Source organism: Oryx dammah, unplaced genomic scaffold, assembly GCF_014754425.2.
Source record: "Oryx dammah isolate SB20612 unplaced genomic scaffold, SCBI_Odam_1.1 HiC_scaffold_4, whole genome shotgun sequence".
Lineage (NCBI taxonomy): Eukaryota > Metazoa > Chordata > Mammalia > Artiodactyla > Bovidae > Oryx > Oryx dammah.
In genome coordinates this window covers 15,212,565-15,458,238 of record NW_024070188.1, presented here as the reverse complement: position 1 = coordinate 15,458,238, position 245,674 = coordinate 15,212,565, and the positions used below count along the sequence as shown (strand labels likewise).

Sequence of the window (245,674 nt, the reverse complement as noted above, 5' to 3'; positions counted from 1 at the left end):
TGTATTTATATGTATGTATATATGTATGTATCTGTGTAGCTGGGGGTAATTCCTGTCTGTAGGGGTGTGTGTGTGTGTGTGTGTGTGTGTGTATAGCTGAGGGGGATTCCTGTAAATATGAAATTAAATTTTATTTTTCCCTGTTAATCTGTCTCATGTCAATATAATTTTTACAACCTAGAAGAGTAAAGTTGTCTTCTTCCCAAACAGCTGGCTTAGTTAGTGATATAAACTTTCCTCCATGGACTCTGCTCCCTCCAAGGCTGCTGCAGCTGAGGGATCCTAGGACACCAGACAAGCGGTAAGTGTTTTTCGGTCTTTTTTCCTTAATAAAAAATTTAATTAGCTGGAGAAATTATTTGTAGAGCCAGTTCATTAGACTTAGTGACTGGAAAATCTGGCAGAGTACTCTTGGTTCCATCAATCCATTTTTTTTCCAGAGATGGTCACTGTTTTCCATTGTTGTTGTTATCTGTCTCTTTTGTCCTATTCTGTCCTGAGAATTTGTTTGGCTTTATGACCTGTGAGAATAGTCTCTTCAGTATTTGCCATCTAGAAGGCTGATGTAACTCTCTGCACTTGCTAAGTCAGTCAGACTGGGATTTAGAGCAGCTGTAACCAGTTGGTCCTAAGTGCAGATATCAACTGTGGCTTTGACTAGCATCTCTTTGTCCAGGCATGCCCATTGTCAGGGGAGTTTATCGTAAGGGTCCCAGTCTATAAGAAGCCTTTTTCATAACACCTTGTGAAAAGCTTTTTCATAGCACCTTTGTAGCTCTGTTAGTGCAAGCACTACATCATCCTTCCTGCTTGTGCAGCAAAGGTCTCTACTTTCTTAGCCTATTTTGGGGAGTGAACTTTTTTGGGTCTTTCAAGGGCTACATCTCTTTTTATTCTACTTTGGGGATACCTCTTGCACCTATGGTTAAGCCATAGAAAGTCTAATTGGTTTGAGTCACTATTAAGATCCTATTTCCCAATTATGGATCCTCTGAATTGGAAAAACTTCTAAATTGTTAAAGTTTTTTAGAGAGCTGTCAAACATGTTTTATTGGTACCTATGGAAAGACCAAATTAAAAAGCGGATACAAAGCAATATAATGGCTAGCCTTAAGAACTCCCCTAATTATAAAAAAAAAACGTTTAAAGAAGCAGTCTCAGATTTCCCTTACGGGTCTCACAGATGCTAATAAAAACATTAGGTTAATTAACAAGATAATGAAAAGAGGCTTGCAGGGAGAGTCAAGGGACTCTTCCCAACAAGGTGAAATTTTTTAAAGGGTTATTAAGAAGTAAGGTAAATAAAGCAAGTATTGAAAGAGATGGAACAAAGAGAACTCAGAAAGAGTCTCAGGACTCATCCCTGCAGGGTGGAATCTTTAGATGGTTATTAAAAAAGGGATTGAGGCAGGAGAGATAGGACTGGACCCAAGGACAGCCTCCTCATTTTGGAGAAGGCAGTTTCTGGATAAGAATAGAGAAAGGGGGGCACCAAGCACCAAATGGCAAGAAGTCATACATCTTAACAGTAACCACCTGGGGTCCTTGGGCAGACAAAAGCAGGAACCTCCAGAATGGCAGGAAACCACATGTGGGGGTGATAAGTGACCTGGAGGCAGACAAAGGTGGGAAAAGGCAGGAATCTCTAGCATCCCAATGTAACCTTTTGCTCATTATGCTCTCATTACAAAATTTATCCTTTCAGATAAGTTCCTATCATGCACTGATGCCAAGACACTCCTGACCAAGACTAAATAAAGATAAAAATCCCTCCCTCCCTCAGGAAGGTGGAGCTAGAATGAAAACCTGGGAATAAGACCACAAAATCCTCACTCCCCGGTGAATATTCAGCCCCTTCATTTCTACCCTCCACATAACCAGCTAAGCAAAGCTCAGGGCAGCTATTCACCCTATAACTGTCTGCTCTCCCTTTGACAGCATTCTATCAAAAACATCCTCACTTTGCTTTTTTGACTTCCCTGTCATCTCTGAATTCTGTCTGTGTGAGAGAAAGCCTACCCCATGGGAACACCTTTGGTGAGAACAGGAGAAGAACTTGGTTAAGCTTCCGCCTCCCTGGAGCTCCAGAGGTGCCGCCGGATTTCCGCCATTTTTCTCTCGGCTTTCTTAAGTGTCTGTGGCATTTTCAGGCCTACTGCAGCAAGGAGTGGTATAGTGTTGAGCCGTAAAAGCCAGAGGACACTCACCACGAGAAATCTCCCGCAAGCGGATGTGTCATTCGTGAATAGAGAGAGGTCTGTCCACCGACCTCAAGGCAATTTCCACGGAGTTTCTGGCACAGGTTAAACAAAACACAAAACCAGAAAAGCGCCCTCTCCCCCGCGGTTGCCCTTACAGTGGGTATTATTGGTCCGCCCGTGCCTGACTATCCTCTCTGCCTCCCTACCTCACTCCGTTCTTGCCTCTGCGCCTTACTCAGCTGGCAATGGTGAAAAAGAAACCTGCCAGGCATTTTGCAGCCTCACCGCTAGGTCTTGCACTTTGTACTGTAGCTGGCAGGCCAGGAAGTTTCCCGCCTGTCTCACCGGCATCTGGCGACGGGAACCACCGGGGCCTTGCCCTCTGGGTTTGCTTTATCCATCAATTGATTAACTGCCCTTATGTTCAACTGTGTGGAAATCTAAAGCGAGGCCTTACCTACGCTGTAAGAGAATCCGCAGAGAGGCCCTGCCGCCTTCCCTTCAGGAGCTGCCTCGGGCCACAGGCCGCCTAGGTATCGGGAAGGTGCAGAGCTCCGCACTGCGCGGTGGGGCCCATCATGGAGGGGCTGCGGCTGGGCAGTCATCATTTGCTGCCAACAGCGCGCCTCGCGGTGGTCCGCCCGCCCCCCTAACTGCCTGAACTTCCCTGCCACCAACACCCCCCTCTCCGGCCCCGCCCTTTGGGGGGTAAGGTGACTTGGGCAGGGGTGGTAGTGGAGATGGCCATGCCCAGGGGATACAAGCCCCACTGGTAACCCATGCCCCAACTGCGCTTGCCTCCTCAGGGTCGATGGACTGGGAGAGTCCTCGCAGGGCCCTCGGGGCCTCTGTCACTTTTAAGTACATATATAGTGCCTGGTGTGTGTGTGTTGGGGGGGGGGTGCGGAACTGAGGTCCAGTGGCACTGCCCACAAAAAGGAAGGGAAAAGAGAGCACTTTCAACCACGTCCCTTAATGGCCAGTGCCTATTTTCAGAAACTTGTGGGAAGATCCCCTGGAGAAGGAAATGGCAACCCACTGCAGAATTCTTGCCTGGGAAATCCCATGGAGAGAGGAGCCTGGAGGGTCACAGTCCACCGGGTCTCAAAGAGTCAGACAGGACTGAGCAACTAAGACTTTCAACACCCTTTTAGGTAAAAGATGGCTCCCTAACTAAATAGGTCCTAGAACGATGAGGATGTCCATTCCAGGGGAACATACGCTGGAACAGAAGGATTCGTCATTGAACTTAGAATCTGTAGAGGAGCCTTCAAGAAAGTTGCTCATCCTGGGTACCACAGATTCCAGGAAGGACTCGGGCGCCAGGACGCTGGGGCTAGCAGGACTGCCATGGGTTCGGGGGGAGAGGATAGCTAACCCCCATACTGGCTAGGGTCGATTCACTAGATGGACAGGGAAGCCTGGAACCAGTCCTGTCTTAGGGAACCCCCATGGGACCTCCTAAGGCTAAGGCTAGTGCTCCTCTGTTATAGGAGCACTCTTGCCCTGAACAAACTATGGGAAACACCTCCTCCACCCCCAAGGACTCACCTTGCAGGTGCATTCTGGGTCACTGAGAAAAGTTTTCCCTAGACTCTTCAAAATGAAAAACACTCATTTTCGTTTGTAACATAGCCTTGCCCCGATATAAACTTAGAACCATGAGACCTGGCCAGAGAAGGGAAGCCTCAACTATAACAGTATCCTACAGTTAGATATTTTTGCAGAAGGCAGGGAAACCAGACAGAAGTTCATTACATTGAGGCTTTTATGGCCCTTAGAGAGAACCTGTAGCTAGTCAAGTCCTGTGTTAGGGAACCTTGCCAGCTGGGACCTATTCAGGCTTCACAAATGCCTTCTTTAGTGGCACCCCCGGAGGAGCTCAAGCTCCAGACTGACGACTCAAGTCCCAACTCTTTTGCCATCTTCAGCTCCTCTCCCACCCAATAAACCTTTTTACCCTTCTGTCCCATGCAGTCAGAGCTTCTTTGTCCCCTCCAGGAAGTAGCAGGTGGGCCTCAGGGAATTACCAGAGTCCACATCCATCCGAAGGGTCCTTCTTGTTAGTCACATCATCATAGCTCAGCTTACAAACATTCACTGTCTGACACTATGAGTGCCATCGTTAAAGGTACTGAGTCATTTGACTGTTGGATCTGTGCCCGCAACCACACCTCCTCAGAGGACCTAAGTCTTTTAGGAGTCCCTGCCTCCTTGAGGAACCTGATGGAATTAATAGAAATGTTTGCTGGGTTCTCATTTACCACCCTAATTTTCATTAATCACAGGTAAGTGACAGACACCAACCAGACTGCTCATATCCAATATGTGGGGAATCTGATGGAAGAATCTAGTCACTGAAATAAAGAAAACTGAAACTCACAATTGAAGCATAATAACAAGACAAGGCCAGAATTAGAGATTAGATAATATTCTAGACTATCCTAACTATTATTATGCTTCTGTTGTGAGTTTCAGTTTTGAGAAAGCAAGGGAATTACAGAAAAACATCTACTTCTGCTTCACTGACTATGCTAAAGCCTTTGACTCCGGGGATAACAACAAACTGTGGAAAATTCTTAAAGAGATGCACATACCAGACCAGTTTACCTATTTCCTGAGAAACCCATATGCAGGTAAAGAAACAGCAGTTAGAGCTGGACATGGAAAAACTGACTGGTCCCAACTGGGAAAGGAGTATGACATGGCTGTATATTATCTGTGTGCTTATTTAACTTATATCCAGAATACATCATGTGAAATGCCAGACTGGATGAATCACAAGCTGGAATCAAGATTGCTGGGAGAAATGACAGGTTATATTTGAGAAATAGCATCTCAGATATATAGATGATACCACTCTAACAGCAGAAAAATGAAGAGGAACGAAAGAGCCTCCTGATGAAGGTGAAAGAGGAGAGTGAAGAAGCTGGCTTAAAACTCAACTTTCAGAAAACCTAAGATCATGACATCGGGTCCCATCACTTCATGGTAAATAGAAGGGGAAAAGTAGAAGCAGTGACAGATTTTATTTTCTTGGGCTCCAAGATCACTGAGGACAGTGACTGCGGTCATGAAATTAAAGATGCTTGCTCCTTGGAAGGAAAGCTCTGACAAACCTACACTGTATTAAAAAGCAGAGATGTCACTTTGCAGACAAAGGTCTGTATAGTCAAAGCCACTGTTTTTTCCAGTAGTCATGTATGTATATGAGAGTTGGATTATAAAGAAGGGTGAGAACCTAAGAATTAATGCCTTTAAATTGTGGTGCTGGAGAAGACTCTTGAGAGTCCCTAGGACAGCAAAGAGATCAAACCATTTAATCCTAAAGGAAATCAACACTTAATATTCATTGGAAGGACTGATGCTGAAGCTGAAGCTCCAATACTTTGGCCACATGATGCAAAGAGTTGATTCACTGGAAAAGACTCTGATGCTGGGAAAGACTGAAGGCAAAAGGAGAATGGATGGCAGAAGATGAGATGGTTAGATAACATCATCAACTCAATGGACATTAATTTGGGCAAACTCTGAGAAATAGAGGAGGACAGATGAGTCTGGAGTGCTGTTGTCCATGGGATCACAAAGAGTTGGATGTGTCTTAGTGACTGAACAATAAAATGTTTAATATAACTAATAACTATACTCAGATAGAGTCCCATTTCTCCCTATTAATAGCTGCTGTATTGAAACCTGAGGTGCTTCAGAAACCCCATGGCTTCAGAAAATTCCAATTTCAAATGATGATGCAGGAATCTCAACCTATCCTACCTGAAGCTGAGACTATCCACATACACTACACAAGATTTCTGCCTCCTGCTGTTCCCCACTTTCCATCTCCAGGACTGTAAACATCACCAATACCTCTGTCTCTGACAGATACCAAGGAGATCTGCACCCAAAGGTAGAGACAATGCCCACACTCAGCTTCAAGCAGTTGCAGGAGATGGACTATTGACCCTTTGCTCTTTAAAAGATTTTAAGGGTCCACAATCCTTGAAGGTGGAATGTTAGAGCAGGCAGAAAGCTAGATACAAACAGAGAATGGAGTATATGGGCCAAAGGGCAGAAAACCACACATCTCATGAACAGTGCAGCTGCTCAACTTATACTGTCTGTTCTCTCTTTAAGAGTATAATATCCCTTAGATAAATCCTCACTTTGCTTTCTTGACCTCCCTGTCTCATCTCTGAATTCTTTCTGCAATGAAACAAGAACCAACTTTCCAGTAACATTCATGTGTAGTCATTAGGCAAAAAGGCAAAGTCACTGAGGAATGGCATCAGCAACAAAACATAAATTAGACTTTGATTAAACTTTGTGATATCGAAATAAGGAACCCTAATCATAAAACCCACAGAGCATGACCAAGCATGCTCAATAAAAATGTCCAGGCTTCATATGACCACTATACAACATTCCAGATGTAGTACCTAACTGGTAAGGGAAAACTTAAGGGAAAATAGCTCTCAGCATGCGTGTGTGGTGGCTTCAGGAGTCCAGTGCACAAGAACCAAAGCTGATATAAGTAAATAAGATAATCACTTGGCTTTCACTTTCTCATCAATGAATGTGTGCTGTGCTTAATTGCTCAGTCATGTCCGATGCTTTGTGACTCCATGGACTGTAGCCTGCCAGGCTCCTCTATTCATGGGGATTCTCCAGACAAGAATATTGGAGTGGGTTGCCATGCCCTCCTCCACGGGGATCTTCCCAACTTGGGGATTGAACCTAAGTCTCCCACATTGCAGGCGGATTCCTTACCATCTGAGCCACCAGGGAAGTCCCATCAATGAATATTCTGCACCTAAGAGAAAAAACTCATGACTGTTCAAAGGTTAAGATGAAATAAAAAGGGTAACCAGAAAACCTGAGGGGCTCTCCTCACTTGCAAGCACACCCACATCCTTTTCTGAGTGCATACTTTAGCTTCTTAATAAACAGTTTTCTTGTTTCTCTTTATGCCTCTCTCTCTCTCTGTTTTCCTTTGCATTCCTTGCCCAAAATTCTTTTTGGACAGTTAAAACAATATCCTGAACCTTTAACAAAGCCATCCAGCATCAGGATGAATAAAACAAACATTGATATGTTTACCATAAAGATTTTCACATAGCTACCAAAGGCTGGGTGGGCTTGAATGTCCCCCCTTTCATCCAGCAACGTTAAAGAAATCCAGACAGGTTTATCTGTTTATCCCCGTTTGGAGAAATTTAAAAAGCTGAAAGGCAGAGATTACTGTGAGAAATCTGATCAACAATCACTAGAGGCAACCAGCCAGTTAATCAAATTAAAGATTGACATAGGAACCAGGATTCCTTGGCTTAACCCCTCACTGGAGGCCCAAAGCCATCTGCAGAAAAACGACTCAAATGGTCTGGGGATAGAAAATAGAAGTTTGCAGGAAACCCTTGATATGGGAACCCCATGAACTGGACCATTATCCACTGGTACAGCCTCTGACTCAGGCTATAATTAGATTGAAAGAATACAGAAATGTAAGAGTTGATAAGATTATAAAAATATGAATGTTTAAACAAGCTTTATGTAAAGAAGTAGTGGCAACATTACCTGAATGTTTTATGGGAATAGATATTATGTCTGGCTGGGACAACTTCCCCTACCCAATGCTGTAAAACTAAAATTTATTCATGAAATCCTAATGGAGGCTATAATTAGTAACATAAGAGTTAATGGAATTAAGATAAAAATGTATAAGAGAACTGATAAATCTGAACAGGCTTTATATACCGTTATTGTATCTCTTTTTCCTGACTGTATTTTGGGGATGGACATTGTATCTCACTGGGGAATGTTTCCTTTAACTAGTTTTGTAAAACAGAAAGCACATAAATCTGCACATGCCAATAAAACTGCCTGAGCAGAACACATAAATATTTTTATTTAAAACAGAGTTAGAAGTCTCCCTGACATAAAGAAGCAAATTGAGGATGATGTCGTTTGATGGTTGATCAGCCTTTGATCTTACAAATCTTTGCAAAATTGGAAATTCAGTTCTAGAGGAAGTTAACATTCCACCCATTTCTTTTCATAGATCTCCTAACCTCCCCTGCAAAAATCTTGTAATGTCTGTAGGAACTTGTATCTAGACCATCTCCAAATCTTAATACTCAATTGTTTACAAAATAGAGTGGGGTTTTAAAATATGAATTGCTATATAAGCACCCTTGCCCAAAATTATTGTTCAAAAAATCTTTTTAATGAAAATCATAAGGTCTCTTTTTTATGTCTATCTATATGTATGTACATTACAGACATGGTATTTTTCTATTTCTGAGTGGTACTACTAAAATTAATTATAAAAGAGTTCAATTAAACTGGACTAAAAACAAGCATAGCAAAAACCAGCACAACACTGTAAAGCAATTACTTTCTAATTAAAAATAAAAATTAAAACAAACAAGCACTATACAAATTAAGTATGTTTTCAAAGATACAGTAGAAACTAACTCAAATGTTTTTCAGGTTCACAGGAGCTACTATAATTTTTGGTAGAAAGAAGTAAGTTTGTAATTTAATTAATACAGACATGTCTTTAGAGTTATCAGCATTAAGTACTATATTATACATTTGTTATACTATTATACTAAATGTGTCAGAAAAACAACAAAAACAGTGTAAGATGATTGATCTATAGATCTTATATACATAATTGGGCCAAATTTATTGAAATGACTTATTTTGCAAAGAGATTAGTCTTAATTTGGCTATATTTGATAGATATGAGAATGATTTTACAGAGAAAAATTATGTTTCAGTAATATACTTTTGTGGGTATTAGATTCTACTAGTGTCCATTGTCTTTTGAGGTTTTGTTTTCTATCTATAAACTTGACTCCTCCTGAATTGTTCCAGTTTTCACCAATATTTGGCAACAATTCTCCAAACTAAGTTTTCCAACTTTTCTTGCACTTTTGACTTGAAATCATTGAGAAGGAAAACTGCCCATTTTCCAAAGACACGCACACTAAAGTTGGACAACTTGATATAAACTTCAGAGACTGGAGCCGATTATACAGAGTGAAGCAAGCCAGAAAGAAAAACACCAATACAGTATACTAACACATATATATGGCATTTAGAAAGATGGTAATGATAACCCTGTATGCGAGAGAGCAAAAGAGACACAGATGTATAGAACAGTCTTTTGGACTCTGTGGGAGAGTGAGAGGGTGGGATGATTTGGGAGAATGGCATTGAAACATGTATACTATCATATAAGAAACAAATCATCAGTCTAGGTTCGATGCAGGATACAGGATGCTTGCGGCTGGTGCACTGGGATGACCCAGAGAGATGGTATGGGGAGGGAGGAGGGAGAGGGGTTCAGGATGGGGAACATGTGTGCACCCAATGCTGGTGTATGCACCAATGTCATTTTGGTATATGACAGAACCAATACAGTATTGTAAAGTAAAATTAAAAAAAAAAACTTCAGAGAAATCATCGTAACAGCTCATATACAGATAATCTTCATGCCTGTTGCTAGGGCCAATCAGAAAGATCACTAGATACGTTCAAACTGCAAACCTGTAAAATCCATCAGATTGTCACTGCCTGTCCCTGCTCCCTCTTAAAATGCTTCAAGTTGGACATCTAGAAACTTTCTCAACTGGAGGTGGAGTTCAGAAACTGGGTCTACAGTGTACTCCAATTACTAACCATTATTTTTCTTTTGTTTCCATATAAATGTCTCTTATTAAATATCTGACTGCTTGCACCATAGGCCTAACTTTGGGAGCCCACCTGTATCAGTGCCTCATGGAAAGGGATACAACTTTAACCGAGATGACCTATTTTCAATACTAAGAGACTGGTTCAGAGAGATACAGCAATCTACCAACTCAAATTCTGAACGGGGAAACTTCCTGGGGAAGTTCCAAAGAAGGGAACCCTGGGGATTCAGAACAGACCTCTTCAAGATGTGCCACTTGGACTTGTGGATTATTTTGAGCAAGGACGACAGAGATCCTACAACCTCAAGAGAAATTACTTCCCCTCCTGTAACTACCTACAAGGAATTAAACTGGAAGGTTTTCACAGGAAAAAAAAAAAGTTATTATCAAAATTTTATCTAGGTGGCCCCATCTGTATGTCAGGGCAAAGATCGAACTGCCCAATATCTACTCTTTTTTATATTGTCTTGTGAATTACTCTCCTGTCCTTCGGAGCCTTGGGTGCCGATTTCATTTCTTAGCTCAAGATAGCAATATATACTTCACTGTAGGCTTCCTATGTTTATGACATTAAATTTGATTTTCTCCTTTTGAGCTCTCTCATGTCAATTAAATTGTTAGAGCAGCTAGAAGAGCCTAGGAAGGTAAAGGAGAGTTTCCTTCCTCCCCAACAACAACAAAATTCTCCTTAACTCATGAGGAGATGGTTTTACTGCTCCTTCTGATCTTAACACATTGATGAATTTTCAGAAAGACACAAATGGCATTGTGATTACAAAACAGTTAACATCTCTCACTGACTGGATACCCTACAGTTATCTGCTTCTTGTGATTTTTAAAGAAATTTTATTTTATAATCAATTAGTAGCTCCTACGAATAATTTAAATGGAATAAAGAACACATTTTCTTCAGATGACAGTATTTAAAAACTCACAGTCATCAACAGTGTAGATTCATTTTGTGTGTAAGTAAATAGCTAACTGATATCTTTAAGATTTGGTCTCTTAAAAAAGCAAAGTATAGTAAAATATAAGTTTCTTAAACTATCACAGCTGAATAAAATGGGCAACAGTCTGCTACTTGAATATTGAGTTAATGGTGTATACAGACAGAGACTTGTCAATGTTGATACCTTCCCTTTACGTGGAATGCTTGCCCAGACAGGCTGCAGTGAAATAAATGTATTATAGAAACAAGTCCTTTGTTGTGCATCTATTAGATGTTCTATCAACAACTTTGTAAGTTTGTTACATAATCCCAATTTTAAATATATGATCCCTGAAGATCAAATGAAGTTCAATGATTTGCTGAAGGTCCAATGTTAAAAGGAATGGAGTCAAGAATGATATCTCTACTTGTGTCCAAAGCTCTCTTTTCACTATATTAAGCTACCTTCCTCAATATTTCCATCTAATTCTATTATGATACTATCACATATGTTAACACTACTCATTTTTACAAAATGAGTAATTGTATTTTTCTCCTTATTTCAGTTTCTAACCCAATAAGAAAGTGAAAAAAATGATAAAAAAATAAAAAAGGAAGTGAAGGAGGAAATTAACTTGAATAAGATACTAAAATTAACTGTTTTCCTGAGAGCTTAAATTCTCATGATCTTCTAATTTTCAATAAACAATCAGCCTCAATTATTCTAATGTAAATTAGTTCCTTCCTTAACAATGCCATCTTCCTAAAAATGTTTCCCCAAACATGAACATAGTACTGTCAGTTTTTAAATCTGAAAAGACAGAATACAAGCAATTAAGTTACCAATTCTTAATTAAGATGTTAGTAAAGAATCCCTTGGGGCTTCCCAGGTGGCTCAGTGGCAAAGAATCTGCCTGCCAATGCAGGAGCTGGGGGTTCAATTCCTGGGTTGGGAAGATCCCCTGGAGAAGAGCAGAGCTACCTACTCCAGTATTCTTGCCTGGAGAATCCCATGCACAGAGGAGCCTGGTGGCCTATAGTCCATGGGATAGCAAAGACTCTGACAGGACTGAGCGACTAATGCTTTAATACCATTGTAGGATTTACTATGGGGCTTCCCTGGTGGCTCAGTGATGAAGAATCTTTCTGCAGTGTAGAAGATGTGGGCTCGATCCTTGGGTCAGGAAGATCCCTTGGATAAAGAAATGGCAACCCACTCCAATATTCTTATCTGGAAAATTCTATGGACCGAGGAACCAGGCTACAGTTTCAGTTCAGTTCAGTCGCTCAGTTGTGTCCGACTCTTTGAGACCCCATGAATTGCAGCATGCCAGGTCTCCCTGTCCATCACCAACTCCCGGAGTTCACTCAGACTCACATCCATCAAGTTGGTGATGCCATCCAGCCATCTCTTCTTTTGTCATCCCCTTCTCCTTCTGCCCCTAATCCCTCCCAGCATCAGAGTCTTTTCCAATGAGTCAACTCTTTGCATGAGGTGGCCAAAGTACTGGAGTTTCAGCCTCAGCATCAGTCCTTCCAAAGAACACCCAGGGCTGATCTCCTTCAGAATGGACTGGTTGGATCTCCTTGCAGTCCAAGGGACTCAAGAGTCTTCTCCAACACCACAGTTCAAAAGCATCAATTCTTCACACTCAGCTTTCTTCACAGTCCAACTCTCACATCCATACATGACAACAGGAAAAACCATAGCCTTGACTAGACAGACCTTTGTTGGCAAAGTAATGTCTCTGCTTTTCAATATGCTATCTAGGTTGGTCATAACTTTCCTTCCAAGGAGTAAGCATCTTTTAATTTCATGGCTGCAGTCACCATCTGCAGTGATTTTGGAGCCCCCCAAAATAAAGTCTGACACTGTTTCCACTGTTTCCCCATCTATTTCCCATGAAGTGATGGGACCAGATGCCATGATCTTCGTTTTCTGAATGCTGAGCTTTAAGTCTACAAGGTCACAAAAGAGTCAGACATAACGTAGCGACTAACCAACAACAACAACAAAGAATTCCTTTGTATACTCTGGGCAACATTTAAAGACAGGAGAGATGATAGATACATTCCTTTAGGTAAAAAGACTTCTGCATTGCTGACTATTAACTCCAAGGTTGACTGTCTCCATCAATAGTAGTTTTCTGGAGGGGTTAACTAAGGTCATTCGCAAGTGAGAAAATCAAAAAGTTTTGAAAAAAAGACTTAATATTTGAAATATAATGGATTTTAAGATTTATTCTGTTCACGTCTAAAAAAAAGAATGCTTTCATTGTCACAGGTCTTTTATTCTAAGTTTACTGAGGCTAAGATAATTCAACCCTTCACTTGAAGATATTATTGAAGATATTAGCATTTTTTGTACATAAAGATATTAGCACTTTTTTTGCTTTCAACTGACTTCATTTGCAATAGGCCATGCAGTCATAGCAAGTAAAATTAAAGGCCCTAATGCCAGTTATTACTTCTGATTTTTATTGGTTTACTCTAAATCTACACATGCATTATGCAATAAAAAAAATTAAAATAACAGTTTAGTACATATAAAACAAACAATCTTGAAAGCAAAGACTGTTAAAACAGACAAATACAAAGATTATTTGTAATACCTGGTTTTAAGTCCCCATGGACAAATATGTCAATCATATAACGACAGAATGCATACTGATCTGACAAAAGTAGAAAGAAAAAAAAACAATGAAAAAATGTCATCAATACCTTTCTTTTTTTCAAGGGAGAAATGCCTTAACAAAACAAAGTAGCATAATTCTATTTTAGTTACTATAATATTTTATGTGAAGGAATAATTTGTACATATATGAACACAAAGAAATAATAATAAACATTTTCATTTATTCCATACAAAAAGAATACCCTTAAAAATTGAAACAGACTAGTTCATAGTGATATTATAGTGGTTGTTTTTAAAAATCAAAACGTGTTTCATCAAATTTATTATCAGTCATCTTATTTAAGCAATTTTTCTCATTGTTTGCATATATGCTTCCAAATAATGAAACAGAAATTTCACAAGAAACTTGGAATGTTTTATCAAATACTCACTCCCAACCCTTCACCTGATTGTCTAAATGAAGCTGCAGAATGTTTCTTGAAAAGGAAGCATGAGGGTTAACCCCGTTGCAATCTGTCATTTCTTCTACATAGAGATTCTTTTCAATTAGAAGAGTAAATTCAAGAGAACAAACTTAACAGCACCAAATAGCACCATTCTTAAGGTAACTGATTGGGTAATCTTTATTAGAGGATCATCTTATAATCTTGATTAGTTTATCAGCCCTGGGAAAAGTTGAGAAAAGCAGATTTGAGCTTTTAGGGCAGACTTTGTCAAAAAGAATTTCAGAAGTTCTTTTTTGTTTCCTTCTAAATTAAAGAAATTGCACTGAACTTTAAATTTTCACATAACTTTAGATTCTGCTAAAGTCATTCCAATCCAAATTTCAGTTGATGAATTACTGCCTAAGCTTTACTGTATCTTCTTTAAAGCTTGCAGATTATTACATGAATCTTGTTCAAAATGTTTACATTTTAATGTTTTTAAATAGGTATCTTATTAATTCAATAAGTCCAAAGGCAGCTTTAGTATCAAGAGAGTTTATTAAATTTATACAACATGACATACCCTTAGGTGCTTTAAATTACATATTGATATATCAGACTTATGAAATAATGAAACATTACTATATAAATACCCCACAAAAGGATTTTTGTAAAACTCATTGTTTTTAGAGTTTTACAGTATTTTTAGGGTAATCCATTTTATTATGAGACTTTGCTAGGTATTTGAAAAAAAAATAAATGCACCTACTGCAGAAGATGCAAAAATATAATTCTTTTCATTAGTACCTAAATGAGTAGGCCAAACTCATAAAGTTTCAAAAATTTGCATGGATTTTGACTGTTGAAATCAATCAACAATCACCAATGAGGTCGGTGGTGGGAGGGAGCTAGCTCTCAGATCAGTCCAAGAATCCATTTGTTCTTGGAGGTACTGACAGTAATAACGGGATTCTCATCCCAGGACCAGGTAATCCTATGATACAGCAGAGAAGATTAAGGTAGAGGGTATTTTCGCTTTTCTGGGTATAACCCTTTTCTTTAGTGAAATTGTAGAGTGAGCCATTTGACTCTAAGATGAAAAGTGCATTTCCCTTAACTTGCAAGCTTGAGGTTGGGAAGTGAGGATTTCCTAAAATTGGCAGGCTTTCCTCTTTCAGTAGTTAATGTGACTGATTATTTTAGATGTGTCCTTTTACATCTCAAGAAGTGGTTCTCAAAGGGCAATTTAAGTACAAAAAGATGAGGACTTTGTTAAAATGCAGCTTTCTTGGCACAGTCAGGCCAAGGAAAAAAACCCCAAACCAAAAACCCTACAATTCAATGGGGTCTGGACCCTAGGAATACGCATTTTTAATGAACTTCCCACAGGAATCAGATTAGACCACACTTTTGGAATAACTAATTTAAAATCACTCAAAACATCTTTTTTGACAATCATTTCTAGTGTCTCTAAAGCCCTCAGCAACAACAATGGAGAAAGTATGTGTCTTGGAAGTTTAGAATGCAGAGACTTGCAATTTGAAGGGTTTGGACCCCCCCAAATGAAATATGGTGCTTGGCCCCAAGCTGTGATAGGTTGTTTTGTATACATATCAGGTGGACTAGTTTATTGAATTAACTAAAATCTTCATGCTTCAGAGAGTCTTCTTTAACTGAATGCTGACAGTGTAAGGAAGCTATATGTCATATTATTACCTAAGTAAAATGTTTGTATTTCTTATGCCACTATTTTCGGGATCCAAAAGTCATTTATTTAATTAATGTACCAGTAGTCCTGCATGCTTCCAATCTGAAAAAGAAAATCCCTTATGAACTCAAGAAGGTTACTTTTTTTAATCTAGAAAATTATTTTGGTTATACTACATAGGAGGTTTCTATTATATTTAACTGATGCTGTGATGTTGCCTTTTAATGGCACCAGCATATCAATAAGAAGATGAAAGTATTTTTACAATATTTAAAGTTAATTTTTTTTGGCCACACTTTGTGGCATGCAGGGTTTTAGTGCCCCCACTAGGAAAAGAACCTGTGCCCCCTGCAATGGAAGCATGAAGTCCTAGTCACTGGACCACCAGGGATTTCCCAAAGTTAAGACATTTTAAATATTTTAAATTAAGATGCTCCTTTCCACCTGTCCTGTGTGTTGACCTTAACAGTGTGTAAGAATTCTAGACAGGTATATGTTGGGCAGTCCCCAGTGTGTTTGCTTCACCTGTCTAAGGATAAAGCAAAACCAGGCCATCCTGAATTTGGAAACTTCATTTTATAGAAATACTTCTTTAAATCCAACTCAAATGTTAAAACAGGTCATTTTTTTCCCAAAGAAAGTCTGAACTGTTGCACCATTCTTTCATTGTTATGTGACAGTAATTCACATAAGGTAAATTCTACATCTCCTCATCACGTCTTAGTTTTTTTTTCTCCAAATGAACGTCTTTCTAGGAACACCACATGCTGTCCAATCTCTCCCCTTCCTGATCCTCAGGGAGCAGTGATAGATGTCATTCAGCTGCTGCCTTGTTGGTTGTTCCCTGTGGAGTAGCAGCTGAGAGGAAATGCATTCAGGGTGCAGAATGTTAACAGAAAAGAAATTTTAGAAAACCTCTAATGAGAGTGGGGCATATGTGGTCTGGCGCTCCACGGCAGATTCACATTAGCTGCAATTTCTCTGCCTGCCATGAATAGTTGTTTAAAAAAGTAAGAAGAAGGAAGAAAAGAAAGAGAGAGCATAGCAGTGGGGAGGTTTGATTCTTCCTTCCCCACAAATTTGCCATAGCCTATGAGAAAATCAGAGAGCAACGCTTGATCACACTGACCCTTATTATCCTACTTTTTTAAACAGATTGGTCCATAAAAAACACATTATGTAGTACATAAGAGTGTGTTTTAAGTTTAGAATAGGCACGTACATATATATATATATATATAAATCTTATTCCTGATGCTTTAGAAAAATATAGTGTTTATATATACAGTGTTAAAAATAGCCATGTATGAATATATATGCATGTATACTATATAATTAAATAATTTGCTACACATACAAATCTGTGTCCAGTGAATAAAAGACCTATAGAACCTATTTATTTAAAAAGCACTATTAGAGATCTATATGCAAGAACAAATCAAATTCATTAGGTCTAACTCAAGCTAAGCAAATAAATAATCCTTTGCCTAAATGAGAAATAACTATTTTACTAAATCAAAATCAGTACAAGTCTCAAAATCAAAGCCACCTCACAAGTAGATAATTTAGAAAGCACTATGTCTTTATCATGGTTGAGTTAAAACTATAATGCAATTATTTTAAAAACAAATGCTCTTAAATCAAACTTAATTTCTTAAATGATATATTTATATATCTGATAAGCTTTTACAGGTAAAGTTTCCATTATTTACCTAATTTATCTAATCGAGATGGCAGCTCTTCTCAATAGAGAGCCTGAATTTAGCAAAGGCATTTGTTTAGCTGATAAAATCACATTTGTGCTTTTATTTGTAAGTCTTAAGTGATAGTTGAACATCCTTTTAATAGATAAATAGTTCTTTTATGTGAAAATGAAATTAGTAGATTGAAAATGGAAAGGTAATATAATACTATCTTCAGTAATTCTGGTTACTGATAAGAATAAAATATAATATATGTGACCCAGAAAATAGATATCATTTGGAAATATTTTAGTGATGAATCCACATCAATAAAATATGTACCCTACATAAGTAAGATACTAAAAATGAACATTGAAAAGTATATTGATATTGTTAGTTGCTAGAAGAGTATTTTGGAACTACCATATATAAATGGAATGAATTTTTACATGCTGTATTTATGGGCAAAAAATAAAAATATGCTTGGTGCATTGAATCTGGTTTCATGTGATTCTTTTGTTTTTGTGATTATTTTCTTTTTGAAAAGACAATCTACAATGCAAAATATTTTAGGATCTTTATGATAATTTTAAATAAATATATTAGTGAATCAGAAGATTAATTTTCCTGTCTATCACAATAAAATAGTCCATTCAAAATATTTTTTCTTTATTTACTATATTTCTCTACCCCAAATATTGCATAAAAAACATACAGCTTTGCCAGAGATGATAATTAATTCTTAAATTGATTCAAGGCAATATAATCATCTTTAAAATTGAAGAAAGGTTTTGGGCTTCAAAGATTTAATTTTACTCATGTCTCCTGCATTTGGGTGGGTCCTTTACCAGCTGAGCCACAAGGGAAGCCCAAGAATACTGGAGTGGGTAGCCTATCCCTTCTCCAGCAAATCTTCCTGACCAAGGAATTGAACTGGGGTCTTCTGCATTGCAGGCATATTCTTTATCAACTGAGCTATCAGGGAAGCCTCTTTAAATACTACTTTGAAATAAAATTACTTAAATACAAAAATTGGTTATTTACTAAAAAAAAGACAAAATAAAACTATCCTTTCTTTTTTTCCTTTTCAAAATATGTTTTCAAAAAATATACCTTTTCCTTCATATAAACAAACATTTCCAAATATTATTTTTGCATTCAGGGAAAAAAGTGATTCAAAGATAAAATATGAGAGTGGATTACAAAGACAAATACCATATAATTTCACCTTTATGTATGGTTCTCAAATTCCATATCTTGTACCTTATAGTAGGAAAACTTATTTTCAGTTTCATTGTCCAAATAGCTTACTCAGTAACGACATTTTTAACTTTTTAAATGCAAATCTTATAGAAACAAGTCCTTAACTTTAGCCCTCAACTAAAATTATTAAAACTATCAGAATAAGGAAAACATTTTAATGTTTAAAAAACATTGATAGGAATAGTCTGCACAGAGAAGATCCCACCATCTGGGTAGGGAAGCTCAAGACTGTGTACCAACTTGCAACCAGGAGTGGATTTAGGCAAGGAAAGATTCATCAAGGGTTGGAGATGTTTGACAACAAGGTCCTCAGCCAACCTCTTAAAACTCCACCCTTTTATGTTCACAAACACCTCTCTTTAAAGAATGTCAAGTTTACATTCTACCTTCATTTAATTGCTCTATTTCTGTGAAGTATGGATGTAAGTTTGACAACAGTCTTACTGAAAAGCAGCACTATATGTAAGATACAAAGTTTTCTAAGGTCATAAATTTAGTCATTGTACAAAATGGATTTAATAATTCAATGTATCTTCTGAATTATGTGCTCTTGCAGAGCTACAGGAATGTATGGATACTTTTTCTGATACTTATTCTATATGATTTGAAGATATACCTTTTACTAAAATTGCTGTCATTTTCCTGGATGGTTGTTCTTCAAAGAGTACACAAAGGACAAAGAGTATGTGTCCTTTAAATAATTTCAGATACTAACTCAAATTCTTTTTTAAAAATGCTTCAACATGCATCTTTAGATATCTGAACACAGTTTAGCATTTCTATAAATAAATTTTAATTCCCAAACTATTGTATTTCCTTTCAGGTATATTCACTTATACACATCTTTTACTCCCTTCTGAAGTCTGATCTTCATCTTTTTCAGGTTTTAATTTCACTGCATCTGTTTCTTGCCCAACATTCTCTTAGAACCTCTGGCCGCCTCCTCTGAATGTTTACCTTTCTGTTCATGCTTGGACACGGCTGTGGCATCTTTCTCATCCTTTTTAGGTTTGGGTGACGTTTTCTGTACTTCTTTTACTTTAGTAGCCATTTGCTTCACCTTCTCCTGTTTCACACCTTTCACTTCCTTTTTAGTCTTTTCTTCAATCTTTTCTCTAGTCTTAGCTTTCTTCTCTTCTGTATGGAATTAAATAAAAGTTTAATTATATAAAAAAAATTTATATACATATTTTTAAACCAATGCAGCATTTTATCTTTCATTAGTTATTAAGAACAAACATGTATACTATCAGGTAAGATATGAATGGCCAGTCTATGTTCGATACAGGATACAGGATGCTTGGGGCTGGTGCACGGGGATGATCCAGAGAGATGATATGGGGTGGGAGGTGGGAGGGGGGTTCAGGATTGGGAACTCATGTACACCTGTGGCTGATTCATGTCAATGTATGGCAAAACCAATAAAGTATTGTAAAGCAAAATAAAGTAAAAATAAAAATTTTAAAAAACAAATAAATAAAATAAAAGAAAGAGAAAAGAAAAACAAATCAAAAAACTGTGTCACTGACATAAATTGTGACTATTATTTGACTTTTATACAGCTTATGAAGTGGCGTTAGAGTACTAAAAAATGTTAACTTGAAAGTTGGACATTTTCTTAATTTGTACACAAAAACATTATTTTTTAGGTAGTCAGGAACTGAGTATATCAAATAGGAGGCATTTGGATTCTGTGGGGCAGTTTTCACATGCTCAGTGAAAACCCATGTCTGTACCAAAAAGCCCAATGAAAGAGACTTTTTAAATGGTTATGATCATTTTGTTCTACAAATGAAATATCTTCAAAGCCATTCAAGAAACTAAATTTTCAACACAATAGTTTTTAAAGATAGCTATTGTGAATGTAAATGTAAAATGATTTGTATTGGTAATGAATATTAGAAACAAAAGAATAAAATCCATTAAAAGATAACTCAAGAGACATTCAGTCCTTAATGGTTTGACTTTAAAGTAATGGAAAGAGAGTAGAAATTAAGATGTCGGCTCCTGCTTATCCTGTGTCAAAAATAATAATTCAATTGTCTTTTAAAGCCTTTGTGTGTGTGCTAAGTCGCTTCAGTTGTGTCCGACTCTGTGCGACGCTAGAGACTGTAGCCCACCAGGCTCCTTTGCCCATAGGATTCTCTAGGCAAGAATACTGGAGGGAGTTGCCATTTCCCTCTCCAGGGATCATCCCAACCCAGTGATCAAACCTACATGTCTTATGTCTCCTGCATTGGCAGGCAGGTTCTCCTAATAAACAGAAAGGGCTATAAATTAGAATATATATGAATTTTGATTTATATTCATACTCTTAATTTTATATTAGTACATGTATTTGGAGGAAGAGGACTGGGAATGTGAACAAATGAGTCTGTGAATGTTTCAAATTTTTTTTTTTTAAAGCAACAATGGTATAGTACATTTGTGTAAAGTGTTTATAATAGATGCTGCATATAGGACATTTACTCTATGGGATCACACGTAATCCTTGACTTCATAGTAAGTCTACTATAGTGCTGGACTCTGTCATTTGCCTCGGTAATAGGTAGACTTTATTGTCAATCATGTTGAAGAATTTGATGAAAATATTATAATCAAGTTTCTTGATTTTGTACTGCTAAGTCACTTCAGTCGCGTCAGACTCTGTGCGACCCCATAAATGGCAGCCCACTAGGCTCCTCTGTCCCTGGGATTCTCCAGGCAAGAACACTGGAGTGGGTTGCCATTTCCTTCTCCAATGCACGAAAGTGAAAAGTGAAAGTAAGATGCTCAGTCGTGCCCGACTCTTAGCAACCCCGTGGACTGCAGCCCACCAGGCTCCTTCATCCATGGGATTTTCCAGGCAAGAGTACTGGAGTGGGTTGCCATTGCCTTCTTCTTTGACTCTGTACAGTAAGCAATAATTTGAGACTAAGACAAGATAATATTATGAAGTCCTGCAAGGAGAAGAATAAACATGATAATGCTCATGAAACCAAAATAATCTGCGGTTCTACATTTAATTGAATGGGCTACCACCTCCCAAAGTTTCCTCAGAACTTTGCAGGGAGATATTGATGTTGTGTTAGTGGTAGACGGATATTTCTATGGTCAAATAAATTGGGAAACATTAAGCTAAACTGCTTTCTTTTCTATGGAATTTCTCAAAGCTAATGTGTATTAAAGAGTCTTCAAGCAGGTAGATTATGCTATCCACTGTTTCCCAAAGTACTGACCATAAAACTCTCATAAAAGAATCACCCAATTACTCCACAAACTTCCAACACCTCTGTGGCTTTTGTGACTACAACCAACTGGGGATTTTCTGTTATTCCCTTTAAACCTCAAAGTCTCCTTTACTGCTTTCTGCTGCTTCCTACAGCAGACACATACAATGTTATGACTGAAACCAACACCTCTGTCCAGATGACATTCAGTCAACATTGTTTCAGGACCCCACAAGAAAATATTTATTAGTTTCTGCCTGGAGAAGAAGTTCCTTTGAGAGGGCCAACAACACCTCTAAGTCATAGAATTCACCTATGATCTAACAAACACTTCAAGAGAGCCTATCATGGCCTGGGTTCAAAGCCAGTTGGCAGAGCTCTGAAGATCAGCAGATTCTTATCTGAGGAATGTCAAGTAAAAGCCTGTGACACCCAATTTAAAAAAAAAAAAAAAGGAAACAAAACAAAACCAAAAAGCCCTTTGATTACTAGCTTCAAAAAACAAACCCAAAAAACCCTTTGATATCTAGCTTTATTATCTCTCCTCTCATCGCATTTTTCCAAAAATTCCTTTCTCCAACAGACTACTTTCTTTTTAAAAAATTATCTCATGTATTCTCTACATGTCAAATATTGCCAGGCTGTATCATCTGTGCTTTGCTGGAGCAGCCGTGAAGAGATACCCCACGCCCAAGGTAAGAGAAACCCAAGTAAGATGGTAGGTGTTGCAAGAGGGCATCAGAGGGCCGACACACTGAAATCATACTCACAGAAAACTAGTCAATCTAATTACACTAGGACCACAGCCTTGTCTAACTCAATGAAACCAAGCCATGCCTGCGGGGCAACCCAAGATGGGCGGGTCATGGTGGAGAGGTCTAACAGAAAGTGGTTCACTGGAGAAGGGAATGGCAAGCCACTTCAGTATTCTTGCCTTGAGAACCCCATGAACAGTATGAAAAGGCAAAATGATAGGATATCAAAAGAGGAACTCCCCAGGCCAGTAGGTGCCCAATATGCTACTGGAGATCAGTGGAGAAGTAACTCCAGAAAGAATGAAGGGATGGAGCCAAAGCAAAAACAATACCCAGTTGTGCATGTGACTGGTGATAGAAGCAAGATCCGATGCTGTAAAGAGCAATATTGCATAGGAACCTGGAATGTCAGGTCCATGAATCAAGGCAACTTGGAAGTGGTCAAACAAGAGATGGCAAGGGTAAACGTCAACATTCTAGGAATCAGCGAACTAAAATGGACTGGAATGGGTGAATTTAACTCAGATGACCATTATATCTACTACTGCGGGCAGGAATCCCTCAGAAGAAATGGAGTAGCCATCATGGTCAACAAAAGAGTCCAAAATGCAGTACTTGGATGCAATCTCAAAAACGACAGAATGATCTCTGTTCGTCCCCAAGGCAAACCATTCAGTATCACAGTAATCCAAGTGTATGCCCCAACCAGTAATGCTGAAGAAGCTGAAGCTGAACGGTTCTATGAAGACCTACAAGACCTTTTAGAACTAACACCCAAAAAAGATGTCCTTTTCATTCTAGGGGGCTGGAATGCAAAAGTAGGAAGTCAAGAAACACCTGGAGTAACAGGCAAATTTGGCCTTAGAATGCGGAATGAAGCAGGGCAAAGACTAATAGAGTTTTGCCAAGAAAAAGCACTGGTCATAGCAAACATCCTCTTCCAACAACACAAAAGAAGACTCTACACATGGACATCACCAGATGGTCAACATCAAAATCAGACTGATTATATTCTATGCAGCCAAAGATGGAGAAGCTGTATACAGTCAACAAAAACAAGACCAGGAGCTGACTGTGGCTTAGATCATGAACTCCTTATTGCAAAATTCAGACTTAAATTCAAGAAAGTAGGGAAAACCGCTAGACCATTCAGGTATGACCTAAATCAAATCCCTTATGATTATACAGTAGAAGTGAGGAATAGATTTAAGGGCCTAGATCTGATAGATAGAGTGCCTGATGAACTATGGAATGAGGTTCGTGACATTGTACAGGAGACAGGGATCAAGACCATCCCCATGGAAAAGAAATGCAAAAAAGCAAAATGGCTGGGGAGGCCTTACAAATAGCTGTGAAAAGAAGAGAGGCAAAAAGCAAAGGAGAAAAGGAAAGATATATGCATCTGAATGCAGAGTTCCAAAGAATAGAAAGAAGAGATAAGAAAGCCTTCTTCAGCGATCAATGCAAAGAAATAGAGGAAAAGAACAGAATGGGAAAGACTAGAGATCTCTTCAAGAAAATTAGAGATACCAAGGGAACATTTCATGCAAAGATGGGCTCGATAAAGGACAGAAATGGTATGGACCTAACAGAAGCAGAAGATATTAAGAAGAGGTGGCAAGAATACACAGAAGAACTGTACAAAAAAGATCTTCACGACCCAGATAATCATGATGATGTGATCACTAATCTAGAGCCAGACATCTTGGAAGGTGAGGTCAGGTGGGCCTTAGAAAGCATCACTACGAACAAAGCTAGTGGAGGTGATGGAATTCCAGTTGAGCCGTTTAAAATCCTGAAAGATGATGCTGTGAAAGTGCTGCACTCAATATGCCAGCAAATTTGGAAAACTCAGCAGTGGCCGCAGGACTGGAAAAGGTCAGTTTTCATTCCAATCCCAAAGAAAGGCAATGCCAAAGAATGCTCCAACTACTGCACAACTGCACAATTGCACTCATCTCACATGCTAGTAAAGTAATGCTCAAAATTCTCCAAGCCAGGCTTCAGCAGTATGTGAACCGTGAACTTCCAGATGTTCAAGCTGGTTTTAGAAAAGGCAGAGGAACCAGAGATCAAATTGCCTACATCCGCTGGATCATGGAAAAAGCAAGAGAGTTCCAGAAAAACATCTATTTCTGCTTTATTGACTATGCCAAAACCTTTGACTGTGTGAATCACAATAAACTGTGGAAAATTCTGAAAGAGATGGGAATACCAGACCACCTAACCTGCCTCTTGAGAAATCTGTATGTAGGTCAGGAAGCAACAGTTAGAACTGGACATGGAACAACAGACTGGTTCCAAATAGGAAAAATTGTACCTTAAGGCTGTATATTGTCACCCTGCTTATTTAACTTCTATGCAGAGTACATCATGAGAAACGCTGGACTGGAAGAAACACAAGCTGGTATCAAGATTGCTGGGAGAAATTTCAATAACCTCAGATATGCAGATGACACCACCCTTATGGCACAAAGTGAAGAGGAACTCAAAAGCCTCTTGATGAAAGTGAAAGAGGAGAGTGAAAAAGTTGGCTTAAAGCTCAACATTCAGAAAACGAAGATCATGGCATCCGGTTCCATCACTTCATGGGAAATAGATGGGGAAACAGTGGAAACAGTGTCAGACTTTATTTTTGGGGGCTCCAAAATCACTGCAGATGGTGATTGCAGCCATGAAATTAAAAGACACTTACTCCTTGGAAGAAAAGTTATGAGCAACCTAGATAGCATATTCAAAAGCAGAGACATTACTTTAATGACTAAGGTCCGTCTAGTCAAGGCTATGGTTTTTCCTGTGGTCATGTATGGATGTGAGAGTTGGTTGTGAAGAAGGTTGAGTGCCGAAGAATTGATGCTTTTGATCTGTGGTGTTGGAGAAGACTCTTGAGAGTCCCTTGGACTGCAAGAAGATCCAACCAGTCCATTCTGAAGGAGATCAGCCCTGGGATTTCTTTGGAAGGAATGATGCTGAAGCTGAAATTCCAGTACTTTGGCCACCTCATGCGAAGAGTTGACTCATTGGAAAAGACTCTGATGCTGGGAGGGATTGGGGGCAGGAGGAGAAGGGAACGACCGTGGATGAGATGGCTGGATGGCATCATGGACTCGAAGGACATCAGTCTGAGAGAACTCTGGGAGATGGTGATGAACAGGGAGGCCTGGCGTGCTGCAATTCATGGGGTCGCAAAGAGTCGGACACAACTGAGCAACTGAACTGATATCATCTGTATGTTCCATATCTTACACATATATAAATCCCTTTGTGCTCAATTCATATGCAACAAATGACTTTGCCTTTGGAATTAATCATTTATTCACCCGAGCTTAGATTTGTCTCAACTTTTATTTAAACACACATGCTATATCCTACTATTTATCTTATATTACAGGTGGCTTTCACATATCTGTCTTCCTTACCAGACTGAGAGAAATTTGAGAATAGGAATTATATAGATACTATTCATTTTGTAGCGACATAAGGTCTAGCACAGTACTTCTTTCAGAGAAAATAAAGCATAAATGTTATAAATGAACAATTTTGTTTTAGAAAACAGTAAATTATCTTTAGATCATGTGTACAACATAGTGACATATAGGTTACATATGAAAATATGTGTTTAGAAATGGCCTTGACCACAACCTGGAAAATCTGCCAACGAGTTTTTTGTCTGTCCTTTTATATGTGTGAAATTATTATTGTAGTTACCTTAAATGACACCTGATCACTTCTTGTAGGTAGCAGCTGATTTAACTTTAGCTTTGTACTATGAAATTAGAGACATGAAATTAAGATTTACTTTTTAGTGCCGTTATAATTTACAAATGAACACAGGTCATTTTTTCACACACAAGACTACATCTAAAACAAATTCATTTATCAGTGGTTTTTAAAGTATAAAAATAACAAAATGTTCTCTATTTTAGAAATTTTTAGTGATCTTCATCTTTGAAACAGGTAATGTTTCCTCACATTAAAAATTAAAAATGGATGAGAATGCAACAATGATGGGGCTATATGTGGAAAATGCCATAAAAGTAAGGCAACACCCAATTTATATTTATTTTTGTCAAATTAGACAGGTATTCTTAAATTTTAGCCCAAAACACTTTTCCTGATCTTTCTCAAAAATAATTTAATTGACAACTGCTTCCCTGGTAGCTCAGATGGTAAAGCGTCTGCCTGCAATGTGGGAGACCTGGGTTTGATCCCTGGGTTGGGAAGATCCCCTGGAGAAGGAAATGGCAACCCACTCCTGTACTCTTGCCTGGAAAATTCCATGGATGGAGGAGCCTGGTGGGCTATAGTCCATGGGGTCGCAAACAGTTGGACACGACTGAGCAACTTCACTGTCACTGTCTAAGGAACAATGAAGCAAAAAGTATTGTCATGTTCAAATTACTCAGCTCAATTTAGGAAGACATTTAATTTATTACTTTTGTCAAATGGAAAACAAAATAGCCTAATCAAAAGAATGACATCAGCATATTTGATCCAATTTTGGAATACCCATTAGCAATCTGTACTGGAATCAAAATATCTTAATCAAAGAAGGGAAATCATATTATGCAATAAACATACTAACAAACTATACCCTTTTGGAGTTAGGAAATAACCTATATCAACTCTCATTCATTAAGGAAATGCCAGCTTTTAACTTTCTCTCAGTTACTTATACTCTTATTAAAGTATTTTTGATTTTTGGTAGGCCAGGTTGACTTACCATGGCTCCCAAAGACTCCTACTTGCCTACTTGTGTAATCTTCATCCTTTGAATATGGACTGGCCTAGGAATTTGATGCCAACCAATAGTATGTGGTTCCCATGGTTAGTTTACATCAGATTGCTATTTCTGTCTTACTAGCTGACTCTTTCTCTTGCTGAATTTGATGGCTCCAGCAATATTGGTGAGACTCCTGCCAATAGCGGCCCTCCCCGTCAAAAAAAAAGAGACTCTCTCAATTCAATGGGCCTTGAGGAACTTAAATGCCAAAAGTCATTTAAATGAACTTGGAAATAATTCTTCCCCAGCTGAGCCTTCAGATGGGACTACAGCCCTGTCTAACACATTGATCACAGACTTGTTAGACCCTGTAAAGCAACAGACTGAGCTAAACGATGTCCAGACTGTCTGTGTGGTAATTTTTACACATCAAGAAATAATTAGTACAGTATTAAATAAATATTTGTTGAAGAAATAATTGATGCTTGAAGAACTTTATTTAATTAGCTTTGGAAAGAATACTTCATTTATATTCAGTTCACTTGGGGTTTTGTCTTAGTTCAATTACATACTAGTTTTTGATCTGGCCAAATTGTTTTCTCTTCCCAGAGGTAAATTTCTTCATCTGTTAAGTTAGGTAATTAATTGGGATAATCTCTAACATCCTTACTATCTTAAAGTTTCAATTCATCCATGTTATCTTCAAAAAATGATGTTTGGTTATCTCATGGAAAAATTTAGTAAAAAAGACATCTTCCTCAAATATCTAATTACTTTACATTTTGTAGATAAACACTAAATTTTGAAAATAGGTTCCAATTTTTATCCACATGTTTAGTTTCTTGAAAGTACTAGATTGAAATTTCCAAAATATATTGATCACATAAAACCTATATTTTAAAATATAAGGACAGATAGGATAAAATGGCTAAGTAGGAGGACACAGAGCTCACCTGCCCCATGAACACATCAAAAATACATATATATGTGGAGCAATGCTCACTGAAAACAAACTGAACACGGGCAAAAAGACTCTTTATAACCAAAGCTCTGAAAAAAAATACACACAAAACCAGGTAGGGAAGGAAGAGAAGCAATTAGGTTGGACCTGCACCTTTACGAGAGGACACAGAAGAGGAACAGGATTACACAGGCTTGGAGATTCCCTTCTGAGAAGTGAGCAGTTCAAAAGACATATAGGCCACCCCAGTCCTGGGTCCAACATCAAGAGTATGAGTCCCCTTAACTGATTTGAAAACCAGTGGGACTGACAGCAGGGCTGTAGGAACATAGACTATGCTGGGGAAGAACACACAGGCTCACTTTTTCCTGAAACAAGGCAGAGGAAAAAAGTTGAACTGCCTTTGATTCTAGACAGTGACCGGTGACCACCATAGCTCATGCCCAGCCTGAGCCAAACACCCCTCCAGCCTTGCTTGCTCTGTGGTGCAGCTCCACACCAGGGCAAAGGCCGCCACAGCTGAGGAGATTGCCTAGTTGTAAAGGACAGAGCTGGCTCATCTGAACGGGGTGATAGCAGTCATTCCTGGCACCTATAGCAGAGAGGAAGTGGACCAGAATTTGGCTGGTGCTGGGACCACCCCAGCCTGCACCCTGAACCATACTGAGCACACGCTCCAGCTCCTCTTGCTGTAACACTGCTCTGCTCTGCGCTGAAGGTGCCAATGCCCAGAGTCGGGAGAGCACACACTTAGCGGGAACAGATCCAGCTCCGTTTCAACCATCAGGACTTCTCCTACAGCAACTTGGGACCGGATCCAGTCCTCAACAGGGTGGTATGAGCCTCAGAACAGAGACGAAGCCCATGCTTACACCTGGCTCTGGGCCTAGACCCTCCAGGTCCAAGCCCACATCCTACCATGGTGAGAGCAGCCAGAACACCATGGGAGAATGAGACTCATGCTCACACTAGATCCACCCTCCCGCCAAAGCCACGTGGCACATGCAGACCACAGAGGCACTGCCACACAAGGACGGCCTTCAAGACTGGGGTAGGTTACTGCATCACATAATATCATACAGAGAGTTAAGAAAAATGAGAAGACAGAGGAATTTGTTTTAAGTGAAAGAACAAGAACAACAAAAAACTCTGAAAAAACAACATGAATCAGAGATGGTATCAGATAAAAGAGTTCAAAGCACTGGTAATAAGAATGCTAATTTAATTAGTGAAAAGAATAGACAAACATCATGATAATTTCAATAAGAAACTACAAAATTTAACAAAGAAACAGACAGGACTAAAGAATGGAAAACTCAGCAGTGGCCACAGGACTGGAAAAGGTCAGTTTTCATTCCAATCCCAAAGAAAGGCAATGCCAAAGAATGCTCAAACTACCGCACAATTGCACTCATCTCACATGCTAGTAAAGTAATGCTCAAAATTCTCCAAGCCAGGCTTCAGCAATACTTGAACTGTGAACTCCCTGATGTTCAAGCTGGTTTTAGAAAAGGCAGAGGAACCAGAGATCAAATTGCCAACATCTGCTTGATCATGGAAAAAGCAGGAGAGTTCCAGAAAAACATCTATTTCTGCTTTATTGACTATGCCAAAGCCTTTGACTGTGTGGATCACAATAAACTGTGGAAAATTCTGAAAGAGATGGGAATACCAGACTACCTGACCTGCCTCTTGAGAAACCTGTGTGCAAGTCAGGAAGCAACAGTTAGAACTGGACATGGAACAACAGACTGGTTCTAAATAGGAAAAGGAGTACGTCAAGGCTGTATATTGTCACCCTGCTTATTGAACTTCTATGCAGAGTACATCATGAGAAACGCTGGGCTGGAAGAAGCACAAGCTGGAATCAAGATTGCCGGGAGAAATATCAATCACCTCAGATATGCAGATGACACCACCCTTATGGCAGAAAGTGAAGAGGAACTCAAAAGCCTCTTGATGAAAGTGAAAGAGGAGAGTGAAAAAGTTGGCTTAAAGCTCAACATTCAGAAAACGAAGATCATGGCATCTAGTCCCATCACGTCATTGGAAATAGATGGGGAAACAGTGGAAACAGTGTCAGACTTTATTTTGGGGGGCTCCAAAATCACTGTGGATGGTGACTGCAGCCATGAAATTAGAAGACGCTTACTCCTTGGAAGAAAAGTTATGACCAACCTACATAGCACATTCAAAAGCAGAGATATTACTTTGCCAACTAAGGTCCATCTAGTCAAGGCTATGGTTTTTCCAGTGGTCATGTATGGATGTGAGAGTTGGACTGTGAAGAAGGCTGAGCGCCAAAGAATTGATGCTTTTGAACTGTGGTGATGGAGAAGACTCTTGAGAGTTCCTTGGACTGCAAGGAGATCCAACCAGTCCATTCTAAAGGAGATCAGCCCTGGGATTTCTTTGGAGGGAATGATGCTAAAGCTGAAACTCCAGTACTTTGGCCACCTCATGCGAAGAGTTGACTCATTGGAAAAGACTCTGATGCTGGGAGGGATTGGGGGCAGGAGGAGAAGGGAACGACCGTGGATGAGATGGCTGGATGGCATCACAGACTCAATGGACGTGAGTCTGAGTGAACTCTGGGAGATGGTGATGGACAGAGAGGCCTGGTGTGCTACGATTCATGGGGTTGCAAAGAGTCGGACATGACTGAGCGACTGAACTGAACTGAACTGAAATGAAATGAAATGAAAAACACACCAGAAGAAATTAAGAGCTGACTGCTACTGCTGCTAAGTCACTTCAGTCGTGTCTGACTCTGTGCGACCCCATAGACGGCAGCCCACCAGGCTCCCCCGTCCCTGGGGTTCTCCAGGCAAGAACACTGGAGTGAGTTGCCATTTCCTTCTCCAATGCATGAAAGCGAAAAGTAAAGTGAAGTCGCTCAGTTGTTTCCGACTCTTAATGACCCCATGGACTGCAGCCCACCAGGCTCCTCCGTTCATGGGATTTTCCAGGCAAGAGTACTGGAGTGGGATGCCATTGCCTTCTCCAAAGAGCTGACTAAGTGAATATAAAATAAATAAGCTACATGGCTATATGGTACAACAGGGGAATACAGTCAATATTTTATAATAATTTTAAATGGAATATAATCTATGAAAATTTTGAATCATTATGTTGTATACCTGAATACAACATAATATTGTAAATTATAATATATTGTAAATCAATGTACTATTGTAAAACAATTATATTACAATACAAATACAAATGTATTCAAAATAAAATTATAAAAAGACACATATATGATACCATTTATATAAGGAATCTAAAAAATAATACAAACGAACTTGTTTACAAAACAGAACAGAATCACAGACACAGAAAACAAACTTATGGTTTCCAAAGGAGAAGGTAAGGAGGGATAAATTAGGAGTATAGGTTTAATAGATACATACCCTTATGTAAAAACTAGATAATCAACAAGGATTTACAGTATAGCATAGGAAACTATATTCAATATCTTATAATAACCTATGATGGAAAAGAATTTGAAAAATATTCATATACACATAACCAAATTGCTTTGTATGTATCTGAAACTAACAAAATATTGTAATATCAGCTATACTTTAATATATATATAAATGAAATATGAGAAAGAAAATTGAATTTAGTAGATAGGACTGAATATTTAGAAACTATGTTTTGTAGATAATCTATAATTTAGTAGATAATATTGAATATACAGAATCTATATTTTTCTAACATCAAACAAACAATTGACAAATTTAGAATAAAAAATAGTTAATGTAATCTTCCAAAGTTTATAGCATTACATTCATATTCTAACTGTTTCTTTCTTTGGTATATTATCAAGACAGTTTAGGCCCTTACTGGCTTAAAGTATTGATCAAAATGATGCATTATCCTTCTTGAAAAAAGAATCCTTAATTTTAGTGTTCTAAAATTAAATTCAAGGTGTAATACTGATTAAACTATAAATCAGGTATGTTTGTACTAGTTTGCTATTGATCTAGGAACTACTGCAAATTCAGCTACTTAACCCAACAACCAGGATCTATTATCTCCTGGTTTCCATAGTTCAAAAGTCTTGTTACAATGTCTCTCAAACAAGTTTTCAGCTTAGGGTCCACAATGCTAAAATCAGCTTGTCAAATGCGCTGCATTGCTACATGCTCTGAAGAAGGGCTGGCTTCCACACTTCTTCAACATGTTGGCAGGATTCATTCCCTTCTTATACTTTCCATGTGCCTCCCTCAATTTTCAAGCTAGTAATGGGGGCGAGTCCTTTTCACAGGCCAGAATCTTTCTTTTCTGTCACTTCTCTATGTTTTTCAAGGTTCATGGGGATTACACTGAGCTCACCTGGATAATTCAGGAAAGCCTCCATATTTTAGATCTATCTTAACTATTTTTGCAGACTGCTTTTTGCCATATACTCTAACACAGCCAAGGGGATGACACCAAGGGCTGAAGGCCATAGGGGCCAAAATTCTGCCTGCCACATACAGGAAAGCTCTTCAATTTCTTCTCATATTTTGAAATGCTCTATTATTTTATGTATTCACTTTTATTATTCTTTTAGATATTAAATTTCAAATGTAAATTCAAATTTTTTGTAAAGGAAATGCTAAGTGCTTACAATCATCCAGCTGCTACCCCAAATATATTGCTTTTAAAACAGAAAGTATAACTTACCTTTTGCCACTGTCTTTGTTTCTGGTTTTTCTTTTTTCTGAATTTTTTCCTTGTGAGTTGCTAAGCAGAAAATTTTATATTAGTACACACTTTTAACAGAGTTCAAGACTAAGCTTTTTCTTTACCTCATTTTTACAGCCACCAAAATAATAAGCTAGTTTGATGACATTAATGAACCTAATCCAGGAATTTTTTAAAAATCACCCATTTAATAAAAACTATAAAAAAAGTTAATTTCAAAGACTTAGTATTAAGACTTAGAAAGCATTTGAAAGCTAGTCTCATCCTTCTGTTTAAAGCTACCATTCTAAACAGTATTTTGGAATTGTCTCCAGGAGAGACAAACAGAAAAAAATAATTTTATAAGAATTTGTGGAAAGATATATCATTTTATCAGGAGGAAGCTCTGTCTTTACAATTAAAAGAAATAATTAAATCAATATTAGAGCTTTGATTAAGAATAGTGTGTCTTAGGACTTGACTTCTCTGGTGGTCCAGTGGTTAAGACTTTGCCTTCCAATGCAGGGGGAGAGGGTTCAGTCTCTGGTCAGGGAGTGAAAATCCCACATGTCACATGGTCAAAAAGCCAAAACATCAAATAGAAGCAATATTGTAACAAATTCAATAAAGAGTTTTAAAATGGTCCACATTAAAAAAAATAAAGTAGTATGACAATATGAATTTATTGTATTCTTTCTATTTTCCTTACATAGACTAGTAAAATCTTGTGTCTGTTAATGGCTTAAGTAAATGAGTTCAGAGAAGTACGACAGCATGTGAAAGTTATTCCCATATTTCAAATGTATTAAACAGTGCAGGTTAATAATTATCCAAATCACTATACATTTTTCAACATGTATATACTATTTATTAAAGATTAATAAGGAGAGTTAAAGAAATTAAAGAAAATGAAAGATAAAATAGTAGATTTTAATTAAAATATCCAGATTAAGGAAAGAGTCAAATTATTAGGATAAAACCTGGAGCCCTAATTATTTTCATTTTTCTAACTATATCCTATGAATATTAATATCCATCAGTTTTACTTGTATTATAAAAGGAAAACGATGTGCTTAAAACATATATTTAAATAATTATTCTCTTAAAATACAGTCTATGAACGGTTTCCCCAGAATTTTTGAGAGATGATACAAGCCTCACAGAAAGCTTAGAGGACAAAGTCCATGAGATCGTAGCAGCTATTAGTTACCCAGAGAGCAGGTGCCTTCACCTTCAGGGTTTCAGCCCTTTCCACCCCTAAACCTGCCCCATGGCCATCTCCACTACCACTTGGGGTTATGGGTAACAGTTTAGAAAATATTAGCTGAAGGAAGAATAACATTCTAGGTTATTGAGCTACAGCATAATAACTGTCTCATAAAAAGCAAACTCCTTTAATTGGTATACAGTAAATAAAAGGACACAACGGTTCTGTTTCAGCATCTCAATTTGGGTAAGTTTCCTTCAAATGTATGATTTAGTGGCAACAAATTCTCAATTAATTTTAATGAAAAGTATCTAGCCATTGTAAAGGTTGAAAAATGACAAGAGATATAAGATTATTTCCTTTAGTCAGAGTACACAGAATCGGATGCCAATAACTCTGTGTAAGTCAATAGCTGGTAGGAAATGGACACCTGTTTCTAGAACAGAGAAGATGACTGTATTGAAATTCATGGATATTATCACAAAATAAACCTTAATAAAAGAACAACTATTTAGTTCAAATATTCAAGTGTGAGTTTAGAATAGAGAAGAATGAAGCATGTTTCAACTGATCTGATTTCTAAGCATTGTAAATTCTAGCTAAATAGAATGCTTTACAAAATAAAATTGCTCAGTAGTCTATGTGTATTGTGTATACAAAAATCAGCTGAAATCTAGCCTAAATATCCTAGAGATGATCCACTTTAAAAAAAAAAGCAAAAAATTAAATTAGAATTTTATATCATATTAAAATGGATTTTTGATGAATTAAAGTTAAATATGAACTTAATTTTTAAAATCTGAGAGATATTACTAATTATTGAATTAATCCTTATATGAAGACTCAAAAATAGAAATACCAAAAGAAAATATCAACATATCTAGTCACATAAAAATTCAAGAATATAAATACACACACTTATCACACATATGTACTCACACATGTCTATTCACACAGACAGAAACCCTTACATTAACTATGACACTGAGAAATGCATTTGTGAATGTAATAGGCCAGTTACATATAGCCAATTTAGACACACACACATATTATCAGGAGAAACAGGAAGTAAGTGTGAAGAGTGACATAAATGTGTATCACTAAAAATCATACCTAAATCTTTCAATCTACAAATAATAAATAATCAAAAGATAGAGTTAATATAGCTTAAGATATATATTTAAATATCTCCATTTAAATACTATGCAGTATTTTTAAAAGAATGAAGGAAATATCTATTTACTGATATGAAAAGACGTCTGCTGCTGCTGCTAAGTCGCTTCAGTCGTGTCCGACTCTGTGCGACCCCACAGACGGCAAGAACACTGGAGTGGGTCGCCATTTCCTTCTCCAATGCATGAAAGTGAAAAGTGAAAGTGAAATCGCCCAGCCGTGTCCGACTCTTAGCGACCCCATGGACTGTAGCCTACCAGGCTCCTCTGTCCATGGGATTTTCCAGGCAAGAGTACTGGAGTGGGGTACCATTGCCTTCTCCAGAAAAGATGTCTAGGATGTATTATTAAATTATAAAGCTAGAATATAGGACATGCTAAATTATATGTAAAAATAGGGAGAGACAATAATATATATTGTCTTATAAAAGCAAAATGAAGTTTTGAAAAAATGCTCACAAAAGTAGCTTACTGTGTGTGTTTGTGTGGGTAGAAGAGAAATGAGATCAGAGGGTGGGAGCAAGGCAAGAGCATGCTTTCATAAAGTACATTTACATGTTAAACAGTGAGTGCACATTGCTTATTCTAAACAAAAGCTAAAAAAAATTTTTAAGTCCAGTCTAATACATAATCACAGAATGCAAGTTAAAGTAATAAACTATACTTTTTAACCTATCAAATTAGCAATTATTTTTTGAAATTATATCCTCATTGGCTAAAAGCAGCCTCAGAACTGCCAGGGGGAAAAATTGATACATTTCTAGAAAATAAACTGGTAATGGATTTCAAGAGAGTCTTAAGTATTTTATTTGCTTTAACCCAGAAATTGTTCTTTTTACATTCAATTCCAAGGAAAATTATCATAATTTCAAAAAAATAAATTCATGGTCATCTAAAATCTAACAGAAGGAAGAAAAGGTCAAACAGTGACAGGCCAGTGAGTAAAACAGCAGTAAGGATAAATCCATACCTTTCTTTTCAGGTTTTTCTTTTTCTTTTACCTTGTCTTTTTCTTTATGTGTAACTGAAAAGAAAGACAATATTTTTCATTTAAATAAAGGGAATAAAAGACGAGATGGATGGCAGTCCTTGATGTCAAAAATTACCTACTCCCTTTGGATATTTTTCTTTAACTAGTATGAAGCTTTACATAGGTTTAAATGTTAAGATAATTATAGATATTTTAAATTTCTATTTTTATTTCATATTTTATTGAAGACAGATTTCCCGCATTGCAGGCGGATTCTTTACCAGCTGAGCCACAAGGGAAGCCCTAAAATGTATGCTGTATGCCAAAGAAGGCCAACTCAATACTGGAGAAATACTAAACATATAAAGACAAAAATGCAGAGATAATCTGAATCCGAAGCAAAAAACACTCAATCTAGTATATGCAATATATGTTAATCTTTTTCAGAAAATTTCCACACTAAAAGTTTTTGAAATTATAATGAGGCGAGACTAGAATGACACCAAACTGTTTCAAAGAAAACAAAATGTAATTCAATATGAGCTATGATTCAATTAATTAATATAGTAGGGCTCAAATGTAAATCATAATCTTCCCTATAATTTAGTCATGACTCTTATTAATGACACCTCCAATTATCCAACCTAGTAACTTGGGACTCATCCAGGATTCATCTTTTCTTTCTCATTTTTGTTCATTTGCCAAGTTTCTTCAATTCTACATTTAAATATTCCTCTTACTTATTTTCTTCTATCCAATATTACACTCGCAACCTACCATTTATTTACACTAAAATATAGAAATTGGGTTAGGGTTAGGGATAATGCTAGGGATTCCCTGGTAGCTCAGCTGGTAAAGAATCTCCCTGCTATGTGGGAGATCTGGGTTCAATCCCTGGGTTGGGAAGATCCCCTGGAGAAGAGAAAGGCTACCCACTCCAGTATTCTGTCCTGGAGAATTCCATGGACGATACAATCTATGAGGTCACAAAGAGTCAGACATGACTGAGCGACTTTCACTTTCACAGAAAGAGCACTGGCTATGTGTTAAAGACTTGGCTAGTCAAGACAGATTTCATCCTTGTCAACAATGGATGATGGATGCTAAACAAATAATTACAAAGGTAGGTAATTGCAGTTAGAATAATTGCTGTGAAGAAAATATTCAGGGAAGCATATCAATGTTTAAAATGAGACCTAATCTAATCTGTGTGCTTGGGAAAGGTCCGGTGGTAGAAATGAGATTTAAGAATGTGAATGATGAGAAGAAATTAACCTAGTAGGGGAGTGGGAAGGAGAAAGGGAAAGAGACCATTTCAAAAGATGGATTATGATATCCTTCTTGGGTATATTATTATTATAAGTATTATTACAATAATATCCTGAATAGTGTCTTGGACACTTAGATTTTGATTTTTCTGAGTCTCAGAGTAGCCTCCCTAACGTGAAAATCTGATCATACGTTGATCTGATAAAGTGTTAGTATCTTCCTCCTTGCCTAGCATGATAATCTGTCACGTGGTAGGTACTATATCAAATATAAAAGTATCTTATTATTCCAGTAACTTGACATTTGCTTATCAAACCAATCTTACATATGATGAATTTACCTTTGAACTTTACATTCTACCTATAACAAACGCTTGGAGTTCCAGAAACATATGGAACTTTGCATTTCTGCCTGCTGTGCCATCACCTAGATTTCTCACACCCAAATTTCCTCTGTTTCATGCACCCTTTCAGCCCTGACTCAAATGCCTCTTTCTCTGCAGAGTGTTCTTTCATCTCCACTTATCCCAAGAAAGTGAACTCTCTTTAAAGGCTATGCCCTACTATTTTTATTTTTTTATCCTAGGCATCACATGGTATCAGTGACATAATGGACTTATTAGATATTCCTGAATGAGAAAATTTCTAAAATATTATAAGAGCTATTTTTATCATGTAGTACAATTCTATTTACTGGTGATGTTGTATAAATATAATATAATATGCACTCCTTGCTTCCAATCATTAACATTTTTTACATTAAAAAATTCTTAAATAATTAAATCTCAGTGAGAAACAGAAGAAACAAAGATCATCCAGACATTGTTTTTACTTTTCACATTCAATGATTCTTTTGGGTTTTCTAAGTTCAATATAAAAATCTCACAAAATAAGAAAGGACATCAGCACTCACACATGACCAGAGATAGCTTTGGTTTCTTTGGATCACTATTAATTAAGCTGAAAACCAAAAGAAAGTCCTGGCAAGAACAAAGCCTCTTTCAAAGTTTCTCTAGGGGAAAGGAAGTTTGCATGAGATAAGCTTTGCTTTTGGAACCCTGGTTAGCTAGACCCCCAGGAGACAACCTAATCTGTGTCTCTGCTTCTGTGAAGGACCAGACCTCAGCCACCTTGGACAGCTGGTTGTCCATTCCACTAAAGGATTTTCCGATTGATGTGTACATGGGCATAAATGGAAGAATTAATATGAAATCAAAAGAGCAAGGGGGCTGAATTCAGGCTCAAATTAGCATATTAATGCCTTATTCCTATTACTCTGGGGAAAATTCCAGTTCCTCGCAGTCTAAGTTTTGATTTACAGACATAGTACTGTATGCTGAAATTTCATTATCCTCCTCAGAAATGGTACCATAATACTGCTCAGTGAAGCAGCTGGAATCACATGCTCTCGGGAGCTGTTCACCACAGCAGACAGCCTCTGAAACTCCTTGGATGAAAACTTCAAACTTTGGCAAGACTGAGCTCAGACACTAAGGTTTGATATTGCTTTGATCAAAACGGTGCCACCATCAATAACTGCCATAATAATCCCTCTAAAATAAAAGTAATCTGCTGCCACAGTTACATTAGATCCTGCGTCTGTTTGCTTAGAATTCACAGACGTTTTCATATGAAAGAAGAAAAAGGTACCTTTCTCGTCACCAGCTTGGTTGGCAAGTTACATCTTAGCTAGGACAGTTTTAACTCAGAGCAGAATAAGCTTGTTGCACCTGCTAGAGCTTAATTTGTTTGTCATCCTTATTTACAAGAAACAAAAGTCCCTTCGGCATGCTGACAATTAAAAACAAACGGAATCCGCCAGTTGGAGCGGACCTGATGTTTGGCATCTGAGTTGGCATGGCCCCGCCGTTCCTGCACTTGCCCAGACTCTGACCTTTCCCTGACCAGAACATTCAGCTCAGCTCAACTCCAAAGTGCGCCTCTCGTCCTCCCCGTATGTCCCCTCGCCAGCACTCTGCCAGCTGTGCTCTGTGCTTCCACAGCTCTTGGTCTTGGCAACTTGCCAGGCGGACTCTGTGTCCTTTTCTGAAGTGTATCAGTGCTCACAGTGAGCTGACCCTGGGTTCTTTTAATGGGCACTACACTCCCAAGGGGCCAAGCAGTAGGCATCGAGGGCCAGGTTGTCAGATTTGCAGTTCTCTCTGCTCTTGGTTCAAACTCAAAAGTTTTGGCATTGAATGTTTTAAAGTACTGATTTATATAGGCTACTCTATTCTTTAATTGATGGTTAGCAAAAAAATGTAATGAAGCAAAACTCTGGAACTCATACTTGATTTCAGAGCTACTGGACAGGACTAATCTTGTGTGTCTAAAGCAAAAGGAATCAGATAGCACATTACCTTAGAATTGTAAAAGAATTTGGGGAGCACCTTGGTGGCTCAGATGGTAAAGAATCTGCCTGCAAAGTGTAAAACCTAAGTTCCATCCCTGAGTCGGAGAAAGTACTCTGGAAGAGGAAATGGCAACCCACTCCAGAATTCTTGCCTGGAAAATCCCATGGACAGAGGAGCCTGGAGGGCTACAGTCTGTGGGGTCACCAAGAGTTGAACTTCTCTTTCATTTGGGGAGCATGATTACCTGTAACAGATTTCACTGATTTTTCTTTCTTTTTTTAAAAAATATCTTATTATTCTTATTGCTATTTTTACTTATTTTTTGGCACGCCACACTGCATTTGGGATTTTAGTTCCCTGGTCTGGAATTTGGGATCTTAGCTCACACCTTCTGCATTGGATGTGCAGAGTCAGAAAAGCTGGACCACCAGGGAAGTTCCCCTCACTGAGTTTTCTTTTAATTAACTGCTCTATTTCTCAGATTTCTGGCACTTCTGTTGTGGGAGGTAATAGCACTGAAGTGGTTTATAAATTTTAAATAGGTCAACATTTTAAACAGCTTCATAAAATTCATATATATTCATGTTTCCATTCATCACTTTTTATGAAAGAGCAAGATACACATTCATTTTAAACCATTTTAAAAAATTTTGCTTTAGCCACTGCTAAATAAAAATGCCAGATGTACTCTTGGATAGTGTATATCTCAGTGTGCTTCTTCTTTGTAATTTTAATGTGTTGAATCTTCATTTTATGCTAAGACAAAATGATGTACACACTTTAAATGATGATAATGAACTCAGCAGAAAAGCATTCTTGAGTAGAGAAACAGTTCTTTATGATTGTATCTTCCATTTTTCTTAAAGGAAGAATTTATCATTTTTAACATAAGCACACAATTTTAGAGCTGGGAGAACCTAAGAGATCAATTAGCCTGAATTTCTTTGTTCATGGATAGGAAAATACAGCCGCCTAAGTGTCCACGGTAGAGCAGGATAAGAACATAGTTTTTCTTTTGCTAAACTAGTACTCTCCCCACAAGACCATGCTTTTTTATCCATCCCAGGTCCTGTGCAGACTTGTTCTTATGTGCCAAAGTGTGCTGATTAGATTTCCTCAGCATGTGATCGACAATCTAGCCTACAATAATGCACACACTTCTTTTTCATAGTAAAATTACACTTATTTATGTATTAAAGTGATTAGGCAAATTATCTAAAGTTACAAAGCTCATCTGATACATATGCTTTCAATTACAAAATAGATCTTTTAATTCTAAAGGATTGGTGTTACTCCCAAATCTGATTTAATTGTAGGAGTAATTTCTCCTTCACCTGGGGCTACATGGCCACAGTCAGAACCATAATCGTTTCCTCATAAAAGAATAATCGCTATGGAGGAAGAGAAGTATAGCTTTGTATAGGGCCTACTGTTCTCATTTTCCAGGTTTATCATACACAGCAGCCAGAGAAGAAAATAAAATATATTTTGCACTTTAAGGAGTCAGTTAAGTCCAGCTGAGAGAAGGCAAAAGTAAGTTTATACAACATGGGCTGACTAAATTAATCTGTGGACTTGAGAGCTCTTTCATAAAGGGCTCCAGGATGTTTAGATACCTTTTAATGCCCTGTCCTCTCTGGCATTTGAGTCTCAGCTTCAGCCAAATCCCTTGCCAGCCTATGATTCCAGTCCTATAATTGTTTCTCAGAAACAATCCTAAACCAGTCAATCAGGATGATTGTTCTCTATTAACCCTTTTTTAAAAAGGTCTGCTGTTTATGCATGTGGTACAGTTAAGGTTTAATTATTTTATGGAGAAAAGGTATGTAACCTTATTTGGAAACATAGTCTTTACAGAGGTAATCAAGTTAAAACGAGTTTAGGAGGGTGGCCCCTATTACAATATGACTGGTGTTGTGATGAAAAGGGAAAATTTGGACACAGAAAGAAGAACACAGCAGGAAGCAACAGAGACCCAGGAAGAAACACCATTTGAATCTGAAGGCAGAGACTGGAATGATTTGTCTACAAGCCAATGAAAGCCAGCACACCCTTCCAGTTCCTTCAACCCCCACCCCAGTCCAGCGAAACTGGGAAAAGCCTGCAGATTCTCCCTCAGAGCCCTGTGAAGAATCAACCCTGCTGAAACCCTGACTTTGGACTTCTAGCCTCTATGACTGGGAGACAAGAAACTTCTGCTAGTTTAAATCACCCAGTTTTTGGTACTTTGTCACGCCAGCCCTAGGAAACTAATACTAACACTAATCCCTGGACTCCTCTTGTGCTCCCTTAACAGAGTTCCTGGGGCTTCCCTGGTAGCTCAGGGTAAAGCGTCCGCCTCCAATGCGGGAGACCTGAGTTCGATCCCTGGGTCGGGAAGATCCCCTGGAGAAGGAAGTGGCAATCCACTCCAGTATTCTTGCCTGGAGAATCCCACGGACGGAGAAGTCTAGTAGGTTACAGTCCACGGGGTTGCAAAGAGTCGGACACGACTGAGTGACTTCACCTTCACCTTCACCAACAGAGTTCCTACCGGGTTCCTTGAGGATTGGCCCCCTGAACTAGCTGTTACATCTTCCGTTTAAGGTTCTAGATGCTGCTGCTGCTGCTGCTAAGTCACTTCAGTCGTGTCTGACTCTGTGCGACCCCATAGACGGCAGCCCACCTAAATCTCACATTAAGGCCCTGCCAGAAAACCTAGTCGGGAACTGAGGCAACCAGCTGTCTCCTCAAATAGCATTTCTCCTCCAGAGTATTTCCTAGTGGCTCAGACTGTAAAATAATCTTCCTGTAATGCAGGAGACCAGCAGTTTGATCCCTGGGTCAGGAAAGTTCCCTGGAGAAGGAAATGGCAACCCACTCCAGTATTCTTGCCGGGGAAATCCCATGGTCAGAAGAGCCTGGTGGACTACAGTCCATGGGATCGCAAAGAGTTGGACACGACTGAGCAACTGACACTTTCACTTTCCTCCAGGACATCTCTTTTTGGAGCACTCACCACGTGACAGTGTGGCTGTGTACTTGGCTGTTTAGGTCTCTCATTAGATTGAGTCCTATTCTTCTTTGAATTCTTAGTGCTCAGTAGAGTGTTTGGCACAAAGTAAATGCAATGAATAAATTAATATATATTATTGCCTAATAGCTATAGCCAGTTTTTCTATTTACACCATCTGTCTGCCAGGTCACTCCTCCATTCCCACCAATTGGCCTACTCAGATGTTAATTACACGCTGTTCTTCAGCATACATGCTGCCTTGTAAATTACCTCCCTATTCCTGAAGGTCAGTTCTCCACATGAACACTTGACAACCCAAGTGGATGTAGCAGACACCTCTTGCTCTGAATGCTTAAAAGGCCCTTCTATTGTCTAGGAGCCATTCTAGAGAGACAAAATTCTCTCACCTAGTTATATGTTTACTATCAGGTTCTAGTCTTTTCTGGTTTACTTTGTTCTATGAATATATTGACATGTTTAATAGTTAAGTAGAAGTGTAACTGTTATCTGAAACCAACAATTAAATTTGAAATTGAAAAAGAAATAAGAAAATACTCAATAAAAGAGTAAACACATGGAGGGAAAAAAAGGAGGAGAAGTAAAAAATGAATTACTATTTTTCACTGGATAATTGAATTTTGCTAAGTTGATAATTTAATTTCTTTTTTTTTGTACTTTCCAAAGTATCCAAATTAAGCTGTATTACTTTAACCTATATTATTATATTATACACTTATTGTGGGTTTTTCTGATTACATGTTACAGATAGTTTTTGTTTTAATATGGAACTACTAAATTCTTCAATTGCCTCTGACCAAATAAATTTAAAATACAGTGGCCCAGTTAAAGTTGCATAATTACATATATTTGAAAATAAACACAGAAATGGCAAATGAAATAGCTCTCATCAGAATCAAGTCAATATTAACAAAATAGAGAAAACAAATGCTTTATTAATTAATTCATTGATATTTCAACATATGTTGAGTGTGTTTCATATGTTTGGCACTTTAGAGATATTAGAATGATTTTTGAGGAGATGGAAGGTGGTGGAGGAGTAGGTGGAAGTGGAGTACATCTCTTTCACAGATACATCAGGAATACACCTTCAGACACAGGAGACCTTGCAGAACAGCAGCTGACAGCAGGCAGGAATACCTGACCACTGGAAAAGAATATATAGAACCACCCAAAACTCGGTAGGATGAAGAAAGTAGTGGGGAAACAGGAGAGGCAGCAGGACTGGACCTGCCCTTGGTGACTAGGGGAACTTAAGCAATGGTCCCATCCCCATATTGGGCAGTTGTTCGGGACAGCAGATATTAGAATGGTTTTCAATTTAATATAAGCACACAAACTCAAAGCTGATCCAATCCTGAGAGACCACTGAGTCTGAATCTCTTTGTTGACTGATAAGGAAACACAGAATCATATGAGCAAATGTCAACATAGACCTAGAACATACAAGAAGACAAACTGTTTCTACTCCCAGTGAGTTAGATCCACATATCCACATTTAAAATCTGGTGTCAAAATGCTTTAAAGGCTAAAGGCATGGATGTAAAGTAGCATGGAGGAAGTAACTAAATGCCTACAGAGTGAGCAATAGCGAAGAAGGCCTATTGAAGGATTTGACTTTCCATCTGAGAATCAAAGAAATGAGCAGAAGCCTGCCCTGTGGCTGATGGTCAAGAGGACAGGCATATAAAAGCACAGAGTTACGAGATCGCAGCAGGGCTGGCTTAGGGACTGCCCGACAGTTCAGTCTGTGGCATGGGGTTGGGGGTGTTGGTGGGGTCTGGATTGCAGTGCTGGTGCAGAGCAAGGAGAGAGTTGGGAATGGAAGGGACTAATGAGGACGTTGCAGAGTAAGGAAGGTAAGCGGTAAAGTGGACAAAGCTGGAAATGTGTAGGGCTATCTATTAGTGATCATAATGATGAGGGCCTTTCACCTTATGACAGACAGTGTGGCTTTTATCTCTATATATAAACAGATGGATTTAAGCCCATGAGTATGATTAGTATGGATTTGAGAGGTTAATGGGGGCTTCCATAGTGGCTCAGACAGTAAAGAATCGGCCTGCAATGTGGGAGACCTGGGTTCGACCTCTGGGTTGGGAAGATCCTCTGGAGAAGGAAATGGCCACCCACTCCAGTATTCTTGCCTGAAAATCCCGTGGACAGAGGAGCCTGGTGGGCTAATGCAGGGAAGGCCTGAGAGGTTAATGCAGAAGTCACTTAAGAAGTGACTATCACAACCTAATTGGTAGATGATTGCATAAGAGATAATAATGGGAGAAGAGAGGTGAGAACGGACTAAATTAGAGTGAAAAGGGAGGACAACAAGGGGCTAAGCAGGATTGGGCTTCGGTGTTGAAAGACACCAACAAGTCAGGGACTGCAACTCAAAGGCCCTCAGAGATAAAGCAGATAGATAAATGTCTACTCCAGTAGTGACAAGGGAGAATGGAGGAGACATAAACAGTGGGTACAGGTTCTGCCTAATGAAATCCAGGTGTAAGTTATTTTAACATACTGGCTGGTCAAAGAGAACTTCTGTGGGATATACTTGAACTCTAGGCCAGGAGTTTAACTGACTATATTCTAACCATGACCTCTCATCTGAAGAGGTTGACTTGAATTCCAGCCTTACCTCCCAAACATTAAAGGAATCAGGAAGGAATCTGCATATGGATATATATATATATATATATATTTTTTTGATTTAAAAAAAAATTACAACCTCTTCTTTCTATTTTATTTTTGGCTGTGCTGGGTCTTCACTGATGACCAGACTTTTCTCTGGTTGAGGTGAGTGGGGGCTACTCTCGAGCTTCAGTGTGTGGGCTCCGCTATGTGGTGGTTTCTCTTTTGCTGGGCGCGGGCTCTAGGGCACAGGGGCTTAAGTAGCTGTGGCACATGGGCTCAGGAGTTCCCAGGCTCTAGAGCACAGGCTTAGTAGTTGTGGCACACAGGCTTAGTTGCTCCACATCACGTTGGATCCTCCTGGAACAGGGGTCATATCATACCCATGTCCCCCTCATTCCCAGGTAGATTCTTTACCACTGAGCCACCAGAGAAGGCCTGGATATATATACTTTGAAACCTATCCAGATGATTCTAAGGTCCAGTCAGGGGTGAGTACCACTTCAGGTCAAAATGACTCCTAACTTTTTAGCTTGAATAACATGGGTGAATGGTGATGTTAATTTTTAGGACAAAGAATACAGAGGAGTGAAGACATTTTGTGTAACAGAAGTTAATACACCAGCTTCTGCATAACATATCTCTTTAGACTCAGATATTTGCTGGCTTGTCTGTAATCATTGCAGGCTACTATTACCTTGGATATACCCTACCATTCCTGATAAGAATTCAAGTGCTTTGATAACAAATTCTTAACTATCTATCATATCTAACCATAACTGATATGGAATGTGGCATAGAGAAAATATTTATCTAGACAAATGAGCAGTTATAAAACCACATTTATTTACAGTGAAACACTTGGGAATAGAAAGCAGGTTTTATCCTGTTCTACCTGGATGAGGAAACTAAGCAATAAAATGAAATCTTTTGTTCATACTTGCATGAAAAAAAAACTGTAGAAAAAGTATCTCTGAAGCCTATTTCACTGTTGAACTGAAGCTCCATTTTCTCTTTCTTGAGAAATGTTCACTTTCCCAAAATATATTTCATCTATTCAGGAAATATATTCAGGTACTAATCTCTAGCCCAGCCTTTCAGAAATTTATTTTAAACTTCAGCCAGATTCACTGTTTTAATTATGCAAAACTCACTTGTTTAATAAACCCACTCTACAGCCCGCTGCTCAAAGTCTTTAACAGCAGGATTCTAATAGAGCCAGGTCCAAAATGCAAATGGTACCATCTGTATCACCACATCCACTCCAGCAGCATTGCTATTAGATTAGTAGTACAGTCTGCAAGATAAAACAGCAGACACCCAAATCATGTGGAACCAGTTGAGTTTCTGTTTAACCTCCAGCCGATAGAAACACATAACCAGTTCAGTGATGGCTAGCTTAGTCAATCCATACCCAAGAGCTGTGTCCAATTTCCCTGACTAAAGGAATTAAGAACCAAAAAGGGAAAGGGAGTAGAAAGCAGACATTAGTCTCTAAGTCCAAATATAAATAGGTTTCAATTGAGTAACCTTCATTGTCCCTGGTTGTATAAAGATTAGCTGACCAATCTGGAACTAATTCAAACATTAGGATTAAAGACATAATATTTGTAGAATGATTTGAACTCTTCACAAAAAGGAAGTACATGAAGTATATTAAAAAAAGAAAACATGGTATTTTAATGTGGAATCACATATTGGTATAATTTCAGCTTAATTAGAAGTTGTATGAAACTACTACTTACAACTTTGATATTTGTACAGATCATTTTGTACTAGTCAGTTTTTGACATAATAAATATTAGACAACATTCAATTTTTATCCAGGAAAATTGTTTCATTTCCAGTCTGTATCACACAAATTCAGTAATGATGAGGTTTTTATTTTTGCTCTGGCTCACCCAGGATCACATGAGACTGACCATTGGGGAAACCTGGGCATCTTAAGAAACATGTTCTTTTGAATGTTTTTGCTTCCTATAAGTGTTTTTTGTTTTTTTTTTTTTAAGTTTTAGGATTACATGGGTCAGTCCTAGAAAAGTGATGCTTCCAAGATGAGCAAGACAATGCTGGCCATTATTAATACTCCTCAAATGCAAGATTTCAGTTACTAGATTCAGTTGAGCTGAAAAAGATATTAATTATCACGCTGTCATTGTGCAGCTACACCTTGAGACTGTTTAAGCAAGCTCTGAGACCATTGCAGTCATCAGTGAGATAAGATAAAACTTTTATTTCTATGCTGACGATTTCAAAGGTATTGCATGGCATAAAAAAATTCAAGTTAAAAAGAATCGAACTCTGATTTATTATGTTAACTGATTAAAGAAGGAAAATTGCTTGCTAATAGTTCAAAATATATGTTTGTGGTACTAGCTTAATAAACAAAAGCTGACTGCAAATAACTGAAAGACTGTCACCCATTTTGAAGCTATTCTGATCCAATAATTAAGCATTATATATTTATACAGAGTTTCCCCTGAAGTAAACTTATTTAAACACTATCAAAAATTAAGACAAAAGAGCACCAAACATAAAAATTTTCCATTCTCTCACGTAAATGTACAAAATATTTACCCTGAATAAAAACAAGATGAAACACAGAATTCAATGCTTACCTTTAGTTTGTATTTTCTTTTCAGGTTTCTCCAGTTTTTCAGCCTTTTCTTTGTGTATTTCTAGGAAAAATTATGATTTGCTTTTAAAACCTCTTTTTGAAAATGCACAAAATATAAATCATAACTATGATCTAAATGTCATAATATTACCATGAAGTCCAAATTATTTTACCCAACAAATTTATGGGTAGCTAAAAGGAAAGAATCATTGAAACATATTGCCACATAAATCCCTCATTTATTGATATAAGGAAAAACTTGAAGTTATCTACAACTTAGAATTATTGAAAAAGCTTAAAACTTACATCAATAAATGTTGCCACCATTTTCAGGGCTAAATCTAATCACAAATTATAATTATGTTTTATTTCAATTACTCTCAATGCAAATTAAGACTCCTTAGTAAAAATGTCATTTAGATTTAGAAAGATTTAGTTTTTCCATATTAAATTAAGAATTTGTAAAAAGAACTGTAACTATCTAATAAATATATCTCAGAAGTATTGACTCTAAGCCATGTTTAGAATCAAAATTTGGCATCGCATTTAACCAATAATTACTGCAAGCAGATAGACACATTTCATAGAATTAGTTAGCTGTTACATTTTTTTCTAAATATCAGGTTTTAAGAAATATATTCAATATGCTTCTAGTTCAGTATATATACATTGCCAAGGCTTAGAAAATATAGTTAAATCTGAATTTGCAGTTAATTTGGACAGAAGTAAATTTGAGATTAGAGTTTACAAATATGATTACTACCTCTGAAAAGAGACTTAGTCTTAAATACCATGGTATTTCTTAGAAAAATGCTAATGAGTTTTACTTATTTATTTATCACAACTTTATTCTACAGATGGTCTGAGATGGTGCTAATTACTGTACATATTCTAAATTCTCCATTTGTATGTTGGAATTTTCATTTTTATAATTTTTCTGGATGTGTAAAATCAAGATCAACCAGAGGAAAATCCTAAAATCTTCAGAAAAGACAGTTTCTTTCATTCAACAGTTAAAGAAATAATCACATGGCGAAGATCTCCTCCCCTCATTTTCTCCATTAATCAATTATACTTTTTATAAAGCCACTCTTCTACCCTTATCCCATTCATGACTTTGAAAATGGCAATGGAGATACAGAAGAGTTAAGATTTCCAACTACATTTCTGGAAAAAAAAAAAAAAAAGAAAAAGCCTTCAAGGTGCGTGGAACGATTTCCAAAGAGCATAGGAAACATTTATCTTCCAGCTTCTCTCACTATTTTTAATCTCTACCTCATGTCTCCAGTTCTTACTCCAAAGCATGGTTTCTCATCCTAGCATTATTGATTTTTGGATTGGGAAAAGTCATTATCTGGAGGTGGGTAGGGCTATGGTTTTTCCAGTAGTCATGTATGGATGTGAGAGTTGGACTGTGAAGAATTGATGCTTTTGAACTGTGGTGTTGGAGAAGACTCTTGAGAGTCCCTTGGACTGCAAGGAGATCCAACCAGTCCATTCTGAAGGAGATGAGCCCTGGGATTTCTTTGGAAGGAATTATGTTAAAGCTGAAACTCCAGTACTTTGGCCTCCTCATGCGAAGAGTTGACTCATTGGAAAAGACTCTGATGCTGGGAGGGATTGGGGGCAGGAGGAGAAGGGGACGACAGAGGTTGAGATGGCTGGATGGCATCACTGACTCGATGGACGTGAGTCTGAGTGAACTCCGGGAGTTGGTGATGGACAGGGAGGCCTGGCGTGCTGCGATTCATGGGGTAGCAAAGAGTCGGACACAACTGAGCGACTGAACTGAACTGAACTGAATGACATTCTTTGTAGTCATGACTAGGGATGGCATAGCATCTACAATCATTTAATAGGGTGCTGTGCTGCTCAGTACTCTATAGTGCACACAATAGCCCTCCCAGCATCAGTCTTTTCCAATGAGTCAACTCTTCGCATGAGGTGGCCAAAGTACTGGAGTTTCAGCTTTAACATAATTCCTTCCAAAGAAATCCCAGGGCTGATCTCCTTCAGAATGGACTGGTTGGATCTCCTTGCAGTCCAAGGGACTCTCCAGAGTCTTCTCCAACATCACAGTTCAAAAGCATCAATTCTTCGGTGCTCAGCCTTCTTCACAGTCCAACTCTCACATCCATACATGACCACAGGAAAAACCATAGCCTTGACTAGACAGACCTTAGTCGGCAAAGTAATGTCTCTGCTTTTGAATATACTATCTAGGTTGGTCATAACTTTTCTTCCAAGGAGTAAGTGTCTTTTAATGTCATGGCTGCAGTCACCATCTGTAGTGATTTGGAGCCCCCCAAAATAAAGTCTGACACTGTTTCCCCATCTTGACAAATGACCTTTATTGACAATTTATATCCTTAGAGCAATCACTCTGTCACCCATCTTGCCCAATGCAGTGGCCACTAAACATGTATACATGTTAAGGATATGATATGTGATTAATCTGAATTGAAATGTGCTATAAATGTAAGTGCATAACAGTTTGTGAAGACTTAATGCTAAAAAGAATAAAATATATCATAATTTTGTATTAATTACATATTGGGATGATATTATTTTGGACATATTGTGATGGTTTGTGTGTAAACTTGGCTAGGCTACAATCTCAAATCATTCAAATGAACACTAATCTAGAAGTTGAAAGTGAAAGTCGTTCAGTTGTGTTGGACTCTTTGCGACCCCATGGACTACACAGGCCAAGGAATTCTCCAGGAAAGAATATTGGAGTGGGTAAGCCTTTCCCTTCTCCAGGGTTTTTTCCCAACCCAGGTCTCCTGCATTGCGGGCTGATTCCTTACTAGCTGAGCCACAAGGGAAGCCCAAGAATACTGGAGTGGGTAGCCTACCCCTTCACTAGCAGATCTTCCTGATCCAGGAATCAAACCGGGGTCTCCTGCATTAGAGGCAGATTCTTTACCAACTGAGCTATCAGAGAAGCCCAATGTAGAAGTTGCTATGAAGGTATTTTGCAGATATAATTAAAATTCCTAGTTTATTGATTTTTAAATAACATGATTATGGATCATCTGGGCGGGCTTGTCTGTTCTATTGAAAGGTCTTAAAAACAGGTTTGAGGTTCCCTGGGGGAAAGAATAGATTCTTTGGGTGTACAATGCTTTGGTGCATGCACATGGGCTCAAGCTTGCTCATGATTTTTACTTTCTCACTGCCTGTCCTGTGCATTCTGATTTGCTTAGCCAGTCTGCACAATCACATAGGCAATTCCTTGCAACAAATGTCTTAATAGATAAATATATCTGCATAATTTCCTACTGGTTTTACTTCTTTGGTTGAGACCTGACTGATACTATAATTAAATAAGAAATATTATTCAAATTAATTCCATATTTTTCTTTTTATGCTGTCTCAGTCATGTCGGACTCTTCATGAACTGCAGCCCACCAGGCTCCTCTGTCCTTGGCGTTCTCCAGGCAAGAACAGTGGAGTGGGTAGCCATTCCCTTCTTCAGGGGATCTTCCGGACCCAGGAATCGAACTGGGGTCTCCTGAATTGCAGGCAGATTCTTTACCAGCAGAACTACCAGGGAAGTTCTTATTTCATTATTTTTTTCTTTTTATAATTTTATAATGTGGCTACTCAAAAAAATATTTAAATATACATGTGGCTCACACTATATTAGTTTTGGACAGTACTGGTCTGGTCCTGGGGCAGGCAAATTACCTTCTTAGTTCATCTACAGGGTTAAATCTTCTATAAATGAATCATAAAACCAGACTGAAATGCTCCCTTGCCCATATCATTCTCCTTCCTCCCTCCTACTTAAACTACCAAAAGCAATGGAGAAGACTGGTGCCTTGTATAACTCAGTCTGATTAAGTAAAATGATTCAGAGTGGTCAAAGATTTAGAGTGGTCTTTGCAAGCACCAAGGGAATCATCCTTACGAAATAATTTCTTATTCCCAAAGGGGATTAATTTGAATATAAAAATGGGATGAAACGCTAAATTAAAAATCTATATGAAACGTTGCATCTTCTGTGACTGAACTATTGTTGAAGCTATCATTACTTTTGTGATTGACTACTTTTCTCCGTCTCCTCACTTCCTTAATTAGTAACTGCTTGAGTCTGCAATTTGGAACTCAGAGAAGGCCTCAGAGACTAAGGCTTCTTTTTTCCCATACAAACAAGAAATGGGTGATACAGAGAGGCTTTCAGTCCAGGGAGCCCCTGAGGGTCCTGCTCATTACAGTCTCAAGGACAAAGTCCTAACATTTTCTATTTTGGATTCTGAACTTCAGCTTTCAATAAACTAAGACAGCTCCACTGATCTGGAAAGATACATTCAGATTTTTTGAAAGTGGGAGTCCCAGATTAAAACTCATACATACAGTGTGTGTACATAAAAATCTCTACAGCTAACAATGAAATATAATGACTTACATAGACAGTGTTTTGCAAAAACATCAACAATTTTTTTATTTGATGATCTCTTGAAGACTTAGTATTTCTGTACACATAAGTGCAGACAGGCACAGCCAACTTTGTAAAGGCATACACACATACATTTCTTTGCTTGTAGATGACAAAAGAAATTTATTGCTGCTGATTATGAATTGAAACTGATTTTTGCTACTATGAGACACATCTCTTTGGCATAAGGCAATCAAAGTCCAGTAGATCAGAAAAAGCTCTTTACCTTCCCCTCAACTGCCTAAATATACATGGAAAGATGGCCTGTACCAAAGCTATAACCAGAGATACAAGAAACTTATCTGTATAACAGAACAATCTTTATTTTCCAAACATCTATTGTCCCTTCTTCTGAATCGCCTTCCTTCCCTTTGTGTCCTCAGACCACTCTCTTTTTCCTTAGCTCAGGATGCTAATTATATAAGTCTTAAATACTTGGCTGCCCTTTGGGTTTCATATTTTTAATGGGGCTTCCGTATGTGTGAACTTTATTTTTCTCCTTATATCAATTTAATTATTAGACCAGCAAAACACCTAGAAGAGAAAAAGAAAATTTTTTCTGCCCCTACTTTTCAAGCTTAAGGATAAATTAAATGTCTCTGCATGCTTTATTGCCACGTTACATTTTCTTTGAGGATTGTATTACATCACTATTGTCACTGTTCATGGCTATCAAATGTCCAAAGAAGCCAATGTAGCCTCTACACAGTGTGCCTGCCAGTTCTGTCCCCTTACACTTCTGCCAGGAAATGATGACCACTCAGGCTCCTGCCCAACTGAATAACAGCATGCTACCAGTTTAGACTTCAGAAAGATCTTTTTTTCTCATAAACAGATAATGCCTAATTCCTTACTCTCAACTGCTCTTGCCAGCTAAGGGCCATTCGTGTGAGAATGGAAAATTAAATTTAAAGATTCAAGTCAGTAAAGTAGAAATTTATTACCCTATGGCTTTCAGCAAAACTCAAAAGAAAAATAAAATTTCGTATATCAATACTAGCTTTTAGTTATTCAATAATGTCTATAGACAGGGGAATACCTCTACTTACGCGACACAACAGTAATGCATAGCAGCATAAAGTTTCATTTAACTTTGACACTCCTTAAAAATAGTTCACTAAACCTGAACCAATTCTGGACACAAGGGACAAAGAAAAAGGTCAAAGCAGTCATTATTTACCTTCAGATGTATGTGCTTTACCTTAGGTTACAGTCCAGTGTCTCTGAAAATGTGATAAGTCTCAGGATCAGATTCTAGTTGGAATGATAAACCATTTTGGTTAACAGTAAACCTGAGAGATTGATTTGTGTCTTAAAATGCAGGAAGCAAGTATTTCAATCCCAGGTGTCAAACTATCCATAGGTCCTTAAAGGTACAGAGGTCAATTTAGAATTTTGATAACTGGAGAAGGGAAAAACAAATGGGAAAGAGTGACAGTTATCTCAGTGTGTCAGAAAGTAATGAAAGGAAACCCTTCGTTTTACTGAATTATCAGTAACCTTAACTGATATCAATCAGTTCTCCACTAGTGTTTACCGTGTTTGTAATGATACAAGGGCTACTTAAGAGAAGGGCAAGTTACTTCCACAGAAATGGGAAGTGTATTCCAACTACTTTTGCTAGTCCTGTTTCTCGATATTTCTCATTATCTGTAGGGAAGTATGTGTAAATATGCGAAGTGGAGAAAAAAGTATAAGTCTTCTTTCACATTCTTATTGTTATTTATCTCACTTTGCTAGGCTTTCAAGGCATTTTTCTTATTAAAGGAATCCAGAGAATTTAAACTCTGGCTTTCATGCTTTATAATTCAATGGAGATAATAAAAAAATATACCCTCCTAGGTCAGGGTGTTTTTCTAAAGTCCAATGCCAAATAAGTAATTGGATTACAGTTCAACGTCTCTGAAGAAGTATTAGTCTCAGCATCAGACTTGTAAAGTGCTCAGAAACAAGAGAAGGAGATGTAATAACTTATTATGTTGCTGAGAAAAAAAATAAACATTAGTATTATTTAGAGTATTCATTATTTCTGGATTGCAGTAATCATTAAATGATTATTTGAATAACTGTCATACTAAAGGTGACATAAATCAATAAAATTCCAGCATAATTAAAATGCATTTTGTTAGAAAACTCTGGACATATAAACTACTAAAAGATCTACACAAAAATATTATCATTGCTGGCATGTATTAAAATGCAGTTTAGTGTTGGAAGATAATTAATGCTTGAGTCAATCTACTCCATTCAAATATGATTCTCATACCTGCTAGCTGCGCAAACTTCATTTCCTCATCTAGAAAATGAGGTTGATAATATACCTACCACATAAATTTAGGCTTCCCTGATGGCTCAGTAAAGAATCTGCCTGCAATGCAGGAGACCACATGCAATGTATGAGTCCTGGATTCAGTTTCTAGGTAGGGAAGACCCCTTGGAGAGGGAAATGGCAACCCACTCCAGTATTTTTGTTTGGGAAATCCCAAACAAAATGTGTCCATGGGGTCACAAAAGAGTTGGACGTGACTTAGTGACTAAACCATCACAAACACATAGCTTTACATGAGGAATAACATAAGTTAAAATGTAAAGGATTTAGAGCAGTACCTGGTATCTGATAAACATTATGTAAATATTGGCTATTATTATTATTATTGTCTCCCTTACTAAATTCTAAATTTTCTGAGGACAAAAACTATGTCTATTTTGTTTCACAGTAAATTTTCAATAATAATTGGCACATACTAACTACTTGATAAATACATATTAAGTTTAAAAATAAATATTTGAGCAAAAGTATAAACTACTAACTCCTACACAACAAAGAAAGTTGTGGTAGATAGTATTTCACTTGTTCTTTACGACACAATGCTCAAACAACTTAAATACTAAAATACGTGTGGTTGAAAATTTTGAGACAGGAAAACGTTGCATTTCTCAACATTTTTACTTTCTATTAGAAATGCTGGAGAAAGTTGCAGAATTTTACTATTGGTGGAAATTTTTAAATGTATATGAAAGATACTGTAAATTGCAACACTTGTACAAAAGGCAGGGTTTTTTCTTATTTGTTTACAGGAGCTTTATTTATAATTGTCAAAACTTGGAAGCAACTGAGGTATGTTTCACCAGGTAAGTGAAGAAATATACTGTTGTAACTCCAGACATGGAATATCACTCAACACTAATATGAAATAAAAATATATCATCAAGCCATAAAAAGATATGGAAGGAAATTAAAGGCATATTACCAATGTATTTTTAAAACATTTTTTCCCACAGTCATCAATATGGGTGACAATGAGTCAGGGTTTTTTAATATTGTTTTCCTGGAACACTGAAAAGCTAAATCATAATCAAATTAAAAGCACTGGGCATTTTTAATAGTTTAAGTTATCCATAGATGCTTACATGCAGGATATCAACTATGAACTGACATATATAATTGACAATTATACCTATAATAAAATATTAACAATTAAAATCATATTCATTTTAACAGAAAAAAAGAAGTTGAAACAGGTTTTAAAGTGGGATATGCTAGCCCATCTAACTTGAAGGGGGTAAAAATTTCTATTTATTTTGGTCTACATGTTAAAGAATATTTCATTTCAGTTTTTCCTATTTGTGATTATGGCATTTAAGTGATAATCTGCATTCTTTTGTGTAATAACACTGCTTACATACTTATGGTATTTTATATGTAGAATAGTGACTTGTTGGCATTTGTTGTATATATTTCTGTTGGATACCTGAGAGGACAGGTATAAATTTCAGTGATCTTCCTGGTGGCCCAAAGTGGAACTTCTGTGTATAATGGTGAATTTTCTGGTTCTCATCAGGAACATGCAGCACATAATAGCCAAAATCTTTAAAACTCCCAATGAGAAATGGTTATCCTTCTTCATCTTCAGGCTGTTTAATTCTATCAAAATGTATTTATCTAAGCTCTACATCTCCCAGGGTGCAGTGTTAATCACAGACTAACCAATTTTCCCAAGACTCTCTGAGCTTGACACTCACATTTAACTTAGGAAGAGAGGCCATATGTACAAAAAACAAATAGGAAGGCTGACAGCAGCAGCAACCAATGGGACCAGAATTAGTAAAAATAGATTGTCCTAAATAAGTCCAAAGAATGAGTTTACTGCAGTAAAGACTTTCTGAATTATCTTGTTATATCACATGTATTTTACTTATTATAAATTGTTATTATCTACTTACAATCATAACACAGTTTATTGTTGAGCAGTTTATAAATTTGTTTAAGTCTTACATGGATAGTTTAAAGCACACAATTTTTTTTCTCTATATGACATACTGTTAATAAATTAAAAATATTATCTATTCAAGAATTTAAAATGACAGACTCAAGAAATTTAAAGGATAATCTCTGTCACCAAGGCAACCATCCTAATTCTTTTAGATGACAACCCACTTTATTAAATTGTTCTGAGCATTGTGGATTTTAAATAATGCCTTTTGTCAAGATGTTTTCTCAATATATCTCACAAGTGCTAGACAGCATAAAATATATTTTTATAATTTTTATTTTAATATCAAAAATTCAAATTATTTATTCACTTGAACATAGAATCTACAACTTGTAAGATTTTGCCAATTGTTATTAGGACACAAAAGTTCAGATGGCACGCAGGCACACATGAAGACATAAGAAGCCCTTCTTAAATGAGAAAATGCAAAGAAATTGAGCAAAACAATAAAATGGGACAGACTAGAGTTCTCTTCACGAAAACTGGAGATATCAAGGGAATATTTCATGTAAGGATGGGCACAATAAAGAACAGAATTGGTAAAGGCTTAACAGAAGCAGAAGATATTAAGAAGAAGTGGCAAGAATACACAGCTATACAAAAAAGATCTTAATGACCTGGGTAACCACGATGGTGTGTTCATTCACCTAGAGCCAGACATTCTGGAGTGTGAAGTCAAGTGGGCCTTAGGAAGCATTACTATGAGCAAATTTAGTGGAGCTGACGGTATTTCAGCTGAGCTATTTAAAATCATAAAAGACAACGCTGTTAAAGTACTTTATTCAAAAAGACAGCAAACTTGGAAAACTCAGCAGTGCTCACAGGCTGGAAAAGGTCAGTTTTCATTCAAATCCCAAAGAAAGACAATGGCAAAGAATGTTCAAACTAGCAAACCATTGTGCTCTTTCACATGCTAGCAAAGGTAACGCTCAAAATCCTTCAAGCTAGGCTTCAACAGTATGTGAATTGAGAACATCCAGATGTAAAGCTGGGTTTAGAAAAGGCAGAGGAACCAAAGATGAAGTTGCCAACATTTGTTGGATCATAGAGAAAGCAAGGGAATTAAAAAAAAAAAAACACATTTGTTTCATTGACAGTTGCAAAAGCCTTTGACTTTGTGGATCAGTCAAAGGAAACCTGAAGAAAATTCTTAAGGAGATGGGAGTAGCAGACCACATTACCTCTCTGTTGAGAAACATGTATGCGGGTCAAGAAGCAATAGCTAGAACTGGACATGGAAAAACTGACTGGTTCCAAATTGGGAAAGGGATATGACAAGGCTATCTATTGTTAATCTGCTCATTTAACTCATACGCAGAGTACGTCACGTGAAATGAAGGGCTAGCTGAAACACAAACTGGAATCAAGATTGCTGGGAAAAATATCAACAACCTCAGATATGCAGATGATACCACTCTTACGGCAAAAAGTGAAGAGGAACTAAAGAGCCTGATGAGGGTGAAAGAGGAGAATGAAAATCTGGCTTAAAACTCAACATTCAAAAAGTTAAGATTATGCATCCAGTACCACCACTTCATGGAAAATAGAAGGGGAATAAGTGGAAGCAGTGACAAATTTTATTTTCTTGGGCTCCAAGATCACTCTGGACAGTGACTGTAACTATGAAATTAAAAGATGCTTGCTCTTTGGAAGGAAAGCTATGACAATGCTAGACAGTGTATTAAAAAGCACAGACATCACTTTGCTGACAAATGTTCTTATAGTCAGAGCTATGGTTTTTCCAGTAGTCAGGTATGAGTGTGAGAATTGGACCATAAAGAAGACTGAGCATCGGAGAATGGATGCTTCTGAATTGTGGTACTGGAGAAGACTCTTCAGAGTCTCTTGTACTGCAAGGAGATCAAACCAGTCAATTCTAAAGGAAATCAACTCTGAATATTCACTGGAAGGACTGTTGCTCCAATGCTGAAGCTCCAATACTTTGGCCACCTGATGTGAAGCTCCTACTCATTGGAAAAGACCTTGATGCTGGATAGACTAGAGGCAAAAGGAGACGGGATGGCAGAAGATGAGGTAGTTAGATAGCATCACCAACTCAACAGACATGAATGTGAGCAAACTCTGAGAGATAATGGAGGACAGAAAAGCCTGGTGTGCTTTAGGCAATGGGGTCACAAAGAGTTAGACAGGACTTTCCGACTGAACAACAACAAATTAAAATGAGAAACTATTTTCCATGTGTTCACAAACCAGACAGAGGTGGAAATGATTAAAGAATACCTTTTTGAAGATAATTACTGGTGGAGTTTACAGATTTGGATGAGGTTTTGGCTCAGTTCATATGTATGTTTCATATTTGATGATATACTAGACAAAATCAACGTGGCTATACGTCAGATTCATCTGGAGAAATTTTAAAACATATTCCTAGCTGTAGCACAAATGTAATGTGTTTTTCATGGTGAGAAACCTTTTAGGAATCTCCAATTTAAATAAACTCTGAAGTAGTTTCAGAACCACATCAGAAGTAGAACCTACTGTCTAAACCGATATTCCTTAAATTTTAAATGGGAATATGACTTGCCTGGGGAATTTTCTTAAAATGTAGATTCTGATTCATTTGGTCTAGATGGAGCCTGGTTCTGCATTCCTAAATCCCAGGTGATGCTAAAATTACTGTCCCATTAGCATATTTTGAATCAAAGGTCCCAGTCCAGTTGAAACTCTTAGAAAAATTATTAACATATGACTGCACAATTCAACAACAGAATCAAAAACTATCATAGCTGGAAAGGACCTGGGCATCTGTAAATCTAGCATCTTTGTTTTACAGATGTGAGAACTGAGAACCACTGAGGTTAAGTAACTTAACGATAGTAGGTTAATAGCAGAATGGGAACTAATCTCTTCGTTGTGTTTATTCGAGGCTGTCTCAGTCATGTTCAAAATGTTGATGTGTTCAGCTGATGGACATCAATTATAAATAGTTATTTCAATGATCTAGGTCAATGTGACAATGAAATAGAATTAGTTTTTATTTTATCCTTCACAGTTTAGTATTTTCTTAACATACAAAAACAGTCACTATGTGTAAACAAAATATGCAGTTATCCGCTTATCCTCAACTGTCTCCCTTACTGTATCACAAAGCACGTTAGCTGCTCATTCATGTCCGAATCTTTTCAACTCCATGGACTGAAACCCGCCAGACCCCTCTGTCCATGGAATTTTCTAGGCAAGAATATTGGAGTGGATAGCCATTTGTTTCTCCAGGGGATCTTCCAGACCCATGGATCAAATCCAGATCTCCTTCCTGTATTGCAGGCAAATTCTTCACCATCTAAGCCACCAAAACTTCTTAAATTTTTTTTTTTTTTTTGGCTTTGCCTCATGGCCTGTAGGATCTTAGGCCCTGACAGTGAAAGCAGCAAACTGTAACCACTCAATCACCAGGGAATCCCCCAAACCTCTTATTTTTAGATTTAATCATTGGGTTGCAAAGGTTCTCACCCTGAGTGTGCATTAGAAGCACATTGTGGAGATTTAAAAAATACAACTCAAACTCTGGAAATTCTGAGGTGGGAAGTGATCTCGGATTTCAAATTAAAAATAAAAGTAAAAATTAGGTACTTTGGACATCTGTAACTTTCCTGATGGAATCAATTATTATAACAGTGACCCTCTTTTAGTCTTAGGAGCTAATCCTTTTCCAATATCAATACAAGTATTTGGGTGATACTAAACCTAATTTTCGCAGAGTCAAACACAACTGAGTGACTAAACACACAAACCTAATTTTTAGTTTCAAGAGTGGGTCTATTCCCTAAGCCTTGATAAAGTGCTTGTTGCATATTCCTGACTCCCTGATTGCTTGTAACAAGAGTATGTTACTCAGTATGGATCAATGAGTCAACTACATTGCTTTTGCTGAAACAGATGGGATATAGCACGAGCTCCTCTCTAGAGTTGTTAAAGTTAAGTAACTTTGGCCTCAAATTTCTGGTAACCATAATTGCAGCCAGGACAGGGAAGGTTGCCAGAGACTCAAGCAAACAAAGCAGACAAAGTAAAGCAGATTCAGTAAATGAGAAGAAAAGATTTACTAATAACACTATATAAAAAGCTGTATCTAGACATCCCTAACATAGAAGGCAATGGCAACCCACTCCAGTACTCTTGCCTGGAAAATCCCATGGACGGAGGAGCCTGGTAGGCTGCAGTACATGGGGTCGTGAAGAGTCAGACATGACTTCACTTCCACTTTTCACTTCCATGCATTGGAGAAGGAAATGGCAGCCCACTCCAGTGTTCTTGCCTGGAGAATCCCAGGGATGGGGGAGCCTGGTGGGCTGCCCTCTATGGGGTCGCACAGAGTCAGACACAACTGAAGCGACTTAGCAGCAGCAGCAGCAGACATCCCTAAAGCCCATTCTACTTTTGTAAATTTTAGTCACTGAACCAATAACCTTTTCCAGTAAGTCAGTCTGAAATGGGCTTTAGTCTTTTGTGGAAAAAAATAAGTTTAATTAAGACAACATTTGAATCTGATGCAGAGTTGAGAATCCCTGATGGTTTTTCTGCTTTGCTTCTTTTAAATCATTTGTTGCATTTTTCAACAAATCTTTCTAAAAGGAAAAACATAACCTGGAATAGGTAAAACTTTTAGCAAACTGCTGGCAATTCAATGCAGCACCTAGTGTCTCATGATGTTGAAAGAGGGAACATGCAGAGTCAGAGAGAGAAGAATCTAGAAAACATATAAACCTAACTCCCTCTCACTCAGTTCAGTTCAGTCGCTCAGTTGTGTCTGACTCGTTGCAACTTCATGGGCTGCAGCACGCCAGGCTTCCGTGTCTTTCACAAACTCCGGGAGCTTGCTCAAACTCTTGTCCATGGACTCGGTGATGCCATCCAACAATCTCATTCTCTGTTGTCCCCTTCAATCTTTCTGAGCAACAGGGTCTTTTCCAATGAGTCTGTTCCTCACATCAGGTGGCCAAAGCATTGGAGTTTCATCCTCAGCATCTGTCCTTCCAATGAATATTCAGGACTGATTTCTTTTGGGATCAACTGGTTGGATCTCCTTGCAGTCCAAAGGACTCCAACACCACAGTTCAAAAGCATCAGTTCTTTGGCACTCCGCTTTCTTTGTATTCCAACTCTCACATTCATACATGACTACTGGAAAAACCATAGCTTTAACGACATGAACCTTTTTCGGCAAAGTATGTCTCTGCTTTTTAATATGCTGTCTAGCTTGGTCACAGCTTTTCTTCCAAGGAGTAAGCATATCTTAAATTCATGGCTGCAGTGATTTTGGAACCCCAAAAAACAAAGTTTCTTACTTATTTCCCCATCTATTTGCCATGAAGTGATGGGACAAGATGCTATGATTTTAGTTTTCTGAATGTTGAGTTTTAAGCCAACTTTTTCACTCTACTTTTTCAGTTTCATAAAGAGGCTCTTTAGTTCTTCTTTGCTTTCTGCCATAAGGGTGGTGTCATCTGTACATCTGAGGTTATTGATATTTCTCCTGGCAATCTTGATTCTAGCTTGTGTTTCACCCAGCCCGGCATTTTGCATGATATGCTCTGCATATACGTTAAATAAATAGGGTGACAATATACAGCCTTGACGGACTCCTTTCCCAATTTGGAACCAATCTGTTGTTCCATGTCCAGTTTTAACTGTTGCTTATTGACCTGCATATTGATTTCTTAGGAGGCAGCTCAGGTGGTCTGGTATTCCCACCTCTTTCAGAATTTTCCACAGTTTATTGTGATCCACACAGTCAACAGCTTTGGCATAGTCAATAAAGCAGAAGTAGATGTTTTTCTAGCACTCTCTTGCTTTCTCGATGATCCAGCGGATGTTGGCAATTTGATCTCTGGTTCCTTTGCCTTTTCTAAAACCAGCTTGACCACCTGGAAGTTCACGTTTCACATACTGTTGAATCCTGACTTGGAAAATTTTGAGCATTACTTTGCTAGCATGTGAGATGAGTGCAACTGGGTGGTAGTTTGAACATTCTTTGGCATTGTCTTTCTTTGGGATTGGAATGAAAACTGACGTTTACCAGTCCTGTGGTCACTCCTGAGTTTTCCAAATTTGCTGACATATTGAGTGCAGCACTTTCACAGCATCATCTTTTAGGATGTGAAATAGCTCAACTGGAATTCCATCACCTCCACTAGCTTTGTTCATAGTGATGCTTCCTAAGGACCACTTGACTTCACATTCCAGGATGTCTGGTATAGGTGGGTGATCACACCATCATGGTTATATGGGTCATGAAGATCTTTTTTGTATAGTTCTTCTGTGAATTCTTGCCACCTCTTCTTAATATCTTCTTCTTCTAAGTCCCTATCATTTCTGTCCTTTATTGTGCCCATCTTTGCGTGAAATATTCCCTTGGCATCTCGAATTTTATTCTCACTCATAGACTCTTAAATTACTTATCCAATCTTATTTCCAAAAGGAACTACTTAAAATGGTTGGCCCACAGCTGAGTTGTCTCAGCCTTTTTATTCTCCGTGATGTTGGCACCAAAATTTAATCCTTTGCTTCCCCTGGCTTGCTGCTCCTTTAAGCTCCAGTGTTACTAGTATTATATCCACCATTCTGGCAATTTGATCTCTTGATCACCATTCTAGTTCCAGTTTGCTTTCCTTGGTAGAAATGAGCTCTTCGGGATCCACAATTCACTACAGCTGCAACTCCCTGCAAAATGAATCTCTGGATCATTCATTAGATATCACTTTACCTCAGCCTCCTCAGTCTTTTTCATTCTAATCCCAAGCTCCAGGCCCACTGTCTGTCTCTGGGTTTTGCTTCCTGTCCTCACAGGCCTGATCAATATTGGGAAAGACAAGCAGAAAATAAAGCAGTGAGTTCCTTCTGCAGCCTAAGGGGAATATGCAGTAGTGCAGTAATGGAGCTGAGTTTTGATCTGGACTTATTAAGATAAGCAGTGCAAAGATAAATGTATATACTTAACAGTGTTACTAGGGCCAACCTGGTAACCAATATTCTGGGGCTATGAATTTTAACAAGTTTAGTCACCTTTCCATTCTCCCTCCTTTTTTCAAGCGCAGTATTTTTCAGACACTTTATGTTCAGCCTGGTGTAAGGCACCGAAGCTGCCAGCAAAGATTGATGCATTGAAATCTCTGGCACAGAAACGTTTCCATCTATCTTACTCCTGATGACGTGATACAACCTTCTGAATGGCCTAATCCTAGAGTCTTGAATATTTATGATGCTCAAATTTCCTGGCTCTTTCTTATTCACCCTGACTGCAAAGAGCTATTGCAGATTTCAATAAAGTGAGAAAAATACACAATGAAAGAACTGAGTTTAAATTTACTGGACTCTTTTAACCCCAGGAGCTTTAGGGAAACTTTAAAACACGATTATAAGGAGATGTAATTTGTTTTGCTCTAAGAAGAGCCTCTTTCTCTGCCATTGGCATGCATCAGGAACAATCTCACAGAATATCAGCCTTCATATTTGAGTCCTGTTCAAACTTCAAGACAGCTCCTTGGTTCATAGAGCAAATAGTTGGGAAAAAAGGAAATTCAACATAATATAGAGGGGATTTGGGTTTTTTCCTTAAAGGCAGGTGATGATTTATCTCATATGGCCTCTATATCCCTGAAAAGGAAGACCAATTTTTCCTTCCCCCAAAAATGAGTATGTATGGTTCTGAAGAACTAAAAGTATTCTGCCTTATCTTTAAAGCTGAATGTCAGGAAATGACATTATAAGATGTAGTTTCTTGTTAAAGGGACAACTATTGTCTCCTAAAATCACATATTTAAAGGAAAATAAATGCTGTAATGATTATTATTATATACAAACTTACTACAGACTAAGGTTTAAGTAAAAATAAACTGTAAAAAGAGATAAGTATATCCATTATATTGTACTTAGACATGTTAGTACAAAAAAGTTAAAAAGCTTTATCCTCAACAAAAATTATACTTCTTATGAATGCTTATGCAATCTCAAAAATATGAAAGAAAAATCAATTAGGTTTGAGAGTAACCAGTATTTTACTTTTGAAAAAGAAATAGAAAAATGCTAAGATGCCTATGCTAAATAGACACATATTTTGAACTTTGTTTTAAAAATATCGTTTATTTAGCTCCTCTGCCCATTCTTTAGATTGGATTACTTGGTTTTTGTTGTTTCTACTTTGTTTTGTTTGTTTTTTAGATTCCAATAGATAGAACAAACTTGAGACTACAAGGGGCAGGGTGGGGTGGGGGCGAGGGTCAGATGAAATAGATGAAAGAGATTAAGAGGTACAAACCTCTAACATAAAATAAATGATCAGAGGTATACAATGTACACATAGGGAATATAGTCAATATTGTTTCGACTCTGTACAGCAACAAATAATAACTGGTTTTACTGCAGTGATCATTTCATAATGCATAAAAACAATGAATCACTATGTTGTATTAACATAATATTGTATGTTAATTACAACTCAATAAAATTTGTAAACTGTAATAATTTTTGAAAAAGTGATATTACTTTATGTTTCAGATGTAATTCTTGCTGTAGGTATATTTCATCTAAACTTTGGTGCTGCTGCTCACTTAATTTATGGAAAATGTTTGCTATGTTAACTAATGGGCAAAGTCAGCCTTTGTTTTCAAATTTCTTACTCAAATCAAACCTCAGTTCACTTCAGTTCAGTCACTCAGTCATGTCTGACTCTTTGCGACCCCATGAATCACAGCACACCAGGCCTTCCTGTCCATCACCAATTGCCGGAGTCTACTCAAACCTGCATCCATTGAGTCGGTGATGCCATTCAACCATCTCATCTTCTGTTGTCCCCTTCTCCTTCTGCCCTCAATCTTTCCCAGCATCAGGGTCTTTTCAAATGAGTCAGTTCTTCACATGAGGTGGCCAAAGTATTGAAACTTCAGCTTCAACATCAGTCCTTCCAATGAACACCAGGACTGATCTCCTTTAGAATGGACTGGTTGGATCTCCTTGCAGTCCAAGGGACTCTCAAGAGTCTTCTCCAACACCACAGTTCAAAAGCATCAATTCTTTGGTGCTCAGCTTTCTTTGTAGTCCAATTCTCACATCCATACATGACCACTGGAAAAACCATAGCCTTGACTAGACGGACCTTTGTTAACAAAGTAATGTCTCTGCTTTTTAACATCCTATCTAGGGACTTCCCTAGTGGCTCAGATGGTAAAGCATCTGTCTACAATGCGGGCGACCCGGGTTCGATCCCTGGGTCGGGAAGATCCCCTGGAAAAGGAAATGGCAATCAACTCCAGTACTATTGCTTGGAAAATCCCATGGACAGAGGAGCTTGGTAGGCTACAGTCCATGGGGTCACAGTCAGACACGACTGAGCGACTTCACTCACTCATAGGTTGGTCATAACTTTCCTTCCAAGGATTGTAAGCTTCTTTTAATTTCATGGCTGTAATCACCATCTGCAGTTGATTTTGGAGCCCCCCACCCCCAGAAAAAAGTCAGCCACTGTTGCCATTGTTTCCCCATCTATTTGCCATGAAGTGATGGGACAGGATGCCATGATCTTAGTTTTCTGAATGTTGAGCTTTAAGCCAACTTTTTCACTCTCCTCTTTCACTTTCATCAAGAAGCTCCTTAGTTCTTTACTTTCTGCCATAACAGTGGTCTCATCTGCATGTCTGAGGTTATTGATATTTTTCCCGGCAATCTTGATTCCAGCTTGTGCTTCCTCCAGCCCAGCGTTTCTCATAATGTGCTCTGCATATAAGTTAAATAAGCAGGATGACAATATACAGCCTTGATGTACTCCTTTTCCTATTTGGAACCAGTCTGTTTTCTTTTTTGTTTTTTCACAAGGAGTAAGTTTGATTTGTTCCATGTCCAGTTCTAACTGTATGCAGGTCTGGAAGCAACAGAAAGAACTGGACATGGAACAAATCAAATTAACTCCTTGTCAAAAATAAAAATACTTTTACTTTTAAGTTCAAAAAAATTTTAACAGGTACTTTTAGGAAATTATTATGAAAGTGATAAATTTTATAATATACTTAGAAGATAAATTATTAAAAATAGATGAAAATGCTTAAATTATTTGGATTTAATATAATAAGCTCATTTTACAATAAATTATACAATATAACAAATCATTATTTTACTGCACATTATTTTATTTGAACTAATGTCAGGTAAAATTTTGAATTGTTTATAAAGCTAAGAGTATTTTTGAAAGTTTGATATTCCAGAAATATATACGTGAGGAATATACTAAATTCTGATGCTTCACTTTAGGGAATAATTTTTAAAGTTTTAAATATAAAAGAAATAACTCCAACAAAATTGTTAGGTATCATGAAAAAAATTTATAGGCAAAAGAGAATATATATTAAATCCATACATTTACATATATTTATTGAGCAACTAGCATTTAGTGAGTTTTTTGTTAATAGGAGGTACAAAATACATATAATGAATAAATGTTACATAATGTATTATGTGTGTATATATATATATATATGTGTGTGTGTATGTGTATATGGTCAGTTGCTCAGTCATGTCTGACTCTCTGTGACCTCCTGGACTGTAGCCTGCCAGGCTCCTCTGTCCATGGAACTTCCCAGGCAAGAATACTAGTATGGGTTGCTTTTTCCTACTCCAGGGTATCTTCTTGACCAAGGGATTGAACCCATGTCTCTTGCATCCCCTATATCTCCTACATTGGCAGGTCAATTTTTTACCACTGAGGCACCAGAGAAGCCCACAAATATATACATACATTCATATAAAAATATACATGAACATACACATAGTGAATTGGTCCTGCAAATAGTATATAATTTAATTTTTTGTCAGTGAAAGTGTTAGTGGCTCAGTCGTGTCCGACTCTTGCAACTCCACTAACTGTAGCCTCCCAGGCTCCCCTTTTCATGGGATTCTCCAGGCAAGAACACTGAAGTGGGTTGCTGTGCCCTTCACAAAATATTAAGCATTTTATATTAAATAAAATATGATAAGGTCTGACTTCAATTAGATTAAATATTTCATAATATAATTACATAAATAAGGCTTTAAATTTCTTTTTGAATCATTCAGAATTAGTCTGAAATGAATCACAGAAATTTGACATCCATGGGTTTGTTCAATACGTCTTTAACAGTTTGGTTGCCTTAGAAAATATCCAGTTAAATTTAAAAGAATCATTGTTAAACTCAAACTGCTTTGGTTGTTTCAAAGTACTTTTGTTTTGTCATACTTCCTGGGAACAAATATTGAAAATAACTGAAAAGAACTGCTTACATTTAAAATTTTAAAAGCCATTTTTAGCTTTCAGTATTTATTTCCTATGGATATTCTTTTTGTTTTGTTCTCAAGGGACTCTCCCTCAAGAGCATTGCATTCTTTCACATTATTCAGCTAAATAAAAGGCAAAATCATGAAATGAAATTTGCCATTGCTCCTGTATTCCACTCTACCTTATTTTTGACTTCACACCATCCCATCAAGACACAGAAAAACTGAGTATCAGCAACACCACTCTCCTTTAGCGGATATATGCAAGACAGGACAAGGCAGCCTACTGGTCTCTCTGGTTGGCATTCTAGCAATTTGATGATGGGTGAAAGACACTTCTTTATTTTGTAACACAGAATAAGTATTTGATAACTCTGGAAATGTTCTCAGGCAGATCAGTTTTAGGAAAGCATAGAAATTAATTTGATTCCTTTAATGCTATTGGCAGTCATTATCCCTCAGAAGATGGGGTGATAATAACAAGTCCATGTTTACCCTGCTGTGAAGAATACTACTGAACAGGGGGATTCCAGGTAAACCAAGCACTCCCACCATATATAGCATGGTATTGTTCTGGAAGATGTGATTTACAATGGTACTGGTTTTCATAGTTAGAAGTTTTAAGTAATCAAATGATAAAAATATATATTTTATAGTGATTCGGTGCCTTTGATCCTCATCCTGGAGTGTTTGGTAACAGAACTTAATATTTAAAAATTTTGACAAGCTGAAAAATAAATATGTGTAAAGAATATAAAGACACTAGGTTTAAGGCAGGAGGAGAAGGGGATGACAGAGGATGAGATGGTTGGATGGCATCACCAATACAAGGGACATGAGTTTGAGTAGGCTCCAGGAGTTGGTGATGAACAGGGAAGCCTGGTGTGCTGCAGTCCATGGGGTTGCAAAGAATCAGACACGACTGAGTGACTGAACTGAACTGAACTGAGGTACTACATTTAATATCCTAAAGCTATATTTATATATATAAAATAAACCACAGAGGAGCAGATTCTAAAGCATCATCCATATTAATAACCTGTTTAATAATCAATCCTATAAACCTGAGATTATGTGACTGGACAATTATTCCTTATCAAATTAGAACTGCAAACTTCACTCATAAATAACAAGGTAATTGATTTTTCATTTTGGTAAAAATAGCTAGAACTGGACAAATGAAACCAACATTTTTAGCACATATAAACAAAATGTTTCTCATAGACACAGGACAGTTAAATAAACATGCCACAACCTCATATTTAGGTAGTATAAAATGGCTACATATTATTCAATTTATCTGAATGGGAAAGAGTACTAATGAAAAGATTAATACTCATTTAGACAGGTAAAAATTAAATATTTTTAGAGAATATAATTTTAGATTATAGAAAAATAATAAAAAAATTCTTAAAACACAATTTTAAAATGTGAAATTTATAAAATAATCCATAAGGTAGAGATAAGCTCATAGAATCTCTCCCCAAATAATAATACAAAAATATGCTTTTAAAAGCAGAATATGTATTACAAATGTTTTGTAAGTTAATACATGCTGATTAAAAACTCATTGTTTCTATGATGATTCTACAAAAGAAAAGGTTTTAAATAAAATATGTTAATTGTAGTGAAATATATTTCCTTTGGTCCACTTCAACTAATGGTTGTTATTATATACGTTCTGTAACAAGGTAGGGGGAGAAGGCAATGGCACCCCACTCCAGTGTTCTTGCCTGGAGAATCCCAGGGATGGGGAAGCCTGGTGGGCCGCCGTCTATGGGGTCGCACAGAGTTGGACACGACTGAAGCGACTTAGCAGCAGCAGCAGCAGCAGCAACAAGGTAGGGTGTATAACATGTTTCTCTAAATGCCCATTTTCTCATGTAACTCTGTGAACAATAGTATTAAGAAAATATATTCAGGTGATTTTAGTCAATTCTCTTTCTAGTAATCTTTGAAGGCATTAGTGTACGTGTTTTTAAACATACATAACCCTTAGACTGTTTGAACTAATGATCGTTACTGACATTTATAAAAAGCATCCTAAACAATTATTTAATAGTTTCTCTGTTGATTTGATAAAGCAAGGCAATAATTTAAGAAGCAATGAACAGCTTTATGTACATTTGACATTTGTGGCAAACATTTTAAAAACTTAATAATCCCACCAGGAAATTCAAATCAAAAGTAATGAACAGATTCTATTTTAAATACTAGATATTGATTTATGAAGAATGTGATCTTATATAATATTCTCATAGAATTTAATTTATAAGTAGGAAAACATTTATCCTCTTTTCCACATCTAAATAGACTAAATATGTACATAAATGGTAATTTCCAGACTATGATTAGTAACTCATTATATTAAACTTTGACTATGTTCTATGCACTATCCATTGGAGATCAGCTATAAAAAGACTTTACTTTTTACTCCAAGAAGTTTATAAACTAGTCTGGAGTCTCTAAACCCAGATTTGATGACAAAGTCTGAGTTCTTGGGTTCTCATGGATTTGTTTGTAGCGAAACCCATCCTTTCTCCTCTCAATAGCTTCATAAACACTTTCATTTCTAGATGGCATTCTCACATTTGAGTTTCACTACTTAATTTATCATTTATTGGACAAGTTATAAATTCAAATTTTCCAAATTAACATACATACACTAAGCAGATTTTATTCCAAACAGTGAGGTGATCATCATCTGCTGCTGCTGCTGCTAAGTCGCTTCAGTCGTGTCCGACTCTGTGCGACCCCATAGACGGCGGCCCACCAGGCTCCCCCGTCCCTGGGATTCTCCAGGCAAGAACACTGGAGTGGGCTGCCATTTCCTTCTCCAATGCATGAAAGTGAAAAGTGAAAGTGAAGTCGCTCAGTCAAGTCCAACTCTTAGTGACCCCATGGACTGCAGCCTTCCAGACTCCTCCATCCATGGGATTTTGCAGACAAGAGTACTGGAGTGGGGTGCAATTGCCATCTCCAATTTGTTATAGGGAACAATAACTAATTGCATTAAGAGTGATTTCTATGTTTCTCTCTCATACAAAATAAACCTCAGGATAATATACTTTGCCCTTAGACATAATTCCTACCCCTTCCTGTAAAATCTCTGAGTCTTTTTCTTCATGGTTCTAACTCCCTTTCCCAGTCATATTGCTCCGATCTTTTGGATTTGTGACCATTCCATTCAGTGACTGAAGACCTTGATTATTCCTTCAAGGGATCCCTGTGAACCACATCCAACCACACTCACATGCCTCAATTGCTTTGTGAGGACACATGATATATATTGCCTCCAAGATTATTCTCCTCCACATTATATCAGCCACATTTTCCTATAGTTATCATCTAAAATTAAATAAAATACTGATAATAACTGAAGAAAAAGAAAAAAACAAATTAAGTCCACAACTAAGTAAAATCTATTTGCGTCATGGTGAAAATCAACATTACCATAAAAAATACTTTTTTGTGCAGAGGTGAAACAACTAACCTTTTTTTTTCAAGGGAGGCTCCTCTATTTCTCCTAAATGAAGACAAAAACAGTAAATTAGAAAAACTTTCAGCAGAGCATAAAATTGCCTCTCAATTTCCCCATTTTCTTTTGTTTATTCTTTTATAAAACATCTATTAATTTTGATAATAGTAGTCTATATATTACTTTGCCTCCCAAATTCCAAGCTTTAATATATACTTTGCCTATGTACATTTATTTAAGATAGTTTCACTTTTATGAGTTCAGTAAAATTGTGGCAGTTATCCAAATTATACATTATGGTTTGTATATCATGTTCATTTCAGTTCTCTGCTGTTCATCTCAACCTCTGACAGAGGCCAAACAAATACAATTTAGACAAAGTCGTAGAAAGGGCTAAAATAATTAGAGCTTCCTGGTAGTCAAGGCTGAATACATAAGTTCTGATGAGCAAAGCTGATCTTAAAAATGTCATCTAAAAGGCAGAATCACAAGGCTTGTTCTTTCCACATCCACTCAACAGAAGTTTACCTGTGGTTTAAGTTTGTTATTTCCTTTTGTTCGTTTATATATAACAGAGAGTAAATGGGTTAGTTGCATAATTGCTGTGACATTTACCTCCATTTGTTTCAATCAATTTACTTTCATCATGATTTTAGTAGGATTGCTTTCTGATATTTATGAATACAAATTATATGTATAACATATATATATATGTATATTTAGTCTTACTATTGTTATTTCAAACTTGGGAAATAGTAACTATTTCTTTCCTGAAAAAGCATATAAATGTGAGTTTCTATTGTGGTTTTGTAGGTTTGCTTAATAAATCTCTCTGTACTACTCTAATACAGCATTTGACATCTTTGCCATAATGGCAGATAATCCATAAGTTGAAAGCCATATAAAGACCAATGTACTGAGTTTGGCAGCCTGTCGATAGGCTGTTTGCACTCAGAAATGGGTTCATTTTGGTTTAGCTTGACCCAAGTGCACACTTGTGCAGAAACGTAAGCTAATTATTATCATGCGTATCAGATAGCAGTCCCAGCAGTTGGATGTCTCCGTGCTCTTTGTACCTTTATCAGTGTCCTCTGCATCCTCCTCCTCCTCTTCATCACCCTCGGATGAGATGATGTCAGACAGCAAAGAAAAGAAGCCGTAGACCCAGTCCGTGGTTTCCTCCACAGCATCACGTACAAGTTTTAGAGGATCTGAGCCAATCTTGGAAATAGAGCTTGCTAAAAATAATTAAAAACAAAGAAAAGTTTTGCAATTATTCCCAAAGAAACCAAGAAAAGCTGTTTTTCCTGATTTATTCTTTGAACGCAATAAATATGTCAACTTCATTAATTTAAATATTGCTTGGCAATAGTTCTTTTGCTCATAAAGAGAAATTAATTTTTGTGGTGGTATACATGTGTGTTCAATTAAAAAGAGAAGTTATTGGGTACATCTGGTACCAACCACTCTAGGGTTACCCTTGAGAAGTTTATAATCCAAGTAAGCATTCAGCACAGGGAAAAATTAAGAATGAATTAAAGCAATGTGTATTATGTTATCCAAATTGTAGCAATCCTGAGTTACAGATGTTCTGTGGAACAGAAGAAATCATTGTTGGTCTATATTGTACTGGAAAGCATCATGGAAAAATGGCTCTGTAAATTTTTAGACAAACAGTAAGTTCTGAGTTGACTAAGATAGCTGTGACTAAAGTAAAACTGATAGGTCCATTTATTATGATTTGTGATACATCAGGAAATACCTAGAATTGTCAAGGTAGTAATCATATCAAATTCCAGCTAGATTCAATTGTTTTATCTTTGTTAGATATCCCAGGACCTAAAAATTTAAAAAAAGCATTTGAACTGCTAGTAACTTCAGTGGATAGTATTAGGAAAAAACTGAAGTCTGTAAATCTTCCCTTTCTTATATCCTAAGGGGTATAAACTGTTTGTAAAATGAAAGATTAAAAATGTAAGCAAGGAAATAGACATATTATGGGTTTCCAACATGTTGTTATTCTCATTCCAGCTACACGAAAATTGCTCTGAAGGAGTAAGGGTAGCCTTTAGGATCTGATTGAAAATGTGATCTAGCCAGAAATATGGTCTGAGTTGTATCTGATTTTTCAACAATCTATAATTAACTTTTAGATTTATGTTTTTTCTTAATTTTAAAAACTACTTAAGCTTTTCAGGGATTCTCTTCCTTTGATATCTTAAGAGACTAGAATTATATCAACATATTATACTATCTAAAGGTTACGTATGCCAAAATGAAGCTTTTACTCTGATTAAGATAGGAAATCATTGGAAGGTCTGAGCAGAGGAAAAAGTGGTTTGATTTATATAACTTCATTTGCCACGTTGCGGATGGAAAGAATGCCAGGTTGGAAACAGGAAGATAAGTAAGGAGCCGAGTGAAATGATCTATAATCCAAGAGGAAGAAGATGGGGATCTCTGTATCGCCCATACAGAAGGTGATAACTGTGTGTGATGAGGTGTGATTGGATTCTTAACGTACTTAAAAGACAGAATTGATGGCACAGACTGACAGTATGGACTGCTGGATGTGAGAGAAAGAGAGAGGTATGGAATAACTTCAAGGCTTTTGGATTGAGACACTGGAAGAATGGAACGATTATTTACCAAAATGCGGAGAACTAGAGAGAAATAGGGTTTGTTGGGCAGAGTATTTAAGTAGCTAATTTTTAAACTTGTTAAATTTGAGTTGTTGACTAGACCTTTCGGTGGCGATGTAGCCATTTGTGTAGTTTAATCTGATCTACAAAAATAAAGTTCTAGTTGAAGATGGAAACTTGGAAGTTCAACAGAGAATAGAAAGAACTCAAAGCGATGTGATTGTGGAGCCCTAAATGGGAAACCTTAAAAAAGAAGGGCTAGCTTTGCGGTTTAGAGCTAAGATGGCGCCTGGCGGAAGAGATGAGGGCGTGGCCTAAGTTGTCTGTCAAAACTTTTGATTGGCTCTCTTGATTTCCGTGCATGTGGACAGTGCGTGATCACCATAGGCTCCTGTTATAATGATGGCACATGACGATTTGACCTTTAATGTGATTGGTGCAACTATGGAAAGTCCCTCGCAAACCCCTCCCTGCTTGCCTTTATAAACCAAGAGCTTACAGCAATAAAGCGGAACTGCTTAGACGGAACCCCTGTCGCGTCTGATTGTCTCTCGCCGAGGGGCTGGGTTGGCAGACAGCAGGCTCACCTCTCCTCGGGACCCCTCGGCTTTGCTGCCTCTCTCTTTCTGCGGAGCGCCCCCCGCATGTGATCACTAAGGAAGTGGAGCTAGGAACAGTCCAACATTTAGAAGATAGGCAAATCAGAGAGATGAGGAAAAATCATCAATGAATTCTGAGAAGGAGAGACGAGAGACACCCAGAGACAAAGAGACACACAGAGACAGATTGAGAGGAAAGAAAGTATAATGTACTGGAGATCAAGTCAAGAGATTGTTTCAGTGAGGATAAAGTGAGCAGTTGGCAAATGTTGCTGATAAGTCAAGAAAGACAAAGACTTAGAACTTTAGACTTAATGATGAGGATGTCACTGGTAACCTTCAAAGGGCAATTTCAGTGAAATACATTCAAGACCAAATGGGAAGAACTTACAGATAATAAATATATTTTACTGTAAAGTTAATGACAGAGATTGGGCAATAGTTGAAGGACTGGAACCATAGCGGGGTTTCCATTGTTTGTATTGTTCAAGAGGGAAGAATATTCTATTTTTATGCTGATGGGTAAGATCCCATAGAGAGGGGAAATAATATGAGAGAGGAGGTTTCTGAGCAAAATTTTAATTTTATGTTCTGTTTCAGAGGATTCACAGCACATCACAGGGATGCCAAGTTACAACTGGTTCCAGGGAAATGTACCTCCATGAATCAGTGACAGCGTAACTTTACTCTTTGGACTTTATTTCACTGCATTCTGGAGAGTTTCATGTGAATAAGATATGGTAGTCTGAAAGGTGAGACTAAAGCTTAGAGAAAGGAAACAAAATGGAATTTTATAATTGCAATTGAGAATTTTAAAAGAACTATATGTAAGAAACTGGATTGTCCTGGCACCATTAAAGGCATTTTTAGCAGTAGTATATTTTATATCTAATGGAAGAATATTGCAAATGGGATTTTTATGATTTGAATAGATTGAGACCATTTCCCCATTCCTCTTCTTTCTAAGTGTTCACTGAGGAACTTAACAATAAAATCCAACAAAATAGATAGTTTAATTATCCTTATGCTTAAATGCACTATATATATACTTTGCAGACATGCATATTGTATGGTTCTAAAATCATCAAACTGCGTTATTTTTATGAAAAAAATGCTGGCTTGAGACCAGCTTCTGATTTTCAGTCAAATGAACAACAACTTTAAAAACATATAGGGAAAGATATATCTCAAAAAAGATAGCAGTCCTCATGTTAATTCTGATTTCCTCTCTCAGACATCACATCCAAATTACATCAGTGGGAATAATATTATACAATGCAACTAAACCTTTTATAGATGCCTTCTTTTTAAATCATACTTTCCTACCTCTCATGTTTCCATGAGTTAAATTACATACACTATAAAAAATATAATCATAAAAATGGTAGTAGCTAACACTTTTAGGGTGTATATTACCTGTCAGTAAGAACTTAAATGTATGTTAACTCACTTTTTCCTTTCAAAAACGCAGTGAGGTAGCCATCTCTATTTTAAAGACAAAATTGAGACAGAGGGAATGTAAATAAGATGCCTAAGGCTACATAGCTAGTCAGTAATGGAACCAGATTTTGCTCTCTCCAGATCATGACTCAACTACTACACAATACTGCTACCAAAAAAAAAACAAACAAAAATGTGAATTCAAAATGGGTTCCAGAGTATGATGTATTTCATACAACATCTCAGCAAGACATTGCTGAGGCACTGAGACCCTGGAATAATCTCCCTGCTTCCTGAGCTTCTGTTATATGAGATAAGAAATGTTTCTCAATATTCAACTCACTCTTAATTGTCTCTTAGGTTTCTTAAAGAAAAATATACCACTGAATGCAAGGCTCCTTATAATCAGTAATTGGATTCTTGGCACTGATAAAAGAGTGCCAAGAGATGCAAGAGAGTCAAGGAAAGGTTTTAAGTTAAATAAGATTTTTATTCATCCAGTGTCTTTGAAGCCAAACTATATAGATACTTCATTTCTAAATGAGAACATACACAGGAAATTAAATTAGTCATCTTCTCTGTGTTACTCCTAAAGAACAAAGTTTGTGGTTTCATCATTATCTTTTACCATCAGTCTTACATATAATTGGCTCTTCTCTATCTTTCAAATCCTGAGAAGCATCAGCAAATGACAACATTTACAAGCATACAAGCATGGGCTCTGAGTTCAGAATGATAGTGTTCAAGTTCAGCTCTCCTATCTAGTGCTGAACTGTGCAATAATGAAGAGAGAGACAAAAGGAAAAGTGAGTAATAATGCTTCTGCCTTTATTTAGAATTTTGTTCATCCCAAATTTTTGCATTTAACTTTAAATATTAGAGATGGTATTAAAATACTGGCATCTTAACTACTGAGTTGTTTGGAGCCTCTTAAATTTGGCAGCCAGAGTGAGTGCTTTATTTATCTGACTTAGTCCTAGTGTTTACACCACCTGCATGCTGTGTGGTTTTGAGAAAATTAACTTTTGCCTTATCTATAAAATTCATTGATATGTCTCCTTTTCTGAAGTCACTGGTCTAAACTAAGACCTCAACCCAACCCCTTATGCCTGTTGTCTTTATATTTACCCTTCTCATACCTCAATTTATAATATGTCCAGTTCTGGCAAACAGTATTATACAGTATGATACAAAACCAAAGTACTCTGTGCTTCAGTTTGCTAGAATGAAAAATGATAATAAGAGTACCAATACTTCACAAGGCTGACATCAGTATTACATGAGATAATACATTCAAAGCACATCAGAAAGTGCCTGGTGATTAATCAATGTCACTGTGGGAGAAGCAAGATTGCCTTTGAATTTTGAATAACCCAAGGGCTCTTTCCAGTTTGCTATCTGGGGCTAGTGGCTTCTCCTCCCCTCAGCAGCAGGCACCATGTATCATCTCATCATTCTCAGGGTCTCCAAATGTTGCACGACTGTCATTTCCAGTAGCCCCTGGAGTATTTGGGCCTGCATGGTATCCATTCCCAAAGGAGTGACCCCTCCAACTATAAGGCCGACCTCTTGCATTCCTTAAAGAAGAAAAGAGCAACAGTGTCTCTCTGAGCCACTCCACAGGGTGGACAGAGAACCAGGCTTGTAGGCGTCTTCTGACTCTCTGCCCACAAGTCTCTGCCAGATGCTATTTACTGAGCTTCATTCAACCTTACTATACACACACTCTTAGGTGTAAAGCACCTACAATAAAGTAAAATGTGTAGCAAATGTTAGATAATTATTAATTCAACTGCAAGGAGGTCCAACCAGTCCATCCTAAAGGAGGTCAGTCCTGGTGTTCATTGGAAGGACTGATGCTGAAGCTGAAACTCCAATACTTTGGCCACCTGATACGAAGAGCTGACCCATTGGAAAAGACCTTGATGCTGGGAAAGATTGAGGGCAGGAGGAGAAGGGGACGACAGAGGATGAGATGGCTGGATGGCATCACTGACTCAATGGACATGGGTTTGGATGGACTCCGGGAGTTGATGATGGACAGAGAGGCCTGGCGTGCTGCGGTTCATGGGGTTGTGTCTCTTTGCAACACGACTGAGCGACTGAACTGAACTGAACGGACTGAATTTTCAGAATCATCTAACTCACACATACGGTAGTCTGGGCTTCCCAGGCGGCTCAGTGGTAAAGAATCTGCCCGCCAATGCAGGAAATGCAAGAAACACAGCTTCAAGTCCTGGCTTGAGAAGATCCTCTGGAGTAGGAGATGGCAACCCACTCCCCTGGTCTTGACTGGAAAATCCCATGGACAGAGGAGCCTGGTGGGGCCACAGAGAGTGGGCGAGGACTGACACCCACAGCACAGCGCAGCATGGTAGTGCTCCGCAGGTGTGCACTGCCATAAGTATTACCCTATGATCACTTAGTCCCTAAGTCCTCACTGGCAACACTGCCAGAGCCTGTGAAATCCAAACACTGCTTTCACAGGACTCAGGAAACAACCAGTGCTTGCCTCTTATCTCCCAGAAAATACTCACATCTAAATATTTGGATCTAATCTGAGCTAAGGATTTTTTAAGTGTCATAAATTCTACGGAAGTTAGAAAAAAATTCCACTTATATATATGTTGATGTGTATATCTTACACATATTAGTACTCAATATCAGTTCAGTCAGTTCAGTCACTCAGTCGTGTCCGACTCAAATATAAAATTCTTTTAACACAAATTACTTTGCATGTATTATATGAAATATCTTAAACATAATATAATTAATGTTGTTGTTGTTTAGTCACAAAGTGGCATCCAGCTCTTTGCAACCCCATGGACTGTAGGCCACAGGTTCCTCTGTCCATGGAATTTCCCAGGCAAGAATAGTGTAGTGGGTTGCCATTTCCTTCCCCAGGGGGTTTTCCCAACGCAAGGATGAAACCCGTGTCTCCTGCACTGGCATGCATACTGTTTATTGCTGAGCCACCAGGGAAGCCCTATAATTAACACAGTGCTGCCATTTATGGGCTTGCTATCTAGTTTTGATATGTGAGGGGTGTTAGTTCATAATATATAGTGGTGATTCCAGACCTAAAGAAATTATTACATTTGAAATGTCTAGCTTCTCCTTTTCTGCCATTAAGCATTTCAACACGTCAGTCTCTGTTGGTGAAATTTTGTTCAAGTTAAATATTAGCAAATTATGCACATTTAATATGCTCTGAGTTACACAATAATTTTTGCTTGATGTACTGAGATATTACTGTTTTTGTTCAGGGTGAACAGAATTCCCTAGAACTTTACCAGTGCAGAATAGAGCTACTGATGTGTTATCCCATTCCCAAGCCACCCATTAGCAGTAGAGGAAGGGAAACACAGGGAAGAAAAACAAGACAAAAAGATAAAATGATCTGAATGCTGTCAGAAAATAATGGTTGTCTCCACTATGTTATCAGGCTTCTTATATGCAGAAATGTAACTGAGAAAATGCAAATTCTTATTAAACAGTTGAGGCTTGACTATTCATTCAGAATAGTCAACTATTTCCTAAGGATATAAAGTCAAAACACTGATTCAGCTTATTGTTAACCAGGACACATTAGAAACAAAAAGCGCTCTCAGTGAGTTTACTAGCCCTCTGACGCTTTGGGCCCCAGAGTCTCCAGCATAAAACATGTGCTTTCACATCTACTAGAAAGGTTATTGGGCTTCCCTGGTGTCTCAGTGGTAAAGAACCTGCCTGCAATGCAGGAGAACTGGGTTGGATCCCTGGGTCAGGAAGGTCCCCTGGAGAAGGGAATAGCAACCCACTGCAGTATTCTTGCCTGGAGAATTCCATGGACAGAGGAGCCTGGTGGGCCATGGTCCATGGGGTTGAAAGAGTCGGACGTGACTAAACATGAGTGACTAGACAGCAGCAGAAAGGTCCCTGTCTTCATCAAAGTGATGATTACTCAAGACACTGCATTCTAAGTGTTCTAGGTCCAGTGTGAAGTCACTTCCCATTTCTCTTGGGTTAGACCAATAGCCTTGAACATATCTGACTAAACTCAGTGATGTCAGAACTGTCACCTTTAGCTGTTATTGTCACAGTGGAGACCCACTCAAGCTCTGACAGTCTTCTGCATTCCTTTTTTCTCCTGCAAGTTTATCGTTTTTATTATTCTCTATTTCATTTCAAATGGAAGATAATGCCAATACGAGAAATAAAAAGTAACACATCCAAGGAGGTCAAGAATTCAAGGAATGTTTGATATAGCAACATTATTCCTTCATATTTAACTTCTAAACTGTATTTACATCCTTGCAAGTGAAGTTTGTCAAACTTACACTAATTGGAATTACAAAATTTTCCCAATTCTTTCTCTTGAAAAATTCGGCATATAACTATATATTTGTAAGACAGCTTCAGTTCTAGAGATAACACCTGATATTTTGGTATCACAGGACTGGAAAAGGTCAGTGTTCATTCCAATCCCAAAGAAAGACAATGCCAAAGAATGCTCAAACTACCGCACAATTGCACTCATCTCACACGCTAGTAAAGTAATGCTCAAAATTCTCCAGCCAGGCTTCAGCAATACGTGAACTGTGAACTTCCTGATGTTCAAGCCGGTTTTAGAAAAGGCAGAGGAACCAGAGATCAAATTGCCAACATCCACTGGATCATGGAAAAAGCAGGAGAGTTCCAGAAAAACATCTATTTCTGCTTTATTGACTATGCCAAAGCCTTTGACTGTGTGGATGACAATAAGCTGTGGAAAATTCTGAAAGAGATGGGAATACCAGACCACCTAACCTGCCTCTTGAGAAATCTGTATGCAGGCCAGGAAGCAACAGTTAGAACTGGACATGGAACAACAGATTGGTTCCAAATAGGAAAACGAGTACATCAAGGCTGTATATTGTCACCCTGCTTATTTAACTTCTATGCAGAGGACATCATGAGAAACGCTGGACTGGAAGAAACACAAGCTGGAATCAAGATTGGTGGGAGAAATATCAATAACCTCAGATATGCAGATGACACCACCCTTATGGCAGAAAGTGAAGAGGAACTCAAAAGCCTCTTGATGAAAGTGAGAGAGGAGAGTGAAAAAGTTGGCTTAAAGCTCAACATTCAGAAAACGAAGATCATGGCATCTGGTCCCATCACTTCATGGGAAATAGATGGGGAAACAGTGGAAACAGTGTCAGACTTTACTTTTTTGGGCTCCAAAATCACTGCAGATGGTGATTGCAGCCATGAAATTAAAAGATGCTTATTCCTTGGAAGAAAAGTTATGAGCAACCTAGATAGCATATTCAAAAGCAGAGACATTACTTTGCCAACTAAGGTCTGTCTAGTCAAGGCTATGGTTTTTCCAGTGGTCATGTATGGATGTGAGAGTTGGACTGTGAAGAAGGCTGAGTGCCGAAGAATTTAAGCTTTTGAACTGTGGTGTTGGAGAAGACTCTTGAGAGTCCCTTGGACTGCAAGAAGATCCAACCAGTCCATTCTGAAGGAGATCAACCCTGGGATTTCTTTGGAAGGAATGGTGCTAAAGCTGAAACTCCATTACTTTGGCCACCTCATGGGAAGAGTTGACTCATTGGAGAAGACTTTGATGCTGTGAGGGATTGGGGGCAGGAGGAGAAGGGGACGACTGAGGATGAGATGGCTGGATGGCATCACTGACTTGATGGACGCAACTCTGAGTGATCTCCGGGAGTTGGGGATGGACAAGGAGGCCTGGCATGCTGCAATTCATGGGGTCACAAAGAGTCAGACACGACTGAGCAACTGAACTGAACTGAACTGAAGCCACTTTTGTTGTAACCAACATAGTGAAAAACTGTGGCCCTAAAATAGCTTTTCTAAAAATAGCTTTTCTATCTAAGAAATATTTTGAGAAGCCCATTTTTAAATATCCTTTCTTTAAAACCACTTATAGTAGCACTTCAAAATGATTTACAGTGAAGAGTTAATAGGAGTGGATATGACTGATAAGGGCTTGGAAGAAGCAAAGGTAAAAATAATAATAAAATGGAGTGGAGGCCAAAGAAAATTAAATACAATTCCTGTAGTACATGCTTTACATTAAGTAACAGATTCTCACATGGACAAAAATATGAAATTTAATCTATGTTGCAATATTTCTTTGAAATTGAAAATATAAGTTAAAATGATTTTTGTATTAATTTACATTTTGTCATTAAGCAAGAAATATAAATGTTAGATCAGTTCATTTCTGAGAAAGAACTCAGGGTTGGCACTGCTGATAGAGAACCCACCTACCATAAGAGATGTAAGAGACCTGGGTTTGATCCCTGGGTGGGGAAGATTCCCTGGCGGAAGGCATGGCAACCCACTCCAGTGTTCTTGCCTGGAGAATGTCATGGACAGAGAAGCCTTGCGGGCTACAGTCCATACGGTCACACAGAGTTGGACATGACTAAAGTGACTTAGCATGCAGGAACACAATTAAGTCATGAGTAATTTGTGAGATGCTTCTATACAGCATCTTTCAGATGTTTTTGCAGAGAAAAGTACATGATGAAATCTCATTTTGATATGTTTAAATGACGTCTTTTACAAATGAGTACCACGACAATGCCATACTCAATAACAGATGTTATATTTTAAAAGTATAAAAACATTTTGAAAAGTTGTATGTAATCTCCTGCCTTGAATTACATAAATAATTTAACTTCAAAATCAAGTGTCTCTTGTATAGATTTTCCTTCCAATAGATTTTTAACACAGATCACATAGAGAGGTTGAAATTCCCTGTAATCTTTTATTCTTACCCTCAATGAATAAACCTCAGAATATGGGGATATAAAAAGCTGGATTCATTAAATTCCTTTGGTACTTCGAATGGTCACCACCCTAAGAATGATTTTTCCTAATGCCTGTGGTGCTGGGGACTGAAGAGGGAACAACAGGCACTTGGGAACAAAAAATGGGTGAAAAGGGAAGGAGGCAGTGGAATCTGAAGCCTGGGAAGGCTGAGATAACACCATGGAAACTGCATTGGTCGTATGACCTCCAAGCCTCCCTTTTCAAAGAGGAAAAGCTGTCACGCTTCTCATGGAGCAAATTATGCACCTCGGCCAGGACTGACGAAGCCAAAAGGAGGCTCTGGCAGGAGCTGGGGCTGCTGCAGGAGGGGCTGTTTGTCACCATGCCAACAAGGTGAACCGAGGGATCAGTGACCACCGACGTGTGCAACTGCACCTGGCCTGCTGCAATGACCTTCCTGGTCCTGCTTGCCTCTGCCTCTCGAGTCTCCCACACAATGATTTTTTGGGCTCACACAAACCCACAGCTATGCAGACGAGGGAATTCTGGAAGACACAGTCTTATCTTAGCCAAAGGGACACAATACAAATTCACCACACCTAGCTTCAATAACTATCAACATTTTCACAGTTATATATTTCTTCTCTCCCACCCTTTTCTTTTTTCTGGCTTACTAAATATTTTAAAGCAAATCTTAGATGCTTAAATTCTTAATCCAAGATCCATAAATACTTCAATAAACATGTCTTTTCCATCAGTTGTCTGATAGTTTTTTGTTTGAGGTCAAAAAATGTCCAAAGTATGTTTTTATCTTTCTTTTGCCAAAGTCTGGAATCAGCTACTTCTTGAAGGAGTCATGGTTCTTTTTATTGGGAAATGGTATTTTGAGACTAAAATTTGATCAGCAGCGGTACTCATTGAGTTGGATTGTTGTGGCAAGAAATATTACATTTCAAAAAAGGCATGTGTTTACACTGATATTTCCAAGTAAAATCTGGAATTTTCACCCACCGTTTCAGCTATGATATACTTTTTCTCTTCTGTTGAAAATGTTATTCCTTAATAATATCAATTGAATTAATTACTTCATTTTTTCTACAGTATACCATTAAGAATTTCAAACAAAATGACATCAGTACTACTAATAACAATAAAATCAGTGAATAGAGTTTCAGATCTCTTTTCATTTCTTTTTGTACTTGAACTATACCACAATAAGGACAGAGAGTCTGAATTGTATGTTTTAAAGTTATTTGAAGTAATTATTTTTTTTGGCTATACCAATAACTTCATATATATTAGATTCATTTGCTTCAGTGTGTTTTCAGATTTTAGGGCTTAATTTAAATTATTTAAAATATAAAAAGACATTTATGAGTTCTCAAAGTCAAAAACCATTTAAGAGCACATCTTAAGAAAATTGTGGGACTTCCCTGCTGGTCAGTGGCCAAGACTCTGTGCTCCTAATGCAGGGGCCCCAGATTCAATCCCTGATCAGGGAATTAGATCCCACATGCCTCAATTAAGACTGAGGATCTTGGGTGCTGCACTCAGACCCGGTGTCGTAGACAAATAAATAAATAAATGTTTTAAAAAGAAAGAAAGAGAGAAATCTGTGTTGCTATTCTGATCACTTGCTCTAGTATCCTCTTTTTTTGACAGCTATCTAATTTTGTTAATTTTGACTTATCCTTTCATTATCTCATGTATTCTTTCATATACATACTTATATGTAAAAGAATACATCTAAAATTTTAAACAGGGGATAATAAAATGAGATTTGCAATTTTCAGTAGTCTGGCCAAAGAATGAGCAAGGAGGCAGAGGTAAGATTAGAGGCAAAGGGAAAATATGAGGCTACTCTAACAATTTGGGGGAAACTAAGGCAGGCATTATAGAGACAAGGTCAGAGTACAAGCAGAATCAAGAGACATTTAGAAAGTAGAATCAATTCTTTTTGATCACTGAATGTTCATGAGTAGTGGGGAAAGAGTGTGAGGGGTCTCATGTTTCTAATTGAAGAAACAGGAAACTGGATTTGGAATCTAGGAGGCAGGCCTAGAAAGAAATACAATCAGGCCAGTGAGGAATTTTGAGTTTGATGTTCCATCTGACTATCTTTCTAAAATTGGAGAGTGATTAGGGACAAAGATGTGAACTGGGAAGTTATTATGTGTGAAGGTCAGTTATAAGCAAACTTCTGAGCAAGTAGGTCAATAAGAGGAAAATAAAAACACTGATGAGCTTTTTTTTTTTTTTTTTTCAAAGTAAAAATCACTTACTGACTCCCATGGTGGGAAGAATATATTTCTTAAAACTTATCTTGGATGCTTTAATTGTTTAGAACTGTATCACTGTTTTGGGCCTTTAATCTAACTATCTGACCATTCTAAGGAAGGGTTGATCCTGTTATTAGACTGAAAGCGAAAGTGAAGTCACTCAGTCGTGTCCAACTCTTTGCGACCCTGTGGACTGTAGCCCACCAGGCTCCTCCGTCCATGGGATTCTCCAGGCAAGAATACTGGAGTGGGTTGCCATTTCAAGCCATATATTAAAGATAAGCAAGCTAAATATGATGGCATCTTACTCATCACTTGTATGGGAAACACAAAGTCATCACAGCAATGGAATAAGGTGGTATTGTCTAACAGGGGAAAGAAGCTAATGGTAAAGAAGATTTATAAGTCATAGGAGGTGCACAGCAAAGCGACCCAGTCATACATATATATGTATCCATTCTCCCCCCAACTCTTTCCTTTGAACCTGAAACTATCACAACATTGTTAACAGGCTATACAAAAAAAAAAAAAAAAACACATTTAAATAAAAATAAAATAAAAAACAATTGGAAAAGAATAAAAATCATCAGAGGTCATGTTTTAAATAAGCAAGTGTCAGTCAACAGTTCTAGTACTGCAAGATTTAACTGAGATGAAGATAACTATGCTACTTGTTCTTTTGTTCATCTGTTCCATTTCTTTATTTAGAAATCATATATTTGAAACATTTCAGCAAAGTGATAGAACAGTGTCAGATTATCTCTTAGAGGGACTTGACTACAAGGACAGAAACAAAAAGGTTTGCATTAAGAGCTAAATAGGGATATAGGGAAGTGAAGGAAACTTGTCGGTTCTTTCAAGTTAGAAAACACATAAACATATGTAGAATGGAAAGAGGGAATACAGCAAAGACTGAAGACACAGGAATGAGATGTCATTTAAACCTAGAAACATTTAGATGTAGCAACATTGAAAACACACCTTCATGAGGCCTTCTCCTATCATACCACACCCTCCTACACACATATTTCTTTAAGAGTAATAATCTCTTTTAAAAAGTAAGATCTTCCTGAAGCAGTAACTCGTACTTTTTGTTAGAAAGCCATTAGACAGGTGGTTCTAAAACCATAGCAGCTTTTGTAAGCAAACAAAAACTAAAGCCTTTAAATGCCTCAAGGTTAAGAAATCAGATCCAAGGACAACAAGTTGCTAAGAGTCAACTAGCCCTTCCCAAATAAGGCAAAGGCTTTGGCTGTAGCCACTCAAATGACTCCTTTCCTTTGCTTCTGCCTCTTCTTCCAGGTGTGAAAGTGTTAGTCACTCAGTCCTGACTGACTTTTTGTGATCCCACGGATTACAGCCTGCCAGGCTCCTCTGTCCATGGAATTCTCCAGGCAGTAAAACTGGAGCGGGTAGCCCTTCCCTTCTCCAGGGGATCTTCCTGACCCAGATATCAAACCCTGGTCTCCTGCACTGCAGGCAGATTCTTTATCATTTCTCTTAGGTGGTACAGTGGTAAAGAATCAGCCTGACAAAGCAGGGAATGCAGGGACTCTGGGTTCCATTCCTGGGTTAGGAAGAGCCCCTGGAGTAGGAAATGGCAACCAGTTCCAGTATTCTTGCTGGGGAAATCCCATGGACAGAAAAGCCTGACTAGCTACAGTCCATGAGGTCATAAAGAGTCAGACAGGAGAGCATACAGCACACTTGTCGATATAAGTTTTTTCCAAGGTCCCGTCAGCAGAGCACTGCTAACCACTTGTGGTTTGGTGCAGTCTGATATGAATCAGCTTTTGCGCATATTCTTAACATTTTGAATTTGCCTTAGTTTATCTTTTAACATTCCTGATAACCACATATCCCCAAATCATTTTCTCTCCCTTTCTCTCTCTGTTAGGGGAAGCACACTGATTGAAACCGCCCACCCTGGCCAGGCACCATAGTAACCATTTGCATGAGTTGTTTTATGACTGGAGATCCTGATAAGGAATACAGAACTAATAAGCCACCACCAACCGGAAGAGTTCCAGAAAGGTCTAAAGGAGACACGTGTCCGTCCACTTCCCAGAATCCCTCTCGCTAGCATCCATCTTGGCTGGGTGATGCGTGCGCCACCAGGAAAGACTCTGAATTAGAATGATTGGCCAAAGACCACCCAGAAACTAATCCCATCGCCATAAAACGAGACTGCGAGCCACGCGGCAGAGCAGTTCTCCTGGGTTCCCTTACCCTACTGCCCTCCCCCCGGGGGCCCTTTCCCAATAAAATCTCTTGCTTTGTCAGCACATGTGTCTCCTCGGATAATTCATTTCCGAGTGTTAGACAAGAGCCCAGTTTCGGGCCCTGGAAGGGATCCGCCTTCCTGCAACATCTCCACCTCTCTCATCATCCTCTTCCTGTCTCTCTCTCTCCTCCCTCTGTGCTCTGGATACTGCCTGTATTAGATTGCAAGGTCAGGCTGCTCTATCCGTTAGTGAGAATGATGCAAAAAATAAAGGGTGAACATAAAGCCCCTGAAGTGCATCAGATACTAAAAAATAAAACCCATTTGAGTTACAATTAAAAAAAAAAAATACTTTCAGATGTAGATACTTAGATGCATTTAAAGCAAAGAAAAACTAGGATCCTGATTAACACACAATTTTAGTGAGTTCGTAAGGAGTATGTCAAGGCTATATATTGTCCTCCTGCTTATTTAAGTTATATGCAGAGTACATCATGCAAAATGCCAGGCTGAATGAAGCACAAGCTGGAATCAAGATTCCCAGGAGAAATATCAATAACCTCAGATCCATAGATTATCCTGCCCTTATGGCAGAAAGTGAAGAACTAAAGAGCCTCTTGATGAAAGTGAAAGAGGAGAGTGAAAAAGTTGCCTTAAAACTCAACATTCAGAAAACTAAGATAAAGACATCCAGTCCCATCACTTCATAGCAAATAGACAGGGAAACAATGGAAACAGTGACAAACTTTATTTTCTTGGGCTCCAAAATCACTGCAGATGGTGACTGCAGCCATGAAATTAAAAGACGCTTGCTCCTTGGAAGAAAAGCTATGACCAACATAGACAGCATATTACAAAGCAGAGACATTACTTTGCCATAAAAGGTCCTTCTAGTAAAAGCTATGGTTTTTTTCCGGTAGTCGTGTATGGATGTGAGCATTGGACTACAAAGAAAGCTGAGTGCTGAAGAAATGATTCCTTTGAACTATGGTGCTGGAGAAGAATTTGAGAGTCCCTTGGACTTCAAGGAGATCCAACCAGTCTATCCTAAAGGAGATCAGTCCTGAATATTCACTGGAAGGACTGATGCTGAAGCTGAAACTCCAATACTTTGGCCACCTGATGAGAAGAACTGACTCATTTGAAAAGACCCTGATGCTGGGAAAGACTCAAGGCAGGAGGAGAAGGGGACGACAGAGGATGAGATGGTTGGATGGCATCACCGATTCGATGGACATGAGTTTTGAGTAAGCTCCGAGAATTGGTGATGGACAGAGAGGCCTGGCATGCTGGAGTCTAGGGGGTTGCAAAGAGTCCCACACGACTGAACTGACTGACTTAGTGAGTTCATTGTTTTATTGACTGCCTGAGAAAATGACTGTGACTTTTTCAAATCTACATCTAAATAGAGTATAGCTCCAATTCTTGCCATTCAACATCTGAGGCATGTGCATTTTCCTTCTGATTTTTAACATTTTTGCAATTGAAATTTTCCCACACTCATCTTCACTATTAACTAACTTCAATATTTTAGACATGTACACTGTGTGGAAACTTAATAAAATTAAACACAAGCAACTTTAGTTTTTTTAAGTTGTCCTTTACTGTACCTCAACTGTTACTTTTTGAGGCAGTAAAAAGCATTAATGCAAATAAATGTACATTTCACCTTTCTTTCTCAATATGACCCCAATCAACCAATTTTTTTGCTGGCAAAATTGCGTTGCAGATGTTTAAGCCTGGAATATTTCCAGCTAGCTGGAGCTAGATCCATGTCACTTTATATCCAAAGGCATTTTATATCCTGAAATAAAAGTCACAAACAACTTTTGGCTGTTGTTTTTTATTCTTATCAAGCATCTATAGAAAAATTTAAGAAACATTTAATACTTTTATTAATAAGCATGGTGTGGATGTTATCACATCAATTGAAAAAATTAACTTTCCTCCTCTTAGAAAAGTATATTATAGCTGAAATATAAATACAATCCCAATGTTACATGAATTAATAAGGAATGAGAAAGCAAGTTTTCTGTAGATTTATATTAGTAGATTTCTACAGATTTTTTTCCAAGCTATAGAATTAATTTTCTGGTAGCAGAAGAAGAGTTAAAATATCATAGTACTCCAGTTAGATGACTTACTCAGATCAGTACGTTATAAACTTAACAGGCCAGTGAAGAAGAAGATATTAAATTTGAGGTTAGTATACCAATTAGCATATTCTGACTATTTAATAAACATATATTTCATCAAGTTAAGGTTTGGTTTGAGAAACTCTTGATTATATTATATATTCTCTTTAGCTATTCTATGACTATGTTAGCCACAGAAATAATTTGAAAGTTATTTTCACCACATTAAAATGTAGCATGTAGGGTCATGAATTATGTACTTATTATATATTATACAAAAATAACAAACTATTTCAGAAAGGCTAGAACATTCCCTCAGTGTGAAAATAAAATAGAATACTTTAATCATTGTATTTCTATTGTGTAACTGGAAAAATCTATGTATCTTCAAATGATATTTAAAATTGGAAAGCATGTAGTCAATCCATCTTTTTGAAATATGCCTATTTATCTTTCTGAAACACTGAATATCCTTAAAGTCATGAAGAATAAATTAAAATAATACTAACTACAATTTATCTAACAATTACTATGTGCCATTCAAAATTCCAAGTGTCTTGAATATATTGCCTCATTCAGTGTTCACAGAACCACATGAAGCAGATACTATCATTGCCTACAGAGAATGAAACTGAGGCACAGAAAAGTCGTGTTTCCATGGTTACACAGCTACTAACTGGAGTGAGGGCTTCAGTCCAGAGCCTGCGCTCCACTACTTCACTCGGGTCTTGAAGTCCCTGTGTTCTTTTATTATCACTGTCTGGTGGTTTTGCTTGTTTGCTTGCTATATACGCTTAGCAAATAACTCCTGTTAAGCTCATACAAATTGTACTGAACAATGTGTGGCAGGCAGTCATCAGGGTAATAAGAATAGTTTAAGATAAATGAGACAATCTTTACTTTGAGATGCTTAAGTTTCAATCAGCGAAACAGAAGTTTAAAAAGTGAATCCTAACACTTTCAAAGTCATCATAAAGAACAACTACGCTCATTACTCAGCATTCAGAGTGTAAAAAATGCTGCCACATCTTCCTTTATTTATTTACTTATATATTCATTCTTTCATCTTAGCATTCATTCAGATGTTTATTGAGCTCAGTGCTAAACACTTCTAAGTACTAGAAAAATCAAGCAGATAAAACAGTCAGTCACTTTCCTTGCAAAACTAACAGATCAGTGGAGAAGAGAGATATTAAATAAATAATCACACACAATCAAAGATATACAACTTGTAATAAGTGCTGTCAGTAAAGAGTAAATTATATAATGGGGAATTAGGATAGAGTACCTTGATTTACGTTGAAAGTTCACAAAAGGTTTCTTTAAGGAAGCAAATCCAAGCACAGCACGAAAAGATATTTAACAGTTGGACCATTGAAAAGTGGGTATTAACATTTTATATGATTTATAATTGTATCCAACTAGATGCATTTATAAATATAAACTATCATTTGCCAAGGTTCAAATGAATGGAATAGAGCATTGGTATCAAATTTGGGTTTTTTTGACCTTGAAAACTGCCACCAGCAAAAACCTGGAGCCCAACATCAAATTGCTAACTTTTTATTTTGTAAGAAAATGTCATTTAGAAAACTGTAACAGAAACAGTATCTGCCATTATCATCATTTCAAAAGAGAATTTTAAGACCAAAAATGTATAAATAATAGAAATAAGGACACATCTTTAAAGTAGACAAATTCTTCTTTATCTTTTTCTTCATTTCATGAAGAATCAACAAAATTTGATTAGGATCTGGGAACCACTGGACTACAAAAACTGCTATCTCCTTAAGGTGTTTAAGAGCAGATTGGAATTAAGTAATGAAATGTATCCTTTTAGATATGGTGACCAAGAGGACTAAATAAGCCTGGGACACTGAACAGAAAATGTGGGGTTGGAGATAAGACTTGAATCAGAATAAGAAGCACACAAAATGTCAACTATTCTTGAAAACTCAGTACACAGGAGAATTGATAAAGCCTTAAAATGTTGCATTTAGTTTCCAGTTTTCCAAGTCTCCTGAAATGCAATAACAAATTCATATATATATATATAGTCACACAGTCATTTCTATACACACACACGCACAGAGACACACATATACATATATACATAACTATTAAATGTTAAATTTAAACATTCTGATTGACTTTGGGTCTTCCCTAAGTCATTTTGCTTCTCTAAACTCATACCCTGACAAACAGTGCACCTGTTTTACTGGGCTAAGTGCCAGGGGAAGAAAAAATCAGGGAAATTAATTTTCAAGAGCAGTAGATAAATGGCACACCTCATTAGAAAATCTATTTAAAAGGCACATCAGGAGATGTCTGCAAGACTTTCATAAGAAATTGATGCTTCTTACTGTCATATTCTTGCTGGCTCTCTTCTCAGATTACTGATCTTACTTCCTGGTAATAAGATTCAAATTCAAGTTACATTTAATGAGTGCTTCCTATGTGCCAAGCAGGTATGTTTTACATAGATTATCTTCTCTATTTTTTCAAAATTGTTTTGAAATATTTTGTGGAATGCCTGCAAAAAATTACTTATGTGCTTTGAGACCCCCCAGATATAGCCACGTAATGATTTTCCCTTCTTATGGATGAAGATGCTAATAAATTATGACCTTTATTCTTAAGTTAAGAAAAGCCACAAATCACTACAATTTATTCCCGTACATTCTGACCTAGAGGAAAATCATTAACATCCACAAAGGCGTCTAAGTTTGTAGTCATTTCTTGAACAATACTACTTGCTTGCATTTATTGTTTAGAGAGAAAGTGGTATCTGTAAATAAGACAAAGAAATCTATAAGAAGTATCAACAAAGACCACAAATTCTGATACTGAGTCATTAAATTATCAGGACACCCCTCTGTTTTCTGGGAGGACCTCCTGGCTAAGTCTACAGAAGCTTGGGGGCAAGGCCTCTAGGAGCCTTGTGATCTCCATTCCACTCTCGCAGGTGTCCTGTTTTGGATGATACAGTCATCCTATGGTGCGGCTTCCTGTGCTCTCTAATCTCTAACTGGAACTATGTTTCCCAGGATTCCTTTATATGAATGTTCCAGGTAACCAGTGGGTGTGAGAGAAATTTATAGGAGCTGTGGAAGACAAAATAGAAGTAATAACCATTGTTTATAGTCTGAAGGTTGGTGTTGAGCGGGCTTTGTCACCTCTCATGCAATGCTGCTGCTGCTGCTGCTGCTGCTGCTGCTGCTGCTGCTGCTGCTGCTGCTGCTGCTAAGTCGCTTCAGTCATGTCCAACTCTGTGCGACCCCAGAGATGGCAGCCCACCAGGCTCCTCTGTCCCTGGGATTCTCCAGGCAAGAACACTGGAGTGGGTTGCCATTTCCTTCTCCAATGCATGAAAGTGAAACGTGAAAGTGAAGTCGCTCAGTCGTGTCCGACTCTCTGCGACCCCATGGACGGCAGCCCACCAGGCTCCTCTGTCCATGGGATTTTCCAGGCCAGTGTACTGGAGTGGGGTGCCACTGCCTTCTCCCTCATGCCATGCACATTACGACAACCATCCAGGCTGGTCTTGACCGCTGATAGCAGTGGACTGCATCTCTTCGAGTTCTCACTGGATTTCCTCCTTCAGCATCTCCAAACCCTGGTGGAAGGCTCGTGTCTTCCCAGGGTGGAAGGCACCAGCTCATATTGAAGCTCACCCACATCATTGTAATTAGAGGTGGTAAGAGTCAAACGACGGTTCCATTCGTCCTTAGTCACCCCTATTCTATTTCCATCTTTCTTTTTCAGTGAAGAGGTTTAGGACATGCTACCCCAACCTGTGGCTCCATAGCATACCAAGCTGGAAGAATTAGAGAAAGAGCATGTGCAAGAAGTTTCGGATCTTCCTCTGAAGCAGGTCATAAACCCTCCTGTGAGAGGGCACCCACTATGCCCAGAGGAAAGTAATGTCCTTGTCCCCAAAAGTCCAGAGGAATCTGAATGAACAGGCCTCACTGTGTCCTCCAGCTTGCTACAGTTAGCTCAGACCCTTTTGGTCCTGTCACATTTTTTTTTACCACTTTTCATCAAAGCAACCACCAAAATGCTCAGGTCTAACTGCCTCTCAAGGTCTTCATTTCCTTATGAAGGGCTCTATGTCACATAAAACTTATATTAAATAAATCTGAATGCCTTTCACTTGTTAATTTGTCTTTTGCTAGAGGGGCCCTAGCCAAGAATTTAGAAAGAGAGAAGAAAAAGATATGTTTCTCTTCTACCCTATCTTCAACTCTGTCGACTTCTGACCCTGTACCAGATAAATTACAACAGCCTCATCGAGACTGCTTAATCAGCTTCCAAGAATGTGCAAGTCACATAAAATAAATTCCCTATTTTACATTATTTATAGTGACTCTACTCTGATCAAAGTAGACAACAGTATTATTGGAATAGTGTTTCAACATGCATTTAGTAAGAAATGAAGGGTAGGTGAGATCTCTTATCTAGTATCTGATTTTGATGTCCTAAAATTTGTCCTACTTGAAAAGATGAAGGAAAGTCACAGATTTTTCAGACCAGGAATCCAGATGTCATCCCTAGTGTACAAGAAAATGTTAACCACCTAGTAATGCTAACTTGTAGGCTATAGAGATATAAGTGAACCCAGTCTTTTGAATCAAGCACGTATTAAAAGCCACTTCTACTAGTGCTTCACAAGTAGATTATACACAGATCAACCAAATCAAATTCAGAAAATAGGGAATTGAGAAGACTGCCCAGATGAGAATCATTCTTCCCAATCCAGTACTTGCTTATGAAAACAGATTTTCATTTCTCTGTACACATTTTTTAATATACTGGAGTTGCTTATCTGCTTTTCTCAAGTGCCAGAGCCCAAGGGCAGTAAACCTGCCTGGCCTTCAGAGCTATTTCTGATATGCTTTCTTCTACCACCAACCTTGTTTTTAAACATTAACAATACATATTTCAAAGACTATTATGCAGTACAGAAGCCTCATCATAGTAATAATATTTATCCCTAGTAAATGTTTGAAAGGCACCAATTAAAAATGGCATTAGAAGCATGAGAGAATCATTTACATTTTGAAACTCTCAATGAAGTGAATGTTTTTTTCTGTAAAAATGTTGTTGTTGTAAAAACAACATTAAAAAGGGAGGTTAAAAACATAATAAATGGAGAAAAGAAAACAGAATTTTAATATAAGTGCATGTATACTATCCAACCAGTGGTTAATATGAGTTAGAAGTTTTATGCTGTAATTATACAGTGTCCTTGAACTTATACTCTTTTGGTTCTAGAAATTAATTATTCAAATTTTAATTAGCAAAAAGTATTTGAATTTCTTATTTGAAGAATTATATATATATATATATATCATTGAGAATTTTAGTTTTCAGATTTTTAAGATTTCAAATCCATTAGAGAATATTTATTTTCCTAGATATGGCCTCATGACACCAGCCATTCCAATATACCATCTTTCTCTTTGCACCTGTCTCTCTTTGTCAAGTAAGAGAATTGAATGCTATTTCTTTAGATTTAAGCATTTATACTAAGATTCATAACTTGGCAATATAACTTTCTGACAGTACAATATGTGGTAGCCAACCACCACACTGGCCCCAATGATTTTTGCCTGTGGGCACTCATACCACTGTGCAGTCTCTTCCAACACTGAGTAGGGATGAACTGTGTGACCAAAAGGCTTTTACAGAAATGGCAGTGGGTGATTTGCAAGTGTAGGTTATAAAGAGCATTGTGACTTCTGTCTTGCTCTTTCTTGGATCACTCAGTCTAGAGACACCAGGTGCCATGCTCTGAGGACAAACTGGCATTAAATTGACAGCCAAGTGAGTGAGACATCTCACCAATGACTCCGCAACCCCAGAAAAATTTTCAGATGTCTGCACCCCTAGTCAGTGTTTTCATGGCAACCTCAAGATATACCCTATACCAGAACCACCCACCTAAGCCATCTCCAAATTCCTGACCCACAGAAACTGTGTACAGTGATAGTTATTTATTATTCTTTAAACCTCTTACTTTTAAGATAATTTACTATGCAGCCATAGATGACTATTACAAAATATGACAAATATCATTTCATCTTATAAACATATTTAATTTTCTTATTCTAATTTTGTTAAATTTATAGCCCACTAGGCTCCTCTGTCCATGAGTTCTCCAGGCAAGAATACTAGAGTGGGTTGCCATTTCCTTCTCCAGGGTATCTTCCCAACCCAGGGATCGAACCCAGGTCTCCTGCATTGCAGGCAGATTCTTTACCATCTGAGCTATAGGGAAGTCCCAAAATTTGAAGAAGAAGAAAATGGCAACCCACTCCAATATTCCTGCTTAGAAAATTCCACGGACAGAGGAGCCTGGTGGGCTATAGTCCGTGGGGTGGCAAAGAGTATGATACGACTGAGTGACTAACACACACATAATTTTGTGAAATTAAAACTACTTAAAAATTAAATTACTTATTAATTTTTTAAGTTGCTCAGAAGCTGGATGAAATAAAATTTTTATGATACATATTTGTTTCTTCATAATTATGGAATTATTTCAAAATCAAAATATTAGCATTATTCATTCCTTTAAGCAATATACACCAAAACATATGCTATGTAACAGACACTCATGTACAGAGATGAATAAGAGAGTTTCTTCCTTGAATAAGTTTAAGTTTCTGAATGAGATGGACAAGTAAACAGATACTAATAATACAATGTGATAGCTGCTGATAATACTGGTGCCCCTAAGGGACTAAGAAAAGGAAAGTAGAGCACAGTGAGTTTTTCCTAGGAAATCTGGAAACGTTTAGCAAAAAAGGGATGAATCCATCCTTCAAGAAAAGAGGAATGAGTCTCTTACTAGTGATATTAAAATGTAAACAGTACTTTGTGATAAACCAGGTTCTGTACTAAACACTCCACAAATAAATTCAATATAATTACCTTAATAATCTTATTGCATGGGTACTAATATTATTCCGACTATTTAAAGGATGAAACGGAAGCAAAGAAATTCCAAGCAACTTTTCTCACAACAGCTAGAAAGTTCCAAGATCTGGATGTATTAATAGTAGTGAGGAAATCCAGTACCAGAGTAAACATTCTTAGCCTCTTTGGTACACTTTCTGCTATACTGGATCATGGAATGGGGAAAGGACAACATGAGCAGAGGCGGGGAGGAGTGAGAGTGTATGTTTTCCTAGGGAAAGAAAACAGGTGAGAGCAGTGGGAGGTAAAAAAGGGCACATGAGCGGAATCACAAGATGAAAATAAAGGCCAAGCCAAGGACTTGAATTTCATGCCAGGGAAGCTGTACTTGGCAAAAATACGTGATGAAATTTATGTTTTATACAGATACCTTAAGGGCAATGTTAAAAGGGAGAGACTGGATGAGGCAGGCAAGAAGAAAGTGCACTAGCACCATTGAAGGACAATCAAGGTCTAAAGTGCAGTAATGGAGACCGCGGTCATAAGAGGAGGAAGCAAATTTATGAGGGGCATGAAGGTTGGCTGGCATACAGTATGGTAATTGATCAGGTGCCCAGCAGATTTAAAAGATGACTTGCAGACTTCTTTTGGCAGGGAATGGAGAGATGGTTAGGTCAATAATAAATATAGAGAACTGGAGGAAGAGTCTTTGCAAAGAAGATGTACTTAATAAGCACTTCTCGAAAGAAGAAATGAAGTAGTAGGAATACAGAGGTTATTTTTTGCCAATCAAATGAAATACCAGTAACAGAGGCATTATCCATAGTTTCCCATTACAGTAGTCCAAGGAAGCTCTACTGTGGACTATAAGTGTGTCTTACATTCAAATAATCTAACCTGAAAGTCTAATTATATGTAGCTGCTCATTTTATCAAATAATTAAGGACAAATTCAACAGTAATTTCTTTAGTACACTTATTAAAATAGTAACTTTACAAATATTAGATTTACATGCAACTCTAAAATACATCTACCATAAAAACTGAAGAACTATATTTTATGACCATGTATGTGTGTTAGTCGCTCAGTCGTGCCTGACTCTTTGCGACCCCATGGACTGCAATCCACCAGGTTCCTCTGTCCATGAGATTTTCCAGGCAAGGGTACTGGAGTGGGTTGCCATTTCCCTCTCCAGGGGATCTTCCCAACCCAGGGATTGAACCCGGGTCTCCTGCACTGCAGGCAAATTCTTTACCAACTGAGCTACAATTTGGTTCTAAAATTTGAATGAATGAAAGTCTAAAAAAGAATGGATGAAATATCACAGCCAATTAGGCTCAAGGGAAATGAAATCTCCTAGAGGAATGTAACCAACTGATTTTCACTTAAAATTCTAGGTCATATTTTATATTATTCACATTTTTAACAGTATATTCTTTTAAGAGGCTGCCTTACACACAGTATTGAAACAACTGCCTATTTAAAGCAGATGCTTATGGCTCTCTATAAACAGCCCTTTTGCTCTGGTTGACATCATGGGATTTGTCTCTCTGTTGTATGATGCTCATACTCACTTTAGCCCAACTACAATGCTATGGGGGCCGAGTCAACTCAGTCACACCTCCATGTCAATAAACCCAAGCATACATTTTTATGACTTCCCCTTACTCCTACTAGCATTTCTTTTAACTTAGTCATTTCTTGGCACATATAGTAGATACTTGATGACAATAACTGTTGAATAAGCAAAATACCATAATAAGAAATAGAAGATCTCTTACTGTATAGACGGCAACATAACAGTTGCTGTGCTCTACTGAATCCATTCCTACTAAAGAAAGAACAGGTGGGTTGGGGGGTGCTCAGTGAAAATATGAGTGAGCACGTCCAGAGGTTGATGAAATGTTTTTGCTTATGATACGAAGGCATAAGCATAAACTCATTCGCCTATTTATTTAATACTTATAGAGCACCTGACTCCTTCCCTCAAGGAACTCAGTCAGGAGAGCATGGCAGATGTGAAAATAAACAAATATAATTTAAAAAATACAAAAAGATCTTGCACAAAGAGATGAACAACATACTCAAACACTGAACAGGCCACAGTGAAAATCTAAATTTCATTACTTGTGATCTTCCTGCGTGTGTTATGTGCTAAGTCACTTTAATCGTGTCCAACTCTATGCGATCCTATGACTATAGCCAGCCAGGTGCCTCTGTCCATGGGATTCTCCAGACGAGAATACTAGAGTAGGTTGCCATGCACTCCTCCAGAGGATCTTCCCAACCCAGGGATTGAACCCATGTCTCCTACATTGGCAGGTGGGTTCTTTACTATTAGCACCACCTGGGAAGCTCTGTGCTATATCTATTTCACTTCAAATTATAAAAACACATGGCTGGTCATAGTATCTCATTACAAATAATTAGAAAACTCAAAATAGGGTGTCTCAGTGGGAGGAGCAAGGGGTTCTCAGGTGGCTCATTGGTAAAGAATTCACCTGCCGGTGCAGGAGATATAGGAGGTGTGGGTGCAATCCCTGGTTGGGAAGATCCCCGGGAGGAGCGCATGGCAACCCACTCCACTGTTTTGGCTTGTCCATGGGGTCACAATTAGTCTTACATGACTGAGTGACTGGGTATGCATGCAATGGGAGGAGCAAAGAGAATATCTGGGAAGGAAGCTTGGAACCAGATGGTGAGGGGACTTATACAATTTTCCATTTATCCAAAAGTGCTTTATTTGGTTTGGTTTAGTTTAATGTTACCCCTTACTCTTTACTCCTTTATAAAGGAGTACTAATGAAGTATAAGATCTACAAATTATCCTTTATTATTGGGTGATAAAATCCCTATTCCCAAACCAAATATCCACCACCACCATGCTTCGGGATCATTATCCTCATGGGACTAAAGCATTCAGCTTTTGATCAGCTCTTCAAATAAGACTGCATTTGAAATCTATAAGGAAAACAGACCAAGAAAAGAAGGAAAGGTGAAGATGGGAACTAGCCCTCAGTGGCCTTCAAGCATGTTTGTAGTAGGATGCTTTATTTGCGGGGCAAAGAGAAACAAAGCTAGAGCTGGAGAAAACACTGCTGCTTTTCACGTAGGAGCCGAACTTCATGGACCTTACCTGATAAGTTTTTGTAATCCACTAAGTCAAACATAACAACGGCCACAGCTGACCATGTGATGATGAGAGCGATGACCAGAAGCCAGGCTGCTGGGGAGCTGAACGTCGTCACTATATCCTCGGTGACTGTCCTCTTCAGCACTTTTCCAGGGGACTTGGGCACAGATCCATTCTTGCTGTCTATCACAGTTGTGGTTGTAGATGCATTTCCTAATCAAACATTTGAGAAAGGAGAATTACAGTTTAGAATTTCACATCAAATATTGATGACAAAAAAACCCTCACAAAACGCAGACTTATATAAGTACATACAGCTCTTTTACCGCACTTCCTATGGCAGAGTACACCTCCTTAGTGGTAGGGCCAAACTCCCTGTCCATTACCACATTTTTACTTCTTCAGCATTTACCCTGCATTCTGATACCCACAGGCCCTCATAAGCGGCATTCCTAGTCTCCTAAGCTCCATAAATACTGCCATCCAGGCCACAAACTTTGTCATCACCTTCAATCACTTTTACATCTCCCTTACCACTGCCTTTATCCACTACCATCAAGGGCAATGGCTTTTTTTGGTCAAGTTGCTTTTTAATACCTTTTTCATTTATTTAGGTTCATATGTCAGGTCTAAATGCAAGCAAAATATCTCCTCTGGGAGAGAAACCAAATCAGGGATAAAATAGTTCAAATGGATGAAATTCCTTTTGGATATCCTGGTTTAACAGCGTAATTGACCTCTATTGATGTCATTCATTTTTATTTGTGAAAGGGGCACAGAAGATCTAAGAGATTAATGTTGGAAAAATCTTATTATATCAAAAACTTTTTATACTTGCTTTTAAAAGCTACACATTTATGACTGAAAATTCAAAAATATAAAAAATAGCAAAGTAAATAAATAGATAATTATTTGGAAGCTTTATTAAGTAATAGTTGATTTATTTGTGTTCTCAGCACCTCAAAACGACTGTTGACATATTGTTCTAATTACACCTACTTTTTGGCATATGCAAATAAATACATAAACGTGATTTTATTTGCTCCTGACAAGTCATCATCATACTCTGTTATTTTTTTTTTACTAGGTGATATATAATAAACATGTTTTCTTGCTGTATGTATTCCATAAAACACCACTTAAGTGGCTACATGGCATGTCATTCCGTGGCTATGCATAATTTAGTCAAACAGCACTCTGCCCTGGAACATGGCAGAAGTTTTCTCAGCACTTATTAATGATTTTTCTATTAGGAGAATTTTCTAAACATAGAATTTCTGGGCAAATAGAATAACTACTTTTATATCTTTTGAGAATATATACATATTTGAAAGTCTATTTTAGAAAATTGTATATGCAGGCAGTCTGTTTCCTTATCCTTGACAACTCTGGGTATTACCAGTGTTCAAAATATGTGTTATCACATAGTAGGATAATTCAGCTTAATTGGCAATTCTTTGATTATTAGAGATAAGCTTTTTATATGTTTATTCTTCATTTATATTTCTTATCTTGTGAAGCTTTTTGTTCATTTTTCTAGAAAGCTCCTTTTGGTGGTTTATTTAATTGTGTTCATATGTACGTATATATAATGTATATGTAAGTATTTTGTTTAATATATATGTATATGTACATGTACATATATAGGTTTCCCTGGCGACTCAGTGGTAAATAATTCAATGCAGGAGACATGGGTTCAACCCCTGGGTCAGAAGATCCCCTGGAGGAGAGCATACCAACTCCCTCTAGTATTCTTGCCTGGACAATCCAATGGACAGAGGAGCCTGACTGGCTTTAGCCCACGGGGTCGCAAAAGAATGGGACACGGTTTCATGATTAAAGCAACAACAAACGTACATATACATACATGCATGTATGCATGCATGGATACGTGCATGTTTATAAATAAATACACACTTACAGGATAGTACTGCTTTAACCTTATGTTGCAATTTTTTTCCTTCAACTGTTTACTTTTCTTTTTAATGATACTTTTATGTATAAACATTTAAAAATTTTGTAACTCAGGTTTCTCCTATAAAGTTGCTGCCTTTGCATGCCCAGAAAGTCGCCCCTCAGTGGAGAGCAGGCATACATGATTATATCGATAACCTTTACTCATAGAAAGTTATCTCAAGAGGAAACTTAGAGATAATTTGAAATAAATACATCATGTTTTATTTAAAAACAATTGAAGACCAACCAGAAATTATATAGATGTGAAGTAAATGTGCAAATACTAAGGAGAAAAAATACTATCAATCCAAATATTTTTGCCAACATCACAGCTTAACAACATATTTCATATACTTTAAATATGAGCTACATTGTCTGCAACAATTAAAGAATTACATATCAGGAGAGTGAAATTTTTGATTAATAATATTTTAATATACGTAAGAAAATATTTTCAATTTTATCTCTAAATTATATTCCCAATTTCTTTTTTAAAAAGCAAATTTTCAAACTTCTTTGACATTAAAATTTTTTTAAAGTTTTTTTTTTCCATTCCAAACCAGCAATTTTTTTGACATTTTTCACAAAATAAATTTCACCTAAATGGAATTACTCTTAGAATAATCTTCATTATTATCATCATTACATTGACCACCATTTCCACAGCTAGGATTATAACCACTACTGTCATTAAAAAGAAGGCCTAGAAGTGCAAGATTAACCTTGGAAACAAAGGTTGAGGGCCTAATTCCTAAATAAACGCAGACAATTATTTCCACTTCATAAGCGTATATATTAGGCTAAGACATTTTCAACAAACCAGAAAAAAGAATGTTATAATTCCCTCACTGTGTTTTCTTTCTTTTTTTTTTTAAAATTTATTTATTTATTTATTTTTTATTTTACTTTACAATTCTGTATTGGTTTTGCCATACATTGACATGAATCCACCAAGGGTATACATCAATATATTTTTTGTAATATAGGAAAAGAGGAATACATACTTTAATTGATTCATATTAATGGATGCTGTTTACCCCATTAACAAAATTAAGAGAGATGATCAATAAAAATAGTTACTTTTGTTATAGTACAAATTGCACTCATCTTACATGCTAGTAAAGTAATGCTCAAAATTCTCCAAGCCAAGCTTCAGCAATACGTGAACCGTGAAATCCCTGATGTTCAAGCTGGTTTTAGAAAAGGCAGAGGAAGCAGAGATCAAATTACCTACATCCGCTGGATCATGGAAAAAGCAAGAGAGTTCCAGAAACACATCTATTTCTGGTTTATTGACTATGCCAAAGCCTTTCACTGTGTGGATCACAATAAACTGTGGAAAATTCTGAAAGAGATGGGAATACCAGACCACCTAACCTGCCTCTTAAAAAATCTGTATGCAGGTCAGGAAGCAACAGTTAGAACTGGACATGGAACAGACTGGTTCCAAATAGGAAAAGGAGTATGTTAAGGCTGTATATTGTCACCCTGCTTATTTAACTTATATGCAGAGTACATCATGAGAAACATTGGACTGGAAGAAACACAAGCTGGAATCAAGATTGGCGGGAGAAATATCAATAACCTCAGATATGCAGATGACACCACCCTTATGGCAGAAAGTGAAGAGGAGCTAAAAAGCCTCTTGATGAAAGTGAAAGAGGAGAGTGAAAAAGTTGGCTTAAAGCTCAACATTCAGAAAACGAAGATCATGGCATCTGGTCCCATCACTTCATGGGAAATAGATGGGGAAACAGTGGAAACAGTGTCAGAATTTATTTTGGGGGGCTCCAAAATCACTGCAGATGGTGACTGCAGCCATGAAATTAAAAGACGCTTACTCCTTGGAAGAAAAGTTATGAGCAACCTAGATAGCATATTCAAAAGCAGAGACATTACTTTGCCAACTAAGGTCCATCTAGTCAAGGCTATGGTTTTTCCTGTGGTCAAGTATGGATGTCAGAATTGGACTGTGAAGAAGGCTGAGCGCTGAAGAATTTAAGCTTTTGAACTGTGGTGTTGGAGAAGACTCTTGAGAGTCCCTTGGACTGCAAGGAGATCCAACCAGTCCATTCTGAAGGAGATCAATCCTGGGATTTCTTTGGAAGGAATGATGCTAAAGCTGAAACTCCAGTACTTTGGCCACCTCATGAGAAAAGTTGACTCATTGGAAAAGACTCTGATGCTGGGAGGGATTGGGGGCAGGAGGAGAAGGGGACGACAGAGGACAAGATGGCTGGATGGCATCACCGACTCGGACGTGGGCCTGGCGTGCTGTGATTTATGGGGTCGCAAAGAGTCGGACATGACTGAGCGACTGAACTGAACTGAACTGAACTGAATTCTTTAAAAGTACAAAAATAAAGTTTGAACCCTCAAAGAGACGTGTACACCAGATACTTAAAGTATAAATCTAGTTCATAAGACAATTAATTGACAGAAGAAATGAAAATAACACATGTAAAATTAAGTATTCTAGTTAATAAAGTTTTACCCTTTTGTTTCTTTACCAATAAAATGGTAATTACCTCCCCTATATATTAAAAAAATAAAATAAATGACATAAAATCTAGACTGACTAGAGGAAAGAAAATCAAACACATTCAAGTGTATACATATATTAGTAGGTATTAATAACAAACACCTGGAGAAAGAAAGGGCAATCCAGGATTCTTGCTTGGGAAATCCCATGGACAGAAGAGCCTGGTGGGCTACAGTCCATAGTCACAAATAGTCGAACATGATTTAGTGACTAAATAACAATAACAATCGGACATAATTAGTGCAACTATTTTGAGAAGAAAGTGGTAAATCTAGGCATACATTTTTAAGAGTAAAAAGCTGATGAGAAACATCAGTGGTAAAAACATTTAGTTAAAATTTTAAAACAACTTTAGTTATAAATTAACAAGAGTAACAGTGAATTTCCTTCTCTGAAAAACTGTGAATACATATCTCAAGCTCAAGAACTCAATTTAGTTGAAATGATACCAAGACGGAAAAATAACTTTAAAAAACAGATTTCACAGACTGTACTTGAGACAGTGTTCGAAGAAGAAAAAATTAGAAAGAGCTCATATCATATCCTCTCATTGATTTTGGTGCCAAATTCCCATCACTTCTAAATGGCAGTTCTCAAAATGGATGAACGATAGAAGTGCTTTGAAATGCGATTTAAGACTCAAGTGGGGCTACAAGTGAATCGAATCTTTGGAATAATGATTTGCAGGAGAATAAGTGAATTGTAAGTGTTTAGGAGAGGCCCACCTGAAAGCTGATATGTTGCTAATCTCCTGATTTTTAACCTCGGAAGGCTTTCTACTACAACTGTATAGAGAACATGGGAAGAATTGCTTTTGCTCTTCAGATTCACTTCAGTGAACTGTGTACTAGAGAGTATTTCTGTAGACAATGTAGTACACAGCTGCTTGGTATCTTGAAACTGAATGACTAAACTTACTGAAATTTGATACAAAATTAGTTGAACTCTGGTCACATTTTTAAAAGAGAAAATTTTAATATAGTAAGAATTTATATATTTTCTCCTTTTTTATCAGAAAAAAATGAGGAACTAAATTCAGGAAGTAATGCAAGTTTAGAGTTAAAATATGACTTTTAATTGCTCAAAGAACTGCTTTTAATGTATATTCTAAATTTTATTTCACCTAACAGTCCTGCCTAAACAATTATGGTATGATATTGTAAATAAATACAAAATAAATTTAACACTAAGCAATTTTTAAAATCTTTTTGATTTCTTTCATCTTCACATCTTCGAAAATTCTACATAAGAATTAAGATTAAAAAGTGATGAAAACATATTCTGAGTATCCAACAACAAAACCATAAGCAATTTGAAAGTAATCTGAAGGTTATTTTGTTTAAGGAAAATTATGTGTTGCCTTTGTTATGGAACTGGCTCAGAGGTTAAAGCATCTGCCTGGAATGCAGGAGACCCTGGCTCGATCCCTGGGTCGGGAAGATCCCCTGGAGAAGGAAATGGCAACCTACTCCAGTACTCTTGCCTGGAGAGTCCCATGGAGGGAGAGCCTGGTAGGCTACAGTCCATGGGGTCGCAAAGAGTTGGACACGACTGAGTGAATTCACTTCACTTCACTTTGTTATGGAAACACACTTGCTTGTACCTTTCAATTTCCATTCACATTTATTTACAGACGCCACACACATGCACAGCCAAGAGGAATAAAATTGAGGGGAAATAAATTGCCTTCTCTGACAGCTGGTCAAGATAAATGCAAAGAACAGAGTGTGTAATCTAAGATTATTTAATGTTTGAGAAGCACTTTGAAGATGACAAGAGCTAGTTATTGATATGGCAGAAAAAAATGAGAGGTAAATATTACTGAGTAATTTGACATAGGTGATGCTTCTTGAAAGCTGGTGTCTCACAGTTGAAGCAGAGCAGTGAGGGTATATGACAGGATTTTCCATGACTACTTTTTCATTCCATTCCTTTTGATTTCACACAAATTACTTTGATTGCCACATAGCCAGAATCAGCTTCAAAAGAAGTGGGGCTCTGGCTGGAGGGCCAAGAGACTCTGCTCTACAAAATAAAATTAGGGGCTGTCTATGTAGTGGTTCCAAAGCCCAGCTTCACAGACAGGTTATGCATTGAAGAATAAATCACAAGCCTTATGAAAGAACTCACATGCCTTGTTAATCAGATGAGGAAACCGCCATGCACACTCGACCATTATTACTCCTCTGAGACAAAAGCAATGCACGCTCTTCCAGGATGCTCAAGAAAGACACCTATACTCTAAAATGGTATAAATAAAGTATTGCATATCCAATTCATAAAAATGTTAATTATGAATTCACATTTAAAGAGGCAGTTTATGGAAAATTCTAACACTAAATTTTTTCTTCAAAAATTAGAGAGCAAAGAAGAGAGGGGGAGTATATACTATCCAAGAAAAATGTTATTTCAAAATTACATTAAGAATGTAATTCCACATTACAAGAATGACCTTTACTATATTTTTAAGTGTTCCAGAAAACAGGCACATAAGTAACAATATTGGGGAAACTCTATTGAAAAGATCCTCAAGCAAATACAGTTGAAGAGTGAAGATTTATACATTTTTTAACTTGTATATTTTATTAATCCTAGTGTTTGAAGAATGTCTATATGTATAAACCCTACATTGATAACAAACATGGTTATCAAAGGGGAAATGTGGCAGGGAGTGAAAATCAGAAGCTTGGGATGAACACAGATACTATATATATATATAAAATGGATAACCAATAAGAGTCTATTATATAGCACTGTGTACTCCACCCAATATTTTGTGATGACCTATGTGAGAAAATAATCTAAAAAAGAAATAATATATGTATATGCATAACTGAATCACTTTGCTGTACACCTGAAATTAACACAAAATTGTATTAATAAATCAATTATGCTACAATAAAAAATGTCTATGTATCATATGCAGAGATCTGTACAACTAAATCATGCTTCTTCTTGTATATATAAACTGAATGAAAATGGATTTTGAGGGCAAGATAAATCATGACAATTCACAAAAACAATCTTTATCAAAATAATCCTAGATATTCTAATTGATATACATATGTGTGTAATATCAGTAAACCAGGAGTAGTATTTAACATAATATTTAGAAAATCTAGATTCTAAGCACTTTAAAAGAAACTATATATTCTTTCAAGGTAAAAACTGCTTTTGTCTTAAACCGGAAACTGACCCCCTGCCAATTTCAATGAAAGGTAAATTGCCATCTTTTCCCCCAGATCTGGGGCATGTGATTATTACAATATTTCAGAGGATGATTTGGCTACCTAAGTTACCTGGGAGATGGAGAGATAGACACATCTATTTTATATCATCTAGCACTCCTTCCTACCTACCCACTGACTACTCTTCTCGCAAGTGAGTTTCTTTTTCCAGGGCTGAGATTAGAAAATGAACCCTCCCTCAGTCATAGCAATGGGCCTTTAAGACAAGCCTGGCCATCAGAATATTTTGTCTTGCCCAGGACTGTGAAGGGATGGTGCAATCAGAAACCTCCTCATTTTTCATGAACCTGTTGGAGGACACTCTTTCTGCGGGGGTTGCCAAGCTGGTAGGATCTGCCAGGGGCTCTCTAGCCCACCAGTTAAAGAACCTGCTGCTAGATGGAAACAGGCAGAGTCCAGACACCACCATGTGGGTTCATGGTGCCAGCAGTGTTTAGAGCCAGATTGATCGCTGGACTTTCTGGTTATATGAGAATATATAAACTCTTTTAATTTGGTTGAGTCCACATTACCAGCCATCAGGAATTCTGACTGATGGTTTTGCTTCTGCTAGGAATGTAAATAATTATTTTCCTTCATTTGTTTGTGTCATAAGAAGTGATGAACAGTCAGAATGATCTAAATATCTAGCTTTTCTTTTTTTAATTAAATCATTTCTGAAAGAAAACCTCAAATCTCACTCTTATATTTTAAGTGGTTGTGCTGTTATGGTCCTAAATGAAATGAGGTGTTCTGGTCAAGGTCAAATTTTAATATTAAAGTGCTCCTTCTAGGAGGAACTCCCTTGTGCTCTGGATGAGAGGCAGGATCTCCCTCCGTGGGCAGTGACCTCTCGCTGGGACGTGCTAGCTCACCTCCCAGTACTCTTTACTGCCAGGTAACAGATGTCTCTTCTTGCGTTGGTACCAGTAAGCCTACTTTTCCCCTACCTTTTGAACTTTTCTTTTTCGACACAGCAGTTCCTCTCCATTCAGAAAACTTGTTTTCTGACAAATAGCAAATTGAATTTAAAGGTGAAAAGCAATGATAAGTGCATAACTAGAATTCACTTTCTGAAAATGTATTGAACTTAAAATACATTGTTTCACCAATCTATAAAGTGGGTAAGGATTTCTGATGAATTCCTTTTTTATTTCTTTTTTTTTAAAATAGAAACTCCACTCTTTTTCTTTTAAATTATTTTAATTGGAGGCTAATTACTTTATAATATGAGGCAGTTTTTGCCATAAATCGACATGAATTGGCTCTGGGTGCAGGTGTCCCCCCCATTCTGAACCTGCCTCCCAGCCTCCTTCCCACCTATCCCTCTGGGTTGTCTGAGAGCACCGGTTTTGAGTGCTCTGCTTCATGCACCCAACTTGCACTTGTCATCTATTTCACATATGGTAATATACATGTTTCACTGCTATACTCTCAAGTCATCCCATCTTTGCCTTATCCCACAGAGTCCAAAAGACTGTTCTTTACATCTGTGTCTCTTTTGCTGTCTTGCATATAGGGTCTTTGTTACCGTCTTTCTAGATTCCATATTATGAGTTAGTATACTGTATTGGTGTTTCTCTTTCTGACTTACTTCACTCTGTCTAATAGGCTCTAGTTTCATCCACCTCATTAGAACTGATTCAAATGCATTCCTTTTAATAACTGACTAATACTCCATTGTGTATATGTATCACAGCTTTCTTATCCATTTGTCTGCTGATGGACATCTAGGTTGCTCCCATGTCCTAGTTATTGTAAACAGTGCTGCAACGAACATTGGGGTACACGTGTCTCTTTCAATTCTGCTGAAATTCCACTCTTGAAAGCCAAATTCTCTTTCAAGAATTGCCTCAAATCTCAACTCCATAATGATATTCCCCTGATCTTATTAAGTGAACACTACTGTTCTTATTTATGATTCTATAACATTTTCTTAACACAATACATGGATGAAATTATCCCAACTCTTCTATAGTTTTTCTTTTGTTTTCAACAAAGTTCCAGGTTGGAAGCAAGTCATTTATCCTTTCATAGACTTTAGCACAGCACTTACTTTACACAGTGTGGCCCCAATAAATACTTATTTAATGTGAAAAAAGTCATAAGTTTTGCTAAAGAAAATCAACTAAAGAAACTGTCATAATAAATAGCATCTATGTCTACAGATAAAAGGACCTGCAGGATGCAGTGAATTTATAAGAAATAAAAAAAACTTAAAGTGGTTCATTTTCAAAGCTTTTTGGCTTTGAGTGGAAAAATTACTACCAGCCAAACTTGCCTAACAGCTTACTTATGTATGTAGTGTTCGTAAGGATTACAAAACTAGAAAGTCTGGGCAAACAAAGGGAGGGTGGGATGCCTAGGATTTTCATGCAGACTCATTCTATTGGTGAGTTCAAAACAGAAGAACAGGACTAGGGTTTCATGCAGACTCATTCTATTGATGAACACAAAACGTAAGAATGGGAGAGGTGCACAGGAAAGGAGGAACCGAGGTGTCAGGGAGGGGCCCGCCCAGGAGGAGGGAGGGAACAGACCTAGGCAACATCCGGGAAGACTGTTCACCCCACAGTACTCAGCCAGTGAGGAACTGGGGGAGGAAAGTGCACGCCAGGAGACAGCATGGCTTGTAATGACACTGCTGGTGCCTGCTCACCAGACAGCAGATCTTGCAAGACCATCATTAAAGCCTTGCTTCCTGCTGCACCAGTGTCTTCAAGTCCATTCTTTGGGTTTGGGCCAGAGGCTTTTATGTCCGACAATTTCGATCCGGAAATAAATATAAACCAAAATATATTTTTATGACATGAGACAATGTTGACTTAAGATATATGTTTACTGACAGAAGTAAAAGCACGTCTATTCAGAAATTCTGCCATATGCAGCCACATAGGTGGACTTGAGTATTATTCTAAGTGAAATAATTCACACAGAGAAAGAGTATACGATGTCACTTATACATAAAATAAAAAAATACAACAAACTAGTGACTGTAACATAAAAGAAGATTTAAAGATACAGAGAACAAACTAGTGGTTACTCGTGGGGAGAGGGGAGAGGAAATGAAGGGGCGGGAAGCACAGACTACTGGGTGTAAGATAGGCTCCAGGTTGTTTTGTGCAACGCAAGGAAAATAGCCAATATTTTGTGAGGACTGTAAATGGAAAGTAAAATTGTATAGAATTAAAAAAATTAATGTTAAAAAAATTGTTCAGGGTGCATTTCAAAAGAAGTGGAAAGTTTAGTTGGTCAAAATAATTAATTAAAGCTTCCACAGAGGAGGAAACATGAGTGGGGCAGAGAAAAAGAAGTTCAATCTCCTTGACTAAAAAAGCTTTTATTTACTAAATAATGCCAATAATTAAGAAGAGACACTCTTTTCCAATGAGGCAATTAAAAAACATTATTAAGGTTGTTAAATCTCCAAAAGGTACAACACCTGGGAGAGGTTTCTACAAGCAGATTAGGCAGAGTAACTGTGCAGATGACTAAGAGTGCTGAGAATCAAGTTACAGATGTGTGACAGTGCAGTTTCCTAGTCAGCTAGGGATCCTCACAAAATACCACAGGCTGGGTGCCTTAAACAACAGGGACTGATTTTCTCACAGTTTTGGAGGCTGGAAGTCTTAGATCAAGTGCCAGCATGGTTAGTGTCTGGGGAGGACTCTCTTGCTGGCTTGCAGATTACAGCCTTCTCACTGGGTGCTCACATGGCCGGGAGAGCTTAGCAAGCTCTATACTGTCTCGCTGTATAATGGAACTAATTTCATTATAAGGGCTCTACCTCTATGACTTAACCTAAACCTAATTACCTCCAAACACCTTGTCTCCAAGTACCATCATGCCAAGGAATAAATAGGGCTTCAACATGTGAACGTGGGCGGACACAATTCAGTCCATCACCTGCATGCTTCTGTTTGATTATTTAAAAATTACTCAAGCAAACATTAATATAATTAAGCTTAATAGACGAAGCTATTTTAATAGTTATATCTTTCATACTAAATTAAAGGAAATCGTGGCCATGGCCCCATACTACCAGTATATGCCCAAGTAACCCAAATCAAAATGTCAGTGCAATAGCTTAGGGATGGAAATTAATCAACAAGACCCATGATGTGACTTTTTCATGGCAATGATTTTGAGAGATTCAATCAGATTCATTTTAGGAAAATAACCTATCCTGACTTCATGAGCCCAGAAATTCTTATGCAAGAAGATAAGTCATTTTGGAATCTGATTTTCTCAGTTTGAAGTTTGAATATGGGATTGATAGAAAATCTCCCAGATTCTGTGGATTCAATTTTAGGCAAAGAAATATTAGACGCTGGTTCCTAGCAAATATGATTTGAATAGAATAAACATAAGATCCATGAGTTATATTATATTTAGTTCTTTTGAGAAATTAGTCTTCTAGTATTTTATGTTCGGGTTGACATGTTTTCTTACTGTGCCAAATATATAATTGAAATGCTTTACCTAGCCCCGGAAATTTTCCTGCTAAATAGCCCCACTGTCATTGAATTACAAACCCCTTGAAATAGAAAAGGACTGAGTAATGAATCTGCTATTTCAATTTGGGAAAAAATCCTAAATTCAGTGCTTCAACATCACTAACTCTCCACAACTTGTTGACTCAAATGTGTGTTTTTTACTTTATTTTTCTTAAATTTTCATGGAAATCAACTCTTCTATAAGAATTAATCATCTCCAGCTGCTTTTACCTTAGAGGAGTCGAATCCTACCAATGTGGTGTCACAATAGCTTTTACTTTCTTTCCATTAAGAGAGTGTAACAGTCCTCTCTGCCTCAAAAGAGCACACAGCATATTTATACTCTTTTCATTTGAAGGTATATTGTAATAATAATGAGGACTTCAAGGAATGCTTCTGCTTAAAACTATAGTCATATAAAAATGATTGGTTTCTCACACTGCATCACCTACTTTCAGGAAACTTAAGGAAATGCAAGAACTTTCAAGTTCTTTCAAGAAATGCAACACTTCTTTCAAGTTTACTTCTCTAAGTGAATTTTTAAGCAATTGTTTCATGAACCAACCTGGTTTATTTCTGACATAGTTAATGTTAGTCACAGTCATGTCCAACTCTTTATTGTCTGGCTCCTCTATCCATGGATTTCTCCAGGGAAGAATACTGAAGTAGGTAGCCAATCCCTTCTCCAGAGGATTGTCTTGAGCCAGGGATCGAACTCAGGTTTCCTGCATCGCAGGTGAGTTCTTTACCATCTGAGCCACCAGGGAAGCCTATTTTTGACATGGGGTTGCTTTAGTCTCTAAGTTGTGACTAACTCTTTTGACTCCATGGACTATAGTCTGCCAGGCTCCTCTGTCCATGGGATTCTCCAGGCCAGGATACTGGAGTGGGTTGCCATGCCCTTCTCCAGAGGATCTTCCCAACCCAGGAATTGAACCCAGTTCTCCTGCATTGCAAGCAGACTCTTTACCGACTGAGCTACGAGGGAAGTCCACATTTTTTACATACTTATATATAAATAAAGGCTTCCCAGGTGGCACTAGGAGTAAAGAACCTGCCTGCCGATGCAGGAGATGTAAGAGACACAGGTTCCATCCCTGGGTTGGGAAGATCCGCTGAAGGAGGACATGGCAACTCTCTCCAGTATTCTTGCCTGGAGAATCCCACGGACAGAAGAGCCTGGTGGGCTACAGACCATAGGATCACAAAGAGTCAGACACAGCTGAAGCAACGAGGCACACACCACGCAAATATAAAGAAAAGTAAATCTGTGTTTTCTATTTATAAAGAAATTTGTATCCATTGGTTGGAAAATAGTGATCATTCAATAGCATAAAATTTTCATATGTGCATATATATGGATAAAGATATTTTAGAGTATATAATCATTAAGTAGGGACATAACTGATTTTATTGAGTACCTCAGGGGCTTTTAAAATAAATAAAAATTACAATGAAGTACCACTGTTTTCATGCATCTGTAATTATTAGTAATATACTGACACTGTCTATAATCACTCCAGAATTAATGCTATTGCCATATTTGAATTAAAAGCAGACACATAGATTTTTTAAAAAACGTTTTTATTGGAGTATAGCTGATTTAAAATGAGTTAGTTTCTGTTGTACAGTGAACTGAATCAGTTATACCTATACATATATCCACTCTTTCTTAGATTCTTTTTCCATACCAGTCATTACTAAGTATTGAGAAGCATTTCCTATGCTATACAATAGGTCACTATTAGCTATCAGTTTTATATATTATGGTGTATATTGATCAATGCCAATCTCCCAGTTTATCTCTCCCTCCTCCTTGTTCTCCCCCATGCCGCCACACCCCGGTAACCACTTGTTTTCTACACCTGTGACTCTATTTCTGTTTTGTAAATAAGTTCCTCACCAGGCTTCTCTATTCACAGAATCCTCCAGGCAAGAGTACTGGAGTGGGTTGCCATTTCCTTCTCCAGGGGATCTTCCCAACCCAGGGACTGAACCTGGGTCTCCTGCCTTGCAGGCAGGTTCTTTACCATTAGAGCCACTGCTGCTGCTGCTGCTAAGTCGCTTCAGCCGTGTCCGACTCTGTGCGACCCCATAGACGGCAGCCCACCAGGCTCCCCTGTCCCTGGGATTCTCCAGGCAAGAACACTGGAGTGGGTTGCCATTTCCTTCTCCAGGGGATCTTACCAACCCAGGGATTGAACCTGGGTCTCCTGCATTGCAGGCAGCTTCTTTACCATTTGAGCCACTAGGGAATCTCAAAAATACCCTTCTGTTTCTGCCCGGTTTCAAATGGGGGAACCTTTCACATGTTCGGGGAATGTAATAACCACTACACTACGGAAACCAAGTAAATAAGTTCACTTGTACTATTTCTTTAGATTCTATATATAAGTGATATCATATGATATTTGTCTTTTTCTGTTTGACTTACTTAGTATGACAATCTCTAAGTCCAACCACATTGCTACAAATTATATTATTTCCTTCTTCTTTATGGCTGACTAGTAGCCCACTGTATATATATATATATATACACCACATTTTCTTTATTCATTTCTTCTGTTTAGAATTTTTTAATATTGAGTGAAGTAAAATACTTAAATTTTGTGAGAAAAAACAAGTATGCTTAGAATTGGGCACCATTATAATAGGATATTATATTTTGTTTAACTTGAACCCAAATCTTCATTAAGCTATTTGATAGGTTTAGAACCAATCAGAATAACCTAGCCCAAACCTTCATCTTTCTGAGCTGAGTCCATATACCCCATGAAGAAAAACACATATTGCGTGAATAAAATACAGTCTGAAAAATTTATTAGAGAGGGAAGATTTGCTGTGTATTTTTTTTAAATCATCTACTCTATAGGGAAAAAATCAGCTTCCTGTGCTTTTCAAAGGACTTCCAAATGAGCCTGAAGCTCTTTTATGTATTTCTGAAAAGAACATTAAGGTACCCATGCCCATACTTGAAAAATGCAAGCAATTAGGTAAACAAAAACAATACTTTATACAAATCTTCTAAGGAACTTACAGGGTTTTAGAAACAGCTGATAAAGCTGCATGCATGATATGAAACGAAACTGAGACAGAGGAGTTAAAGAGAACCAGCCGAAGAGTTAAAAAGACTCTTCAGAATCTTTTCTGAAGACTACTCATTATCAGAGTTTTCAAAGTATTATGTATTGCTTATTCTCTAACACATCATCCTCTGAATTATTTGTCCAAATAGACTAAAAATTGATCTTAAATTGTATGTGAGGAGGATGCCACTCATTGGCAACTAATATAAAGGCTTTTTCCCTAGGCAATTAAAATTCTGATACAAAAAATGTGAGAAAGCAAAGAGATAAACAAAATGATGAATGGTTTAACTTTTTCCTTTTAGCCCCTTCATACCTATCAACATTTCAGTTTTTACTGAGCAGAAGAGCAGTCATTTTACTGTGTATTCTGAAGATAAAATTATGTCCTCAGCACCTCAAGGAGTAAGAAATAAATGGAAAACTAGGCCATTATTTTCTAAGAACCTACTTGGTATTTACTGTTGGGTGGGCTTCCCGGGTGGTACTAGTGGTAAAGAATCCGTGTGCCAATGTGGGAGATTAAGAGACGCAGGTTCGATCCCTGGGTCAGGAAGATCCCCTGGAGGAGGCCACGGCAACACACTCCAGTACTCTTGATTAGAGAATCCCATGGACAGAGGGGCCTGGCAGGCTATAGTCCATAGGGTCACAAAGACTTGGACACGACTGAAGCAACTTGGCATGCACACATGGACTCGATTTTGGTATTCATGTTAAGGACTGGGAGAGAGGGACCACTTTCCTCAGAGTTAATCCAGGGTTACCACAGTGTGCTGGGTCTGTCAGTATTATACAGAACAGTGAAATTCCCTAACCTATCATTTGAAAAGCTTATACGATAGGATTTTACTATTGACAGACCGATATTTCTGACACTAGATCACTCAGAGCAGTTATTTCTATGGACTGAACATTTTCATAGGCTTTATTTGACTAAGCTTATCCAAGCATTGCAGCTGCATTAGTATTACCAAGCCATAGCAGATTCAGTAAAATAAGCTTTATAAAATTTTGGTTGCCCTATAGCATGTGTTTTTAGAAACTACTAAGCAGCTTTAGCTGGAGGAACAGCTCCACCGTTATGCTCTACAAGATTCTTGCCATCCAATGTCTCTTTCCATCTTAGAGGAGAAGAGAAATGAGAAACAATTTGGGGATCATTTTTCTTGCATAAAAATCACTTTCCCTTGTAATCTTATAACAAAAGGGAAATGCATTAAATATTCAAATATAAATATTAAACCCTTTGATTCAGTATTAGAGGAGGTTCTTCAAAGATGGCATCAGATCTTTTCTGCATCTTAGTTCTGTGGAAATGTGCCTCCTATAAAAGACTCCAGAGATTGTAAAAAGAATCAGATCATAAAAAAATTTTGCTAAGGCAATTTTCATAAGAAAATCATACCTGTTAATACTCTAGTCCTAAAACTGATCATAATTATGTTGTTTTAGGCTTATAAAGCATCTCTGCTCCAGGGAAATAAAAGAAAACCACACAAGCCAGATTTTCTGAATATGTGTGTGTGTGTGTGTGTATTATTTCCTGGAATAAAACTCAATCACTTCAGAAGCTACAGTGACTCACAAAGAGCATTTGGCTTCCAAAGGTAACTGAAATTATTCAAGTAATGACTTCTGGAAATAATGCTCTTGATTACTTTCTCTCTGTTATAGAAATGCTAAATATTTTAAAAATATATATGTATGTGTATGTATTTAAACATTTGTATCCACAGCTAAACACAAACATAGTAGGTTAGGCAAACATATGCCCTCAACATATTTTAATGAAACGACAGACTATCAAAACCCAAGGTAATTACAATAAGGCCACTACTTATCCAAATTATTCATTTTTCACTAAATTGAAATACTAGCTCCTTTGAACCAGATGTCTTTGCCATTCAGTCACTAAGGCATGTCCGATTCTTTGTGATCCCGTGAACCACAGTAAGCAAGGCTTCCCTGTCCATCACTGTCTCCCAGAGTTTGCTCAAACTCAGGTCCATTGAGTCAGTGATGCCATCCAACCATCTCATCCTCTGTTTCCCCCTTCTCCTCCTGCTTTCAATCCTTCCCAGTATCAATGTCTTTTTCAGTGAGTTGCCTCTTCACATCAGGTAGCCAAAGTATTGGAGCTTCAGCTTCAGCATCAGTCCTTCCAGTAAATATTCAGGGGTGATTTCCTTTAGGAATGACTGGCTTGATCTCCTTGCTGTCCAAGGGACTCTCAAGAGTCTTCTCCAGGCACCACAGTAAAAAAGAATCACTTCTTCGGCACTCAGCCTTCTTTATGGTCCAACTCTTATATCCGTACATGACTACTGGAAAGACCATAGTCCTGAGTATGCAGAACTTTGTTGGCAAAATGATGTCTTTGCTTTTAAGTATGCTGTCTAGATTTGTCATATCTTTTCTTCCAAAGAGCATCTTTTAATTTTGTGGCTGCAGTCACCATCTACAGTGATTTTGAAGTCCAAGAAAATAAAATATGCCACTTTCCCCATCTAATTACCATGAAGGGATGGGACCAGATGACATGAACTTAGTTTTTGAATGTTGAGTTTTAAGCCTAGTTTAAGTTGAAGCCTAGCTTGAAGGATTTTGAGCACTAACTTGCTAGCATGTGAAATGAGTACAATTGTATGGTAGTTTGAATATTCTTTAGCATTGCCTTTCTTTTAGATTGGAGTGAAAACTGACGTTTTCCAGTGTGTGGCCACTGCTGAGTTTTCCAAATTTGCTGGCATTTTGAGTGAAGCATTTTAACTAGATATTTAACAGTTAAATAATTCTATTCCTTGTCCTTTAATCCATAAACTTTAATGCAAATAAAGATGACACATTTTACATTTTGCCAAAGGAATCAACATTTATGGGTGTTACGCTTTCAGATAAAAATTTATTATAGATTATAGCCTTAGTTCAATTTAATTATAACATGTCATAAAAAGCTTAATTGTGGCTAAGTTAAAATATTTACAGTAAAAATGTTTCTTCAAAGAATATATGCTTCTTTCACTAATCCAAGAAAAAGAAAAAAATTCTAATAATTAAAAAAATGCCTAAAGCATAAATGCAATTATGCAGAGTAAAATCCTGGCTATAATATTTGTTGATTGATCCTAAGAAAATTTACTCAACAAAATCCACTGGGTTGGCCAAAAAGTTCATTTGAGGCTTTCACAAGATTGAACAGAAAAATAACAAACTAACTTTTCGGGCAACCCAATACTAGCCTCAATACTTACAATACAGGGAATCCTTTTAGGTTAAGGATTAAACAACTTAAAATTCATAATGTGAAATGTCAAAAAATCAATCTGAACTTTTTTTAGTTATTTAGATAATGTATCTTTCATATTTAAAAAAAAGAAACAAGTTTTTCAGTTTATCCATCAATCCTAAGGAATTCTCAGTTGCCAAATGATCAAATTTCATTCTCCAACAAGCGTGCGTGCTTAGTCATTCCAGTCATGTCCGACTCTCTGCGATCCCATGGACTATGGCCTGCCAGGCTCCTCTGTCCATGGGATTCTCCAGGCAAAAATACTGGAATAGGCTGCCATTACCTTCTCCAGTGAGAAAGTATGAAGTGAGTGAAGTGAAGCTGCTCAGTCACGAGATGGACTAATAACTGTGAAGCCTAAAACAAACAAACTAGAAAAATAAGTCTAGAATATGATACCAGCCCAAAATATGCCTCTGTAATACAGAAACAATGCTAAGGTACACAGTCTGTGAGAACAATAATTCCTCATTCATAAAAAAGACAATTTTTGAATCCATTGCCTCCACAGTACTACAAAAATGTTTAGAGCAGAATAGAAACATTCCCTGGTGTCCTACAAATTGATTCTCATGAAATTGAAATTGAAAATAATCTATAAAATTTGTCTTGATTATGTAATGCAGAAGATTTTAATGAAATCACTTATTAATTTATTCTACTGTTCATTTGTACTTCTCATAGACTTTATGAATAGAAGTTTTTTTTTTAAAAAAAACTCATTATTCAGGTGACACTTAAGAAATAGAATTTTATTATTTTTCACATGGCCCTTTCTATAGTCATGCACGCCTCAGATTCTGTGACCTGTAAAGCAAGCCACTGGTGAATGGGACAAAATCAATTGGTTCTGCAATGGATCCAAGATGAAAGACTGAATAGCTGCTAAGGGGACTTTCCATAAATAGATTTATAAACCTAAATGAGGAACTAAAAAGCACTCAAATATTCTTTTAATCTTCTTTTAAAGATGGCTTTGGTTCTTCTGACAGGAGAGAATAATTAGAAAGGACTTTTCAGGTTTGATTTTTTAAAAAAGACAAAGAATATGCCACAGGTCAATAGCAAGAGACTGGAAATGGAGCCGTGAGCTAGGCACTGGAGCAGAGGTGGCTAAGGTATCTCTTGGGTGTCACTTCACCTACCTACAAGGCTACCAGTCTCTGAAAATGTAAGTCAAGGACTGTCTTTCCATCCCTTCAATGACCAAGACCAGCTGAGAGTGAAAAAGTCACACTCTTCAAGGAAAACCATAGTGCTCAGCAAGCGCCATAGAAGGAATCTGACCAACAGCAAAGTCCTAAGTGCATTCAAAGGGTTTTTAAGCAGATGGCAGAAAACCAACAGGTCATATTGCTGTTACCTCTACCCTTGAGGCTCTGTTATCTACCAAGACCTAACCCTAACACTGACACAAAGCATGAGTACACACAGCAAGTCTCAGGCAACCCTGGCTCCCATCACTCAGCCCTGCCATCTATAAGCTCTGTGAGTGCATGGCTAAGCCACTTCAGTCGTCTCCGACTCTTTGCGACCCTCTGGACTGTAGCTCACCAGGTTCCTCTGTCCATGGGATTCTCCGGTCAAGAATACTGGAGTGGGTTGCCATGCCCTCCTCCAGAGGATCTTTCCAATCCAGGGATTGAACCTGTGTCTCTTATGTCTCCTGCATTGGCAAGTGGGTTTTTTACCACTAGCGCCACCTGGGAAGCCCTTTATATACTCTGCTGCTACCGCTGCTAAGTTGCTTCAGTCGTGTCCGACTTTGTGCGACCCCATAGACGGCAGCCCACCAGGCTCCCCCGTCCCTGGGATTCTCCAGGCAAGAACACTGGAGTGGGTTGCCATTTCCTTCTGGCCAACTCCAAATTTCTGTGATTCCTGGGACACACAGTATCCTCTTTCTCTTCCGTGAATATAAGTGGTCTGCAGCCTAAGACTGAAATGACTTCATCCAGTTGTCCATCTTACCTCTTACTCTCTCTTCAGGACTCAGTTTTATTGGAAAACAATCACACTCATTTGTTTATGACTTGTCTTTTGTCTGTTTCTATGATTTCCTGCTAAGGTAGCAGAATGGAGTAGTTGCAACCTAGATCATTTGGCCCACCACATCTAAAATACTGTTTGGCCCTTTATAGAAAGAAATATGTTAAGTGGTTACTTCCCTGGTGATTCAATGGTTAAGAATCCGCCTGCCAATGCGGGGGACACAGGTTCGATCCCTGATCTGGGGAGATTCCACATGCCTCAGGGCAACTAAGTCCATGTACTGCAGCTACTGAAGTGGCAGACTCTTGAGCCTGTGCTCTTCAACAAGAGAAGGGACTGCACTGCAACTCGAGAGTAGTCTCCATTCGCCAAAATGAAAGAAAGACTGTGTGCAGCAACAAAGAACCAGCATAGCCAAAAATAACTAAATAAAATTTAAAATATTTGTGTGTGTGTGTGTGTAGATATATATAAATATATATATAAAGTGGTTTTAAAATCAGGAAATACTTTAAGCTAACATTTAAGAAGACTAATTAGGTATAGGGGAGGCGTATGACATAGTGACATAAAAGTAGGGTTTAGTACTGGGTTTGAAGTTTGAATCCTGGCTTTTCTCTTTACTAACTGTACCCTAGTGTTCACATATAAAACTGAGATCATTAAAATCCTCAGAAGACTGTCAAGAAGAATAAAATTTTTAGCACAGTGTCAGACACAATAACTCACTCCTTTCCCTCTATTACTAACCTCCCCTACCTTAATGTATTGCTGATAATAGTGATAAATATGCTTCCATAAAAATATGGCTTCTTAAAGCATCTCTCTTAGGAGGAAAATTACTTTAGCTCCATCCATTCATTCTTTTAGCTCTGTACATGGTATTCTGAAGTACAAAGATTAAGCTGCTTTTTCATGTATATAATAATTGGGGTTATATAACTGAGAGTGTAAGCCCTGGAGGCTCAGAGGTTCATCTCTTTAAAGAGACTTTACATTGCAAAGTATACAACTGATGTTCAACTCATTCATAACTACCATTAAAATAAGGCCAACAGATGTAAACAACTCAGAATGTATTTCTCCAACCAATGTTCAGAATGCATAATGGGTAAAATCATGCATTTTCATTCATATGAAAAACTCATAATGTTTTTAATGCACTCGCCGCCAATTACAAAAAGCACAGTACTGCAGTTTTTGTTAATCTCTGCCACAATTTGGTGCTATTCTTTATTCCAAACAGGCATTAGGTCCCGAAGGATTTTTTCATAAGGTGGTTATTTAGAGCACAAATGTATTTCCCCATTTTAATTAAAGCATGTTATGAAGTTTGGTTATGGTCTCAGTATGCCCATCAAAACCTTTCTAATATTATGCAGCCGAATTGTTATACAAATAAAACCATAGACATCCTCATGCTTTTTAATATGTTTGTATATTGTCTACATGAGAAATGGGAGCAAGTCTTAGTCAGCTTAAGCCTCAGATCTTTCGAAAGTCTTAGATATAAACCTCCAGGGTGACTTAAAAATGTCTCTCCTTGAGGCTTTCAGACCACCTGCTCCATACACTTATCTAAGACCTAGAGGACTTTCCAGGTGGCTCTGTGGAAAAGAATCTGCCTGCCAATGCAGGAGACTCAGGAGATGTGAGTTCAATCCCTGGGTTGAGAAGATTCCCATGAGCATGAAATGGCAACCTGCTCTAGAATTGCTGCCTGAAAAATTCCAAGAACAGAGGAGCCTGGCAGGCTACAGTCCGCTGGGTCACGAAAAGCTGGACATGACTGAGAGATTGAGCACATATGCATCACATTACGCTGCAGTTGCCTGTGGGTCTCCAGCTAGAATGTAAGCTCCCTGAAGCCTCTCACACTCATTTGTCTACTTCTGATACCCAGAGCAATGACCAGTTCTGAAAGAGTGTTAGTGAATTGTTGCACTAACCTGAATATCGAATGCCTCACAGAGCCTGTTACATAGGAGATGCTCCAAATATATGTGACACGGGAGAGAATTTGACCCTCTGTGTCCTTTGTGTTCCCAGTCCCAAGACCTTGCTCCAAGGGTACAATTTGGTCTCTGCTCCTTGGGATTACCACAGCGTATGAAGCCTGTTGTCATGTCAGGAAACAGCGTGGTCCCTTTCCCTAAGCCCACAGAGGGTCTGTAGGAGGAACACAGCTTAATCTCAGCCACTGCCTGCAGCTCTTCAGGAGGAAGAGCCCAGAATGGTGGAGTCCTCTTCTGGGAGTGGCACCTGGGTGGAGGATGTGACGCGAAGGGATTCAGGATCAGAAAGGAGGGCTAAGTGGGCCAACAGTGAAGTGAATGGGTGAACAGTCCTGGCAGTGGGGGCTAAGGAGAGGGCAAGGAGTTTTGTTATAGGAAAATGAAAGAGGGATAGAAATAAAGTTGGGGGACAGGCGGGTGGTAGCTGTTCTCAGCTTTTCTGGGTCCTGAGTCTTGTTTAGGTGGAGATATACATACAGAGATGGGAAGAAAATTCAGAGCTTTGTGTTAAAAATATTAAGAACTCATAGTGAAGAAGATGGCTGAGGAACAGAGAGCAACTACCATCACATTCACAGATAATTACAAGTATTGTTGGGAAGTGTTCCTAAGTACAGAACTAACTCTAGTGCCGCCCCCCCTTTTTTTTGCTTTCTAAATATAAACTCTGGAGAGCAGACTTTTTAGTGGTATCTATTGGATACCACTTACTGAAATTCAACTTATCGGTTGAATAACTCAACACAACTGAAACTTTCCAAATATGAAAATATTTTTTAGAAAACTGTGCTACATCCACTTGACTCCTTACCCTTTCCTTACTCTCTCTACTAACCATACTTGACAAGCTTATTTGCATTAGTATACAAGACAGGCCAAGAAAGACTATTTGAAGTATAGCATAACCAAATTTGAGATGATGGATATTAAGTATTTGCATATAGATTTTCAATAAAGATCTTAGTGCAAAAATTATGTATTTCCTAGATGTATAGTGGAGACAGAATTCTCATTTTATAAATAAGAAAATGTGTTGCCATTGGCACCTCTGACTTCTAAGGACCAAAACCGATCAGCTCTTTAAGAACAACACAATGCTTTGTTATACCACCATTGACACCTTTTGCTCACCCATGCACTATACATGCCTAGCCACCGGGATTTAAGAATAAGGTTGCAGTCCTTTCTGTACCTTAGCAAGCAGGTTTCATCATGGCAGGCGATATGTTTCTTCAACACTAAGTCAAGTGTAAGAGAATCCAAGAATGGCGGTCTTGGTCAGGGCTCCAGATACTCTAAATGACTCATTTGTACTAAACAAAAGAACTGTCTTTTCTAAGCCTTCACAATGGCTGCGCCAGCGCTCAGGGCCTGCAGAAGAGAGAACATGCTAGATTTATACTGTGAAAGGAAAATGAAAACGGAGTTGGTACTGGTAAGAGAGCTCCCTAGAAATGAGCCAGGAGGCTGTTGAGACAGGGTGTTACTTACACACATCTCAACCTAAATGGAATCTAAACATTGTCCACTTACAGTCTTAAAGTAGGCATCCAGAACACGTGACCAGTGTTCCAGATACTCGTGGACAGTTACCCTACCTCACTCATAATGATCCGTCTCTTAAGGACAAATATTTCCCTTCTTGCATCAGAGTTAATCCTAGTTCTTATCAGACAACTTTAACAACCTTGTAACTTTTGCTTTTATAAACCCCTGTCTCTTGCTCTTCCCTAGAATATTCTTGGTTTTACCTGATCTATGTCTTCCAAATTGTGATTCCTAAGACCCCCAAATAAATATTTACTTATGTGCAGCCTTCTGTGTTTCTTAGTTGACAATACCCTTTCTTCTTTCTTTGACCAGGTATTCTTCTGCAGGGCAGAACCTGTGGCAGTCCCCATCTTGGTCAATATGGACAGAAGAATTGTAGGTCAGTAGATAATAAATAACCATTCAGAAAGTTTTTATTTGTTTGTTGGGCTAGGAATATCATATGTTGTACATCATTTCAGAATTTATAAAGCAAATTCATATGAATCATATCAACTGATCTTCCTGAGAGAGAATGGGAACCTAATCCCACTCTCACTTGAGAGAAGAAAAACTGATGCTCAGAGAGATTTTGTGAAAAGTACTAGAGAAGTTCCAGATGTATAAGCTGAATTGAGAAAAGTCAGAGGAACCCGAGATTAAACTGTCAACATTCACTGAATCATAGAAAAAGCAAGGAAATTCCAAGAACACATCTGCTAAAGCCTTTGACTGTGTGGATCACCACGAACTGTGGAAAATTCTTAAAGAGATGGAAATGCCAGACCACCTTACCTGTTTCCTGAGAAACATGTATGCAGGCCAAGAAGCAACAGCTAGAACTGGACATGAAACAATGGACTGGTTCAAAAGTAGGAAAGGAGTACTTTAAGGCTGTATATTGTTACCCTGCTTATTTAACTTATATGTAGAATTCAGTTTAGTTCAGTCGCTCAGTTGTGTCTGACTCTTTGCGACCCCATGAATCGCAGCACGCCAGGCCTCCCTGTCCATCACCAACTCCCGGAGTTCACTCAGATTCATATCCAACAAGTCAGTGATGCCATCCAGCCATCTCATCCTCTGTCGTCCCCTTCTCCTCCTGCCCCCAATCCCTCCCAGCATCACAGTCTTTTCCAATGAGTCAACTCTTCCCATGAGGTGGTCAAAGTACTGGAGTTTCAGCTTTAGCGTCATTCCTTCCAAAGAAATCCCAGGGCTGATCTCCTTCAGAATGGACTGGTTGGATCTCCTTGCAGTCCAAGGGACTCTCAAGAGTCTTCTCCAACACCACAGTTCAAAAGTATCAATTCTTCAGCGCTCAGCCTTCTTCACAGTCCAACTCTCACATCCATACATGACAACAGGAAAATCCATAGCCTTGACTAGACGGACCTTTTTAATATGCTTTTTAATATGTTATCTAGTTTGGTCATAACTTTCCTTCCAAGGAGAAGGCGTCTTTTAATTTCATGGCTGTGATCACCATCTGCAGTGATTTTAGAGCTCCCCAAAATAAAGTCTAACACTGTTTCCCCATCTATTTCCCATGAAGTAATGGGACCAGATGCCATGATCTTAGTTTTCTGAACATTGAGCTTTAAGCCAACTTTTTAACTCTCCTCTTTTACTTTCATCAAGAGGCATCATGTGAAATGGCAGGCTAGATGACTCACAAGGTAGAATCAAGATTGCAGGGAGAAATAACAACCTCATATATGCAGACGATACCACTCTCATGGCAAAAACAAAGAGGAACTAAAGAGGGTGAAAGAGGAGAGTGAAAAAGCTGGCTTAAAACTCAACATTCAAAAAATGAAGATCATGGCATCCAGTCCCATTACTTCATGGCAAATAGATGGGGAAACAATGGAAACAGTGACAGATTTTATTTTCTTGGGCTCCCAAATCACTGCAGATGGTGACTGCAGTCACAAAATTAAAAGACACTTGCTCCTTGGAAGAAAACCTATGACAATCCTAGACAGCATATTAAAAAGCAAAGACATCGCTTTGTCGATAAAGGTCTATATAGTCAAAACTATGGTTTTTCCAGTAGTCATGTACAGATGTGAGAGTTGGACCATAGAGAAGGCTGAGTGCTGAAGAATTGATGCTTTCGAACTTGTTGTTGGAGAAGACTCTGAGAGTCCCTTGAACAGCAAGGAGATCAAACAAGTCAATCCTAAAGGAACTCAACCCAGAATATTCATTGCAAGGACTGATGCTGAAGTTCCAATAGTTTGGCTACCTGATGCAAAGAGCTGACTCATTGGAAGTGACCCTGATACTGGGAAAGATTGACAGCAGGAGGAGAAGAGGGCGTCAAAGGATGAGATGGTTGGATGGCATCACCACCTCAAGGGACATGAGTTGAGCAAACTCTAGGAGATAATGAAGGATAGGAAAGCCTGGTGTGTTGCAGTTCAGGGGGTCACAAAGAGTCAGACTTGACTTAGTGACTAAACAACAACAACTGGAAAACAGTGGTGTCAAGACCAGAACACAGACAGTTAGACTTAGTTATATCAGCTTGATCCAGAACATCAAGAATAATAGTGAGGCAACTATGTCTACTGAGGCAACTGTATGTCAGATACTGGTCCTAAGGTCTAGAAATATAGTCCCTATTTTCACGCTGTCTATATTCTAATGACACAAAAGTACACTTGAAAATGTTTTCAAGGTGAATTTGAATAAAAAGAAAAGGTTCAAGTTTAATTAAACCTATTGCTTCCCCTGGAGAAGATAATGGCACCCCACTCCAGTACTCTTGCCTGGAAAATCCCATGGTGGGGAGGAGCCTGGTGGGCTGCAGACTCTGGGGTCATGAAGAGTTGGACACGACTGAACAACTTCACTTTCACTTTTCACTTTCATGCATTGGAGAAGGAAATGGCAACCCACTCCAGTGTTCTTGCCTGGAGAATCCCAGGGACGGGGGAGCCTGGTGGGCTGCAGACTCTGGGGTCATGAAGAGTTGGACACGACTGAGCGACTTCACTTTCCTTTTCACTTTCATGCATTGGAGAAGGAAATGGCAACCCACTCCAGTGTTCTTGCCTGGAGAATCCCAGGGACGGGGGAGCCTGGTGGGCTGCCGTCTCTGGGGTCGCACAGAGTTGGACACGACTGAAGCGACTTGGCAGCAGCAGCAGCAGCAGCAGCATTGCCTCCCCCAACTCAGCTAACTCCAGGAGTTACCCTATCTCAATCTATTGCCAAATGAAGGGAAAAGAATGAAGATGCTGCTGGCAACAAAGAGAAACTGAGTTCCATAAATTCATAATACATACCATAAACTTCCCTCATCCCGCACTTATGAAGACAGACTTTGCAAAGTGCTGTTTTCAAAATAAGACTCTCACAATTTCCATATGCCCTATAGACTGGTAACAACAGTCCTGTCCAGGATAAAAACCTCAAAACAACAACAAAGGCAAAACTTAGTCATTATGTTATTTCTTCCATAATAATGATTTCATACTATTATTTTAGCCAAAGGACAGTGATTATATTTAAAATGAACATGCAATTTAGATTTATAAAATTATGCAGCAATACAAAATTAAATTTTGACTTCATGATGTATTATTCAATTTAATATCAGTTCTTATTTAAATTTCAAGTATCTAGAACTCAGATTTTTTTAATTCCAAAGGCTAATGTATAACAAAATGGTTAGATCATGGGGTTATTGAAATCTAATCACAACTATAATCCTATTCATTGTGATTTTTTTTTTCTGTATGGTGGTTTTTAAATATAATCAGCACAAAAGAAATTAGAAAGATGTTATAGAAAAACACATGCTTGCATTTCTGTCCAAGTTTGATTTTTTCATGAATTGTGAACATAGTCTAAACTAAGATCATAGGCACACAATTGGAACTAGGAATGAACATCCTGACTTAGTCTTATCTGTGACGCCATTAGGAAAAACATAAAACTTGGTCTTTCTGACAAACTCAATCCACATCTTATATTTTACTAAAATTTTAGTACAATAAAAGATGTTTACCTGCCAATATTATAAGTTCTGGTTTATATCCTAAAAATATTTTTTTATTTTTTAAGAAAGTATGGAATCCTCTTTCTTATTTACTGATAAGTTGCTCCACAACTTGACAGCCTGTTATATTCTAAACACCTAACCTATTGGGGACATATATTGGGTTCATACTTTCAAAATATCTTTTACTGAAAAGAGGTAAGTGTCAATAAGATGTCAATATATACTCCCAAATTTACTGACTGCAAGTGAAAACATGAGGTTGAACTTAGAAGCCTGAGATAAATGTAGAATTTAAATTAGCTCTTAAGCAAGTCATTATACCTCTGCAATGTTCATGCTTCTTATGTGTAAATTATGATAATAATAGTAGCTATCTTATGGAGTTGTCATAAGGATTAAATGAGACAATATCTAGCAAGTTGTTAGCACAGCATTAGGTACAATATAAATGTTCAAAATATGAGTGTTATCATTATCATCATTATTTACTGAGTCAGAAACTAATCAGTTTTCTTATCTATAAAAAATGTCAAGATAAAAATACCCATTCTATCTTACTTGTTCATTGCAAGTACTATCAAAAAGAGCCTTATATGAAAATGTCAGGGAAAGCCCAATAGTGATATATAAATACATTCACCATTAGGTTATCATCACTAAATACCAACAAATCCATCGGAGAGCATCACCCAGTGGTGAGCCACTTGATCAGGCCTTCAAGTCTTCATTGCCTTTGTGTTTCAAGCATTTATAGTGAATGGTCATTTACCTATACTTGTATTTTTACAATTCTAAGTGCGCACATTATCTGTGGACTGATGCTCAGAAACACGTGAAGGGTTACTTCTTATATTCTGCCTTCTTAACACAACTTACATTTAGTGTACTTGATTGTCAGAGTAATGAAGAATCAAAGTATGATTTGTAAAACATGAAAATTTCAACAGCTTTAGAAAACTTCTCAGGAAAAGCTCCAAGGCAGCAAGCTTAGAGAAAAAAAAGTCTTAAAAATTGTTCTTTTAAAGACCTAAATATAAGAACTAAAACCATAAAATATAAGAACTAAAACCATAAAACGCCTAGAAGAGAACATAGAACACTCTGACATAAACTGTAGCCATATTTTCTTGGTGTCTCCTAAGGCAAAAGACATATAAGCAAAAATAAACAAATGGGACCTAGTTAAACACAAATCTTGCATGCCAGAGAAAACCACCGACAAAACACAAAGACAATCTACAAAATGGGAGACAATATTTGCTAATGATATGACCAACAAGGAATTAATATCCAAAATACAAAAAAAGCTCATATAACTCAATATCAAAAACCATGCAACTCAAATCAAAGAATGAGCAAAAGACTAGAAATAGACATTTACTCAAAGAATACATACAGATGGCTAACAGACACATGAAAAGACGCAAATCAAAACAACAAGGAGATATCACTTCACACCTGTCAGAATGGATATTATCAAAAAGTCTACAAATACCAAACGTTGGAGAGGATGTGGGAATGCAAACTAGTACAATCACTACAGAAAACAATATGAAAGTTCCTCAAAAAAATAAAAAATAACACTACCACATGACCCAGTAATTCTACTTCCTTTGGTCTCTCGCTACTGCCATGGGCTGGTATTTCATGTATATGCTATCATGGTATTATATACATAAATCTTAATCGTTCTCATATAAAGTTTATAGCTCTCATTATACTACATTAAAATTCCTGATTGTTCTCCCCATTAATCACTATCACTATCACATTCTACAGTATCTAGTTTTAAAAGAAGTGCTCAGTACATGATTGTTCAAAGGATGGATGAAATATAAAGTTTCAAGTAAAGAACAAAATTCAAACTAGAAATTATGAAAATAACTAACTTCAATAAATTAAAATTGAAAAATCAATTTTAGATAATGTAATTAATGTTGCAGACCAGAGAAGAAAGTGCTAAGTGATAAATATAAATGGTTTTACACACAGCTTTAATTTTTATTTGTCTAGTTGATTTTGTCTAACAGACTATGTAATAATTGTTAAAGATATCCAAAAATATACTGAAGTTTAACAAGTGCTATTTCTAACAGCATCTTGGCAAATAGCCAGGTATTAAAAATATTAAATTAGAAAAAGTTGAAAGTGATTACATCAAAAAGCACCATAGCTAAGTCATAGTCAGGTCCTTAACACAGGTTTCAGCATCAAACCAGGGCTACTCTGTTGCTTCCTGTGGTTTGATAACATCATTTATATGGCAAAGGGAAAGCTTTGAGCCTGAAAACTCTTGTTCCAGATGCTCACATATGCATTCACTCAGCAACTATGTGTCAAAGGCCTTCCCTGGTGGCTCAGCTGGTAGAGAACTGCCTGCCAAGAAGACTGGGGTTCGATCCCTGGGTAGGAAAGATCATCTGGAGAAAAAAATGGCAACCCACTCCAGATTACTACCTGGAAAATTCCATGGACAGAAGAGCCTGGCAGGCTACAGTCAATGGGGCTACTAAGAGTCAGACCCAACTGAGCATGTGCACACACACATGCACACACCAAGCATTTTGCTAGGTACTTGAGATCAAAAGGTGAGCAAGTTTCCTTATGGTCTCTGCCTTCACTGGGCCAAGACTAGTAAGTAATGTAGGCATCTATTAAATAATCATTCCAATGGACAATTGCAATCATAATAAAAGCTCCAGAGAAGACATATGAATGCTATAAGATCCTATGGACTGTAGCCCGCCAGGCTCCTCTCTCCATGGAATTCTCCAGGCAAGAATACTAGAGACGGTTGCCATTCCCTTCTCCAGCAGATCTTCCTGACCCAGGGATCAAACACAGGCCTCCTCATTTCAGGCAGATCCTTCACTATCTGAGCTAACAGGGAAGCATGATAAGATCCTACAATGGAGACTTAACCACAGGCACGGAAAACTGAGATAAAATTTGAGGAATGAGTAGAAGTTAATTCATAACAAGAACAGAAAACCTTAGTTTTTCTTTTCACACAACTATAGGGACTTTCTGGGAACAAGGTTAAAAGTCTAGACCCTAAGACTTTTCATAGTATTTGACGAAAGGTAAATAATATTAAGCTCCTCTGAGCACCCAAGTGGGATTCTTGGATTTAAATACACCTAGGAAATCAGATTTCATCTTCATGTTGAAGCAAAACTTTTGATGAAATGATCCATGAGCGATCTGATGTGATAACCAGAAAAAACTAGAGCAAGAGAAAATTTTTCTAGTTCATTCAACCCCACCTAACAGTACCAGACTGGCCAGTCGTCACAATTAGGTCACTGTAGAAGCTGTATTTTAGTGGTACAAATCCCAGTCCATGAGAATCTCCCATTTTCAGACACATCCCTCAGGACTGTGAAAATTCCTTTGTCCTATTTCTAGCAGTAAAGTTTCTTTTAATTAAATTATCCAAGTGCCTAAATGCAGGAAGGGACTAAAATAAACTGAATCCAAATATTATGGTCCCTGGGAAGGCAAAAGCATTTATAAATAATTAAATAAAAGCATATTTCATATCTTAACTCAGTCTCATAAGATTTAATTTTTCAACTAAGCCTGATTAATAAACAGGCTTATTTCTGACTTATTCAACTGAAGGTCAGATCTTGAATTCTAGAGGCTGAAGCAGACAAATTGTAAGATGGCCTCTGTAATATCTATCTTCAGATAGTTATCAGTTCAGTTCAGTTTAGTCGCTCAGTCATGTCCGACTCTTTGCGACCCCATGAATCGCAGCACACCAGGCCTCCCTGTTCATCACCATCTCCCAGAGGTCACTCAGACTCACGTCCATCGAGTCCATGATGCCATCCAGCCATCTCATCCTGGGTCATCCCCTTCTCCTCCTGCCCCCAATCTCTCCCAGCATCAGAGTCTTCTCCAGTGAGTCAACTCTTTGCATGAGGTGGCCAAAGTACTGGAGCTTCAGCTTTAGCATCATTCCTTCCAAAGAAATCCCAGGGTTGATCTTCAGAATGGACTGGCTGGATCTCCCTGCAGTCCAAGGGACTCAAGAGTCTTCTCCAACACCACAGTTCAAACGCATCAATTCTTCGGTGCTCAGCCTTCTTCACAGTCCAAGTCTCACATCCATACATGACCACTGGAAAAACCATAGCCTTGACTAGATGGACCTTAGTCGGCAAAGTAATGTCTCTGCTTTTGAATATACTATCTAGGTTGGTCATAACTTTTCTTCCAAGGAGTAAGCGTCTTTTAATTTCATGGCTGCAGTCACCATCTGCAGTGATTTTGGAGCCCCCAAAAATAAAGTCTGACACTGTTTCTACTGTTTCCCCATCTATTTCCCATGAAGTGATGGGACCAGATGCCATGATCTTCATTTTCTGAATGTTGAGCTTTAAGCCAACTTTTTCACTCTCCTCTTTCAGATAGTTATGTCCTTACATAATTTCCTGTGGATTGTAGACATGACCTGGGACTAACTTCTAACCAATAAGATGCAGTAAAATGAAGGAATGTGTACATTATCGTTGTTGCTGTTCAGCTGCTCAGTTGTGACCAGCTCTTTGTGACCCCATGAATTGCAGCACACCAGGCTTCCCTATCCTTCACTAACTCCAGGAGTTTGCTCAAACTCATGTCCATTGAGTTGATGATGTCATCTAACCATCTCATCCTGTGTCACCTCCTTCTCTTCCAACCTTCAATCTTTCCCAGCATCAGGGTCTTTTCCAATGAGTTGGCTTTTCACATAGGGTGGCCAAGTTACTGAAGCTTCAGCATCAGTCCTTCTAATGAATATTCAGGGTTGATTTCCTTTAGGATTGACTGGTTTGATCTTGCTGTCCAAGGGACTTTCTCTCAAGAGTCTTCTCCAGCTCCACAGTTCAAAGGCATCAATTTTTCAGCACTCAGCCTTCCTTATGGTCTAACTCTCACATCCATACATGTCTACTGGAAAAGTCATAGTTTTGACTATATGGACTTTGGCAGTGAAGTTATGTTTCTGGTTTTTAATATGCTGTCTAGCTTTGCCATAGCTTTTCTTCCAAGGATCAAGTGTTATCTTACACAATAGTGTAACACTGACTTTCCTAGGAGAATTTTTTTTTTTTTTGGTGGTGGTCATGTTGGGAGTCTTTATGTGGCAAGGAATTAAAAACATCCCCTAGAGACTGACAGCAACATCCAGCCAACAGGGTCTTCCAGGAACCAGCAAGAAATTGAGGCCAGTCCTGTGGTCTTAAAAGTGAATTCTGTCAACCTTGTGAGTTTGGAAGTAGATCCTTCCATTTAAACTTCAAAGGAGACTTCAAGTTTTGTTGACACTTTTACTGCATGTTTGACAGACCTTGAAGTAGAAGATCCAACTAAGTTAGGCACAGATTAGATTTCTAACACAGAGACTGTGAGAAAATAAATATATGGTAATTTAAGTCACTTCGATTGTGGTAATTCTGTTACACAGCAACAGAAAAGTTATCCAAGGGCCTGCCAAGCTGAATTAAACCTGGAAACATGCAATTTACGTTAGTTATTTGTACAAGTTCTTAGAACTGGAAGAATTAAATTATCTTAGGAATTCATAATTCTTGTGAAATACTAAAATGAGGTTAGTATGTGGAAGAAAATTCAAATGCAAAAACTTTATGCATAATTAGAGGTTTTACTGTAAATTTTAAATCTGAAAAAAATGCCAATAATTTTAGAATAGTCAAGAAAATCAGACTGAGAAGAATAAAATTTACACTGTTTTCACAAGATGTGAGGAGGAATTAAAAAAAAGAACAATGAAACAACTGACCCTTTTGTAACTTTTGTAAATTAGAGGAATATTATAATCTTTATTATCTGAGTAAACAGAGGTAAAATAACGCTTATATATTATTGATTGCATGCGTGTATGATTTATACACACACCAACACAGATGCATGATTCTTCAAAGCTCCCATAAAGATGTTTGATCAATACAAGAGAAAATAAATGCTTATTTACTAATGTTTATATTGTCCTAGTATGTGTCACACGGTGCTGGGCACTTTCATATACAGGCGTATGTCAGAGATATTGTGGGTTTGGTTTTAGTCCACTGTAATAGAGCAAGTCATGTGTTTTTTTTTTCTTCCCCAATGTACATACAAGTTACGTTTACACCAAGTCCATTACATGTGTGGTGGCTTTAAGAATCCACCTGCAATGCCGCAGATGCAGGAGGCATGGGTTCGATCCCCGGGTCAGGAAGGTTCCCTGGAGAAGGAAATGGCAACCCACTCCAGTATTCTTGCCTGGAAAAGCCCATAGACAGAGAAGCCTGTTGGGCTACAGTCCACAGGGTCACAGAGAGCCGGACACAACTGAGTGACTGAACACACATCATGTCCAGAAAACCATATACACACCTTAAAGTATTTAAAGATACTTTACTGCTAAAAAATGTTAATCATCACCTGAGCCTTTGGCAAGCCATCATCTTTTTAACGGTGGAGGGTTTTGGCTCAGTGTTGATGGCTGTTCATTGATCAGAGTGGTAGTTGATAAAGACTGGAGTCACTGCGGCAATTTTGTAAAATACACAGCAGTGAAATTTACCCAGTGTGTCAGCACTATCTTTCACAAATGATTTCTCTATAACTTGCAGTGCTGTTTGATAAATTTACCCAGAGTAGAACTCCTTTCAAAATTGGAGTTAATTTTCTCAAACCCTGCACTGCTTTATAAACTAAGTGTATGTAATATTCTAAACCCTGTGTTGTCATTTCAAAAATCTTCCCATCATCTTCACCAGGAACAAAGTCTATCTCAAAAGACCACTTTCTTTGCCCTTCCATAAGAAGAAGCTCATTTCATTCAAGTTTTATCATGAGATTGCAGCTCGGTCCCATCTTCAGGCTCTGCTTCTAATCCCAGTTCTTTCGCTACCTTCCCTGCATCTATAGTTACTTTCTATACTCAGTCTTGAACCCCTCAGAGTCATCCAAACTGAGGCTGGACTCAAGTCTTCCAAACTCCTGTTAATGTTGATATTTTGACCTCTTCCCATGAATCACAAATGTCCTTAATGGCATTTAGAATGGTGAATCTGTTCCAAAATGTTTTCAATTTAGTTTGCCCAGATCCATCAGAGGAACAACTATCTTTCATAGCTATAGCCTTACAAAATATATTTCTTAAATCATAAGATTTGAAATTCGAAATGACTCCTTGATCCATGGGCTTCAGGATGGATGTTTTGTCAGCAGGGATGAAAACAACATAGTCTCCTTCTACATCTCTATCAGTACTCTTGAGTTCCCAGGTGCATTGTCAATGAACAGTAATATTTGAAAGGAATTTTTTTTCTGAGCAGTAGGTTTTAACAGTGGGTTTAAAATATCCAATAAACCATGTTGTAACAGATGTGCTATCATCCAGCTTTTATTGTTCCATTTATAGAGCACAGGTAGATTACGTTTAACATAATTATTAAGGGATCTAGGGTTTTCAAAGTAGTAAATAACCATTGGCTTCAATTTAAAGTTACCAGCTGCATTATTCTTCTCTGGTAGCTCAGCTGGTAAAGAATCTACCTGCAATGCAGAAGAGCCTGATTCAATTCCTGGGTCAGGATGATCCCCTGGAGAAGGGACAGGCTACCCACTCCAGTATTCATGGGCTTCTCTGGTGGTTCAGAGGGTACCAAATCCACCTGCAATGTGGGAAACCTGGGTTTGATCCCTGGGTTGGGAAGATCCCCTGGAGGAGGGCATGACAACCCACTCCAGTATTCTTACCTGGAGAATCCCTATGGACAGAGAAGCCTGGCGGCCCATAGTCCATGGGGTCGCAAAGAGCCGGACAAGACTGAGTGACTAAGCACAGCACTAAGCGCACACCACAGCTGCATTAGCCCCGAATAAGAGAGTCAGCCAGTCCTCTGAAGTTTAGAAGCCAGGCATTACTTTACCCTCTCTAGCTATGAAACTGCTAGATGGCATCTTTTCCCAATAGAAGCCTATTTAGGCGACACTGAAAATCTGTTGTTCAGTGTGGCCACCTTCATGAATTTATCTTAGCCAGATCTTGATATTATAACTTCCTGCAGCTTCTAAGCAGTACTTGCTGCTTCACCTTGCACTTTCGTCTTATGGAGATGGCTTCTTCCCTTAAACCTGATGAATAATCTCTGCTAGTTTCAGACTTTTGCAGCTTCCTTACCTCTCTTAGTCTTCATAGGATTGAAAAAAGTTGGAGCCTTGCCCTGGACTAGCTTTGGCTTAAAGGAATGTTGTGGCTAGTTTGATATCCTATACACACCAACTTTTTTCATATCAGCAATAAGCCTGTTTTGCTTTCCAATCATTCATATATCCACTGGAGTAGCACTTTTAATTTCCTTCCAGAACTTTTCTATTGCATTCACAACTTGGCTAACTGGTACAAGAAGCCTAGCTTTCTACCTGTCTTGGTCTTTAACGTGTGCTTCTCACCAAGTTTAATCATTCCTAGCTTTTGATTTAAAGTGAGAGAAATGCAACTCTTCCTTACACTTGAACACTTAGAGGCCACTGCATTATTAATTGGCCTAATTTCAACATTGTTAAGTCTCAGGGAATAGGGAGGGCTGAGGCGAGGGAGAGAGACTGGGGAACAGCTGATCACTGGAACAGTCAGAGCACACATATTTATCAATTAAGTTTACGGTCTTAAACAGGTGCTCGTCGTGTTGCCCACAAATAATTACAATAGTAACATCAATGATCACTGATGACAAATCACCTTCACAAATATAATAATAGTAAAAAAAAAAAAATCTGAAATATTGTGAGAATTACCAAAATGTGACACAGAGACAAAACATAAGCTGGTAGACTTATTTGATGCAAAGTTGCCAGAAACCTTTAATTTGTAAAAAATAATAATAATAATAATGCAGATTTAGAAAGAGCAATAAAGTGAAGCTCAATAAAATGAGGTATGCTTATATGCGCCCTATGAAGTGTCATTATAACCTCTCTAACGTAGATAAGAAAATTGCATTTCAGAAGCTATCATGAATCACATTGTGAGTACAAGGGAGGGCAAGAGTTTAAAATCTATGACTGTTTGACTTTATACAGTCTTTTCATCAAACATCCTCAATTCACAAAGTTGGTAGAAGTTACGCACAAACAGCATCAAGGCTGACATTCCTTTTGATTGGTTTGGGGGGGGTTCTTTTTTTTATATCAGTACCTTTCCTTTATCTATAAATAAATGTTTGAAATATCACATCTATACATTCTCAAAAAAGAGCATTATTTGAAATTTATAGGTAGAAATTAATATGACTAAAAAACTGAAAAACAGTGTACAGCATATGAAGAAATATCTTCTTTTCTTCTTGGCTCTTTCAAATTGTTAAGTAAAAAGCCTAGAACAATGTAAAATTAGTGTTCTAAAAGACAAAGGGTCACTGTAAAGAGAATGGTGACTTCCTATTTCCAAGTTCAAAAATAGAAGAGGAAATTGTGTTAAATCTTAACAGAAGAGATTTAGGTGAGGACATCTTGACATGAGTATATTATAAAAATAGCTTTCTAAGGAAAAATGTTGAGTACCCTTGAATGGAAATATTTAACCATAAGATGGATATTCATTTTCTTTGACATTTCTTATAGTATAAGTATATTTCTGCTTAGGGACAGGAGAAAGACTCGAAGTAGTTTCCAGGCACATAATTTTATAACATGAATAACTCTTGTAGTTCAACATGAAATTGTTTGAAATGACCTTGAAAACTGTTTCAACTCTACTTTTTCACAATTCTCACTATTTTATCATTATAATATACATTCTCATCACAGAAATACAATCAATAACTGAATTCAGCGTAAGGATAAAATTAGATGCACTGAATAACAAGGAAAAGTGATACATTTGGTGAATAGTGACCTAAAATAAGTATGAAAGGCAACTGTATCATCCTTTACTTCAGGAGATATTAGAAAATGTTAGACAGTGAACAAATCTAAGACGCCTATGGTTCAAACACATGTGTGCTAGAAAAAAACACTCATGATTTGGGGATGGCTAAGTGATGCCAGAATTAACACCAAGGAAGTCTCAATCTACATGTATACCAGGAATCATTTTTAATTCCAAATGAAATAAACTTAGAGATTCCTAGCAGTTTAATGAATAAATGTATTTAAATATATTTTTCCAAGTTTTATGTTTCTTAATTATTATAAGGAATTCAAAACCTATCATCTTAAGAGAAAACATAATCTCCTTCAGCATTAATCAATTAATGTCATCAACATTATTAATCAGCTATTTGATCTGCTTAAAACCTCATTTATTCAGATTGAAACTTTTTAAAAAGGTAAGCACAGAGAGTCTACAGTGCATTATAAAGAGATATGTGTTTGTCATTTTGAAAGTGTGAAGCCTAAAACCAAATACCGAATGATATTCAATGAATGTAAATTGATAATAATTATTAATTTTTAAGTGTTCAAAAGCATTTAAATGAAAGTTCATGCAATTTGTATCCCTTTGCAAAATCTAAGTCATCATAAGCAACAGAGAAATATCATTTAAGAGTGAAAAAACTCTTTTTAAGATTTGTCAAAAACTAAACTATTTACCACTACAAACAGATAATAAACATGAGTTGGATGGCATACAAGTAACCCAGAATTATGAACGTTTCTTGTTATAAAGACTCCCACATATCCTTTAAAGAGTCGAATGAAAAACAAGTTTTAAAAAATGTTCTTCTTCATTCTAGTCCTCTCTCCCAGGATACCCACTGGTTTATTCACTTTAGCTGAAAATCAGTTACTAAGACCAAAAGCAGAGTTTTTCCTTAATCATCCCTTGAAATGCTCTAGATCTTTTTATGCAAAATGAGATCCAGGTACAAGCAGAATCCTCATCAACTGGAGCATGTTAGAAATGCAGATTCTTAGGCCTCATCTCATCCTTACAAAGTCAGAATTAGCCTTTTAATAAGATCCTCAAGTGACTCATACACATATCAAAGTTTGGGAAGCACTGGCTTAGGCGTGTATAAATCACTTCAAACTCTCCACCATTCAAAGAACATACTACTTTTACCATGGGACAATACTTCAGTTTAGTTCAGTCGCTCAGTCGTGTCCGACTCTTTGTGACCCCATGAATTGCAGCACGCCAAGCCTCCCTGTCCATCACCAACCCCCTGAGTTCACTCAGACTCACGTCCATCGAGTTGGTGATGTCATCCAACCATCTCATCCTCGGTCAGCCCCTTCTCCTCCTGCCCCCAATCCCTCCCAGCATCAGAGTCTTTTCCAATGAGTCAACTCTTCGCATGAGGTGGCCAAATTATTGGAGTTTCAGCTTTAGCATCATTCCTTCCAAAGAAATCCCAGGACTGATCTCCTTCAGAATGGACTGGTTGGATCTCCTTGCAGTCCAAGGGACTCTCAAGAGTCTTCTCCAACACCACAGTTCAAAAGCATCAATTCTTCGGCGCTCAGCCTTCTTCACAGTCCAACTCTCACATCCATACATGACCACAGGAAAAACCATAGCCTTGACTAGACAGACCTTTGTTGGCAAAGCAATGTCTCTGCTTTTCAATATGCTATCTAGTTTGGTCATAACTTTTCTTCCAAGGAGTAAGCGTCTTTTAATTTCATGGCTGCTGTCACCATCTGCAGTGATTTTGGAGCCCCCAAAATAAAATCTGACACTGTTTCCACTGTTTCCCCATCTATTTCCCATGAAGTGATGGGACTGGATGCCATGATCTTCATTTTCTGAATCTTGAGCTTTAAGCCAACTTTTTCACTCTCCCCTTTCACTTTCATCAAGAGGCTTTTTAGTTCCTCTTCACTTTCTGCCATAAGGGTGGTGTCATCTGCATGCCTGAGGTTATTGATATTTCTCCCAGCAATCTTGATTCCAGCTTGTGTTTCTTCCTGCCCAGTGTTTCTCATGATGTACTCTGCATAGAAGTTAAATAAGCAGGGTGGCAATATATAGCCTTGACGTACTCCTTTTCCTATTTGGAACCAGTCTGTTGTTCCATGTCCAGTTCTAACTGTTGCTTCCTGACCTGCATATAGGTTTCTCAAGAGGCAGGTCAGGTGGTCTGGTATTCCATCTCTTTCAGAATTTTCCACAGTTTATTGCAATACTTAGTTATCTTTTAAAATAACCTCAGGTTGATCCTTTTAATATTGATGCAAAGATAAATGAAAAATTTAGAAAAATAAAGTATACTTACAAAATTATTCTAAAATAATTATTTTCTGCTGACCTTAAGCTACTATTTTAAATAAATGTTGTAAATACATTTATCAAAGAATATCAATCATGAAATCATAACTTTTTATGATACAGTTACCAAATACTTTCTCTTAGTACTTTATTCATAGTGTCATATGGTCTAGGAACTCGATATTAATTAAAACTTTAAATTCACATTTTATTCTCTGCATCACAAGATAAATACATGTATGCATGTGTGCATGTGCACGTGCTAAATTGCTTCCATCATGTACAACTCTTTGAGATGCTATGGACTGTAGCCTGCCAGGCTCCTCTGTTCATGGAGTTCTCCAGGCAAGAATACCAGAGTGGGTTGCCATACCTACTCCAGGGTATCCTCCCCACCTAGAGATCGAACCCACACCTCCGGCACCTCCTGCACAGCAGACAGATTTCTTTACCTCTGAGCCACTAGGGAAGCCCAAATACATACTTTCTTTACCTCTGAGCCACTAGGGAAGCCCAAATACATACATAGTTTGTATTTTTTCATATGAATTTATACTGCATAAATTCTGTATAAATATTACACATTTATGGTTTCTTATCACCTACAAATTTGACTTTGAAGTTGCTTTCTTTCCTTTCTAAAAATTGTCCCTTAATATTTATCAACAAAGATATAACCCTTTAATGGACATTCAGTTTCTTCAGGTCAAACTAAGGAAACTTTGCTTTCCTGGAAATCTAATTTTGTTTACTTAGTTCCAAGTTTTACTTTTCTAACTTTTATTACTTCAAGAATTTTAATTTCTTCTTTTTTCACATCTTCTTGAATCCCATGATATGGTCACCTCTTTTCTTTGATGGGTTTTATTTAGAAGATGTTTCAGCACAAAGATTGTGTCAGCAGTTTAAAATCTGCAGAAACTTTATGCAAGGATATGTTAAAAGTCTCAAACAAAAGAAGGAAAGTTTCAAAATCCGAATATAAAAGGAAGACATATTTATTTTAGTTTGAACAGTAAGCAGAGTAACCTCACATCTTTCACCTACCGCAAACAGATCATGTTTAGCTGACATGGCTGTGGGTTCCATGAAATTAATCTCTGACCTGAATTTTTTTTTTAACTGCAGCAGTGTCAGCTTTCTATTAATAGGCTTTTATCCAGTGGAAAATGTACATAGCTTCCTGGTGTGTGCAAACCTGGAAAGGTGAAGGATACCCATTCCAAAGAAGGGCAAAGTGTCCTGATTTAAGAACTAAGAAAACATTTTAAAGAAGTTTACTTTATAATTTTCAAGGCAGTGTGGAAAATATGTATTATATTTTCTGCATAGGCAACTAAACATGTATATGCAAGTGCTATTGATTATAGAAAAAGTCACAGATCGTGTTTCAGAAATAGCATAGAATTGAACAGAAGCAGACTAACTGTAGAGCTTTTAAGAAGAAATAAATATTGCCCCTCTTTCCTATGATTTTCAATTATCCATTTCTGAAAAATATGAACCAAAATGAAGTGCCTCTCTAAATTTGCTGATTATTAGAAGGAAAGTTATTACTGACTAGGAAACTCCATTTATTGGAAGAAAAGTCAGCATGCATTTCTACAGAAAGACCAACCTAGTTAGTCATTAATCTATGTTAATTGTCCCAATAATGAACTCTGTCACCTTGACAGGATGACTCCTTTTTAGTCTCAGGTTTCTTATACAAATGGGAGACCTATTTATTTAAAAAGGTGCCTTTGAAAAAAATTTTGGTGGAAAAATTTTGCAGTTATTCTATGTCAAATTTTTATGAGGATTCTGAAAAACTGTCTCTTAGTGTACAAGAAAGAGTTGCAGATATTAGACAAACACTGGCATATTAAGTTTCTACTGCTGCCATAACAAATTACCACAAACTCAGTGGCTTAAAATAATACAAATTTATTATCTTAGGGTTCTGTGGTACAAAAGTCCACAGTGAATCTCCAGGGACTAAAATCTAGGCATTTTCATGGCTACACTCCTTTCTGGAGACTCTAAGGGAAAGAATTCATCTCCTTACACTTTCTGACCTTCTGCAGGCTACCACATCCCTTGGCTCATGGCCTCTTCCTTCATCTTGAAAGCCAACAGTGGCTGGTCAAGTCCTGACATCACATATTCTTCTGAACACAACCAGGAAAAGACTCTCCACTTTTAAGGACTCATATGATTAGATTAGACCCACCCAGTTAATATAGAATAATCTCTTTATCTCTAGGTGTAATTTACTCACACTTGCAAATTCTCTTTTGCCAGGTAAAATAACATGTTCACAGGTTCTGGGAATTAGGAAATGGATGTTTTTGAGGACCATTATTTTGCATACCATAAATAATATTCTCTCTGTATCCACAAATATTTTGTGAGCATTTCTCAATATAAAGTGTTTAGGCCTGCTCAGTAGAGCAAAGTATTATTGAAGATCTTAAACATGGGAATTTGCTTAAATTCCCTGGCCCACAACCAGGACATCTTTTAAGCACTATAACCAAAATTTAAAAAGTGTTCACACCCATTTGCAAAATCTCCAAATAGGGTGATAATTGAGAATTTATTCAGAGTATATTAAGAGGAGGAATTTCTTCTGTTCCTTTGCATTCTTCTTCTTCTTTTTTTCCATAAGCATACCTCCAGTGACTAGAACATGTTTTAATAGTTAACATTTCTTTAATATTTTTGAAAAAAAGGAATGAATGTGTGGATAAATGAATAATAAACCTGAGGTTAACAATTGTACAATTGTTGAATATCATGTTAAACCTGGAAAAAACAACTATACACTGAATGTGTTATCCTTATTCCATAGATAAATATAGTATGGATTTAATTTTGTAGTCATGTATTAGAGATGCATTAGAGCTCAGATTACATAGAAGATTATACAGTATATCTGTTATCTGTTGCTGCATAACAAAATATCCCAAGTGGCCTAAAACAACTATAATTATTTACTTTGCTCTGAAATCTGCAAAATCAGTAGGTATGGCATGCCTCTGTTCTACAAGTATTCAGATGAGGTTGGCTCATCTTGACACTGGAGGATCCATTTTGAAGATACCATGCTTACATGGCTGGAAAAATTAGTGCTGGCTGTTGTCTGGAAGCTCAGCTGGGTTTATTGGCCAAAGGCCTTGTTCCTCTCTTGTTCCTTGTGCCTCACCCTGGAGTGCTTGAATTTTTTTATAGCATGACTTCAAAAGTAAATATCCCAAGAAAGCAAGATGGACCTGCCTGGCACTTTTAGGATCTATCCTTGGAAATCATATAGCATCACTTTCCTTATATTTTACTTGCTGAGGCTGTCACACAGGTTTGTTTAGGTTCAAGAGGAGGGAAAGTAGACCTAACTTTTCAGTGGAAGAAGAATCAAGATATCAAGCTTTCATTATTAAAAAAAAAACATATATGTGGTGGAATACCACACAAATTGTTCCTGCCACTTGTGAAAAATAAAATGGAACAAATATAGGGTTCCAAGTATGAAATGATGGGAGCTTAAATTAAAGTAAGAAAAATGGAAATAAAGAGGAAAAGATGGAATAAAGAAATGAAGAATGCAAAGGTTATAGACTGAGCATATGGGGCGGGGGGCGGGGGGAACAAGCAAAATTCTGTATGGTCAGAGGAAAAGTTGATTGACAAAAAGTAAGTTTCAGCAGGCATATATTGGACTATTGGGCTCCATATACCTTCACTGTTTTCCAGACAAGTAGCTCTAACTTTCTTTGATTTTCTTCCCCCATGTCTATTATTTAGATTTCACAATCAATGAGAAGCATCTTATTATTGCACATAAGGCTTCCCCAGTGGCTCAGAGGTGAAGAATCTGCCTGCAATGCAGGAGGAGCCGGAGATGCTGGTTCCATCCCGAGATCAGGAAGATCCCTTGGAGGAGGAGATGGCAACCCGCTCCAGTATTCTTGCTGGAAAATACAAATGGACAAAGAAGCCTGATGGGCTACAGTCCACAGGGTCACAAAGAGCCAGACACGACTGAGTGACAACACACACTGCACAGAAAGGGCTTCCCAAGAGACCCAAGGGTAAAGACTCCGCCTGCCAATGTGGGAGACGAAGGAGATGCGGGTTTGACCCCTGGGTCAGGAAGATCCAGGAATACTGGACTCAGTATTCTTGCCTGGAAAATTCCATGGACAGAGGAGCCTGGTGGGCTACAGTCCATGGAGTCTCAAAGAGTGGACACAACTGAGCTCACACACATTGCACATAAACACAAATTTATCATAAGAATCCTTAGCTATAGAGTATTAATTTTAAGCCTATACACTATATGCATGATTTATGATTTATATATTTATTTCTAACATAACTGGAAATAGGAACTTGCTTAAAAGTCTATATTTAATTAACTAGGAAGGTAGTTCTCAAGCTTTAGCATGTGTCAGAATCATCAGAAAGGATTATTAGAACACAGATTGCGATTCTCTACTTTCAAAGTTAATGATTCAGAAAATATGGGGTATATACCTATTATCAACTTAATTAGAAAGGTAGATCTTTCTAATGAATTCTTTGATGATACTGATGCCTCTGGCTGCTGGTCTGGTGACCACACTTTGAAAGACACTGATTTAGGATACTGCAACTTATTTGGAATTTTTCTAGTTATATCCACAAAGCTTATATGTGTTCTTACATTTTGATTCAAAATAAACTGAAATTAAAAACTGAGTTGAAAAACAAAAAAGAATTGTCCATCATACTCATGACTTTCATAATTTTTCACAAATAGAAAATTTTCACATTCATTTTTAGAGGTAGTAAAATGTTAGTTTTCTAATAGTCATGTAGAGATGTGAAAGCTGGACCAAAAAGAAGGCTGAGCTCTGAAGAATTGATGCTTTCGAACTGTGGTACTGGAGAAGACTCTTGAGAGTCCCTTGGACTGCAAGGAGATCCAACCAGTCCATTCTAAAAGAGACCAGTCCTGGGTGTTCATTGGAAGGACTGAAGCTGAAACTCCAATACTTTGGCCATCTGATGTGAAGAGCTGGCTCATTGGAAAAGATCCTGATGCTGGGAAAGACTGAGGGAAGAAGGAGAAGGGAGTGACAGAGGATGAGATGGTTGGATGGCATCACCAACTCAATGGACATTAGTTTGAGCAAACTTCAGAAGATAGTGAAGGACAGAAAAGCCTGCCATGCTGTAGTCCACGGGGTCATAAAGAGTTGGACATGACTGAGTGGCTGAACAACAACAAAATATTAATTATGAGGGTATAAAATGAGGGTGTCTCTTAATTCTTTTCTCACTCACTGAGGCAGAGTTTGACTTTCTACATCAGTGAAATTTACTTCCATGGAATAGGATCATTTTTTAGGGTTTCAGTTACAAAATGAACATGAAATGGATAAAATTAAATTTCTGAAGCGCATTTCTGTTAAAGACAGGAGGTCCTGATCTAAAAGCAGGGAAAGCAGACTAGAAACTTAAGTTACACCTGAATGTGAACAATAGCAAAATCTGAATAAATGCCATTGAAGACTGACTAAAGCTTGTGTCCACTGAACAGAAATGTAGTAGGTATCCTAGAAAAAAAGGAGCCTGACCACCAAGAATTTGGTCACACTCAGCAGTACCAGAGAGATCAACATGTAGAACTTGGTGAGGGTGAGTGGAAATCAGACAGATGTTTTCTACATCAGCATAAAAGAAAACGAACTCTTTTTTGCTTTTACTAGCCCAGCTCCAAGCACAGTGATTGGCAATAAGGAGGCATGATATTTAATAAATATTTATTAAATAATCTATTTTTATGTCAGGTCTAAATGTTAGTTCTTGAGTTGTTGCTTATATAGTCTCAGAAACATTGGGGATTTTTCTTTTTTTAAATTTTATTGAAGAATAGCTGAATTACAATGTTGTGTTAATTACTACTGTGCAACAAAGTGACCCAGTTATACAAACATTCTTTTTCATATTCTTTTCCTTTATGACTTATCACAGCAGATTAAATAGTTTCTTATGCTAAACAGTGGGATCTTGATGTTTATCCATTCTACACATATCAGTCTGCATCTGCTAATCCCAGACTCCTAATTCTCAACTCTCTCCCAGCTCTGCCCTCCTTGGCACCCACCAGTCTAGTCTCTATGCACATGATTCTGTTTCTATTTCATAGATAGATTCATTTGGGTCATCTTTTTGATTCTACATATAAGAGATAGGATATTTATCTTTCTCTTTCTGATTTTCTTTACTGAGTATGATCATTTGCAGTGGCATCCATGGTGCTGCAAATGGCATTATTTCATTATTTTTCATGGCTGAGTATTCCACTGTATATGTATACCACATCTTTGGGAGATTACTTCTTTATATCTGAGAAGTCCTTATATTCTACTTATTCTCTCCCTGCTCTTCCATATACCCATCTTAGGCTAGGTTTATTTCTTCTGAAAAACAAGCTGGCACACTTCTAGTAGATGTCCATTGAGGTCATCTTTCTCCATGTTTTTTCAAACAGCTAATAATTGAATTTAATAAGCTAAATGATAATCTACACAGTATTCAATTTGACTGAACAAGGTGTCTCCATCATGCCTAATACACCTTTTTATCACATAGTATAATGCCATGGAATGATATGCATTGAGAGTAAACCCATAGAATAATAAAACTAAAAAAAGATAAATGATTGCAGCAATATTGCACATAATGGCCCTCAATTTTTAAAAAGTCCACAAGATAAGCAAATTATAACATTCATACAGTGAAATACTGGGCAGCAAGAAGAATAACATAAAGTACAGCTACATACAGGTTTCCCAGGTAGCACTAGTGGTAAAGAACCCGCCTGCCAATGCAGGGAACGTCAAGAAATATGGGTTTGATCCCTGGGTCAGGAAGATTCCCCAAGAGGAGGGCATGGCAACCCACTCCAATATTCTTGCCTGAAGAATCGCCATGGACAGAGGAGCCTGTTGGGCTACCGTCCACAGGGTCACAAAGATTAGAACACAACTGAAGTGACTTAGCATACACACACACAGCTACATACAACAAAACAGAAGAGTAATAAAAACAGTGCTGAACTAACGCAGCAGGAAATGGGATAATATATGCTGTGTGGTTTCATTTATGCAAAGAACAAACATGGCAGAATTAAACTATATGATGTTGAAAGATGTAGCAAGAACCATTGAGTCAGAATAGTTGTTCCTTATGGGGGAAGAGATGGAGAATAGAAGTCATGACTGGGAAGCAAAGTCAGTGAGAATCACGTCTATTCTTGGGCAGAGGGGAATATGTTTCAGAGGTCATGGAAGTGTTGTTTTTTGATTTGGATGTATGTTTTGTGGATCAACTCCACTAATGTTTAGTAAATGTTATGCAAATATATACATGATGTATGCAGCTTTCTGTGTCTATATTTTTAAAAAGTATTTTAAAGAAAAAATTTAAAACTTTTAAAAATCTGTAATATTTCATGTTATTTCTTTTAACACTGAAATGATGACATGGCTGGTCTTCTGAAAATCAACTGGACAGTATCATTCAAAAACTGCCACAGCTATCTAATTATCAGGTCACCTGTAGGTACTGTTCTTGTGCATTTTGGCTTCTAGATAAGTCTTACATAACAACACAATTTTAAGTGAGTCTCTACATGATTAGAAAATACACTTGACCTTTTGGTAGTGTAGCAAATGATTAAAAAAAAAAAAAACACTGGAAAACCCTAAGTCGACTCAGAATTTAATATGCCATAATGTAGGGTGACTATTAGGTAAAAAAAATTTAATCCATCCTCAAGTTTATAATTTAACTTGTAAAACTATATGAGGCAATTTTGCAAAGTACTGACTTTCAGTTTACCCATCAGGGCTGCTTCCACCTGTGCCTTTCCTCAAATTATGCTGTCACTTCTCAGTTCATTAGCTCAAGGACACAGAAAACAAGCCATCACCTTTCACTGATTTTTCCCCAGGGGGAATTGTGTCATTGCATTTAGCTTGTGAGTCTCTTTGACCCTTAAAATTATCATGTTTTAAGGAATTAACACTTCCTAAAAATTATCGTGCTTTTTTCCTACTATAGAATTAAAAAAGAGCAAATCAAGACAACCATAGATTTTTTTCAGTAAGAATTTCATTCTACCCCAATTCAGCCCAGTTCAGTTCAGTTGCTCAGTTGTGTTCGACTCTTTGCAACCACACAGACAGCAGCACTCCAGGCTTCCCTGTTCATCACCAACTCCTGGAGCTTGCTCAAACTCATGTCCATTGAGCCAGTGACGTCATCCAACCATCTCAACCTCTGTTGTCCCCTTCTCCTCCTGCATTCAATCTTTCCCAGCATCAGGGTCTTTTCCAAATAACTTTCTAATCATTGAACCAGATGGCTATCTTTAATATAATAACTCTTAGTTGGTAACTGACTAAAGACTATTAACAAAACCTTCCTATCAATCCAAATCCTCTATATTGACCTAAAGAATCCTCTGTATAAAACTGGAAGATAATTAAGCCAGGGATTTCTCATAATTGAGTGCTATGATGCTAGCTCCTTCACAATTATTTGGACCTTTGCTCACTTCTGTCTTAGATTCTTGGTTGTCAAGTGGATTGTGGTTTAGCACCACTATTGGAAAATGTGTGGGATTCTACGTGCAGTCAAAATCATAGTAAGGACAAATATGCTAATTGCCCTGCAATGTCTGGGAAAGACTTTTCTGCCCCAAATGTCAGTAGAGTACATCTTCTCCAGCTTTGATTCCCCAACTTGGAACACGAAGACAAGATATTAACTTAAAGAAAATATACTGAATAATTGTTTGTTAAATAAATTAACTTGAAACTTTTAGCATCAAGGGATGTTGGTGAAAAACTTAGTTATTTGCTTTTCTTTTATGTTGCTATCCATTTATTAGAAAGATATTTCAAGTTTTAAGTTAAATTCTACTCCTTTGGAACAGTCCCTGGTCAACCAAGTCCATCTATTCCCTTGCTTCTCAGTTTTCCCTGATAATCATCTCTCATAACCCTAATTTCTTTATTTGTTATATATTAATTTATTCTCTAGTTCTTTCATATATGTAAACTTTGCCTTAAATTTGAGTGACCAAAAAAAAACAAAAAATCTATCTCACAATTTTTTTTTTATTTATAATTTTATCTGTACTTTTACTTTAGGTACCTTAGAATTTCTAAACTTGTATCATATGGTTATCTATACAACTATCTCATCTTTTCTTGAATGCTAGATTAATGTATATTTCACATTTCATCCTCAAGCTGAATAAAGTTACTAGAAAAAGCAAATACTCAAAATATAAACAAGTAAGTACTTTCTACATAAATGAATATCTTTGGGATGTCAGAAATTTTGCCCCTCTGCATCCACAGGTGAATTACAGAGTGATGGAACAAAGATAAAATGTTCTGTTCCAAAACACCTGGGTACTGCCAGCCTGTGTCACTCAAAGATAGGGACCTGTTCTAGAGTCATTCTAAGCAAGACTTACAAGACATTTCAAATCTAGAGAATCTGAACAGAAACTCAATAGTTAAATCTATCTACTTACTTCAAGAGGTAACTGGCAACTTTCAAAACTATTTTTTTTTTGGTAATATAACTCTTCCAATTGCTATGAACAAAGTCTCCAGAGGGTTCTGTTAACTTATTGCTTTAATCTAGTCATAGCTAGATTAAAGACTCCTGTTTAATACATATTCTGAACCTTAGACTAAGGATCATGTCCCTTTATCTTTTTCTTGAAAAAGGCCTTTCCCTAGCACCTTTAAAACCTTCTTGCTTTGCTTCACTGTTTAACTCATTGCCTTCATAGGACACCTTGAGAAGACCACTGGCATATAACACTAGTTCTCACAGTACTTAGCACAACACTGACCATATAATTAATTTTTATAGCTTATTTTTCACTATTAATCTGAAGAAACTTATTCAGTGAGTACCTGTTTGACAATTAGTATTATCTCATTATTTCTTCATAAATTGGAAATAGTGCTCCATAAATACTCAAAGTAGAGTACTTTAGGATCAAAAGCAGCAGTGGAGATATGGCGTAAGAACACTTGAATAGGAGGGAAAAACCAGGGATCAAAACAGTTTAAAATAAATCAGGCACATGAGACATCCAACCTTTTCAATATTACAGCAATAGGGTATCTTAACAAAAATACAGAGTTTTTACCAAATTTCTAAGCCAGGTACCTCTGTACCTTGGTTATCCTAGGGTTTCTTCAAACAGACCACTAATTGTCACCTACCACCCATTTCTTTTTTCTTCATCTCTACATTGATCAAACTCACTCCTGATCCCCTTACCCCTTGGCCAGTCACAAAGGGGCCACCTTCACAACAACAGTGCATACAATGCAACCGGTCGGTCAAGAACAGAACACTCATTCTGAAGTTATTTTCAGCAAATTTCGATCTGTGCTCACTGATCATAAGATACATGAACAATAGCATGACTTGGTTCAACCAAACTGCACACTCATCATTCATAAATTCCAACTGAAGTCATATGTTTTAAAATTTGTCCAAACTAGTTTTTCTCTTTCCTGCTTGTTCTTAAATCTACTACGTTAGAGCCAGGGACCTTATGTTATTCTTCTTCACATCCCCATTGTCTGGCATTCAGCCTGATGTGTAATATTTGCTAAAACATCAGCTACAACTGAACTTTTGACTTGACCTGCTGCTTTATAAATACACTTGTAGGTTGATAATTAATACCATAGATTGTAAATTTTTACTATATTTTTAATGAATGTATTTTGTTTTTCTCTAAATGCAACACTTAATACTTCTGTAGATTTAAATTCACAAGCTTGAAGTTTTACCATCTTAATGGTAACTTATAGATTTTATAGTACACTGCTTTTCCCCAGGCAATTATACTAAGTTAAATAAGAATAACCACAGAAAAAAATAATACTCTAGCATTGAATGTCAAAGAGTATCATACAATATCTGCCATTTTTGTCTTGACATTGTATCAAATGTCTCCCACAAACAGAAAATTCTTTTAATCACATGATGATTTTATTTTAAAAAGCAAAAATAAATTTTCCAGGGAAATCTAGCTAAAAATGTATTTTGAAAGTTATATAAATAAGTGGAAGCTGATTCTTTCCCATCCACAAGCTCACCAATGCCCTTGAACAAAGTTTTAAATATTAAGAGCTCTTTCCTTGTTTGGTTTTTCTCAACATTTCAGGAACCTGTGTCACGGAGAGGAGAATGATATAATAAATAAGTAGCAAGGATAAAACTGGTCTATCACAGTGAATCTACCATAGTTGAGTTCTAGCCTCATGCCATCCAAAACAAAAGTTTCCCCTTTAGGTTACAAGACTGTACCTTTAACTTGTTTAAGGAAAAACTATGTGCCCCAGCCCCTGCAATAGAAACTAAGTTAGAAAATATCTGAATGATATATATTTAAATGCAATATTTAAATACTTTGTAAGTGAGACAGACTCTGAGGTTTATGAGGAAACAGTTCATTTACATACCAAAGGATCTCTCAAAATCGTAAATTCCTTGCGCCTTTGACAGCTTGACTTGGGGCATGGAGATGTGGAGATGTTTGATGTTTAGAGAGCATAACTTGTACAGAGAGAAGCAGGACTTCATTCATTACACATTTGCCAAGGATATTCTTTTTAGCTCCCTTTGAAGATGGAAAATACTATCTTTTTGGACCAGGAAGTTCATCTATCTCTGCATAACCCTCACTTTGGGCAATGTAACGTGTTTATGTGACTTTCAAATAAGCACTTCCTATCAGACATTATGCATGGTACTCACATTATCAAGAGAATATGGGAAATAGGGAGAGCGAAAAACTTTGACAGATCTTCTTAGAACTTTAAGTTGAACAGAACCCAAACTTCATAAACTTAGAATTATTGTATAATGTTAATGCATAGTTACCAGATGAAGCTTTCCCCCTAATTTGCTCTTTTTAAATGTGTTACTTTAAATAATATGCATTTTTAAAAATATATTAAGCATGTCCCCAAAGGGTATTTTTTTTTAATCCGAAGGAAGAAAAGAAAATAATAAAACTTTAAACTCTACAACTATAAAACTAAAAGCTTGGCTGGAATATCTAAACCATCTATGCATTCTCTTTCATATTGATATATTCAACCCAAAGGTCAATGTAGATGATTTTAAAATTGCTTAGTCGCACTGCTTTAAGTTTCTTTCATATTAAATATTGTTAACTGATTAAAAATTAATGTAAACAGCATTGAAGACTTTAACTCTCAAAAGGTTCCTAAGCTTTTAGAATAATAGCTACAACAGCCTCAATTCACTTTTGCATTGTAAAAGTAGCATGATTTTTAAATTATAGTCACAATGATGAGCAAAAATAAATAGGAAAAATTAAGAAGCATTTAAGCTGACAAAGAGTACTGTGTGTGCTTGGGGGCAGGGGAGAAGAGTCAGTTTCATAAATAATAACACAAGCCACAAACAAAAGCTTCTTAATGAAACCCAACTAGGGCTAACACTATAAAGATGTATTTTCTGTCTACTTTCACTACCAATTTTGCAGATTCTTGTATCACGGATGGTTTGAACAACTAAAAAAAGTATAATTCTCCAATGAGCACAATCTTGTAAAAAGTTGGAAAATTTCCTCTGGTCATATTAGTCACTACTAACCAAGGTTAACTAACCAGGTACAGCCCCTCCCCAATCCTCCCAGACCACCTAAGGTTAAGTAGTGGACGAGGGCTTAAACAGGATTTCTGACTTAAAACTCCACACATTTCCTACTCTATCACACTGCCTTTAATGTTTTAATGATGCCCTCCCTCAGCTCTGTACTGCTTTTCTCTCTGATTTTTCAGTGAACTGTTAATATATAGGCCACTGTTTTTCACACTCTGCTTTTCTTCTCTTTTCTAAATTCAATTTGGACACTAGGTAGAGATATTTCATCAGACTGATGAGGTCTTTGTGATATCTGCCTTTCAGAATTTCTGTAATATCTAAAGGACGTAGTCACACAAGACTTTGACATTCCCTGACAATAAATATGATGTTCCTGACCATCGCATTTTTAGGACTATTTTTTCATGCATCATATTGATCCTGGTTTTTAATCTCTTCTCAGGTTTTCACATGGACCATCTCAAAGATGATCTGTTGTTAACTAAAGCCTCTCATTAATGTCACTAATAATACCAAGATATGTTATGAAACTAAGCAAAAGATTTCCATATTATAATAAACATTTCTGAAAATCATTATTTACTGGTATGTTGTTATAAATATAAAGGAGATCTCTGGACACTTCTCTCTAATATGAGCAGTTTTGGTTTCCATTTCAGTACCTACAGGTTGTTCAATTAGAGAGTGATTTGCACTTATGAATAAATTTGGTGGCCAAGAGAGTCACTGACCTTATATTTACTACAAACATTTGTTTTCTTAAATTTATTTACTAAAAATATTAGCTCTGCTCTTTTGTTTCTAACTCTTTATTATAGAGAAGCTTGAATATTTACAAAAGTAGACAGAATATTATAACGAAACCCTGTGTACCCTTCATCAGTCTTAATTCATGGCCAATCCCTACCGTACTAACAACTCATCTATTTTCTTCTCTGGCATTTTATGTAGAAACAAATTTGAAATATTATGTCATCTCATCCATATTTGAGTACGTGTATATTGTAGGGAGTCAATCATGACTTGGTGACTGAATAACAACAACAATCTCCAAATATTACGTAGTTTGAAAACATAACCACGATATTATTATCCCACCATAAAGGTGATGATTTATTAGTATCATCTAAAATCCAGCATCTATCAAATCTCCAATTATTTCATAGATTTTTTTAAGTTTGTTTGAATCATGATCTAACAATTCTACACATTGTGGTGCGTCACTCCGTTTTTACATTTTTTCCAATCTGTAGGCTTCCTTGGTATCTCTTTATGTTCCTAGTAACTTACTTGAAGCTTATTTGTGGTGTAGAGGTTACCACAGCCTGGGTTGTGCTGACTGCATAATACGATGCTATTTGTAACATATTCCTTATTCTATTTCTTGAAAATTCAAGGTTGCATTATTTTTCTTTCCCTGGTTTTCTTTTCTATTTTTCTTTTGCTTTTTTTTCCTGTTTTTAGTAGGAAGAGTCAGTTCTAGATATTGTTTTAATGGTTGGTTATGTTTTGCCTTATATTTCACCAACAATTTCCCTTTTTGTGGCTTCCAGACTTTTTTATCCATGGGTCTTTGTAGTGCCCTCTAGTGCTACAAAATGAAAAAAAAAAAAAATCTAAGCTTCAATTAAAGGATCTGACTGAGAACAGTTCTTTTTATTTCACTGTACCTCTTACCATCACGGTCCTCCTCTTCTGCATGTACTGGCTTGTCAATGACAATTTTAAAATGTGTTCCTGGAGCTAAAAATGATATTCTGTAGGTGGCGCATTGCTTTTCTTGATCAGGAGAACATAACCCAGAACAGATTAAGCTTTGAACCTAGTGCTTCCTCTTCCTCCTTTCCCACACCCAAGTCATCCCCCTTAGGTCTCCGTTCCCACCCAGGAGTCATCTCCACTCCTGGGTTTGGCGAGATAAACACAGACATGATGTAGGTTGCATCTTCTCTTAATTCCACCATCTGTTACTCTGGATAATATAACTTGTGTGTGTAGTTGTTAAACATTCTGGCTGTGAATTTTTACTTTTTTTTTTCTTAAGCTTATCAATGGCTACTCGTGTTAAATCAGTGCAGCACATAAAATAAACGTCCATTTTTGCTCTAAATTTGGATCATCAAATCCTCTCAAATGTTTGTTACAGAGCAGTAAAATGTGGTTTGACTAATAGTAAGGGGAGAATTCCATACATAGTACAAAAACCCTTCTGAACCCTGAAGTTGTATAAAGTTCAGAAGTCGAGAGTCTGACAAAAACTTGAAAAAAAGAGAATTTCCTGTAACTAACTCTTCTAGCAAATGCGAATTTAATTGTATATAGGATGTCTACCAAGTTCTACCAATTGGGTGTCTACCAATTCTGTGCAAGAATCTATTGCACAGAATTTATATTTTCTTATATTCTGAGGGTACTTGGACCCGGATATTCAATTATATGAATATAAAACATAATTTGATGTGCATTAGCTAACTGGCAAATTGAAAACATTACATACTTTACTTTTTAAAAAGTCTTCATCATTTCAACAAAGTCATTAAGAATTAACTAAATTTTACTTTGTTATCAAAACTACTCAAAAATTCTTTTCACCATTTGAGTGATACATACTGTCATACAGATGCTGAAATTACTAGTGGAAAGTTCACATGAACCTCAGAAGGCAGAGCTAACTTTGGCACTTGCCTAGGAATAACTGGGCCTCTGGAAAGAAGGTACAAGGCTATTTATAATTCTAAATCTTAGTGCTGTTTGGAGTCTGGAGCTATACCTAATCTAACCAATGTAGCAGGACTCAAACCAGAACAGGGGTCTAATACAGGTCCCTCTTAACCTCTGAATTAACATCAGGCTAAGTATTAGTCTCACATAACAAAAGAAAGTATTCAACATGATTCTGGAATCAGACATCTGGGTTTGAGTCCTAGCTACACTGTATATAGCTGTGTGAATTTAGGCAAATTTCTAACCTCTCTAAATCTCAGCTTCCTATTCTATAAATAGCAATGATAAAACTATCTATCTCATTTTGCTGTCCTGAGGTTTAAATGGTCATTATTACAAGCTTAACGTCTGACAAATAATGTCTTTTGGATAAGTGAGTTGTTATTATCATTATCATTATTTGTATTAATTTATCGTAGCTAGAATCAAATATATTGTTTCCCTAATGTCCTTTGAGGTTCAAATTTGTTCTAATTTTAGTTCTAATCTATTGCTCTGTGCCTGAAACACAATTCCATATCTAAAATTACTTCCTTTCTTCTGTCAGATGAAATAATCCCGTTTAGGACATGCAGTGATGACCTATGTGAGGAACTCTAAGGGATACAGATAAGTCATGCATTACAGCTGAGTAAGTACCACAAAAAACATGAACACTATTCTCAGACCGCCCCCAATTACCAACGACCACAAGAGACTCGTATACTATCCGTGACCTTCAGTTCTACAAAAACTGAGGTGAGGACAGTGGCCTTAAGCTTTCTAAGGAGCTAATCCAGCTCTGTCTTAAGCGCTACAAGGTGTTTGTTTACTTTGTGGTCAGCGGGTGGGAATAATAATCAGTAGATGTCTAATCAGTAGATGTCTACTAATGCAGTGCTTACATCTCAATAATGCGTCCAAAGTGGCGGCAAAAGAACTATAACAGATGAGCGGAAAGACTATTTCAGGTTGACGGAAGAACCTGTACCAAGGCCCTGGCACAAAAGCACACCTTTTATAAAAGACCGAAGGAAGGCTATTGTAGCTGGGGCACAAAAAGTGAGAATCACGAGGACAAAATAAAAGGAGTGTAGTAGAGCAGCAGGCAAGACGCTTTGGATGGCCACAGAGGATGACTGTGCTACTTACCTTAAAAGGTAAGCTCATCTGAGTTGTCAGTCTAATTCTCATTTGAGAAATATGATTAATAATGCATTCCAGAAAAGGAAAAAAGTACATAACTAATCTGTGAAGTTCAAAATGACAAAGATCCTATGAACGGTTAAAGCTGGAGTACAGGAAATGCCCACCATCTAGGACCTAGATGGTATTTTTATATTTTTAATTCGTTATTAATTCAATGATGTTTTACAGGTGACAAGAGGTCTTCTAAGAATCCCTTAAATTCTCCCAGGGGAGAAGACAGAAACATAAGTTCTATTTTATAATCAGGAATTTTCCTATAAAAATGTTTATTAATCAAGAGCAAAACGCCTACAGAGCATAATTCACAGGCCAGCAAAAAATGTTTCAGCCAAGTGACCCTGAATCTGTTGGCTGTTCACAACCCATACAGAGGAAAAGAAACATATTCACAGGTATTTAACAACTTGTGCAAGGCTAAGTGAGACATTTCTATAGATGGATGTCTTGAAGACAATCTAAAGGTCACATGATGCAGAATATAAGGAATACAAAAAAATGCTATTTATATTGAGCTAGCAAATTCTGAACTAAAATTGGTAAAGAGTAAATTTTATATCTTTGTAGAGAAATGAAAAAACACAAACTAGATTTAAGGGAGCTGACTTCTAATCTTGGCAATGCTGTGGTTTTCAGCAAGTCTCCAAACATTTGAGTGACAGTTTCTCTGTCTGAAAAATGGAGATAATAATGCCAATTTAATTGAATTGTGTGAGGTATAAATAAGTACATAAAGTCAGGAGCAAAATGCCTGATACATAGAAATCTCTCAGGAATTATTTCTATTAATTTGGAGTGCTAGACTAAATTTGTTAGTGGAAGGTGAAAGTAAGACAATTCTCCTTATGAATATTGACTGGAAGTCTTAAACTCTGTAATCACTCTGTGCCCATACTAATGTCTGCCCAAAGATCCAAAACCACACATTCTCTTTTTCAGTTGTGATTGAAAACAAACCAGCTCAGCATTAGCCTTGGAAGCTGTGAAGAGCACCACCTGTCTTATTTGCTTACAGCTGTCAGAAGCAAATTTTTACCCCAACTAGAACTGGATTGTGTCTGTATTCATAATGCTTTAGGTTATTTTAAAGAATCTTTTATATATTTATAATATATGTATTATATATATACATGTATATATATATTTTGCATACATTCTATTTGAGTGAAATGATTGCTATCATGGTTGAATAATAAAGAGGTTTTAAGTTGTGACATATACCTTTTCAGAATAAGCATTAAAACAGAAAATATTGACTTTCATATAGAATTTAGCACATGGAGGTAAAAGACATGAGTGTATGAAAAGAATCAGAAGCAAAAGCTTAATTACTTTATTTTTAAAATCATACTGATCTACAGTGATTTTGTGCAATTCCAAACCTTTTCTCTGAATACCCACACACATATACACATTTTTTAGGTATATAAATCTTATATGTGTGTGTGTGCATATTTATATACTTGAGTTAGAAAGGATAAACAAATTTAAGATCTCCAAGTTGACATATCATAAAGAAAAATGGTCAAAATCAATTTTCTAAGTTTAAACACTAAGTGCAACATTTTAATTCATTGTGGTCTCTAGCCCTGCACCCAAACCTTGTTATTTTTGCTAGGTAAGATATTGGCCCTAACATTATATGACCATAGCTATTTATAGAGATGTGAGTGATAACTGTTAACTAGTGGGAACTTTGGCATCACAAAGAACAGTTTCCACATGCAAAACTTCAGAGAAACCTCTTTTTACTCCCCAACACAAAGCCCTGCTAGTTTGGGAGACTTCTCAGATCCCAAACCCACTTCTCTGATCCCATATAGAATCACTGATCAAGATAACTCTCAAAAAGCAACATTCTGAGAGGACACATTGACCATCAATGGGACTGTCAATTTCTACCTTTTTTTTTTTTACCCCCTAGTCGATACTATTGGAAAATGCTAGCAATACCTTCAGCCGTGATCTCAGTCATGGTGGTTGGAGAAAGAAAAAGGCAGGCAAGAATTCCGGTCAAGTGGCACTTTGCAGAATACTTTAGGACTGGAGAACTCTGATAGGGGGCTCTGTGTGAAAGCGTGAGGTCTCTTCCTTTTCCTGGCTGTTCCTGCTGCTCTTTTGTTGTCCTGTTGAACTTTGTCTCTTCTCTGCAGAGTTCTCCCCCTGGAAACAACCTGAGCCCTTTCCAGGCAGCCCTTGTGGCTCAGGCAGAAGTATCAGCTTCGAATAAAAATAGCTTCATCTCCCTAGGACTCTTCAGCACTTTTTTTTTTTTTTTGGCACTCTAGAGGAACACACACACACACACCAGTTCACTAGTCCCAAACAGAGACAGGCCAAAAAAAAAAAATAAAATAAAGGCAAAGGAACCAAAAGTACTGCCTAAGCCCCCGCAGTTTCCCTAAGATAATTACGGATTGGGGGATCTATGTCAGAAAACATAAAATAAAGAGTTGGAAGTAATCTTATCCGTAATAGCTCAGATTTATTCTTAGTGCCCTTAATGCTCAGAACATTCCTCATCCCCTTATTTGGTGTGGGGAGGGTCCCGTAATGTCTACCAGGAGCAAAGGGGAGGGTAGTCTTGTCATTTTCTCCAAGTTGTTTCCCTATTGGTCTAAATCCACTTAGCAAAAGCAGTTATTTATATAGGGCTACACTTGAAGTTGCAACCATTAAATCCTGAAGGTTTCTTGTAGGAGATTAAGATTTTCCAAACACTGGCCAATAAGAAATATGTAATGAAAAGTTGTATTGACACTTGAGAACTGCTGAATTACTAGATTTTTCATTCTTTTCAATACTTTCATGAAAACAAAATATCTGAATTTATCTATGCAATAAAAGAAAGGCAAGGTGGTATAAAGTTTAGAAGTCCACAGCTCATATTTTAATAAAAGATTTCAAGTTTTCTCTACCTCAACTTCAAAAATAAAATAAAATAAAAAAGATCATAGCAGCCAACAATTAGCCAAATTGGCTGATTAGCATTTCACCTTCCCACTACTAGACAGGTGTTAATGAGCAGAGAAATATTCAATAGTTGGCAGTTAGAAGGAGAAGGAGAATCAAAGGGCATTGATAATCACACACTCTAGCCAATCTGTGAATAATCAGAGGTTGGCTACACTTATCTTTTATTTTATTCTCACATTCAACCTAACAAATGCTTGTGGTTTAAACTTTTAGCCTTAACTTGTTGCCTTTGGTTGCCAGAACCTCTTGAATTTGCATGGTGCTTCAGAGATCAGAAAGCAAAGTCGCACATGTTCTTTAACATCAGAAGAGTGCTACAACAGCTGTATCCTTTGCCTCCAAGTTGGCAGCTCTGTATTTGCTGACTTAATTCCTACAAAAGAAAGTGTTATATACCAGCTGAATAAATAAGGAGTAAGCAATCTTAATTCACAAAAGAGGAAATAATTCCAGATAACACTCATGATTTATACAAAATTCTACACCTAGGGTTAGGCTTGAGGCTTTTGACTTCAAGTCTGATCTGAAGAGGCAAGACTTATGGCTTACAATACCATTTGCAGGTAAAGGGAACCACAACAAATTAGGTCCACCAGTGGATGGAAAGGCTTTGCTGGCGGCTCAGTAATAAAGAACCCACTTGACGGTGCAGGAGACATGGGTTTGATCCCTAGGGTGGGAAGATAACCTGAAGGAGGAAACAGCAACCCACTCCAGTATTCTTGCCTGGGAAATCCCATGGACAGAAGAGCCTGGCGGGCTACAGTTCATGGGGTCACAAAAGAGTCAGACAAGACTTAGCTAGTAAACAACAACAACAACAGAAACAGATGGGAAGATGCGAACTCCTCCCAGTGCTTCTGTAGAACACTGGGTTGGTGTCTATTTTCTACAGCGGGGAGGAGGGAGCCTAAAAGCAGAGCCCTCCTCACTTTGCCCCCAAAGGCATCTCCATTATCACCATGCTGCTTCTAACTTGAAGAAAGCATTGTGCTTTGAATTTCCGTTTGTCAATCACTGTAGTTAACTGATAAAATAGTAATTCCTTATGTAACTCATTAAGAATTTACATTAAAATGTTCAAACAAGACTATCGTGCAAGATCAGTGATTGATGTTACTCTTAAATTCCTTATCACGAATTTCATGTCATACTAGAAACAAAAAGAAGAGTAAAAATACTCTAGCTAAACATGTTTACGGGGTAATAAGTCTTTTTAACTCATTTATTGGAAGAGTTGATGAATTTTCTTAGACATTGAGAACTCAGTATATTTCTCACTTTGAAAAGTTACTAGAACTTTTTCAACTTATTTGAAACCCAATTCATAAAATATGTCTTTGAGTTTCAAATGGAACTCAGAAAAGCTTTCCAAAACAAAGGAACTGACATTCTTCTAAAGGTACACATCTCATTCTTCAGGACATTCAAAAAATAAAATATTACAAACAATACATTTGCTTTTCTTCTTTTTTTTTTTGGTTTTCTCATTTTTAACAAGTATTCGCTTTAACAGGATCTCACCAATTTACTGGGATCTTTCAACATGACCTAAAAGTGATGATTCTCGCTTCTTTCAGTGATAGCTTCTGATGTACTTTCACATTTTTCATTACTGTAGGATCATCACAAATAAGCTTATTTTGGTTTTGCATACAAGGACACTTCTATATATTATTAACTGGTCTGGTCTTAAATAAGTCAATGGCAAACCATGAAAAGTTTTTTCTCCTAGAAAATGCTTCATTTAGTCCAAGCTGTGTCTTCAACCTGATTACACTGATTATTACCCTTTGTGATTTTCACTAGATATTCTCAGTATTCAAGTCAGCAGCCAAAAATATTCATTCTTAGAGCATTTAAAAAAAATCTAGCTGATCAGTCAGCTGTTATCATTAACTAACAATCGGTAAGACATACTCTGTAGTTGACTCTGAGCAAGATGTTTTCATCTATGCTGAATTTTAGAATATAAAAAAGATTCAGAAGGCAAGGAGAGCTTTTTTTTATGACTTTTGGTTTCCACCAAAGAAACAATCAAAAAACAATTTCATTTTTAAAAATTATTTATTTAAAGATCATACTACATTGCCTGTTCAGTGCCTATTTGTGTTTTATAGAGTAGTGAATAGAGATATAAATGGAAGTAAGTAGCTAGTTATCACCAGTCACCTATTTCTTAAGGACTAGGGATATTTGAGAAAAAGTAAAGTTAGAGTCACTTCTTAAGATCTTCTGTGTCTTAATTTACAGATATGAACAGCTTACACTTGAAAAACCTATACTTAAATTGGTATTAAACAGAAGAAAAATAATTAAAATTTATATAGTATTATTTGTTTATACAGAGTGGGAGTAAATTTATGGGTATTTAATTAGGATAGAAAGTGCTCATTACTTAATCTTAAAATAATGATAGATGTAACTTTTACAAGTTTTCAGATTAATTTTAATAGAAGGCAAAAATAAATAACCAACTACATTGCTTGGGGGAAAAAGGAGGGAAGGTGGGGGACAGAATGTCATAATATAAGACAGCTTTATATATTAGCTAACAAACTGCAAGCTCTGCCTTGGTTGAAGTAGCTTAGGGGGCAAATATACAACAGAAATCCGTTACTTTTAGCTTCACAGGTGAAGAAATATGGCAAAAACAAAGTAGGTATGTAAAGAATTGGCTTATTAAACTTTAGAATGAAGAAATACAGAAGAAAAGAGGAACACTGAAAGTGAACTTGGGGAGCATTTGATTGCATTTGCTTTCATCTGACCTTGTAATCCCATCTCCTAACCTAGAAATGAAGCTCACTTGATAAACTTAGTCTTCAGAATCACAGGAAAAGCCTCAATCGAACTATTAGTTCATTAATCTTACTTCATCTCAGCACTGCTGTTCACTTTATTTTAAATTGTTTGTGTTCTATTTGTGTCATGGAAAAATCGCATTCTGTCCTCCTTACTTTCTCTAAATGGCCTGTGCTCATTTCCTTAACCAAAGGTTGAAAGTCACTCCATAGGTTCGGCTTACCAACTGATCATTTAGAAATGGTGCAATCCAGCTCGTTTCAAATGACAGAAGGCATTCCAGTGCAATTAAAAACTTTCCTCCCTTTAACTCTGACTCATGAGTAGCTGAGTCTCCAGTATCAAGCTTCACACACATTTGACATTGTCAAACATTTCCCTCAGAAGCCTGCCCACGTCAATCCAGCCTTCAGTTAAGAAAGGCAGCGGATGCTCTTTCTTCTTAAAGATTCCTTTCTCTGAAGAGGCAGCTTCTGTCCACTACCACTGTCCTCTTCATAAGGATTGGCAATATCCGGTATAGGTTTCCCTGTGGAGTCCATAATTCAGATTTTTGCTCACTGCTCTGGAGTCTATCACACACGATCTTCACTCTGTGGTCCTGGTTACTACTCAAAGGGAATTTATGGTTTGTGCTTTTTTGTTCTCTTATAAAAGCATAAATAGTTTTCTTAGAAAAGATAAATTATTTGCAGCCTAGTTCTTAGACACAAATTTTTCTCTAAAATTAATATAAATGGATATTTCTATTTGCTAATTTTCAAGAAACTCACAATAGAATCATTTTGTGTTTTGCATTTTGATGCTTTGTTTTATCAATGATATAATGTTATACCCGTTTATCACAAATGAGTACCAACTAAAGGACTAACTTTGGAAGCCTGCCTATAAGTAAGGAAATAACATATTCATTCCATTATGTTTTCTGTGTGTGTGTGTATGTCTGTCCCTCTTCCTCTCTCTCACATACACACTCTTTACTCTGCCCTCAGCACTAGGCTAGGTTTTAGTGATATCAGGATAAATAGTACAAGATTTTGTTTTCAAGGAACTCATAGTCTAGTAGGAGAGTAAAAAAAGTTATACCAAAAATTATAATGCAGCCTGGTTAGTACTAAGTACAGAAACACTATGCTTTGAATGACAGGAAAGGAGTTTTAATGCCACAGGAAAGGAGTTTTAATGCAACAAGAAAGGCTTTAAGAGAAAGAAAAACTAGAATTGGGTCTTCAAGTGTAAGAAATTACTTAAATAAATGATCGATTGAGGACACACTTGCCCAATAAAGGAAATAACTATTAAAGAATTATAACGGTTTAAACATAATGAACTTTAAATAATTCAGTAAGGTTTGGTCGCAGGGTACTTGGAAGACAGCTCCATAAGAAGAAACAAGAGAATAAAAAAGAACCCGATACTTAAGTGCCTTATAAGTCAAACTAAGATTTTTGGACTTAACTCTAATTTAGGATAACACTGAAGTATTTCAAGCAAAAATAGGAAATAATCAAATTTATCTTCCAGAAATACTGGATTCAACTACATTGATGACTACAGCTTCCTTAAGACAATTTCAAGAGAGCCTTAGAAATAGAAGCCAGATTAAAGAATATGAGGCAAATGAGAGATCATAAAATGGAAGAGAGAACTTGGAATATACTTCAAGGAAGCTTATGTGAAGAGCTAAGGAGTGTGATGGATTAGGAATTAGGCTACTGTCCATAGGGTGGCAAAGAGTTGAACATAACTGAAGTGACTTAGCACATACTAGGTACAGCAGATTTTTTAAGATTAAGAAAACCTTGACCATGTTTTCCTTTATAGGAAGGAATATAGGAATGAGAGAGAGATTAATGACCTAGGAGAGAGGAAAGGGAAAGAATTTAGAGAAAGTGTCAAGCAAATGGAAGGGTAAAGATAGAGCTCATGTGGAGAATATTTCTGAAGAGAAATAAAATTTTTAGTAAAAAGAACAAAGATGGGACAAATGTGGATAATTTTGACTTGTGAAAGAGGAAAAGAAAAGGAATTCATGCCTGATGACATTATTTTCTGTGAGTCAGTGTCATCTGCTGAGAAATAAAGGGTTAGAGGTTAGAATGACATCTTGAAGAAAGTTCTGAAAGTTTCACAAAGCTGCAGAAGTAAAGAGAGAGGCAGCTTCTCAGGCAAATGCAGAGTTCCACGGAGAGGCCACCGAGGCTTAGAGACTATGAATTTGCAGTAACAAACCCACTTACATTACTTAGTATAATCAAAGGGGCAAAAACGAAAGAACTCCAAATACACCTCCCCCAACATACAAATAAAAACCTATCCTTCTCAGGTTAACAGGTTCAGTTAAGTTCAGTTCAGTCGCTCAGTTGTGTCCGACTCTTTGCGACCCCATGAATTGCAGCACGCCAGGCTTCCCTGTCCATCACCAACTCCCTGAGTTCACTCAGACTCACATCCATCGAGTCCGTGATGCCATCCAGCCATCTCATCCTCTGTCGTCCCCTTCTCCTCCTGCCCCTAATCCCTCCCAGCATAAGAGTCTTTTCCAATGAGTCAACTCTTCGCATGAGGTGGCCAAAGTACTGGAGTTTCAGCTTTAGCATCATTCCTTCCAAAGAAATCCCAGGGCTGATCTCCTTCAGAATGGACTGGTTGGATCTCCTTGCAGTCCAAGGGACTCTCAAGAATCTTCTCCAACACCACAGTTCAAAAGCATCAATTCTTCGGCACTCAGCCTTCTTCACAGTCCAACTCTCACATCCATACATGACCATTGGAAAAACCATAGCCTTGACTAGACCGACCTTAGTTGGCAAAGTAATGAATCTGCTTTTGAATATGCTATCTAGATTGGTCATTAGTGGGCAGTTATTCACCAGGAGGGCATTTACAGATTCAGGGTGACAGCAGCTCTATCATCTTTATGTGGGTCCCCTCCAGTTGGCTGGAGAAGGGAATGGCAACCCACTCCAGCGTTCTTGCCTGGAGAATTCCATGGACAGAGGAGCCTGGTGGGCTACGGTCTATGGGGTCACAAAGAGACATGACTGAGTGACTAACACACCTCCAGTTGGCAAAGACAGGAAAGGTTTATGAGGCTATATGGGTCAAGCCTGGAAGTAGAATAGAGCACTGCTGCTTCTACTGAATGGTGAGAATGTAGTTCTTGGTCATACCTGTCCGTAAGGGGAGAGAACTGGGGCTGGCCTCACCTAGGCCTCCAGTCCTATTACTAGGACTGGATCTCTGCCACAGGCCTATTTTTGAGTCCTCCACAGACATGTTAGTAGACTGAGCACCGGAGCAAAGAAGTAGGTAGCTGGTCTGAAATCTCTGGGCAAGTGTGAAAGTGAAAGTGAAGTTGCTCAGTCGTGTCTGACTCTTTGCGACCCCGTGGACTGTAGCCCACCAACCTCCTCTGTCCATGGCATTCTCTAGGCAAGAGTACCGGAGTGGGTTGCCATTTCCTTCTCCAGGGGATCTTCCCAACCCAGGGATCAAACCCAGGTCTCCTGCATTGTAGGCAGACACTTTAACCAAGTGTAGCCTTCAGGAAAAATTTTGGCTAAACTTAAGCCAAGGCGAGGATAAACAAAGAGCAATACAGAGATGACAGTTTGGGAGAAAATATATGATCGAAAAGGCCTTTATTTTAAGTAGTGTGTACGGATTACCGTACATATTTATAAATCAATCTTTTCACATTCAGGCTGTGGATTAGCCTTAACTGCTAAACACAGGAAGAGTTGTGACGCACTATGAATATGCATGTGAATGAATTACAAAGACATACCTACCAAGAATTAAATCATTTCAAATGACTCGATATCAGGACATCTAACTTCCATGTTCATAAGCAGTTTTGGGGTTTTCTTTTAGCGTTTGTTTACCCAAATCTCTTCTCTTTCTCTTTCTCTCTACGTGATGAAGGGAGAGTACTACCATCTGAATGTGCCCCTGCAGAGTATTTCATCAATTCAAATTAAAGATGTATTTTACAGTTGTCACTGATATATGACTTTGAGAATATGAACTGCTATATAAATGTTAAATGTTCCCATCCTCATGAAAATCACATTTCACCTCAGAGCCGTGTCTGGTTTTGCTATTCATTATTCATTTGAAGTCAGAGTTTTCCATTTCCAATATTATAATTAATTTGAATATTATTAAATGTTGTCACAAATAGCAGATTGTCAGCTTTCCTTGACCTCCTAACATGTATGTGTTCGTTCTCATTTTAAATAGTTTATTTTTATTCTTAATCTCCTTCAAAACAAAACAGAACCATTTGCTCTCGGTCTCTAAAAATTCCATTTAACAAAATAGATCCATTCCTCCTTCTTCACTCTGTACCCTTTCATTTAACAGGAGTTATTTTCTGTCTTACACGCCCCCAACAGTGTCAGCCTGACTACCTGAAAGCCAACGCGTGTAGGATTTGCATTAGGAAAAAAGTACGTGTTTTGTCAACTTTACATCCCACACCGAAATCGTGGGCTCTAAGTTTAGAACAGAATTTCAAACCAATATAAGTGGTATTTCATGCTGGGCACAAATTGGAGTTGTGAAAGACACTGGGGATATAAACTCATGCTGTCTTGGCACAGTCAGTAAGTTGAATATATGGTTGGATATGAAGAATAATGTAGAGAGTATCTTGGTCCCCAAATGTATCACCCAGTAGGAAAGCCTGTTATATACAAATCAAAGGTTCAGTCCTATCATTTAAAATTGAATTTGAAAGTTTTCTATTAAAAGGCAAATAACATTTGGAATACACAATTAAGTTAGCTATTGGAAGGCACATACCCACCAGCGTCAGAAAAGCCATATTTTTCAACAACTGTGCCATTGTGTACACTTTGCTTATTTATCAGGCCATCTTTTTCTGCAAGCCTGCATACAGCCTTGTAGCCTTGTCCAATGCAGCATTCCACGCAGCCACTACAGTTTATCCTAGTTGGCTCTGACTAGGAACTTAGACGTCTTCCCAGGTGGCTCAGTGGTAAAGAATCTACCTGCCAGTGCAGGAGATGCAAGAGATGTGGGTTCAATTCGTAGGTTGGGAGGAGCCCCTGGAGTAGGAAATGGCAATCCACTCTGTGTTCTTGCCTGCGAAGTCCCATGGACAGAGGAGACTGATGGGCTACAGTCCTTGGGGCTGCAAGAGAGTCGGATACAACTGAGCACAAGTAAGAAGTATGAACTTAATAGCCATGCCATGAGTCTGGGAAGGGATTCAGCAGGATGGGTTCTGAGGGTTGAGACCCCACTGGAAAGACTAATTAGGGGCATCTCCAATGCCAAACTTCAAGAACCTCTAAATTTAGGGGCTGCTGTACATAAGTGCTTAGAATTATAATCTGCAGAGACAATCAATTCTGACAATTCACTATCTCATTGGAACTATAAAAATCAGCAGCTACTTCAGTTGGTTCGAATTAGAAGGATATACAATTTTGTTTTTGCTTTGGAAATGTCGTGGACTACAGACACATTTGATTTAGTCACTGATTGCATTTACATTCCACTAGATTAATCTGGTAGCATCATACTTTTTATTTTTAACAGAAAGCTTAAAAGCAAAGGAATGGAAAAGAAAAATGTTATTACAAGAAAAAAATTATTACGCACTCATTCACTGGTGGGGGCACTTATTTCAAAGTGTGATTAGTTTAGTGGTGTCTAGGACATGTAAGTTTATAGTTTAAAGGATCTTACAAACAGATGAAGCTAATTTGGTCCTTTTACAGAGGAAAGAACCGAGTATTGGAAAGACTAACTTATAGCCTGGTGGGCTACAATTTATGGGGTTGCAAAGGGTTGGACACAACTGGGTGGCTAAGCACAGCACAGCTCCTGAATCCTAAAAAGAGGTAAATGGCTTTAAATATCTTTGAATCCAGGGATGTGACAGTATCACTGGTACTTTATTTTTCAGTTCTGTTCTTTGCTATATATTTACTTAATTATCTCTCACTTTGTAAAGACATTTTCTGTGTGATCAAGTGGGCATTTTCCATGTGGGCATGGCTCTATAAATAGCCCCTGCTTCACTCAGGTCAATTAAGATTACAACTCCAGAAGAAAGAGACAGCTGCCCTTTCCCAATATGTATATATAAATATTACTGGGAAGAACTCTTATTGATCTGGTCTAATCACATTCTCAGTTAATCTCTGTGACCAGGAGAGTGGGACACTTTGATTACTGCAAGCCAATCTTTTGTGGCCGGGGAGTGGCTCAGTAGAGTAATTGAGAGCCTCATCAGAAATCTCCAGGGCAAGGGAGAGGGGAGGGCAGAGAGGAACAGTTGCCCAGAGAGGATGATGCTATTGTCAGAAGACAGTGAGGAATATTAAGCTGACCAAGACAGATGTCTCCTTGATTGTGAGTATCACTACACACACACACACACACACACAGAGTCATACATACTTCTTCCCAGATATGTACACCAATACAACTACCCCATGTACAATTAAAAATACACCCACCTCTTCCTCTAAACAAAAATCATGTCACTTGATTCATCTCCGAGTGATGAGAAATACTCTGGACCTGGTCTACATGTGTATTTTAGTAATTATGAATCTAAAGTTAAAAATAACGGTAAATGATCTATACTCAATATACAATTATGAGAAGAGATAACCTCCTTAAAATGAAAAAGAAGTAACATATAATTTGTCCCTGGTCCAGAATGTCTTGCATAGTTTGGAAGGGAACAAGGACCAATTTGTTGTTTCCATTTTCTTTGAAAAATAACACACCAAAGGTGCCATCATACCATCTTAAAACTGCAGTCTCTCCTTAGCAAAATCCTCAACCTCTTCTCTGTATTCTCTTTACCTTTGAGCTTTCCTGAGAATTGGTTTTCCTTTGAAGACACATTTTCTCCCCCAGTCTGTCAAGCAGGGGTAATATTTTCTCTTGGACCTCAAGGCCTGGAGGAGTTCTAGGTGTCATTCTTACTTCTCGTTATTTTTTTCTAAAAAGGTTTCTCCTCGTTTTCTCCAAAATGCTTGCTTTTACTGTCTCTCTTCTTGTCAACATCATCATTTTATGTCCCAATAAGTTTCCTCAAAAAACACGGCTACCTATAAAGCCCCCACTGCTTAATCTATTTGCACATATTGCCTACCCTCATAAATCCACCCACTAGGAGATGCAGGCCCAAAGAGGCCTAGGAACTGCAGGCTGTTGGGAAATGATTGTATGTATTAATAGCAATAGTATTTAAATGTGTATTACATAGCAAGAACCATGCTTCACAGATTACCTCATGTAATCCTAGCTGTCTTCTCCACTTTTCTCTAAGGTTCCTTAGAGCAAGGACTCTCCCTATCCTACTCACATAGCCATACTGTATCTCTAACACCTAGCATAGTATCAGGGCATTGATGAGTCATAATGAAAATAATATAAATACTGAGCTAGAACTGAAAATGAACTTGGGCTAAAAATATAAAATGACATCTCTTTCCCAATATTTACTTGAACCTTTTAAGACTGGATTATTTCGAATGGTTTTGTGTTTGTCAAAAGGCTTTCCTAATTGAATTAGAATATTACTGTTAAACAAACATGCCTCATGAAATTGGATTCAGTTTCAGTGTCTTTTTTTTTCCCTTATTTGGTATAATGGGTTTTTATATGAAAAGCATATTCCACTTCTAGAAATGTCAAATGGGGTAATTTATACCAATTCTCTCACCAAGACAACAAGAAAGGCTGGCCAAAATATTTTTAAGAGTTTATATTTTAGAACTAATAAAACAACGCAGATTGGTATGATCCATTGAGGACAGAGGCTCAGCTGATGAGCTTCTCTCTCCTTGAGATTATTTGTTATTTCAGAGGGGGCACCTGAAGGTTAGGCTGAGCTCCACTCTTGACAGTCTTCACACACTAGGAGAACAGAGGTTTGGAGCACGAGCTCTCACAAAAGAGAACAGACCTGATGAGCACCCCTCACTCAAAGGCGCTACCTGTGAATCCAAAACTGAGTAAAGACCAAATCCAAAATAGGCTTCCAAAGGGACTACAGCTCAGTCTCATATTATATTGAATCTAAAAATATATTAAGGTAATTCTGAAAACCTATTTCCCCAAGACATTTGGCCAAAGTCATAATAGTAATAATAATAATAATAAATCCTCTGTGGAGGAAAGTAATATCCTAGGGCAGAGATTATTTCTACCAGTTGTTTGCAAAGATGGTTTAAAGACACAGTTAAAAATACACAGGCAAAAAGACAGACGACAACATGAACCAGCAAAAGCAGAAACAACAGGCATTTGTAAAAGACTCTGAAATCCTCTGATATTAGAAATACCAGATAGTGACTTTAAGATAATTGTTCTTACTATGTTCCTGATCACAAAAGACAAGAGGGAGAATTCTGAGGGAGAACAAATAACTGTAAGAAAATGGAAATTGTAGAACTGAAAAAATACAATAACTAAAATTAAAGACTCACTTGACAGGTTTTAGAGCAGATTAAGCAAAGACTGAAGTTGGAGAAAACAGAAATGATGGTATACAAGACAAAGATGATTGAGAGAATGTTTATTACGTATATAATTAGAATTCTCAAAAAGATTATGAAAGACTAATTGATAACTTCTCAGATTTGAAGAAGAAAGTCATCAAGACATAAAGTCAAGAAGCTTGAAGAACCTCAGGCAGAATGAATGCAAATAAACCACTCTTTTTACTGGTTGAGTAACAGAACCCACTCCCTAGCACAGGGATCTCTGCTCAATATTATGTAACAACCCAAAAGGGGAAAGAATTTGAAAAAGAATTGATATATGTATAACTGTATCCCTTTTCTGTACACCTGAAACTAACACATTGTTAGTCAATTATCATTCAATATAAAATAAAAAGTTATTTCCTGAAAAAATAAATAAACCACTCTCAGGCACATCAGTAAAGCCAGAGATAAAAAGGGGAAGAAGTTTTAAATATAGCAAAAGAAAACTAGGAATTTCACCTTAAAAAATGCATCAGCTGAGACTAACAGGTGACTTTTACACAGAAAAAGTTCATGATAACCATGATATCAAACCAGACATGAACATTACAGGAAAGAGAAATTAAAAGTTAGCCAATTTCTTTATAAATACAGATGTGAAAATTCTAAATAAAAATTAGTAAACTATCCCAGCAATATATAAAAGGATAATCCATCCATCCATATTCAATTTAGATTGGTTTCAGGAATATAAATTTGACTTAACATTAAAAAATCATTAATATAATTTATAACCAAATAAAGAGAAAAAGTATATGACCATATACATAAATATAGAAAAATATTTTATATAATACAATATTCTTTGGTGTATGTGTGCATGTTTACAATATTAAAAATCTTCTTTATTGTTTTTAACTTTTTTAAACTTTTAATTTTATATTGGAATATAACCAATTAACAATGTTGTAATAGTTTCAGATGGACAGCAAAGGGACTCAGTCATATATATACATGTATCCCTTCTCCTCCAAACTCCCCTATCATCCAGGTTGCCACATAACATTGAGCAAAGTTCCCTGTGCTATACAGTAGGATCTAGTTGCTTTTCCATTTTATTTATTTATTTATTTTTTAATCTATTCTTTTTTTTTTAATTTTACTTTACAATTCTGTATTGGTTTGGTACATGTCAATCCCAAACTCCCTAACTATCCCTTCCCTCCTCAACAATCATAAAGGAATCTTCTCTAATCGAATAAATGGTCATTACACAAAACCTAGAGCAACCAATTTATCTAACTGTGAAATGTTGAAAGTTCTCCTTGTAAAAGTGGGAATAAAACACAAATATTTTTATTTAATATTGTATTGGAGCTTATAATAAATAATAAGGAACAAACAGTAAACTGTTAAAAAGATTTGAAAGGAGAAATACAGCTATTATTAATCATTGCTGACATGACGGTGCACATAGAAAACACAAAATAACCTCCAGACAAACTATTAGAAATAATAAGTTAAATGGGTAAAAATTCGTAAAATAACTTTTGGAAACCAGTATTACTACTAATTCTAATCTGAAGCACATATCCAATATAAATGCAAGCACATATACCTTATGTGCCACAAGAGATTTCTATAAAAGTGGTCTTAGCAGTATTGTTAGTAATAGCCAAATACTGAAAACAAATCAAATACTCATGAACCATAGAATGGAAAAACTGTGGTATATTTATACAATGCATTACAATTCAGTAAGGAATCTGAACAAATTACAACTGAGTGCAACATCGTAGATAAATTTCACAGGGTTATGTTGAGTAAAACAAGCCAGACAGAAAACATTATTCTATTTGTATATTTTTTTTTTTAAAAAATAAGCAAGTATAAATTGTAACACTCAAGAATGCATGTTTAGACAGACATCTGTCAAATAAATCAAGGCAGCAATTACCATTTAGAAGGAGTCAATCTTTTAGAAAGAGAAAAGGGTAACTATGGACAGTGGAGGGGTGGGGTATGAGATGCTGGCAATATTCTATTTTTTGATCTGCATGATCACTGCATGAGTATTTATTTGCTTTGTGTTGAATCGTATGCATGTCTTAAAAATATTTTTCTACATGTACTATGGATTTCATAATTGCAATATTTAAAACAAAATAAAGGAGAATTTTTCAAGTTAAACCAGGGGCAACAAGAAAGATAGCAATGGTCTTGCGCTGCTGCTGGAATATAAATTGATATAGCCACTATGGAGAACTGTAAGGAGATTTCTTTAAAAACTAGGAATAAAACAGGAATACCACTACTGGGCATTTACCTTGAGAAAACCATACTTGACAAAGACACCTGTACCCCAATGTTCACTGCAGCACTATTTATAACAGCCAGTACATGGAAGCAACCTAGATGTCTACGGACAGATGAATGAACAAAGAAGTGGTGGTACATGTATACAATGGAATATTACTCCATCATAAAAAGGAAGGAATCTGAGTCGGTTGAACTGAGGTGGATGAACCTAGAGCTTGCTATACAGAGTAAAGTATAAGTCAGAAAGAGAAAAACATATATAGTATACTAACGCAAATATAAGGAATGTAGGAAAACCGTACTGATGAACCTATTTCCAGGGCAGGAGTAGAGATGCAGATGTAGAGAATGAGTTGGTGGGCATGGAGTCGGAGAGGAGAGGAATTCAGACAGTAGCATTGAAATATACCTATTGTCATGTGTAACATAGATAACCAGTGGGAATTTGCTGCATGACGCAAGGAGCTCAGCCTGGTGCTCTGTGACAACTTAGCAGGGGGTGATGGGGTGGGAGGTAAGAAGGAGGTCCAAGAGGGAGGGGACATGTGTACACCTATGGCTGATTCATGTTGATGTATGGCAGAAGCCAACACAACAAGGCAAAACAATTCCTCCAATTAAAAATGAATTTCAAAAAAGGAAAGATAACAATGGTAATGATTTAAGGACAAGGCCAGGAATAGGATGAGATGAGCAAGGCACTCACTTCGGGTGTAAACTTTAAAACTAACTAACCATAAATAAATACCCTTTAAATGTATGGCTATTTTTCAGTCACTCAGTCCTTTCCTACTCTTTAGCAACCCCATGGACTGTAGTCCACCTGGCTCCCCTGTCAGTGGGATTTCCTAGGCAAGAACACTGGGGTGGGTTTCCATTTCCTTCTGCAGGGGATCTTCCTGACCCTGGATCAAGCCCACATCTCCTGCATTGCAGGCAGATTCCCTACCACTTAGCCACAAGGGAAATCCCTTTAATGTATTAAAACTTAATGCAAAAATTCAAGATGAACGAAAATATCAAAAGGATCGATAACAAAGAACAAATATGAAGACAGGATCAATACAGACCAGGCGCTGTTTTTGAGCTTTTACTTATATTAACTGATTTAATCCATACAGAACTCTATGAGATAGACTCTATAATTAGTCCTTATTTTACTAAGAAGGAACCTCTGGCACAGAGGAAAGTATTTATTTTCCCAAGGTCATCCAGCCAATCCATGGCAAAGCCTGAATTCAAACCCAGTTCAAAGAAGCCAAACTCTTAGAGACAGAACTACACTCCACCTGCCCTTTTGCAATAGTAGTGAAGGCAGTCAGATCATGACAGCCATCTATCTTCCCTGGGTGATACTGGTTCTGACTCCTTCTACTGAGCATATGCCCTCCACATCCTATGTTTGTGATTACTGTGTTCTGAGGACAGATGTAATTAAAAGGAAGAAGATTAGGGAAATCAATATAATTGGGACCTTACAAAATTGTCGTGAAACCTCTCTTTTCTTAAGCGTGATTCCTGTGGTGTGGGGCATGTCAATCAGCCAATAAACTCTCCAAGAATTCTCCCTATCAAACGATTCTCTCTGACGACTGTAATTTCTGCTGCTCTAGGACTCCTGTGAGGGTTAGAGTAAACGCAGTATCTGCTAAACATAGCTGAATTTTAAAAAGACAGATTTATATTAATTAATTTGAAAATTATACCACAGCACATTGCTACACTTTAAAAGCAACTTAGAACTATGAAACTTTTCATGTCTTTTTTTGTGTGTAAGGATGAGGGATAGAGTGGGGTGTATATGGTCTCAGATTTTATTTACCTTCTGCAGTGCTAACTCATTATTAACCAAATGTCATCAATTAGACAGTTGTCTTCTGTTGAAGCAAGTTCAGTTTGAGCCAGACAAAAAGAATTTACAGTATCAGTTTGGGAAAAGTGCACAAAACAGCTTAAATTTCAAACTTAGCTCAAAAATTAATGAGTCCTGGTTCCCTCAAGGTGCAATAGTATGCTTTGAGGAAAGAAGAAAGAAAGAAAGAACAGAAAAAAATTAGGGAACTAAATAATTCCAATGAATATTAATGAAAGATGGGTGCATTTCAAGCAGAGCTTTGTATGTAGACAGGAAATAGAATTTGTAAGAGAGTAAGTTTCAATAAACAGTTATTTATAGATATGAGGAAAATGAGTTCTGCTGAATTTCAATCCTTCTTAAGCTGTGACAATGTCCATTTTTTCACACACATCAAACTTTTTGAGAAATAAAGTTTGCTATAGGCTGCCAATATATCTCCCTAGAACATAAAAAATTCCATTAAACAACTACTTTTAAAATATCTTTTCTAAATAGTCAGTTTGATGGTTTCACAGAACTATAACCCTGAGCCTACATTCAGAATTTTTTAAATTGCTATCAAGTCTTTAGCCATTCTGCTTTCTGTTTTAATCTGACTGTGGCATAAATAATCACTGTAAAAAAAATGAGAGTTCTACTGCAGAAATACTCTCTACATGACAATGATGGGAGTAGAGTTGAGAAGGTGGCACTGAAAAGTGGAGATGAAACACTCAGTACTCCGTATAGAGGTGGTGATGGAGTTAAGGCAAGACCCAGGCTATCAATCACAGTAGGAAAAATCAGAAATAAATGCTGTAAAGTGCCACTGTGAGGAAGTCACAGTTTTCTATTCTAAACTTAAATTAGAAACCTGAGAAGCAAATTTCTCTCAGGCTCATTTTGAAATATTTTAGAATGAAAATTAATAGACAAAATGTCAGGTCCAAGACTTTAGAAAAATCTTTGTGATACTCAGTTGGGCCCCAAAGCCTTTCAATTCATTTCCTCCTCATTATTATTATTTTTTTTTTTGTAACAAAAGGAGTTATTTTTGACTGTAAGTGTTTCCATGCAACCATCTTTGACTGTTAAAGCCAGAGATGGATCTGTCAGAGCTGTCAATATCTTTCTGTATTTGGGATTTCAGCCTTTCATCCATCTGAACATATAAATGTAGAGCTTTTGTGCTTTGCAGTTTTGTTTTTTCATGAGCATGAATGCAAAAGAAACTGAGCTAAGAATGGCAGCTAGAACTCTTCTGATGAAAAAAAGATAATGCAAAGAGGGCCAATTTTTAAAAGAGGGAAAATGTTTGGGGCATAAGAGGTTTTATGACTCTAGCAATATGTTTCTCTTTTCCGAATTGTTACTCATTACTGTCAATCACCTTCCTATCCTAGAATGCTAGATCCTGTCACTTGCTTTTCCAAATGCAAATGAAAAAAACATATGTCGTTTGAATCCAGTCTTCAAGTTCATTTTAATTAGTTCTGGGTTTGTGGTTTCTTTTCCCCCCCTCAGCATTGAGTCCAAGTACATACAAGCAAAAGAGAGTACTCACCTAGCTGTGGTTCACAAAATGAAAGCTCAGATCTTTCAAGGAGATAATCTGTGCTGAATGCTGGGAGACTGCACTGGGCTGTGGACCTCTCTTTCCAGAAAACGGGCGATGGTCACTGGGGCATACAAATATGAGCCCCCATGATGATCCAAGCATCCTCTGGATTGATGCTAAATTTTTCCATTCTGTCTCCATAGATTCTCCTTCCCTGAACAAACAGTAGTTAAGTCCTATTCAGGTGCTGAATAGGCCTGGGGATAAAATGGTGAACAAGTTACAGTTTCAGCTACAAAGAGATGAAGGCCTCTGAAGAGGCATTAGACTAACACTGGTGAAACCGAGCAGTTCTCTGGGCCATTACCCGACATTCACTCCTAAAGGGCTCTGTCCATGGGATTCTCTAGGCAAAAATACTGGAGTGGGTTGCCATTTCCTCCTCCAGAAGATGCTACCAACCCGGGGATGGAACCCACATCTCTCATGTCTCCTGTACTGGCAGGTGGGTTCTTTACCACTAGCGCCACCTGGGAAGTGGGGAGCCTGTTAACACATAAAAAAAGAACCTGTTCTTGAGAAACAATCAGAAATTCCAAGAAGTTTTGTCTTTCAGCTATTTCATTTTGAAGACTGGGAAAGACTTAGAGCTTTACCCACACATTGACTATATGGCAGAGATTAGTGTTGGGGAACATGGGAGTCCCCTTACCCCACAGGAGCTAATGAACAAGATCAAACTAGATTACTGTCGAGCCCAAACTCAATGGTGCATCATCACAACCGGAATAAGGCTTCCCTGCCTATATGGTTTTGCATGACGTGGCCTGGACACCTCTCTACCCTCCTCTTCCCTCTGACTAATACTGCTGTCATGAGAGCCTCACTTCAGCCTTCAAATATGTCTACCTTGTTCCCACATCAAGATACTAGTGTGTTATTTTGAGCTTGGAATTCTCTTCCTCCAGATCATTGCACGGCTACCCTCTCCTCACCATTCAGGTCTCAATTCACAATTCTCTGAACTAAAATAACACCTTCTCTTCTCCTCTTTAGAATCCAGTTAATCTGCCATATTTTCTTGTTTAACTTTCCTTGTTTGCTTTTAGCATTCAGCTGTACCTGAAATCATGTATATGCTTGTGTGTGTACTGAGTGTCTCATAATCCTGTAGTTATTCCATCTTCTTCACTTCTCTTTCTAGGGCTTCAAGTATTGCCTGTCCTCTAAGTGGTCCTTCCAAAATACTTGTGCTGACTGATGCACTGACTCCTTTATGAAAGAAGAGTGAGCAGGAGAGTTTCTGTGGGCACCAGTGTTTAGCAGAAACAGAAAATGTATACTAATGTCACTATAACATCACTGCAAGCAGACTGAAGAAACTCATCATATATGAGTTACATGCAGTTCAAAATGGTATGTACTAAGAAGGGAATAAATTCAGATTTTGAGAGGTGAGAAATACTCAGGGAATAATGACATTTAAGCTCAAATTTCAAAGATAAGTAAGATATGGCGAGATTCTGGAAGAATAAGAGATGAAGCGGGGAGGCCAGTTCCTACCCTCCACTCCCACTCTCCACCCCCACTCCCCCAAATGCATATATAAAGCCCAAATAGGTTTAACATTTACCAAGAAAAAAAGAAAAACAGTAAAACATAGAGTAATGGCATTGTACTGGCATGACAAATAAATGGAAAGGTTGATACTGAAAGCAGGGAATCATGTTAGAGAGCTGTTGAAGAAACCCAGGGGAGAGATAATGGCATTCTTCAACTGGGGTAGATTCACAGGGTGTGGGTAGAACTGGATAAAACAAGAGATTTAAAGGTGCTACATTAATAAAATCAATAGGACTTGGTTGATTCGGTGTGAGAATAAACAAAAGGAATATATATATTTTTTTACCCAATTTACCTTAGTAAGCAGAATTGGATGCATCCTGGCTCTAATAAGTGACATAGAGGATCTTGAAGGAGAGACAGGTTTCGGTAGACAAGATAGTGTTCTTGTTGACCTTAATTTGTCAGAGAAATAGTCAAGTGGAGATATCTAGGAAGCTACTGGATGCACATGTCTGGAAAGATGCATTTGTGAGTTAGCCTAGAAATGATAATTAAAGTCAGGGAACTAATGAGATCATAGAGCAATAGTTTACAAAGGGATAAAGGAATGCAAACAAATATGGAACCCTATAAAACACGGACATGTAATATTAAAAAAAAAAAGGTAAAAGAGCTGGCTATGATGTTTACTTAGAGCAACCAGAAAGATTGGTAGAAAACAAACTGTGTGAATTATAAAAGCCAATGAAGGAGAACATTTCAATAACTACTCAACAATGTCAAGTGATAGGGAAAATCTCAAGTTGGATTAGGTTTCCAAAGTGTTCATGGGATTTAGTGAAGTTGCTGGTTACAGTCACAAGAAAGTTTCAATGGTGTGTTGAAAATGAAAGTGGGTTCCAGAAAATGGCTCCAGAAACCTGACTAGGAAATGGGAGCAAAATACGGCCATAAGGAGTAGAGAAAATACTTTAAAGAAATTTGGCCATTGTTGTGAGCCAAATGAAAGACTGGAGTAGAGAGATGGCGAAATATTGTGTCTATGATGGAAAGTAACTTAGAATATTTAAATGAGGATGGAAAAAAGCCAGTGAGGAGAGTGGTTTTGAAGATATAGGAAAAAGATAATTAACGGGGCAAGATTACTGAGGAGGTGGAAGGAATGGCTATGAAAGACTGAAATAGACTAAATTGTAAGAAGGGACACTTCTTTCTTATGAGAGGATTATAAAAGGAAAGAACATGTGTACACCAAGTAAATTATACATGTGTAGAACAGCAGAGACAAATAACTAGAAGAACACAGGAAAAATGACAGATGGTATTGACGATATAAATTTTTCAAGGCACCAGCCTATGTAAGTCTGTGATTTCCCTTCAGTAGGGCTCATCTGTCTGAATACAGAAATAAAAAGATGGCAGTTAAATTGGACAAGATTTGGGGGGCTTGGGGTATTCAGATGAAAAGGCAAGATAGCAAGCTAATTAAAACTGGTTAGAGACTGTGATCATATGATGAACTGAAAGTAAAGTAAGGAATAAAATAAATGTTAATGTAAAGTATAAAGCAGTTAACAGGCTGGCAAAATTCCAAAAAGCTGAATATTCTGACTTATCTTACTTTTCATTCTCTGTTTTTAATTCCTTCCAATAAAGTTTCATCCTTACCACTCCATAAAATAATTTTCCCTGTGAAAGCGCTCATGATTTGCATCTTGCCAAGTATCAATGAATAATTCTCAGTCCTCACTTCCCTTGATTTCTCAGCAGCATTTGACACATTGATCATTCTCTCTTTCTCAAAATTCTCTTTTTACTTGTATTCCAGAACTGCACACATCTTTAGATCTGCTCCTACCTTATCAGTTACTCCTCAGTACCAGTTTCCCATCTATCACCTTCATTTGAATGAGAATTTCTGGAAGCATCCAGAGCTGAATCATTAAGCTTATTTTTTCTTACTCCTTAAGTGATGTCATCAAATCTTAAGGCTTTAGATACTACCTATTTTCTGATAGCTCCCAAATTTACAACTTTAGCACCAATTTATTTTGTTCTCTCTCCCCCAACACTTGAACCTACTGAGATGTTCAAAAAGCATCTCAGACTTAAGCTATGTAAAAGAAATTCTCAACCCAAACCTCAAAACTCATTCCTCCTTCAGCTTTTCTGATTTAATAAATGACACATAAATTAAGCTGCCCATGCTAAAAATTTAGCATGTTATCTTTGAATCCTCTCTCTTTCTCAGGTCTAATATCCAAATGATCATCATATAATATTGGTCTTTCCAGTAACATGTACTAAGAAATATGTGGTGCCCATCTAAGATGTCAGGTGTCATTTGATGAGTTCATTTTTATATGGCTAAACTGTTCTCAAAATTTTGTATGGCTTTGATATTTAGATGTCCATAACCCAGGGTTAACAGTAGGAATTTGCCTTATATTGGGGAATGATACCCTTAAAACATAAAACGTGACATTTTTCAATTCTGGTTTAGTTGCTTCCTGAGGTTGCACCTTGGTAAGCTTAAGAGAAAATAAATACTGATGCCCAGAGACATTTAAGATTTGGTTGATGGGCCATTCATCTTAGGTTCCAAAGTTATAGCTACAGTTTTTAAAGTACTGGACAAGAACAACTGTCCACAATTTAAGTTAGATTCATTTTTCAAAATTAGAATATGATTATGCCTACAGGAGAAAAACATCTGAATCAAAAGCATTGGGGTTTGGAAAGTCCTCAGCAATTGCATCGGAGAAGGCAATGGCAACCAACTCCAATACTCTTGCCTGGAAAATCCCATGGGCAGAGGAGCCTAGCAGCAGCTTTAGTCCAGGCAATGTAAGAAAGGAGTTGGTGATTCTGGTTAGGACTGGCTTGGTTAGGACAGGAGGTGCTAGTATAGCTTCAGAATCATCTGGATAGGAGTAATAAGAAAGGGAAGTTTGGCAAGAAAAGGTTAGAGCGGGGAGGGGCTGAGAGGAGCAAGGCAGGTGCACCACTGGCAGGAGTAGAAAGTAGCAGCAGGGGAGCACTGGGAGAACATTTAGAAGCCTCTTTTAGCTCAGTCAATCACTGAGACAATTCAGAATTAGTCTTAGATAATTGGGAATCAATATCCTAGAGGGAAACAATTTTGGAATTGCTAGTTGTTTAGAGGGCTCAAAATGCCAATTTAAATAAGCTTCCCATTCAGGCCACTTCATCTTACACCTTTTTTTCTAATCATCTGTATTGATAAAATAATTAAGGATTTCAAGGAGGCTGAATTTGGACAATTTAATTGTAAATAATTCTGGCTAACCATAGTCCAGTGAGACCGATACTCATAGGAGAAGGGCCCACAGTTTTTATACATAAAACAATTAGGAGTTCCAGAAGAAGGCTGCTCCATAGCCTTATCCTTAGAGAGTGAACTTCCCTTTTTCTAAGAGCAATTAATCACCAGACCAAAATGGGAAACAAAGTTCCTAAAACAGAAGCCAGTACAGAGGATTCCCAAATAAAGCAGGATCTCTACCAAGATAAAGGGTTCATTCCATGTCCTGGGATCACCAAGGAAATGATAGAGAACGATGGATTTTTTGCAGATACCTTAATGGAATCCATGGAGGTGCCAGAGCTTGGGGGTCAGTGGTGAGCGAGCAGAGACTACATAGGTTGCCTTGTGTCCCACTTCTGACACCATGTATTGTCAACTAAAAAAATATAGAAAACTGCTAATAAGAATAATGGATTTATTTGTGTTCTGAAGAATTGCAATTTGGAAGGGACCATTTAAGAAGCAACTCAAATTTCCTCTGAGGGGAGTAGAAAAAGGCAAAAGTTTATAAGGACAACAGACAAAAACATTTCAAAGAAACTACACAAGAGGTTACATTTACAGAACGTACAATCGGTGCTGGCAGGCATACTGCCACTTATCAGTAGCAGATTGGCTGCTAAGCTGTGATTTCCAGAGAGTAAAGAAAATTAGCTCCAGATTAGCCTGAAGATGACCAGGTCAAAAGTTTATATTGCATCCATTCACGGACATGTGCAAATTCCATCTCGCTAATGGTGAGCCAGACACCCTGGAATGTGAAGTCAAGTGGGCCTTAGAAAGCATCACTATGAACAAAGCTAGTGGAGGTGATGGAATTCCTGTTGAGCCATTTCAAATCCTGAAAGATGATGCTGTGAAAGTGCTGCACTCAATATGCCAGCAAACTTGCAAAACTCAGCAGTGGCCATAGGAATGGAAAAGGTCAGTTTTCATTTCAATCCCAAAGAAAGGCAATGCCAAAGAATGCTCAAACTACCACACAATTGCACTCATCTCACACGCTAGTAAAATAATGCTCAAAATTCTCCAAGCCAGGCTTCAGCAATATGTGAACTATGAATTTCCAGATGTTCAAGCTGGTTTTAGAAAAGGCAGAGGAACCAGAGACCAAATTGCCAACATCCACTGGATTATTGAAAAAGCAAGAGAGTTCCAGAAAAACATCTATTTCTGCTTTATTGACTATGCCAAAGCCTTTGACTGTGTGGATCACAATCAACTGTGGAAAATTCTGAAAGAGATGGAAATACCAGGCCACCTGACCTGCCTCTTGAGAAACCTATATGAAGGTCAGGAAGCAACAGTTAGAACTGGACATGGATCAACAGACTCCAAATAGGAAAAGGAGTACGTCAAGACTGTATATTGTCACCCTGCTTATTTAACTTATATGCAGTGTACATCATAAGAAATGCTGGGCTGGAAGAAACACAAGCTGGAATCAAGATTGCCAGGAGAAATATCAATAACCTCAGATATGCAGAAAGTGAAGAGGAACTCAAAAGCCTCTTGATGAAAGTGAAAGTGGAGAGTGAAAAAGTCAGCTTAAAGCTCAACATTCAGAAAACGAAGATCATGGCATCTGGTCCCATCATTTCATGGGAAATAGTTGGGAAAACAGTGTCAGACTTTTTATTTTGGGGGGCTCCAAAATCACTGCAGATGGTGACTGCAGCCATGAAATTAAAAGATGCTTACTCCTTGGAAGAAAAGTTATGAGCAACCTAGACAGCATATTGAAAAGCAGAGGCATTACTTTGCCAACAAAGGTCTGTCTAGTCAAGGCTATGGTTTTTCCAGTGGTCATGTATGGATGTGAGAGTTGGACTGTGAAGAAAGCTGAGCGCCAAAGAATTGATGCTTTTGAACTGTGGTGTTGGAGAAGACTCTTGAGAATCCCTTGGACTGCAAGGAGATCCAGCCAGTCCATTCTGAAGGAGATCAACCCTGGGATTTCTTTGGAGGGAATGATGCTGAAGCTGAAGCTTCAGTACTTGGGCCACCTCATGCGAAGAGTTGACTCATTGGAAAAGACTCTGATGCTGGGAGGGATTGGGGGCAGGAGGAGAAGGGGACGACCGAGGATGAGATGGCTGGATGGCATCACGGACTCGACGGTCGTGAGTCTGAGTGTACTCCAGGAGTTGGGGATGGATGGGGAGGCCTGGCGTGCTGCGATTCATGGGGTCGCAAAGAGTCGGACACGACTGAGCAACTGAATTGAATTGAACTGAACTGAATGGTGCTGTAGTTTCAGTTTTGTTCCCTTTGACATAAATGCCTCCATTTTATTGTTTACAGTTCACAACAGGCATAAAATTGTTTTCAAAGTATTAAAGACACCACAAATAGCTAGCTAACATAATAGATAAGATGGGGAATTATTTTAGAAGAGAAAAGGGGCACTTGAAGTTATAAGAATCATACTGAAATTATTTGAATCTGTCCATTAATGTTAACAAGTAATTTGAGTGAATAAAACTTCCTCTTCTTACCTATTAACTTTTTACAAAGTTACCACCTCAGAACATCTGTTTGCATAATGGGTCTTTCCAGTGTTCTTGAACTAAAATGTCAATTGGCAGGAAATATTTAACATTTTTAAATGCCTTGAAACTAGGGATTTGTTAATTACGTCTCCATTTTTCTGTGTTGTTACTATTTTCTTCTTTGAGCAGTTCATTTTACTGAAGGCCATCTAATTAATGGTCAGGCACTGAATGCATGCTTAGTATTAGAGTGATACAAAATCTATAATTCTGACAGTAAATTCCTAACATTTTTTATGCCAGTGCTATTGAAAGTCAGCTTCCTGAACTCTGAGTGTGGTTAGAATGTGATCTGACTTTTACATATGCTTGTGTCTCTCCAATCAATAGCTGAAGTCATAGAATACAAGTGCCAATTGTCCAGGTTTCAGTTAGTTGTCCATGATGCTCAAAAAGAATAGGAAACAGACTGCTCACAATAAGGTTCCCAAAATTATATGGAGATGTGGATCCTGAAAGAAGGGAGATAGCCACTGTTTAGTAAGGCTTACACATAGTACAATGAAGTGTATTAGAATTACTTTTCAAATAAACTTAAGTCTAAAAAACATCTATTTTAATCAGTTTCTCTTATGTCACAAAACTTCATTACACTCAAAAATAGCATCAATGTAAGAGCTTCTAAATTTATCCTCTCTCAAAAAATTGGGTGAGAATATACTCATTATCTGCTTTATATATGTTAAAATGTACTAAAAAACAAAACCTATACCTATGACTTTCCTTAAGAAGACCTAGCCAATAGAAAATCCCTCTAAGATATCTTAGTTGTTTGGTTGCTAAGTAATGTCCAACTCTTTTGTGACACCCTAGACTGTAGCCTACCAGGCTCCTTTTTCCATGGGATTTCCTGGAATGGATTGTCATTTCCTTCTCCAAAGGTATCTTTATGCATATTATTTAGTGAAAGTCGCTCAGTAGTGTCTGACTCTTTGTGACCCCATGGCCTATACAGTGTATGGAAATTCTTCAGGCCAGAATACTGGAGTAAGTAGGCCTTCCCTTCTCCAGGGATCTTCCCAACCCAGGGATCAAACTCAGGTCTCCCACATTGCAGGTGGATTCTTTACCAGCTGAGCCACAACTCATGTCTAACTCTTTTGTGAGCCCCTGGACTGAAGCCTACCAGACTCCTCTTTCCATGGGATTTCCTGGAGTGGATTGCTACTTCCTTCTCCAAATGTATCTTTAGGCATATTATTTAATTCTTTGTTAAAATTTTAAAACAGAATGTAGAATTCTCAAGATTGCTGGCAAGAAGGAATTATATCAAATTCTTTTTATGATTTCTTTAAAATAATATTTCTCCAAAATATAGTTATTTCAATCTGGGATGATTTAGATGAAAGTAGTGAGTACTCCACAACAGCTTGAAAGAGCAGTTTTTATTCGAAAGATTTTAAGCCTCTTTCTGAGAATCTAGAGTAGAAAGTAGAGCTCTGTTTAAGGTGAGTGGAGAGGGCAAGTTGGGAGGTGTTAGGAGCATACAACTCTCAGCGCATTTGCTTCCTGAAAGCCTTTAATCTCCAGTTCTATCTGCACATTCACCTTTGGATTCTTCCTCTACCAGCAGATTGGGGGTATCTGGTATTCTAAGTACAGTAGCCTCAAAGTGTCCAATGTGTTCTTAGATTTTAAATTCTTATGTATACTGAGTTCCACTCTCAAATTCTTGGCCCTTGAAACTGATTTGCACTGCATGGGTAACATTGCCCTGGGGACACACTCAAGTGCAAAATTAGTTCTTCACAAAACCGGTGGGCCTTGTAGGATATTTCTATCTCTGCAGAATATCTGTGCACGTAGAAAATTTTTATGACATTTGCTATGCAATGATGACCAATAGGCAAAAGCAGATATAATAAATGTATCATGTATGCTTGAATATGTGTACATATAAAATATGTATATATAGAATTTATTATTGAGAAGAACAAAACCAGCTCATATACAATTCTTCTATACCTTACATGCAAACAAAAGCACCAAAAATTAATATACATCATAAAATTTCATAATTGAAAAACACTAGTTTTCTAATTTTTACTCTAAAATTGTACTTGCAAAGATTTTAGAGTTAAGAAGTAAGGACAGTTAAAATGCTTCTCTAGACTCACACTGCCAGACTTTGAATTCTGACTCTACCATTAATGTGGTATCTAAACTTTCAATAAATTACTTAATCTCTCTTCCCAATTTTCTCATTACTAAATGAGGGTAATGATAATCATAGGATTGTACTGAAGATTTAAAAAGTGACTGTATGAAATACTTAAGACTCTCCCATCTGGCACACAGAAATTTAGTACATTTTAATGATTCAAATTTTGTTGTATACTTTTGTTGGGGGAGTGTGTCATTTCCTTGGTTCTTTCTCCCCACAGCAAAGACTTGAAGTGGTGGACAAGCAGATTACAGATAAGTTTTATTAAACAAAGGATCCTCGAGGCGTGAAGGCAGGCTGACCCCAAAAAGAAGAGGACTCAATCTTGGCTTCTCTTTTTTTATGTTTTGTCTCCTCTTCCTGAGCCTGCCCTGTGTAAACTGGGCTAGTCAGGAGGGCTCTTTGTTTCACCTGAGGTTCTCACTCCAGTCCTCAGATTTTCTTTGGTTTCATTTTCATAGGCTTTTTCCTTTCTTTGTCTTTTAGCCACTGCCATTTTGGACACCATTTTCCTATTCTAGCAACCTAGCACTTTCTTTTCAGATGCCTGAGATTTCAACTCTTTTAGACATGGTCTAGTAGAATATCCATTGTTTGTGGCTATAAAGTTGATTTCATGGAAACTGTTTAATAAAATAAATTCTGTAATTATTGTCAGTCTCAAATATTAACTGTAAAGTAAGTACATTTATAGAAATTTACAGCACAAATATAAATTTTTAGTTAAAAGCTTGACTAATAATTTCTGACTCTCAAACTCATATTAATTTTGATTAATTTGAGAAATGGTATGTAATTAGGAAGCAAAGTAGGTCACTGATAATCTCAACATCAGAATTATTGTTACATTTTCCACTTAGTTTTTCATGTATACATATTTATAATTTAGTTGAGATCATTTATACATATGTTATCTCTATTTTCATTTAATACTAATGATTTAATAAAATAATTATTTATATAATTACTTTATAATCATCTATTCCATAGATTTGTAAATAGAACAATTTATGAATTGTTTAATATCTAGGTACTTTCTAGGCTGTTTGAGCATTCATGCAAGTAATGAAGATAACTACACATTTTAAATAGTTGTTTAGTCAATATCTAATCCAGAGAGCCTACAAGAGTACTTTATGCTACCAGATTCAGTTTACTGACATTCTCAGAGGTTCCCAAGGGCTTCTATACGAAATATCTCTCACCCTTCCTACTGCTTTCTGACTTTCTAAGACATTACTATACATATTTTATAAACAGAGCACTGATTATCACCTCCAATGAACTCCTGCACAAAAATTAATGTTACACATACTCATTAATCCCAGGATATTCCTGTGTGAGAGAGGTGATTAGAAAAGTAGAAATCTTTACATTCAAGACTTCACTGACATGCTTTGTATATGTTGCATTAGTTTCCTATTATTACTATTAAAAATTACTATAAACTTGGAGGCTTAAAACAACAAAAAATGGGGTATGGGGAATAGAATTCCAAAATCAGTTCTCAGAGGTTAAAGAAGACAGTAGGTCGGATTCCTTCCAGAAATTTGGAAAGAATTTGTTTCCTTGCCTTTTTCAGTTTTTAGTGGCTGCCTGTATTCTTGGACTGTATTCCATCTCCAAAGCACATCTTTCTAATCATTGTTTCTGTTACCCCATATCTCCTTATCTGATTGACTCCTTTCACATCCCTCTTATAAGAACCTTTGTGATTAGATTGGTCCTACTGCATAATCAAAGATAATCCCTCATCTCAAGATCCTGCCTCACATCTGCAAGGCACATTTGCCATAAAGGTAACTTTCACAGATTTTGGGAATTAGGAAGCAGACCTACTAGGGAAGGGGTTTTTATTTAACCAACCACATATGTTTAGAGACTTATTCTCTTAGCTAATCCCTATGGTACATTTGTGGACTCTTTCTGATATTAATAGGTTGATTTCTCTTTTAGTAATATCCATATCTTTACCACAGTTATTCATTTTGTTCTGCCAAACACAAATTTTAATTTGTATGCCACACCCAATTACTACCAAAAAAGAAAAGGAAAATATATTACACCATACCTAACTATATCTCTCTGTTTTGGAACACATGAAGGTATTTCCAGAGTTCAAATAATCCAAATTTTGCTTGTGATGATTGCAGTTATGAATGTCTTTGAGCAAAAATCATCTGCATTTTAAATTATTCTCTTAGGAGAGATTTCTAGAAGTAGAATTATTGGGTCAAAGGATATAAATATTTTATTACTCTTAAGAACTATTGCCAAATAACTTTCCAAATATGTTGTTCTAAATGATATTCCCATAAGTAGAGTATAAGAGAGCTTATCTCATGACACACTTGCTGTCACTGAGTCTTTGCAATTAAAAGGCAAAAATCATAGCTAACATGCTAGGATAAATTAGAAGAGATGTTGTTTGAGTTGATATTTTCTTAAAGAATAATTATGGTGATTATTCCTTTCATTTTTAACTGTTTATTTTTCCCTCGTTATATATTTATGGTGTTTTAACTATTATTGATTTCTTAACATTTTTTCTCATTTAGAATAATATCATCTGAGAATTCCTAGCAAAATACTTTGTTCTAGCATAATTATTCTTATAATAAACCTATTAACCGTATTTAGTAGTACTTTATGTTGAGGTCTCTATGTTTGTGAATGCAGTAAATATTCTCATATGACACTGAATTTTTGTATTTTTTTCTCATCCCATTCATTTCATAATCAGACTATATTAAAACATGGTCTCAGTCAAAGCAAAACAAACATTTATATCCAAAATTCTTAAGACTATGGAAGGTTAGGTTTGATAAAAGTTGAGTAGAATTTTATTCTAGTGTTATTTATTCAGCTCAAAATTCTCCAAGCCAGGATTCAATAGTATGTGAACCGTGAATTTCCATATGTTCAAGCTGGATTTAGAAAAAGCAAATGAAACAGAGACCAAATTGCCAACATCCACTGGATCATCAAAAAGGCAAGATAATTCCAGAAAAACATCTACTTCTGCTTTATTGATTACACCAAAGCCTTGACTGTGTAGATCACAACAAACTATGGAAAATTCTTCAAGAGTTGGGAATACCAGACCACCTTACCTGCCTCCTGAGAAACCTGTACACAGATCAAAAAGCATCAGTTAGAACTGGACATGGAAACACAACTGCCTGGTTCCAAGTTGGGAAAGGAGTCGTCAAGGCTGTATATTGTCACCCTGCTTATTTAACTTGTATTTAGAGTACATCATGCAAAATGCTGGGCTGGATGAGGCACAAGCTGGAATCAAGATTACCGGGAGAAATATCAATAACCTCAGATAGGCAGATGACACCACCCTTATGGCAGAAAGCGAGGACGAAATAAAGTGCCTCTTGATGAAAGTGAAAGAGGAGAGTGAAAATGCTGGCTTAAAGCTCAATATTCAGAAAACGAAGATCATAGCATCTGGTCCCATCACTGCATGGCAAATAGATGGGGAAACAAAGAAAACAGTGACAGACTTCATTTTCTTGGGCTCTGAAATAACTGCAGATAGTGACTGAAGCCATGAAATTAAAAGATGTTTGCTCTTTGGAAGAAAAGCTATAACCAACCTAGACAGCATATTAAAAAGCAGAGACATTGCCAACAAAGGTCTATCTAGTCAAAGCTATGGTTTTTCCAGTAGTCATGTATGGATGTGAAAGTTGGACCATAAAGCAAGTTGAGCATCGAAGAACTGATGCTTTTGAACTGTGGTATTGGAGAAGACTCTGGAGAGTCTCTTGGACAGCAAGGACATCAAACCAGTCAATCCTCAAGGAAATCAGTCCTGAATATTTATTGAAAGGACTGATGCTGAAGCTGAAACTCCAATACTTTGGCCACCTGATGCGAAGAACTGACTCACTGAAAAAGACCCTGATGCTGGGAAAGACTGAAGGTAGGAGGAGAAGGGGATGACAGAGGATGAGATAGTTGGATGGTATCCCCAACTCAGTGGACATGAGTTTGAGCAAGCTCCAGGAGTTCGTGATGGACAGGGCTGCCTGGCGTGCTGCAGTCCATGGGGTTGCAAAGAGTAGGATACAACTGAGCAAATGAACTGAACTGATTTATTCAGCTTCACAATTTTACTCTAATTGATAACTTTTCTTTAAATTGTTTAATAATTATTACCACTTTACCTCACAAATATTATTTTGTGTAACATCTGACATCTTTCAAAAAGTGATACATTCTCTATAAATGTTTTTAAATTTTGTACATTTATAAATAAAAGTTTTATTATCTTTCTGGCAAATCTCTTTTAAAGAAACTATAAAGTTATGTTTTAAAATTATTTGGAAACCTGATTTCTGATAATTTTTGAGTATATTGAAAGATATAAGCTATACTATTTTTGAAGATTATGTCTAAAATTACAACCTTGAATATATATATTTTATGCTATGAAAGGATAACATTTTTCCTAAGTAATCTAAGAATTTATCATTTATAATTTAAATAATTGGTCTGGCTGATATGATATTTACATAATTTTATAGTAGTATCCTGACTGTTTTGAGATGGCTGTTTCTATACTGCTAATGTAATATTCTAAAGGAATCACATTTTGGTACATTTTAATCATGTGATATTCTATTTTTTTTGTTCATTTCTCTATCTACTTGTTACTGAAAGGTGGGGTCTGGCTGCTTGCTGCTCAAAAACCAACAAACAGGCCACCTTGCTGAAAAGGAAAGTTTCTTTTATTTCAGATGCTGGCAACTGGCGGGGAGAACGGATGTCTATCCAAAGGCTGATTCCCCCACCACTGACAACCAGTGGGACAAGAGCTTTTATAGGCTGAAACAGGGGGCGACATGCAGAAACAGCACAGTCAGCTCTGACAGTCAGCTTCAAATTGATCATTGGTAGGCTGATCAGGATCATCTCGATTGTTCAAGGTACAGTTAACTTTCAGTTCCAAGGTCAGCTTGTTTCCATTTCTTCGAGGCCAGTTCTCGGAACTGTGGCAGCTTATGTCACGGCTGCAGTCTGGTTACCATGTAGTTAACTTCTCCACGTGATGTTTCAGTATCTACAAGACAGCTCATAGGATATGGCTTAGAATTTTATCTATAGCCCTTGTGAAGGAAATAAAGGTCTTTGACTATGCTGATTGAGTACATCATTATTATTTGGTTTCCACTGAATGTTTTCTTTTGGTTTCCTTTGTTTTTGCATTTTTCTTATTTCTCTGATTGAACTTATTCTCAGACAAAGGGTAAGCTGAAGACACAGGGTGAGGGTGGGCAGTAACAGACCACAGGATCCTGCTCCATTTTACACTGGCAAAGAGAGTTTAAAAAAAATTCTAAATAACAGAGTGCTTTTATAAATTTGATTAGTAAAATATGAGATCATGATATATCTGTTACACCATATTTTGATAGACAAGTATATTAAGCTTCCTGAGACTGCAGTAACAAATTGCCACAAATGTGATGACTTTAAACAACAGAAATTTCTTCTTTCGCCCTCCTGGAGGACAAAAGTCCCAGACCAGTTCCACTAGATTAAAACAAATGTTGTCAGGGCAGGCTTCTTCTGGAGGCTCTTCCAGCCGCTGGTGGAAGCCCACATTCTCTCACTTAGAGTTGCATCACTCCATTCACTGCCTCCGTTTTCACGTCACCTTTTCCTTCCATGTATGTATCAATCTCCTTTTATGAAACATGTGACTGCATTTAGGGCCCACCTGGATAACCCATAATTACTTATCTCAAAGTCCTTAATTTAATCATGCTGGCAAAAGCCTGTTACCATAGAAGGAAACAGTCACAGGTTCCAGGGATTTGAATCTGATACCTATAGGGGGACCAACTTTCAACCCCCTTCAACCATGTCCCAACCAGCTTTTCACTAGATTTTAATCTCTAATCATCCTGTGTTAAAGAAGAAAACATTTAGGAAATGCTTTCTGAGGGTCTTGTGTTTTGGCACGTAGGTCTGGTGTTAGAATCCTGGGTACTACACAGAAAAAGAAAGACAAAGGAGCAAAGACAGTTTTCTTTTTTCTTGAACTATTGGTACCTAATAAAATTCACTGCTTTCTAGAGTTAGGATAACATAGGAAGGAGGAAATATTAGCACTAAAGAATATTATATTTCCCATGTAAATGTGAAATGTTTGTTTCTGAAAAGAGAAAAAATTTTCCAATGTGAAATAATGGCCTCAACAGCAGGCTTGGAATTGTAATCATCCGACAGAAGATTTAAATGAATACTGGGAAAATCCAACATTATGTGGTTTACACACATTAATCATTCATTTCCAAATAAAAAATTAGTATGATTATCTCAAAATGCTTTCCTATGCTTGAAATAAAAGCAAACCATGTCCAATTGGGTATTCAATTACTTTATGTCATAAAATATGTAAATGTCTAAAACTAATTCAGGCTCCATTTCTATAACCTCATATTTTCTTTATTATTTTTAAAGAGTTTATGAAGGAACATTTATCCTTTTTTGCACATATGTATACTACATTTCCATATCTTTATTTAACTCACAGAGCTGTAGCACATTTTTATTATAAGAGATTCAAATGTCTCTGTCTCAAGGCCTATCTTTTCAGTATCTCAGTAGCCCATAACATCAACAGTTACAGAATATAACAAAAATGACAAAATATAACAGTTGTCAAAATATATCAAAACCATGTTCTCAAACACTACAGTAGTTTTCTTCTACAAAACTACACCCCCAAAATGCTATTTGAAACACATAATTGCATGTGTCTGAGGTAATAAGATAGCGACATACTGACAGTTCAGTTCAGTCTCTCAGTCGTGTCCAACTCTTTGCAACCCCATGAACCATAGCATACCAGGCCTCCCTGTCCATCACCAACTCCCAGAGTTTGCCCAAACTCATGTCCATTGAGTTGGTGATGCCATCCAACCATCTCATCCTCTGTTATCCCCTTCTCCTCCTGCCTTCAATCTTTCTCAGCATCAGGGTCTTTTCAAATGAGTCAGCTCTTCACATCAGATGGCCAAAATATTGCAGTTTCAGCATCAAACTCAGTCCTTCCAATGAACACCCAGAACTGATCTCCTTTAGGATGAACTGGTTGGATCTCCTTGCAGTCCAAGGGACTCTCAAGAGTCTTCTCCAACACCACAGTTCAAAAGCATCACCTCTTTGGTGCTCAGCTTTCTTTATAGTCCAACTCTCACATCCATACATGACCAGTGGAAAAACCACAGCCTTGACTAGACGGACCTTTGTTGACAAAGTAAAGTCTCTGCTTTTTAATGTGCTATCTAGTTTGGTCATAACTTTCCTTCCAAGGAGTAAGCGTCTTTTAATTTCATGGCTGTAATCACCATCTGCAGTGATTTTGGAGCCCCCAAAAATAAAGTCAGCCACTGTTTCCACTGTTTCCCCATCTACCTGTCATGAAGTGATAGGACTGGATGCCCTGATCTTAGTTTTCTGACATACTGACAAAGGCAGGACAATTTGAAAAGCTGAGGATTTCTCTTCTAGCATTTCCCCCTTCTTCCTGTTATACTGATGTCTTAAGGAGTACAGTGGGAAACTTCATGGAGCATACATGATATAATTCCCGGAAAGGGAAAAATTTTTCAGAGTAGTATCACATTTAAAATATTCTTGGTGATTTGGGACTTTATTTCTGCCAAATTCCCCAATATCTGTGTATTGTTTTAATCCTAATAAAAAAAAATCCTAAGTCTTTCTTGATACAGCTTTGGCAATTAATATTCATATTCAACTTAGAGACATTTTCCCCACCACAGGCAGCCATTCGCTGACATTTCAACTCAGAGATTTGCAATTGCAGACAATTGGTTTCTAAATGAGTTGTGACAGCTAGAAGAAAAACTACTATTTTAAGATTTTCTTTAATATGTCAAATCATTTCATTACTTAATTTTCAATGACACATCTAATGGCATTTTTTTATCATGATAAAAGTAACACAATCCAGAAACTGGTCTTTTGACATGCAATGTATTTTGATATAAATGAAATATATATATATATATATATATATATATATATAAATTTTAAATCACACCACATTATGGGTCTCCAGTTCACTGTTTCCTTATCACTGGGTATCTACAATGTATAAGGTCTATTCAAAATACTGGAAAACACTTTGACTTTTCTAAGATGATATGCTTGATGGTTATGTATTTTGTGAAGAAAAGGAGAAAAGTTTACGCACTTGAATTCCCTGGGGATGAGTGAAAAATGCAGATATTTGAAAAATCCTTCTGGCTGCCAAGCTGTCTCTAGGTGAAATCAACTGCAGTGCATAGCCTGACTACAAATTCTGGAGTTATTTATCTACCAAGGAGTGTTCTTTGTTAGAAGTGGGGCTTTTGAATGGTTGTGGAACTATTTAAACCATGAAGAGGAGACCTGCCACAATAGACAGAGGGAGCAAAGTTAAAGTCAATGGGAAGAAGGAATCAACACACCTTGTAAAATGCTATAAAACAAAGAATATTTTCTATCATCTGGTTGGTCCTACAATGATTAAGTCATTACCCACAGCAGCTTCTGACCCTGAAAGAAACCCTGAAAGAAGTTTACCCTGAAAGAAATTCAGGACAAAGAACAGGATGAGGTACTCTGTGCTTTAGGAAAACAGGCAAAAAAGGCTCCTTAGATAGTTAAATATATTTCAGGAAACAACATTCATGAACCCAGATTTCTTGTATCTTCTCACACATAGAAAAGTACTAAAATCATGAACCAATATACCTGTCCTTGTGACTGGTAGTATCTTTCTACCAAGATGTATACTTTCCTGCACATATTTGTTAGCCAAAATCGTTAGCCATACATATTTTAAAACTTTCAGTCCACAGGATCTACTTGCTAGCATTTCTTGCAAATATTCTATGAAACCTCAAAAATCACAATGTGCTTGAGACAGAGCTTCTCCAAGTTCAGCAGGAGGCAGGTCTAGTCAGCCTGTTTGAACTCAGGGATGGAGATACTTGGGAGGTGTCTCGCTGTTTGCAGAACCCAGGTTAGACAAGACACAAGCAGGAATAAGTTGTGAGGAGCTGTAGAAATTGCAAACATGTTTATTCTCTCCTGAATGGCAAGGCAGCAGCAGACATGCTGTATTCTGTTATGGTTGACCCAGTGGACACAGCCATAACGCAACTCAAGTCCAAGCATGTTTCAGGTGGTGCTCATATTGTGCGTGCAGTGCTATAAATGATCTCAGCTGTTACATAAGTCAGTTACAAAATGTGGGGCCAGAGTGAGAGGACATGGGGTGAGAGAGCCTGATCACGCCATCTTGGCTAATTTGCTTTCCCTACAGGAGGTTAAGAAAGTAAGGTGAAACTAGGCGATTTAAGTAAGCTACCATATATCCTCTTCTCAGGGGAGAAATGAAACCATAGCTGATTAAAAATTAATCTGCCTTTCATATCATATAAAACTGCTGAGATTAAGAATCACAGAATGCAAAAACAAAACAAAGATTTACATTTAAGGACATTTTTTACCAAAAAAGAAAAAAAATGCAGTATTTGGAAGTGGAGAGGGGGAAAAAAAAGACATGCCGAAACCCAGATGCCTAAGAGCAATACATCTTAAGAATTTTTACATTAAACATAGTACTTCAATATACTATTTAGGAGGAAAAGTATATATCCATGGCACAAAACACAGATTGAAAATACATCTCTAGCCATACCTGAAAATAAATAAATAACAACTTGAGATGGTCCTTAGTTCAAATATTCCTTTCATGATGGGCTTCAAGCATTTCTCCCCTGTTATAATGGAATTCCTGCAGTTCTGATGCTTTCAGAAAATTACAAATGTAAATAACAAACCGGAATGTTTAATTCACTTCAAAAACCTTACTTAATATCACTAGATTAACGTCTTTTGAAAAGGAACAGAGAGTTCCCAGGTTTACTATTTGCCAATAAGAAAAGAGGATTGCCATTTTATTTGCTCTATTTGCATTTTTCTTAACCGGTGCACTTGAAATATCCACAGCTGAGAAGGTGTTACTTTTGAATTCAAATAAGAGGATGAACCATATCTTCCTCAACCAATATTCATTCTATTCCTTTATTGACTCTTCTTTCTAAATAGCAGCTTACTTACATTAGTATCTTTTGACCTTTCACAAAAGGAAGGCATTCAAGTGTCAGAAATGTATTCCTGATCCATAACCCCTGTGATCAGAAAACAGAGCCCTAGGAACTCTTGGGGGTTTTACACCTGCCTCTAATTTAATCACCTACTGTGACTGTTGCTCAACACCAAAATAACTCAAGTAGTCTTCATCTGCCAGGAAAAAAAAAAAAAAAGAGGAATTTTTAAAAAGGAAGCTTACTAAGAGAATTTCAACTACTCTGACACATTTCTAAGAAGGAAAAAAAAAAGAACTTAAAAGCTATTTTTCAAGTGATTAACATTGATTAATTCACAACCAAAAAGATCATTTGCATAATTTTAGAATATATAATTAACTACATGATTTGTCTGAATACTTCAGACATAAAGAGTTCAGCTTTTTGAGGTTTTTTTCGCCCCCTATGAATCAATTTACTATTTATACCTTAATGTAGCTGAACCAAGGTGCTAGTGGTCTGAGCAATGCTGGGTAGATGGAACCCAGAAAGAGCAGAGGTTAGATTAAGGGTTTTGGGGTCACAGATCTGAGTCCCAATTGTGATTCTACTACGTGCTTTGGGACTTTGGACAAGTCACTTGATCTCTCAAGACATTGTTTCCTTAGCTATAAACTGGTAATGAAATTCCAAACTCAGAAGGTTTTTATAATTATCAAATGACATAATTAATATAGGTTATACACTTAGCCTATGACTTCAGCAATAATTTGTTTCTGGTATAATTATTATCATGATAATGATGCCCAATGTTTTATCATGGAAATTATATAAATTTCAAGGCTGTGCTAAACTCACAGAACACTAAATATTTTATTCAGTTTCACAAATGGTAGACTGAAGCAGTGAGGAGTGAATAAGAAAGGCAACTAGAGGACACATTTCTCCAGAATTTCTGCTCGCTTCTCAAAAGCATGTACATACCGAGAGCAGGGGTAAAAATTCATATATGTCTTGCAGTTCACATTTGACAAAAGTTTTTATGTTTTAAATTAGCATACAGCCACCAGAGGCTTACAGAGAATACTGGGTAAAAATAAGTTACATGGAACCAGCAAACAAGAAGCAGAAAAGAGATGAGTACCTGGGAAGCTGCAACGTCAGCACAAAAAGCTCCCTGAATATTATAATAAGTAGTAAGTGAGATTATTGTAATAGTAAGTGAATGCTTATAAGAACTAACATTTACTCCTACCTGAGGGAGATCCAAGTTTCTTGTTGTTCAGTCACTCAGTCATGTGTGACTCTGTGACCCCATGAACCACAGCACGCCAGGCAGCCCTGTCCTTCACAATCTCCCAGAGCTTACTCAAACTCATGTCCACTGAGTTGGTGATACTACCCAACCATCTCATCCTCTGTCATCCACTTCTCCTCCTGCCTTCAATCTTACCCAGCATCAGGAACTTTTCTAATGAATCAGCTCTGAGCATCAGGTGGTGAAAGTATTGGAGCTTCAGCTTCAGCTTCAGCATCAGTCCTTCCAATGAATATTCAGGACTGATTTCCTTTAGGATTGACTGGTTGGATCTCCTTGTAGTCCAAGAGACTCTCAAGAGTCTTCTCCAACACCATAATTCAAAAGCATCATTTGGCACTCAGCCTTCTTTATGATCCAACTCTCACATCCATACGTGACTACTGGAAAAACCATAGCTTTGACTGTATGCACCCTTGTCAGCAAAGTAATGTCTCTGCTTCTTAATATGCTGTCTACGTTGGTCATAGCTTTTCTTCCAAGGAACAAGTGTCTTAATTTCATGACTGCAGTCACTATCTGCAGTGATTTTGAAGCCCAAGAAAATGAAGTCTGTCACTGTTTCCATTGTTTCTCCATCTATTTACCATGAAGTGATGGGACCAGATGCCACAATCTTAGTTTTTTGAATGTTGAGTTTTAAGCCAGATTTTTCACTATCTTCTTTCCTCTTTAAAAAGAGTCTCTTTAGTTCCTCTTAACTTTCTGCCATAAGGGTGGTGTCATCTGCATATCTGAGATTATTGCCATTTCTCCCAGCAAACTTGATTCCAGTTTGTGCTCCATCCAGCCCAGCATTTTGCATGATGTGCTCTGAATATAAGTTAAATAAGCAAGGTGACAATATACAGCCTTGACATACTCCTTTCTCAATTTGGAACCAGTCTGTTGTTCCATATCTGGTTCTAATTGTTGCTTCTTGACCTGCATACAGATTTCACAGGAGGCAGGTAAGATGGTCTGGTATTCCCAGCTCTTGAAGAATTTTCCATAGTTTGTTGTAATCCACACAGCCAAAAGCTTTGAAGTAGTCAATTAGGCAAAACTAGATGCTTCTCTGGAATTATCTTGCTTTTCCTGTGATCCAATGGATGTTGGCAATTCGATCTCTGGTTCCTCTGCCTTTTCTAATTCCAGCTTGAACATCTGATAGCTCCTGGTTCACATACTATTGAAGCCTGGCTTGAAGAATTTGAAGAATTACTTTGCTAGCGCATGAGATGAGTGCAACTGTGCAGTAGTTTGAGCATTCTTTGGCATTGCCTTTCTTTGGGATTGGAATGAAAACACCTTTTCCAATCCTGTGTCCACTGCTGAGTTTTCCAAATTTGCTGCTATGTTGAATGCAGCACTTTCACAGCATCATCTTTTAGGATTTGAAATAGCTCAACTGGGATTCCATCACTTCCACTAGCTTTATTCGTAGAGATGTTTCCTAAGGCCCACTTGACTTCACACTCCAGGATGTCTGGCTCTAGGTGAGTAATCACAACATTGTGATTAACTGGGTCATTAAGATCTGTTTTGCATAGTTTTTCTGTGTATTCTTGCTACCTCTTCTTAATATCTTCTGCCCATTTTAGGTCCACACTGTTTCTGTCCTTTATTGTGCCCATATTTGCATGAAATGTTCCCTTGGTATCTCTAATTTTCTTGAGGAGATCTCTAGTCTTTCCCATTCTATTGTTTTCCTCTATTTATTTGCATTGATCACTGAGGAAGGATCAATGATCCAGGTTTAGTGGGGCCAAAAACTTGCATGGTTTATGGGGTGATTTGTAAGAAAATAAATGAAAAAATATAAATACAGATTTAGGAACAGAGCTTTGAAAGGAGTCCATGCGGTTAAGGGGTCTTGAAGCTTAGCTTTCTTCGCTTCTTGGAAAACCCACTTCTGCCTGCTTACTATATGCCCAACTCAATGAAGATCCTATAACAAATGATTCGAAATCTGGTGGCTCAGAAGGTAAAGAATCCACCTACAATGTGGAAGACCTGGGTTCAATCCTTGGGTTAGGAAGATCCCCTGGAGAAGGGCATGGAAACCCACTCCGGTATTCTTGCCTGGAGAATCCCCATGGATGGAGGAGCCTGGCAGGCTATAGTCTATGGGGCTGCAAAGAGTTGTACATAACTGAGTGACTGAGCACAGCACGTGAAATCAAACAGCCTCAGTCCATATCCTGGTTCCATCCATGAACACTATCAATCTGGGCAAGTTTCTTTTCTTTTCCTCTTGAGCCTAATTTGTTTCTTTCACAGCGATGCCCAGGTAACTGTGTTGTAGTGAAGTTGAAAATAAATTATATATATATATATATATTTATATATATATTTATATATATGTATATAAATGTTACATATATAGTAATCAATAAGTAAGCTTACTTATTATGACTGCTATTAGTAATAGTTTTTTATCATTTTACTTATAAGTAGGAAATGAGACAATTTAGTTTACAAATTTTAGAAATGTATTGCAATTAAAATAACTGCAAAGCTAAAAAAAAAGTAAAAGCAGATGCACTCCTAAATTTGACTGCAAATTCCATGCTCTTAACCATGATACAATATTCTCTTTCGAACTCAGAGTGGAAGTAGATCTTCTGAAAATTCCTAAAACTTCAGAGGAACCAAAAAAGCATGGCTTTTTAGCACTCTGCTTTGTAAACAATTTCAAAGAACTAAACCCTGGAGAAGATATTGCCAATCTGCATTCCAAATTCATGAACCAAAGCAACTGTAAATACTGAGAAAATACGACTGTAGACATGCTAAGTGAAAATTCAGATACTGCACTGCTACTGAAGAGGTTTTCTTGAAGGTCTATATATTCATAAATTTCAGTGAGGTCCAGGGCACTTCTTTCCCATCATTATTCCACTAAGGAAGATCACTTCAGTTCTAAATAAGTTTTCTTAGAAAGCTAGCATAAAATATTTTTTTTTAAATTTATTTATTTATATAGTTTTTTAATTTTTACTTTACAATTCTGTATTGGTTTTTTAAAACAGTAAAATTTTAAGATGTCTCCAGCTCAGGAACAATGCAGAGAAAGTTTAAGAATATATACGGTGGCTTTTGTGTAATGAGAGACATCTTACCCAGATCAAATCCAATATACAATTTTGCTTTCCCAAGCTTCAGTATTGTCAAAACGGCCAAAGGTAAACATATGCTTATAAAACTTGAGAACTCTCAGAAAGAAAACAGTGAGATTCACAAAGCATGGGCGGTTTCACACAGTTTGTGATACCTGTAGCAGACAGCTTGAAGTTTATCTTGAAATCTATGAGCTTACGGCAGTGTCTACCATCTGGAGCAAGCCCTTAGTAACTGTAAGTTATAATGTCTATCTTGCTACTTTAAATGTACTGTCCCTTCCATGTACTACCCTGAAAACACAAAGCAGTTCCATGATCAGTACTCCAGGTACTTGCTTTAGATGCTTCTCAGCTTATTCTCTCTCTGTGATGTCTTACTAATCTTGCTTCTTGGTTCCCAAGGCCTATATTCCACTTCCATCTTCTCTGATAGCATATTTAGCTCCTATTCTTGGCTTCCAACTACTCTAGTTGTAACTTTTGTCCAATCTTATTTTTCTCTGAAGGTTTTTTTTTTTTTTTTAAGGAATTCGGGGCACAGACCACAAGGTAATATCCAAGATGTCCTAACTCTTATCAACTCTCTGTTCATCAATTGAACTCACTATCTCTAACCAGGAGAAGAACTTTAATGTGCTTCCCCTTGGGAAAAGTCCAAGAACTATGAAGGCCTCTTACTGGAAAAGCTCAATTTAAAGGTATCTGAGAAAGAGAAAAAAAAAATGTTCCTTTCCCAAGTGCAGATCATGTTGTAAGAGAGGAAAATCTCCTTAGATCTACAGTTCAAATATTTTGAGCTCTGCAATTATGAATAACGGCCACTCTAGAGCACACTATCTCCTAGTAAGGAGAACACAGAACACAAACCTTAAAGCATAAAAAGGATTAATACAAAATACATGCCCAAAGAAGATAAAAGCTGGAGGACTTATCATTCTTGATTCTGAGACAGTATAAAGCCACCATAATCAAGGCAATTTTCCATTGGCAAAAAGATAGATGTGTTAATCAATTGAACAGAATAGAGAATGCATAAATAGACCCATACACAATGATCAATTAGATTATGGCAAAAGTGTCAGGGGAATTTAATGGGGTAAAAGGAAGGTCTTTTCAACAGTGTTTGTTCAACTGGATGTCTGTACAGAAAGGAGGGAAAAAAAAAGGAACATCAATTCAACTTCAAATAATATTTAGACCTAAAAAATCTTCCCAAAGAAAATATAAAAGAAAATTGTTGTGACCTGGGAGTAGAAACTGGAGAAGGAAATGATAACCCACTCCAGTATTTTTGCCTGGGAATCCCATGGACAGAGGGACCTGGTGGACTACAATCCATGGGGTCGCACAGAGTCAGACACAGCTGAAGCAACTGAGCAGCAGCAGTAGGGGACAGGAAAAGTTCTTTTCGATAGAACAAAGGAGACTTGAGCCATGCATGAAAAATGTTAATATGTACACTTGATTTTTATCAACATTAAAAGCTTCTGTTCTTCAAAAGAAACCATTGAGAAAACAACAATAATGTACACTGCAAGAAAATATTCACAAAACACAGATCACACAAATTACTCACATGAAAAATATACAAAGAATTTATAAATCAATGAATAACAAAAATACATTAGAAAATGGGCAAAAGATTTGAGAATAGATTTTTACAACAGAAGATATACAATAAAGATATTAAAAAACTTCAAGATTATTAGTCAGAAACTCAAGTTAAAACCACAATGAAATACTACTAACCTACCTTTAAATGGCCGAAATGAAAAGAACTGACATACCAAGTACTGACAAGCAGTAGAAGACCGAAACTCTTACACACTTGTGGTTAGAATGCAAACTCGTGGTTAGAATGCAGACAGGCACTTTGGAAACTAGTTTGTCAGTTTCTTGAGGAGTTAAAAATAAACTTACTGTATAAATACAGGTTCATACAAAGACTTAGGCATCGATGTTCATAGATGCTTTCTTTGAAATAGTCCCAAACTGGAAATAACCCAGACATCTATCAATAGGTAAGTGGATAAACAAATTGTGATATATTCATTCAATGGAATACTATTTAGAAATGGAAGAACTAACTATATTGATACATGCAACAATGTGGATGAATCTCAAAGTCTTGCTGAGTGAAAGAGCATATATTGCACAACTAAATTTCATAAGATACTAAAAAATGTAAACTACCTATAGTGACAAATTAGATCAGTAGTTTCCTGGGGATTGGAAGTGAGGAAAGACTGGAGAAGGTGACAAAAATGTTCACTTGATTGTGGTAATGATTTCTTCAGTGGCTCTATTTGCCAAAACTCATGCATTTGTATAACTTAAATATGTGAAGTTTATTACGTGACAGTTCAGTTCAGTCACTCAGTCGTGTCTGACTCTTTGCGATGCCATGAACCGCAGCATGCCAGGCCTCCCTGTCCAACACTAACTCCCAGAGCCTACCCAAACTCATGTCCATTGAGTCAGTGATGCCATCCAACCATCTCATCTTCTGTCATCCCCTTCTCTTCCTGCCCTCAATCTTTCCCAGCATCAGGGTCTTCTTCAATGAGTCAGCTCTTCGCTTCAGGTGGCCAAAGTACTGGAGTTTCAGCATCAGTCCTTCCAATGAACACCCAGGACTGATCTGCTTTAGGATGGACTGGTTGGATCTCCTTGCAGTCCAAGGGACTCTCAAGACTTCTCCAGCACCACAGTTCAAAAGGATCAATTCTTCGATCCTCAGTTTTCTTTATAGTCCAACTCTCACATCCATACATGACTACTGGAAAAACCATAGCCTTGACTAGACGGGCCTTTGTTGGCAAAGTAAGGTCTTTGCTTTTGAATATGCTATCTAGGTTGGTAGTAACTTTCCTTACAAGGAGTAAGCATCTTTTAATTTCATGGCTGCAGTCACCATGTGCAGTGATTTTGGAGGCCCTCCCCCCCAAAATAAAGTCAGCCACTGTTTCCCCATCTATTTGCCATGAAGTGATGGGAAAAGATGCCATGATCTTCGCTTTCTGATTGTTGAGCTTTAAGCCAACTTTTTCATTCTCCTCTTTTACTTTCAGCAAGAGGCTCTTTAGTTCTTCACTTTCTGCCAGAAGGGTGGTGTCATCTGCATATCTAAGGTTATTGATATTTCTCCTGGCAATCTTGATTCCAGTCTATGCTTCATCCAGCCCAGAGTTTCTCATGATGTACTCTGCATATAAGTTAAATAAGAAGGGTGACAATATACAGCCTTGATGTACTCCTTTTCCTGTTTGGAACCAGTCTGTTGTTCCATGTCCAGTTCTAACTGTTGCTTCCTGATCTGCACACAGGTTTCTCAAGAGGCAGGTGAGGTGGTCTGGTAGGCCCATCTCTTGAAAATTTTCCACAGTTTATTGTGATTCACACAGTCAAAGGCTTTGGCATAGTCAATAAAGCAGAAATAGATGTTTTTCTGGAACTCTCTTGCTTTTTCCATAATCCAGCGGATGTCAGCAATTTGATCTCTGGTTCCTCTGCCTTTTCTAAAACTAGCTTGAACATCTGGAAGTTCACGGTTTACGTATTGCTGAAGCCTGGCTTGGAGAATTTTGAGCATTACTTTACCAGCGTGTGAGATGAGTGCAATTGTGCAGTAGTTTGAGCATTCTTTGGCATTGCTTTTCTTTGGGACTGGAATGAAAACTGACCTTTTCCAGTCCTGTCAATTATTATATGACAATTCATGGTATATGACAGCTGTTTGACAATTCCACAAGAACTACCAGGTAAATGTACCAAAAAAATATTTTTAGGAAATCTTGGCCCATGCTTTATTATCTCCTTCTGATGATGAATTAGAAATTAAGACTAAAACTACTAAAATATATAGTTTATGTATCTGAAACAGAAAACCTTATAGAAATTTTTTGCTTACTTCTTCAAGGCATAAAAAGGGTTTCTGGAGAAGCTGGTTAGAGGTTGAAAGGTCAGAGCAAAATTGAGAGTACTGTGGTTTCAAGTGGCTTTTTTGAGAAAACGTTAGAACTCCATTTCTACATAGGAGGTTGGGACACATGTGCTGTGGGAAGACCTGGCTTGGAAGTAATCTAGAAGAGATCTGGGTAAAGGGGACAGGAAAGACTGGAGGATGTTGATAGCTTGGCTCACTCTCTGAAAGTCATCCTAAATTCAGTCTGTGGCCAGAAAAGTATCAGAGATCTTAGACCAGGAGAATCCTGTGAGGAGTCGGTGTTCAAGTTCCCAGGAACTGTGTGCACACAGAGAAACCACTTAAGTCCCAAAACACGAAACAACAGGTCTGATACAGAGGAACCAGGGAGGTACTCCAGCCTTGAAACTTCATCCGGATACAATGCAAGTAAATAACCTTCTGCTTGGTTCTCTGGGTCTAGGATGTCATTATCTTTTAATGACATCCCAGGATGCCTAGAAATACTGTGAGAATGCATTACCAACACTTACCAGAATGGTGGGAGAGAAAGTTGAAGTCATCTATATTTTAGGACCAAACTGGGATAAGCTAGAGCATTCCAAACTTGCATAAAATTAATATTTAAATCATTATATATAGACTATACATAGCTTTTTTATCTAAAGTGTTTATTTCTAATTGCTATTTTTATCTTATAAAATGCTGACATATGTTGATGACTGGATCTGATAGACTTAACCCAACTGAAATTAAGAATCTAATGGTCACAACAGTGAGATCAGATAAGCAGTGTACCTTGCAGAGTCCTATCTGAGGCTGACTTTCTCTTGTCTAGTTCTGTTTCAGCTTCATATTTCATCACTAAATGATTTTTCTTCATTTTCAGCTACAGAGCACTCATTCTTTTGAGTGAAAGTTATTTTCCAAGTCTTTGGAAAAATCCATTTTCAGCAGGATTAAACTAGATTTATAAGTTTACTATTACTGCAAGGTTCTATCTTTGCAATGAAAATACACATACACAAAGCAAAGGTTACTCAAAGAAAATTTCATAGAACAAAATTATGGGATGAAATATAGAATAATCAGCCATGTGGAAAGAAAACATACACATCAGAGTGGATAGAAAGGTAAAAAAAAAAGAACTCTTGATTAATGAATCATGAAAGAAGGTAGAACATGTATTGTTTCTGTGGTTTTCCCTCTTTAGAACAATGATTTCATGCTTTTATATTATTTTATGTGACTGTGGTTTTGTTCTGAAAGAACCATTCATGTTTCTTATTATAAGAATTAATATAAATGGAAAAGCAAAGTAATAACTCTATTCTCATAGATGCTTTTACATCGAAGTCATTGGTTTCAAAGTATTACTGAAGTATTATTTTACAGGTGTTAAATACAGTATCATTTAAGTACAATATTTGAAACTGGGTGAAAGTATTTTGGCTCACAATTAACTACTAATATAGCACAGTTGTTTTAGAAAGTGCATGGGGATTTAGATGTATACAAAGTAGTCACTGTGACTCTGAAGTTCATTGTATGATGACTCAAGGCAAGTCCATATTTTTTGAATCCCATTCATGACCCCATGATAATATAACACTTATATTATTATGAGATTTGTTGTAAAATTTCAAGGTGATAACATACCCGAAGCCTACCAGTGTCACTTCCTATACTCAGAGCTCACATTTATGTTTTTAGAATATTTATTGAGGAGTTTTCCATGCTAGAGAATTAGAATAAACTCATTTTAGAGACCCTAGGAAGGCCAGCATGTCCAGTTACCTGTATTATCCATCATGAGAAGTCCATGAGCAATTTGAGCTTTCTTTCTTTTCTCAAAGATTGAGAGGCTGTGTTCACTTAACATTAGAGAGGGTGTAGAAATAGCAGCCATCCTTCCATGATTTTTAAAACTGCACCAAGATGAGAAGGAATATTGGTACAGAATGGTAAAGTACACAGCCTCTAGAGCTGGTTGCCTGGAACTGATTACTAGCTCTATTACATGTTAACTCCATGACCTTGGGCAAGTTTCTCCACCTCAGTGCCTTAGTTTCTTGTCTCTAAAATACATCATGGGGTTGTATGGGGTTAAACTGGTTAACATACAATAAAGCATGAAGAGCCATGCCTGGCACAAAGCAAGCACACAAACTATAATCGCTATTATTGTTTCTCTTGTAGTTTTCTTTGCCTCAAGCCAACAATTAGCTTTCACTTGAAAAAGGGATGTAATATCCCACCTCCAATCTTGGTATTAGAACTGTCAATGCAGATAGGAGATGCTAAGTGTGCGACTGTTCTGTCCTCAGGCTTCATTATTCATTCATTGCAGAACAGAGCCAAAATAAGCTTTCAAGGAGAAAACATGTTGATAAACACAAATGGTTTTCTTTGCTATGATAGTAGAAAAAGCATAGTTTTTATTTTATTTTATTTAAATTTGAATTGTACTATGATGTCCAAATACAAAGCTAAGAAAACAAGTCATGGAACCAGTTAGAGAAGAACCGAAAAGTGGGGAGGAAAGAAGGAAAAGCTACTTCTCTGTACTTATAATCATGTAATATTTCTGGGGGAAAAAAAAAAAGAGGAAAGAGTGAGGTGAATAGTCATGACTCTTTTCTTATACACTCTATTTTCTACCCATTAGTATGTACTGTCAGCCCTTCCTCTGAATAAATTCCACACATGCAGCTTCCCATTTAGTTACTGTTTCTTTGGTTCCAGCTTTCATCCTTTCTCCCTAGATTTCAGCAGCACCACTTATCTGATCTATCTGACTATCCTTGCCTCCAGGGTGTATCTGCCACACAGTGGTCTGGATGATCTTTCTGAAGTGTAAATCATATCATTTTACTACCTTTTTAAAAGCTGCAGTGGCTATGGGTTACTATTAAATAAAAATCTGAACCCTGTGTCATACCAGGCCCTCTATGATCTTCTCATTGCCATTTTTCCGGTTTCATGCCCTTCCACACTCTTTCTCATCTACTTCTCTCCAGCCATTGGCCCTTTTCCTCATCTTTGGAACACATGAGGCTGTTCCCTGGATCAAGGCTTTCGCATGTGCTGTCCTTCCTAACTGGAATTCTCTTCCCCAGATCTTCATGTAGCTGCCCATTTCCCATTATTCACCTCTTAGTTGAAATGTACATTTTTGGAGAGGCAATTCCTAATCAGTACTTGGATGCAATCTCAAAAACAACAAAATGATCTCTGTTCATTTCCAATGCAAACTATTCAATATCACAGTAATCCAAGTCTATGCCCCGATCAATAATGCTGAAGAAGCTGAAGTTGAACGGTTCTATGAAGACCTACAAAACCTTTTAGAATTAACACCCAAAAAAGATATCCCTTTTCATTACAGGGAACTGGAATGCAAAAGCAGGAAGTCAAGAGATACCTGGAGTAACAGGCAAATTTGGCCTTGGAGTACAGAATGAGGCAGGTCAAAGGCTAACAGAGTTTTGCCAAGAGAACACACTGGTCATAGCAAACACCCTCTTCCAACAATGCAAGAGAAGAATCTTCATGTGTACATCACCAGATGGTCAATACCAAAATCAGACTGATTATATTCTTTGCATTTGAAGATGGAGAAGCTCTATATACTCAGCAAAAACAAGACTGGAGCTGACTGTGGCTCAGATCATAAATTCCTTACTGCAAAATTGAGACTTAAATTGAGGAAAGTAGGGAAAACCACTAGACCATTTAGGTATGACCTAAATCAAATCCCTTAAGATTATACAGTGGAAGTGAGAAACAGGTTCAAGGAATTAGATCTGATAGACAAGAGTGCCTGAAGAACTATGGACAGAGGTTCATGACATTGTATAGGAGGCAGTGAATAAAACCATCCCCAAGATAAAAGATATGCAAAAAGGCAAAATTGTTGATGGATGAGGCCTTACAAATAGCTGAGAAAAGAAGAGAAGCTAAGGCAAAGGAGAAATGGAAAGATATACCCATTTGAATGCAGAGTTCCAAAGAATAGCAAGGAAAGATAAGAAAGCCTCCCTCAGTGATCAATGCAAAGAAATAGAAGAAAATAATAGACTGGGAAAGACTAGAGATCTCTTAACAAGAAAATTAGAGATTCCAAGGCAACATTTCAGGCAAAGATGAGCATAATAATGGACAGAAATGGTACGGACCTAACAGAAGCAGAAGATATTAAGAAGAGGTGGCAAAAATACACAGAAGAAATATACAAAAAAGATATTCATGACCCAGATAATCACGATGGTGTGATCACTCACCTAGAGCCAGACATCCTGCATTGTGAACTCAAGTGGGCCTTAGGAAGCATCACTATGAACAAAGCTGGTGGAGATGATGGAAGTCCAATTGAGCTATTTCAAATCCTGAAAGATGATGCTGTGAAAGTGCTGCACTCAATATGCTAACAAATCTGGAAAACTCAGCAGTGGCCACAGGAATGGAAAAGGTTGGTTTTCATTTCAATCCCAAAGAAAGGCAATGCCAAAGAATGCTCAAACTACTGCACAATTGCACTCATCTCACACACTAGCAAAGTAATGCTCAAAATTCTCCAAGCCAGGCTTCAATAGTACGTGAACTGTGAACTTCCAGATGGTCAAGCTGGATTTAGAAAAGGTAAAGGAACCAGAGATCAAATTGCCAACATCTGCTGGATCATCAAAAAAGCAAGAGTCCCAGAAAAACATCTACTTCTGCCTTTTTGACTATGCCAAAGCCTTTGACTGTGTGGATCACAATAATCTGTGGAAAATTCTGAAAGAGATGGGAATACAAGACCACCTGACCTGCCTCCTGAGAAATCTACACGCAGGCCAAGAAGCAACAGTTAGAACTGGACATGGAACAACAGACTGGTTCCAAATCAAGAAAGGAGTACTATATTGTACTCCAAGGCTATATATTGTCACCCTGCTTACTTAACTTATATGCGAAGTACATCATGTGAAATGCTGAACTGGACAAAGCACAGTTTGAATCAAGATTTCAGGGAGAAATATCAAAAACATCAGATATGCAGATGACACCACCCTCCTGGCAGAAAGCTAGGAAATAAAGAGCCTCCTGATGAAAACAAAAGAAGAGAGTGAAAAAAGTGGCTTAAAACTCAAAATTCAGAAAACCAAGATCATGGCATCCGTTCCTATCACTTCATGGCAAATAGATGAGGGAAACAATGGAAATAGTGAGAGCCTTAATTTAGGGGGGCTCCAAAATCACTGCAGATGGTGACTGCAGCCATGAAATTAAAAGACACTTGCTCCTTGCAAGAAAAGCTATGACCAACCTAGACAGCATATTAAAAAGCAGAGACATTACTTTGCCGACGAAGGTCCAAAGCTATGGTTTTTCCAGTAGTTTTGTATGGATTTGAGAGTTGGACTATAAAGAAAGCTGAGCACTGAAAAATTGATGCTTTTGAACTGTGGTGTTGGGAAAGACTCTTGAGAGTCCCTTGGACTGCAAGGAGATCCAAGTATTCAATCTTAGAAGGACTGATGCTCAAGCTCCAATACTTTGGCCACCTGATGTGAAGAACTGACTCATGGAAAAGACCCTGATCCTGGGAAAGATTGAAGGCAGGAGAAGGGGATGACAGAGGATAAGATGGTTGGATGGCATCACCGATATGATGGACATGAGTTTGAATAGGCTCTGGGAGTTGGTGATGGACAGGGAGGCCTGGCATGCTGCAGTCCATGGGGTCGCAAACAGTCAGACACAACTAAGCGACTGAACTAACTAACTATTCCTAAATATCCTATCTAAAGTGTCATTCCCTATTATGATTTCTCTTTTTTGTAACACTTTTCAGTACTGAAATCAGCTTCTTTATTTTCAGGTTCACTATCTGTTTCCTTCAATTAGTGAAGCAGCTTGGAGAGAGAGCTCAGTCTGTTCTATTTCTGTATCTCCAAAACCTAGAAATAATACACATCTGTGGGCTGACTGGTCGACTCCAGGTACAAAGAGCCTAAGATTGATTGCCCCTCACTACTGGTGCTATTACATCACTGAAACCTGGGATCCTTCTGCCCTTTAACACCTCTTCTGCCCTTATACTTACTTTTTTAACCATGATTACTTTAAAATGTATGTGGTGTCTCTTTTAGTAAGAGAAGTGAAAACACTGTTTGTCCTCTTAAGTGTTATTCAGAAGTCTGTACCACAAACTGGATGGACGTCAATGATCCTGTGTCCCTGACCCGACAAGCGGCCTCCATTCTTGGCTACAAGTTTGGGTCAAAGGTATGACAACTATGTATTAACATTAGAACTCAAGAATTAATTGTACAAAAATAATTTATATTGTGTGGGAAAATACACTCTTGGAAAACAAGAAATTTCTCTGGGAAAAAGGATAACAGAGGACCGTTGGGAGGAAATTGATTTGAAGTAAAGCAGATGCATCTTCCATCTGCACTCTCACAAGAGAAAACTCTAAACACTACATCCCAGCAGATTTTTTTACTTCTCAATTAGGAGCACAAGAAAAGCAAATCATGCTTCTGCAGTTAGTTTATAAGAATCATTCTTTCTGATTTTAATGAGAGAGTTTGGGGAATGAAGAATCAGACATTTAATACAATTTAGCCTACCAAAGCAAGGATCTCAAAGGGTGGATGGGGTCTTCTGAATGCATACAGTGATGTTAGCACCAGACAGCAAAGTGCCTTCAGTGATAAAGATCCTAGAAATTTAGAAACATTTATTAGAATGAAGCAATAGAAGATGGAGTCCAATAATGATATTGAAGAAAATGCAAGTAAAATGGCTTATCATGTGCTTTGAGGTATAATGGTAATATTTGTTCTGCAGATAAATCTAATGGACTCATGAGTTAAATTGTAGGATTTATAGAAATTAAAAATAAATGAATAAAGTGGTTAGATAGCCTGGATTACTTAGATTTGCCTACTTATTCCAGGGAATATATCATATCCTGAGTGATGAATTAGTGTAGAGAATAAGCTTCTGCTTGGTAACACCATTCAGACAGGACAGAACATTATGCCCTTGATCCAAGAGAAGTAGAAGCAAAGATGGTTAAAAATGTCATGATACAATTTTATTGAGAATGAAACAACAAGGTGATATAATACCAAAGAATCTCTTTTAACTAACCAGTATCGCCCTAAGCTGAGAAGGAGAGAAGTAATGAGGTGGTTTATTATAGATAATGTTAGTTTGAGGTATCAGTGGAGATTGCAAACTGTTTGTCCAGAAAGAGCTGGAAAGGAACATCCACAGAACAAAATCAGCAAGCAAATAGTTTTAATAAAGATTTTTTTTATTGCTTTGCATATTAAGCATATCAGAGCTACCATATGTGAGCACAGGGTAGCTAATGTCAATACCTCTTTTAATCATCACAAGGAGCCCATAATTTAAGTCTTAGCTCCATGTCACAGACAAAACTGGGACAGAGTAATAGGAAGAATTCTTCTCTAAATCACATAACTAATAACTAGCAGCACCTAGAGTTGAAATCAGACCTTCCCATTCCAGTTTCCTGCTCCTTCATTTATGCTACAGCTGATGGGGACAAAGAATGCAGAGAAAGAAAGGCAGGTCAAGGGGGAAAAAAATGGACAAATTCATGATTCAGAATTAAGTCAGCATGAATTTTCAGTCAGCATAATTTTGAGAGTTTATCCAGCAAAGTCTGGCAACCTGGGCATAAAATCTGAAAAACAGATAATGGAGTCATTCACTGTTGAAGATCAGCAAGTTGCCATAAACCAAGGTTAAATACACAAGGTGTGGTGTTTTTTTTTTAAGGTGGGAATGAGTGCATCCCTGGAAAGTTAGTCTATGTTTGCATGCTGCTGCTGCTAAGTCGCTTTAGTTGTGTCCAACTCTGTGCGACCCCATAGACGGCAGCCCACCAGGCTCCCCCATCCCTGGGATTCTCCAGGCAAGAACACTAGAGTGGGTTGCCATTTCCTTCTCCAATGCATGAAAGTGAAACGTGAAAGTGAAGTCACTCAGTCATGTCCAACTCTTTGGGACCACATGGACTGTAGCCTACCAGGCTCCTCTGTCCATGGGATTTTCCAGGCAAGAGTACTTTGTTTGCACAGAGGAAGGTGAATCTACAAGGTGACTGATAGATGAGTCTGAAGAAGTTTGACTGCCATCCTTCCACTATCAAAGGTCAAAATATCCTGTTTTCATTTTCTAAGCCTCTTTGGATTCTAGAGTACAAGATGCAATGAAATTTCTGAAACTGGTTCTGCAGGATTTAGGGTAATTCTGCAGGTTTCCTGGTATCTTCTCAATAGGCTTCACTTCAGCTTAAATTAATCAGAGGTTTGTGGCTTTGTTTCCTTTCTCTGATTGAGTAACACAACAGCTGATCAATTTTGGTTTTATTTTTTCCACTCTTTCGCTCATCCTAATCTCTTAAAATTACAGAGGTATTCACAATCAATAAAGGATATAACATCAAATAAATTAGGATATATCCTTAGAAGAGAGAAAAATAAATGGCATTGGTTGATACAAACAGAAGAACACATAAGCTTAAAAAACCCAAAAGCTTAAAAGGAAGAAACCATTAGAAACATTCACAGAGTAAATTCAAAGATGTTCATAGTTGACAGTATAACTGGAAAGAGAACTGCTTTTTGAGTAAAATCACTTGAGCAATTAATAGCTGCATTACCCACAGCAAAACCGGTAGGCCAAGCAGTATTCTCTCTCCTTTCTCATATTTGAGACACTATCTGTTAAGAGTTACATTCATCCCCACTCTGTACAATCAGACTAGCAGTTTAAAGAAAGTGAACTCCCTGCTGGAGAGGGCTTCTTAGGCACTGGGAGTTGGAGAGGGGAGTGGAGGAGAGGCTGGCAGAATGTTGGGCTCCACACAGAGGAATACATTACATACTCGGGTTGAAAGCATGGTAGGGAGATAGCCTTCCCACTTCCTGCACGCAGTCCTCTGAAAGGGAAACTGGATTGTCATATTCTCCATCCAGTATCAAAAGCCTATAGTCAGTTCTTCATATCACCCAGAACATCCATCTGGCTGTTTAAACTTAATCCATTCAGCCAAAGCTCAAGACCAAAGAAAGCATAGTGTGTATCTGTAGTGTTTGTATGTTTTACTCCATCATTTGCCTTAAACTAAGTCGTTCCAAGGGCTTGCCTCATGGTCCAGTGGTTAAGAATCTGGCTTGCTATGCAAGGGACACCGGTTTGATCCCTGGTCCCAGAAGATCCCACATGCCGAGGAGCAACTAAGCCCACGAGCTGCAAACTACTAAGCCGTGAGTCACAACTACTGCAACTACTGAAGTGCTGCAATTACTGAATGCCCTGCACCTAGAGCCTGTGCTCTGCAACAAGAGAAGCTACTGCAATGAGAGGCCCACATGCGGCAAGAGAGCAGCCCGCACTCGCTGCAACTAGAGAAAGCCTGTGTGCTGCAGTGAAGACCCACCATGGCCAAAACAAACAGACAGACAAACAAATCTTAAAAAACTAACACCTCAACAATAAATAAATCATTCCAAAAATAATGATACCAACTATCTACACTTTCGGAGAAGGTAATGGCACCCCACTCCAGCACTCTTGCCTGGAAAATCCCATGGACGGAGGAGCCTGGTGGGCTACAGTCCATGGGGTCGCTGAGAGTCAGACACAACTGAGCAACTTCACTTTCACTTTTCACTTTCATGCATTGGAGAAGGAAATGGCAACCCACTCCAGTGTTCTTGCCTGGAGAATCCCAGGGACGGGGGAGCCTGGTGGGCTGCCATCTATGGGGTCGCACAGAGTTGGACATGACTGAAGAGACTTAGCAGCGGCGGTAGCAGCATCTATACTTTATTTCTAACTACTGAGTGAATGACTTTTTATAGAAGGATTTCTGGCATTAAAAAACAGGTTTAAATTTAATGTTCAGAGGGATCTTCTTAATTCTTCTGAAACTGCCCAAGATCAATGTTTTCTAGATTTCCCTTATCATAATAATCACCTATGGAACTTGTAGGGACACACACACACAGACACACATACACAATCCTAGAGCCCACTCCCAACCTAATAAATCAAAATCTTCATTTTGGGCCCATTGAGGGGTTCAGAAATCTAAATTTTAAATAAGTGACCCAGGTAATCCTGTGATCTTACAAATTTGGAAAATACTACAAAATTCGGTACTACATACAACCACAAGCAAACCCATTCACCTGCCCTCACATACCTATGCACAGCATTTCTGCTTTATAGAAACTATTCTTCAATGAATTTTTTCATATCTGCAGTTTATTAATGATATAAAGTGTTTACAAAGTAGGAGTGACAACTTCTAGTGGGACTTGTCAATTTTTTTGTTGACTAGTATCACTGTTCTCAAACGTCAGGAGGCATAGAATCATCTCAAAGTGATTAAAGTAGAGATGCCCACACCCTCAGAAAGTCTCCGATCCAGTCTGTCAGGAATAGACAGGAATCCCCACAAGCAACAAGCAATCCTAGATGATGTCATCACTTTCAGGTACACTTTGCATCCTCCTCTTACTTTCTCTCTCCCAGCCTACTCCACCTAACACTTATTTTTTCACCTTGTTTTCTCCTCTGCTTTTCCTGCCTTGTCTAGTTCTAATTAAGTGACAGGAACTATGATGTAATTCCTAAGTATCATATCTCTTTGGGTGCAGATTATCAGTACTCTTTGCACAAGTTGTATGGTTTTATCACCAGCAAAATAAAAAGCAATGCAAGTATATCCTCAATAATTTCCCTTACTTGAAACAGGAAAGCAAGTGAGAACAAACTGGCTAAGAATAGTAGATCAATGGCTTTCATTCCTAGTTGCACGTTGAAATCATTTGAGAAGCTTTTAAGTCCACCCCAGAGATTCAGACTTACTTGGTTGGGTATGGTACCATTGGTGTGGCCTTTTAAATTCCTAGGTAATTCCAGTGTACAAGAAGAGCTTAGAACTTCCAAATTAAGCTCAGAGGAAGCCTATGCAAAGGTAATAACAAGGAAGGATATACCTCTGAGATCTAAAAACAACAGATGGAGAAAGACACTTTAATGAAAAGAAGGAAGAGAAAGTGATAATTATATATAACTGATGGAAGGGAAAAGAGAGAGAAAGAGGATTATTAGGGCAAAGAGCCAAATAAATAAATGAAAATGAGGTCTTTCCCTAATACTTGCTAAAAAATAAGGAGAGTTAAAGTGCAATTGAGGATAAAGTATTTTAGATGGATTACAGAAAAGGTAAAAAGAACATTTATTGCTTCCTACTCCAAAAATAATGGGAAGATTAAAGTCTATTTCTCCTTCTAGACTAAGACCAAGAGAAAAGAGACTAAGAGCAAAAGCCAGAGCATAACTAGAGACGTTTTTTTTTTTTTATGAATGCCTATGCAAAGAGTGCAGGCAAGTGACAGGCAGGTGGACAAATATTTTGCAATAATAAACCTTGAGGCTTGGAGCAGAGAGGGACAAACTAAACCAAAGTCAAGAGCACAATTAAGGGTAAGAAAAATCACTGCCAACAGTTTTAAGCCTGAGAGGCCTCTAGAAAAGGTCATAGAAGGTTTACATTAAACATAATCAGAAACAAAACAAAAGGAGAAAATGAAGAGGAAGGTGTGCATTGCCAAGGTAACGGGAGATTAGAGAGTACTGTTTTGGAAGGACGTGCAGAAAGGACATTACACAAATATCCTTTGTTTCAACAATAAAGATATTTCTAAATTGGTAAACGTTATTAAGTATGAAAAATGGAGAAAGGACACATATTGTCTGAAATTTGAAAAAAAAATACAGACAAGCAGACCTCATTCTTGGAAAAAAAATGCAATTAGGAAAATCCATGAATCCAGAAAAACCAAATTATTTTGCCTTATGCAGGAAGGCAAGACGACTAATTTTAAATCTGCTCATAACAGAGGACAATGAAGACAAACATTGACTCTGCAATTCTGAAAGATCAACTCTTCTGAACAAGTCAATCTGAGATGACTCTTCCAGAATAGAACTTTTAATTCTAAATTAATTATACTCTTTTAATGCAGTGAAACAGTAGTGTGTGCACACAGAGTCACACAGACACACAGACACTCACCCCTTTGCCATCTATTAAAAGCTGTTATTTTCCTGTTCTTCACCATCCTGTAGCTCCATATTCACAGTCTGACATTTTGGAAAGAGAGTATTTGTAACAGTATGAAATGTAATAAAACACAAAATGTGATAATGCATCAAACAGCTGAATAAATTGTGATACATAAGTTATAGTTTGGTGACTTTGTAAAAATCATCATGCTAAAAACACAGGAAAAGAAAATTTAAAATGAAGAAACATATCATTACTACATATGACTTTCATTCTTTCAGGTATAACATTTTTGCTTCAGGTGTCAACTATACGGGAGGAGTAGGGCAAATGTCCGTGAGAAAAGTATTTGTTTTGAATTCCTTCGTGTATCTAATGGGCTTCCCTGGTGGTTCAGACAGTAAAGAATCCACCTGCAATGTGGCAGACCTGGATTTGATCCCTGGGTTAGGAAGATCCCCTGGAGGAGGGCAGGGCAACCCACTCCAGTATTCCTGCCTGGAGAATTCCATGGACAGGGGAGCCTGGCAGGCTTGCAAAGAGTCGGACATGACTGAGTGACTGAGCACAGCACAGTGTGTCTAACATGCCTTCTGGGGCTTTGTTCTCCTTGCTTCTCTTGTCTGCGTTTAGAAAATCCATTGAGTCACTTTAAGTCCACCCTTTACTTCACACAGTGACCAACACTACTGACCACTCCATGGTTAAACTCTACTTTCTGGTCTTTCGTGACAGTTCTCTGCACTGACCCTCTCTTTTCTGGCCATTCTCTGTCGGTTTCCTTCTTGATTCTCTGACTTTGCATTCTGTGAGCAATCTTATTTATATCAATAAATTCTCATTATCAAATTTCTATCTCTGCTACAGGTCTCTCTTCTAATCTCCACATCCATATATCCAGCTCTCTGTTGAACATCAGCACCTGATGTGGAATTCAGTGATATTTCTTGGAACATATCCTCTTTCTTCCAACACTGACTCCACGTAAAGCAGAACTCAATCATATTAGTGACTAAAATCCAGCTTCTCAAGGTGAAATCTTGGAGTCACCATATGCTGAAGTTGATCATATAATGCAGTTTTTCATTCCAGCTAGAATATGTTTGATAATGAAATGGGAACTCAGTAAATATGCTGGTCAACTAGGATGTGCAGTTACACTACAATTAACATTCCTTTACTTCAATTCATTGGTCACCGAGTCTAGAAAACATCTTGTCATTTTTCGGGACCATTTCTTCTTCTTCAAGTTCTCATCATCTCATCTCTAGACTATTTCATTTCAGATCCAACTCATCCTTTGACTTCTAACAATAAGTGTTTTCAACACTGCTATTGAGGTTAGTTTTCTAGATCCCAAATCTGGTTATATTATTCCTTTGTTTAAAATTCCTTATTGTCACTTATCTGCCTTTCAGGATAATACTGTACTTATTTAATATAATATATACATATAAGCCCTAAATTATCTAATTTCCAGCTATGTTGGATAATAGATTGCGTAATAGTTTAAAAACATTTCCCAGTGTCTGCCTAGGTTGTAGAAAGCTAGAATGAACATTGTTCTCTAACAACAGTTAGAAAAAGCTAGATTAATTACAAAGTCATAGCTTTTATAGAGCCCATTAGATTGCTAAGTTTAGGCAGCAGTGAAGTGGCCTGAATCCCAATGAGACACAAGAAGAAATCCAAGAAGAGATGGAATGTAAGGGCCTTCTCATCTGAAGAACAGCACAGGAAGAAGAAGCATCATCCACCAAATAAGAAGGTAAGAAGAAACCAGGTAAAAAGAAATAACGAGTTCCTAATCAAGTGAGGACTAGTGTGACAATATAGAAGCCCTGGAAATTCCAGAGCAAAGGCAGACTTTGCACACACTCATTGGCTCTTTTCCATGGACTTTCACTCAGTGCTTGTGAGAGAGATTCGAAGACCAAACAGAGCTGCCCCCCTCCCACTCCCACGGTGCTGCACACAGGAAGGAGGTCAGCCATCACTGAGGGAATGGTATGAAATCCTATTTCCCTGTCTTCATCTTTCTCACATATGGAGCAAAAGTCTAAAGACACTGGGGAGGCCAGCAAACCCTGTCATCTTTAAGGTACAGGTGAATACTCACTGATGTTACACGAAGGATATGGGAAACAAATCCCTTTACCCCAGAGAAAGGGGCAGAAAAGAGTCTGTGACCCACTGTAATACCACTAGCAAAGGGGCAGAAAACACTCGCAATAGATAAAGTTAGACTTGGGCTCTCCAGCAGTGGTGGGGGTGGGTCATAAATCTTCCCCTGAGGCCCAGGCACACAGGATCTGCGTAAGATCGGGGCTGGACTGGAACAACAGAGAATCTGTCTGTCCCCACAAGAAGCCTAAAACATACCAAGTAATGGGCTACAGAAGGCTGTCGCTGCAGTAGGGGAAGAGCATGTGGAAAGAGCGAGAGAGCCTGTGCTCTCCCTTTGTTGTACAGGCACTTGGAAATAGCTGGAAACAGAGTAGATCATCATCACTGTGGGAAGAATTAAACCTTGTGGTACTGTAGCCCCTACACAAAGAACAAGGCAATGCTAGAGGAAGCTGAAGCCAAAACAAAATCCAAATTTGGCTCAGCTCCTGACTAGACTGACTCAATATTTCATACCAGTGGCCTGAAAGAAGAAGAGTGCCCATTTCTTCTTATATATAACATTTCTCAGCTGTAAATATTATACCTGAAACTTCACTATTTACACATTATGTCCAGCATATACACACAAAAAAGAAAGGGAAAAACTATAATCATCGTCAAGTTCAGTTCAGGTCAGTCGCTCAGTTGTGTCGGACTTTGCGACCCCATGCCTCCCTGTCCACCAACAACTCCCGGAGCTTACTCCAACTCAGTTCATCAAGTTGCTGATGCCATCCAACCAGCTCATCCTCTGTAGGCCCCTTCTCCTCCTGCCTTCAATCTTTACCAGCATCAGGGTCTTTTCCAGTGAGTCAGTACTTCACATTAGGTGGCCAAAGTACTGGAGTTTCAGCTTCAGCATCAATCCTTCCAAAGAAAACCCAGGACTGATCTCCTTTAGGATGGACTGGTTGGATCTCCTTGCAGTCCAAGGGACTCTCAAGACTCTGCTCCAACACCACAGTTCAAAAGCATCAGTTCTTCAGCGCTCAGCTTTCTTTATAGTCCAACTCTCACATCCATCCATACATGACTACTGGAAAAACCATAGCTTTGACTAGATGGACTTTTGTTGGCAAACTAATGTCTCTGCTTTTTAATATGCTGTCTAGGTTGGTCATAGCTATTCTTCCAAGGAGTAAGCGTCTTTTAATTTCATGGCTGCAGGCACCATCTGCAGTGATTTTGGAGCCCAGAAAAATAAAGTCTGACACTGTTTCTCCATCTGTTTGCCATGAAGTGATGGGGCCAGATGCCATGATCTTAGTTTTCTGAAAGTTGAGCTTTAAGCCAACTTTTACACTCTACTCTTTCACTTTCATCAAGAGGCTCTTTAGTTCCTCTTCACTTTCTGCCATAAGGGTGGTGTCATCTGCATATCTGAGGTTATTGATATTCCTCCTGGATATCTTGATTCCAGCTTGTGCTTCTTCCAGCCCAGCATTTCTCATGATGTACTCTGCATATAAGTTAAATAAGCAGGGTGACAAAATACAGCCTTGACATACTCCTTTTCCTATTTGGAACCAGTCTGTTGTTCCATGTCCAGTTCTAACTGTTGCTTCCTGACCTGCATATAGGTTTCTCAAGAGGCAGGTCAGGTGGTCTGGTATTCCCAACTTTTTCAGAATTTTCCACAGTTTATTGTGATCCACACAGTCAAAGGCTTTGGCATAGTCAATAAAGCGGAAGTAGATGTTTTTCTTGAACTCTCTTGCTTTTTTGATGATTCAGAGGATGTTGGCAATTTGATCTCTAGTTCCTCTGCATTTTCTAAATCCAGCTTGAACATCTGGAAGTTCATGGTTCACTACTGTCGAAGCCTGGCTTGGAAAATTTTGAGCATTAATTTGCTAGCGTGTGAGATGACTGCAATTGTGCAGTAGTTTGAACATTCTTTGGCGTTGCCTTTCTTTGGGATTGGAATGAAAACACCTTTTCTAGTCTGTGGGCACTGCTGAGCTTTCCAAATTTGCTGTCATACTGAGTGCAGCGCTTTCACAGCATCATCTTTTAGGATTTGAAATCGCTCAGCTGGAATTCCATCACCTCCACTAGCTTTGTTCGTAATGATGATTCCTAAGGCCCACTTGACTTTGCATTTCAGGATGTCTGGCTTTAGGTGAATGATCACACTATCATGATTATCTGGGTCTTGAAACACTGTCAAGAGACATAACAGGCAAAAGAACCAGACTTAAAATGACCCACATGTTGGAACTGTCTGGCAGAAACTTTAACATAATATTATTCATAATCATCTAAAAGTGAAACAGCAATAAAAATGTCTACCAACCAGTGGATGCATAAACTGATTATGGAATTCACCTAATGGAAGCTACTGAGCAATAGAAAACAAGGAACTTCTGATATACGCCTCCATATGGATGAATATCAAGTGCTGCTGCTGCTGCTAAGTCACTTCAGTCGTGTCCGACTCTGTGCGACCCCATAGACGGCAGCCCACCAGGCTCCTCTGTCCCTGGGATTCTCCAGGCAAGAACACTGGAGTGGGTTGCCATTTCCTTCTCCAATGCATGAAAGTGAAAAGTGAAAGGGAAGTCGCTCAGTCGTGTCCGACTCTTAGCGACCTCATGGAATGCAGCCTATCAGGCTCCTCTATCCATCGGAGTTTCCAGGCAAGAGGACTGGAGTGGGGTCACCAGTGCCTTCTCCATATCAAGTGCACCTGTCAAAATTACTGCCAACATTAAAGGCTTAATTTTATAATATGTATATTTTACCTCAAAAAAACTAAATTTGAAAATAAAATCAGAAAAACATTTGTCTGCCTGGTTTTGAAGCTGGCTCTATAATTTAATATATATGACCTTGATCAACCTACTTAGCCTTTCTATGCCTGCATTCTTACCTCTATAAAATAGGGAAATCAATGAAGTTAGGATATCCACCTCACGGAGCTGTTGTAAAGAGTTAAAACATGTAATATTAGTTTGTCAACCTCATCTCCCACCAATGCAGTAGCCTGAATTAGACATCTGAATTATTTAAGATTCCACTAATCCACCCAATAGTTTCATAGCATGCTTTTGTACTTCTCAGAATGCCCTTTATCATTGTACCCACAATTCCCAGCAGTACAAACTTCTCATCATCAAAGACAGAGTTTATATGTCTTCTCTACAATTTGCACTGCTATCCAATAAAGGAGATTAATTCCCATTCTTCCTTAATACAGATCTTCATTTTTGCACTGATCACATAATGTAATTATTTCTTGAATATATTTTTCTTTTCTCGTATTATGTCATTGACTAGAAGCCAAATTGTATTTAATATTCTGTCCCAGATCTTAGTTCAGGGTATGACATATGATAGATGCTCAATAAATATTTGAATGATTGAATGGATAAAGGAATCTATTATAGTTCTCTTCAATCCTGGCGACCTGAGAGCACTGAAAAATGCCCTTGGCGGTTAACTATTAAAACCTCAAGATAAAAGAAGCATTATAAAAGAAGTTATCTGGAATATCAGAGTATGTAAAGCCAATCAGTACAATAATACATGCTCTTCTGAAAAGTTGGAATCTGCAGGAGGACAGGAATTTAAATGATGGATTCGTGACCATGTAAGTGCCAAATATCATAACAAGTAGAAGGAAAGACCCCATTACAGACTGCTGTACTGTGTTCAGACATGTTCAGACATTCAGTCGTGTCCAGCTCTTTGCAACCCCATGGACTGTAGCTTGCCAAGCTCCTCTGTCCATGGGATTTTCCAGGCAAGAATACTGGAGTGGATCTCCATTTCCTCTCCCAGGGTATCTTCCTGGCCCAGGGACTGAACCCGAGTGTCTTGTGTTTCATGCTTTGGCAAGTGGATTCTTTACCACTAGTGCCACCTGGACAGACTATTATAGGCAGCTAAGCAGAATCCAGCACCTCAGAATCACACTGCAAAAGGCTTTGTAGGTATCTGTTTCCATAAGCTTGGTGAGCAACCCAGGCTCTCTTAAGTATTCAAACAGGTAGAATATGTATTGAGGAACTAAGGAGCACAAGAAGATTTTGAAAATTAAATAAATATATATATATGTATATGTGTATATATATATATATATATATATCCCCTGGAGAAGGCAATGGCACCCCACTCCAGTACTCTTGCCTGGAAAATCCCATGGACAGAGGAGCCTGGTAGGCTACAGTCTGTGGGGTCCCAAAGAGTTGGACACAAATGAGCGACTTCACTTTCACTTTTCATACACAAATACATACATACACCCAGCAGGAAATTAAAAATATATATATATATACACACACACATATACATATATGGCAGATTTAGAAAATTTGAAATATATATATGCCATACATACATACATCCTGTGACCTAAAAACTCTTGCTATCTGATCTTAGGAACTGAAATTATTTGGAAGGGAAACAATATTTGTATACATACCAGTTTGGACAAATTTTTTGTGTGGATCAATATGCAACTTCTATTTATTATTAACATGTAAAATATTCACTTTTCTTAAATGTTTGGAATTTGAGATGAATGAGATTTTTCTTCTGTCAATATTGAGCTCATAGTCTGGAGTAAGAAGGGTTGACTGCCATGTTGAAGGGCAAATGACGATAACCCATAGTCATATATATTAATAGTTAGGGCTAGTCATCAAGACGTCATAAGGTGACCCTGGTTTTAAACCAAGTTTATATGCCAAAGAGGTGTTTTCTTGCCCCAGCTAAATTCAGTCATATGTCAATGTGTCTGTGAGCTCTGAGTTGTAGTTACTAGAAGTTTAAGAAAGAAATATGTCCACAGGGCTTTGGGTTACAGAGGTCAAAGCATTTGTCCAAATTTTCCTGGAATGAAACTCTCATGATCTAAGCATTTCCTTATATATACATTTTTCCCCTAAAGAATTAACTAGAATAATACTTACTGAACTCCAGTTAATGATATGCAAGTTGAAGTGTCGTGTCTGCAACTAACTTTGAAATGCATCCCAAAGTAAGATGGACTGCAGGACGGGTAGAGAGACATGCATGTGCTAAATCCAGTGTAGTAGAAGAGAAACTGCAGAATCTCAATGGTAGAAGGTTACTTATGTTACACATTTTAGTAATTTATTTTGAATAAAAGGACCAGTAAGGTCAAGATTGGGAGCTAAGGTAAGACAAATTTCAATAAAATATAACAGACTAAAGTCAGGTACCAATCTGGCAGAGAAGAATTATCGTATCTAATAACATGGATGTGAAAATCAGACTCCAAGATATAATCTGGGTTTAAAGCCAATAAAAGTCAATCAAAAAGCAAAGACAGAAGTCCACAGGTTAACGGGAACACTGATGGACAGGTATTACCTTTTTATTTTTTATTTTTTGCCTTAGACCTTGTCTCCCAGAGCATGTCTTTCTCAATTTTGAATGCAAGGTCTTTTAAACCAAGCATCTCATAAACATACTTGAACAAAATTTACCTAATTAACATATATTTTCTGACTGTATATAACGCATTAAGATAGGCAATCATGTTTCATGATAAGCTTCCAGTTGGATAAAACTCAAAATCACATTCTATCCTTAAAAGAAATCATTTCAATTGGGTAATAAGTGCTCACAATAAGCAGTTTTCCATGATTACAAAAAAAAAAAAAAAAAGTTCTGATTGGGAAAATATGCTTACTTTAGCAAGCTCTATGTAGCAGTTACATAGACTGTCCTTCATTTTTCATCCAATAATATACGAAACTGTTACCTTTCTATACTTATGTGACTGCATGTCCTTCTCTGAAAGGCCACAAAACCTGGGAAACACAGAAGATAAACAAAGGTGGAAACCAGAGTCATGCTGAGAAATTTTAAGTCTTTCCTAGCTATAAAAAGAATCACCTTCCTTAAGTCTTTCTGAGCTATAATTTTTAGCTCTAGAATGTTTGGGATTAAAACCCACCTGATACTCATTTCTTCTTCCTCCTTTCTTGCCTAATATGAGGTTGATTTTTGGTAAATGCGGTTAAATTAATGACTGATATAACTGACAATCAGAAAGTGAAAGGGTCCAAATTAACAGGAGAATAGCTCTAATATTAATAAACATATTTTTGGTAACAGAAACAAAAGAACTGACAAGCACTGTGAAAAAATGGTTATGGTAAGTCAGGAAGAGAAGCAAAATAGAGCACAGCTTAGCTTATTGTTGGAACGAACGGTAAAGATTTAAGAGTGGTATTGTTTCAACATGCTATCACCTCTTTCCTCCCCAATGCTGTTACCTGTTTCCTCCTCTCAACATCACACTGAACTGAACAAAGAAATGAGCCAGAATTTAAGACACTTATCTGCAGGAGCAGCAAAAACTAGAAAGGTCTCTTCAACGGGCCTGAAATGCTGATTAATTTCTGGGAGATACGAAGCTTGTCAGGCTTACATAAGATAAGGTCGCTGTGCTGTCAGCTCGTTACGCAACATGAGCAAAAGCCGCTCAGTGAAAAAGTGGGCAGTTTTCCCCAAGTAAGTGTGTTTGTCCCGGCCCTGTGAGAAGCAAGCTGTGAGGCAGCGGGGAGCGATCTAAGGGAGGCTGCGAGGGTCATGAGCTCAGAATTCAAATCTCAGTCCTGAGTGAAGGAGAGAGAACATGAAGGAGGCAATTGGGTAAAAACATTTTAGACAGAAGTTCAGAAGAAAGTTCAGCTCCACAAGGTTGGTGGGGAGCCAAAAGCTGCTATCCCAGGAGTCCTGCTTCTCCAGGGAACAGGCCTGCCTTTGAGTCCCTGCCTCACTCACTCACTGGGGAGTGTGGCCTCCATGAAAATGGGGCAATGCAAGGCAATGGATGTCAGAATGGGGCCGCTGGACTCTCTGTGTACTCTGCTCCCCGCAGTCCAGCCCTGATTGCGCACTCTCACGGCCTGCACAGCCCACCCTTGCTCTACTGCACAGATGCAAGAAAATCTTTTTGTGATTCCCCCTGGGCCTCTCTTCCTCAGTGAGATTTTAAATAATATCAATCATTTGAATTTTGACTAGGGAGCTTCATAGTGAAGAGTGCATAGCCCCAGCCTCTGCAGTGGATCTGGAAGCCACCACTGTGCCTCAACCTCTCCTTTCTCCAGTATCTCCTTCAAGTTCCTCTCATCCCAGGCTGTCACCTTGCCAGCTAATGGTGACATATACGTGATGAAATGACCTAAACCTTCATTCCTGAAGGCAGTTAAGTTCTTGACAATTACCCTCTCGGTCTGGGGCAGCTGTGAATGTTCATTCGCAGTTAGAATGGGGTTGACTCCCATTTGTAAGAGCAGCCCTTCCTCCTCCTGTGATCACTGTCAGTTTCCCCTGTTGGTGACCCCTCTTCTTGCCTGCTGAATCAAGGGAGCAAAGAATCCTAAGTGCCCAGGCAGCAAACACAGCTGTACCTTGATGGTCCCCATAGTATTTGCCTGATCTCACAATGTCTCCCCAGCCAGAATCTATTGCTTCTCGCTAGATGAGACAATTTCTGGTGTGATAACAAGTATCACTTTTGTGATATCTGACTTTTTAATTGGAATCCTAATGCCATAAAATTATTTTGGAATGAACTATATCTAGTCCCTCCTTCTAACACACACTCAGATTGTTGAAAGAAATAAATGAAATAATGCATGCAAAAGAGATGAATGCAGAGCTTGACACAAAGTAGGACCAAGTAAATACTGAATCTTTATCCAAATCTTTCCTGATGATGTTATATTTATAATGAACACTGTATTTAATATTGCTAGTGCTAGCACCAGCTTTTCATTGAACACAGTAAGAACAACAGAAAGCCAATTTGTGTCACACAGACGTTGGCATGGGCATGAAAAGGAAGGGTTGCATTTAAAACATGTAACATTGAACTCTGTCTTTTTGTGTCTCTCTTTTAAACTCAGTTTATAAACATGCCATGGTGGCCCATGTCTTACACAAATGACTTAGAACTTATCATCTAACAAAATGTTAAAATATCCTTGAACATTTTAACAAATTATTATTGAAACGAAGACTTTTTTTTCAGCAGAAATTACCAAAACAATGCACTATCCTAGTCATTTTATTATACAGCTTGTAGTTTGGTAAGTAGCACAGTTTTTAACTAGTTCATAATGGCTGTTTAAATTTGCGTATAGATATTACTCACATTTTGGATATTTAATAAAGCAAACAGGTATTCATCTTCCTGAAACTTTCTGTACAAATCTGGAACTTTTTAATTTCAGTGGTTGATTAAAACTTTTCACTTTATATCCTCTGTGGTTTACACTGACATTAATTAGCAAGAATTCATTTTAAAAGAGTGCATAGTGTATCTTAGTGAAAAATCAGTTCCATTAGTAGAATCAAATTCTCATTCCCCAAAAGTAAAAAAAAAAAAAACTGCATTTTTTTTCCTTTGGTCTCTCCTTTGGTCCTGCCACAATATCTTGAACATTTTGCTTTATATACCATCCTTATCATGGTGTTCTGTATAATTAAAGTAAAAGTTTTGTTCTTATTTTTAAAAAATCAGCTTTGTAGCAGTGTTCAATATACAGGCGTAAGAAAAAGACTACTTGAGCAATGAAAAGTCTCCTTTAAACAGTAAAATACCAGTTGAAGAAAAAAATAACAAACATCAAATCTTTACAGTGAAGAAGTGAGATAAGGAGAATCAGACGAAGGATAAAAGAATGGGCAAGGAAGGAAATAACAGGAAATCGAGAACATAATTTGTGAGATATACAATATTGGGGACATTTTCAAAGAATTTTTATTCTATGTTATAGATCAAACTTGGCGTATTAATAGCAAGTTCCAAAAATGGAACTTTAAACTGTTTTCTCAATTATTGGTTTGGAGTTTGGAAGGGATGCGGTTCTGAGATTGTTCCTCTTAACCAGAACACAGAAGGGGCCAGGACAAAAGGCTTTCGGAGACTGATTGCAAAGTATTTTTAAACATTTTGCCACTTTGGAAATGGATCGTTTTATTATCATTTTTATAAATAATCCACTCTTCTTTTCAAGAAATATTAAAGGAATAAATTAATTTCCTTTTATTTTGTACATTATTATTTTTAGGATAGAAAAGCACTGCTCATAATTTCGTGACCACAAAATCAATTAATTTGTTTTATACTCTAATGTTTTAGGACCAGTTCTAGGGACAGAGCAAAGAGGGCAGTTTTTATGGCTGCCCTAAGGGGAGAAGCTCCTAAATCTTACTAATACTCATATTTCCCATGTCAGCTGGCCAGGGGACCTGAAATTCTCAGTACAGTCATTGTTGAAGCTAAAGATTCCATAAAGACTCAGTAACAATGCAAATGCTTTACCAGTTGTGAAAATACTAATCTGCTATCATAAATTTTAAAATACAAATAATTGGCTGCCACTTCTTAGGATACTGTGAATCTTAAGAAGATACTTTTGGTGAATTACTAAAAAGACACACTAGGAAAATGCAGAAAGAATGTATCAGGTCAGTGTGGACTAAGGATGCTGAAATAGCTTCTGAGGCTGGGGAACTGCGAGGAATAATTCTGTGCTAGGCATTGTCATCTGAGACATCTGTGGAATGTTCCATTCTCTTCCTGTTTAATACCCTTACCCCCTGCATCACAAGGGTTGTATGACCAAAAACTACATTTCCCAGATGCCCTAGCAACTAGTTTTCTGGATAAGATTATCGTTCACCACAATCTTGAGATGTACTCATTCGAGTTTAGAAATGAAAGAGATGAGGGTCATTCTTCATTATTTAGGGGAGCCGGCCAATAAGCAGCAGGCAGCAGGCGTGCCGCAACATTGAAAAGAAATGCCGAGGAAGGCATCTGTGAAGTTGGCAGTGGTGGGGCACTTTCTTGACCACTAGGTGGCAGTAGAATTTCTTGACCTCTAACTTCTCACTCCACAGCAATTTTGTAAGCACCTTAATTCTTGAATTCCTTTCTGCTTAAAAGCATTGAGTGATTCTATTCCCTGTCATGACAAACACGGTCCAAGGGTTCAGGAATTAGGAATACTAAAGAACAAAGAAAGAAGGAAAATATATGCAAAGCTCCTATAGCAAAGCTAGCTAAATCAAAGAGCTGCTTCAACCAGGGGATTTATATGTGCCACTTACTAGGAAAACAGCCAATTCCTATGAAATACAATTAAAATCCTCTGGACGTAGTAGGGAGTATACAAGGGCAGCTACAAGAGAGGCAGACTTTGTTTTAGGCCTGGATCTAAAGTGCCCACCTAAGGGCAAAAGACTGCGGTGAAAAAGAGCAATGACCTGGTTAGAAGGAAGGAGCAACGAGTGTGTAACACACACTCTCCGAATGGAGCTTGTGGCCTGCTTGTATAGTCAAATATTAGGAAAGTTAGATACTTGGTAAGATTTCCCATTCATATGTCTGCTTTGACAGTTCAACACTTCATGGCACAGATACCAGTGGCAAGATTATCTTTCAAACTAATAAATAAATAATGAGAAGGTTTTCGTTAAGAAAAGAAAAAGGGGAGAAAACTTGGTAAGAAACTGAGGCCTAGGTGGCTTTCCACACATCTTTAGTCAGAAGCGGTAAAAGCCTTGGCTTCCCAGGTGGCACAGTGATAGAGAATCCACCTGCAATGCAGGAGACGTGGGTTCAATCCCCGCGTTGGGAAGATTCCCTGAGGTAGGAAATGGCAACCCACTCCAAGATTCTTGCCTGGAAAATTCCATGGACAGGGGAGCCGAGCAAGCTACAGTCCATGAAGTCCCAAAGAGTCAGACATGACTGAGCGACAGAGCGTGCACTCATGGTAAAAGCCTTATAGAAGATTTTGGGGACAAGTCTTACCAAGCATCTTTAAAGGAAACAGATTTCTCCTGAGGGAAAGTCTCCCTAAGTAGATGGCACAGAACTTTCTATTCTAAGTTTCTATTGGCATTATTTATGAAATATAAATCTCTAACGGGCCAACGAGAAAATTGGGACTAAAAGAAATCAAACCTTCTTTTTAAATTACTGAAATGCCTTTTCTTGTTCGTCGCCTCAGCAGGCATTGTATTTATTCACAAAGTAGCTCTTTTATGACCACTGATCACCAGAAAGACTACAGAAGTAATCAAGGGCCGTGGCTAGATGTCCAGAACATGCAGAGGGTAGTCTGTCTGCTAAAAATCCGAGCCACTTTCTGTCTGCTAAAAATCTGAGACACTTTACAGAGAAGTTCTGCAGAGGCTGGGGATCCCTGCTACAGAGAACCTCAGTTTAAATGACAGGATGTCCTGTCACTAATTCTAGATACTGATGAATGGAAGGGAGTATTTGGGTTGACCACAGATGCCCAATTGTCTGCAAACATTTGTGAGCAGTCTCATCAAGATGGCAAGACAGCTAAATAGATGCAGTGGGTAATGAGGAGTGTTTGGCAGACTTACCCTGAGAGTACAACCCAACCCTTACAGCCTCACTTTATCTTTGACTAAGAAATAGAACCCTCCCTCGAGGCATAGGAATGTGCACTCAGATTGACTGTATAATGATAAAAAAAAAAAAGATACCCAATTTAATGCTAGTAACCAACCATGACAGAAGCTGTGATAGAAAGTTCTTCAATCTCAAACATCTTACTTAACAATGCTCTTGTATGTCAAGAAATTATTCATGGGACAAACCTAATTTACTAGACCTGTTATCATTCATGGTGCTAAATAATGAGATCTGTGTTCTTCTATCCAAGAAGATCTGTGTTCTTCACCTATCCAGAAGAAAGGTGGTACTAAGTTGGTGGAGGAGAATACAAAGGACAATAAGCAGCTTTATTGGGTGGGCTTTTTAGAAAGCTGTTGAAGAGTGTACAAAGGGGGAAATTGATAGCATCTTCACCAGAAAATTCATAACATATTGCCAACTTTTGGAAGCCAAGAGCATGTCTTCAAAGCTAACCGTGACCCTTGTTGCTTAAAAAAAGGCCCTTTCAAGTTCTCCCCATATATTACAGCTTGGATAAATTCAGATCTGCCTATTTCAGGACCAAAAAACATAGAGCAATGTCTATCTGTTACCAGGTTTCAATTGGACATGCTTGGTATTGCTTGAGCCCTTCTTGGTAATAAATACTAGGCAAAAATCACCGTTTTGGTAGTAAATATTAAGAGCATAGCAAGCGATCACTAATTTGAAAAGAAAATGGTTGAAATGAGAGTACCAATTCCCACCAACCCCTTTTTAAACAGCCTTGTCTGACTGATAAACATGACAGTCTGTTCCCAGGACCAACATGGAGACAGACAGACTAACAGGAATTAAGCAAAGAATTCCCTTTTGAATGAGATCATGAGAAGGGAAAAGTTAAGAAGATTTACACGTGCTTGGGTTCCAGGCATTACTCATCAAATCATACTGAAAGATAAGACGCTCAAATGCCCAGCTGATTTTAAAAGTGCTCACAAACAGATCACATGTCATTTAGGACATATGACAGAAACTGAATACTGTTCTTCACTGGAAACTGCTGGAGTTTCAGATTTGAGAGTAATCTGATGCAGATGTTTTCATGTCCTTTACAAAGGAATACAGCTAGCTTGCTGCTGAGTACTGCTAGACCCCACCCACTACAGGAGAACATCCGATAACCCTGAGATTAAAATGATGTATAATAATTTGGATAAGATCAGAGGAATGGTAAAGTGACAGAGAAAACAGAGCCCACTGATAAAGGGCAAAAGGTACATTTGAAAACAAGGGACAGGTTTGACGTTCAGAGGGAGTTCCTCAGTACATATGTGTAAGCAGGTTGCTTTACTACCAGTGGTAGAGCCCACTAAGGATCCAGCTACCCCCATCATTCCATGCTCTGAATTCTGATTTTCTCCAAACCAAGGTAAAAGAGGCTACTTAGTTCACTGATAGGAGTTCCCCAATAAAATCCACATTTTTCTGTGTTCATAAGACAAAATGGCATGAGACACCCAAGCAAAGCAAAGGCAGATCAAATGATGATATAATTCCATTGCCCCTGCTGAAATCACCAATGGGTCAAAGGACTGTACTTGATATGAAGACAAAGAAACCACATGAAAATGGCTTTAGGAAGAATTCCCTGAGAACACACTTAGCAAGTGGATTATATCAGCACCTTACTGGTAATTCCAGGAGCCCGTAAATTCATGTTACACAGAACTGACACCTGTAGTCAATGTCTCACCCAACTGCTGCAGTGCTCTGCAGAAATGCCTAAGTTGTAAAGGCTGTCTCAGTGAAAGGGACACACTTCCAGGGAAGCCCATACACTATGACTGATAAAGTCAGCACATGAATGCCCGGCTTTTTGAGCTGAATGTGGCAACACTGCTAGTCCACTTAAGCTCCAGAGCTCTCTGTCACGTTGGCCAAAACTCACAGTGGCCTGCATCACAGCTTGCCTTTCTCTCTGCTCAATCCTGCTTCCCTCCTCTGCCTTCCAGGGGTATAGATTTTGAGGATAATTCCTAATCAATACTATAAATGGTAAATTCCATCCCAGAATCCACTTCCCAGTGCATGCCACCTATAACTGCTGATAACCAGCACTGAGGCTTTAGAGCAACATCAATCATCAGTTGTAGCCTGGCTATAGCAATAAGAGCTTCATCACTAATTGTAGGTGGAGAACAGATTAATACTGGTGGCAGCCTAATTGATAAAATTTCCATCTGTGGTAAACTGGAATTGTATAATTGAGTTAGGGAATTCACTAGCTGGCTTCTATCAGATATTTGACAAGTATGCGGGAAATTGTAATTATAAGGAATTGCATGAAGTAACATTTTCAAAAAAAAAAAGAAAATGAAAGGCTTACAGTCATTAATATGCAATTGAAAATCAAGTATGAAAGCCAGCTGGCCTCCCTGATAGAACACAAATGGGCTCTCATCTACTGTAGGAGGAATTCAAAATTACTGCCGAATTTTGTCAAATGCTTTTTCTGCACATTCTGAGATGATCATATGATTTTTACCTTTTCTTTTATTAATGTAGAGGTTGTTAAACCATCCTTGCATCCAAGAGATGAGTCCCACTTGATCATGGTGTATGCCTTTTAACCTATTGTTGAATTCAGCTTACTAATATTTTCTTGAGAATTTTTGCAGCTGTGTCCATCAAGGCCACTGGCCTATAGCTTTTTGTTTCTGGTAATGTTCTTATCTGGTTCTGGTATCAGGATATTGCAGGCCTCAAGAAACCAATCTGAAAGCAGTCTCTTTTCTTCAATATTCTGGAAGAGTTTGAGAAGGACTGCTGTTAATTTTTCTTTAAATGTTGGATAGACTTGACCAGTGAAGCCACTTGGTCCTGGGATAGGAAAAAAAAAAAGTAATCAGCAAGTGGATCTGAGTTGTGCAGGGACAAGACTGTAATGTTTGCTAATGGTGCTAATGGTACCCTTTCCGAATACCACTTAAGGTGAGGAGTGTATGTTTCCTAGCTGATGTGGGTGTTGGCTAATATCAACTCACACCTGCTCCCGTCTCTGGGGAATTTCTCTCAGCCAAAAGGAAGCTAATTTGACTGGGAGGCCACATGCCAGCCCAACCCATCTCCCTGGGGTAGAACTTGGCCAAAGACTTTCAATAGACTGCTCCATCTGCCTCTAGCTCGATTAAATCTACAGTACCTTTCCCTAGAAACTTTACTATAAGATCAGATGAGGCATTCTCAAGACCCAGTTCCTTCACCCCTCACCATATCTTGCTTTCCTCACTTTCTGCTGAGAGTCAGTTCAGTTCAGTTCAGTTCAGTCGCTCAGTCGTGTCCGACTCTTTGCAACCCCATGAATCGCAGCACGCCAGGCCTCCCTGTCCATCACCAACTCCTGGAGTTCACTCAAACTCACAGCCATTGAGACGGTGATGCCATCCAGCCATCTCATCCTCTGTCCTCTCCTTTTCCTCCTGCCCCCAATCCCTCCCAGCATCAGAGTCTTTTCCAATGAGTCAACTCTTCGCATAAGGTGGCCAGAGTACTGGAGTTTCAGCTTTAGCATCATTCCTTCAAAAGAAAGGACTGTGGGAGTACTCTCAGCAGAGTACTCCCACAAAAAACACAGGCATAAGAATCCCATTAGCAAGCTTTGCTTCTAGAGAACGTGATGTGTAAGTCTTAGGAACAAAATGAACGTAATAGGAACCAGAACAAACGAGGAACCAAGAGTGAATGCAGGAAGACAGAAAGCGAATTCTCTCTACTCAATAATTTTTCATGGGTTTACACTAAATCCTGGTTTTCCTGGTGGCTCAGATGGTAAAGCGTCTACCTGCAATGCGGGAGACCTGGGTTCAATCCCCGGGTCAGGAAGAGGCCCTGGAGAAGGAAACGGCAACCCACTCCAGTACTCTTGCCTTGAAAATCCCATGGACAGAGGAGCCTGGTAAGTTACAGTCAATGGGATCGCGAAGAGTCAGACACGACTGAACGACTTCACTAGCCTTCCACTAAACAGACTAGAGTCACTTTCTCTGGACATAAATACAACAGAGTATACAAAAATTAAAGGAAAGAGTGAATTACCAACAGAAACAAACCATTATAAAGGTGTTAAAGGCAGGTGGGGAGCCCGGGGTCCTGGGTGGCAGTGTCAGCGACACAGAGGAGGCAGGCGGCCCAGTCTGGGCCCAGGATCAGCCCTCGACACGCAGTCTCACGCACCAGGCCCCGTGCACCCCGGTCACTGCCCACCCGGCCGCTGGTGCCCAGTTCGAAGAAGACACTGCTGCCGAGTTCGAGGGGCTGCAAGAGGAGCCAGCAGAGGGCTTCCAGGTGACCCTGGTGGATGTGGGCGACCTGTACAACCCGGAGGCGGCCATCTCCGGGACTCCCAGCACCTATTACGAGGGTGGCTACTTCCAGGCGCCTTGGGAGCCCCATCGACCACTGATTCCTCTCACTCCCTGCCGGTCTTCCTGCTCCTGACCACGATGTGGCATCCCAACATGTACGAGGCTGGGGACTGTACATTTCCATTCTCCGCCTACTCCCTCCTACCCCCAGTCTGTGTCCCCCAGAGGGTGGAGCAGCCCCCCGAACGGTGGGACCCCACCCAGAGCATCGGGACCATCCCTCCCAGCACCATCTCCCGCTCCGCGAACACAACGCCTCACCGGCCTATGTGGACACCTCAGTGACGCGGCCAGGAGAGGATGCGAGCCGAGGCAGGGCCAGGAGCACGCGGACACCACCAGCCAGCAGGTCCAGGGGACCAAGGCGGGGGCGGAGCCGGACGGCGTGCACGCACCCATCCAGCTCACCATACCCCGCACACGATCAGGAGGCCCTGGCACCCGCCAGGATTCAGAGCTCTTCCATCGCGAGGACTGGGAGGCCGAGGCCGGAAACTGCTTCCGGGTCAACATGGATGACCAGGGCAACGAGGGGTCCTGGCACCGCATTCCCAGGAATAGACTCACAAGTTTTTCACCTCAAAACAGACGTAACATAGATGCCTTAGTCATATTAAATAATTTATGCCTCAGAATGCTGTTGCGGAATCTTAGCGCAATCTCTTATGGTCTCCAGCTACTGCTTAGAGGTTTTCAGTTTCTGTAAATCATTGGATTAAAGTGAAAGTGAAAGTCGCTCAGTCGTGTCCCAGTCGTGTCCACTCTTTACAACCCCGTGGGCTATACAGTCCATGGGATTCTCCAGGCCAGAATACTGGAGTGGGTAGCCTTTCCCTTCTCCAGATCTTCCCAACCCAGGGATCAAACCCAGGTCTCCCACCCCAGGATTAAAACCATTTAAGGCTCCACTCTCACATGTGTGTTTCCTACAAAAGAATACATTCTTCAGTTCTTTCACACACATCCTCAGTAAACGTACTCTCATTTAGAAAACATAGATATACTGATTTTTATGCATCTATTTTTTACTATGAATTTTACAGTTAGTTTTAGGAAGTTGTGGTAGTTTACATGTCAACTTGGCTGAGCTATAGTACCCAATTAGTCAATTAAAAGCGAAGTTAGATATTTTCGTGAAGACTTTTTATAAATGAGGATAAGATGGACAATTAGTTAACTTGAAACAAAGATAATCCTCAATAATCTGAGTGGGGATGGTGCAATCAGTTGAAAGACCAAAACTGAAATTTCCCTGAGGAAGAAGAAATTCTGTCTCAAGATTGCAGCATCGGTTCCTGACCAAGCCTTTGTAGCCTGTGAGCTGGCCTGACAGATTTCCAACTTTCTAGTCCCTGCAATCCTGTCAACCAAATGCTTGAAGTAAACCACTATATATATGTGTGTGTGTGTGTGTGAGTGTGAGTATGTGTTGGTTCTGTTTCTCACTGTTTTGTTCTACTGGTTCTGTTTCTTGGAGAAACCTGATCAGAACTTTTTTTTTTTTTATATAATAATATTTGGTCTAGAAGCAACTTATATAGTGATGCCCTCTCTCATTAGCTCAATGCCTTGGGAACTCACTTATAGAACACACCTGCAAAAGATTCCTGCCAATTATCAATTAGTCCAGAAGTCAGCAAAGAGAACCCAATGGTTGATGTTAGTTCAGTTCAGTGACTTGATCGTGTCCAACTCTTTGTGACCCAATGAATAGCATGCCAGGCCTCCCTGTCCATCACCAACTCACAAAGTCTACCCAAACCCATATTGAGTTGGTGATGCCATCCAACCATCTCATCCTCTGTCATCCCCTTTTCCTCCTGCCCTCAATCTTTCCCAGCATTGGGGTCTTTTCCAATGAGTCAGCTCTTCGCATCAGGTGGGCAAAGTATTGGAGTTTCAGCTTCAACATCAGTCCTTCTAATGAACACCCAGGTCTGATCTCCTTTACGATGGACTGGTTGGATCTCCTTGCAGTCCAAGGGACTCTCAAGAGTCTTCTCCAACACCACAGTTCAAAAGCATCAATTCTTCAGCACTCAGCTTGCTTTATCGTCCAACTCTCACATCCATACATGACTACTGGAAAAAACATAGCCTTGACTAGACGGACCTTTGTTGACAAAGTAATGTCTCTGCTTTTTAATATGCTGTCTAGGTTGGTCATAACTTTCCTTCCAAGGAGTAAGCATCTTTTAATTTCATGGCTGTAGCCACCATCTGCAGTGATTTTGGAGGCCCTCCCCCCAAAAAGTAAAGTCAGCCACTGTTCTCACTGTTTCCCCATCTATTTGCCATGAAGTGATGGGACTGGATGCCATGATCTTAGTTTTCTGAATCTTGAGCTTTAAGCCAACTTTTTTCACTCTCCTCTTTCACTTTCATCAAGAGGCTTTTGAGTTCCTCTTCACTTTCTGCCATAAGGGTGGTGTCATCTGCATGCCTGAGGTTATTGATATTTCTCCCAGCAATCTTGATTACACCTTGTGCGTCATCCAGCCCAGCGTCTCTCATAAGTAATCTGCATATAAGTTAAATAAGCAGGGTGACAATATTCAGCCTTGATGTACTCCTTTTCCTGTTTGGAACCAGTCTGTTGTTCCATGTCCAGTTCTAACTGTTGCTTCCTGACCTGCATACAGGTTTCTCAAAAGGCAAGTCAGGTGGTCTGGTATTCCTATCTCTTTCAGAATTTTCCACAGTTTATAGTGATCCACGCAGTCAAAGGATTTGGCATAGTCAATAAAACAGAAATAGATTTTTTTTAGAACTCTTGCTTTTTCGATGATCCAGTGGATGTTGGCAATTTCATCTCTGGTTCCTCTGCCTTTTCTAAGACCAGCTTGAACATCTGGAAGTTCACAGTTCACGTATTGCTGAAGCCTGGCTTGGAGAATTTTGAGCATTGCTTTACTAGTGTGTGAGATGAGTGCAATTGTGCAGTAGTTTGAGCTTTCTTTGGCATTGTCTTTCTTTGGGATTGGAATGAAAACTGACCTTTACCAGTCCTGTGGCCACTGCTGAGTTTTCCAAATTTGCTGACATATTGAGTGCAGCATTTTCACAGAATCATCATTTAGGATTCGAAATTGCTCAACTGGAATTCCATCACCTCCACTAGCTTTGTTTGTAGTGATGCTTCCTAAGGCCCACTTGACTTCACATTCCAGGATGTCTGGCTCTAGGTGAGTGTGAATGATCACACCATCGTGATTATCTGGGTCATGAAGGTCTTTTTTGTAGAGATCTTCTGTATTCTTGCCACATCTTCTTAATATCTTCTACTTCTGTTAGGTCCATACCATCTCTGTCCTTTATTGAGCCCATCTTTGCATGAAATTTTCCCTTGGTATCTCTAATTTTCTTGAGGAGATCTCTGGTCTTTCCCATTCTGTTGTTTTCCTCTATTTCTTTGCATTGATCACTGAAGAAGACTTTCTTATTTCTCCCTGCTATTCTTTGGAACTCTGCATTCAAATGGGTATATCTTTCTTTTCTCCTTTGCTTTTTGCTTTTCTTCTTTTCACAGCTATTTATAAGGCCTCCTCACACAGACATTTTGCTTTTTTGAATTTCTTTTCCTTGGGGATGGTCTTGATTCCTGTCTCTTGTACAATGTCACTAACCTCTGTCCATAGTTAAGGGGTTCAAATATTTTGTGTTGTTGCTATGTGTATCATTAGCTCTATGAAACCTGAAACATTCTGTCAGCTTCTCCTATATTTAATATTTATCTCTCAATTTGTCTGTTTCTCCAAAAGCTCATCAGAATCTATATTTTGAATCAGTTGCTTTGCTCCATACTGAAAGTCACAAATCCAGCTTTCAGACACAACAGTTAACTTATGTTTTGGCCACATCTCAGTATTTATCCCATGTCACAACCTAACTCCACTAGGTCTGGCATTTTCTGATTTACCCCATCTAACAGCCTTCCATGACTTGGTCTTATACTCTTATACTATGTCACGATTAATTAGGTGCATATTGAATAAAATTCTAGTACTGTCAAGTAGCACTTACCCAACATGGATTTGTGCTATTTATGTATCAGTATTCTGTAAATAAAAAGGTGTATTTGAGAGTCTTTATATGAGGTAGCCTCAGTTTATAAACTTTAAAATTATATAATGAAGTTAAATATACATAACGATAACACTAGCATTAGTGTTTTAATTTAACGGGTTAAGTTTAGCTTCAGAAAACCCTCAATTTAAGGTATATTAGCAATACCGTTGTTAACCTCATTGACTTTTACAGCTGTATGTGTGTGGTTCCATTTGATAGAACACTGGGTGTTGGATAATTTACTATTTTATTATAACAATTAAAATAATGAATCAGTAGATTCTATAACCAAGATACAGGACTAGAGAATGAACACGTTGCAGAGTCCTGGCTTCTTTCCCAGATCAGTCAATATCAATTACAAATAAAGAATCTCACCTGCCTATTTCATTTTCTCCATCTATAAATCACAAATGCTTACAGTTACCAAGTTAAGCCTTCAGAGCAAGTTGTAAGAACTAATAAGTTAATGGTTGTAAAGCTGTAAATCCTCAATCATAAATTATTATGCAAGGGTTATGATTATATAGCTACTGTTTAAGTAAATAACATAAAATATATTTAATTTTGAAATAACTGAGCAGATAGAACTGCTAATACACACATGCAATGGCTAGCTCTTTATTTGCATATTTCCAAGATATATTTGAAGGGCATAAAAAGGCAATGATTTACATACGCTAGCACAAAAGTGAAAATGAGAGAAAATACATCATTTGAAAGTTTGAGGTTATTTTCTGATGTAAAAAAGTTGTTACCTGATGTAAGTCAAAATCAAATACAAAACTTAGCTTTTGGCTGTGGGACTAATGCTTTAAACAATCTACCAATAGTCCCCTAACAATTCTACTTCTCTCCGAAAAATGTATCCTCAATTCTGTGAGAAATACAATTCTTCAACCCTTATCTTTTACGTTCAGGTTCCCAGATATAAAAATCACTGACTTTTTCACTTCAGGCCTTGGGCCAGAATGTCTCTTAAAGTCTGTCATTTTCCTTCATTAGTAATATGGGATGAAAGACAGTTTGGTTAACATACATGAAGTTTTTAAAAAACATGATCTTTAAAAGTACTAGAAGAGAAGAAACCTTTGGGAAAAAATTTGTGAAAAATGTTATACTAATTTCATTAAAAGATTTGGATAAAACAGATGTTCATGAGAGAGCATATTTTTATGATAGTGAAAAGTTGCGGTAAATTCAAATAGTAACAAAAGAGTAGAAAAGAATTGTTTTGTACATATAAAAATTGCTGTGTAACTATCAAGTTGCTGATTTTTATATTTTAATACCATAAAGTGCTTAAATATGTTACTTTGTAAAAAGTACAGGATACAGAATTATAATGTAGGATATTCCATAATTTAAAAAGAATACTTATGATATAGGAGAACAGCTGTAAGGAAATGCACCAAAAATGGCAGTGAAATTATTTAAAAAAATTCTTTTTTATTCATCATTAAATTTTTCTAAATTTTATTTTTCAAACTTTCTTCATTTCTGTAACATAAGGAAGATTCATCAATCCGTGATATGTATGTATTAAACAAAACTTTTGCTTTATTTTTATGATGTTGATCAGTTTATGTATTTTGATGATCAATTTATATATTTTCATTTGAAATGATGTCTTTAGCTTTCTATTCACTTAAAGCTTCTGTGCTTTGAGAGGCATGAGAATTTTCTAAAATCATCAAAATTAAAATTGAATATAAAAATGAGCTTTTTTTGATCTGTGACATCTTGCTCCTCTATTCTATGTCATTGTTAGTTGATAAGTCATGTCAGATTCTTTGCAACTCCCTGGGCTACAGCACACCAGGTTCCTTTGTCCTTCACCATCTCCCAGAGTTTGCTCAAATTAATGACCATTGAGTCGGTGGTGTTATCTAACTATTCATCCTCTGTCACCCTCTTCTCCTCCTGTCCTCAGTCTTTCCCAGAATCAGGATCTTTTCCAGTGAGTCAGCTATTTGCATCAGGTGGCCAGAGTATTGGAGTTTCAGCATCAGTCTTTCCAGTGAATATTCAAGGCTTATAAAAGAAAGTATTCCAGAAATTTGTGTTGACCTCCTACTGCATTCAGTGTATATCAAAAATTAAATTCTCTAGATTTTTGCTTGACTTTGAGTTAAAATATATTTGAGAATTTGTGATATTCTTTGAAATTTGTCCTAAAATATGTCTTTAATCTGCAATGGTAAGTACTTAAATTGGCTTTCTCAGGCTTTATTTCACTCATGTTCTATTTGAAGAGGTTGGAAAGCTGAAAGTTATATTTCCCAGACTTTCAAGGAACTAAAATTCTACAAAATAGATGCATTTATTATAAAATGCATTATTTACAAAAACTGGAAAGTACAAATGTTACTGTTTAGTCATTAAGTTGTGTCCAACTCTTTTTTATAACCCTATGGACTGTGGCCTGTCAGGCTCCTCCGTCCATGGAATTTTCCAAGCAAGAATACTGGAGTGGGTTGCCATTTCCTTCTGCAGGGGATCTTCACAGCCCAGGGATTGAACTCATGTCTCCGTCATTGGCTGGTGGGCTCTTTACCACTGGCCACTAGGGAAGCGCAAGTGCAAATGAGTTGGAGGTAATCCTGTGATTTCTGGCTCTCACCACTGGTTAGGAAGGCCAGACTTTCCCTGTAGTAAGTTGCATTGTTGTTATTCAAGAAACAGTAGCAGTGGCAGTGACTTGATCTAACTCTATAATGATTAGAGCTTAATTCCTAGTTCCTCAGTTCAGGTGTCATTCCCTTTTGTATTCTCTAATTCCCTTGTGTCTAGAGACTGTTGTGAAGGTGACCACAACTTCAGACCTAGGGGGTCAGTTCTATATTATTCTTGGAGTCATACCAAGAGCCTCAGCCTAAGAACTGTTGGTTTACCCCAACCTCTTAAAGCCTTTGAATCCATGTATTTTATAATAATACACACATTAATTCATTCACATGTGTCATTTTGGATATTTATTTCATCATTTGGGTTATAAACCAATGCAACTTTATTTACTTTGTTGCTGTTAATAACATTTTTTCAGCTGTGGACATTGGGAGCTCTTCCAGTTGACTCCTATGTCTTTTAGACATATTGCCATTAATGTAGCTTTTTTCCCCAAGTACTTCCTTACTTTCTGACACCAGAAGATACCCCATGTGCATCTGTTAATTTTTTTACACCAGTCCTAGAACCAGTTACTTCTCCAAGGAGTCATAGTTTCTTTAGCTGGATTGTGATATTAGATACAAATCTGGGCACTGGATTTGCTTCTTGCTGTTAGGGTGTTGATTCTAGGCCCTTTCAGATGAGATATATGTATGTATACTAACCTGGCTCAGATGGTAAAGAATCTGCCTGCAATGCAGGAGAACTAGGTTCGATCTCTGGGCTGGGAAACTCCCCTGGAGAAGGGAATGGCTCCCCACTGCAGTATTCTTGCTTGGATAATTACATGGACTGAGAAGCCTAGGGAGGGGGCACAATCCATGGGATTCCAAAGAGTGGGACACGACTAAGCAACCGACACTTTCACTTCATCTCATAACTAACCTATATGTATACATATATCTAAATATACTTAGGCGGGTAGCCACCTCTCCTTGTATTAAACTAAGCACAAGTGTATACTGATATCTACAATCCAAACTCATTAACAAGGCTCATTTTAGCTTTTTCACTTGTTTATCTGTAACCGCCCAACCGAATACTGAGACACTTGACTTCTACTCTCTACCACCCATTTACTTAATTGTTCAGGTTCAGCATATGTAAATAATTATTTTTTTTATTGACTTATACCCACCCTCAAGGGAAACAAATTTATCAAATAGAGTGCAGTTGTATGTACAGTTCACTTTGCCTTTAAAGTCTCTCACTAATTTCCAAAATTGCTTAAGTCAACCTCTTATTCTCCCACCCTCTCCAATGAGATTGGTTTATTCATTTGTAGTACTGTTAGATTATCCTTGTCACATTCTGAATTACATCCTGAGATCCTCAAACCTCCTAAATGACTTTTTATTCGATACATAATGTTTGCTTTTTATGTTGTAAAGTTCTATGTATTTTACTACTACAGTCTTATATTTAGTATTCACCATTATAGTATAATGAAAAATAACTTTGTCCCTAAAAATCCTCTGGGCATTTCCTACTGACCACATCCTATTACCTGCTGAACGTCTAACAACCATTTATCTCTTTACTATGATTAGATTTTATACCTTCTCCAGAAAGTCATAAAACTGGGATTATACAATATGTAGGTTTTTTCAGAGTGGCATCATTCATATCACAAGTAGGTTCTCTTTGTTGCAGTAGATGTCTATTTAGTACAATATCATTTGTTGAAAGACTTTTCCATTGAATTACCTCTGTTCCTGTGTCAAAGATCAGTTGGCTATTCCTGCATGGGTCTATTTCTGAAGTTTATTTTTATTTATTATTGTATCAATTATACATTTTTAAAGTTTATAGTCAGAGAAGGCAATGGCACCCCACTCCAGTACTCTTGCCTGGAAAACCCTATGAAAGAAGGAGCCTGGTGGGCTGCAGTCCATGGGGTCGCTAAGAGTCGGATATGACTGAGCAACTTCCCTTTCACTTTTCACTTTCATGCATTGGAAAAGGAAATGGCAACCCACTCCAGTGTTCTTGCCTGGAGAATCCTAGAGACGGGGGAGCCTGGTGGGCTGCCGTCTATGGGGTCACACAGAGTCAGACACGACTGAAGCGACTTAGCAGCAGCAGTAAGTTTATAGTGGTTATTCTAGAGTTTACAACCTAACTCTTCCTTCAAAGAATTCTATATTGCAGAGTATACTCAGTTGCTCCTTCTCATTCTATATGATGTTATTTTCTTGCATTTCACTTATCAATCTGTCTTTGTGACAAAGTAAACTGCTACTGGTTTTGGCAACTACTATTTAAGAGTTATCTTTAGATCAATTAATGCTAACAAATATATATATAATTTATTTCTTCTCCTATATTTTCTTTCTGCCTGAAAATATTTGTTTAATATTTTGTATAGGACAGGTCTGCTAGTGATGAGTTCCTTCAGTTTTTGTTTGTATGAGAAAGACTATTTCTTTACAGTTTTGAAGGATAAGTTCACTGGATATGAAATTTCAGGTTAGTGATTTGTTTTTTCTCTTTAACATTTTAAATGTTTCACTGTGCCATATTCTTGTTTAAACAGTTTCTGATAAGAAGTCTGCTGTAATTAGTATTCTTACTCCCCTATAGGGAAGATGTTTTCCACTGGCTTCCTTCAAAAGTTGCCTTTGTTTTGGGTTTTCTAAAGTTTTAATAGGATCTGCCTAGGATTGTATTATATTGTTGTTATTATTATTATCTTTGAATCAGTCACATTCTGAGGTACTGGGGTTAAGACTTCAACATATAAATTTGGTTGAGGACGCAACTCAGCCTTTAATTTCCATCTTGAGTTTGGTTTTCCAAAAATACCACCAGAGACATTTTGTGCTTGCAGCTTATTCAACTGTAATCTACTGTTACCAGACTAGAACCTGTTGGTGTAGGGAAAGGTGTGGAGGAGGAAAGGTGTTGTATAATCTAATCAAGTCTCAGTATTTTAGTGAGTCTGTGTCTCTGGCCTGTGACTATCATAAGTATTTCTTTTTATATAGCTCTTTCCTCTTTCAATGAGACTAGAAAGCTGAAGAGGGCTGAAATGAGAACAATGCCCTGTTCCCATGGCTCTTTGAAAGGAAGGCTCCAATAAAGTCATTTCCCCCTAGAGGGCAGAACTCTGTTATGGAAAAAACCATGGGTTTATTTCACAAAGGTTTTTCTTCCTCTATCTCTTCTAGAAATAATAGGGAATATTCTTTTGACTTTTCATTGTGAATAACTGGTGGACTTTTTTTCTTTTTGAGTTAAAGTCTATGAATATACGAACTCCGCCCACCCCACCCCGACCAAGTTTGGGGCTGCAAGAGTTTCTTCTTCTCACACTAATCCATACACAGCTTCAAGCAATTTTTCAGCATTGCCATTTCAGGGTTTCTACCTGTTTATAACTCCAGCTGTTTTTATCTAGATAAGCAAATTCCAGCTGTGATTCTCTGGATTTGCCCTTCTATCCACATTTGGATTGGTATCCTGTAACCTCAATCATTTGATGGGTTTAAGAAAAGTCAGTTTCAGTGTGTCTAACTTTCTGTCATTATAAAAGCAGAACTGATGCTTTCTAAACACTTTACATGTTAAAACAGAAACCAAATCCCCTAATTAACTTTTTATTTACAATTCAGACGTCTTCTATCAGGCTTCCTCTTCCTTGATCTCTGGGGTTTTCCTTAGAAGACCATTTTCTCCTCCAATACCAGTTTATGAACTATTCCCAGTCTGCAGTAAGATAAGAAACATGTTGTTGTTGCTGAGTAGCTAAGTCAGGTCTGACGCTTTGCGGCCCCATGGACTGTAGCCCACCAGGCTCCTCTGTCCATGGGATTTCCCAAGTAAGAGTACTGAAGTGGGGTGCTGTTTTTTTCTCTAGGGAATCTTCCCACCACAGAGCTTGCATCCTCATCTCCTGCATTGGTGGACTCTTTACTGCTGAGCCACCAGGGAAACCCAAGAAACTTATTCCAGAAAGTAAATCTACTATATCAGTGAGCACGTGTTTAGCTCAGATGACTTTTTTTTTTTTAATAACAAGACTTCCTTACTGTAGAGGCAAAGTGGTACACATTCTTGCACAAGTCTTCTGT

The 245,674-nt window shown here is 37.8% G+C and overlaps 1 protein-coding gene across 1 annotated transcript; it reads right to left on the bottom strand.

The window, feature by feature from the left end:
* Positions 1–18,468: 18,468 nt before the first annotated feature.
* Positions 18,469–159,205, bottom strand: LOC120862866 (triadin-like). The gene is made up of 8 exons (XM_040239008.1): positions 158,640–159,205; positions 99,699–99,908; positions 72,622–72,783; positions 71,561–71,593; positions 48,092–48,151; positions 36,211–36,264; positions 32,862–32,921; positions 18,469–19,673 (listed from the first exon to the last, which is right to left on the bottom strand). Exons 1-8 carry the CDS (start codon positions 158,659–158,661, stop codon positions 19,429–19,431), a joined length of 846 nt encoding a protein of 281 aa, XP_040094942.1. The 5' UTR covers positions 158,662–159,205; the 3' UTR covers positions 18,469–19,428.
* Positions 159,206–245,674: the final 86,469 nt, after the last annotated feature.

Excerpts from the sequence above, each read along its gene's own strand:
- LOC120862866 (XM_040239008.1), bottom strand. The coding sequence starts at position 158,661 with ATGACTGAGATCACGGCTGAAG. Across the intron at positions 36,265-48,091 it reads AAAGAAAATACAAACTAAAG|TTACACATAAAGAAAAAGAC; the intron begins GTAAGCATTGAA and ends CTTTCTTTTCAG. Across the intron at positions 19,674-32,861 it reads AACAAAGACAGTGGCAAAAG|AAGAGAAGAAAGCTAAGACT; the intron begins GTAAGTTATACT and ends AATTCCATACAG.